Raw genomic sequence first — 288,358 nt, forward strand, 5'->3', positions numbered from 1 at the left:
TTAAACTCGTCTCACTTCCTCCACATAAAAGGTGTGGCTATGGTTGCCTGCCTGAGCTCCAGTTACACCTCTCTGTCTGGGGTATGTGGAACATTCCTTGTTCCAGTCCTACTTAGGAGGGGGTCCCACAACTCTTTTTTTGGTACATCGTTGATTGTTTCAGTGCTGCTTCATGATCTCATCTGGACCTGGAAAAATTTATTAATTTTGCTTCAATTTCCACCCCTCCATCATTTTCACATGGTCCATCTCTGACACTTCCCTTCCCTTCCTTGACCTCTCTGTCTCAATTTATGGTGATAGATTATCCACCAATATCCATTACAAGCCGACCGACTCCCACAGCTACCTCGACTACAGCTCCTCACACCCTGCTTCCTGTAAGGACTCTATCCCATTCTCTCAGTTCCTTCGCCTCCATCACATCTGTTCCAATGATGCCACTTTCCAAAATGGTGCTTCTGACATGTCTTCCTTCTTCCTTAACCGAGGTTTCCCACCCACGGTGGATGACAGGGCCCTCAACCGTGTCCGGCACATCTCCTGCGCCTCTGCCCACACATCTTCCTCTCCCTCCCAGAACCATGATAGGGTCCCCCTTGTCCTCACTTTTCACCCCACCAGCCTCCGCATTCAAAGAAACATCCTCTGCTATTTCTGCCAACTCCAGCATGATGCCACCACCAAACACATCTTCCCTTCACCCCCATTGTCAGCATTCCATAGGGATCGTTCCCTCTGGGATACCCTGGTCCACTCTTCCATCACCCCATAGCACCTTAACCCCCTCCCACAGCACCTTCCCATGCAACACTTGCCCCTTTACTTCCCCCCCTCCTCCAAGGGCCCAAACACTCCCTTGAAGTGAAGCAGCGCTTCACTTGCACTTCCCTCAATTTAGTCTACTGCATTCGCTGCTCCCATTGCACTTTCCTCTACATTGGAGAGACCAAACGCAGACTGGGTGACCGCTTTGCGGAACACCTTCGGTCTGTCGGCAAGCATGACCCAGACCTCCTTGCCGCTTGCCATTTCAACACTCCACCCTGCTCTCATGCCCACATGTCCGTCCTTGGCCTGCTGCATTGTTCCAGTGAAGCTCATGCAAACTGGGGGAACAGCACCTCATCTTCCGACTAGGCACTTTACAGCCTTTCGGACTGAATATTGAGTTCAACAACTTCAGACCATGAACTCTCTCCTCCACCCTCGCCCCTTTTTGATCCCCTTTTTTCAAATATTTATTTTTTAATTTTTTGTATATATATTTTTTCCACCTATTTTTATTATTATTTTTAAAATTTATTTCCATTCATTGTTTTATCTCCACCTTTTAGCCTATTTTGATCTTTTCTCCCACACCATCCCCTCCCCCCACTCACCCCCGCTAGGGCCATATTTCACTTGCTCATCCTGCTTTCTACCTTTAATGTCACCATTAGTACCTCCTCTTGCCAGTATCACCACCATCAACACCCCCTCGACCTTTTGTCTATGACATCTTTTGCAATCACTCCTTTGCCTCCACCTATCACTGGTCTTCTATCCAGCTTCATTTGTCCCACTGCTTCTCCGCCCCCCCCCCCCCCCCCCCCCACCAAAACAGTATATATTTCACCATATTTAGTTCTGAAAAAGAGTCATACGGACTCGAAACGTTAACTCTGTCTTTCTCTCCACAGATGCTGTCAGACTTGCTGAGTTTTTCCAGCACTTATTGTTCTTGTTTCAAGATGAGTCACTCCTAAGGATCACATTTTACAGCAGCTACCTTGTATGTCAAAGCTGAACTGTTAGCACAGGGCAAAGAAAAGCTTATCTGGCCACAGGGAGCGCGTGCAATGTGACATTATAATGTATTTGTAAATTGTCATCACAAGTGGTTGATGTAAAGACAGTTTGGTTCTCTGGTGTGACATTAGGGAATATTACATTTTAAATATTAATTAATAAAATTCTCTTCACCAGAAAGCAGTGGAGGCTGGCTCATTGAACTTATTCAAGGCAAAGTTAGATTTTTGGTGGACGAGAGAGCCGAGGGTTATTTGTGGGGGGGGGTCAGATGACAAAGTGGAGCTGAGACACAAACAAATCAGCCATGATCTTATTGAATGGTGGGGCAGGCTTGATGGGCCAAATGGCCTACTCCTGCTCCTAAATATTATGTTCCTATAATAAACACTGGTGCTGCTGTTGAGGCTGTGGATTAGAATGTGATGGCTTGCTGTGAGGTGGAACAATTGGACTATTGAGAGATTTGTGAGAAGTGATGTTTGCTAGTACTCTAGCTTCAGTCGTGTCTTAGTGGGTAGCACTCTTGCCTCCAATCAAAAGAATGTGGGTTCAAGCCCCATTCCGGAGACTTGAGAGCAAAAACCAGGTTGACACTCCCAGTGTAGCACTGAGGGCCGCACTGTCAGAGGGTCAGTACTGAGGGCCGCATTGTCAGAGGGTCAGTACTGAGGGAGTGTTGCACTGTCAGAGGGTCAGTACTGAGGGAGTGTTGCACTGTCAGAGGGTCAGTACTGAGGGAGTGCTGCACTGTCAGAGTGTCAGTACTGAGGGAGTGCTGTACTGTCGGAGGGTCAGTACTGAGGGAGTGTTGCACTGTCAGAGGGTCAGTACTGAGGGAGTGTTGCACTGTCAGAGGGTCAGTACTGAGGGAGTGTTGCACTGTCAGAGGGTCAGTACTGAGGGAGTGTTGCACTGTCAGAGGGTCAGTACTGAGGGAGTGCTGCACTGTCAGAGGGTCAGTACTGAGGGTGTGCTGCACTGTCAGAAGGTCAGTACTGAGGGAGTGTTGCACTGTCAGAGGGTCAGTACTGAGGGAGTGTTGCACTGTCAGAGGGTCAGTACTGAGGGAGTGTTGCACTGTCAGAGGGTCAGTACTGAGGGAGTGCTGCACTGTCAGAGTGTCAGTACTGAGGGAGTGCTATACTGTCGGAGGGTCAGTATTGAGGGAGTGTTGCACTGTCAGAAGATCATTACTGAGGGAGTGCTGCACTGTCAGAGGGTCAGTACTGAAGGAGTGCTGCACTGTCAGAGGGTCAGTACTGAAGGAGTGCTGCACTGTTGGAGGGTCAGTATTGAGGGAGTGTTGCACTGTCAGAGGGTCAGTACTGAGGGCCACACTGTAAGAGAATCAGTAGAGGGAGTGTTGCACTGTCAGAGGGTCAGTACTGAGAGAGTGCTGCACTGTCAGAGGGTCAGTATTGGGGGACTGCTGCATTGTCAGGGGGTCAGTATTTGGCGAAGTGCTGCACTGTCAGAGGGGCAATAGTGAGATAGTGCTATGCAGTCCGAAGGGCAGTACTGAAGGAGCTTTGCATCGTCAGAGGGGCAGGACTGAGGGAGTGCTGCACTTTCTGAGGGGAAGTACTGAGGGAGTGCTGCACTGTGTGAGGAACAGTACTGAGTGAGTGCTGCACTGTTAGAGAGACAGTACTGAGGGAGGATTGCACAGTTTGAGGTGGAGTACTGAGGGAACATCGCACAGTTTGAGGTGGAGTACTGAGGAAGTGCTGCACTGTGTTAAGTGTCATTTTTGGGTGAGTTGTTAAACTGCCCTCTTAGGCAGATGTAAAGGATCCCATGGCACTATTTCAAAGAAGAGCAGGTGAGTTATCCCCTGTGTCCTGGCTAATATTTATCCCTCAATCAATATAACTGAAAACAGATTATCTGATCATTACTTAATGGGAGCTTGCTGTGCGTAAATTGGCTGCTGCATTTCCTACATTACTACATGACTGCACTTTAAAATTACTTCATTGGCTGTGAAGCACTTTGGGACATCCTGATGTTAGAAAAAAGTATTAACTAAATGTAAACGTTTTCAATGCTCAACTTGGACACTGTCTGTTCATTTGAGCAGATGTTGAAAGTCCGATTGATGGTATATGGAAGGAAAGCAGAGAGTTTTCCCACTCTCTAGGCTGACATTCATCCCTCCAGCAACACGATCAGATATAAAGTGAATTGGCTGCTCATCTCAGGCAGTATGGGGGATGTTCCTGTGCAGCAATTGGTTGCTTTGTTTCCCCACAGGCAAATGACTATATCTCACACAAAGAGAGAAAATGCTGGAAAAACTCAGCAGGTCTAACAGTATCTATGGAGAGAAAGACAAAGTTAACATTTTGAGTCCATATGACTCTTTTTCAGAGGCTGTTAGACCTGCTGAGTTTTTCCAGCGTTTTCTGCTTTTGTTTCAGATTTCCAGCATCCGCATTATTTTGCTTTTATCTTAGCTTTTGACTGTATCTCACAATCAATTTCCTCACTGTGAATTATTCTGGGATGTTCAGAAGGCGTTCTGATCACTCCCTCTTTGGCCCATTGGTTTTCTTACACCTCTGCGTCTCCGTGGGATGGTTTCCTAAACTAAAGCCAAGTTGTTTCAGTTTTGTCCTTCTGTCGGGGTGTCTTTTCTGATGGGGCTGGGTATTTTACCCCAACACATTCACCCATTTCTACAGAACAGCTCTCTATTTCTGTGCCACAGTGAGAGTAATCAGCGCCCCACTCTAACCCTAATGCAGATCTCGGGGTGAAAAGGAGCAGAGCTCCTTCAAATCCTCACGACAGATCCGCAGACTCTGAGACAGAGCTTCTAGTGGCTGTCACAAAGTATCCAGCTGGATTATTATTATGAAATATATTATGTTCTTTACTTCAAGGATCAATTTCAAAATCCAAGAACCCAAAGGCAGGTTCTGTGAAGCACTTAAAAGCATTTATTTCAAAGAAAGAGCAGCACATTTGACAAGTTTGTACCTGATTTGATTGTACAATTTTTTGGTGTTTTTTTAAGGGCAGCATTTCTGAAGCTAACTACTTTTATAACCAATGTGTCAATGTAATTGCATATGAAGGGTAGTGACTAAGTCTGTAGAGAAAGAACGACTCTGTTACTACAGGCTCCAAACTATCAAGAAAGGCAGAATAAGTCAGGGCTCTTTTCTCTAGAAAAGAGAAGGCTGTGGGGTTGAGCTGATAGAAGTCATTAAAATTGTGGAAGAGTTTGACAGGCTGTGTATGCACAGAGAAGGTGTTTCCAATTCTGGGGAAGAGAAAAACTAGGAGCCATAAATATAAGACAGTCACTAATAAATCCATTCGGCGAATTCAGAAGAAACTTCTTTACCCAGAGAGTGGTGAGAATGTAGAACTCGCTTTCACAGGGAGGGGTTGGGGTGAATAGTATGGATACATTTAAAGGGAGGCTGGATAAACACACAAGAGGAAGAAAGAAATAGAAGCATATGCTGATAGGGTGAGATGAAGAGGGTTGGGAGGAGGCTCATGTGGAGAATAAGCACCGGCACTGTCCTGCTGAGCTGAATAGTCTATTTCTCTGCTGCCAAGTCTATGATTCTGAATTCCTGAGCTGGTACAGATATAAACAAGCATGCAGGAAAAGGAACAAAAACAAAAATGGCTGGAAAAACTCAGCAGGTCTGACAGCATCTGCAGAGAGGAACACAGTTAACGTTTCAAGTCCGTGTGACTTTTCATCAGAACTAAAGAAGTATAGAAATGTGGTGAAATATCGATTTTTTTCTTTGCCTCCACCTATCACTAGCCCTCTATCCAGCTCTACCTGTCCCACCCCGCCTCTACCATCTTATATTTCACCTCATTTCTATATTTTAGTTCTGATGAAGAGTCATATGGACCCGAAACGTTAACTATGTTCCTCTCTGCAGATGCTGTCAGACCTGCTGAGTTTTTCCAGCTATTTTTGTTTTTGTTTCAGATTTCCAGCATCCGCAGTATTTTGCTTTTATCTTAGCGCAGGAAAAGGAAGTGTGTTTGAACTTTCATTTGTTGGCAAGGGGTTTAAAAAACCGAAAACACAAAATCACGACACGATTTGTGCAGATTTATTTATTGTCCTGTTTGATATGTTTGTGATTTGCAAAGCAACAAGTTAAAATTGTTGAAGTATATCTCCTTAGCACAGTGAGGTATTATTCCTTCAAGTGAGCGTTGGACCTGTTTCTGCCTGGGCCGGAGGACCATTCATAAAAGACGTGCGCAGTCTGCAATATAAGTCAGTGTCAGTGTGGACTAGTTGTGATAGCTAAATGGGTATGTACCAATTTATTCTCCCCCTAATTTATCAGCCCTGGGTCAGTTGGCTCATCTCAGGGTCAGAGAGTTGTGGATTCAAGTCCCACTCCAGAAAATTGAGCCCACAATCCAGGATGGCACATCAGTACAGTGGTGAGGAAATGTTACATGTCTGGAGGCGTCACCTTCCAGATGAAATGTTAAATTAAGGCCCATCGACTCTCCTAGGTGGAGGTAAAAGTTGCCATTGCATCATTGCAAAGGAGAGCAGGGGTGTTCTCCCTGGTGTCCTGGGCAATATTTATCCCTCATCCAGCATCACTAAAACAGATTATCTGGCTATTATCACATTGCTGCTGTGGGAATTTGCTGTGTGCAAATTGGCTGCTGCATTTCCTGCATTAAACAGTGGCTATACTGCAAAAGTACTTCATTGGTTGTAAAGTGTTTTGAGACACACTGTAAAAAGCACTATAGAAATACAAGTTCTTTAGTTGGTCTGGGTTTTTAACATCTGATTTTTACACCTCTCACAGAATGAACATACAAATTAGGAGCAGGAGTCAGCCACTCGGCCCCTCAAGCCTGCTCTGCCATTCAATGAGATTGTGGTTGATCTGATCGTAATCAAAACCTCACATTCCCACCTACCGCCAATAACCTTGCACCCCCTTTGCCTTAAAGATATTCAAGGACTCTGTCTCCACTGCCTTTTGAGGAAGAAAGTTGCAAAGACGCACAAACCTCCAAGAGAAAAGATTCTCCTCATCTTTGACTTAAATGGGTGACCCTTATTTTTAAATAGTGACCCCCTAGTTCTAGATTCTCCCACAGAAAGAAACATCCTTTTCACATCCACCCAATCAAGACCCCTCAGAATCTTATATGTTTCAATCAAGTTGCCTCTTACTCTTCTAAATGCCAGTGGATATAAGCTTAGCCTGTTCAACCTTTCCTCATAAGACAACCCAACCATTCCTGATATTTGTCTAGTAAACCTTCTCTGAGCTGCTTCCATTGCATTTACATCTTTCCTTAAATAAGGAAACCAATATTGCAGTAACAATACCAATAAAGACTGCAAGACCTGGAAAACATTCAGGTTTAGGCTGGTAAGTGGTATGTAACATTCACAACACACAAATGCCAAGCGATGACCATCTTCAACGAGAGAGTCCAAACACCTCCCCTTGACATTCAATGGCATTACCATCACTGAATCCTTTACTATCAACATCCTGGGGGGTTATCAATAGAGCCCTGGCATGGATCCAATGGGCAGAACGGTCTCCTTGTGTCTGTAATGACGTATGGCATTCATATAAATACTGTAGCTACAAGAGCAGGTCAGAGGCTGGGAATTCTGCGGAGAGTAACTAATCTCCTGACTCCCCAAAGCCTGTCCACCATATACAAGGCACAAGTCAGGAGTGTGATGGAATACTCCCCACTTGCCTGGATGAGTGCAGCTCCAACAACTCAAGAAGCTTAACACCGTCCAGGACAAAGCAGCCCCGTTTGATTGGCACCACATCCACAAACATTCACTCCCTCCATCACCGACGCACAATAGCAGCAGTGTGTGTACCATCTACAAGATGCATTGCAGGAACTCGGTAAGGCTCCTTTGAAGGCTCCGATCAAACTAACAACCTCCACAAGCTAGAAGATCAAGGGCAGCAGGTGCATGGGAACACCAACAGCTGCAAGTCACTCACCAGCTCGACTTGGACATATAATCAGCTGTTCCTTCACTGTTATTGGGTTAAAATCCTGGAATTCCCTACCTAACAGCACTGTGGGTGTACTGCAGCGGTTCAAGAAGGCCGCTCACCACCACCTTCTCAAGGGCAATTAGAGATGGATAATAAATGCTGGCCTGGCCAGTGATGCCCACATCCAGAGAATAACATTTCTTTAAAAGGGGTAGGATGTATCATGTATTAATACGCATGTAGCACAATGGTTATGTGGGTTGATTGGCCAGAGGTTTATGCTCTTATGTCTATGTTACCTGCACTAGGGTCAAACATTGGTTGTCTAAATGTCCGAGGCTGGAAAATGTCGCTTTTGTTAGGCTTAAAGTTTGGAGTATTTTCCATTTTCCACTGTGAAATGACCGGGTAAAGGCCAGAGGTTATTTCACTGGCTTCATACCGATCCTAAACAGAATGCAATGCGAATAAGCTGTTAAATATATAATTGTTGATTGTGAACATATCATCAAATTATATAAACAGCCGAGTAGAGAGATATAAAGAAAAGCACAAAAGCTGACAAATTGAAATCGGAACAGGAAATGCTCTAACCCTGTAACAGGTCCAACAGCTTCTGTGAACAAAGAGGACAGCTGAATGTTTCAGGTAGAGGTCCCTTATCAGAAGTGGCTACACTGCACTGGAGTCTCGATCTGCTCAGATTGTATACTGAAGTCTCAATGTGAGATTTCAAAAACACCCTCTCACTCAGAACAAGAGCACTCCCAAATGAAATAAGGTAATGCTAAATGAGGTCACGGCTAAGATTGGCCCACCACCATATTACAGCACCATATTATTGGAATATTACGCACTCTGTCTCACATCCACACATACGCACACACATACATACGCAAGCACACACATAAACACGCACATATATACAGACACACAAATGCACATAGACAGGCACATTCACACACACACGTCTACAGACACACACATACATCTACAGGCATACACATACATACACACACATACAGACACAAAGACAGATGCACACGCATATATAGACACACACATATACATATATATACAGACATACAGACACATATATAGACACATACATACAGACACATACACACAAATATATATATACAGACACACACACATACATACAGACACACATATACAGACACACAGACATGCACGGATAAACACACATATAGACACACATATATTTAGACACACACATACAGAGACACACACATATATTTAGACATACACACACATATACAGACACATACACACACACAGTCTTGATCAGCTCAGATTATATATTGAAATCTTAATGTGAGAATTCAAAAGCACCCTCTCATTCAGAGCAAGAACACTACCAACTAAAGTAAGCTAACACTAAATGAGGTTGTTGCTAAGCTTGGCCCACCACCATCTTGGAATATTACACAAACTCTCACATCTACACACACAAAGACAAGCATACACATATACAGACATAAACACACACAGACATACACACACACAAATACAGACATGCACACACACACATACATACAGACACATACAGATGTACACACACATATACAGACATACACACACACATGTACAGACATATATGGACAAACACACTTAGGATCATATCTTACAAGACTGAAGTTTTATTTTACAAAATAGAAAAGCATAAGGGAGGTGACAGCATAGTGGTATTGTCGGTGGGCTAGTAATCCAGTAAACCTAGCATAATGCTTCAGGGGACCCAGGTTCAAATCTTGCCATAGTGGATGGTGGAATTTGAATTCAATAAATTAAAAGTCTTGTTGATTGTTGTAAAAACCCATCTGGTTCTGGAAATCTGCTGTCCTTACCTGGTCTAGCCTACATATGATTCTGAACAAGGGATATGCAATAAATGCTGGCCTAGCCAGTGATGCCCAGATCCAATGAACAAAGAAAACAATCTGGGATATTTTTAAAAGAAGGCTGTTGAGACCCTGCAGATTTTATCCTTTATTTTATAATGCCCATCCTCTAAAACCCATCTCTACACAGAGACTCTATTTGTGTGTCCTTTGTTTGTGTGTGTGTCTGTCTGTGCGTCTGCTGGGGGAATTCTTTAGGAAGAGAGAGTTATACTTCCCAATTACAATTGTGTGTTAACCTGTTCACCTTGGAACTGTAAACAGGCAGGCCGCTTCCAAGAAATCACGTGACCTATATGGTACTTGAGAAGGAGTTGTTTGTTTGTGTTGAACTGTAAAGCACTTTAATTAATGAAAAGCTGGGAAACAAAAAGGTAATCACATGGGAGAGGGAACAAACTTAAGTTTGTGAACCTGCTTGTTTTGAAGGCAGTCTTGTTGGAGAACTGGCAGCCTCTCTCTCTCTACCTTGCCTAAAATTGTATGTGGCTATCAACCTGTGGCCCAAGAACCCTCATCTGAGTGTAACTGGGTCTGCATTTGGACCAGCAAAGCTGAGAGTTGGTGAAAACTTCCAGGACCAGTGGCCTGTCTTCACATGAGAGCACTCCAGATTAACAGCTTTGAGACCCTGCAGACTTTATCCTTTATTTTATAACACCCATCCTCCAAAACCCATCTCTGCAAGAGACTATGTGTGTCCTTAGTTTGTCTGTGTGTGTGTGTGTGTGTGTGTGCTGGGGGAATTCTTTAGGAAGAGATAGATAGTTATACTTTCCTATTACAATTGTGTGTTAACCAGTACTTGCAACTTGTTAAAAGAAATTTTGTTTTAAAATAAATTAAGAAGCCTGGTCAGAGTCTCTTTTCTTTTGGGTACTAGAGGTATAGGTACACAATTGGCCATTTTGGTGAGAAACTTAAACATTTAAATGAATGGTATGGCCTGCAGGATAGTGGTGCTTAATAATTTGCACACTCCTCCCATCTCAGGTCATAACATAAATTGAGGGCTCTTGCGGGATTTGAAATGTGGACAGCAGGTGATTGGACATGGAATAATAATTGGTAAGGGATAAAAGGACGGAACCAGGTTTCTTATACATTGATAAACTAAAATGGTATTGGAAGTTGCTAATGCTTTTTTCACAGATGGAAGATATAACCCTGACTAATTTACAGAAATTAACCAAGAGTAAACTAACGGGATTGACAGATAAACTGGAGTTAGAATTACCCAAAGGGGCGAAGAAAACAGACATAGTTGAGAAAATAGCATAACATTTGAAACTGGAAGGGATAACAAAGAGATCACGTTCTCCAGGGGATGAGTCAATTGAGTTAGCTAAAATCCTCTATCATTGGTCCTCTATCCAGCCCTACTTGTCCCCCCCCCCCCCCCCCCCCCCCCACATAACCAGCTTATATTTCACCTCTCTTCTATCTTTTCTTAGTTCTGTTGAAGGGTCATTCGGACTCGAAACGTTAACTGTGTTCCTCTCCACAGATGCTGTCAGACCAGTTGAGTTTTTCCAGGTATTTTTGTTTTTGTTTTGGATTTCCAGCGTCCGCAGTTTTTTGCTTTTCTCCCCAATTACAATTGTGCGCTAACCAGTACTGGCAACTTGTTAAAAGAAGTTTTGTTTTAAAATAAATGAATCACTCTGAGTTTTTGAAAGAAGCCTGGTCAGAGCCCCTTCTTCTGGGTACTAGAGGTATAGGTACACAACTGACCATTTCGGTGAGAAAATGAAACATTTAAATTAATGGTCCAGCCTGCGGAGTATTGGGGCTTGATAATTCACACACTCCTCCCACCCTGGTCGATCCCAATGGGATGGCCTGTACCACCGTCTCCAGGTAATTCAGCAACAGCTTTTTATGAAAGGATTGTGCTGAGAAATTGAACCACAGAACATTCTTACTTCAATTAATTCTTTGAATTCAGTAAATATAAAATTGCAAGATCTGAGATAATCTGTTTCCTTGGTGGAATTGAGTCCATAAATTATCTTCAATTTCTCCTTAAAATTAAGGATTGTTACTTGCAGTGTAGTTAATAATCTGCTTTCTCAGCAGGATCTAAATGAATAAAACATCTTAGCAGGTGGCCATTTAACACAATTAGGTCAAATGATGGTTCTTTTCTGACCGGGCCAGTGTTTTGTTAGTGTCAGGACAGCTCCTGCTGTATGGGAGACTGCCAGGTAAATCAAAGCAGCCTCAGAGTGGCTTCCTCGAGGTGGAGGAGGGCCTTTCTTTCACATCACATCCCATGGAGGGGCCTACCAGAAGCACTTGCACCACTACTGGAGGGGCTACCCTCTCTGATCACCAGGGCATGCCTGCCTGGCCCTAGCACAGAAATATAAGTTCCTACTTAGCTGCGAGGGCACCTCTCTTTCCCCTTGCAGCTCAGCACTGCCATTGTTATTGGCACCACTGCCAAGAAGGCAGAGATGCCAGCCCTCTGAGTTGGCAGTTCAGAGAGGCAGGCAGCTGTCCTTTCATGGACAGTGACCCTAGTACAGCCTCATATTGGCTGCCATAGTAAAGTAGCTTCCATAATCCCGCTGCCTCCTGGCATGGGCTTGGGACACTGATTTGGCCCTGACATTGTCGTGTCAGTAATATTTCAGCCCTTGCATCAAACAGCACAGACAGATAAACAGCTCATGAAATCAGATGTACCTCCAGCAACTTAATGTTCAGTTTGTTTTTATCTATCTCTAAATGGACGGCACTGCATTGATCATCCTGCTTGTTGCTGCTTCCTGCTGCCTAGATAATCAATAAGAAAGTTTCATTACTGAAAAAAATCTATAATTAAACAAACATTAATAATAAATCATTTCAGGCATTTTGAAAAAAAACATCTGGAGATAAAGACTGGACTTGATTTTGTAATTCCTCAATCTCAATTCTGTAACTATACCAGGTAAATTAAACAATTCCAATGGGAAATAAATTCAAACTTTACATCGCCAGCAACTCTCCAAGTAAAACCTGCTGCAGATGAAAAGATCTCGGGCTGTTTCCCATCTCCACCAGCTCTGCTTATTGTGCTGTGAAATGTAAAGGCAGAGAGACGCACACAGATTCAAATAACACAATTAAACCCATGGGATTGAAACTGCAATTCAACCCAGTGCCCAGATACACAGTCCCACCCAGTGCCCAGATACACAGTCCCGCCCAGTGCCCAGATACACAGTCCTGTCCAGTGCCCAAATACACAATCCCGCGCAGTGCCCAGATACACAGTCCCACCCAGTGCCCAGATACACAGTCCCACCAGTGTTCAGATACACAGTCCCACCCAGGGCCCTAATGCACAGTCTCGCCCAGTGCCCAGATGCACAGTCCCACCCAATGCCCAAATACACAGTTCTGCCCAGTGTCCAGATACACAGTTCTGCCCAGTGTCCAGATACACAGTCCCGCCCAGTGCCCAGATACAGTCCCGCCCGGTGCCCAAATACACAATCCCGCCCAGTGACCAGATACACAGTCCCGTCCAGGGCCCAAATACACAATCCCGCCCAGTGCCCAGATACACAGTCCCACCAGTGCTCAGATACACAGTCCCACCCAGGGCCCTAATACACAGTCTCGTCCAGTGCCCAGATACACAGTCCCACCCAGTGCTCAGATACACAGTCCCACCCAGCGCCCAGATATACAGTCTCGCCCAGTGTCCAGATACACAGTCCCACCCAGTGCCCAAATACACAGTCTCGCCCAGTTCCCAGATACACAGTCCCACCCAGTGCCTTGATACACAGTCCCATCCAGTCCAGTGGCAAGATGCGCAGTCCACGGTTCTGATACACACCCATCCAGTGTTCTGATACACATACATTCAGTGCTCAGATGCACAGTCCCATCCAGAGCTCTGATATGCACTCATCCAGTGCTCTGATATACAGTCCCACCAAGTGCTCTCATACACAGTCCCATCCAGTGCTCTGATACGCACCCATCCAGTATTCTGATACACAATCCCATCTAGTGCTCTGATACACAGAACTGCCCAGTGTTCAGATATATAGGCTTAAATTTTCATGCAATGCGTGAAAATGCAGGCAGAGACCTGAATCCAGAACTCCATCCCCCAAATCCAGTCTCCACCATTTTCACTGGGGGGTGAGGGAGAGAGTGGGCACAGATTTTAAATAGCACATTCCTGTTCCCAGAGGCAGCTTCCCATATAAATCAGCAGCTGCCCCCACTCATGCACGATTTTGGTAAGGTAGATGTCTGAAACCTAAAGTGTGGAGATTAGACCTGGTAGGAGCAGGTTTGAGCCTTGTGGATTCGTTTGGATAACCAGGGTATACTTTTAGTGCGTAAGGTGCCCCTTCCAATATGATCCCAGGACGCATTTGATTATGTGCCCTTTGGGGCTGTTAGCAGCAAACATGATTGTGCATAAAACATGCATAAACACATTGGAACTGTCAAAGCTGTCAAAGAACTGTCAAAACCCAAATGAACTGTCAAAAATCAAAAGAACGATCAAAGCTTACTAGGAGTGTCAAAGCTGACAAAGAATTGTCAAAGAATGTCAAAGCTGTCAACTGTCAGAATTCAAAAGAACTGTCAAAGTTCACTGGAACTGTCAAAACTTTCAAGGGATTTAATTGTGCTGGACTTTAAATGAAAACAAAATGTGTGGAGTTTAAAAAAAATACTGCGCCTATTATTTCACTCTGTTGACATAAGACTGAGGGTTATCATGATATGATTTGCGCTGCATGACTGATTTTACAACCTAACATTATCACAGTGGGTTACCTATAAAGTGAACAGTTTGATTGACAGCTCCAGATGGATATAGAATAGAACTGCTTGTTTTCATAAGAGATTAATTGAAGGTATTAGCATTGAACTTTTTTTTATCAATGAGAGTGTTTTTTTTTAACGTGACATCTTCAATAGACACAGCTTTATTTTATGTCAGCATGGTTCCTCAGTTTTACCCATTGTGGATACCAGTTGAGTTGTATGGAGGGGGTAAGGGCAAAAGGTGGTGGGTTGAGGGCATAGGTTGGCATTAAATTGGCACAGGGGCTATAAAGAGCCATGGGGATGAGTGGAGGGGGAGAGCATGGGACGGCATGGGGGTATGAGGACCGACGTGGGTGAGTAGAGAGGAATAGGGTGACGTAGTGATATGAGGGGCCATGGTGGATGGGTAAAGGGGTGTGATTTGGCATGGGTTGCCATGGATGGTACACAGAGGCAGGCTTCCAGCCAGTCCATCTCCTCACCCAACAGCCTCCGCACTCAGTCCTGGTGTGGTGGATCAACTTCTAATCCAGCCCATGCCCCCATCCCACAGAACAAAGATTTGACCTTCTGGGCCTCTTATTTTCCTGGGTTGGGTTGGCAGAGCCAGGAAATGTCCCGTCTCTGCACTCTCCCGACCAGGAAGCGACTTAACGTTACTTGTGGGAGGTAAAAACATAACTTCTAATTTGTAAAAGTATGGTGCTCACTCACCCATATACTGCCATCCTCCAGTACGTGGATACCCCAGCTACATAACTCTGCATTCATCTCTTTACTTGGCAAACCTTTTTGCTGATGTGCAGCTGAGGCAGCTCTGGTTTAGTAAAATAAAACAAAAAAACCCCATAACATTAGTGTTCCAGTACCAGTTACTACAAATTCCAGTTTTTAAATAGAATGATGACAACATCCTCATTCAAGCAGAGAAGTCTAAGGGGGTATTTAGTAGAGCCATTCAAAATTATGAAATGTTTTGTTAGAGTAAATAAGGAGAAACTGTTTCCAATGACAGGAGGGTCTGTTACCAGAAGGACAATTGAAGCTAATTGGAAGAGCCAGAGGGAATATGTTGAGAGATTTTTTTACATAATGAATTGTTGTGATCTGGAACGTGCTGCCTGAAAGTGTGGTGGAAGCAGATTCTTAATAATTATCAAAAGGGAATAGGATAAATGCTTGAAAAAAATTTGCACGACCATGTGGAAAGAGCAGGGGAAATGGGATTATTTATATAGCTCCTTCAAAGAAGCAGCACAGGCACAATGGGCTAAATGGCCTCTTTTTGTGCTGTAAGATTCTATCATGAAACAAAACAGCATTAAATGTTGCTGGTGATGACGATGGTATCTAGCTGGCATTGAACATCATCCACAAGTAGTCATCTGGTTTCCTCAGCACCTGTGGAAATTCGACACTGTCCCTGAGTCTCTGAGCCACATTACAGATAAGGAACAGACTTCCTTCCTGCTCTATATGGAGGGTCATCTCCTTCAACATACACCTCCATTCAGGCAACTGACCTGCATTTTGGAAAAAGGCAAGGCTAAGGGACCCCCTTCAGTGTACCACCAGAGACTGTATGTCAGTCCTGATTTAGTGGGTAGCACTCTTTCTTGTACCTCAGAGGCCTTGGGTTCAAACACATTACGCAAACTGACACTCCAATTGCTGTCCTGAAGGAGGACCGCACTGTCAAACAATCAGTACTGAGTGAGAGCTGCACGGTTGGAGGGGCAATATTGAAGGAGGACTGCACTTTAGAAGGGTCAGTACTGAAGGTCCGCTTAGCTGTCAGAGGAACAGTGGTAAGGCAGTGCTGCACTGTCAGAGGGTCAGTACTGAGGGAGTGCTGCAGTGTCGGAGGGGCAGTTCTGAGGGAGCACTGCACTGTCAGAGGGGCCATACTGATGGGAGCACTGCACTGTTGGAAAGGCAGTGCTGAGGCATTGCTGAAGTGTTTGATGAGTGGTACTGAGGGAGTGCTGCAGTGTCAGAGAGTCGGTACTGAGGGAAAGCTGCACTATCGGAGGGTCAGTACTGAGAGGGCACTGCACTGTGTGAGGGGCAGTATTGAGGGAGAGCTGCAGTGTTGGAGGGGCAGTACTGAGGGAGCACTGCACTGTCAGAAAAGCTGTAGTGAGGGAGTGCTGTATTGGTTTAAATGAGATTTTAAACCAAAGCCCTGTCCTTCCTTTCAGATGGATGCAAAAGATACCATGGTGCTATTTGAAGAAGAGCAGGGGAGTTCTCCTCAGTGTCCTGGACCAATATTTATCCCTCAACTAATATCACTAAAACAGATAATCGGGCCATTATCCTGCTGCTTTTTGTGTAAATTGTGTTCTGTATTTCCTCGATCACAACAGTGACTATGCTAGGTATTTCATTGGCTGTAAAGTGCTTTGGAATGTCCCATGATCGTGAAAGGTTATCAGATGCAAATCTATGGGCAGAATTTTCCGGTTGGTGTGTGGGGGTGGGCCCATTACCACATGGCGCGTGGTAATATCGGGCATGTGTCCCGATGTCACCGCGTGCCATCGTGATATTTGGGAAGGCGGGTGCACTATAAATTCGTATGCATGCCCGCCATCAACTAACGGGCCAGTTAAGGTCCTTGAGGCAGCAACTGAATAAGATTTTTCACAGCCAGTGCGATCTTCGGGTTGTTGCATGGACACAACAGGCAGGCGGGTAGGAGACATTTGTATAAACCTCATCCATGGACGGGATAAGAGGGGTGAGTGAGGTCGTGAATGTGATCTTTCAGGTATTTAAGTGTGAAAGTTACTTATACCTGTGCCTGTGTGAGCAGGAATACTTCAAAACTCATACCAGCTGCTTGGACAGGAGTAAAAACCTTGGTCAGGGCTCTACATTAAAGATTGTTTTTGGGGCCTGCAGCTTTCAGGAAGCCTTCCCTTAGCCTGGGAATGGGAGTTGTGCTCTCCACTGGAGGCACCTCCTTTGAGGGGGAAGGGAGGGCCAGAAGGGGGAGGAGGCCAGGAGTCCACATTCAGCCTCCAGGGGAGCCACCTTTGGAAGGTGAGGCGCAGACACAAGGGGTGCAGGGCCAAGAGGTAGTCCGAGGCAGAAGGGGCCGCAGGAGTCACCACTATCCTGCTGCCAGGGTTTACAGGCGGCAAAGCAGCTACCTCAATATGTCTGAGGTGCAGTGCAGAAGGAGGGTCCGACTGTCAAGGGAGACAGTCACCTCTACCTGTCAGATGATTGGGCCTGAGATCTCTCCTAACTGTGTGAGTGGACACCCCATGCCAGTGTCTCTAAAGGTCACAGCTGCCCTCAAATTCTATGCCTCTGGGTCCTTCCAGGGGTCGGTGGGTGATCTTTGCGGAGTCTCCCAATCAGCTGCCCACACTTGTGTCAAGCAGGTGACAGACGCTCTGTTCAGACGGGCATTGACCTTCATCCACTTCCACTGGGACGAGGCCAGTCAGACACAGTGAGCCAGAGGCTTTGCAGCCATTGCTGGCTTCCCCCGTGTCCAGGGTGCTATAGACTGTACACATGTGGCCATCAAGGTGCCAGCAGGTGAGCCCGGTGCCTTCATCAACAGGAAGGGCTTCCACTCCATGAACGTGCAGATAGTGTGTGACCACAGGATGCTGATTCTACAAGTCTGTGCAAGGTACCCAGGCAGCTCCCACAACATCTACATCCTCAGACACTCCCAGGTGCCGGGGCTCTTCAGTGCTCAAGCCCGGCTGGATGGATGGCTGCAGGGTGACAAGGGCTATCCCCTCCGAAGGTGGCTCATGACGCCTCTCCACCATCCAAGAACAGAAGCTGAGCAAAGGCTGTGGTAGAAAGAACCATTGGTCTTCTCAAGATGCCCTTCCGATGCCTGGACCGCTCAGGGGGTGCACTCCAATACCCCCCAGATCGTGTGTCACTGATAGTGGTTGCATGCTGCGCTCTCCACAATCTGGCGCTGGAAAGGGGGGATGCAGTGGGCGAGAAAGATGTAGATGCAGTTGCTCCGGCTGCACATCATGAGTTAAGCAGTGAGTCTGAGGATGAGCACACACAGGAGAACGCTGAGGGGGTAAACACAGACCCAGGCTTACTCCAGGGAGGCAGGGATACCCGGGAGGCTTTAGTCCAAAGAACCTTCAGCTAGCACACTACAGATAGGCCTTCAACACACGCCAGGGCTGCAGGCTCCACACTCAACACCTGAGTGCTAAATTAACCTGGATATAACATTAACTAAGGCCCCTGTCAACAAAGGTCAATGTCAAACAACTCACTCATAACATCATGGCTTCCTGTCCACATGCAGAAGTAAGGAATCACCCTGAGGCATGGCAACATGTCAAAATTTATTGAGGGAACAAATGTTACTTCATAAAGCCAAAAGAAAAGGTGTTGGACATCATACCAAGTCTTCCAGAAACTACTACGGGCCAACATAAAAGCACCAGTGAGAAACCCGTGGTGTGCCCAAGGTGCCTTAAATTTACGCTTACGGGTGCTACATCTAGGTGCTGTCCCCTTGCTGGCACTGGCATCTGAGACAGCCTGCTCACTGTGCTGTCCTGTTGGCCTCGATGACCTTGGCAGATGTCCTCTGGCCCACGGAGCATTTGATGGCCCTGACTGGGAGGGAACGGCCAGTTCCACGGCTGGCATCTTCCCAGTCACCACAGCCTCATCAGATGCCATGGTCACTGGCAGAGCGAAGGAGAAGCTATTGCCCTCATCCGCAGAGCCCTGAGAGGAGCCCGCATGGACGACAGGCAGCTGCTGCGCTGACGTGAGGTCGCTTTGGACCTCCCTGCTCATCATAGATGGACGGGCACTGAGCTGGGAAACTTGGTGCCCAAACCATCTCCCACACGGGTAATGACCAGCTGAGGTCAATGCCACTGTGAGGGCTTGCAGGTCCGAGCGCAACTCCAGGAGGTTCCGATTGATCTCCTGGAGGACCCTCTCCACGAGAGTCGCCACTCTATCATGGAGGTAGCATGGTGCTCGGCCATAAGGCTCATTGCAACGGGGATGCTCCGCGTGGACTCCTCAAGCACGGGCGCCATGCCATGCATAGTCCCATGTATCTCCGCCAGATCATCCCACATACCCTTTCGCTGCCTCACGGATGACTCCAGAGGCACATCATCAGCCACCGACTCAGCATGTACCTGGGCCCCAGCAGTCCTCCGACTGCCGGCGCCCTGGGCACTCTCTGTGTCTGCCCACACCTCAAGAGAGTGTGAAGTGCCCTCACCGCCATGCCCCGGGACACTAGCCAAATATCTAATTCCCACCGAGGTACTAGTATCTGCGCTGGTGCCTGCCTGGCTGAGATGGTGTGATGCTGGTGAGTGGATTTGCTCTAGGCCCTCAGGGGTGAGAGGTGGGCCCTCTGCCTCCTCCTCCCAGCCCTGCTCCGGTGATGCTGAAATGATTAGTTACAGTGCAGACAATGTCAAATAGCGTGCCCCCACATCATTATGTGCTATTCCTTCCATAATCAATGGTAAACCCGTGTTGCTAACTTCAATCACAGAGCAGTCAGCAGTGCCATGGCTGTTGGGACACACATGGTGACCTGGGAGCTCGCCAAACATACTCCCTGTGGCACCCCAGCCTCACCGCCACTGGTGGACCTGGGCGCATGGTGCCTCTCCAGATCCATGGCCTGCTGCTTGTAAGCTGTTAGGATGGCCAACTGGGCCTGGCCTCTGCCAGTCTGCATTCGTTCTGCGGCATTGTGCGCAGTCTTCTCCTGAAAAGTAGAGAAGAGCATTGATTAGTCCAGCTTGCACCTGAATTCCTATCACATCCCTGCCAACCCAGCCAGAGTGGGACATTGCAGGGCTCCAGGTCTTCGTCACCCCGCAGCTATCACACACTCACCCAAACAAGCCAGGCTGACCACTTGCACCATTGTCCAAGTGCTGCCTTTTTCACATGTGGCACCACAAGATGTTATAAAAACAAAAAAACTGCGGATGCTGGAAATCCAAAACCAAAACAAAAACAGAATTACCTGGAAAAACTCAGCAGGTCTGGCAGCATCGGCGGAGAAGAAAAGAGTTGATGTTTCGAGTCCTCATGACCCTTCGACAGAACTTGAACACAAGATGTTACTTTGCTAAGCAAGGAGGCACAAGCACATGGGTGTCAGTGTCACACATGCTGCAGATGCAGAACACATCCTAGCTCAACCCTCTCAGGGTGAACTGGGCATGGGCAATATCTGCTGGCACACCCAGTGAGGGATACATGCTGTGAAGGATTCAATGCTGTAACTGTACTCAGAGCTGCTGGGGAGGTCGGGAGGGGAGTTGGTTTGGGGGAAAGGGTGACAGCTGCATTAAGTGTCTTGAGGCAACATGGTACACACCCTTCCTGAGCACAGGAGATCATTGAATCTTTTGCGGCACTGGACCCATGTGCGCCACGCCTCAACATGGGAGCTGACACTCTCGGCCATTTCCTCCCATGCTTGATTGGTCAGGTGGTGAGGCCTCCGCCTCCCCTCCCTCGGAAGAAAGACCTCCCACCATGTTGCCACCTCCTCCAGGAGGGCAGCTCGGCACTCGTTGGAAAAACGAGGTGCACATTGCCCCACTGGCCTACCCTCCGGCCTGGCCTGCCCCACTGCCCTACCCTCCAGCCTGGCCTGCCCCACGGGCCTACCCTCCGGCCTGGCCTGCCCCACGGGCCTACCCTCCGGCCTGGCCTGCCCCACGGGCCTACCCTCCGGCCTGGCCTGCCCTCATGGCCTACTCTCAACCTTGCATCAGGCACATTGCCCCACTGATATGCTCTTCTCCCAGGCATTGTGAGTCTTGCAAAGGCTGCCAGGCCTTCATTTAAACAGGCCACCAGGTCACCATTGGACCTGGTGGTCTGTGCACGCCTGTCGCTGCCCACCCACTCCCGCTATCCATGGGAGTCGCGAACTACGCTGGGCGGGCCTTAATTGGCCTGCCCACATAAAATGGCTGTGCGGACGTGATCACGGGAGGGGATCAGGTCCGCGCCCACTACTGCACGGCCCACCCGACATGGGGAAACGTCTCCCACAGGTTTATTTGTGTGAGTTTAGAATCAACTTTATCCAAAGGGGCCCTAGTAACTATAGCCTGACCGTGAAGGGGGTTGGTTAGTCATTGTTTGGATTTCAGTCAATGTGTCAGACAGCAGGATTTGTCAAAAGTTCTAGTCCCCCTTTTTTCACTTTGGCCCTTTGTTACTGTTCAGAACGCTGAATGTTACGTCTCTCGGCCAACACTGCTAAAGAAAACTTATCTGGTCACTTAGCTCATTGCTGTTTGTGGGGTTTTACTGTGTGCAAATTGATTGTTCTGCTTCTCTACCATATAACAGTGACTAAACTTCAGAAATACTTCATTTACTGTGAAATGTTTTGGGACATCCCCGGGTCATGAAAGCTGTTGTGTAAATGCAAGTTCTGGAGTTATTCCCTTGGAGCAAACAAGGTATGGGGAGATTTAATGGAGGTGTTCAAAATTATGAGTGCTTTTGATAAATAGGGAGAAACTATTACCACTGGCCATTTGGCCTCTTGAACTTGCTCCGTCATTTAATAAGATCATGGCTGATCTGATCGTGGCCTCAACTCCACTTTCCTGCCTGTCCTCCAGAACCCTTGACTCCCTTGTAGATCAAAAGTCATTTTAACTCAGCCTTGAATATATTGATTGACCCAGCTCTCTGGAATAGAGAATTTCAAAAATTAATGACCCTCTGAGAGAAGAAATCCCTCCTCATCTCTGTCTTAAAAGGGAGGCTGATTATTTTGAATCTGTGCCCCCTAGTTCTAGATTCCCAGAAGGGAAAACATTCTCTCAACATCTACACTGTCAAGCCCCCTAATAACCTTATATGTTTCAATAAGATCACTTCTCATTATTTTAAACTCCACTGAGTATAGGCCCAGCCTACTCAATGTTTCCTCATTAGACAAACCCCTCATCCCAGGAACCAACCTAGTGAACCTTCTCTGAACTGCCTCAAATGCAAGTATATCCAATGCAAGAAAACCATATGCAGTACTCCAGGTATGGTCTCAACAATGTCCTGTACAGCTGTAGCAAGACTTCCTCATTTTTATATTTCATCCTCCTTGCAATAAAGGCCAACATTCCATTTGCCTTCCTAATCACTTGCTGTGGCTGCATACTGTAACACAGCATTCTGTAGTCTCTTCCTATTTAAGTAACATTTTGCTTTCCCATTCTTCATACCAAAGTGGACAAGTCACATTTTCACACATTATTCTCTATCTGCCAAATTTTTGCCCACTCACTTAACATATCTATATGTTTTTGCAGACTTTGTGTTCTGCTCACGTTTTGCTTTCCTGCCCATCTTTGTATTGTCAGCAAATTTGGCTAAATTACATTGTCCCTTTATCCAAGTTATTAATATAGATTGTGAATAGTTGAGGCCCCAGCAATATCCCTGTGGCACTCCACTAGTTATAGTTTGTCAACCTGAAAATGATCCATTTATCCTGACTCTCAGTTTCCTGTTAGTTGGTCAATCCTCTATCCAGGCTAAACACTACCTTTAACACTGTGAACTCTTAGTGTAGTAGTAACCTTTTCTGTGACACCTTATTGAATGCCTTTTGGAAATCCAAATACTGGTTCCTAATACATTACATCTACTGGTTCCCCTTTATCCACCCTACTTGTAACATCCTCAGAGAATTCCAATAAATTTGTCAAACACAATTTCCTTTTCATATAACCATGTTGACTCTGCCTGATTGTATTATGATTTTCTAAATGTCCTGCTACAACTTCCTTAATAATGGATTCCAGCATTTTCCCAATGACAGATGTTAGGCTAACAGATCTACAGCTTCCTACTTTCTATCTCCCTCCTTTCCTGAATAGTTTTATGTTTGCCAAACCACCAGGACCTTTCCACAATCTCGGGAATTTAGGAAGAAAATTACAACTAAAGCATCCACTATTTCTGTGGCCCACTTCTTTTAAGATCCTAGGATGTAGGCCATCAGGTCCAGGGAACTTGTCAGCCTTTAGTGCCATTAGTTTCCCAAGTACATTTTCTCTAGTGATTGTGATTGCTTTAAGTTTCTCCATCCCTTTTGCCCCTTAACTTTCTAATATCCTTGGAATGCTTTTTTGTGCCTGCCACTGTGAAAACAGATACAAAATACTTGTTCAAAATCTCTGTCATTTCCTCGTTTCCCATTATTAATTCCCCAGACTCATATTGGTACTGGTACTCGTAATGTCATTGGGGCTAGTAATCAAGAGGCCCAGGCTAATATCCTGTGGGCATGAGTTCAAATCCTACAACAGCAGCTGGTGGAATTTAAATCCAATTAATAAATCTGGAATTATAAAGCTAACCTCAATAATGGTGACCATGATAACTATCATTGATTGTTGTAAAAGCCCATCTAGTTCACTAGTGTTCTTTAGGGAAGGAAATCTGCCATTCTTACCTGGTCTGACCTACATGTGACTCCAGACTCACAGCAATGTGGTTGACTCTCAACTGGCCTCTGAAATGGCCCAGCTAGCCCACTCAGTTCAAGGGCAATTAGGACAGGGCAACAATTGCTGGCCCAGTGACACACACATCCCATGAAAGATTTTTTCTTTAAATCTAATTTCACACTCTTTATTATTCTTTTAGTCATCCTTTGCCTTTTTGTAAAATGTTCACAATCTTCTGGCCTACCACTAATCTTCACAGCATCATCTGTCTTTTTTTTCAATTTGACACCATCATTAACTTCCTTAGTTAGCCACGATTGCTGTAGAGTCTTTCTTTCTCAATGGAATATGGCTTTGTTGAGAGTTATGAAATACCTCCTTAAGTGGTATGCTGGCTTGACCAGCATTTATTGCCCATCCCTAATTTCCCTTGGGAAGGGCAATTGGGAGTCGCTGCAGTCCGTGTGGTGTAGGTACACCCACAGTGCTGTTAGAGAGGGAGTTTCAGGATTTTGACCCAGCGGCAGTAAAGGAACAGCGATATATTTCCAAGTCAGGATGGTATGTGGATTGGAGGGGAACTTCCAGGTGGTGGTGTTCCTATTTGTCTGTGCCATTGTCCTTCTAGATGGTAGTGATCATGGGTTTTGAAGGTGCTGCCTAAGGAGCCTTTGTGAGTTCCTGCAGTGTATCTTGTAGATGGTACACATTGTTGCCACTGTGCATCGGTGGTGGAGGGATTGGATGTTTGTGCATGGGGTGCCAATCAAGCGGGCTGCTTGTCCTGGCTGGTGTCCAGCTTCTTGAGTGTTGATGGTGCTGCACTCATCCAGGCAAGTGAAGAATACTCCATCACATTTCTGACTTGTGGCTTGTTGATGGCAGACAGGCTTTGGGGAGTCAGAAGGTGAGTTACACTATCCAATTCTGTCATCAAACCTTTGTAATGGCTTTATTTAAGTTTAAGGCAATAGTTTCAGACCCAAATTTCTTGCCCTCCAACTGAATTTGAAATCTACACCACAGGGACTGCAGCAGTTCAAGAAGGCAGCTCACCACCACCTTCTCAAGGGCAACTAGGGATGGGCAATAAATGCTGGCCCAGCCAGTGACACTCACATCCCATGAACGAATGAAAAATAAATGTTCCAAATACACTCTATGACCTCATCCTTTGTCATTTGATTTGACTAATCTATATGAAGAGTAGAAGGAATGGGAGCATTGGATAGCTCATTCAATGAGTCACTACAGACAATGGCCACCTTCTGTGCTGTAAATTCTATGATTCCTACAGCCATTGGACATCACTCCATAAAGAATGCACCAGAAATTATACTGAAAGGAATGAAATGTCCATCTTTACATCCAAGGAAATAATAGTCCACGAGCTCGAAGCATAAAGCATGGGGCCAAGAGGAGGCCATTCAGACCTTTAAACATGTTCAATTAGATCACGGCTGATGTACATCTCAACTCTATTTATCTATCATAATTCTTAATACTATTGCCTAACGAAAATCTCTAAAAGAATAGAAACGTAGGGCAGAATTTTCTGCCTGTTGGGTGGGGAGGGAAGGGGAGGGTGGGGAGCCGATCCCTGCCAGCGAAGTGGCCCATGCCGCCATTTTACGTGGGCAGGGCCAATTAAGGCCCACCCAGCGTGACGTCAGGTGGAGGGGGGGGGAATTCCCTAAAAGTGAGAGTCCACTCTTTCACGCATGCGCACGAAAGAGCGCACATCTCCCTGAGGCTAAGTGCAGCCCCAGGGAGATCGCTTCCACTTTGAAAAATATTAAAAAATAGAAAAAAAAATTCCCTAACATGTACCCCTCATGTGACAATGTCACATGAGATGGGGCATGTTCATAATTTACAGAATAACTTCATTAAAATTTTTAAAACTCTGCATGAAACCTCACCCCACCGCTGGATGAGGTTTCATGTTTTCTCTATGTGCCGCCGGGGCTCCTGGCCGACTCACCAACCTTAAGGTTGGACGGGCAGGTCCTTTAATTGCATAAATGATCCTGTCAATTACCTCAATTGGCCATTGACAGGTCGGCGGGTGCACAGATGATTTTGCTGCACCCCTGCCTTCCTGAAAATCTAAATGGGGCAGGATGACATCGGGGGTTCTGCCCAACATCATCCCGTGTCATTTTATGCGTCGGCGAGCGGGCCCCACCCCCTGGTCACCGATGATAAAATCCTGTCCATAGAATGAGACACTATAGAAGGAGGCCATTTGGCCCCTCATGCTTGTGTGGTTCTTTGAAAGAACTATCCAATTAGTTTCATTCTCTCTGTTCTTTCCCCATAGCCCTGCAAATCTTTCCTTTTGAAGTATTTTTCAAATTCATTTTCAATCAGTTTTGAGGTTTTCAATTGACCTCTAGCCTCAACATTGGGAAGAGAGTTCCAAACAAGAATGGAATTTTAAATTTAGTGTTGCTGGACTGGGAGCCAGTGTAGGTCAGCGAGTGCTGGGGGTGATGGGTGAGCAGGACTCAGTATGATTGGTAACATCATTATGGTTCTTCATGAGTTGAAGGCACCATTTGCAACCCTAAGGACAAGTGAAAGGATTTGCATTGCCAGTGTCAGAAAGAGGATCTAATGTTTTCAGGACAGCTTAAAGCAGTTCATACCCAACACTTTCCAGACAGCAGTCACTGGCTATCAATGAATCAACATATTGTACACAGGCAAGGTATCAGGAAGGGAAAATAAAACAAATGAGCATAGTATTTGTGCGTTGGTAGCGTGGGCTGAAGGAAGAAAGTTAACCTGGAAACTCAGCTCCTTAAAATCTTTGAACAATGCAAGAATATGGATGGTGAAACAAGAACAACAACTTGCATTTATGCAGCAACAACTTGCATTTATGCAGCACCTTGAATGCAGTTCAAAAGTTCCAAGGCACTTCACAGGAGCATAAATCAGACAAAACTTTGACACCTAGGGCAGAATTTTACAGCAGCGGGATTTTATGCTCCCGCTGAAGTCAATGGGGTTTATAACGGCTCCCCACATTTTACAGCCCCCTCCCTGCCGAAACGGGGCTGTAAAATTCTGCCCCAAGAAACGTAAGGCAATATTCGGGCAGAAGACCATAAGCTTCGTGTTTTATGGAGCGTCTTAAAGGAAGAGAAAGAGATCAAGAGCTGCAAGGAAGTTCCAGAACTTGGGGCCCCGGCAGCTGAAGGCACAGCCACCAATGGTGGAGTGATTAAAATCACGGGTCCTCAGCAAGCCAGAAATGGAAGAGCGGAGAGATTTTTTGGGGGGACGTAGGGCTGGAGGAGATAGATAGGGATAGAGAGGGATAGAGACAGATAGAGATAGGGAAGGGAAAGGTCATGAAAAGATTTGAACACAAGGATAAGAATTTTAAAATCATGGTGTTGATGGACCGGGAGCCAATGTAAGTCATCGAGCAGAGAGATCAGGGGTGAACACACAAACTAATCAATACCTCAACTTTCTTCTGGTCAAGAATCCACGGGACCATCGCTGAAGGATGAGCACTGCAGAGTGATGGGCAAGAATGTTGTTGATGGTAGAGACGAGATCCCTAATTTGCTTCAACTCATCCTGCCAGCTTGAGGTCTATGAGAGAGGTAAAAACACCAATCGTGATTCTATTTCAGGGAGAATTAAGGTGCTTGTTCATACAGCAACAAAAACTGATAGTTATATATCATCCTCAATGTGATAAAATGTCTCAGGAACTTCCCTCTCAAGTAATCAGGCAAAAAGGTCAAATTGAGCAAAAGAAGGAGACATTAAAACAATAGATCAAAAAATTAGTCAAAGTTGGAGGGGGGGGATTATTAAGGAGCGTGCTAAAGCAGAAAAGCGAGTTAGGCAGGTGGAGAGGTTTAGGGAGGGAAATCCAGAATTTAGGACCAGGCAGCTGAATGCACAGCTGCCAATGGTGAAGCAATGGAACGTAAAATGTGCAAATGTCAGATTGGAGAAGAGCAGAGGCCTCAGAGGATTCTTGGAACTCAAGGTGGTTACAGAGAAAGGGAAGTGGTGAGATAAGACAAAGAGTTGGCACAGCAGGACATCCCGAGTGAAATCACTCAAATCTTCACTTACACCTTTTAAACTATTAGCTGTCTAAATGCCTCAATTTTATAAATAACTGGAATGAGCAGGGACGATACAGTTTTCCTAGCAGATCCGACTGAGAACAAATCATATACCCGTTTCTAAGTCCAGTGCTTATCTTTCTCAGATTCTTCCCTAGCTGTCAATGATTTTATTTATTGGGTAAGTTTTGTTTTCAAATTATAACTTACAAGCCCCATTCTTGGGAGGGGTGTTGTCAGAGTAATTCAGGAGAAAGATTTCCATGGCAGGAGTGTAGGTAACTTGAATTAAGATAATTGGCAAAAGAACCAAGGGGAGAGAAAGAGGTTTTTTTTTAATTGCTGCGAGTTATTGTTATCTGGACTTCCTGAAAGGATGGTGGAAGCAGATTCAACAATAACAGGAAGGGGAGGAGGCCATTCAGTCCTTGTCGAGCCTGTTCCAACATTCAATCAGATCATGGCCATACCTCAACTCAATTTTCACACCTCTGTTCCATATCCCTCAATACCTTCTGAGGGGATTGTAGCATAATGGTTATGGTTTTGGACCAATAACCCAGAGACCTGTACTAATGCTCTGGAGATATGAGGTTAAATCCCACCCGGGCAGCTTGGTAGGAGGAGAGGGGAGAGATTTAAATTCAATTAATTAATAAATATGAAATAAAAGGCTAAGCTCATTCATAATGATGAAACTACTGGATCTTTGTAAAAACCTATCTGGTTCATCAATGTCCTTTAGGGAAGGAAAACCGCCATCCTCACCCAGTCAGGCCCACATATGACTCTAGATCCATAGCAATTTTGTTGACTCTTAACTGTCCTCTGAAATGGCCAAGCAAGCCTCTCATTCGAATCAAACAACTACAGAAAACTACGTAAAAGGGTAATGTGGGTGTATCTACACTACATGAACTGCAGTGGTTCAAGAAGACGGCTCACCACCACCTTCTGAAGGTAACAAATGCTGGCTTTGCCTGTGACACACATCCCAAAAACAAAATTTAAAAAAACCTTTACCCAGCAAAACTCTATCAATCTTAGTCCTGAAAGCTGCTATTGGCCCCAGACATACGTAGACTTTTGGGGTTACCCTTTGTGTGTAAAAAGTACTTTCTGACATCACTCCCGAATGGCCTACCTCCAATTTTAAGATAATGTTCTCTTTTTTCTGAATGATTTCTGATTTTCAAATTTTTCCAAGTGGAAACCAAACTGTTTCTTTCTCACTACAATAGGCATAGGTACCAACCTGTGGAGGTACAGTGAGATGAATAAAGAAATATGGACTTAAAGCTTTGAATTTTTTCCTATTCCGACAATCCTCAATGACTTCCTCATCTGCAATGACAAAGTTATCCAAGGCTTTGAGAGACCAGATGTAGTTGACAACGCGATGCCGATATCTTGGGACAAGGCTAACTGGTGTGTCAAACAGGGTCAGAACGACAAGGCTTGGACAGGGAAACAGTGATTTGACACTATTCATGTCTCCAATGATGTTGTCATGGAGATAGAGGATCTGCAGGCACTTCATTTCAGACCAAAAGTATTCATCTGGGAGATTGGTAATCTGATAATGGAGGAAAAGTAAACAAAATTACATTAGTACATTGTGTCCAGTTCCAGGGCTGAGGAGAAGGAGTGGGAGGGGTACTAATTGGATAGCTCTTATACAGCAGAATCTTGCCAGCTCTACGGAGGTGGATTTGGAGGTGGGACCAGAAGAAAATTTGAGACTTGCATGTTGGGTCTCCCACTTCTGAGTGATCTTGCCGGAGACGGGGTCAATGTAGCAGCAGCTACCCGACCAACTGCAGTGGGTGGTCAATTAGACCAATTAAGGGATTGATGGGGGCTAGTTGCTTGTAGCACCTTGATCTTCCTGGTATCAGCCTGCACGCTTCCGGTTCCCCTCCACAGGCAGCTGAGCCCAGAGGTCAGTGGCAACTTGAACGCAGCCTCCCAGCGGCAGGCAGGAGGGTCACTGGTGCCTCTTCTCACTGGGCCCGTGAATGCACTGACAAAGTGCAAAGCCTCCCTGTTGGGGAGTTTGCTGCCCCACACTGATGGCCCCACCAGCTATGGGTTTTCTGTTTTTTCAAATATTATTCAGGTTTCTCAGGGCACCTCAAGACACCTTTGCACCTACCTGCCTCAGCAGTGCCCATCTCTCATGGCAGGGCTGCAGTCTGTCCATTGCTGCATAGCTCTCTGAAAGAGCTAACCACTTAGCAATACTTTATATCCTGAGTCATGTTATGGGTTCGAGGCCCACACCAGGGTCAAAGTTTTACGGTCTCTCACTGGCGGGTTTGCAGGTGGGAGCCCATAAATTTCCCGGGTGGCCTTCCCACAGCCCTCCCACCCACCATCAGCCTGTCCGCAATTTTAAATAGGACGGGCAAGGTCTGGGGCAGTCTGCCCACCCTAGCCCCAATTGAGGCCTTTAATTGGTAACTTAAGGGTCACTTCCCACCTGGCCTCAGTTTTGAGGCTGGTGGGAGGAGTTCCGGTCTGGGGGAAGCCTGGAAGGTCACCCTTACATGTGGCTCAGATTGGAAAGCGGGGTATATCCGCGGGTGCTCCCTCTCCCCCCCCACCCCCTTAAGACATCCAGTGGTTGTGAAAGGCACTATACCAAAAAGTGAAATGGTCATTCATTCACATGCTGTTAGTGTGACTCTGATGTGTGCAAATTCACTGCCCTATTTGATTATGTAAGCTACATTACATTTGAAAAGTAATTCACTGGCTGTGAGGTACTTTGAAACAGGATGGAAGGACATGAAGGGATCTGTATTAACTCAGGTTCATTCTTTTACCTGCAGTCCTATTCCCCTGTCCTTTCCTTATTCCCTTTGAAATACAACAGGTATAAAATGCACCTTTACCTGGTTTTTGTGAAACAGGATCATCACGAATCAACGGAAAAGGAAATCAGGTGTGACTGGCTCTCAGCCTGTACCTGGCAAAGACCAGTGTCACAAAACTATCATATTTTTCATAATATTATTATGGGGTACTGTAAAGTAGGCTTACAATTGTGTGTGTTTGGATGGTTCTGTCTGTGTGGCTGATTTAATTAAATTAGAGACGGATAGACTGCAAGGTTGAAATTATCAAAAGAGTGAGTGTAAAGGGGCATGTGAAATGTTAACCAGTAAACTCGGGTAAAGTCTCAGCAGATAGGGTGTGAATGAAATTTGCATTTTAAGTGGAGAGGTGTTTGGTTTTCAAAGAGACATGGTAGGATGTTTACAACCAAGAAGATGAATAAGGCAGATAATTACGTTGATTTTTCCCAAAAGTGCTGGCCATAATGACAACATAAAAGACTTTTATATTATGGGAAAAGTAAGTTCCAAAGGCAGGTGGGAACAATGGGGTTTACAAATCAAAGAAGGAAAAATATATTTAAAGAAGAATTAGATGGCTATGGGTGTGGCCGTGTAATATCTGAAAGGTACACCATGTGCAACAGACTTGGGGAAAAAGCCTCTAGCCACTTTGTAGAAGTCTGCCGTTCCAGTAACCAAAGTTGTGTTAAAGCCTTTAGAATTCCACTGTTGGGCGGGTGCTTGTGGTAACCTTGCTGGATTGTCTGTATAAATTTAAAATTTATTTTGGACTGTTGCCTTAAAAGGGGTGTGTAGTTGGGGGTCTGGTTAACTAGGAATTTTGGGAATTGTTATAATATTAAGTAACCATGTAATTGTAATCTTTTCTTTTGTTAATAAATGTTTTAATATAATGTTTAAAATCACTAAAGGTGTTAGTGGACTCCTTACTTCAGAAATCAGTGCACAAATCTTCTCGTAATAAATACAAATTGCAAAACCATTGTGATAGTGGTCAAGTTTCCCTAGTGGATTTGGTCAGCCTGGCAAATACCATCTGCTGTATCATAACACCAGTGACATATCCAAATGTTCCTAAACTAGAAATCAAAGCATTAAACAAGCATGATCCCAGTTCTCAAGCTATTCATAGAGTCATAATACTTCAGGAGGCCATTCAGTCCATCTAGTCCATGCCAGCTCTCTATAAAGCAATCCAGTCAGTCCCATTCCCTCACTCGATCCCTGTAGCCCTGCAATTATTATTTCCCCCCAGTGCCCAATCAATTTCCTTTTGAAATCATTAATCATTTCCACTTCCACCACCCTCATAGGCAGTGAGCTGCAGATCATTACCACTCGCTGTGCAAAACATATCTTCCTCAGATTTCCTCTGTATCTCTTGACCAAAACTTAAATCTGTGTCCCTTGAGTCCTTGTGCCATCAACAAATGGGAATTGCTTTTCCTTGTTTACCGTATCTAAATCTCCCTTCAACCTCCCTTTGCTGCAAGGAGAACAACCCCAACTTCTGCAGCATATAAACATAAAAGCAAGCAATTGACAGTGCTGCTTTTGTCTGCACTAGAGTGCTGCTTTGGGCTGCAGTAAAGTGCTTCAGTTGGAATTTGGTGAGAGAGAGAGAGGTCAGTGAAGAGGGAAGGACGGATCCTTTCATTTTCTGCCTTTCCTCAGTAAAAAGAGTGGCGGCCTTGGTAAGTAGGGCCTGATAAGTATTTCTTCTGTCCTAAACTAGAAGTAAAAGTAAAGGGAGTAATTTAAGGGTAAGTCATGGCAAGGCTGCTCGGCCAAGTGGAGTGCTCCTCCTGTGCACTGTAAGAAGTCAGGGACACTTCCAGTGTTGAGGCCGACCATGTGTGCAGGAAGTGTCTCCAGCTGCAGCTACTCGAAATCTGCGTCTCAGAGCTGGACCTGTGGCTGGAGTCACTGTGGAGCATCCACCAGGATAAGACCTTCGTGGATACTACATACAGCGAAATGTTCACAACCAGGTAAAGAGTGCACAGGCAGAAAGGGATTGGGTGACCGCCAGACTGAGTAAAAGCACTAGACTGGTAGTGCAGGAGTCCCCTGGGTCCATCTCTCTCTCCACAGTATCTCTTTTGGATACTGCTGGGAGAGATGGTTTCTCAGGGAATGCAGCAAGAGCCAGGTCCATGGCACTATGAATGGCTCAGCTGTGGGGCATGGTGGTTGGTGGTGGGGGGTGGGGGGGGTGGGGTGGGGTGCGGTAAAGTGGAAGAGCAATAGTGATAGGGGATTCTATTGTAAGGGGAACAGGTACAGGGAAATGGTGAGATCACACCTAGAATACTGTGCACAGTTTTGGTCTCCTTATTTAAGAAAGGATATAAATGTGTAAGCAAGAGTTCAGAGGAGATTCACTTGACTGATTCCTGGGAGGAGGGGTGGGGGTGTTATCTTCCGAGGAAAGGTTGGACAGGCTAGGCCTGTATTCATTGGAATTTAGAAGATTGAGAGATAATCTTATTGAAACATTTAACATCCTTAGGGGACTTGATAAGGGGATGCTGAAAGGATTGTCTCCTTGTGGGAGAGACTAGAACTAGGGGGACACAGTTTAAAAATAAGGGGTCTCCCATTTAAAATGGAGATGAGATGAAATATTTTCTCTCAGAGGGTTGTGAATCTTTGGAACTCTCTTCCATGAAAAGTGGTGGAGGCAGGGTCAATGAATATTTTTAAGGCAGAGGTAGATAGATTCTTGACTAACAAGGGAGTCAAAGATTACCAGGGGTAGGTGACAGGTGGAGTTGAGGCCACAATCAGAACAGCCATGATCTTATTGAATGGCGAAGCAGGCTCACAAGGCTGAATGACCTACTCCTGCTCCTAATTTGTATGTTCATCTGAAATATATGGCCTTCGTACCTGCTTCAGATTGGCACTGAAATTCATACAGGAGGTTGCTCAATGTGTGGTAGGCAGAACATCTTTTTGGGTTGACAGCAGCATCCTGTCAGTGGAAAATACCACCCATGTAGCCATGGCATAGTAGCAGCGTGAAATGGCTTGCTTGATCTGTTGTTCAAATTTCTGAGAGACTTTGTCTTTCCAGGGTAGTTTAAGGAAGACCAGGCAATTCCAGGTCCGAAAGTGGCAGGCTTTGGCCCATATGCAGAAAGCCATTCTGCCTACCACACAATTGAGCAACGTCATGTACAAATTTAACTCAATTACAGAAAGTCAGCATGCAGGTACAGCAAGCAATTAGGAAAGCAAATGTCATGTGCGTGACTGGAATCAAGCACAAGAGCAAGGATGTCTTGCTATAATTGTAGCTCTTTGGTGAAGCCACACCTGGAGTACACTGCACAGATTTCATCTCCATATCTAAGGACAGATATAGTTGCCTTGGAGGCAGTACAGAGAAAGTTAATCAGATTAATTAATCAGGTGAGAGTGACTGCCCTTGACATCAAGGCTGCACTTGACTGAGTGTGGCATCAAGGAGCCCTAGCAAAACTGGAGTCAATAGGAATCAGGGGGAAAATTCTCCATTGGTTGGAGTCATACCTGGCACAAAGGAAGATGGTTGTGGTTGTTGGAGGTCAGTCTCCAGGACATCACTGCAGGAGTTCCTCAGGGTAGTGCCCTCAGCCCAACCATCTTCAGCTGCTTCATCAATGACCTTCCTTCCATCATATTGTTAGAAGTGGGGATGTTTGCTAATAATTGCACAATGTTCAGCACCACTCGCAACTCCTCAGATACTGAAGCAGTCCATGTCCAAATGCAGCAAGTCCTGGAGAATATCCAGGCTTGGGCTGACATGTGGCAAGTAACATTCACACCACACAAGTGTCAGGCAATGACCATACCCAACAAAAGAGAATCCAACCATCACCCCTTGATGTTCAATGGCATTACCATCACTGAATCCCCCACTATCAACATCCTGGGGGTTACCATTGACCAGAAACTGAACTAGCCATATAAATACTGTGGCTACAAGAGCAGGTCAGAGGCTAGGAATCATGCCATGAGTAACTCACCTCCTGACTCCCCAAAGCCTGTCTGTCATCTACAAGGCACAAGTCAGGAGTATGATGGAATACTCCCCATTTGCCCGGATGAATGCAGCTCCCACAACACTCAAGAAGCTGGACACCATCCAGGACAAAGCAGTCCGCTTGATTAGCACCACATCCATAAACATTCACTCCCTCCACCACTGAAGCACAGCAGCAGCGTGTGTACCATCTACAAGATGCACTGCAGGGATTCACCAAGGCTCCTTCGACAGCACCTTCCAAACCCACGAACACTACCATCTAGAAGGACAAGGACAGCAGATAGATGGGAACAACACCACTTGCAAGTTCCCCTCCAAGTCACTCACCTTCCTGATTTGGAAATATGTCGTAATTCCTTCATTGTTGCTGGGTCAAAATCCTGGAACTCCCTAACAGCACTGTGGGTGTACCTACACCACATGGACTGCAGTGGTTCAAGAAGGCAGCTCACCACCACCTTCTCAAAGGCAACTAGGGATGGGCAATAATTGTTGATCCAGCCAGTAAAGCTCACATCCCATGAATGAATTTTTTAAAAATTGGTTGCAAGGATGGAATGGTTGTCCTTTCTCCAGGCTGTGGAATCTAGAAAACAGGGACACTGTCTCAGGATAAGGGGTCGATCATATAGGACTGGGATGAGGAGAAGTTTCTTCACTCAGAGGGTTGCGAATCTTTGGAATTCTCTGATCAAAAGTGTTGTGAATTTTCCATTGTTGAATATATTCAAGATTAATATAGATAAATCTTTGGTCCCTCCAGAAATCATGGCATATTCGGAGCAGCCATGATTATATTCAATAGCAGATCAGGCTCAAGGGGTTTATGGTCTACTCCAGCTCATTTTGCTTATGCTTTCATGCTTGGATGAAGTAAATCAAGTGGCTTATGTGGAAAGTAGGCCAGTTGGCCTAAATAGCTTGTTTCTGCTCTGTAAATTCTATATAATATTTATTGACCACTAATGCCTGTATTATGAGTTTCACTATAGCCCTTTACACAAACATACACCAACAACAATTGATCTCAATTTGCACTCCTATTCAGATAATGGTCTCCACTCAACATATCCTACTGGCACTGCTGCAAGCAAAGTTTACCAAGTTGAAATCCATGGGTCCACATCAGACCCTTCTATCCTGTGGGGTCCTGGATGTCCTGAAGCACTTTCTCCCTCCAAGGAACTCTTTATAGCAACTGCCTGTAAAATGTACCGTATTGTCGGTCAAGCACTTTGGGATGTACAGGGGTCATGATGAGGAACAAGTCCCTTTGACAACTCACATTCCCAAGGAATGCAATGAGTCTGGCTCAGTAGCTCTTAGTATGCACTGATTCGTAGCTGTATTGTTTCTACAAACGTTTAAGATTCGGTACACAAATCTGTCAGGTTCTGAAATTTCCAATTGTTTGACATTTGTTTTATTGAACACGCATCCTATATCACTTACATGGTTTCCATGGAGATCCAGCTTGATTAAATTGGGACAGTTTGCGAGAGCATCAATTTTAGTGATGTAATTCCTGGGCAGGATGCAAATCTTCAGAGCAGAACAATTAGACAAGTTGCCCAGGTTTTTCAGATAATGTCCAGATAAGTTTACCACCGCAATCTTCTCCAGTTTCTTCTCTTTGAACACACTGTCCATCTCTCCGCAGGACAGGATTAATGATTTCGAAGGAGACACAAGGTGACTTCTGTCTAGCCTCAGATATGAGGAGGTCTGTGGAATATACAAAGCCACCAAACAGTCAGAGAGAAGGCAGAAAAGAATCTTCCTTTCCCTTTAAAAAGGCACATCATCTAGATTAACACTTCAATACAGCACTGTAAGAGCACAGCATTGTCAGGAATAATTTAAACTGAGGCCATGTGACCCCCTCAGGTAGATGTAAAAAAAATCTCATGCCACCAATCAAGGTACAGCTGGAGAGTTAACTCCAGTGTCTTGACCAATCTTTATTCCTCAACCGATATCACTAAGAACAGATTATCTGGTCATTGTCTCATTCCTGTTTGTGGGAGCTTACTGTGTGCCAATTGGCTGCCACATATCCTACATTACATCAGTGACTACAGATCAAAAAGTGCTTCATTGGCTGTAAAATGCTTTTGGGCATTCTGGCGTTGTGAAAGGTTTGATAGAAATGCAAGTTTTTTCTCAGGCTTGTTAATAGATTGAAAATGTATGAGGAGGCATGGTAACTTGTATAGATCAGAGGAGGGAGTTACAAACTGACATGGACAAAACTATGGCAGATAGAGCTTAATGTGAGGAAGTGTGATCTCATCCATGAAAGAGAATTTGTTTATTCTTCTTAATGGCGAGAGAGTAGAAACCAGGAAGGAGCAAAGGATTGTGTGTCCAGATGCACACATCACTACTGTGTCTGTACAAAAAGGCTAAAGAAATGTTGTTGTTTATCTCAAAGGTCTAGAATACAAAGGAGGAGCAATGCTTCAGTTATATAATTTTAATCAGACTCAGAATTCAGTGCTAGACATCACATCTTGAGAAATATATCTATGTATCTACGCCACATGGACTGCAGCAGCTCAAGAAGGCAACTCACCACCACATGCTCAAGGGCAATTAGGGGTGGACAATAAATGCCAGCCTAGCAAGCAACACCCACATCATGAATAAATAAACATATTGGCATTGGAGGGGGTGCAGCATGCAGCTTCAACAGAATTATACCAGATTCAAAGGATTAAATACTGGGACTGGTTGCATAAACTTGGTTTGTATTCCCTTCAGTTTAGAAGGCTGAGGGTTTAACTGATAAAGGAATTCTACAGGGTAGATAGAAATAAACTATTTCTTCAGGTAGGTGAATTCAGAACAAGGGGGCACAGTTTTAAAATTAGAACCAGGGTAGTCAGGAAGCACTTTTCCCACACAAACCAAAGGGAAACCTGAAATTCTCTCTCCCACCTCTACAAAAGGTGGTGGATCCTGGGGGTCAAATGGAGATTTCAAGACTGAGATTGACAGATTTCTGTAAGGATATGGAGGGATACGGAGCAAAGGTGGGTAAATGGAATTGAGGTGCAGATCAACCATGATCTAATTGAATGGCAGAACAGGTTCAAGGAGCTGAATGACCTCCACCTGCCTCAATGCTCCTATCCCAATGTCCTTTCTCCCACAGCCTAAGGGCAAAAAAATGCCATGGCATTTTTCGAGGCAGAATAAGGAGTCCAGGTTGACTGTCTTCCTTGAACCCACACCACCAAAATACAGATCATGTGCTCATTTGTTTTATTTACAGTTTCTTGGGGTCTTGCCTGTGTACAATGTATTGCTCCATTCAGTTACAGACAAAACAGTGATTGCACTTCAGAAGGTGTTGGGTACGAACTGCTTTTAGCTGTCCTGAGAATGTTAGAAGTTACGCTCTCTGGCCCTGGCAATGCAAATTTTTACACTTGTTTTTAAAGTTACAAATGGTACAAATGTAATCAAGTCAGCAATGCCTTCTGCTCACAAAGAACCAAAATGATGTTACTGACTTGCACTGAGTCCTGTTCACCCATTAATCCTGTACTCGCTGACCTACAATGGCTCCCAGTTCAGCAGTGCCTCAAATTTAAATTTCCTATCTTTGTGTTCAATCCCCCACAGCCTCACTCGCCCCACCTTTGAAACTTCCACCAGGCGCACAAACCTCCGAGATCTCTGCTCTCTTCCATCTCAAGCCTCTTGCACATCCTCAATTTTTATTGCTGCACTGTTGGTGGTTCAGCTGCCTAGGTCCTAAGCTCCAGAATTCTCTCCCTAAACCTCTCTCCTCCTTTAAGGCATTCTTTAAAATCTATCTCTTTTGGTTATCTGTCCTAATATTTTCCATGTGGCCTGTGTCAAAATTTAGTCTGAAAGTGTTCCTTTGGGACATTTCATAGTATTAAAGGTATATACTTAAGTTTTTGTTATTGTTGTACTATCAATGATCATTGCTGTAATTGATGCTCTGTGCTTTGATTACAAAAACCATAAGCATTTTAAATCTGTGGACTACCTGACAGGTAGGCAATGTTGCCCCAGGTATTGTATCTGAACTGCCATTTAAAAGAAAATCCAACCTCAAAAAAGGAAATACTATTTTTTTTTAAGTATCACAATTAGGAGGCGGTGATTGTGTGAAAGGAAGCTAGGGCCTAAATACATCTCCTTTTATCTTCAATGATGAAATTGCTGAATTGTGGAATCATAGAATGCCTACAGCACAGAAGGAGGCCATTCAGCACATCTTGTCTATGCTGGCCCTCTGAAGGAGCAAAGCACCTAGTGTCACTCCCGTGCCCTTTCCTTATAGCCCTGCAAAGTTTTTTTTCTTTTCAGGAAATAAACCAAATCCCTTTTGAAAGCCTTGATTGACCCTGCCTCCATTTAATTAACTTGAGAATCTTGTCAAATCACAGCACCAGGTAATGAATTTACTTTTTAAATTGCTGTTGTCTCTCATCTTCAGCCATATTCAGTCAGTACCAGAGCGTTCCACACAATTGGGGGCAGGGGGAACACTCAGACAATTAGTTAAAAAATTTGACTGATTTCTGTCACAAAAATAAGCAAAGCCCCAGCTTTGAAATCTGTTGATTTTTAGTGCCTTGTCATTCCTGAAGGGGACAAAAAAGGTCTGAATTTATATAACAAAAACTTGAATTTTGGCACCACCTCAGGAAGTCACAAAACATTTCACAGTCAATGAAATATTTTTTTGTCAGTCACTGTTGAAATGTAGAAAGTGCGACAGTCAACTTGTGTGCAGAAAATCCCCAAAAACAATAAGACAATGACCAGATACTCCGTTTTTGTGATATCTGTTGGGGGTGGGGGGGGGGTGGTGGTGGTTAAGGGAATAGGGGCAGGGCCAGGGGCTGGGAGATGGGGTGGGGTTTGGGATCAGAGAGAAAGGGGTTTAGGTTTGGGTCAGTGGAAGGGGATTTCAGGTTAAGCACCTGCTTTTAGGGGGGAGGGGGTCAGGGTGATGGGGTTTCAGGTCAGCGAGAGGGATTGGGATCAGGTGGAGGGAGGGAGGGGGGATCAGGTGGAGGGAGGGAGGGGGGATCAGGTGGAGGGAGGGAGGGGGGATCAGGTGGAGGGAGGGAGGGGGGATCAGGTGGAGGGAGGGAGGGGGGATCAGGTGGAGGGAGGGAGGGGGAATCAGGTGGAGGGAGGGAGGGGGAATCAGGTGGAGGGAGGGAGGGGGAATCAGGTGGAGGGAGGGAGGGGGAATCAGGTGGAGGGAGGGAGGGGGGATCAGGTGGAGGGAGGGAGGGGGATCAGGTGGAGGGAGGGGGGATCAGGTGGAGGGAGGGGGGATCAGGTGGAGGGAGGGAGGGGGATCAGGTGGAGGGAGGGAGGGGGGGATCAGGTTTAGGGAATGAGTTTAGGATCGGAAATGGAGTTGGGGGCCAGCATGAGGGGCTTTCAGGTTGGGCACCAGGTTTGGGTTCAGGACCAGGGAACGAGTTGGGGGGGTCATGGGGGGGGGGGGGGTCAGACGGGGAGTTGGGGGGTTTTGAGGAGGGGGCTTTCCGGTTGGGCACCAAGTTTGGGGTCGGGTGGAGGGGGTTCAGGGTCGCGGAGGATGTTTGGGGTCGGGCCCCGAGTTTAGGGTGTGCTGCCGGGCGGCTTTCCCGCTCCCACACTCGCCTTGCTGCATTCCCCATTTAGGCCGTTTCCAAAAGCCGCCATGTCAGCCTCGCAGTTGCTATGGAAACTCACCGCCGCTACTGCGCAGGCGCAGTGACTTCAGCACCAACCAATCCCCGCTCTCCCACCCCCCCCCCCTTTTTTTACATTGACCCATTAAACAGACACGCATTGTCTCAAGGCACACCAGATACTATCAAGTTTAAAATTGTGCTTCAAAACGGCTGATCTATTCTCAGGCATTTCCATTATAATAAAATCGCTGATTTCACACCCCGCCCCCCCCCCCCCCCCAATCCTCGGAGTAGATGGTAGCTGCCGCCAGCGCTGACCCTTGACCCCGGGACAATGGATGACGCGGAGAAAGTGAAGAGCGCGAGCCGGAGGCGCCTGAGGGATTTCCAGAAGCTTCGAGGTGGGGGCGGGGAGCCGATTCACAACCCCTATCCCCCTCCCCCATCAACCACCCCCCCCCCCCCCCCTCCCTCCCCTTTGCCCACTCTCGGCCCCATCTGTATCCCCGTCTCTGTCAAGCACTCTGACTCCCTGCTCCACCCTGAGGCCCCAGTTCCACACAGACCCCCCCCCCCCCTCACCACCAACACCCCCCTCACCACCAACACCCCCCCTCCCTCACCACCAACACCCCCCCCTCACCACCAACACCCCCCCCTTCACCACCAACACCCCCCCCCACCACCAACACCCCCCTCACCACCAACACCCCCCCTCCCTCACCACCAACACCCCCCCCTCACCACCAACACCCCCCCCCTCACCACCAACACCCCCCCCTCACCACCAACACCCCCCCCTCACCACCAACACCCCCCCCTCACCACCAACACCCCCCCCTCACCACCAACACCCCCCCCACCACCAACACCCCCCCCTTCACCACCAACACCCCCCCCACCACCAACACCCCCCCCTTCACCACCAACACCCCCCCCCACCACCAACACCCCCCTCACCACCAACACCCCCCCCCTCACCACCAAACCCCCCCCTCACCACCAACACCCCCCCCCTCACCACCAACACCCCCCCCTCACCACCAACACCCCCCCCCTCACCACCAACACCCCCCCCTCACCACCAACACCCCCCCCCCTCACCACCAACACCCCCCTCACCACCAACACCCCCCCCTCACCACCAACACCCCCCCCCTCACCACCAACACCCCCCCCCTCACCACCAACACCCCCCCCCCACCACCACCAACACCCCCCCCCTCACCACCAACACCCCCCCCTCACCACCAACACCCCCCTCACCACCAACACCCCCCCCCCACCACCAACACCCCCCCCCCTCACCACCAACACCCCCCCCTCACCACCAACACCCCCCCCCTCACCACCAACACCCCCCCCTCACCACCAACACCCCCCCCCCTCACCACCAACACCCCCCCCCTCACCACCAACACCCCCCCCCCCACCACCAACACCCCCCCCTCACCACCAACACCCCCCCCTCACCACCAACACCCCCCCCCCCCCACCACCAACACCCCCCCCCTCACCACCAACACCCCCCCCCCCTCACCACCAACACCCCCCCCTCACCACTAACACCCCCCCCCCTCACCACCAACACCCCCCCCTCACCACCACACCCCCCCACCACCAACACCCCCCCCCTCACCACCAACACCCCCCCCCTCACCACCAACACCCCCCCCTCACCACCAACACCCCCCCCCCCCCTCACCACCAACACCCCCCCCTCACCACCAACACCCCCCCCCCCCTCACCACCAACACCCCCCCCTTCACCACCAACACCCCCCCCCCTCACCACCAACACCCCCCCCCCACCACCACCAACACCCCCCCCCCTCACCACCAACACCCCCCCCCCCCCTCACCACCAACACCCCCCCCCCTTCACCACCAACACCCCCCCCTCACCACCAACACCCCCCCCCTTCACCACCAACACCCCCCCCCTCACCACCAACACCCCCCCCCCACCACCACCAACACCCCCCCCTCTCACCACCAACACCCCCCCCCCACCACCACAAACACCCCCCCCCTTCACCACCAACACCCCCCCCTCACCACCAACACCCCCCCCCCTTCACCACCAACACCCCCCTCACCACCAACACCCCCCCCCTTCACCACCAACACCCCCCCCTTCACCACCAACACCCCCCCCCCCCCTCACCACCAACACCCCCCCCCTCACCACCAACACCCCCCCCCCTTCACCACCAACACCCCCCTCACCACCAACACCCCCCCCACCACCAACACCCCCCCCCCCCACCACCAACACCCCCCCCCACCACCAACACCGCCCCCCCCCACCACCAACACCCCCCCCCACCACCAACACCCCCCCCCCTCACCACCAACACCCCCCCCTCACCACCAACACCCCCCCCTCACCACCAACACCCCCCTCACCACCAACACCCCCCCCCCTCACCACCAACACCCCCCCCCTCACCACCAACACCCCCCCCACCACCAACACCCCCCCCCCCACCACCAACACCCCCCCCCCTCACCACCAACACCCCCCCCACCACCAACACCCCCCCCTCACCACCAACACCCGCCCCTCACCACCAACACCCCCCCCTCACCACCAACACCCCCCCCTCACCACCAACACCCCCCCCCCACCACCAACACCCCCCCCTCACCACCACCCCCACCCCCCTCACCACCACACCCAGTCCCCCCTCACCACCAACACCCCCCTCACCACCAACACCCCCCTCACCACCAACACCCCCCCCCCCCTCACCACCAACACCCCCCTCACCACCAACACCCCCCTCACCACCAACACCCCCCCCCCTCACCACCAACACCCCCCCCCCACCACCAACACCCCCCCCCCACCACCAACACCCCCCCCCCACCACCAACACCCCCCCCCTCACCACCAACACCCCCCCCTCACCACCAACACCCCCCCCTCACCACCAACACCCCCCCCCCTCACCACCACCAACACCCCCCCCACCACCAACACCCCCCCCCCACCACCAACACCCCCCCCTCACCACCAACACCCCCCCCCCACCACCAACACCCCCCCCCCCCACCACCCCCCCCCCCTCACCACCAACACCCCCTGTGTCAGACCCCCCCCTCACCACCAACACCCCCCCCCTCACCACCAACACCCCCCCCTCACCACCAACACCCCCCCCACCACCAACACCCCCTGTGTCAGACCCCCCCCTCACCACCAACACCCCCCCTCACCACCAACACCCCCCCCTCACCACCAACACCCCCTGTGTCAGACCCCCCCCTCACCACCAACACCCCCCCCCCCACCACCAACACCCCCTGTGTCAGACCCCCCCCTCACCACCAACACCCCCCCCCCCACCACCAACACCCCCTGTGTCAGACCCCCCCCTCACCACCAACACCCCCCCCCCCACCACCAACACCCCCTGTGTCAGACCCCCCCCTCACCACCAACACCCCCCCCCTCACCACCAACACCCCCCCCTCACCACCAACACCCCCCCCCCACCACCAACACCCCCCCCCACCACCAACACCCCCCCCCTCACCACCAACATCCCCCCCCTCACCACCAACACCCCCCCCCTCACCACCAACATCCCCCCCCTCACCACCAACACCCCCCCCACCACCACAAACACCCCCCCCTCACCACCAACACCCCCCTCACCACCAACACCCCCCCCACCACCACCAACACCCCCCCCTCACCACCAACACCCCCCCCTCACCACCAACACCCCCCCCTCACCACCAACACCCCCCCCTCACCACCAACACCCCCCCCCCCCACCACCAACACCCCCCCCTCACCACCAACATCCCCCCCTCACCACCAACACCCCCCCCCCTCACCACCAACACCCCCCCCTCACCACCAACACCCCCCCCCACCACCAACACCCCCCCCTCACCACCAACACCCCCCCCTCACCACCAACACCCCCCCCTCACCACCACCAACACCCCCCCCTCACCACCAACACCCCCCCCCTCACCACCAACACCCCCCCCCTCACCACCAACACCCCCCCCCCCTCACCACCAACATCCCCCCCCACCACCAACACCCCCCCCCCTCACCACCAACACCCCCCCCCACCACCAACATCCCCCCCTCACCACCAACACCCCCTGTGTCAGACCCCCCCCTCACCACCAACACCCCCCCCCCTCACCACCAACACCCCCCCCCCTCACCACCAACACCCCCCCCCCTCACCACCAACACCCCCCCCCTCACCACCAACACCCCCCCCCTCACCACCAACACCCCCCCCCTCACCACCAACACCCCCCCCCTCACCACCAACACCCCCTGTGTCAGACCCCCCCCTCACCACCAACACCCCCCTCCCTCACCACCAACACCCCCCCCTCACCACCAACACCCCCCCCTCACCACCAACATCCCCCCCTCACCACCAACACCCCCTGTGTCAGACCCCCCCCTCACCACCAACACCCCCCCCCTCACCACCAACACCCCCCCCTCACCACCAACACCCCCTGTGTCAGACCCCCCCCTCACCACCAACACCCCCCCTCACCACCAACACCCCCCCCCCCACCACCAACACCCCCCCCTCACCACCAACACCCCCCCCCCTCACCACCAACACCCCCCCCTCACCACCAACCCCCCCCCCTCACCACCAACACCGCCCCCTCACCACCAACACCCCCCCCCTCACCACCAACACCCCCCCCTCACCGCCAACACCCCCTGTGTCAGACCCCCCCCTCACCACCAACACCCCCCCCTCACCACCAACACCCCCCCCCCTACCACCAACACCCCCCCCCCACCACCAACACCCCCCCCCCTCACCACCAACACCCCCCCCCTCACCACCAACACCCCCCCCTCACCACCAACACCCCCCCCCACCACCAACACCCCCCCCTCACCACCAACACCCCCCCCCCACCACCAACACCCCCCCCCCACCACCAACACCCCCCCCCTCACCACCAACACCCCCCCCCTCACCACCAACACCCCCCCCCCCTCACCACCAACACCCCCCCCCTCACCACCAACAACCCCCCCTCACCACCAACACCCCCCCCCCCTCACCACCAACACCCCCCCCCCCTCACCACCAACACCCCCCCCCCTCACCACCAACACCCCCCCCCTCACCACCAAAACCCCCCCCCTCACCACCAACACCCCCCCCTCACCACCAACACCCCCTGTGTCAGACCCCCCCCTCACCACCAACACCCCCCCCCCTCACCACCAACACCCCCCCCACCACCAACACCCCCTGTGTCAGACCCCCCCCTCACCACCAACACCCCCCCCCCTCACCACCAACACCCCCCCCCCTCACCACCAACACCCCCCCTCACCACCAACACCCCCCCCCTCACCACCAACACCCCCCCCCCTCACCACCAACACCCCCCCCCCTCACCACCAACACCCCCCCCTCACCACCAACACCCCCTGTGTCAGACCCCCCCCCACCACCAACACCCCCCCCCTCACCACCAACACCCCCCCACCACCAACACCCCCTGTGTCAGACCCCCCCCCCACCACCAACACCCCCTGTGTCAGACCCCCCCCTCACCACCAACACCCCCCCCCCTCACCACCAACACCCCCCCTCACCACCAACACCCCCCCCCTCACCACCAACACCCCCCCCACCACCAACACCCCCCCTCACCACCAACACCCCCCCCTCACCACCAACACCCCCCCCTCACCACCAACACCCCCCCCTCACCACCAACACCCCCCCCCCTCACCACCAACACCCCCCCCCCTCACCACCAACACCCCCCCTCACCACCAACACCCCCCCCTCACCACCAACACCCCCCCCTCACCACCAACACCCCCCCCCACCACCAACACCCCCCCCTCACCACCAACACCCCCCCCTCACCACCAACACCCCCCCCCTCACCACCAACACCCCCCCCTCACCACCAACACCCCCCCTCACCACCAACACCCCCCCCTCACCACCAACACCCCCCCCCTCACCACCAACACCCCCCCCCTCACCACCAACACCCCCCCCCCTCACCACCAACACCCCCCCCTCACCACCAACACCCCCCCTCACCACCAACACCCCCCCCCCCACCACCAACACCCCCCCTCACCACCAACACCCCCCCCTCACCACCAACACCCCCCCCTCACCACCAACACCCTCCCCTCACCACCAACACCCCCCCCCCTCACCACCAACACCCCCCCCTCACCACCAACACCCCCCCCCCTCACCACCAACACCCCCCCCCTCACCACCAACACCCCCTGTGTCAGACCCCCCCCTCACCACCAACACCCCCCCCTCACCACCAACACCCCCCCCCCTCACCACCAACACCCCCCCCTCACCACCAACACCCCCCCCCCTCACCACCAACACCCCCCCCCCTCACCACCAACACCCCCCCCTCACCACCAACACCCCCCCCCTCACCACCAACACCCCCCCCCTCACCACCAACACCCCCTGTGTCAGACCCCCCCCTCACCACCAACATCCCCCCCCTCACCACCAACACCCCCCCCCATCACCACCAACACCCCCCCCCCCTCACCACCAACACCCCCCCTCACCACCAACACCCCCCCTCACCACCAACACCCCCCCTCACCACCAACACCCCCCCTCACCACCAACACCCCCCCCTCACCACCAACACCCCCCCCTCACCACCAACACCCCCCCTCACCACCAACACCCCCCCTCACCACCAACACCCCCCCTCACCACCAACACCCCCCCTCACCACCAACACCCCCCCTCACCACCAACACCCCCCCTCACCACCAACACCCCCCCCTCACCACCAACACCCCCCCCCCCACCACCAACACCCCCTGTGTCAGACCCCCCCCTCACCACCAACACCCCCCCCCTCACCACCAACAGCCCCCCCTCACCACCAACACCCCCCCCCCTCACCACCAACACCCCCCCCTCACCACCAACACCCCCCCCTCACCACCAACACCCCCCCCCTCACCACCAACACCCCCCCCTCACCACCAACCCCCCCCCCCCTCACCACCAACATCCCCCCCTCACCACCAACACCCCCCCCTCACCACCAACACCCCCCCCTCACCACCAACACCCCCCCTTCACCACCAACACCCCCCCCTTCACCACCAACACCCCCCCCTTCACCACCAACACCCCCCCCCTTCACCACCAACACCCCCCCCCTTCACCACCAACACCCCCCCACTCACCACCAACACCCCCCCCCTCACCACCAACACCCCCTGTGTCAGACCCCCCCCTCACCACCAACACCCCCTGTGTCAGACCCCCCCCCCACCACCAACACCCCCTGTGTCAGACCCCCCCTCACCACCAACACCCCCCCCTCACCACCAACACCCCCTGTGTCAGACCCCCCCCTCACCACCAACACCCCCTGTGTCAGACCCCCCCCTCACCACCAACACCCCCTGTGTCAGACCCCCCCCACCACCAACACCCCCTGTGTCAGACCCCCCCTCACCACCAACACCCCCCCCTCACCACCAACACCCCCTGTGTCAGACCCCCCCCCCTCACCACCAACACCCCCTGTGTCAGACCCCCCCTCACCACCAACACCCCCTGTGTCAGACCCCCCCTCACCACCAACACCCCCTGTGTCAGACCCCCCCTCACCACCAACACCCCCTGTGTCAGACCCCCCCCCCTCACCACCAACACCCCCTGTGTCAGACCCCCCCCCACCACCAACACCCCCTGTGTCAGACGCCCCCTCACCACCAACACCCCCTGTGCCAGACCCCCCCTCACCACCAACACCCCCTGTGTCAGACCCCTCTTCACCACCAACACCCCCTGTGCCAGACCCCCCCCTCACCACCAACGCCCTCTCTGCCCGACACCCCACCCCTCCTCAGCCAACCTCCTGTGCCAGAGCCCCCCCTCCTCGGCTAACCATCTCTGTCAGACCCCCCCCAACCACCAACACCCTCTCTGCCAGACCCCCCCTCACCACCAATACCCTCTCTGCCAGACCCCCCCCCAACCACCAACACCCTCTCTGTCAGACCCCCCTTCACCACCAACATGCTCTCTGCCAGACGCCCCTGCACCGCCAACACCCTCTCTGCCAGACGCCCCTGCACTGCCAACACCCTCTCTGCCAGACTCCCCCTGCACCACCAACACCCTCTCTGCCAGATGCCCCTGCACCGCCAACACCCTCTCTGCCAGACTCCCCCTCACCACCAACACTCCCTGTGCCAGACCCCCCCAACCACCAACACCCTCTCTGCCACAACACCCCTCTCCGCCAACACCCTCGCTGCCAGGCCCCCCACCTCTCTGCCAGACCCCCCTCCCCCAACCGCCAACACTCTCTCTGCCAGACCCCCCATGTCAGCACCCCCCTCCCCAGCCTGCTGCCCAACCTCCGCTCCCCATGATCACTTCCTAAAGGTTTGAGCCACTTTGATGAAGTGCCCAGAAATTCCACTGGAAATCTGCACTTTCAAGAAGTGAAAGGGCAAGAATTAATTAGCTGGAAGCTAAACTTCAGACACTGCAATTCATCAGGCAGGCGGAAAGTTACCTGAGCAATCAGTTCCAGAAAGTAGTTCCCGCGTTGGTTGTGCAATTTTGGAACTCTCTGCCTCAGAAAGTGGCGGAGACAGAATCATTGAATATCTTTAAGGCAGATGTAGTTAGATCCTTGTTAGGCAAGGGAATCAGGGTAGATGGGAATGTGGAAATCGAAACACAAACAGATCAGCCATGATAAAAACAAAAACAAAAAACTGCGGATGCTGGAAATCCAAAACAAAAACAGAAATACCTGGAAAAACTCAGCAGGTCTGGCAGCATTGACGGAGAAGGAAAGAGTTGACGTTTTGATTCCTCATGACCCTTCAACAGAACTGAGTTTTGAAAAATCAGTTCTGTTGAAGGGTCATGAGGACTCGAAACGTCAACTCTTTTCTTCTCCGCCAATGCTGCCAGACCTGCTGAGTGTTTTCAGATCAGCCATGATCTAATTGAATGACGGAGCAGGCTTGAGGGGCCCCAACATGGTCTGCTCCTGTTAGTATTTTTTTATTTTTCTTATGTCATCTGATTTTGTCAGTGATCAAGGACTGGAGGGTGTGAGTGTGAGTGAGGCAGGCATGGGGTTTGAGAATGTAGACATGGAGGAGCCTTAGTCTTTGCTATTGTCCAGCAGATTCAAGATTCTTGCAGCTTGTATGGATGAGAGTAGGGACTGAAGGGTGCATGAGCAGACTTACCATGGTGCAGGGAACCATTCAAGTGGGGGAATAAATAGTAATGTAGTGGTATTGGGGGACAGTATAGTCAGAGATAGACAGTTCTCTGCAGCCGAGAGCGTGAGTCCAGAAAGCTATTATGCCTGCCCACTACCACAGCTGGGGGCACCTGCCCAGGGCTGTAGAGGAATTTGCAGTGGGAGGGTGAGGATCCAGCTGGATCCTCCCCCAGTGGGGTACCAATGAGAATAGATGGAACTAGGAAAGAGTTAGGGATTATGAGCAGATAGTGCTAAATTAAAAAAGCAGAGCCTACAACAAACATATTAATTAGGAGCAGAATTAGGCCACTTGAGCCTGCTTCACCATTCAATAAGATCATGGCTGATCTGAATGTAACCTCAACCCCACATTCCTGCCTACCCCTGATAACCTTTCACTCCTTTGTTAATCAAGAATCTATCTAGCTCTGCCTTAAAAATATTCAAAGCCTCTGCTTCCACTGCCTTTTGAGGAAGAAAGTTCCAAAGACACTCAATCCTCTGAGAGAAAAATTTTCTCCTCATCTCTGTCTTAAATGACTGACCCCTTATTTTTAAACAGGGACCCCTAGTTCTAGATTCTCCCACAAGAGGAAACATCCCCTCCAAATCCATCGTCAAGACCCCTCAGGATCTTAAAGGTTTCAATTAAGTTGTCTCTTACTCTTCTAAATTCCAGTGGATGAGGTAACCTCAGAGGTAATAATCTCTGGTTTGCTACCTGAACCAGGTGTGAATTGGCATGGGGTAAATAAGATTAGAGTTAAATGTGTGGCTCAAAGCTTAAGGTTGGAGAAGTGGGCCTTGATTCATGGGGCAAGTGGGAGCTGTTCTGGTGAGTTGTGTAACTAGGGCATTAGAGAGGACTTTAAGCTAAATGATGGAGGGGGGAGGATCACCTGCGAGATGTGGTAAATTAAAGAGGAAGGTCAAGGTAGTCGAGCAGGGTAGCAATGTGGGCAATGAGAACCAGAATGTGGCAGGAAGAAATAGAGCACATAGAATTAAAAATCCCCTGGGAGACTCACTTTCTATAGGACCAACGCACACTTAGTTAACTCGTTTCTTTTTAAAATATTTATAGAAACTCTTACTATCTGCTTTTATATTTCTGGCCAGCTTTCTCTCATATTCTAATTTTTCCCTCCTTGTTAATCTTTTAGTCATTATTTGTTGTTCCTTATATTCTGTCCAATCTTCTGGCCTTCCAACTATCTTTGCATAATTATATGATTTTTCTTCAAGTTTGATACTATCTTTAACCTTTCTAGTTAACCACGGATGGTGTGTCCTTGGACTTTTTCTTACTCGTTGGGAAGGATGCACCAGGAGATAAAGTCCGAGACTAAGTAAGGGCAATTAAGAAGGCATGAAAGCAGAGCTGGCTAAAGTGAATTGGTGAATTAAGAGATAGGTCAATAGAGATGCAGTGGCAAACATTTACGGGGATATTTTGGGATACACAGAATAGATACATTCCAACAAGTGAAAAATTAGAGTACAAGAGAAAGCTAGCCACAAATATAAAAACAGTTTCTTTTTAAAATATTTATAGAAACTTTTACTAAGGAGTGTTGGTCCAATAGAAAGTGAGTCTGGAGAATTGATAATGGAAAACTAGGAAATGGCAGATGAATTGAACAGGTATTTTGCATCACTCTTTACCATGGAGGATTCAAGTAACACCCCAGAGGCAGCTGTTAATCAGGATATGAAAGATAGGGAGGAACTCAGGAAAATTACAATCACCAGCGAAGTGGTACTGATTAAATTGTTGGAGCTGCAGGCTGTCTAGTGCCCTGGTCCTGATGGACTTCATCCCAGGGTCTTAAAAGAAGTGGCTAGTGAGATAGTTGACAAAGTGCCACACAGGAGACCATAAGACGTAGGAGCAGAAGTAGGCCATTCGGCCCGTTGAATGTGCTCTGCCATTCAATGAGATCATGGCTGATATGATGCATTGGTTTTAATTTTCCAAAACTCCCTAAATTCGGGGAAGGTCCCATTAGATTGGAAGATAGCAAATGTAACTCCATTATACAAAAAGGGAAGGAGAAAGAAAGTGGGCCAGTTAGCTTAACATCTGTTATAGGGAAAATATTAGAAGCCCCTGTTAAAGAAGCTGTAGCGGGGGCTTGGATAAGTTCAAGGTAATCAGGCAAAGTCAACATGGTTTTGTGTAAGGGAAATCATGTTAATCATGTTTAACCAACTTATTGGAGTTCTTTGAGGAAGTAATGTGCTGTGGACAAAGTGGATGCACTGTGCTCAGATTTGCAGAAGGCATTTGATAAGGTGCCACATCAAAGGCTATTGCGGAAAGTAAAAGCTCATGGTATAGGGGGTAACAGACTGGCATGGATAGAAGATTGGCTAGCTAACAGGAAGCAGAGAGTAGGCATAAATGGGTCTTTTTCAGGTTGACAAGATGTAATGAGTGGTGTGACACAGGGATCAGTGCTAGGACCTTGACTGTTTACAATTTATATAAATGACTTGGATGAAGGGTTGGATGGGATGGTTGCCAAATTTGCTGATGACACAAAGACAGGTAGGAAAGTAAAATGTGAAGAGGACATAAGGAGGCTACAAAAAGGTATAGGTTAATTGAGTAGGCGAAGAACTGGCAAATGGAGTATAATGTGGGAAAATGTGAAATTGTTCAAATTGGCAGGAAGAATAAAAGAGAAGCATATTATCTAAATGGTGAGATATTGCAGAGCTCTGAGATGCAGGGGGATCTGGGTGTCTTAGCACTTGTTATGACCATGCAGTTGGTAAAGTTGAGTTATTTAAAAATCCCAGAGGGAAACTTTAAATAACTGTCATATCCTATAATTTTAAGTGTTATGTTTGATATGCAACTCTAAATTCAAGAATCAGACCACTAGCTCTCAAGAGGTTTTATATTAAGCTAAATTAAACATTTTATTAATTTACACAAGTTAAATATATACACATGGCTACAAATTACTATGATCATAACTTTTAACAGTTCCCAAACTAATCTCCATTAAGGCAACAGCAACCCATAGACTTAACCAGACACCAGGCAAAGCATTTGCACCTTACAAATTCAAAATGAGGCTCTTTTCACTTTGGTTCCTGTGGAGAAAACTGGAAGCTTACAGTTGCTTTTGAGCTCACATTGCCGCTGCTCTACACACACAATACTGCTGAAGTTAAACCTAGCACAGCCCATTGAATGTAAATTCTCATTGTATCACCAACCTCTGAACTAGACCGCTCTAACAATAAAGCCTCTTTCATAGTACCAAGTTTATTAGTAATATAAACATATTGCTTGGTATCTGCTAGATAGGTGTCAGTTTTCACCCCACTTCTTGAATGCTTTATTCAAAAAAAAATGCAAATGCACCCTATCTTTCTTACATATCAAATCTAGTACACATCAAAGCACCCAGATTAGCTGGCTTTAATCCAATTAAGACATTCCCACAGACTAAACCTCTATTTTAAAAGAAAAATACTTTCCAATAATATCGTATACGTTAATAGCTTCATGACAGTGCATGAATTGCAAAAGGATAGCTTGCAGGCATAACAAGTAATTAGGGAGGCTAATAGACTGTTAATGCAAGGAGAATTGAATACAAAAGTAGGAAAGTTACGCTTCAGTTATACAGAGCACTAGTGAGACCACATCTGGAGTACTGTGTACAGTTTTGGTCACATTGTTTAAGGAAGGATGTAAATGCGTTGGAAGCAGTTCAGTGAAGGTTTTACCAGACAAATACCAGGAATGGGTGGTCTTATGAGGAAAGTTTTTTTTTAAATTCATTCTTGGGATATGGGCTTTGCTGGCTGGGCCAGCATTTATTGCCCGTCCCTAGTTACTCTTGAGGTGGTGGTGGTGAGCAACCTTCTTGAAACACTACATGTGGTGTAAGTATACCCACAGTGCTATTAAGAAGGGAGTTCCAGGATTTTGACCCAATGACAGTGAAGGAATGGCGATATATTTTCAAGTCAGGATGGTGAGTGACTTGGAAGGAACATCCAGGTGGTGGTATTCCCATGTGTCTGCTGCCGTTGTCCTTCTAGATGGTAGTAGTTGTGGCTTTGGAAGGTGCTGTTTAAGGAACCTTGGTGAATTCCTGCAGTACATCTTGTAGATGGTATACACTGTTGCTACTGTGTCTCTGTGGTGGAGGGAGTGAATGTTTGTAGATGTGGTGCCAATCAAGTGGGCTGCTTTGTCCTGGATGGTGTCAAGTTTCTTGCTGCTCTTTGACAAGGTGCCGCACAGGAGCCTGCTCAGTAAGATAAGAGCCCATGGTGTTAGAGGCAATGTACTAGCATGGATAGAAGATTGGCTGTCTGGCAGGAGGCAGAGAATGGGGATAAGGGGGTCCTTCTCAGGATGGCGGCCGGTGACTAGTGGAGTTCCGCAGGGGTCAGTGTTGGGACCACAACTTTTCACTTTATACATTAATTATCTAGATGAAGGAATTGAGGGCATCCTGTCTAAGTTTGCAGATGATACAAAGATAGGTGGAGGGACAGGTAGTATTGAGGAGGCAGGGAGGCTGCAGGAGGATTTGGACAGGTTAGGAGAATGGGCAAAGAAGTGGCAGATGAAATACAACGTGGGGAAGTCTGAGGTTGTGCACTTTGGTAGGTAGAATAGAGGCATAGACTATTTTCTAAATGGGGAGATTTCAGAAATCTGGAGTGCAAAGGGACTTGGGAGTCCTAATCCAGGATTCTCTTAATGTTAACTTGCAGGTTGAGTCGGTAGTTAGGAAGGCAAATGCAATGTTGGCAATTATTTCGAGAGAACTAGAATATAAAAGCAGGGATGTGCTGCTGAGGCTTTATAAGGCTCTGGTCAGACCACATTTAGAATATTGTGAGCAATTTTGGGCCCCTTATCTCAGGAAGGCTATTCTGGCCCTGGAGAGGGTCCACAGGAGTTTCACCAGAATGATCCGAGGAATGAAAGGCTTAACATATGAGTAACGTTTGAGGACTCTCGGTCTATACTCGATGGAGTTTAGGAGGATGAGGGGGGATCTGATTGAAATCTACAGAATACTGAAAGGCCTGGATAGAGTGGACGTGGGGAAGACGTTTCCATTAGTAGGAGAGACTAGGACCCGAGGGCACAGCCTCAGAGTAAAGGGAAGACCGTTTAGAACAGAGATGAGGAGAAACTTATTTAGCCAGAGAGTGGTAAATCTATGGAACTCATTGCCACAGAAGGCTGTGGAGGCCAGGTCATTGAGTGTATTCAAGACTGAGATAGATAGGTTCTTGATTGGTAAGGGGATCAAAGGTTACGGAGAGAATGGAGTTGAGATTGAATGGTGGAGCAGACTCGATGGGCCGAATGGCTCCTCTGTCTTATGGTCTTCTTGAGTGTTGTGGGAGCTGCACTCATCCAGGCAAGTGAGGAGTATTCCATCACACTCCTAACTTGTGCCTTGTGGACAGGCTTTGGGGAGTCAGGAGGTGAATTACTCAATGCATGATTCCTACTCTCTGACCTGCTCTTGTATTTATATGGCTAGTCCAATTCAGTTTCTCAATAGTGACCCCCAGTATGTTGATGGTGGGGGATTCAGTGATGGTAATACCATTGAACATCAAGGGGCGATGGTTAGATTCTCTCTTGTTGGAGGCGGTCATTGCCTGGCACTTGTATGCCATGAATGTTACTTGTCAATTGTCAGCCCAAACCTAGATATTGTCCAGGTCTTGCTGCATTTGGACATGGACTGCTTCAGTATCTGGGGAGTCACAAATGGTGCTAAACATTGTGCAATCACTGGTGAACATCCTCACTTCTGACCCTATGATAGAAGGAAGGTCACTGATGAAGCAGCTGAAGATGGTTGGGCTGAGGACATGACCCAGATGAACTCCTTCAGTGATGTCCTGGAGCTGAGATGACTGACCTCTAACAATCACAACCATCTTCCTTTGTGCTAGGCATGACTGCAACCAGTGGAGAGTTTTCCCCCTGATTCCCATTGACTCCAGTTTTGCTAGGGCTCCTTGATGTCAAGGGCAGTCACTCCCTTCAAGAAAGAAGGGAGACAAATAGCAGGAAACCATAGGCCAATTAATTTCTTTCATGGGGAAGATGCTAAAGTCCGTTATTGAGGAAATAAGAAGACATTTAGAAGATCTCAATCCAATCAGGCAGTGCCAACATGGTTTTGTTAAATGGAAATCATGTTTGAATAATTTACTATTGTTCTTTGAGGAAATAATAAGCAAGGTGGCCAAGGGGGAATCTACAGATGTGGTGTAGTTGGATTTCGAAAAGGCATTTGATTCATTGCAAATTAAAGATGATTTTATACGCAAAATAAGACTTCATGGTGTTGGGGTGGCATTTTAGCATGGGTAGATGATTGATTAGCTTACAGGCAGCAGAGAGTAGAGTAAATAAGTTCCAATGGAAGTGGAGTGCCTCAACTATTTGCAATCTATATCAATGATTTGGATGAAGGGATCGATGCATGGTTGCTGAATTTGCTAATGATCAAAATAAAAGGTAGGAAAGTAAGTTGTCAAGAGGACATAAAGGGTCTACAAATGGATTTAGATAGGTTTCGTGAGTGGACAAAAATTTGGCAAATGGCGTATATTGTGGGAAAATGTGAACTTGTCTGCTTTGGCAGGAAGAATAAAAAAATACTATTTAAATTAGAGACTGCAGAACACGACTGCAGAGGGATCTGGGTGTCTTGGTACATGAATCATAAAAAGTTAGCATGCTGGCACTGCAAGTGATTAGGAAGACAAATGAAATGTTGGTGTTTATTGCTAGGGGTACTGAGAATAAAAGTAGGGAAGCATTGCTACAGCTGTACAGGGCCTTAGTTAGACCACAGCTGGAGTACTGTGTACAGTTTTGGCCTCCTTACTTAGGAAAGTATCACAGTATCTTTACAATGCAAAAGGAGGCCATTCAGCCCATTGAGTCTGCACTGATTCTCTGAAAGAGCATTCCACCTAGTCCCACTCCCCTGCCTTATCCCTGTAACATTGCACATTTTCTCTTTTCGGGTAGCAATCCAATTCCCTTTTGAATACTTCAATCGAACCTGCTCCTCCACCCTTTCAGGAAGTTTGTTACAGACTCCAACTACCCTCTGGGTCAAAAAAAATTTCCCTCACATCACATTTACCCCTTTTGCCAATTATTTTGAATCTGTGCCCCCTTGCACTTGATGTTCTCTTGAATGGGAACAGTTTCTCACTATTTACCCTGTCCATACCCCTCAGGATTTTGAACAACTCTATCAAGTCTCCTCCCAGCCTTCTCTTCTCCAAAGAAAACAGTCCCAACCTCTACAATCTATCCTCATAGCTACAGTTCTTCCTCCTGGGAACCATTCTTGTGAATCTCCTCTATATTCCCACCATTACCTTCATGTCCTTCCTCAAGCATGGCACCCAGAACTGGACACAGTACTCCAGATGAGGCCTAACTAGTGTCTTATACAATTCCTTACTCTTGTACTCAATGCCCCTATTAATAAAACCTAAGATACTATATGCTTTATTAATTGTTCTCTCAACATGCCCTGCCATCTTCAATGACCTATGTATGTATACACTAAGATCCCTCTGTTCCTGCATCTCCTTTAGAGGCTCTCCCTTTATTTTACAGTCTCACCATACCTTTCCTGCCAAAGTGAATCACTTCACACTTCTCTGCATTGAACTTCATCTGCCACTTGTCTGCCCAAACCACCAACATGTCTATGTCCTTTTGAAGTTCAAGACTACCCCATCACATTTGACAACATTTCCAATCTTCGTATCATCTAAGACCCTGAGGAAATCTGATATGGTGGATATCGGGAGAATGTTTCCTCTTGTGGGGAATCTAGAACCGGTGGACACATTTTAAAAATTAGGGCTCTACCATTTAAGACTGAGATGAGAAACAATTTTTTTCTCTGAGGGTTGTTCGTCTGTGGAATTCTCTTCCGCAGAGAGCAGTGGAAGCTGGGTCATTGAATTTATTCAAGGCTGAGTTAGACAGGTTTTTGATAGATAAAGGAGTCAAGGATTATGGAGGGCAGGCAAGGAAGTGGATTTGAGTCCAGAATCTGATTAGCTATGATATTATCGAATGGCGCAGGAGGCTTGAGGGGTCAAATGGCCTATTCCTCCTAATCCTTTTCTCCTCACGTGAGGGAGGGAATTTGGTTCACTTTCCTGGTCGCTGATGTGTTTGTCCCATCTCCTGGCCATTGACAGTCCACTGATGAATCACTGCTCTTTGTCCGCTTCCTCTTACAATTTTTTTTCGTCGTTTTGTTCAGGAAAGGAAGTGACACCTGGTGAGTTCTGGGACGTTGTGGTCATTACAGCTGCTGATGAAAGACAAGAGCTGGTATTTGAGCAGCAGATCAGCAGCAAGCTGGAGAAGAATGAGCTTCCCCTCAACGTGCGGTATCATGTGTTTGCTGATCCAATGGGGCCAAAAATTGGTAAGAGATTCTGCCATGGACAAAATGATGAACTAAAAAGTTGCTAAACCATCACTAATCACTACTACAGCCTCAGCTGGAGTATTGTGTCCAATTCTGGGCACTGCACCTTTGAACAGATGTCAAGGTGTTGGAGAGGGTGCAGAGGAGATTTACTAGAATGGGACCAGGGATGAGGGACTTCAATTAATGTGGAGATTCAGGAGGGGCTGGGGTTGTTCTCCCATATGGAGTATAGAATTACATAATATTTACAGGACAGAAACCGGCCATTCGGCTCAACTGGTCCATACTGGTGTTTATGGTCCACAGGAGCTTCCTCCCACCCCCCTTCATCTCAGCAGATCCTTCTATTCCTTTCTCCCTGATGTGTTTATCCATCTCCCCCTTAAATGTATCTATACTATTCACTTCAGCCACTCCCTGTGGTAGCAAGTTCCATATTCTCACTACTCCCTGGGTGAAGAAATTTCTCCTGAATCCCCTATTGGATTTATTATTCATGATCATATTTATGGCTCCTAGTTTTTGTCTAATCTAAAGGAGCAGGAACAATAATTTATATTTATTTGTATATCCCTTTAATATAATGAAACATCACAAGGTGCTACACAGGAGCGTTATAAAGCAAAGTATGAAGCGAGCCACATAAGATATTGGGACAGGTGATCAAAAGCTTGGCCAAAGAGGTTGGTTTTAAGGTGCGTCTTAAATGTGGAAAGCGAGGTTAGAGAGGCAGAGAGGTGTAGGGAGGGTTGTTTTTTTTTATTCATTCATGAGATGTGGGCTTCGCTGGCTGGGCCAGCATTTATTGCCCATCCCTATTTGCCCTTGAGAATGTGGTGGTGAGCTGCCTTCTTGAACCGCTGCAGTCCATGTGGTGTAGGTACACCCACAGTGCTGTTGGGGAGGGAGTTCCAGGATTTTGACCCAGCAACAGTGAAGGAATGGCGATATATTTCCAAGTCAGGATGGTGAGTGATTTGGAGGGGAATTTCCAGGTCATGGTATTCCCAATTATCTGCTGCCCTTGTCCTTCTAGATGGCAGTGGTTGTGGGTTTGGAAGGTGCTGTCGAAGGGACCTTAGCGAATGGTCCTGAACATTAGGCAATCATCAGTGAACATCCCCACTTCTGACCTTATGATGGAAAGAAGGTCATTGATGAAGCAGCTGAAGAAAGTTGGGCGTAGAACACTACCCTGAGGAACTCCTGTAGTGATATCCTGGAACTGAGATGATTGACTTCCAACAACCACAACCATCTTCCTTTGTGCTAGGTATAGACTTCAACCAGTGGAAAGTTTCCCCTTGATTCCCATTGACTCCAGTTTTGTTAGGGCTCCTTGATGCCACACTCGGTCAAATGTGGCCTTGATGTCAAGGGCAGACACTCTCCCCTCACTTCGAGTTTGGCTCTTTTTCCATGTTTGAACCTGGGCTATAATGAGGTCAGAAGCTGAGTGACCCTTGCGGAACCCAAACTGGGCATCAGTGAGCAGACTATTGCTAAGCAAGTGCCACTTGATAGCACTGATGATGACCCCTTCCTTCACTTAACTGATGACTGAGAGTAGACTGATGGGGCAACAGTTTGCCAGGTTGGATTTGTTCTGCTTTTTGTGTACAGGACATACCTGGGCAGTTTTCCACATAGGCGGGTAGATGTCAGTGTTGTAGCTGTACTGGAACAGTTTGGCTAGGGGCATGGCAAGTTCTGGATCACAAGTTTTCAGTACTATTGGCGGAATATTGTCAGGGCCCATAGCCTTTGCTGTATCCAGTGCCTTCAGCCGTTTCTTGATATGACGTGGAATGAATTGAATTGGCTGAAGACTGGCATCTGTGATACTGAGGACCTCCAGAAGAAGCCGAGATGGATCATCCACTCGGCACTTCTGGCCGAAGATTGTAACAAATGCATCAGCCTTGTCTTTTGCACCGATGTGCTGGGCTACCCCACCATTGAGGATGGGGATATTTGTGGATCTTCCTCCTCCAGTGAGTTATTTAATTGTCCACCACCATTCATGACTGAGTGTTGCAGGACTGCAGAGCAAAGAGTCTTATGGACTCGAAACATTAACTGTATCCCTCTCCGCAGATGCTGTCAGACCTGCTGAGTTTTTCCAGGTATTTTTGTTTTCGTTTCGGATTTCCAGCATCTGCAGTTTTTTGCTTTTATCTTAGATCTGATCAGTTGGTTGTGGGATTGCTTAGGTCTATCTGCTTATGCTGTTTTGCACACAAGTAGTCCTGTGTTGTAGATTCACCAGGTTGATACCTCATTTTTAGATATGCCTGGTGCTGCTTCTGGTATGCGCTCCTGCACTCTTCAATGAACCAGGATTGATCCCTTGGCTTGATGGTAATGGTAGAGTGGGGGATTTGCAGGACCATGAGTTTACAAAATATGATTGAGTACAATTCTGCTACTGCTGATGGTCCACAGCACCTCATGGATACCCAGTCTTGAGTTGCTAGATCTGTTCGAAATCTTTCCCATTTAGCATGGTGATAGTGCCACACAACACAATGGAGGGTATCCTCAGTGTGAAGATAGAACTTAGTCTCCATAAGGACTGTACGGTGGTCATTCCTACCGATACTGTCGTGGACAGATGCATTTGCGGCAGCTATGTTTTTCCCTCCTGTTGAACCCCTCACCACCTGCTGCAGGCCCAGTCTAGTAGCTTTGTCCTTTAGGACTCAGCCAGTTCAGTCTGTGATCGTGCCACCGAGCCACTCTTGGTGATGGTCATTGAAGTCCCTCACCCAGAGTATATTCTGCGCCATTGTCACCCTCAGTGCTTTCTCCAAGTGACATTCAACGTGGAGGAGCACTGATTCATCAGCTGATGGAGGGCAGTATGTGGTAATCAGCAGGAGGTTTCCTTGTCCTTGTTTGACATGATTCCATGAGACTTCACCGGGGCTTGAGTCGATGTTTGGAAGGTGCTGCCTAAAGAGCCTTGGTGAGTTCCTGCAGTGCATCTTGTAGATGATACACCCTGCTGCCACTAAGCGTTGGTGCTGGAGGGAGTGAATGTTTGTGGATGGGGTGCAAATTAAATGGGCTGCTTGGTCCTGGATAGTGTTGAGCTTCTTGTGCTGTTGGAGCTGCACTCATCCTGGCAAGTGGAGAATATTCCATCAAACTCCTGACTTGTGCCTGGTAGGTGGTGGATAGGCTTTGGGGAGTCTGGAAGTGAGTTACTCTCCACAGGATTCCTAGCCTCTGATCTGCTATTGCAGCCACAGTATTTATATGGCTAGCCCAGTTCAGTTTTTGGTTAAATGGTAACCCCCAAGATGTTGATAATGGGGGATTCAGTGATGGTAATACCTTTGAATGTCAAAGGGCGATTATTATATTCTTAGATGGTTAGATTACCCTGGGTCTCTGAATTACCAGTCCAGTGACAAAACCACTATGCCTCTGCCTACAGTACTCCAGGCGTGGTCTCACCAAGGCCCTGCGCAACTACAGTAAAACTTCCTACTTTTATATTCCCTTCTTCTTGCAATAAACACCAACATTCCATTGTCTTCATAGATCGCAAATAGTTGATCCCTGTTGTACTCCTCTGGCTACAGCTGCCAACCCAAAAATGACCCATTTATCCCTATTCTCTGCTTCCAGTTCGCTAACAATCTTCTATCTATTATAATATATTACCTCCTACACCATGAACTGTTACTTTGTGTAGTGATCTTTGATGTGGCACCTTATCAAACACCTTTTGGAAATCTAAGTACACTACATCTACAGGTTCCCCTTTATCAATGTTGCTTGTTACTACCTCAAAGAAATTGAATAAATTATTCAAACATGATTTCCCTTTCATAAAGTGATGTTGACTCTGCCTGATTGCATTAAGATTTTCTAACTGTCCTGCTTTAACCTCCTTAATAATGTATTCTAGAATTTTCCCTCTGATGGATGTTAGGGTAACTGGCCTGTAGTTTCTTGCTTTCTGTCTCCTTCCTTTTCTTGAATAGAGAAGGTACATTCACTATTTTCCAATCTGATGGAACCTTTCCAGAATCTAGGGAATTTTGGAAAATTTCAACCAATACAATTAGAGTCATAGAGCCATAGAGGTCTACAGCACAGAAAAAGGCCCTTTGGCACTTCTTTTACTACCCTAGGATGAAGTCCATAGGTCCTGGGGACTTGTCAGCCTTTAGCTCCAATAATTTTCTCAGTACCCTTTTCCTGGTGATTGTGATTGTTTTAAGTTCCTCCCTCGCTTTCACCTCTTGATTTACAAGTATTTCTGGGATGTTATTTGTTTCTTCTACAGTGAGGACAGATACAAAATATCTGTTCAGTGCTCCGTCATTTCCTTATTCCTTCATTATTAATTCGCCAGAATTACACTCGAGAGGACCCAAGCTCACAATATTTACACTTTTCCTTTTTAAATACTTTTAGAAACTCAAACTGTCTTTCTTATATTTCTAGCTAACTTTCTCTTGTACTCACATTTACCCCTCTCTTACTTTTTTAGTCATTCTTTGCTGATTTTTAAACTCTGTCCAATCTTCTGATCTAACACTAATCTTCGCAAGATTGTATGCTTTTTTTTTCAATTTGACACTAACATCAACTTATTTAGTTAGTCACGGTGCATCCTCCCCTAGAGTCTTTCTTTCTCACTGGAATGTATCCTTGCTGCGCGTTATAAAATATACCCTTTAATATCTGCATTTCTATTGACCTATCCCTTGATCTAATTTGCCAGTTCACTTTAGCCAGCTCTTGTAAACCAAAATGGTATGAAGACTAATGTATAAGACACCTGAAATCTGTCCTTTTATCCTTTATCAATTACTATTAATCCACGTCCAGTCACCCATCCATGTTCCAAAATCCCAGATGAGCCCCCAATCTACGTTAAGGCATTCACTTTATAAGAGTAGAAAGAATAATGCTGTTGCCTAGCAACAGGGTGGGGGGCAGATAGGCAGCCTCCTCCCACAGACATACACACAGAACTAAAGAAACAGTTTTAAGTTCAGTTGAAGCCAGGACCCTAGAGACTGGACTCTGGGAGAGAGGCACATTTCCCAAAAGAACAAAAAAGTCCCAAGTGAGGAAAAACCCCAAAAATCCAGGAGAGTAGAAGAGAGGAATGTTCAAATGAGACATTGTAGCCAAAGGAAGGACAGGATCCTGGGAAAAGGTACTGTTAAGTCAAGTGAAGAGTGAGGGGCAGAGAGAAAGGCTACAGGCTTCACATTTAAGGTGAGAACAGCTTGGAAGAAGGTTCAAAGAGATAACTGAAGGTATGTAATTCTTTGCCATGGGTATGTGAAACAGTGGTGTACTGTTAAGGCTGAGTTGGTGAGAGAGAGTTCATGGAAGACAGCTTGAGTGCATGTGGTGACCCAGGGAAGAGGAACATCAGAAGGAGAGTTTGAAACCCTGGAGATGAACCCTTGTGGAAGGCGTCTGTGAGAAAGTGTCGGTTTGGGAGAAGATTCCAAGGCGAGATCTTGGAGCGTAGAGATTGGAAATCCTTGTGGGAAGGACTGAATTCAGTGAGACTGGTTGGCATACAATGTGACAAGTAACTGGGGAGGAGAGTTGAGGAGAGATCCATAGCATCTGTTTGATGTGGCATCTGTCAGTTGAGGCCAGAGTGTGGTGTGCCTGACGATAGGGTGCCATAGATATACATGGACTGAGTACTTACTGTGTGCAGTAAAGTATAAGATAACTTTTGTAACTTGTGTTATTTTTACAAATTTGTATACATCTGTAAAGGTATAGTTGTGGGTGAAAGAGTACTGTAATACAGTTTATATTTTCTTGTTGAATAAATGTTTTATTCTTTGATTAAAAGCTCATCAGCTGACTCCTGTGACTCTACACTCCTTGTATCTACACAAGCAAATAAAAGTTTGGATCTATCAGGCTTGGTTCCACCCTGGGCTCAGGCTTGTCCAAGGGTAATCTCAGCTGGGATCATAACAAGCGTCTTTAGTGGTTGCAGGTTTGTGGTGGGAGGTCATGCCTGACAAATCTGTTAGAATTCTTTGAGGAGGTAACGAGTAGGTTAGACAAAGGAGAGCCAATGGATGTTATCTACCTGGACATCCAGAAGGTCTTTGACAAGGTGCCGCACAGGAAGCTGCTCAGTAAGATAAGAGCCCATGGTGTTAGAGGCAAGGTACTGGCATGGATAGAAGATTGGCTGTCTGGCAGGAGGCAGAGAGTGGGGATATAAGGGGGTCCTTCTCAGGATGGCGGCTGGTGACAAGTGGAGTTCTGCAGGGGTCAATGTTGGGATATAACTTTTCACTTTATACATTAATGATCTAGATGGAGAAACTGAGGGCATCCTGTCTAAGTTTGCAGATTATACAAAGATAGGTGGAGGTTCAGGTAGTATTGAGGAGGTGGGGAGGCTGCAGAAGGATTTGGACAGGTTAGGAGAATGGGCAAAGAAGTGGAAGATGGAATACAATGTGGGGAAGTGTGAGGTCATGCACTTTGGTAAGAAGAATAGAGGCATAGACTATTTTCTAAATGGGGAGAGATTTCAGAAATCTGGAGTGCAAAGGGACTTGGGAGTCCTAGTCCAGGATTCTCTTAAGGTTATATTGCAGGTTGACGCGGTAGTTAGGAAGGCAAATGCAATGTTGGCAATTATTTCGAGAGGACTAGAATTTAAAAGCAGGGCTGTGCTGCTGAGGCTTTATAAGGCTCTGGTCAGACCACATTTAGAATATTGTGAGCAATTTTGGGCCCCGTATCTCAGGAAGGATGTGCTGACCCTGGAGAGGGTCCACAGGAGGTTCATGAGAATGATCCCAGGAATGAAAAGCTTAACAAATGAGGAACGTTTGAGGACTCTGGGTCTATACTCAGTGGAGTTTAGAAGGATGAGGGGGAATCTGATTGAAACTTACAGAATACTGAAAGGCCTGGATAGAGTGGACATGGGGAAGATGTTTCCATTAGTAGGAGAGACTAGGACCCGAGGGCACAGCCTCAGAGTAAAGGGAAGACCTTTTAGAACAGAGATGAGGAGAAACTTCTTTAGCCAGAGAGTGGTGAATCTATGGAATTCATTGCCACAGAAGGCTGTGGAGGCCAGGTCATTGAGTGTATTTAAGACCGAGATAGATAGGTTCTTGATTGGTAAGGGGATCAAAGGTTATGGGGAGAAGGCAGGAGAATGGGTTTGAGAACCTTATCAGCCATGATTGAATGGAAAAGCAGACCTGATGGGCCGAATGGCCTAATTTCTGCTCCTATGTCTTATGGTCTTATGGATAGCTGGGAGTAGAGGAGTTTGAACTTGGCAAATAACTCTTCTCGTTTGATGTGGGAAGAAGGCACACCAAAATTGAAACCATGCATAAGAACAAGCTCCTTGTTTTTAGAGAGTACATGGTCAGAGAGATTTACCATGTGTTGGTATCGTTAATTGCATTACCAAACCACTTCCTGAATTCCATTGCCAGTGTGATGCTAGGTATGTAGGCTGTACGTCCCAAAGACTGGTGGATTGTGTCAAACAGCACATGCCTTCGGCTGTTTGCAATAGGCAAGGTACAGATCATACCCAACCAGCTCGTCCTTGCAAAATTCAAACCACAGTATCCAATATTAGATGTGATTCCGCAGTTGGACAACATTTGCTAAATAATCCTGAGTGTGCTAAGAATTAAGATGACAACCAATTTAAGATCGTCAGTCGGGCTTGCAGTGTGGCACACTTGCACGTTCTAGAAGTTACATATATTAATGCACAGGGCCCTGTTCTTTGAAGACAGACAGAACATTAACACATGTTATGCCTGTTTCAACGAAGCAAAATAGGTGACAGCCATTCTCTGGTTCATTCCCCAGGTCAAGTCTTTGACCAGAGTCGACCTGCCTGGTTCGAATCTAAACAAAGTTTGGCAGTTAACTGTCGGTTACCATCAATTGGTGCATTCTCCATGGCAACACCTCTACCAATCAGTCCACATGCCAACCAATCAGCACTCTCTTCTCATGAAGTATAAATTGTTGTTCCCTTTACATTTGGTATTCTCGCAATTTGTCCTGATGAGTGCAAGATGAAGAGCTTGTCTTTTTTCAGCAGTGCTTAAGAAAAGATACTGTTGACTGGGACCTCAGCTTTGAATTGTCTTCACTCTTTGCTGAGCTAGTTTGTGCATATTCTTTGCAGGTACCAGAAGTTCCTCATTGGTCAGACCAGTCAAGCACTCAGATGGTTACTGTGACACTTTGAGTGGAAGAGAGCCAAGAAATGAACCAGCGGCAATAAGAGCCTCAACCTCCAGCTCCGACATCTGTTGATAAGATACCTCGAGGCGCCTGCCACATTTACACAAAGATGACGGACTCTTGATTAAGGACCTTGATAGAATAGGCGTTATTGTCTGGAGAGAATGACCAGCCACGGTCATGCCTTGTCAGTGCTCCTGTGGTACGGTCAGGAGGAACAGGCGGAGTCTTCTCCTCATTCCTCAATGTGATCTTTCCACCAAACATTGGAGAGAAATTGAAAGAGTTGAGCAAACGCCAGAATGACCACACCCAAAATAATCTCCTATTCATCAAGGTTTACTCAGCTTAACAGAATCTAGCACTTCTACAACTGTTGTAAATACAAGATCTGGAAGAACTATGAAGCCTCCAGGCCACTGGAACCTTTAAACACAGAGACTTGAGCGGGGGAGAAAGGATAGTAGAAATACTGTAAATATTTTGGGTAAACAGGAATGCATTGTAAATACGTTGGATAAATCTTAGGGGGAGGCGTGGTATAAGGGTCTGTCATAGAAAGGGTTAACGTGCGACTGGGTACAATACCGCCCACACTGATGTAAAGGAACACATGACCCAAGTCTGTATATGTTGGGGAACACAGGGTTTAGTGAGAAGGAGGAACTGAAAGAAATCAGTATTAGTAGTGAAATGGTGGGGGAAATTGATGGGATTGAAGGTCGATAAATCCCCGGGGCCTGATAATCTACATCCTAGAGTACTTAAGGAAGTGGCCCTAGAAATAGTGGATGCATTGGTGGTCATCTTCCTAGATTCTATAGACTCTGGAACAATTCCTACAGATTGGAGGGTAGCTAATGTAATCCCACTATTTAAAAAGTGAGGCAGAGAGAAAACAGGGAATCATAGACCAGTCAGCCTGACTTCGGTAGTGGGGAAAATTCTAGAGTCCATTATAAAAGATTTAATAGCTGAGCACATGGAAAACAGTGGCAGAATTGGACAGAGTCAGCATGGATTTATGAAAGGGAAATCATGCTTGACAAATCTACTGGAATTTTTGAGGCGAAAGGGATCAAAGGATATGGGGAGAAAGTGGGAGCAGGTTATTGAGTTGGATGATCAGCCATGATCATAATGGCTGATCTGACTCGATGGGCCAAATGGCCACCTCCTGCTCCTAGTTTCTATGTATAGAGGCAAGCATGGAGACAGCTTCCAGCTTAGACCTTGTATTGTATATAGTTACAAGTAGCTAATAAACACTTACTGAAACTATACAACCTCTTTGTGAGACCTACTAAACTACACGTAACAGCTTACAACAATTGCTACCTTGCTCTCTTGCCTGGTCCTTTTAATTTACCACATCTTCCCTCACGTAATTTGTTGCCCCCTCTATTTAGTTTAAAGCTCTCTCTACTGTCCTAGTTATATGACTCGCCAAAACACTGGTCCCAACGGTACAGTTCCCACTTACCCAGCACTGGTGCCAGTACTCCATCAAATCAAAACCCATTTCTTCCACACCAATCTTTGAGCCACGCATTTAACTCTCTAATCTTATTTAGCCTATCGCTCAGGTGATAATCCAGAGGTTATTACCTTTTGAAGCTCTGTTTTTTCATTTAGCTCCTAGGTACTTTTACTGTTATGTAGAACCTCTTTCCTAGTCCTGTCTGTGTCATTGGTACCGACATGAACCACGACCACTGGATCCTCCCCTTCCCACTGCAAGTTCATCTCCAGTTCAGCCCAGATGTCCCGAATCCTTACACCAGGCAGGTAAGACAGCCTGCTTCAGAAAACTGTGTCTACTTCCTCCTCACTATACTGTCTCCCACTGCCACTAGATTTCTATTTACTCCCTCTGCTTGAATGGCTTCTTGCCATGGTCAGTTTGATCATCTACTCTGTATGCTTTCATCCATATAGGCTGCAAGAACCTCGAACCTATTGGACAATTGCAAGGGCTAAGGCAATACCACAGCTACCTCCTTGATGCCAATATCTGCCTCACTCACAGTCAGACACTCCTGCTCCTGCCCTTGGACCAAATCAGATGACCCAAGCTTAAGGGGTGTGACTGCCTTTTGGAACAATGTCCAAGTAACTTCCCCTCCCTGATAAATCTAGTATGTGTAGCTCGGCCTTCAGCTCATTGACTCTGATCTGAAGTTCCTTGAGCTGCTGACACTTATTGCAGACATGTTTGCCGTGGATCACACTGGTGGCCGTCTCTACCCACATTCTGCAACCGCAAAACTTCACCTGCCCTGCCATCTCTGTTGTATTTTAGTTAGCTAATTAATTGTTGACTTTTTAATTAATGCCTGTAGTCTAGCTTTATCTTATATTCTTATTATTTCAATTGATGCTCAATTACCCCAATTGAAATTTCCTAATTTAGATAAGGTAAATGGGAAGTACTTAACAGCCAATCACCCACTTGCCCGACTGAATGGAATAGCTCTTTCAAATAATTTGATTGACAATGAGATCGGCCAGTCAGAGAGCAGGTTTGTAAGTCCAGCCTAATCGTTCCCCTCTGCAACAAATGGAATATTAGAGAGTGAACAAAGACAGCAAGTCATGTTTGAGAATTAATGGCTCAGAGATTGGAATATATAAAAGGATTGAAGGAATGTTGTTCATTATATGTGTTTTTGCACAGGAAACGGAGGATCTACACTCCTTGCTCTTCATCGATTAGAGGAACTCTATGAAGACAAGTTGGATAGCTTCACTATTCTTCTAATTCATGCTGGTAAATACTGAAGTCTTTTGCTCTGGGTTAAAATGGTAATTGTTTGAATTAAGCACCGATACTCTGGAGTGCTGAGCTCTGTTCAAGCTCTATGTCTGTGGTCTCCCAGAGAGGACAGCATAGTGTCTTGGATATTGATCATGTGGTTCTGAAGTTTAAGACTATCCAATTATTTGACTTGGCTCAGTGGGTAGCACACACACCTCTTGAAGCAAAACGTTGTGGGTTCAAGTCCCACTTCAGAGACTTGAGCCCACACTCCAAGCTGACTAGAGCAGTACTGAGAAATTGCCTGACCATCCCGGGGTAGTACTGAAGGAGCACAGCACTGTTAGAAGGGTTGTACTGATGGAGTGCTGCACTCAGAGGGGCCATCTTTCAGATGAGAGGTTAACATCTGAGGCTACATCTGCTTTTCTTGTTGACGTGAAAGTTCCCATGGCGCTACTGGAGGAAGAGTAGAGGAGTTCTTTCTGATAGATAAATGTAAGGTTTTTAAAAATGATTGTCCAAGAAGAAGAACATTTGACCTATTGTCCCTGTGCTGGCTCTTTGAAAGAACCATCGATTAGTCCCACTGCGCCTTTGCTCATTTCTCATAGCCCTGCAAATGTTTCCCCTTCAAGTATTTATCCAGTTCTCCTCTCTGGTTCTATTGGCAATTACCTTAAATCTTTGTCCTCTGGCTACCCACCCTCCAGCCACTAGAAATCCACCACTATAATAATAATAATAATAATGGTATTTTATTCAAGAAACACATTCACAGCCCAAAGGCTGAATTAGTGTGACTTATAGGTATATCAAACGTATTTCATCATTACACTAATAATGAAAACATGCTTCAAAGTAGTGAAATATCCTGATCCACTGACTCAAAAGCAACAGCAACATGCATTTACATAGCATTTTAATGCAATAAAACATCCCAAGGCACGTCACAAATGCATAAATCATACAAAATTTGTCACTAAACCACCTGAAGTAATAGGTCAGATGACCAAAAGCTTTGTCAAAGAGGTAAGGCATATATTAAAGATCAAGAGAAAGGTAGAGAGGTTTAGGGAGCAAATTCCAGAGCTTTGAATTCAGACAGCTGAATGCATAGCTGCCAGTGATGGAGCAATAAATATTGGGAATGTGCAAAATAAGTTTAGAGATCATGGAGGGTTTAGGAGTTGGAAGAGCCTACAGAGACTGGGAGAGGTGTAGTGGCTGGCGCAGGATACAGGGACTGGGAGAGGTGTAGAGGCTGGAGCAGGTTACAGCGACTGGGAGGGGTGTAGGGCTGGAGGAGGTTACAGAGATAGGCATGGAGGGATTTGAAAAAAGAATTAACTCTGGTGCATCAGTCCATGTTCTGGACATGTTTGCGTTCACACATTATGATGTGATTCCCTTTTTGTTGTAGGAGGTTACAGCCAACGTTTGCCGAGTGCCAGTGCACTGGGGAAGATCTTTACTGCTCTGCCTTTGGGCAACCCTGTTTACCAAATGCTGGAGCTCAAGCTGGCGATGTACATTGACTTCCCCACCCACATGAAGCCTGGGGTCCTGGTGACCTGTGCTGATGACATTGAGCTCTACAGTGTAGGTGAGACTGAGGCCATATGCTTCAATAGGCCTGGTTTCACTGCCCTCGCTCATCCTTCTTCCTTATCCATTGGCACCACACATGGCGTCTTTGTGCTGGAGCAAGGCCCAGTGGAGGGTATTCAGAAGGAGCTGGAGTATAAAGCCTGTTGCCGCTTCCTGCACAAGCCCAGTGTGGAGGTGATGCAGGTGATGGGGGCAGTCTGCAGGGCAGCCCAGGGACCCGGGAGTGGCGGAAACACTAATAAGGAGGTGAATTTTGTCTACACGGATAGCGTCTACTACTTTGATCGACCAACAGCCAAGCGGTTACTAGCAATCCTTGGAGAGATTGGCACCCTCAGTTGTGAGATTGATGCATATGGTGATTTCCTCCAGGCGCTGGGGCCTGGTTCCACAGCAGATTACACCAGAAACACAGCCAATGTTAGCCAGGAGGAGGAGCAGCTGGTGGCTGTTCGACAGAAGATCTTCTCCTGTCTCCAAGGGACGCCGCTTAATGTGGCCATGTTGAACAACTCCAAATTCTATCACCTGGGCACCGCCCAGGAATATCTGCACCACTTGACAGCAAATGTGACCCTGAGAGCGCAGCTTGGGATGCTCTCTGACTCCAGTGGAATTGGACAGCTCTGCCTTGAGAGTTATGGCCAGGCTCCATGCATCATCGAGAGCCTGGTGGGGCTGAGGTGCAACATATCTCCTGGCAGCATAATTGAGTACTCCCGGCTGGGGCCTGGCAGCTGTGTGGGCACCAACAGTATTGTCAGCGGGTGCTGCATTAGAGAGAATTCCACCATACCCCCTGACACCTTCCTGCACTCGCTGTGCATCCCAGGGGGCTTCGCCACTGTGATGTTTGGGACAGGAGACAACCTCAAGTGCACAGTCCCATCCCTGTCGGAGATCCATGAGCTGCAGTTGCTGGGCATTGATTTCCGAGAGGCTACCATGCGCCTGGGCCTGAAGATCTCCGAGCATCTTTTCTCCGGCAGTGGGAGAATCCGCCCCAGCCTGTGGAATGCCAGGATCTTCCCTGCCCCACACGTGAGGGCCGAAGACTCAGTGGCGGTGGTCCTGGAGATGTTTGAAGCCCTGCGGGGAAAATCAGTCCTTCAGTTGGCGGATGATGTTCAATTGCTTTCCATCGAAGAAATACTCCAATGCAAAGAAGTGATGAGCATGCTGAGTTTCAGAGAGCAGCTCACTGAAGAAATTAGCCAGAGAAGACATGCTGGGAAAAAATAAATTGAAGGCCTTATAATTTATTTATATAGAGATTTCTTTTTATCGTGTCCCAAAATAAGCAGCAAGTTACAAATATTGACTTCTATCATACCAAGAATGCAGAACTAGTAGATGTAGAAATGATGTTTCCATTTTTGGGGAGTCAGACGACAGGCCATAAATATATAAATTCAATAGGGAATTCAGGAAAAACGTCCTTAGCCAGAGTGATAAGAATCTGGAACTTGCTACCACAAGGAGTAGTTGAAGCGAATAAAATTGATGCATTTGAGAGGGAAGCTAGATAAATTCAGGTGAGGAAAAAATAGAAAATTTGCTGATAGAGTGGGAGGCGGCTTATATGGAGTATAAAATCCAGCTTAGACCATTTGGGCCGATGGCTTGTGTCTGCGTTCTATATATCTAGTCATCTTTCCCACTGTACCTGAACTTGGTTATGCAGGGCATAATTTCAAAGTTTTCAGATGACACAAAAGTATATATACAGTTTTAAAGAGGCTGCAGGGACAGAAGGCCTAGGGATGGATGTACAGAAATCTTTCAAGGTGGTGGGATAAGCCAATAAGGCTCTTTTTAAAAAAAATTGTGTTTATTATTAGAGGCATAGAGTACAAAAGTAATGAGGTCATACTAAATCTTTAGAAATCACTGGCTGAGCCTCTGGTTGAATTGCTTCCAATTCTGGGCACCACACTCTTGGAAGGATGTCAGTGCCGTGGAGAGGGTGCAGAGGAGATTTATTCGAATGGAACCAGTGATGAGGGACTTCAGTTACGAGAGAACAGGGGTCAAAATAATTTCTGTCAAGGACTGTTCTTGAGATTTTCTCGAGGGCCACTTTATGATTTTCGGGAGTTCCTTTCTCATTCTCGCAGTAACAAAGTAACATTACCTTCTGTATTTGTTTTGAATATTTTTAGGGTTTTCTTCTTTGAATAGATAGCCCTGTCAAGAAGATATAATAATTCTCATAATGTTATTGGAATGTATCGTAAAACAGAGTAATAGTGAGATGTGTCAGTATACGTGTGTAAGACTTAATTGAATTAGTCTGGGTGCTTTGATCTAAGAGAGGTTAGGTTTGAAATGTTAATTAGGTAAACATGGGGAAGTTTAGAAACATAGGTGTCAAGGGAACATTTGCATTTTGAAATAAACCAGACTAGATTGTTTTCAAAGGAGGGGTGAAATGTGTCACCTAGCCAGGTGAAGTTTAGAAACTGTGTGCTTATTTTTCCCAAAGATTATTGGTAAAACTTAGTGCTTTGAGAGGGTTTTGTTGTCAGGGAGATAAAGTCCAAAGACATACTGAAACAATGGGTATTTTCATTCAAAGATGAAGATATGATTAAAGAAGGACCAAGGACTGTGTGTAAGGGAAGACATTTTTAAGATCTGAGAAGTACGAAAAGTCTTCAGCAACTGTGCTTCAAGTTGTTGTCTTCAAAGGACTGAAGTTAAGAAAACTCACTTGGAAGTCGACTTATTCAGGGTATCATGCCTGCATCTTTTAAAATCTGTGTGTCTTACTGTTGCCTTAACAAAAGTGTAACTGGAAGTTAGATCTACAAATTACTACTATGATAACTTCTAAATCCCCTAATCAATCTATGTATGTATTTAAAATAATTTCTCTTAATAAATGTTTAATCTAGTCTTATAAAAAACCTATAAGTCTTGGCGACCTTATTACTACTGAATTTAAGGCACGCATCTCAAAATTTATACAAATTGAAAATTAGTTGTGACAGTTGTTTCAAGTTTCCCCATGGGATTTGAGCAGCTCAGCGTTTACCATCAGCTGTGTCATAACAGCACAAATACAAAAGACTGTGTATGTATGTATATGTATTATTAAAGCTTTCAACTTGGAATCTACAAATAAGATATTTTTGTTAATTTATTATAAATAAATCTCCCATACTAATTTCCAAGATGAAAATTCTAACTATTTGGCACAAGGTAACTTATTGGGAATGAGTCTCACATCTGTAGCCACTTTTAAAAATTAATTGCAAACCATTAGCACTGTCCAGCATTCATTGGTTTTGTTCTGCCAATTTCAATTTTCTCTCCCCTCAACACTTCTGTATAAAATGAGTGCTGACAAACACATCAAGATACTGACTTCCAAAGGTCTAACTATACAATGAGGGGCATGTGAACACACATTTATTCTGTAGCACCAAGCTAACCATCAGATAATGAATGATTTAATTCACATATACTTCACATTTCAGTGATTTCCCCCCCACCCCCCTATGCTAAAGCACCTACTTGCTTGATCATCCATGCTTTAATGAGACGTAGATTAGGACACCTTAGCACCGCAATTACATTAAAAGCACATACCACTTTATAGAGGTGGTTAACTGACTAACTGTACCCCAGTGCCATACTATTCATAATGGACATTGAAAGCCTGTACACAAGTATAGAATCAGACAGAGGGTATGCTGGCTGTTGGAAATATCTTTAATACATTTCCCCAGCCTGACAGACCAGATGGAGCTATAATCCAGTTACTATAATTAGGTTTAACAAAAAAAGACTTTGAATTCAATAATTTTGTCTTCAAATTAAAGGAACAGCTATGGGTAAGAAATTTGCCCCAGCCTGTGCAAACATATACATGGCAGGGTAAGAAGAGAGTGTATTTAAAAAAGTTTCCCAGGCTCCCAATGTGTTACTACAGATATTTGTGTTGACATATGGGTAATTTAACTTACGCAGAAGTAGAATTAGAATAATTCAACAATGTTCTCAATAATCATCAGAATCACAGAATTGTTACAGCATAGAAGGAGGCCATTCAGCCCATCGTGTCTGCACCGGCTCTCTGAGCATTTTAACTTAGTGCCAATCTCCTGCCTTTTCCCCGTAACCCTGCACATTGTTTCTATTTAAATAACATCCAATGTCCTCTTGAATGCCTCAATTGAATCTGCCTCCACCACACTTCCAGGCAGTGCATTCCAAACCCTAACTACTCGCTGTGTGAAAAAGTTTTGTCTCCGCTCGTATTTGCTTCTTCTGCAAAACACTTCAAAACTGTGCCCTCTGGTTCTCGATCTGTTTCCAAGAAGGAACAGTTCTCTCTATCTGTCCAGACTCATGATTTTGAAAACTTCGATCAAGTCTCCTTTTAGCCTTCTCCTCTCCAAGGAAAACAGTTCCAACTTCAATCTTTCCTCATAACTGAAGTGTCACATCCCTGGAACCATTCTCGTAAACCTCTTCTGCAGTCTCTCCAATACATTCACATCCTTCCTATGGTGTGGCATTCAGCTGAGTGCACCATACTCCAGCTGAGGTCTAACCAGTGTCTTATATAAGTTCATCATAACCTCCCTGCTCTTTACTGTATGCCCCTATTAATGAAGCCTAGAATACTGTAAGCTTTAGAAACAGCTCTCTCTACCTGTCCTGCCACCTTTAATGACTCGGATACATACACACCCAGGTCTCTCTGCTCTTGCACACCCTTTGGAATAGTATCCTTTATTTTACACTGTCTCTCCATGTTCTTTGTACTAAAGTATATCACCTCACATTTCTCCGCATTGAACTTCATCTGCCACCTATCTGCCCACTCCACCAATGTGTCAATGTCCTTTTGAAGTTCTACATAGTCCTCCAACACTTTACAATTCTCCCAAGTTTTGTGTTGTGCGCAAACTTTGAAATTGCCCCTTGCACACCAAGATCAAGATCATTTAAATATATCAGGAAAAGCAAGGGTCCCAATACCAACCCCTGGGGAACTCCACTACAAACCTTCTTCCAGCCCGAAAAATACCCATTAACCATTACTCTCTGTTTCCTATCCCTCAGCCAATTCTGTATCCACGGCACTACTGTCTCTTTTATTCCATGAGCTATAACTTCACAAGCCTTGCCCTCATCAACCATCTATGTTGCCTCTTCAAAAACCTCCAGCAAGTTAGTTAGACACAATTTTCCTTTAACAAATCCATGCTGGCTCTTCCGAATCAATCCACATTTTTTTTATGTGACTATTAATTCGATCCCAAATAATTGTTTCTAGAAGTTTCCCTACCACTGAGGTTAAACTGACTGGTCTGTAGTTGCAGGGCAGATCTTTACAATCTTTTTTGAGCAAGGACGTAATGTTTGCAATTCTCCAGTCCTCGGGTACCTCCCCCGAATCCAGGGAACGTTGAAAGATTATTGCCTGTGCCTCTGCAATTTCCACTCTCACTTTCTTCAATATTCTTGGATGTACCTCATCCGGTCCCGGTCCCTTATCAACCTTAAGTATCGACCGCTTATCTAATAGCTCCTCCTTATCAATTTTAAACCCTTCTAGTGACTGAGTTTCCTCCTCTGTCACCACGGCCTGGGCAGCATCTACCTCGTAGATAAAGACTGATGCAAAGTATTAATTTAACACCTCAGCCATGCCTTTTGCCTCTTATGTGTAAAACTCCTTTTTGGTTCCTAATTGGCCATACTCCTTTTACCACCCTTTTACTGTTGACGTGCTTATGGACTACTTTGGGCTTTCCTTTTATGTTAGCTGCCAGTCTTTTCTCATAATCCCTCTTTGCTTCTCGTGTTTGTTTTTTCATGAACCTTATGTAGCCAGCTTGGTTGGGAGGCAGTGGCGTAGTGGTATTGTTACTGGCTAGTATTGCAGAGACCCAGGATAATGCTCTGGGGACCCGGGTTTGAATGCCACCAGGACAGATGGTGAAATTTGAATTCAATAAAAATCTGGAACTAAAAGCCTGGGACAACCATGAAACCATTGCCGATTGTCATAATAACCCATTTGGTTCACTAATGCCCTTTAGGGAGGGAAATCTGTCATCCTTACCTGGTCTGGCCTACATGTGATTTCAGACCCACAGCAATGTTGTTTTCTTTTAAATGCCCCCTGTACAAGGGCAATTAGGGATGGGCAATAAATGCTGGTCTAGCCAGTGACACCCACATCCAATGAACAAATAAAAGAAAAATTGTATTTGCTACCTGTCACATGTTGTAAACATACTTTTTCTTCTTAAACTTAATTTCTATCTCCTCTGGCATCCAGGGAGCTCTGGATTTGTTTTTCCCTTTTGAGGGAACATACCTTGACTGCCAAAACCATCTCCTCTTTGAAGGAAGCCCATTATCCAGCCACTGTTTTTCCCTCCAACCTTTGGTTCCAGTCTACCTGGCTCAGTTCTGTTCTTGCCCCATTGAAGTCTGCTCTCTGCCAGTTGATTATTCTTACTCTGGATTGACCAATGTAATTTTCCACCTTCATTCTAAACCTTATGATACAATGATGGCTGTGCCCTAAATGTTCCCCCACTGTCACTTGATCTACTTGGCCCACCTCACCCCTTTGTTGAACTTAAAACCACATCACACAAGGAAAGTGTTAATTTCCTAGAAACCAAAGTATTTAAATTGACACAAGAAAACAAAGCAACAAGCTTTTTACAAAATAACTGACACACACACATTTCTATACACAAAAACCCAACCCTAAACACACCTTCCATGGACTGATTAGGGTCCTAGATGGTGGGAAGGGAGGAGGCGAAAGTGCAGGTGTTGCAACTGCTGCACTTGCATGGGAAGTTTACAAGTTCTATTTTTCTAAAAAAAAAAATAAGCATATTGTAGGAATGATCTGCTTTGTGTGCATCTTATTTTACTGCACAACTGACTGAGTGAAATTCCATTTTCTCTATCTATAGATAAGTTTATTTTGCTGTCTGTGTCCCTTCTCTGTTTGGAAAGCCATTTTGAAAATGGTTTGACAGAGATTATGACAAATCCCTTGATGGCTATATTAGCCAACTGTCACAACTGACTGGGGATGGTGCGCTGCAATATCAAGCCCCAATGTTCCCTGAGCTGTGACAAATGTGAAAAGTTTGACCAAACCACCAGATTGCCCCAATTCTACCTAGCTGTTTAATTTAGGTTAACAGAATTCTAGCACCAGGTTTGTAAACTTAATAAGTAAATAATTGTCTTTAACTTTCGGCACAGTCAAGGTGACAAAAGAAAGAATCATGAACTGCTAACTTCTAACCCTATAACTTAAACTTTACCCCCTTTTGAAATCCCTATACACACACACACACACACACAAGACACACAAAACATGGATTTTCAGAGTGGGGTAAAACAGTTCAACAGCACCAATTCCAGGGTACAGGATTCGATGCGTTGATTTTTATCGATGTCTTCCAAATTCCTTTCAGTTCTTGTTGATGACACGAGGAAGTCTTCCAGCACTTGCAGTATTTAGTTTACTGGTTGAGAACTTGCTTTCCAATGCCTCTAACAGTGGTTTTTCCCTTTTCCATTTTACAAGTGTTTCTTCAGAGAGAGATCAGGGTATAGGGATATGAGGAAGAGAGATTTTAGATGTTTTCTCTTTGCAGGCCAGTGGCTTTCTGTTGCACTGCTACTATAAAAAAACCCTGTTCACCTGCTCAGGAGCCAATTAAAATGCTGTTGTCAGTCCCTTGGTCCTGGACTCCATTCCGGCACCATCCTGTCTTTCATGGCATACTCTGTTCCAGGACTGCAACATTGTATATATCTCTCATCCTGTTCCAGTGGACATGCCCTTTAAATTGCAGCCATTGTAATTCTAATCCACGGTCCAACAGAAAATAAAAAGATATGTTCCTTACACCGATCATAAAATAAAGAGTTTTTCTAATATTCTGTCAGTGAAATCCTTTCAGGATAAAAACAAGATTTGCTGCAATCGTCAAAAGTAGATTGAACACATGCAGCTTTGTTGAAATTAAGTTAACCAGATGCTGGTGGTCTTTGGTTTAATTTTACTTGTTTTATTGGAAATTGCTCAATTAAAGCACTTATATATTTGGTAAATAGGCATAGACTGTTTATTGGATCGGATGGAGGAGTAGGGAAAAACTCATAAGATTCTGATCTTCATTGTGTGTGGATTTGCATTCAAAGCTCATCATTACACTAATTGAAATCAGACCAAGGTTTCTTTTTTTCCCAATAATTTAAATAGATTTTTCTTTCCCACCTATTTCCATTATTTTTAAATGCATTTCCATCCATTGTTTTATCTCTACCTTTTAGCCTTTTTAGATTCCTTGACCCCACCCATCCCCACTAGGGTTATCTGTACCTTGCTTGTCCTGCTTTCTACCCTTAATTAGCACATTCCTTTAGATAATATAATCACCTCCAATACCTCTTTGTCCTTTTGTCTGTGACATCTTTTGGTTATCTCCACCTATCACTGGCCCTCTATCCAGCTCTACTTGTCCCACCCCCACACCCCTTAAACCAGCTTATATTTCACCTCTCTTCTATTTTTACTTAGTTCTGTTGAAGGGTCATTCGGACTCGAAACGTTAACTGTGTTCCTCTCTGCAGATGCTGCCAGACCGGCTGAGTTTTTCCAGGTATTTTGGTTTTTGCCAGGAGTTCTAATGTTGCTTTTAAGTGTTAAACAGCAAGTAACAGTGTTTAAGAATGTAAACCTGGACAAATGTATCTTGACTTCTCATTTGACATATATGATTAGTAAATGAGTTCACAATACCTGGTTGATCAAATTCCTATGCTATACACCCCAGAGTTCTTTCAACCCACCTCATGAAATATATTTAAAGAACCAAGGCTTGCTTTGTAGAATGGGGAGAATGGAGTAGGTTTTAATGGTAAGATGGACCGAATGGCCTCCTTCACCCACACAGATTTTTTTTGAAACCTAGACTTGCAGTAAAGAAGTTATTCAGCAACTCTCTTGTCCCTTAACCAAAGTCAATAACTGAACACAGTGCAGGTGGTGATGAGCTTTACAGACACCGAGTAAAACAGACTTGGCTAATCCCCAAAATCGAAGGATCACTTACACAATTAAAAATGGCCTCCTCTCGAAGTGATCGGTGATGGCAGCAGCAGGACCAGCCAGAATAACTGCTCCAACTCTTCCAGTCACTGGTTCCCCCCACCCTGCCCACCCTTGCTACTCCACCAATCATAGATCCTGTCTCTGGAGGAGCAGCAAGTGGGAGGGATGGAACCTGTGATTGGAGGAGCTGGAGCAGTCAGCATGGGAGAGACAGAATCTTTCTTGGAGGAGCAACTCATCACAGATTCTGCCCCACCCCACCCAAACACATGGGGTGACCTTTCTCTCATTGGTGGCCCCCATTTCCCTGGGCTTTTTGGGGGGTTTCAAGGGCGAATCTGCCTGAAGCTGCCATGTATTTTGAACCCTGGAAAGACTGGAGAAGCTGGGATTGTTCTCCTTAGAGCAGAGAAGGTTGAGAAGAGATTTGATGGAAGTGTTCAAAATCATGAAGGTTTTAATAGAGTAAATAAAGAAAAACCATTTCCACTGGCAGGAGTGTCAATAATCAGGGGAAACAGATTTAAGATGACAAAGTGAGTTGTTACGATCTAGAACGCACTGTCTGAAAAGCTGTGGAAATAGATTCAGTTGTAAATTTCAAAAGAGAATTGGATAAATACTTGAAAAGGAAAAATTGCAGGGCTATGGGGAAAGTGCTGGGGAGAGGGACTAATTAGGTAGTTCTTTCAAAGAGCTGGCACAGGCTGATGGACTGAATGGCCTCCTGTTCTGTATCATTCCATGATTCTATTTTGAAATTGATGAAATTTATTTAATAAAATGTATTTTCCTATATGTCTGTGTGAGGCACTCTATCTGGCTTGTTTTAGTCAAACTCTCCCTTTCCATTCATATCACACAGCAGACAAGATCCCTTTACCCACTGCACTGTATCACCTATCATTCAAATAGCTGGAACGGTCAGTATAAACTTTAGTAAACTGTTTCAGCCTCACACTTTATGACCTACTGGACTCAACATTGATTTTCATAATTTCAGATCATCATCACCTCTTCCATTGTGTTCAGGCAGCAGCTTTAGGAATGATATTGCTGTTGCAGTTTACTGCTTCTCCACCCTCACCTTTTGTTTGTTTACTTGCCCCATCATTCCTTTTGCCACTTAATGACTCCCACCTTCCAACCTATTCCAGAGCCCCCCTTTTTGTTCTTTACTCCCTCCTGCCCCACCGCTCACTCTTACCCTTGGCTCCAAAACTTATAAACTGTTCCATCTCTAACTTCTTTCAGCCTGATGAAGGATCATTGACCTGAAATGTTAATCCTCCTACTCTTTCCACAGATGCCACCTGAACTGTTGAGTGTTTTTATTTCAGATTTCTATCACTTGGAGGATTTTGCTTTATTAAATAAATTGTTCTTATTCTGAGTATTCACAATTACGAACACACCCTTTTATGACCCTCCGCCGGTGTCTCTATAAGTACTGTATTCAGTCACACCTTTATCAAGCTCTCTGTTGTGTGGAATATGTTAGCTGCCATTATAAAGCTCCCGGTAGTTTTCCTAAATGCTGCATCAACCCAATCTCAGAAGCAGAAATAAAAGCAGGAAGTGCTGGACAGGCAGCAGCTGTGGAGAGAGAAACAGAGTTAATGGACTGGGTTTTTAGCAGCTTTTTGAATATGGGCCGGGAGATGAGAAAGCTGGCAAAATGGCATGGGAAGGTGTCCTCCCACAATGTAGCCATTTTCCCAGCGGCAGGAAAAGTGACAGATAAGCCCAACGGAGCCACTTAAATGGCAATTCAGGGCCTCTTCTTGCCTCCGCGCGCATTTCGCCTGCATTGGGAGGGCCCATCGCTGCATAGGTAAATAAATCCTGGTAGCCTCTCAGTTGGCTCTCCAGGGTGGGTCCTCCTTTACGGCCCCGCTGTGGCCCATGGAGTGGTCCCCCAGTGGCAACAGCCACCCTCACGGTAACAGCGCCGCCTGTCCTCAGTGACAGCCCTCGCCTCCATTCCCTCCCCTTCCCATTGCCTGGTCCTGCCTGCCTGGCACTGGCACCCTGCAAGCTCCAAGTGCATGTTAGGGAGGGTGCACAGCCATTGATGTACCTCCGTCCTCCGGGTGCAGCCCCAGCAATGGCACCTTTAGCAATGCTGCTGCTGTACTGCTGGCCGTCGAATTGGGTGGCAGTTCCTGGGGTAGAGCCACGGTCAATAGGATGGCAGCTCCAGCCGCAGTCACTTAAGCAAATTGCAGCCTCGGGTCTTGTTGAGGTGGGGCAGAACCTCTGTTGCTTCCGCACAATTCTGGCCAATGTTTAAGGTCAATGATCTTTTGCCCGAACGTATTGAATCAAGCGCCAGTTGTTACTACAGATGTCCCAAGAATAACCGTGGTATTGGATTCTGCTGACTGAACAGACGCCAGTCTAGTTCATTTTGAGTAAGTTATCTAATCAGCTTTTCTAGGTAACTAATACAGTGCAGAGTCCAGGCCTCTGCATGCAGAAAACACTGAATATTAAAACACTGAAGAAAGTGCAGAGTAGTTTACAAGGATGTTATAGAATAGAGATGATGCGAGATTAAAAACACAAGAAATTGGAGCAGGAGGAGGTCTTTTGGCCCCTTGAATCTGCTCCATTATCCAATAAGAGGATTGATCTACATCTTCGGAACTAAGTTCTGAAGAAGACATATTGGATTCGAAACAGAAACTCCTTTTCTCTATCCACAAATGCTGCCAGACCTGATGAGCTTTTCCAGCATTTTCTGTTTTTATCCCATATCCTCAACATCGACTCTGGATCCCATGAAGTTTCATGGCATCAGGTCAAACATGGACATGGAAACCTCCAGCTGATTACCATGTACCGCCCTCCCTTAGCTGATGAATCAGAGCTCTTCCATGTTGAGCACCACTTGGAGGAAGCACTGAGGGTGGCAAGGGCACAGATTGTTCTCTGGGTGGGGTCTTCAATATCCATCACCACAAGTGGCTCGGTAGCATCACTACTGACCAAGCTGGCTGAGTTCTAAATGACATGGCTGCTAGATTGGGTCTATGGTAGGTGGTGAGGGAAGCAACAAAGGAATAACATACTCGAGCTCATCCTCACCAACCTGCCTGCTGCAGATGCATCTGTCCATGACAGTATTGTTAGGAGTGATCACCGCACAGTCATTGTGGAGATGAAGTCCCATCTTCACATTGAAGATACCCTCCATCGTGTTGTGTGGCACTACTACTGTGCTAAATGGGATAGATTTCAAACAGATCTAGAAACGTAAGACTAGGCATTCATGAGGCACTGTGGGCCATCAGCAGCAGCAGGATTGTACTCAAACACAATCTGTTTTGTGGCCCAGCATATTCCCAACTCTACCATTACCATCAAGCCAGAGGATCAATCCTGATTCAATGAAGAGTGCGCGAGGGCATGCCAGAAGCAGCACCAGGCACACCTAAAAATGAGGTGTCAACCTGGTGAAGCTATAATACGGGACAACTTGTGTGCCAAACAGCATTAACAGCAAGTGATAGACAGGGCTAAGTGATCCCACAACCAACGGATCAGATCTAAGCTCTGCGGTCCTGCCACAGCCAGTTGTGAATGGTGGTGCGCAATTAAACAACTCACTGAAGGAGGAGGATCCACAAATATTCCCATCCTCAATGATGAAGGAGGCCAGTCAGTACATCAGTGCAAAAGATAAGGCTGAAGCATTTGCAACAATCTTCAGCCAGAAATGCCAAGTGGATGATCCATCTCGACCTCCTCCGGAGGTCTCCCGCATCAGAGATGCCAGTCTTCAGCCAGCTCGATTCACTCCACATGATATCAAGAAATGGCTGAAGTTGCTCACTGAAGTTTGGGTTCCACCAGGGTCACTCAGCTCCTGACCTCATTACAGCCTTGGTTCAAACATGGACAAAAGAGCTGAACTCCCGAGGTGAGGTGAGAGTGACTGCCCTTGACATCGAGGCAGCATTTAACCAAGTGTGGCATCAAAGAGCCCTAGCAAAACTGGAGTCAATGGAAATCAGGGGGTAAACTCTCTGCTGGTTGGAGTCATACCTAGCACAAAGGAAAATGGTTGTGGTTGTTGGAGGCCAGTCATCTCAGCTCCAGGACGTCACTGCAGGAATTCCTCAGGGTAGTGTCCTCGGTCCAACCATTGTCAGCTTCTTCATCAATGACCTTCCTTCCATCTAAGATGTTCGGTGATGATTGCACAATGTTCAGCACCATTCACGACTCCTCAGACACTGAAGCCGTCCATGTCCAAATGCTGCAAGAACTGGACAATATCCAGGCTTGGGCTGACAAGTGGCAAGTAACATTCACACCACACAAGTGTCAGGCAATGACCATCTCCAACAAGAGAGAATCCAACCATCGCCCCTTGATGTTCAATGACATTACCATCACTGAATCCCCCACTATCAACATCCTGGGGGTTACCTTTGACCAGAGACTGAACTAGACTAGCCATATAAATGCTGTGGCTAGAAAAGCAGGTCAGAGGCTAGGAATCGAGTAACTCACCTCCTGACTACCTCCACCACATGGACCACAGCGGTTCAAGAAGGCAGCTCACCACCACCTTCCTAAAGGCAACTATGGATGGACAATAAATGCTGGTCCAGCCAGCGAAGGCCACATCCCGCGAATTAATTTAAAAAAATCCCTTTGACTTCAATAGAGTTCAAAAATCTAGCAATCTTAGCTTTGAATATGCTCGACAACTGATTATCCATAAATCTCTGAAATAGAGAATTCCAAAGGTTCACAACCCTTTGAGTGAAGAAAAAACGTCTTGGCCAAAGTAGTCCCCTAGCTCTAGACTCCCCAGTGAGGGAGCTTCTCAGCATCCAGCCTGTCAAGCTCTGTCAGAATCTTGCATGTTGCAAAGAGATCGCTCCTCATTCTTTTAAACTCCAGAGAGTATAGGCTCATTTTATTCAATCTCTTCTCATAGGACAACCCTCTGATCTCAGGAAGAAATCCAGTGAACCTTTGTTGCACCTCCTCCATGATGAGATTTCTATACTCTTGTACTCCAAGCCCCATTTCAATAATTCCATTGCCTTCCTGATTGCTTGCTGTACTGACATGCTAAATTTTTGTAATTTTTGTACAATCCCTCTGACTGGGGTATTTAATACCTTCTCACCATTTAAAAATTAGTGTTTTTCTATCCTTCCTAGTAAAGTTAATAGCTTCAGATTTCCCCACATTAAACAACATCTGCCACCTTTTTTGCCCACTCCTTTAAGCTGCCTGTGTTTCTTTGGAGCTTTTTTGTGTCCTCCTCAGCTTACTTTCCCATCTACCTTTGTGCCATCAGCAAGCTTGAATACATTACACTTGGTTCCCTTCAGATAGATCATTGATATAGATAATAATCAGCTGAGGCCTGAGCGCAGATACCTGTAGTGCCCAACTCTGGAATACACTGCCAACCTGAAAATAACCTGTTTATTCGTACCCTGTTTCCTGTCCTTTAATCAACCCTCTATCCCTGAGAATATAGTACCCCAACTCCAAGAACCCTTATCTTGTAACAACCTTTAGTGGCACCTTATCGAATGCCTTTTGAAAACTGCCTTCCATAAAACCATGTCGGCGCTACCTAAACATATTAAGACTTTTTAAGTTTAAAAACAAAAAACTGCGGATGCTGGAAATCTGAAACAAAAACAAAAATTGCTGGAAAAACTCAGCAGGTCTGACAGCATCTGTGGAGAAAGACGGAGTTAACGTTTTGAGTCCGTGTGACTCTTCATCATGACTTTTTAAGTGCCCGTCATATTCAAGCCAAGGGACCAAGCCTGGTTCAATATGGAGCGTAAGAGAACATGCCAAGAGCAACACCTGCACGCTTTCCTAAAAATGAGGTATCAACCTGGTGAAGCCACAATACAGGACTGCTAAACAGTAAAAGTGACATGCTGCCAACTGAGCTAAGCGATCCCACAACCAATGATCAGATCAAGGCTCTGCCATATCCAGTTGTGCACGGTGATAACAACCACTGGAGGAGGAGGCTGCAAAAACATCCCCATCCACAAGAATGGGGAAGCACAGTGCATCTGTGTAAAGGGTAGGCTGAAGTATTTGCAACCATGGTCCATGTGGGTCTCCTCCTGAGGACCCCAGCAACATAGATGCCCGTCCATATTATATCAAGAAACGGCTGAAGGAATTGAATACTACAAAGGCTGTGGTATCTGACAGTATCCCCGTAGTAGTCCTGAAGACTTGTGCTCCAGAACTAACTGCGCCCTTAGCCAAGCTGTTCCAGTACAGCTAAACACTGGCATCTACCTGACAATGTGGAAATTCGCCCAGGTATATCCAATCCACAAAAAGCAGGACGTATCCAATCTGGACAATTACCTCCCCATCAGTTTTCTCTCAATCATCAGCCAAGCGATTGAAGGTGTTGTTGACGGTGCTATGAAGCAGCTCCTACTCAGCAACAACCTGCTCATCAATGCTCAGTTTGGGCACTATCAGGGATACTTAGCTCCAGACCTCATTTTTTTAAATATTCGTTTGTTGCCCATCAGTAGGTGGTGGTGAGCCATTTTCTAACTGAGTTCTAACTGGGTCTGACATCACATGTAGGCTTGACCAGGTAAGGACAGCAGATTTCCTTCTCTAACGGGCATTAGTGAACCAAACAGGTTTTTACCACAATCAATGATACTTTAATGGTCAAAGCAAAATACTGCATATGCTGGAAATCTGAAACAAAAACTGAAAATGCTGGAAAAACTCAGCAGGTCTGGCAGCATCTGTGGAGAGAGAAACAGAGCTAACGAGTCCGTATAACCCTTCTTCAGAGCAATTCACCATCATCACCATCATTAAACCCCCCACCATCAACATCCTGGGGGTTACCATTGACAAGAAACCTAACTGAGCCAGCCATATAAATACTGTGGCTACAAAAGCAGGTCAGAGACTAGGAATTCTGTGCTGAGTAACTCACGTCCTGACTCCCTGAACCCTATTCACCATCCACGAGACACAAATCAGAAGTGTGATGGAATACCCTCCACTTCCTCATCTATGCCTTCTTTGCCTGTAGACTCAGCTATTCCAATGCACTCCTGACTGATCTCCCAGCTTTAACCTTCTGTAAACGTTAGGTCACCCAAAACTCTGCCACATGTGTCTTAAAATCTCAGCATGTTTTACTCCATCACACCTGCACTCACTGACCAATATTGGCTCCTGGTCAAGCAATGTCCTGATTTTAAAACTCTCATCTTCATTTTCAAATCTGTCTATGGCCTTGCCCCTCCCTACCTCTGTAATCTTCTCCATCCCTACAACCCTCAGAGATGTCTCTTGAGTATCCCCGATTTTAATTGCTCCACCGTTGGTAGCCATGCTTTCAGTGGCCTTTGCACCCAAGCTCTGGAACTCCTTGCGAACATCTCTCTGCTTCTTTATCTCACTTCCCTCCGATAAGACACTCTTTAAAACCTGCCTTTTTGACCGAGCTCTGACCTAATGAGCTGTAACTTCCTCCAAGTGGCAATCAGAGTCGATTGCCACTCCGTGCCCACTTACCCACCCCAAATTCCTTCCGTGCCTATCTCGCCTGGCTTTTCAATTCAGGCCGGGTGATATCCAGGCAGTGCAGCTGTCTCTGAAGTCCAGTGTCGAAGTTCACCGCCGTCGAATTGAAGGAGGACTTGACCCCTTTTTTACGGCACTAGCTGCAGTAAAGCAGGTCAACTTAAAGGTCCCATTGAAATTGAGAGGCCAGAGAGAAGGTAAGTGAAAAGGATTGGGGGATGTTTGGAGGTCGGATGGGGATTGAGGGAGAGGGGTCGGAAATCGATAGGACGTACAGGGGAGGAGGGTCGGACAAGGGGGGTTGCAGTGGGCCGGACGTTCATGGGGGTGGGGTGTTCGGACATCGGGGGTGGGGGAGGAGGCATGGGGAGTCGGACATCAGTGGGAGGGGTGGACATCAGGGGTGTGGAGGGGTAGTGGGTTCCCAAGTTGGGGCTGGGTTCCAAGGTCGGCAGGGGTACGCCCAGGAGGGGGCGCCGAGATCGGTGGGGGTGTCCGAGGTCGGCGGTGGGATGGGGGGGGGCGGTGTCTGAGGTCTGAGATCGGGGAGAGGGGAGTTCGAGGTTGGGGGGGTGGGGTTTGGGGATGTGGGGTGTCCCATGGGGGTTGGCCTGGGCCTTTACAATAGTTACCCAGAAGGTATAGAGGTTTTAATTTTTCTTACATTTTCTGGGTAACTATAGGTATAACCCTGGTGGAACCATCCAAGTTTTGTGATTTAAACGACATTTTCAGATGGTTCCCAGCGCAGTGAAATTGTTCAGAGCAAGTTAACACTTCTGGGCAATTGCCGTGCAAACTCTTACCTGGGAACTTCCTAGAGGGCTTCCCCAGTGCATCTTTGGGGTACCCCCCAAATCCGCGCTGGTGGGTGCAGAAGCTACAGGCCAATATGTCCTTACGCGCCTTGCAGTCATACTTTGTTTTATAATGCTCCTATGAAGCACCTTGGGAGGATTTATTCCATTAAAGGCGCTATATAATATAAGCTGTTATTATTACTGTTGTATGAGTACAGCTCCAACCACACTCAAGAAGCTCGACACCATCCTTGACAAAGCAGCCTGCTTGACTGGCACCCCATCTACCTTCACTCCCTCCACAATAGGCAGACAGTGGCAGAGGTGTGTACCATCTACAAGATACACCAAGGCTTCTTCATTAGCAATTTCAAACCAAGATGCTCAGCCACCTAGAAACCGAAGGGCAGCAAACACATGGGAACATCTAGAAGTTCCCCTCCAAGTCACTCACAGAATCACAGAATAACACAGTGCAGAAGAGGCCCTGCGGCCCATCGAGTCTGCACCGACATGTGAGAAACACCTGACCTGCCTACCTAATCCCATTTACCAGCACTTGGCCGATAGCCTTGAATGTTATGACGTGCCAAGTGCTCATCCAGGTACTTTTTAAAAGGATGTGAGGCAACCCGCCTCCACCATCCTCCCAGGCAGCGCATTCCAGACAGTCGCCATCCTCTGGGTAAAAAAGTTTTTCCTCACATCCCCCTAAACCTCCTGCCCCTCACCTTGAACTTATGCCCCCTTGTGACTGACCCTTCAACTAAGGGGAATAGCTGCTTCCTATCCACTCTGTCCATGCCCCTCATAATCTTGTACACATCGATCAGGTCCCCCCTCAGTCTTCTCTGCTCCAGCGAAAACAACCCAAGTTTATCCAACCTCTCTTCATAACTTAAATGTTTCATCCCAGGCAATACCCTGGTGAATCTCCTCTGCACCCCCTCCAGTGCAATCACATCCTTCCTATAATATGGGGAACAGAACTACACAGAGTACTCCAGCTGTGGTCTCACCAAGGTTCTATACAACTCCAACATGACCTCCCTACTTTTATAAACTATGCCTCGATTGATAAAGGCAAGTGTCCCATATGCCTTTTTCACCACCCCACTAACAAGCCCCTCCACTTTCAGAAATCTATGGACACACACGCCAAGGTCCCTTTGTTCCTCAGAACTTCCTAGTGTCATGCCGTTCTTTGAATACTTCCTTGTCAAATTACTCCTTCCAAAGTGTATCACCTCACACTTTTCAGGGTTAAATTCCATCTGCCACTTATCTGCCCATTTGACCAACCCGTCTATATCTTCCTGTAGCCCAAGACACTCAACCTCACTGTTAACCACCCGGCCAATCTTTGTGTCATCCGCAAACTTACTAATCCTACCCCCCAAATAGTCATCTATGTCGTTTATTTAATGACATATAATAGGGGACCCAGCACAGATCCCTGTGGTACAGCACTGGACACTGGCTTCCAGTCACTAAAGCATCCTTCTATCATCACCCTCTGTCTCCTACAACAAAGCCAATTTTGAATCCACCTTATCAAATTACCTTGTGTCCCATGTGCATTTGCCTTCTTTATAAGTCTCCCATGTGGGATCTTGTCAAAGGCTTTGCTGAAATCCATATAAACTACACTAACTGCACTACCCTCATCTACACACCTGATCACCTCCTCAAAAAATTCACTCAAATTTGTCAGGCATGACCTCCCTCTGACAAAGCCATGCTAACTATCCCTGATCAAACCTTGCCTCTCCAAGTGGAGATAGATTCTCTCTTTCAGAATTTTCTTCAATAGTTTCCCTACCACTGACGTGAGACTCACTGGCCTGTAGTTCCCTGGCTTATCTCTACAACCCTTCTTAAATAGCGGGACCATATTAACTGTTCTCCAGTCCTCTGGCACCTCACCCGTGGCCAGAGAGAAATTTTAAAATGGGTCAGAGCCCCTGTGATCTCCTCCCTTGCCTCCCTCAGCAGTCTGGGACACAAATCATCTGGACCTGGAGGTTTGTCCACTTTTAAGCCTGCCAACACCTCCAATACCTTATCACTCCCGATATCAATTTGCTTAAGAACCCCGCAGCCTCTCTCCCCGAGTTCAATACCTTCATCCTCATTCTCTTGGGTGAAGACGGGTGTGAAGTATTCATTCAACACTCTAGCGATGTCCTCTGGCTCCACCCATAGATTGCCACCTTGGTCCCTTATGGGCCCTACTCTTTCCCTTGTTATCCTCTTCCCATTGATATACTTATCGAATATCTTGGGATTTTCCCTACTTTTACCAGCCAGAGCTTTCTCATATCCCCTCTTTGCTCTCCTAATTGCTTTCTTAAGCTCCACCTTGTATTGTATGTCCTCTACTAATGTCTCCATTAATTTGCTTCCCTTGTACCTGCTAAAAGCCTCTCTTTTCCTTCTCATCGCATCCTGAATGTCTCTGGTCATCCATAGTTCTGTGGGCTTGTTACTCCTTCCTATCACTCTAGAGGGAACATGTTGAGCCTGTACCCTCCCCATTTCCTTTTTGAACACCCCCCCACTGCTCCTCTGTAGATTTCCCCACAGGTAGGTGTTCCCAGTCTACCTTGGCCAGATCCTGCCTTATTTTACTAAAATCCACTCTCCCTCCAACCCAGAACATTTTTTTGCAACTTGTCGATTTCTTTGTCCATAACAAACTTAAACTGTATCATGTTGTGGTGCTATCGCTAAAACACTCCCCCGCCACCACCCTCAGCCACCTGTCTGGCTTCATTCCCCAGAATTAGGTCCAGCAATGCGCCGTCCCTTGTTGGACTCATCCTGACTCACCACCCTGACTTGGAAGTATTTCGCCATTCCTTCACTGTCGCTGGGTCAAAATCCTGGAATTCCCTGCCGAACATCACCGTGGGTGTACCTACACCACAGGGACTGCAGCGGTTCAAAAAGGCAGCTCACCACCAACTTCTCAAGGGCAATTAGGGATGGGCAATAAATGCTAGCTTTGCTCATGACAACCACATCCCAAGAACGAATGAAATAAAGTTTGGTTGAATGACCTCTTTCTATGCTGGGCAATTCTATGGACGTGTTGCTTGGTAACTTTAGCACTTTGACAGGTCCCAGCTGCTGCTTTGATTTTTCAGCCCATGCGACACAAGGAGCTTTGTTGTGTCCTGTGATTGTATTCCAACATTCCAGTTAGAGCCTCGGTTTATTTTTAGCCTGGTTTATCAGCAGTGCCAAACTGAGAAAAACATTTTATTGTCAGGGAGAGTGGGATTGAGACTCTGTTTTCTCAAAAACAAGAGAAGAAACGCAATGGGGAACTACAAGTCCAGGCCAAATCAGACCTGCACAGGTAAAAGAATCTTTATGAGGACTGAAATGAATGTTGATGTAAAGATTCAAGCAGTAAGTACATGGTCCTTGACAGGGTTTGCTTGTCCTGTGAGTGAAGCAGGTTTCAAGCTTTGTGATGAGTGTGTTGGAGTGTATGACAGGCCATTCCCCTCTGTAATGTTGTATTAATATTTACTGTTTAGCAAACACCCCCTTCACGCTTCCCTCCCAGATTATCAGCGATTTCTCTCTGTTAAATTGCTGAGCTTTCTGTTCCCAGGTCTGAAGTTCATTCTGGGCTGAACCAACACACCTATTTCCCAAGAACATGAGAACATAACAAACAACAGTAGGAGTAGGCCATTCGGCCCCTTATCACAGAGTGCAGAAGAGGCCCTTCAGCCCATCGAGTCTGCACCAACACGTGAGAAACAACTCAGCTACCTACCTAATCCCATTTATCAGCACTTGGCCCATAGCCTTGAATGTTATGATGGTGCCAAGTGCTCATCCAGGTACTTCTGAAAGGATGTGAGGCAACCCACCTCCTCCACCCTCCCAGGCAGCGCATTCCAGACCGTCACCACCCTCTGGGTAAAAAGGTTTTTCCTCACATCCCCCCTAAACCTCCTGCCCCTCACCTTGAACTTATGTCCCCTTGTGACTGACCCTTCAACTAAGGGGAACAGCTGCTTCCTATCCACCCTGTCCATGCCCCTCATAATCTTGTACACATCGATCAGGTCACCCCGCAGTATTCTCTGCTCCAACAAAAACAAACCAAGTCTATCCAACCTCTCTTCATAACTTAAATGTTTCATCCCAGGCAACACCCTGGTGCATCTCCTCTGCACCCCCTCCAGTGCAATCACATCCTTCCTATAATGTGGCGAACAGAACTGCACACAGTACTCCAGCTGTGGCCTCACCAAGGTTCTATACAACTCCAACATGACCTCCCTACTTTGGTAATCTATGCCTCCTTTGATAAAGGCAAGTGTCCCATATGCCTTTTTCACCACCCCACTAACATGCCCCTCTGCCTCCAGAGATCTATGGACACACACGTCAAGGTCCCTTTGTTCCTCAGAACTTCCTAGCGCTATGCCATTCATTGAATACTTCCTTGTCAAATTACTCCTTCCAAAGTTTATCACCTAACATTTTTCAGGGTTAAATTCCATCTGCCACTTATCTGCCCATTTGACCATCCCGTCTATATCTTCCTGTAACCCAAGACACTCAACCTCACTATTAACTACCTGGCCAATCTTTGTGTCATCCGCAAACTTATTAATCCTACCCCCCACATATTCATCTATGTTGTTTATATAAATGACAAATAATAGGGGATCGAGCACAGATCCCTGTGGTACACCACTGGACACTGGCTTCCAGTCACTAAAGCATCCTTCTGTCATCACTCTCTGCCTCCTACAACTAAGCCAATTTTGAATCCACCTTTTCAAATTACCCTTATCAAGTGCATTTCATGTGCCTTTGCCTTCTTTATAAGTCTCCCATGTGAGACCTTGGCAAAGGCTTTGCTGAAATCTATATAAACTACATTAACTGCACTACGCTCATCTACACACCTGGTCACCTCCTCAAAACATTCAATCACATTTGTTAGGCATGACTTCCCTCTGACAAAGCCATGCTGACTATCCCTGATTAAACCTTGCCCCTCCAAGTGGAGATAGACAGTCTCCTTCAGAAATTTCTCCAATAGTTTCCCTACCACTGACATGAGACTCACTGGCCTGTAGTTCCCTGGATTATCTCTACAACCCTTCTTAAATAGCAGAACCACATTAGCTGTTCTCCAGTCCTCTGGCACCTCCCCTGTGGCCAGAGAGGAATTAAAAATTTGGGTCAGAGCCCCTGCGATCTCCTCCCTTGCCTCCCTCAGCAGTCTGGGACACATTTCATCCGGACCTGGAGATTTGTCCACTTTTAAGCCTGCCAACACCTCCAATACCTTGTCACTCCCTATATCAATTTGCTTAAGAACCTCACAGTCTTTCTCCCACAGTTCGATACCTTCATCCTCATTCTCTTGGGTGAAGACAGATGTGAAGTATTCATTCAACACTCTAGCGATGTTCTTTGGCTCCACCCATAGATTGCCCCCTTGGTCCCTAATGGGCCCTACTCTTTCCCAGGTTATCCTCTTCCCATTGATATACTTATGGAATATCTTGGGATTTTCCCTACTTTTACCAGCCAGAGCTTTCTCATATCCCCTTTTTGCTCTCCTAAACGCTTTCTTAAGCTCCACCCTGCACTATCTGTGCACCACTAATGCCTCTGCTGATTTGCTTCCCTTGTACCTGCTAAAAGCCTCTCTTTTCCTTCTCATCGAATCCTGAATATCTCTGGTCATCCATGGTTCTGTGGGCTTGTTATTCCTTCCTATCACCCTAGAGGGAACATGTTGAGCCTGTACCCTCCCCATTTCCTTTTTGAACACCCCTTACTGTTCCTCTGTAGATTTCCCCACAAGTAACTGTTCCCAGTCTACCTTGGCCAGATCCTGCCTTATTTTATTAAAATCCACTCTACCCCCAACCCAAAACATTTTTTTTGCAACTTTTCTATTTCTTTGTCCATAACAAACTTAAACTGTACCATGTTGTGCTCGCTATCACTAAAATGCTCCCCCACCACCACCTCAGCCACCTGTCCGGCTTCATTCCCCAGAATTGGGTCCAGCAATGCGCCGTCCCTTATTGGACCCTCTACATATTGACCTAAAAGGTTCTCCTGTACACATTTCAAGAAATCCACTCCATCCATGCCCTTAACATTATGTCTATCCCAATTAATGCTGGGAAAGTTGAAATCATCTAATATAATTACCCTATTATTATTGTTTTTACACACCTCCGCAAATTGTGCACATATTTGCTCCACAATTTCCTGCTGACTATCTGGGGGTCTATAATAAACACCTAACAATGTGGCTTCCCCTTTTTTATTCCTAAGCTCTACCCACAAAGCTTCATTCGATGCCCCCTCCAGGATATCATCTCTCCTTAGTGCAGTAACAGACTCCTTAACTAATAGTGCAACGTCTCATCCTCTTTTACCTCCTCCCCTGTCTCGCCTGAAGATTCTATATCCCGGAATGTTGAGCTGCCAATCCTGCCCTTCCCTCAACCACATCTCAGTGATGGCTAGTATATCACAATTCCACATGTCAATCCTCACCCTTAACTCATCTGTTTTACCTCTAATACTCCTGACGTTAAAGTAAAGGCCATTTAGCCTTGCCTTACTCCCTTGAAGCTTATTGCAGCTGTACTCCCTTAAACCTACTCTGCCATTCAGTAAGATCCTGGCTGATCTGATCTTGGCCTCAACTCCACTTTCCTGCCTGCCCCCTGTATTGTTCAAAAAATCTGTCCATCTTACTCTTGAATATATTCAATGACTCAGCCTCCACAGCTTTCTAAGGTAGAGAATTCCATAGATTCACGACACTTATCGTGAGTCTTGCATGGCATGTTGCCTCTCTGGTGCAAGGATAAAGGACGTCATGGAGAGAATATTCTGCAGGGGGAAAGGAATGAGCCAGAAGTTGTGGTACACAATGGTACCAACCAGATAGAGAGGGCAGGTATTGAGGTCCTACATTCGGATTTTCAGGAGCTGGAAAGCAAGTTAAAAAGTAGGGCCTCAAACGTAGTACTGTCTGGATGACAGCCAGAGCCACACAGTAGCCAGAGGAGAAATAAGAAAACAGGGAGGGTCAATGCACGGCTTGAGGCATGGCTCAGAAAGGAATTCTTGGAGCATTGGGATCTTTCTGGAGACACCTATTCAAAAGGGACTGGTTGCATCTGAACTGCATTCAGACCAATGATCGCGATGGAGTGTCGTGGGGGAGGATTTAATCTAAATTGGCAGGGGGATGGGCACCATCATATACAAGTAAGAAAGAAGAATAAGGTGCATAAAGGAGTAAGACAGTACCAGAGAAAGAAATGGAACAATATTAGACAGGAGCAGATAAAAAGGACTACGAAGAATACAATGACAGCTTTAGAACGCATGTATTTGAACCCACAAAGTGTGGTGGATTTGGTTGATGAGCCAAAAGCATGAAAAGTGGGACTATGGTGTAGCAGCAATAACGAAACATGGTTTAGAAAGAGTGAGGATTGGGTGCTTAATATTCAACGATACAAAGTGTTCAGGAAAGATAGGACAGGGAAAAAGTGAGGTGGGTTTGTAATACTGACTAGGAAAGAGAGGATGTCCTTGAGGAGCAAGGACAGAATCCATTTGGTTAGAGTTAAGAAACAAAAAGGGTATGATTACACTTTTGTGGGTATTCTATAGACCTCCAAGTAGTGCAAATCTGCAGGGAAAACACAGAGATATGAAGAACTATAGAGGATGATATTGGGGGACTTTAATTCCAAAAATAATGATTGTGTTAGTATTACAGTAAAGGGTGACCGAGGGCGAGGAACCTAACCAGGAAGAAGGCAGTGCTGAATCTGGTGCTGGAGAATGAGGTGGGCCAAATAAGCCAACTGCCTGTGGATGAACACTTGTGTAAGAGTGATCATCATATTATAAGATTTATATTAGCAGTGGAGAAAAGAAAGGAACGATCTAATATAGAATCTCTAAATTGGAAGCGGTCTAACTTCTTTGGGGTTAGTGGGGATCTAGGCAGGTTTAATTGGAACCAAATATTGACAGGAAAAACTGTAAGGGAACAATAACGGAACTGTAACTCAACAGGTGATCTTTAAGGAGAAGATGCTTCACTAACAGGCTGGGTACTTTCCAACAAAGGGGACAGGTAAGGGAACCAAAGCCAAAGCTTCTTGGATGAAGAGGAAGATACAGAATGTGATGAAACAAAAGAGATGGTGTATGATGCATGTCAGATGAAAAGAAATTTGAACTTCCAATTATTAGTTGAAAGGATGACATGACAAGATTTAATGTTTTAAGACTTATATTGCAACTAAAGACTAAAGGCACTATTGATTAAACATCATCTTTGTAGGCAACCTATAATCTAACCCACAAAACAGAACATTCAGCTTTTGCTTTTAGCACAACCAACAAATGGGCGTTACAGATATACTCCATACTGTCCTTTAATTAGACATTCAATCCTCCCAGAACTAATCCAAGATTATTCTTAGCTCCTGGGGGTTTAATTCTGTTCTTTTCCATTCTCAGTCCGGATACTTTTAATCTCAGAACTTTCTCTCACAGTGGGATGTTTTTTCCCCCAGAGATTCTTCCTCTAGCACAAGCTAGGTGACTCTTCTGGCCTCATTTTAACTCCATATGAATTTGGTCTTTTCAATCCAAGTGCAGGATCTACCTGCATTCCTGTATGGTGAACCACAGCCACTCTCCCTCTCCTGGGTCTTGGTAGACTAACCTTGTCAAGTGAGTTTTCAGGGATATCTTAGACCCTTACCCTCTCAAAGCCCATCTCTATGCAGTGTGAATCATATGGGCCTTGTATCCAGGTTGAAGCGCTGATTAACTATTCTTGAGACCCTAATTCTATTTTATCTTGAATGTAAATGGACAGTTTAAAGCACAATTGTTTACAACTCAGCAATCTCAACAGTTTTCTGGGACTTTGGAGAGTCATAGGGTGGGATCTTCCACTTCTGCCCACTACCAGGATTGTTCATCCCCGCCAAAAGCCAAAGGACTTTTAGCTGGGCTGCCAAATCTCCCGCAGTGGGTCCCACCATGATGGGGTGGGAAAATCCCTGCCATAGTCTATTCACTGCCAGCACTCGGGCTGCTGCCATTGTCTCTGTAGGTGTAAACACCATGCACTTTCCTTTTGGTAAAACTATTTGGGCCCCCTTTAATCTCTAACAATCAAACCACCCAGGCTTGCTGTCAGGCAGACTTCAGAACAGGTCATATGACCCCTTCATTTTATTTTAAAGACATAGTCCCAAAATGCAACAATCTTTTAAACATCATAATAGTAATGATGCTTAGAATGGATAAGTTGCCTGGTCTGGATGGCTTGCATTCCAGGTTGTTGAAGGAAGTGGGATTAGAGATAATGGAAGAGCTTGCCATAATCTTCCAATCTTCCCTAGATACTGGAGAGGTGCCAGAGGATTGGAAAGTGACACATGTGACTCGCTTGTTCGAGAAAGGACATTCATAATGACCACAGATTAACATCAGTGGTGGGTGAGGCTTTAGAAATAACAATCAGGGGAAAATATTAATGGCTCTTGGAGAGTTTGAGTCAACTAAGGAGAGCCAATGTAGTTTTGTGAAGGTCAGTTTGTGCTTGACTAATTGAATTTTTTGATGAAGGAACAGAGAAGGTGGTTGAAGGGAAAGCAATGAATGTTGTCTAAATGGATTTTAAGAAAACGTTTGACAAAGTATCACATAAAAGGCAGGTCAACAAAATCAAGGCTTGTGGAATAGGATGGTTCATATCAGCTTAGATAAAAATTTGGCTTAAGGATACAAAACAGCAAGTTGTGGTAAGTGGTTATTTTTCGAACTGAAGGGTAGTAGACAGTGAAGTACCCCAAGGGTCAGTGCTAGGACCACTGCATTTTATATATAAATTATGTGAATATTTAAAAACAGAGTAAAATTACAAAATTTGTCAATGATGCTAAACTTAGAGGTGTAACAAACAATAAGGATGATACCAATTGACTGTAACAGGACATAGATAAGCTAGTTGATTGGGCAGAGAGGCGACAGATGGAATTTAATACAGATAAACGTGAGGTGATGCATTTTGGCAGAAGGGATGGGGGAAGGGATATAGACTTAATGACACAGTTCTAAAGAGTGATGCAGGAACAGAGGGTCCTGGGGCTCCATATGAATAAATCTTTGAAAGTGGTAAGACACATTGAGAGATTTGATAGCAAAGTATATGGGATCTTGGCCTTCATAAGCAGCGGTATTGAGCACAGAAGCAGGGAAGTTATGCTGAACCTTTATAAAGCTCTGGTTAGAACACAACTTAGATTATTGCTTCCAGTTCTGGCCCACACACTTTAGGATAGGTGTGAAAGTCCTTGAAACAGCACAAAGGAGGTTTACCAGAATGGTTCCAGGGATTTCAGCTACAAGTTTTAAGTTGGAAAAGCTGGGGTTGTCTTCCTCGGAGCAAAGGAGATTAAAGAGAGGTTTGATAGAGGTGTACAAGATAACGATAGGTTTAGATAAGATAGACACAGTAAAGCTGATCCCATTAGCTGTTGGTACAAGAAAGAGAGATTGCAAATTTAAGGTTTTGGGAAAGATATACAGGGAAATGTGAAGAACTTTTTTACACAGTGAGTGGTGATGACCTGGAACTCGTTATCTCCGAGGCTGATGGAAACAATGCTTTCAAAAAGGAATTGGATGGGCACCTGATGGAAATTAAACTTACAGTGCTAGAGTGGGGTCTGGGACTGACTGAGTTACTCTACAAAGAACCGGCATGGACTTGATGAGCCTAATGGCCTCCTTCTGTGATGTAATGACCCTATAACTCTGTGACTCTAAGAAAAGAAATTCCTCCTCATCTTCATTTTAAATGGACAACTCCTTATTCTGAAACTATGCCACCTCGTTCTAGATTCCCTCATGAGGAGAAACTCAGCACTTACCCAGTCAAGCCCCCTCAGAATCTTATATGTTTCAATAAGGTCATGCCTCACTCTTCTAAACTCCAATGAGTATAAGCCCAACCTGTTCAACCTTTCCTCATAAGACAAACCTTCAGCCCAGGAATCAACCTAGTGAATTTTATCTAAACTGCTTCCAATGCGAGTATATCCTTAAATAAGGAGACCAGACGGTATGCAGAACTCTATGTGTGGTCTCACCAACATCCTGCGCGTTTGTAGTAAGGATAAATACTTGAAAGGGAAACATTGGTGGGCTATGGTGAAAGAGCTAGGGGAATGGGACTAATTGGATAGCTCTTTCAAAGAGCCAACACAGGCATGATGGGCTGAATAACCTCCTTCTGTAAGATTCTATGGCTTCAGTGTACACGCTGATAGATGTAGGCTGGCCTCATGCAGGTGGGGGTATGAAAGGAAAAGGGGTGCCCACAATGCTATCTCCCAGCAAGAGGCTGCCACTTCAGAAAGAGAAGGAAGCAAGAAAATTGGTGAGAAACAGGTTATTTAAGTAAAATGTACCATTTCCCCCTAGATGAATGGAAGAAGAAAGTGAGTGAATCTTATGCTGCGGTGATAGAAAGACTCGAGGACGACCTGTGTATTAAAGACAATGAACTCCTCGAACTCAAGCACGTCTTCAGGTGAGGAGGAAAAGAACAATATTATTTTGAATTATTTTGGAATTTGTGAGAATCAGATGTCATCCCTGGTTACCTTGGTGCCCTACTTGACCACAAACTGAACTTCTGACTCCATGTGCTCTCCGTCACAGGGTGAAATAGAACAGCAAGGTTGTGAGCAGCCTGTTTCAGCCTGACATAGTGGCTAGGGGACTGGCACTTTGGGTTAAGGATAAGATCAGATTGGTTTGTGATAATTCTCATATCTTAGCATTTAGACAGGACGCTGGGAAATAACCACTTCCCATTCACTGGCCCTATTCCCCATTTAATGGGAAGTGGGAGAAATTGAAAGGGATGATTAAAAATAGGGTTTGATTGCAAATAGAGCCAATTGTATTTGCGCTGTTTTAGGTGTTGAATTCTGGAAAATATCTTTCTTTCCAGTTCAGACGAAGCCTTCAGTAAAGTAAACATGAACTACCGGACAAAGAATGGGTTATCTCTTCTTCATCTCTGCTGCATTTGTGACGGTGAGTCACCTCCAGCCTCAACTATTCCAATGGTCACCTGGTCAGCACCTAATCTCAACCTCTCTGCCTCCACTCCTCTCCCCTCCTCTAAGACACACTGTAAAACTGACCACATTGACCAAGCAAGTGGTCATCTACTCTAATATCTCCTTTTGTGGCTCAGTATCAACATTTGTCTGATAATGCTGCTGGAAAGCATCTTGGGAGATTTTACAAGATTCGCATAATCTTACAGCACACAAGGAGGCCATTCAGGCTATCATGCCTGTGCCGGCTCTTTTAAATAATTATCCAATTAGTCCCACTCCCACTGGTCTTTCCCCATAATCCTGCACTTTATTCCCCTTCAAGTGTTTATCCAATTCCCTTTTGGAAGTTATTATTGAATCTGCTTCCACCGCCCTTTCAGGCAATGCCTTCCAGATCACAACAACTTGCTGTGTAAAAATAAATTCTCCTCATCTCCCCCTCTGGTTCTTTTACGATTCTCTTCAATCTGTGTCCCTCTGGTTATCGACCCTCCTGCCACTAGAAACAGTTTCTCCTTAATCACTCTGTCCAATCCATTCATGATTTTGAAGTCCTCTATTAAATCTCCCCATAACCTTCTCTGCTCTTAGGAGCACAATCCCAGCTTCTCCAGTCTCTCCACGTTAACTGAAGTCCCTCATCCCTGGTCCCATTTTTCGGATGAAATGATAAATCAAGACCCCATCTGCCCTCTCTGGTGGATGTGAATGATCCCATTTCAAAGAAGAGAAGGGGTGATCTCCCCAGTGCCCTGGGGCCAATATTGACCACTCAACCAACGTCGCTAAAATAAACTGATAATCTGATCATTATCACATTGCTGTGTGTAAATTGACTGCCATGTTTCCTACATTACAGCAGTAAGCACACTTGACAAGCATTTCATTGATGCTTTAGAATATTCTGAGCTTATGAAAGGTGATATATAAATGCCAGTCTTTTTTTCTTTTTTATTCTAATAAGTCTCTTCTGTCTGCTCTTCGAGGCCCTGACATCCATCCTAAAGTGCAATGCCTAGATTTGGACACAATACTCCAGCTGGGACCTAACCAGTGATTTATAAAAGTTTATAATTGTTAAAGGCAAGTTGTGTCTGAGAGTTGAACCTTAAAGTTGAAAGTCCCAGAGAGGGGGACTTTCAATCTCCAATCCCTGATAGGATGATTATAATGTGCTCAGTTGCCATTATTGGCTTTTATTCGCTCTCCCCCACCACCACTCCCCAACCCCAGTTTTCCACCAGGATGGTTTTCTCACGATTGTTTCTCTTATTTACTCTTTTTCGGAATGTAAGGCTAACATTTAAAGCCCATCACTAGTTGTCCATGAGAAGTTTTGGCGAACTTCCTTCTTGAACTGTTGCAATCTGTGCAGTGACTTATTTTTTTGAGTCAGTTATGTGTCTTGCTAGATCATTTCAGAGGGCAGTTAAGAGCCAACCCCATTTCTGTGGGCTTGGAGTCACATGTAGGCCAGACTGGATGAGGATGGAATATTTTCTTCTGTAAACAACATATTGAACCAGATGACCCTTAAGACAATTCAATATCTTTAAAGTTTCTTATACTGAGATTACCGTTTAAATCTGGATTCATTTAATTAACCAAATTCATGTCACATGGCAGGTAGTGCAACAGTCCCCTGGGGTCCTGCTCACAAATCGTTTTTCTGTTTTGGAAGCTGGTGAGGGCGCTGGTTCCTCAGGGGAGTGCAGCCAGAGCCAAGTTTGTGACACCATGAACAGCTCGGCTGTTCAGGAGAGAAGGAAGAAGAAAGGAAGAGCTATAGTGATAGGGGATTCATTAGTTAGGGGAACAGATGGGTGTTCCTGCGGCTGTAGACATGAGTCCAGGATGGTATGTTGCTTCCCTGGTGCCAGGGTCAAGGATGTCATAGAGCGGCTGCAGGACATTGTTCTGGGGGACTGTGATCAGCCAGAGAGCATTAGGTAGGAAAGGGAATGAGGTCCTGAAAGCAGACTTTAGGGAGCTAGGAAGGAGATTGAAAAGCAGGATCTCGAAAGTAGTAATCTCAGGATCACTCCCAGTCCCACGTGCAAGTGAGTATAGAAATAGGAGAATTGGGCGAACAAATGTGTGGCTGGAAATCTGGTGTAGGAGGGAGGGCATCAGATTTCTGAGGCATTGGGACCAGTTCTGGGGAAGGACGGTCTACACCCGAACAGGACTGAGACGAGTATCCTCACGGGGAGATTCGCTAGTGCAGCTGGGGGGGTTTAAACTAGATTGGTAGGGGGGTGGGAACCTGAGGGCAAAGTCAGAGCAGGGAAAGAAGCAGCAGAGGTTAAAAAGTGTACAACACAGGAACTTGGCGGTGTTAAAAGGTATATATATATATATATATATATAAAAATGCAAGGAGTATAGCAAATAAAGCCAATGAGCTGAGGACACAGATAGCCACATAGCAACATTACATCATCGCTATAACTGAAACCTGACTTAAGGAGGGGCAAAAATGGCAGCTCAGCATCCCTGGATATAGAGTTTTCAGGCATGATAGGGAAAGGGATAAAAAAGGTGGGGGGGGTAGCATTATTGGTTAAAGAATCAATCGCAGCTGTGAGGAGGGATGATCTACTAAATGAGGCATCAAATGAAGCCATATGGGTTGAGCTCAGAAATAAAAAGGGAGCAGTAACACTGCTAGGAGTGTACTACAGACCCCTAAATAGTGGAAGAGAGCTAGAAGAGCAAATATGCAGACAGATTTCTGATTGCAAAAACAATAGGGCAGTAATCGTTGGGGACTTCAGCTATCCTAATATCAATTGGGATAGGTACAGTGAGAAGGGCACAGTGAGTGCAAAATTCTTGAACTGCATTCAAGAGAACTTTTTTAGCCAGAACATAACAAGCCTAAAGAGAGGGGCACGATTCTAGATTTAGTCTTAAGAAATGAAGTTGGGCAAGTGGGTGAAGTAGCAGTGGGGGACCATATTGGAGATAGTGACCATAATATAGTTGGATTTAGCATCATTATGGAAAAGGGCAAAGATAGAACAAGAGTAAAAGTTCTAAATTGTTGGGAAGACAAATTTTACAAAGCTGAGAGGGGAGCTGGTGAGAGTGGACTGGATACAGCTACTAGAAGGAAAAACAGTGTCAAATCAGTGAGAGGCATTCAAAGGTAAGATTCTATGGGCACAGTGTAGACATGTCCCCACAAAGGAAAAGGATGGTATTGCCAAATCTAGAGCCACCTGGTTATCCAGAAGCATATAGGCCAAGATAAAGCAGAAAAAGAAAGCTGATGACAGTCACAAAAGTCTTAAAACTGTAGGAAGCCTAAAGGAGTATAGAAAGTACATTGGTGAAGTAAAAATGGAAATTAGGAAAGCAAAGAGAGGATATGAAAACATTTTGGCAGGTAAAATCAAAGAAAACCCAAACAGGAGTGTGAAACATTAGACACAATAAGCAAGTGAGAGAGGAAGTACTGGAGAGACTGACATCTTTGAAGGTGGATAAGTTACCAGAGCCAGATGGATTGTACCCCAAGCTGTTGAAGGAAGGCAGGGAGGGACTAACATACCCTTGAGGATCATTTTCCACTCCTCACTAGATACAGGCGAGGTACCAAAGGATTGGAGGTTGGCAAATGTTGTGCCATTATTTAAAAATGGTGCAAGGGTTAGGCCAGAAAATTATAGACCGGTCAGTATAGACTTCAGTGGTGGGCAAGTTATTGGAATCAATTCTGAGAGACAGGATAAACTGTTACTTAGAAAGGCACGGATTAATCAGGGATTGTCAGCATGGCTTTGTTAGGGGAAGATTGTGTCTTATCAACTTAATATAATTTTTTGAGGAAGTAACAAGGAGGATTCATGAGGGTAGTGCAGTGGATGTTGTCTACATGGATTTCACTAAGGCACTTGACAAGGTCCCACATGGCAGACTGGCCAGAAAAGTAAGATCCCATGGGATACAGGGAAAGGTGGCAAGTTGGATCTAAGATTAGCTTAGCGACAGGAAACAAAGGGTAACGGTTGTTGGATGTTTTTGCAAATGGGAAACGGTTGCCAGTGGTGTTCCACAGGGCTCAGTTTTGGAGCCTTTGCTGTTTGCTGTATACATTACTGATTTGGGCATAAATGTGAGAGGTATGATTGGGAAATTTGCAGATGACACAAAAATTGGCCATCTAGTTGATAGTGAAGAGGATAATTGTCGACTCCAGAATGATATGAATCATTTGGCTGAGTGGGCAGAAAAGCGGCAAATGGAATTCAATCCGGAAAAGTGTGAGGTAATACATTTGGGGAGGGCAAACAAAGCAAGGGGGTACTCAATAAATGGGAGTACACAGAGAGAGGTTGAGGAAGTGAGAGACATTGGAGTGCATGTCCACAGGTCCCTGAAGCTGGCAAGTCAGGTGCATAAGATCATAGAGAAAGCATATAGAATTCTTTCCTTTATTGAATGGGGTATTGAATACAAAAGCAGGAACGTAATGCTGGAACTGTATAAAATGCTGGTTAGGCCACAGCTGGAATTTTGTGTACAGTTCTGGTCACCACATTACAGGAAGGACTTAATTGCTTTGGAGAGACTACAGAGAAGATTTACAATAATGCTGTCAGGACTTGAAAATTGCAGCTATGAGGGGAGATTGGATAGGCTGGGATTGTTTTCCTTAGAACAGAGGAGGCTGAGGGTAACCTAACTGAGGTGTAAAAAATGAGGGGCCTAGAAAGTGTAGAGTGTAGACAATAAAGACTCGTTTCCCCTAGCTGAGGGGTCAATTACCAGGGGGCATAGATTTAAGGTGATTGGTAGAAGGATTAGAGGGGACATGAGAAAAACCTTTCACCCAGAGGGTGTGGTTGAGGCTGAAATGCTTAGCTCCTTTAAAAGGTACCTGGATCTACATCTGAAGTGCTGTAACCTGTAAGGCTATGGACCAAGTGCTGGAAAGTGGGATTAAAATGAGTGGCTAGTTTTATTTTCATCTTTTTCTGGCCAGTACAGACATGATGGGCTGAATGGGCCCATAAATTTTCTATGATTCTTCTATGGTTCTAGTCCAGCCCTCTGGGCTACAACTTCAGTAACATAACCACTGTACCAGGTATTTCAATATGAACCATTGTTTCTTAAAAGGCACCAAGTCCCATGTCAGGACTCTGATGCTGAAAGGTCTTCGTCCATCCAGGCTGACGAGGAATGGATTCACAGCACTACATCTGGCTGTCTTCAAGGTGAGTGCAAGAAAGCACTGCTCCTTTGACCAAATAGAGAAATATTCAACCACTCTAGCAAGATTTATATTGGGTTCTCTATGTTTGTGACATGCAAAATGTGTAACATAGGGGCAAGAGGAGGCCATGCAGCCCCTCGAACAAGCTCCATCATTTAAATGGATTATGACTGGTTTGCATCTTAATTCTGCCTACCCGATTTGATTCTGTAACCCTTAATCTCCTCGCTGAGCAAAAATCCATCAATCTCATTTTTGAAATTTTCAATTGACCCCCAGCCTCAACAACTTTATGGGGGAGACAGTTCCAAGTAATGTGAGAGCGACTGCCCTCGACATCGAGGCAGCACTTGACCTACTGAGTAATAGGAAACAGAGAGTAAAGGTCAAAGCTAAAAGCAAAATACTGCGCATGCTGGAAACCTGAAACAAAAACAGAGAATGCTGGAAAAACTCAGCGGGTCTAACAGCATCTGCGGAGAGAAAGACAGAGTTAACGTTTCGAGTCTGTATAACTCTTCTTCAGAAATAAATATGTGATGAAATTTATATTGTTTAAGGGGGTGGAGCAGGTGAAACTGGAAAGAAGGTCAGCTTCAGTCTATCTTTCCTCCCACCACAGTCCCCTTCCCCCACCCCACCCCCACAAGGGGCATCTGTCACTTGTTCATGCTGTTCTTCCCAGAGTGCTTACCCTTGTCCTGCTATTATCATATTCTGCTTTCTGACCTTAATGCCACCATCAGCACCTCCTTTAGCCAGTATCTGTGTCATTAACACCCTCTTTGTCCTTTTGTTCATGACATCTCTGGCAATCTCTCCTTTGCCCCCTCCTACCTATCCAGCTTCACCTGCTCCACCCCCCCTTAAACAGTGTAAATTTCATCACATTTTTACTTCCCTTTAGCTCTGAAGAAGAGTTTTACGGACTCAAAACGTTAACTCTGTGTTTCTTCCCTCTCCACAGATGCTGTTAGACCTGCTGAGTTTTTTTTATAGCATTTTCTGTTTTTGTTGTTGGAGAGATTGGGATTGTTCTCCTTGGAGAGGTGAAAGCTAAGAGGAGATTTGATAGAGATGTTCAAAATCATGAGGGGGCTGGACAGAGTAGATGGGGAGAAACAGTTCCCAATCGTTAAAGGATCAAGAACGAAAGGGCATAGATTTAAAGTGATTTGCAAAAGAGGCAAATGTGATGTGAGAAAAATCTTTTTCACACAGCGAGTGGTTTGGGTCTGGAATGCATGGCCTGGAAGTGTGGTGGAGGCAGGTTCAATTGAGGCATTCAAGAGGGCATTAGATGAATATTTGAATAGAAACAATGTTCAGGGTTACAGGGAAAAAGCAGGAGAATGGCACTAAGTCATGATGCTCATATGGAGAGCCCATGCAGACACAATGGGCCGAATGGCCTCCTTTGACATCATTAAAATTCTGTGATTCTGTGATTCTGGCTCCTTCGACAGCACCTGGAAGGTGCTGTTGAAGGAGCCAGAATCACAGAATTTTAACCCACGACCACTAACATCTAAAAGGACAAAGGCAGCAGACACATGGGAACACCACCACCTGGAAGTTCCCCTCCAAGTCACTCACCATCCTGACTTGGAAATATATCACCGTTCCTTCACTGTCACTGGGTCAAAATCCTGGAACTCCCTCCCTAACAGCACCGTGGGTGTACCTACACCACATGGACTGCAGCGGCTCAAGAAGGCAGCTCACCACCACCTTCTCAAGGGCAACTAGGGATGGGCAATAAATCCTGACCTAGCCAGCAATGCCCTCAGCTATTGAATAAATAAAGTAAAAAAAAATTCCACTCCCCTTTGCATGAACAAGTGCCTCCTGACAATGTACTTGAATGGCCTGGCTCTAGTTTTAAAGTTATGCCCCCTTGCTCTACACTCCCACACCAGAGGAAATAGTTTCACTCATTCTACTTTATCATCTATTTTAATCATCTTAAACACCTTGATAATATTACTCTTTAGTCAGAGGAAAGGAAGAAAGATAAATATTGGCCAGCACAACAGAGAGAATGTCACTCTTCTCCACCCACCTGATAGGGCATACAGGGCCTCAGTTTAACATCATATCCGAGTACTGCCTCCTCCTCCCTCAGTACTGACCCTCTGACAGTGCAGCACTCCCTCAGTACTGACTCCTTAACAGTGCCGCATTCCTTCTGTACTGACCCTCAGATAATACTCAGTCCCTCAGTCCTGCAATCGGAGTACCTTCATGTCTCCGTAGTGGGACTTGGGCCCTTGACCTTCTGACCAAGAGGAGGGAGTGCTGCTCATTGTGCCATGTCTGACATAAAGTATTAAAATTACTCCAAGCTGATAATAGTGTAGAAACATTTACTGTGTGTGTGAGACAGTCTCTTGCTCAGAATCACAGAATCACAGAATTGTTACAGCACAGAAAGAGGCCATTTGGCCCATCATGTCTGCAACAGCTCTCCAAATGAGAGCCATTCTCCTGCCTTTTCCCTGTATCCCTGCAAATTGATTCTATTCAAATAATCGTCTAATGCCCTCTTGAATGCCTTGATTGAACCTGCCTCCACCACAGTTCCAGGCAGTGTATTCCAGACCCAAAGCACTCGTTGCGTGAAAAAGTTTTTTCTCACATCACATTTGCTTCTTTTGCAAATCATTTTAAATCTGTGCCCTCTCATTCTCGATCCTTTTATGAGTGGGAACAATTTTTCCCATCTACCCTGTCCAGCCCCTCATGATTTCGAACACCTCTATCAAATTTCCTCTCAGTCTTCTTCTCTCCAAGGAGAACAGTCTCGACCTCTTCAATCTATCCTCATAACTGAAGTTTCTCATCCCTGGAACCATTCTTGTAAACCTCTTCTACACTCTCTCCAATGTATTCACATCCTTCTGGCACCCAGAACTATACACAGTACTCGAGCTGAGGTCTAACAAATGTCTTATATAAACTCAGCATAATATCCCTGCTCTTGTACTCTATGTCCCTGTTAATAAAGTCCAGCATACTGTATGCTTTATACCAACCCCTGAGGAACTCTGCTCCAAATATTCTTCCAACCCGACCAATATCCATTGACCATTACTCTCTGTTCCCTATTCCTCAGTCAATTTTGTATCCATGTTGCTACTGTTCCTTTTATACCATGAGCAATAACTTTTCTCACAACTCTGTTATGTGACACTGTATCAAATGCCTTTTGAAAGTCCTTGTACACCACATCAACAGCATTGCCCTCATCAACCTTTTCTGTTACCTCTTCAAAAAACTCCAGCACGTTAGTTGAACACGATTCTCCCTTTATAAATCCATGCTGGATCTCCCTAATCACCCCACATTTTTCCATGTGACTACTAATTCTATCCTGAATAATTGTTTCTAGAATCTGAATTAAAACAGACTGGTCTGAAATTACTGGGCTTATCCTTACAACCTTTTTTGAACAAGGGCGTAATGTTTGCAATTCTCCAGTCCTCTGACAACTCCCCTGAGCCTAGGTAAGACTGAAAGATTATGGCCAGTGCCCCTGCAATTCCCTCTCTTACTTCCTTCAATATCTTTGGATGCATCTCGTTCGGTCCCGGTGCCTTGTCAACTTTAAGTGCTGACAGTTTACCCAACAATTCCTCTTTATCAATTTGGAACCCTTCTAGTGACAGAGTTTACTCGTCTGTCACCATGGCCTGGGTAGCATCTGCTTCCTTGGTAAAGACAGATGCAAAGTATTCATTTAACACCTCAGCCAGTCCCTCTGCCTCCATGTGTAGATCCTTTTTTGGTCCCTAATCGGCCCTATTCCTCCTTTTACCACCCTTTTACTATTTATATGCCTATAGAAAAGACTTTGGGATTCCCATTTATGTTGGCTGCCAGTCTTTTCTCATAATCCCTCTTTGTTTCTTTATCTTAATTTCAATCTCCTTTTTCATCCAGGGAGCTCTGGATTTGTTTGCCCTGCCTTCCCCTTTTGAGGGAATATACCTTGACTGTGCCCAAACCATCTCCTCTTTGAAGGTAGCCCATTGTTCAGCTACTGTTTTTCCTGCCAGCCTTTGTTTCCAGTTCTGTTCTCGCTCCATTGAAGTCGGCTCTCACCCAGTTAATTACTAGATGGATACATGTACGCTGCTCTTTAATAATGTTAACCCAGATCACAATTTTAGACTGTCGAACCTTCATGCCCTCTAAATAAAAAAGGAAGAATGTCCAGGGCTACAGTAAAAGAGTGGGAGAATGGAATTGGGTGAGTTGCTTATTCAGAGAACCGGCACAGACACGATGGGCCGAAGGCCTCCCGCGCTGTAACAATTCTGTAATAAATGAAATCAGTTTGATTCTGTGGACAAACAGGGATTTTGAGTGATAGGAACACCGGCAGCTCCTGAGGCTGATTTGAAAACAGATACTAACAGAATTCGAGGTTTTGTCACAAGAGGTGTTGAATAATCAAGGTACGGTGGTGTTGTGGTTCTGTAGTGATCTAGAGGAGGGAACATTACTCGTACCTGAGCAACAACTAATGTCACTCCTGGGGACTCCACGGCTTTGAGATGGACATTGTTGAGAATCTGACAAAGCAAATTGTTTGTTGACCTGCAGGACAATGCAGAGCTGGTCACTGCGCTGCTCCATGGGGGCGCCGATATTCAGCAGGTAGGCTATGGAGCCCTCACCGCTCTTCACATTGCGACCATTGCTGCAAACAATGAGGTAAGGATTCACTCTCGAAACAAAAGCAGCTAGCATTTATACAGCATCCTTAACATAGTAAAATTGGTGGTCATATCTTCAGCTGCCTGGGCCCTAAGCTTTGAAACTCCCTCCCTAAACCTCTCTGTCTCGCTATCTCTCTCTCTCCTCCTTTGAGACGCTCCTTAAAACCTATATTGACCAAGCTTTTCGTCACCTGTCCCGAATATCACCTCATGTAGCCCAGCGTCAAATGTTGTTTGATACTTGCTCCTGTGAACTAGTTGGTACATCTTAGTGTATTAAAGATGCTGTATAAGTGTAAGTTGTTACATGTTTTATCTGACCGTTTGTGTGTGTTTGAGGAAACAGCCAAGTTCCCAGACTATAAATTTGCTCCTCCTGATGGCCTAAAAAATGGCTCCAATCAGTAACGATGTCCATGAAACTACTGGATTGTTGTAAAACCCCGTCTGGTTCACAAAGGTCCTTTAGGGAAGGCAATTCACCATCCTTACCCGGTTTAGACTATGAATGACTCCAGATCCACAGCAATGTAATTAATGATTTAACTGTCCCCTGAAGTGGCCTAACGAGACATTCGGTCGTATCCAAGAGGATGGCTTTTTTAAAGAAGAATTATTCTTTCGTGGGATGTGGGTGTCACTGCCAAGGCCACCGTTCTTGTGGCCCATCCCTAACTGTCCTTGAACCGAGTGGCTTGCTGAGCTATTTCAGAGGGCAGTTTAGAGTCAACCACATTGCTGTGGGTCTGGAGCCACATGTAGGCCAGACCGGGTAAAGATGGCAGATTTCCTTCCCGAAAGCCTCACCACTAGTAGCTGTTTTTCTGCCAGCCTTTGCCAGTGATGCCCACATCGCATGGATGAATAAGGGAAAAAACAACATGCTCTAAACTCCTCCATCAATTTTTCAGGGCAACAGTTAAATTTCTCTCCTGAGTCCCTCTTTTAATCTTCTCTGGTTATTTTCCACAGACGGTTGACATCCTATTACAACATGGAGCCTTTGTCAATGTGCAGGATGCTGTCTTCTTCACACCTTTACATATTGCTGCTTATTTTGGTCACGAACAGGTAACAGATTAACTGAGCATGAGTAACCGGTGAACAGTTTATTATGTAATCTTAAACAGATGAAGGCAGAATGCTGAAGTAAAGCAAAGTTATACTTGGCCACACTGACACAGAAAGGTATCATTGCTATTTAAACTTGTATCGAACCTTGGTTAGAGCACACACGGAGTTCTGGGCATAGGTCTAGCCTCCATCTTATCAAAAAAGGCCACAGAGGTACTGGAAAAGATGCACAAGGATGGGACCAAAATGACTGGTTTTTACCATCAGGAAAGACTGAACAGGCTGAGATTCTTTTCCCTAGGAAAGAAAAGATGAGGGGTGACCTGACAGAGGACCTTAAAATTATAAGCAGGGTTTGATAGGGTCAACATAGACAAGCTGGTTACACTTATTAAGTTCAGGAGAAACTTCTTTACCACCGGTGAAGTGGTAAGAATGTGGAACTCACTACCACAGGGAGTGTTTGAGGTGAATAGTACAGATACATTTAAGGGGAAGCTGGATAAACACATGAGGGAGAAAGGAATAGAACAATATGGTGATGGGGTGAGATGAAGGGGGGGAGCGGGAGGAGGCTTATGTGGAGCACGAACATCAGCATGGACCAAGTGGGCTGAATGGCCTGTTTCTGTGCTGGAAATTCTTTGGATTTCAAGAGGAAATTGGATAAAGAACTGCAGGGAAAAAAATTGCAGTGCTTCAGAGAAAGTACTGGGGAGTGGGACCAGCTAAGCTGCTCTTGCAGAGAGAGCTGGTGGTGGGCTGAATGATCTCCTTTTGCACTGTAACTAATCTCGGATTCTCCAATTCTAACTCTATGTAACAGACTCTGTGCTGGGGATGCTCTTGCTTTTCTCAGGTAACCAAGCTGCTCCTGAAGTTTGGGGCTGATGCCAATGTTAGTGGGGAGGTAGGAGACAGACCACTGCATCTTGCTTGTGCCAAAGGGTTTCCGAACATCGTCAAACTCCTGCTGACCGAAGCCAGCAAGACAGATGGTGAGACAACACAACTAGGCTATCGAACAAATATTTAGCGCCTTTTCTAATATGGCCACTTAGATGGATGAGGATGAGAGATTTTTGGGTGCGAAACTTTTGAAGGGATGTGGGATTAGTGCAGGATTTTGGAATTGAGACAGAAGACCAACCATGGTAGAGTAGGCTTGAGGGGTTGTATGGTTTACTCCTGCTCCAATTCTTATATCCTAATGTTCATATGCGTGTAGTAGGGTTAGAGTGTAAAGGGTCTGTTATCTCTGAGGTGGAGTCCAGATCAAGGGGGAAGGACCTTAACAGCAGAGCCAGGCCTCTCAAGCGTGTTGTCAGGAACCATTTCTTCACACAAAGGGGAGTGGAAATCTGGAGCTCACTCAGTTATCATGGATTGACCTCAGCATTCATTAGCGTCTTATTCTAGAAAAGATTGGGCTGGAAGCAATGGTTTTTTTGTTGAAAATACATTTACTTACACACTAACTATTTACAAAGGTTAAATAAGACCAAGACATAGTGGAGCTACTCTCTAAGCTGCTTCTCAGTCACCTTCTCTTAGTGAATGACATTACTCACTGATGTGACCAGGTGTGTAGATGAGGGTAATGCATTTGACATAGTTTACTTGGACTTCAGCAAGGCTTTTGATAAGGTCCTGCATGGGAGACTGATAACGAAGGTAAGAGCCCATGGGATCCAAGGCAATTTGGTAAATTGGATCCAGAATTGGCTGAGTGGCAGGAAGCAGAGGATGAAGGTCGAGGAGTGTTTTTGTGACTGGATGCCTGTGTCCAGTGGAGTCGCACAGGGATCGGTGTTGGGTCCCTTGCTGTTTGTGGTACATTTAAACGATTTAGACTTGAATGAAGGAGGGTTGATCAGTATGTTCGTGGATGACACGAAAATTGGTGGGGTGGTAAAGAGTGAGGAGGATAGCCTTGGATTACAGGAGGATATAGACAGGCTGGTCAGATGGACTGATCAGTGGCAAATGGAATTTAATCTGGATAAGTGTGAGGTGATGCACTTGGGCGAGATAAACAAGGTGCGGGAATATACAATGAATGGTAGGACCCTGGGAAGTACTGAGGATCAAAGGGACCTTGGTGTGCATGTCCAAGGTAGTGGGACAGGTAGATAAGGTGGTTAAGAAGGCATATGGGATACTTGCCTTTATTAGCCGAGGCATAGAATATAAGAGCGGGGACGTTATGCTGGAACTGTATAAAACACTGGTTAGGCCACAGCTAGAGTATTGCGTGCAGTTCTGGAATCCACATTATAGGAAGGATGTGATTGCACTAGAGAGCGAGCAGAGAACATTTACTAGGATGTTGCCTGGGCTGGAGAGTTTTAGTTATGAGGAGAGATTGGATAGACTGGGGTTATTTTCCCTGGAGCAGAGGAGATTGAGGGGGCACATGACTGAGGTGTATAAAATTATGAGGGGCATAGATAGGGTAGACAGGAAGGAACTCTTCCCCTTGGTGGAGGGATCAATAACCAGGGGGCATAGATTTAAGGTAAGGGGCAGGAGGTTTAGAGGGGATGTGAGGAAGAATTTTTTCACCCAGAGGGTGGTGGGAATCTGGAACTCGCTGCCTGAAAGGGTGGTAGAGGCAGAAACCCTCATAGCATTTAAGAAATATTTGGATGTGCACTTGTGATGCCATGGCGTACCAGGGTATGGGCCTAGTGCTGGAAAATGGGATTAGAATAGTTAGGTACTTGTTTGACCAGCGCAGACCCGATGGGCTGAAGGGCCTTTTTCTGTGCTGTAGAACTCAACGACTCTATTACTGTGACATAGCTCCTCACACATGCTCAGTAGCTATCATTAGAGTTAACCCTTTACAGTCTCTTCCCCAAAAAGCTGTTAAGAGTTAGGGGTCAATTCAAGGTGTCAAAACTGATTGAATAGATTTTTGTTAGACAAGGGTACTAAGGGTTACGGAACTAAGGTGGTTAAATGGAGTTAAATATAGGTCAGCCATGATCTTATTGAATGGTGGAACAGGCTTGGGGGACTAAATGTCTTCCTCCTATTCCTTTGTTCTATTTACTCTGCACAGCTGAGAGTTTGGTGGTGTAGAGGAGCACAAGATTGGCACTGTTCTAGCAGCACTGGGGCTCTCAACTAAGTGATCAGTATCACAGATCAGGTCTGGGTCAGGATGGGATTATGGTTGGGATGGGGGTCAGGGCCACTTTCAGGTAGGGTTCAGATTCATTGTAAGGTTCAGTTTACTGGTCATGTCTGATTACACAGTCGGTGCCAGGGGTCAGACCCAGGAGGTCAAGTGATCAGGTTGGGTCAAATGTTGAATCTGGGATTGAGGTCTGGCCCTCTAGTAAGTAATCACTCTAACATTGTCAGTGAGGATGTTGGCCGGAATGTCTCAATAAACTTCCATCTCCTCAATATGAGTTGGTACACAAGAATTCCCACTTTCACCAACTGTGCTGCATCAGTCTAACCCAAATTTCCCAGAGCCAAGAACCTCAGGTTTAATCTCTTCACAGCTACATTAATCTTAATATCATTCTAAAATCTAATGGGAAATTCAACGATGGCCTAATGAGCTGATATTCCAAACTGTGGTAAAGATGAATTTCACTGTTTTATTTCCAACACTACTAACCAACGATTACCTCTAATTACATCGGCAATAAATCTAACCAATGATTATCTCTAGTTATATCTCCAACACACTAACCAATGGTTATCTCTTGTTATCTGATGACCTCAGTGAATGCTCAGGACAACGAGGACCATTCGCCCCTCCATTTTAGCTGCCGCTTCGGGCACCATGAAATCGTGAGGTACTTGTTGCAAGGCAACTTTGATGTGCACCCCCATGCGGTGAATATCTATGGAGATACACCTCTACACCTGTAAGTTGGTTGATTCATCCTCTTCATCATTGCCTTGATTATCATAAAAACTAATGGACAGGGTCAAAAAATAACCAAAAAGGCTCATATGGAATATTGGCCTGTATCTCAAGAGGGCTACAATACAAAGGGGTGGAAGTGATGTTATAGTTTTCTAAAGCTTTGGTCAGATCCAGTATGGAGTAACTGGGTTCAGTTCTGGGCACCGCACCTCAGGAAGGGTATCTTGGCTTTGGGGGAGTGCAGAGCAGATTCATCAAAATGATACTGGGGCTGATAGTTAAATTATGAGGGCAGATCAGGCTTGGATTCCACTGAGTGAAGAAGATTAAGAGGTGATTTAATTGAGTATTTAAAATGATTAAAGGATTTTATAGGGAAGATAGAGAGAAACTATTTCCTCTGATGGGAGAGTCCCAGAACAAGAGTTTAAAATTCGGACCAAGCCATTCAGGGTGATGTCAGGAAACACTTCTTCACACAAAGGGCTGTGGAAATCTGGAACTCTGTCCTCCCAAAAGCTGCGGAGATCAATTTGAAAATCTCAAAACTGAGGTTGATAGATTTTTGTTAGGTAAGGATGGTAAGAATTACACAATCAATGCAGCTGAATGAAGATAGGATAAGCCATATCTTGGAGCAATAAATATAAGATAGTCGCCAATAAATCCAATCGGAGAATTCAGGAGAAACTTCTTTACCCAGAGAGTGGTGAGAGTGTGGAACTCGCGACCACAGGGAGTATTTGAAGTGAATAGTATCGATACATTTAAGAGGAAGCTGGATAAACACATGAGGGAGAAAGGAATAGAAGAGTGGGAGGAGGCTCGTTGGAGCAAAAATGCTCTCGAGCTGAACGACCTGTTTCCCTGCTGCAAATATTATGAAATTCTATGTAATGGTAGCATACTTTTGCTACTTTCCTAGATTTGTCTTTAATAGACTTGAGCTTGAGTTATTGCTGTTTTTGATCCTCAGGGCTTGTTACAATGGTAAACTGGATGTGGCCAGCGAACTCATCCAACTATCGGGGACAGAAAGCTTGACCAAGGAAAATATCTTCAGTGAAACCTCTTTCCACAGGTAGCTTACCTTTAATGTAAAGTGCCTGCTCCTTTGCTGCACACTCATTCTGTTTTCATATGAGCAAGAATTGCCTGAGATTTAATCATTACCATCTTCATTGTAGCTCCTGCACTTATGGAAAGGACCTTGAACTGGTCAAGTTTCTGATCAGCCAGAATGCCATGAGCATAAATCATCAGGGAAGGGATGGACATACTGGTAAGATTTGACACATTGTGCAACTGGGTGAGGGGTAAATTGTTAAGAAGAATGTCACATACTCCAAGGGAGATGAGAGTCTCAGTAGAGTGGAGGAGCAGAGGCATGTGGGGGTTACACATGCATGAATCTCTCAAAGTAGTAGTGCAGGTTAACAAGGACATTAAGAAAATGCAAACCGAGCATGAGGGTTCAGCTTTAGATGGATAGAATTGAAAAACATAGAAGTTATACCGAATTTGTATAGAACCTTGGTTAGACCACATTTCGAGTACTGTGAACAGTTTTGGCCTCCCTATTATCAAAAAGGATATCGATGCACTGGAGAAGATGCAAGAAGATTTACAAGGATGATACCAGTGCTGGGAGATTATAACCATCAGAAAAGATTGAACAGACTGGGACTCTTCTTTCTCTAAAAGAGAAGGCTGAAGGGTAACCTGGTTGAGGTCTTTAATTTTATGGAAGAATTTGACAGGGTAAACATAGAGAAGATGCTTTCACTTGCAGGGGAGACAAAAACTAAAGGTCATAGATAAAAGACGGTCACTATGAACCCAGTCAAGAATTCAGGAGAAGCTTCTTTACCCAGTGAAATGGTGAGAATGTAGAACTCACTCCCACAGGGAGTGGTTGAGGTGAATATTACATATACAGTTAAGGAGAAAATATAAATACATGAGGGAGAAAGGAATACAAGGACATGCCGATAGGGTGAGATGAAGGGGGGTGGGAGAAGATATGAACAAGGAGCAGGTGTAAGCCATTCAGCCCCTCGAGCCTGCTTCACCATTTAATAATATCATGGTTTATCTGATAGTAACCTGAAATCTGCATCCCACATACCGCCGATATTTTAAATGGGCGACCCCTTATTTTTAAACAGTGACCCCTAGTTCTAGAGTTTCCACAAGAGGAAACATCCCCTCCATAGCCACCCTGTCAAGACCCCTCAGGTTCTTATATGTTTCAATCAAGTCGCCTCTTACTCTTCTAAACTCCAGCAGATACAAGCCCAGCCTGACCAACTTGTCCTCATAAGACAGCCCACCCATTCCAGGTATTAGTCTTGTAAACCTTCTCCGAACTGCTTCCAATGCATTTACATCCTTCCCTAAATAAGGTGACCAATGCTGTACACAAATGTGGTCTCACTAGTGCCCTGTACAACTGAAACATAACCTCCCTACTTTTGTATTCAATTCCCCTCGCAATAAATGATAACATTCTATTAGCTTTCCAAATTATTTGCCATACTTGCATACTAGCCTTTTGTGATTCATGCACTAGGACATCCAGATCACTCTGCACCTCAAAGCTCTGCAATCTCTCATCATGTGGAGTAGAAATACCAGCATGGAGCAGTTAGCTATAAATACCAGGTACTTCTTTGTTTCCACTTTTACCTGGATTTCTGGAAGCCACTTGATAGGCTGTTGAAAAAGTTAAAGGCTGGTGGGATTAATTGCAGGTTACCTTGGAAAAATGCTCTGATTAGTGGAATGAGATCAATAGTTGAAGGCAAAAAAATTACAGGGCTATGGGGAAAGATTGGGGAGTGGGAGTAATTGGGTATGATGGACTGAATGGTCTCGTTGTGTGTTGTAAGATTCCTGGATTCTTTAACCATATAATTGGGATGTAATACCTTAGACTGTGGGGAAAGGGCAGTAATGATTGAAGTAGTTACTGCAAATGTACGATGAACTAAAATCCTGTTAACATTGTTAGCAGAGGAATAGAATTTAAAAAATGGCAGTTATGGTAAACCTTTACTAATCACTAGTAAGACCTCAGCTGGAGTATTGAGCCCAATTCCTTGCAACACCCTTTTGGAAGGATGCCAAATTCTTGGAGAGTGTGCGGATGATATTTATCAGAACTGGACCAGGGATGAGGAACTGCGGTTAATATGGAGAGATCGGAGAAGCTGGGGCTGTTCTGCTTAGAGCAGAGAAGGTTCAGAGGAGATTTAATAAACACGTTCAAAATAATTTGATAGAGTTAAAGAAACCGTTTCCAGGGTATTGGGGAAACACACTGGGTATTGGGGGAATCACATTGGGTATTGGGGGAACACACTGGGTATTGGGGAATCACACTGGGTATTGGGAGAACACACTAGGTATTGGGGAATCACATTGGGTATTGGGGGAACACACTGGGTATTGGGGAAAACACTGGGTATTGGGGAAAACACTAGGTATTGGGAAATCACACTGAGTATTGGGGAATCACACTGGGTATTGGGAAATTACACTGGGTATTGGGGAATCACACTGGGTATTGGGGAATCACACTGGGTATTGGGGAATCACATTGGGTATTGGGGGAACACACTGGGTATTGGGGAATCACACTGGGTATTGGGGGAACACACTGGGTATTGGGGGAACACACTGGGAATTGGGAAAACACACTGGGTATTGGGAAATCACACTGGGTATTGGGAAAACACACTGGGTATTGGGAAAACACACTGGGTATTGGGGGAACACACTGGGTATAGGGGGAATCACACTGTGTATTGGGGAACACACTGGGTATAGGGGGAATCACACTGGGCATTGCGGGAACGCACTGGGTATTGGGGAATCACACTATGTATTGGGGGAACACACTGGGTATAGGGGGAATCACATTGGGTATTGGGGGAACACACTGGGTATTGGGGAATCACACTGGGTATTGGGGGAACACACTGGGTATTGGGGGAACACACTGGGAATTGGGAAAACATACTGGGTATTGGGAAATCACACGGGGTATTGGGAAAACACACTGGGTATTGGGGGAACACACTGGGTATAGGGGGAATCACACTGTGTATTGGGAAAACGCACTGGGTATTGGGAAATCACACGGGGTATTGGGAAAACACACTGGGTATAGGGGGAATCACACTGGGCATTGCGGGAACGCACTGGGTATTGGGGAATCACACTATGTATTGGGGGAACACACTGGGTATTGGGAAAACACACTGGATATTGTTGGAACACACTGCGTATAGGGGGAATCACACTGGGTATTGGGGGAACACACTGGGTGTTGGGGAATCACAATGGGTATTGGGGGAACACACTGGGTATTGGGGAATCACAATGGGTATAGGGGGAACACACTGGGTATTGGGAAATCACACTGGGTATTGGGGAATCACACTATGTATTGGGGGAACACACTGGGTATTGAGGAATCACAATGGGTATTGGGGGAACACACTGGGTGTTGGGGAATCACAATGGGTATTGGGGAATCACACGGGGTACTGGGGGATCACACTGGGTATTGGGGAATCACAATGGGTATTGGGGGAACACACTGGGTATTGATGAATCACCATGGGTATAGGGGGAACACACTGGGTATTGGGGAATCACAATGGGTATTGGGGGAACACACTGGGTATTGGGAAATCACACTGGGTATTGGGGAATCACACTATGTATTGGGGGAACACACTGGGTATTGGGGAATCACAATGGGTATTGGGGGAACACACTGGGTGTTGGGGACTCACAATGGGTATTGGGGAATCACACTGGGTATTAGGGGAACACACTGGGTATTGGGGAATCACAATGGGTATTGGGGGAACACACTGGGTGTTGGGGACTCACAATGGGTATTGGGGAATCACACTGGGTATTAGGGGAACACACTGGGTATTGGGGAATCACAATGGGTATTGGGGAATCACAATGGGTATTGGGGGAACACACTGGGTATTGGGGAATCACAATGGGTATAGGGGGAACACACTGGGTATTGGGGAATCACAATGGGTATTGGGGGAACACAATGGGTATTGGGAAATCACACTGGGTATTGGGGAATCACACTATGTATTGGGGGAACACACTGGGTATTGGGGAATCACAATGGGTATTGGGGGAACACACTGGGTGTTGGGGAATCACAATGGGTATTGGAGAATCACACGGGGTACTGGGGGAATCACACTGGGTATTAGGGGAACACACTGGGTATTGGGGAATCACACTGGGTATTGGGGGAACACACTGGGTATTGGGGAATCACACTGGGTATTGGGAAAACACACTGTGTATTGGGGAATCACACTGGGTATTGGGGGAACACACTGGGTATTGGGAAAACACACTGAGTATTGAGGGAACACACTGGGTATAGGAGAAACACACTGGGTATTGGGGAAACACACTGGGTATTGGGGAAACACACTGGGTATCGGGAAAAAACACCGGGTATTGGGAAAACACACTGGGCATAGGAGAAACACACTGGGTATTGGGGAAACACACTGGGTTTTGGGAAAACACACTGGGTATTGGGGAAACACACTGGGTATTGCGGAAATACACTGGGTTTTGGGGAAACACACTGGGTATTGGGTAAACACACTGGATATTGGGGAATCACACTGGGTATTGGGGGAATACACTGGGAATTGGGAAAACACAATGGGTATTGGGGGAACACACTTTGTATTGGGGAATCACAATGGGTATAGGGGGAACACACTGGGTATTGGGGAATCACAATGGGTATTGGGGGAACACACTGGGTATTGGGGAATCACAATGGGTATTGGGGGAACACACTGGGTATTGGGAAATCACATTGGGTATTGGGGAATCACACTGGGTATTGGGGGAACACACTGGGTATTGGGGAATCACAATGGGTATTGGGGGAACACACTGGGTATTGGGGAATCACAATGGGTATTGGGGGAACACACTGGGTATAGGGGACACACACTGAGTATTGGGGAATCACAATGGGTATTGGGGGAACACACTGGGTATTGGGAAAACATACTGGGTATTGGGGAACACACTGGGTATAGGGGGAATCACACTATGTATCGGGGGAACACACTGGGTATTGGGAAAACATACTGGGTATTGGGGAACACACTGGGTATAGGGGGAATCACACTATGTATTGGGGGAACACACTGGGTATTGGGGAATCACACTATGTATTGGGGGAACACACTGGGTTTTGGGAAAACACACTGGATATTGGGTGAACACACTGCGTATAGGGGGAATCACAATGGGTATTGGGGGAACACACTGGGTATTGTGAAATCACATTGGGTATTGGGGAATCACACTGGGTATTGGGGGAACACCCTGGGTATTGGGGAATCACAATGGGTATTGGGGGAACACACTGGGTATTGGGGAAACACACTGGGTATTGGGGGAACACACTGGGTATAGGGGACACACACTGAGTATTGGGGAATCACAATGGGTATTGGGGGAACACACTGGGTATTGGAGAAACACACTGGGTATTGGTCAAACACACTGGGCATTGGGGAATACACTGGGTATTGGGGAGACACACTGGGTATTGGGGAAACACACTGGGTATTGGTGGAACGCACTGGGCATTGGGAAAACACACTGGGTATTGGGGAAACACACTGGGCATTGGGAAAACACACTGGGTATTGGGGAAACACACTGGGCATTGGGAAACCGCACTGGGTATTGGGGAAACACACTGGGAATTGGGAAAACACACTGGGTATTGGGGAAACACACTGGGCATTGGGGGAACACACTGGGTATTGGGAAAACACACTGTGCATTGGGGAATCACACTGGGTATTGGGAAAACACACTGGGTATTGGGGAAACACACTGGGCATTGGGGGAACACACTGGGTATTGGGGAATCACACTGTGTATTGGGGACACACACTGAGTATTGGGAAACGCACTGGGCATTGGGGAATCACACTGTGTATTTGGGGACACACACTGGGTATTCGGGAAAACAATGGGTATTGGCGGAACACACTGGGCATTGGGAAAACACTGGGTGTTGGGGAATCACACTGAGCATAGGAGAAACAAACTGGGTATTGGGGAAACACACTGGGTATTGGGGAATCACACTGGGAACTGGGGGCACACACTGGGCATTGGGGAAACACACTGGACATTGGGGAACACACTGGACTTTGGGGAACACACTGGGCATAGGAGAAACACACTGGGTATTGGAGAACACACTGGGTATTAGGGGAATCACCCTGGGTATTGGGGAATCACACTGTGTATTGGGGAATCACACTATGTATTGGGGGAATCACACTGGGTATTGGTGGAACACACTGGGCATTGGGGAATCTCACTGGGTATTGGGGGAACACACTGGGTATTGGGGGAACAGATTCGTCATTGCGGAAACACACTGGGTATTGGGGAACACACTGGGCATTGGGGAATCTCACTGGGTATTGGAGAAACACACTGGGTATTGGAGAAACACACTGGGTATTGGGGGAACACACTGGGTATTGGGGAATCACACTGGGAATTGGGGGAATACACTGGGTATTGGTAAAATGCACTGGACATTGGGGAACACACTGGACATTGGGGAACACACTGGGCATAGGAGAAACACACTGGGTATTGGGGAACACACTGGGTATTGGGGGAACACACTGGGTATTGGGGGAACACACTCAGAATTGGGGGAACACACTGGGTATTGGGGAATCACACTGGGTATGGGAGAAACACACTGTGTATTGGAGAAACACACTGGGTATTGGGGACACACACAGGGTATTGGGGAAACACACTGGGCATAGGAGAAACACACTGGGTATTGGAGAAACACACTGGGTATTGGGGACACACACAGGGTATTGGGGAAACACACTGGGCATAGGAGAAACAAACTGGGTATTGGGAACACACTGTGTATTGGGGAAACACTCTGAATATTGGGGAAACACACTGGGAATTGGTGGAACACACTGGGCATTGGGAAAACACACTGGGAATTGGTGGAACACACTGGGTATTGGGGAATCACACTCAGTATTGGGGAAACACACTGGGTATTGGGGAAACACACTGAGTATTGGGGAAACACACTGGGTATTGGGGAAACACACTGGGTATTGGGGAAACACACTGAGTATTGGGGAAACACACTGGGTATTGGGGAACACACTCGGTATTGGGGAAACACATTCGGTATTGGGGAACACACTGGGCATTGGGGAATCACACTGGGTATTGGGGAATCACACTGTGTATTGGGGAATCACACTGGGAATTGGGGGCACACACTGGGCATTGGGAAAACACACTGGACATTGGGGAACACACTGGACTTTGGGGAACACACTGGGCATAGGAGAAACACACTGGGTATTGGAGAACACACTGGGTATTAGGGGAATCACCCTGGGTATTGGGGAATCACACTGTGTATTGGGGAATCACACTGTGTATTGGGGGAATCACACTGGGTATTGGTGGAACACACTGGGCATTGGGGAATCTCACTGGGTATTGGGGGAACACACTGGGTATTGGGGGAACAGATTCGTCATTGCGGAAACACACTGGGTATTGGGGAACACACTGGGCATTGGGGAATCTCACTGGGTATTGGAGAAACACACTGGGTATTGGAGAAACACACTGGGTATTGGGGGAACACACTGGGTATTGGGGAATCACACTGGGAATTGGGGGAATACACTGGGTATTGGTAAAATGCACTGGACATTGGGGAACACACTGGACATTGGGGAACACACTGGGCATAGGAGAAACACACTGGGTATTGGGGAACACACTGGGTATTGGGGGAACACACTGGGTATTGGGGGAACACACTCAGAATTGGGGGAACACACTGGGTATTGGGGAATCACACTGGGTATAGGAGAAACACACTGTGTATTGGAGAAACACACTGGGTATTGGGGACACACACAGGGTATTGGGGAAACACACTGGGCATAGGAGAAACACACTGGGTATTGGAGAAACACACTGGGTATTGGGGACACACACAGGGTATTGGGGAAACACACTGGGCATAGGAGAAACAAACTGGGTATTGGGAACACACTGGGTATTGGGGAAACACTCTGAATATTGGGGAAACACACTGGGAATTGGTGGAACACACTGGGCATTGGGAAAACACACTGGGAATTGGTGGAACACACTGGGTATTGGGGAATCACACTCAGTATTGGGGAAACACACTGGGTATTGGGGAAACACACTGAGTATTGGGGAAACACACTGGGTATTGGGGAACACACTCGGTATTGGGGAAACACATTCGGTATTGGGGAACACACTGGGCATTGGGGAATCACACTGGGTATTGGGGACACACTGGGCATTGGGGAAACACACTGGGCATTGGGAAAACACACTGGTTATTGGGAAAACACACTGGGCATTGGGGGAACACACTGGGCATTGGGGAATCACACTGGGTATTGGGGACACACACTGGGTATTGGGGAAACACACTGGGTATTGGCGGAACACACTGCACATTGGGAAAACACTGGGTATTGGGGAATCACACTGGGCATAGGAGAAACACACCGGGGAATTGGGGGAACACACTGGGCATTGGGGAACACACTGAGTATTGGGGGAACACACTGGGTATTGGGAAAAGACACTGGGTATTGGGGAGTCACACTGGGCATTGGGGGAACACACTGGGCATTGGGGAATCTCACTGGGTATTGGGGGAACACACTGGGTATTGGGGGAACACATTCGTCATTGCGGAAACACACTGGGTATTGGGGAACACACTGGGCATTGGGGAATCTCACTGGGTATTGGAGAAACACACTGGGTATTGGAGAAACACACTGGGTATTGGGGGAACACACTGGGTATTGGGGAATCACACTGGGAATTGGGGGAACACACTGGGCATTGGGAAAACACACTGGACATTGGGGAACACACTGGGCTTTGGGGAACACACTGGGCATAGGAGAAACACACTGGGTATTGGGGAACACACTGGGTATTAGGGGAATCACCCTGGGTATTGGGGAATCACACAGTATATTGGGGAATCACACTGCGTATTGGGGGAATCAAACTGGGTATTGGGGGAACACACTGAGTATTGGGGGAACACACTCGTCATTGCGGAACCACACTGGGTATTGGGGAACACACTGGGTATTGGGGAATCACACTGGGTATTGGGGAATCAAACTGGGTATTGGGGGAACACACTGGGTATTGGGGGAACACACTCGTCATTGCGGAAACACACTGGGTATTGGGAACACACTGGGCATTGGGGAATCTCACTGGGTATTGGAGAAACACACTGGGTATTGGGAACACACTGGGCATTGGGGAATCACACTGTGTATTGGGGACACACACTGGGTATTGGGAAATACACTGGGTATTGGGGAAACACACTGAGTATTGGGGAAACACACTCGGCACTGGGGAAACACACTTGGTATTGGGGAACACACTGGATATTGGGGAATCACACTGGGTATTGGGGAATCACACTGGGTATTGGGAAAACACACTGGGTATCGGGGGAACACACTGGGTATTGGGGGAAATCTCACTGGGTATTGGGGAATCACACTGGGTATTGGGGAAACACACTGGGTATTGGGGAAACACACTGGGTATTTGGGAAACACACTGGGCATTGGGAAAACACTTGGTATTGGGGAATCACACTGAGCATAGGGGAAACAAGCTGGGTATTGGGGAAACACACTGGGTATTGGAGGAACACACTGGGTATTGGGGACACACTGGGCATTGGGGAAACACACTGGGCATTGGGAAAACACACTGGTTATTGGGAAAACACACTGGGCATTGGGGGAACACACTGGGCATTGGGGAATCACACTGGGTATTGGGGACACACACTGGGTATTGGGGAAACACACTGGGTATTGGCGGAACACACTGCACATTGGGAAAACACTGGCTATTGGGGAATCACACTGGGCATAGGAGAAACACACTGGGTATTGGGGGAACACACTGGGCATTGATGAACACACTGAGTATTGGGAGAACACACTGGGTATTGGGAAAAGACACTGGGTATTGGGGAATCACACTGGGCATTGGGGGAACACACTGGGCATTGGGGAATCTCACTGGGTATTGGGGGAACACACTGGGTATTGGGGGAACACATTCGTCATTGCAGAAACACACTGGGTATTGGGGAACACACTGGGCATTGGGGAATCTCACTGGGTATTGGAGAAACACACTGGGTATTGGAGAAACACACTGGGTATTGGGGGAACACCCTGGGTATTGGGGAATCACACTGGGAATTGGAGGAACACACTGGGCATTGGGAAAACACACTGGACATTGGGGAACACACTGGGCTTTGGGGAACACACTGGGCATAGGAGAAACACACTGGGTATTGGGGAACACACTGGGTATTAGGGGAATCACCCTGGGTATTGGGGAATCACACAGTATATTGGGGAATCACACTGTGTATTGGGGGAATCAAACTGGGTATTGGGGGAACACACTGAGTATTGGGGGAACACACTCATCATTGCGGAAACACACTGGGTATTGGGGAACACACTGGGTATTGGGGAATCACACTGGGTATTGGGGAATCAAACTGGGTATTGGGGGAACACACTGGGTATTGGGGGAACACACTGGGCATTGGGGAATCTCACTGGGTATTGGAGAAACACACTGGGTATTGGGAACACACTGGGCATTGGGGAATCACACTGTGTATTGGGGACACACACTGGCTATTGGGGAAATACACTGGGTATTGGGGAAACACACTGAGTATTGGGGAAACACACTCGGCACTGGGGAAACACACTTGGTATTGGGGAACACACTGGGCATTGGGGAATCACACTGGGTATTGGGGAATCACACTGGGTATTGGGAAAACACACTGGGTATCGGGGGAACACACTGGGTATTGGGGGAAATCTCACTGGGTATTGGGGAATCACACTGGGTATTGGGGAAACACACTGGGTATTGGGGAAACACACTGGGTATTTGGAAAACACACTGGGCATTGGGAAAACACTGGGTATTGGGGAATCACACTGAGCATAGGAGAAACAAACTGGGTATTGGGGAAACACACTGGGTATTGGAGGAACACACTGGGTATTGGGGAATCACACTGGGAATTGGGGGAATACACTGGGCATTGTGAAAACACACTGGACATTGGGGAACACACTGGACATTGGGGAACACACTGGACATAGGAGAAACACACTGGGTATTGGGGAACACACTGGGTATTGGGGGAATCAAACTGGGTATTGGGGAATAACACTCTGTATTGGGGAATCATACTGTGTATTGGGGGAATCACACTGGTTATTGGGGGAACACACTGGGTATTGGGGGAACACACTGGGTATTGGGAACACACTGGGTATTGGGGAATCACTCTGGGTATTGCGGAATCACACTGTGTATTGGGGAAACACACTGGGTATTGGGGAAACACACTCGGTATTGGGAAAACACACTGGGTATTGGAGAAACACACTGGGTATTGGGGAAACACATTGGGTATTGGAGGAACACACTCGGCATTGGGGAAACACACTGGGTATTGGAGAAACACACTGGGTATTGGGGAAACACATTGGGTATTGGAGGAACACACTCGGCATTGGGGAAACACACTGGGTATTGGGGAACGCACTGGGCATTAGGGAATCACACTGGATATTGGGGAATCACACTGTGTATTGGGGACACACTGGGTATTGGGGAAACACACTTGGCATTGGGAAAACATTGGGTATTGGGGAATCACACTGAGCATAGGAGAAACAAACTGGGTATTGGGGAAACACACTGGGTATTGTGGGAACACACTGGGTATTGGGGAATCACACTGGGAATTGGGGGAATACACTGGGTATTGGTAAAACGCACTGGACATTGGGGAACACACTGGACATTGGGGAACACACTGGGCATAGGAGAAACACACTGGGTATTGGGGAACACACTGGGTATTGGGGAAACACACTGGGTATTGGGGGAACACACTGGGTATTGGGGGAACACACTCAGAATTTGGTGAACACACTGGGTATTGGGGAATCACACTGGGTATAGGAGAAACACACTGGGTATTGGAGAAACACACTGGGTATTGGGGACACACACAGGGTATTGGGGAAACACACTGGGCATAGGAGAAACACACTGGGTATTGGAGAAACACACTGGGTATTGGGGACACACACAGGGTATTGGGGAAACACACTGGGCATAGGAGAAACAAACTGGGTATTGGGAACACACTGGGTATTGGGGAAACACTCTGAATATTGGGGAAACACACTGGGAATTGGTGGAACACACTGGGCATTGGGAAAACACACTGGGAATTGATGGAACACACTGGGTATTGGGGAACACACTCAGAATTGGGGGAACACACTGGGTATTGGGGAATCACACTGGGTATAGGAGAAACACACTGTGTTTTGGAGAAACACACTGGGTATTGGGGACACACACAGGGTATTGGGGAAACACACTGGGCATAGGAGAAACACACTGGGTATTGGAGAAACACACTGGGTATTGGGGACACACACAGGGTATTGGGGAAACACACTGGGCATAGGAGAAACAAACTGGGTATTGGGAACACACTGGGTATTGGGGAAACACTCTGAATATTGGGGAAACACACTGGGAATTGGTGGAACACACTGGGCATTGGGAAAACACACTGGGAATTGGTGGAACACACTGGGTATTGGGGAATCACACTCAGTATTGGGGAAACACACTGGGTATTGGGGAAACACACTGAGTATTGGGGAAACACACTGGGTATTGGGGAAACACACTGGGTATTGGGGAAACACACTGAGTATTGGGGAAACACACTGGGTATTGGGGAACACACTCGGTATTGGGGAAACACATTCGGTATTGGGGAACACACTGGGCATTGGGGAATCACACTGGGTATTGGGGAATCACACTGTGTATTGGGGAATCACACTGGGAATTGGGGGCACACACTGGGCATTGGGAAAACACACTGGACATTGGGGAACACACTGGACTTTGGGGAACACACTGGGCATAGGAGAAACACACTGGGTATTGGAGAACACACTGGGTATTAGGGGAATCACCCTGGGTATTGGGGAATCACACTGTGTATTGGGGAATCACACTGTGTATTGGGGGAATCACACTGGGTATTGGTGGAACACACTGGGCATTGGGGAATCTCACTGGGTATTGGGGGAACACACTGGGTATTGGGGGAACAGATTCGTCATTGCGGAAACACACTGGGTATTGGGGAACACACTGGGCATTGGGGAATCTCACTGGGTATTGGAGAAACACACTGGGTATTGGAGAAACACACTGGGTATTGGGGGAACACACTGGGTATTGGGGAATCACACTGGGAATTGGGGGAATACACTGGGTATTGGTAAAATGCACTGGACATTGGGGAACACACTGGACATTGGGGAACACACTGGGCATAGGAGAAACACACTGGGTATTGGGGAACACACTGGGTATTGGGGGAACACACTGGGTATTGGGGGAACACACTCAGAATTGGGGGAACACACTGGGTATTGGGGAATCACACTGGGTATAGGAGAAACACACTGTGTATTGGAGAAACACACTGGGTATTGGGGACACACACAGGGTATTGGGGAAACACACTGGGCATAGGAGAAACACACTGGGTATTGGAGAAACACACTGGGTATTGGGGACACACACAGGGTATTGGGGAAACACACTGGGCATAGGAGAAACAAACTGGGTATTGGGAACACACTGGGTATTGGGGAAACACTCTGAATATTGGGGAAACACACTGGGAATTGGTGGAACACACTGGGCATTGGGAAAACACACTGGGAATTGGTGGAACACACTGGGTATTGGGGAATCACACTCAGTATTGGGGAAACACACTGGGTATTGGGGAAACACACTGAGTATTGGGGAAACACACTGGGTATTGGGGAAACACACTGGGTATTGGGGAAACACATTCGGTATTGGGGAAACACACTGGGTATTGGGGAACACACTCGGTATTGGGGAAACACATTCGGTATTGGGGAACACACTGGGCATTGGGCAATCACACTGGGTATTGGGGAATCACACTGTGTATTGGGGACACACTGGGCATTGGGGAAACACACTGGGCATTGGGAAAACACACTGGTTATTGGGAAAACACACTGGGCATTGGGGGAACACACTGGGCATTGGGGAATCACACTGGGTATTGGGGACACACACTGGGTATTGGGGAAACACACTGGGCATTGGGGAACACACTGGGCATTGATGAACACACTGAGTATTGGGAGAACACACTGGGTATTGGGAAAAGACACTGGGTATTGGGGAATCACACTGGGCATTGGGGGAACACACTGGGCATTGGGGAATCTCACTGGGTATTGGGGGAACACACGGGGTTTTGGGGGAACACATTCGTCATTGCGGAAACACACTGGGTATTGGGGAACACACTGGGCATTGGGGAATCTCACTGGGTATTGGAGAAACACACTGGGTATTGGAGAAACACACTGGGTATTGGGGGAACACCCTGGGTATTGGGGAATCACACTGGGAATTGGGGGAACACACTGGGCATTGGGAAAACACACTGGACATTGGGGAACACACTGGGCTTTGGGGAACACACTGGGCATAGGAGAAACACACTGGGTATTGGGGAACACACTGGGTATTAGGGGAATCACCCTGGGTATTGGGGAATCACACAGTATATTGGGGAATCACACTGTGTATTGGGGGAATCAAACTGGGTATTGGGGGAACACACTGAGTATTGGGGGAACACACTCATCATTGCGGAAACACACTGGGTATTGGGGAACACACTGGGTATTGGGGAATCACACTGGGTATTGGGGAATCAAACTGGGTATTGGGGGAACACACTGGGTATTGGGGGAACACACTCGTCATTGCGGAAACACACTGGGTATTGGGAACACACTGGGCATTGGGGAATCTCACTGGGTATTGGAGAAACACACTGGGTATTGGGAACACACTGGGCATTGGGGAATCACACTGTGTATTGGGGACACACACTGGCTATTGGGGAAATACACTGGGTATTGGGGAAACACACTGAGTATTGGGGAAACACACTCGGCACTGGGGAAACACACTTGGTATTGGGGAACACACTGGGCATTGGGGAATCACACTGGGTATTGGGGAATCACACTGGGTATTGGGAAAACACACTGGGTATCGGGGGAACACACTGGGTATTGGGGGAAATCTCACTGGGTATTGGGGAATCACACTGGGTATTGGGGAAACACACTGGGTATTGGGGAAACACACTGGGTATTTGGGAAACACACTGGGCATTGGGAAAACACTGGGTATTGGGGAATCACACTGAGCATAGGAGAAACAAACTGGGTATTGGGGAAACACACTGGGTATTGGAGGAACACACTGGGTATTGGGGAATCACACTGGGAATTGGGGGAATACACTGGGCATTGTGAAAACACACTGGACATTGGGGAACACACTGGACATTGGGGAACACACTGGACATAGGAGAAACACACTGGGTATTGGGGAACACACTGGGTATTGGGGGAATCAAACTGGGTATTGGGGAATAACACTCTGTATTGGGGAATCATACTGTGTATTGGGGGAATCACACTGGTTATTGGGGGAACACACTGGGTATTGGGGGAACACACTGGGTATTGGGAACACACTGGGTATTGGGGAATCACACTGGGTATTGCGGAATCACACTGTGTATTGGGGAAACACACTGGGTATTGGAGGAACACACTCGGTATTGGGGAAACACACTGGGTATTGGGGAACGCACTGGGCATTAGGGAATCACACTGGATATTGGGGAATCACACTGTGTATTGGGGACACACTGGGTATTGGGGAAACACACTTGGCATTGGGAAAACATTGGGTATTGGGGAATCACACTGAGCATAGGAGAAACAAACTGGGTATTGGGGAAACACACTGGGTATTGTGGGAACACACTGGGTATTGGGGAATCACACTGGGAATTGGGGGAATACACTGGGTATTGGTAAAACGCCTTGGACATTGGGGAACACACTGGACATTGGGGAACACACTGGGCATAGGAGAAACACACTGGGTATTGGGGAACACACTGGGTATTGGGGAAACACACTGGGTATTGGGGGAACACACTGGGTATTGGGGGAACACACTCAGAATTTGGTGAACACACTGGGTATTGGGGAATCACACTGGGTATAGGAGAAACACACTGGGTATTGGAGAAACACACTGGGTATTGGGGACACACACAGGGTATTGGGGAAACACACTGGGCATAGGAGAAACACACTGGGTATTGGAGAAACACACTGGGTATTGGGGACACACACAGGGTATTGGGGAAACACACTGGGCATAGGAGAAACAAACTGGGTATTGGGAACACACTGGGTATTGGGGAAACACTCTGAATATTGGGGAAACACACTGGGAATTGGTGGAACACACTGGGCATTGGGAAAACACACTGGGAATTGATGGAACACACTGGGTATTGGGGAATCACACTCAGTATTGGGGAAACACACTGGGTATTGGGGAAACACACTGAGTATTGGGGAAACACACTGGGCATTGGGGAAACACACTGAGTATTGGGGAAATACACTGGGTATTGGGGAACACACTCGGTATTGGGGAAACACATTCGGTATTGGGGAACACACTGGGCATTGGGGAATCACACTGGGTATTGGGGAATCACACTGTGTATTGGGGACACACTGGGCATTGGGGAAACACACTGGGCATTGGGAAAACACACTGGTTATTGGGAAAAAAAAATGGGCATTGGGGGAACACACTGGGCATTGGGGAATCACACTGGGTATTGGGGGAACACACTGGGCATTGGGGAACATACTGGGCATTGGGGGAACACACTGAGTATTGGGAAAAGACACTGGCTATTGGGGAAACACACTGGGTATTGGTGGAACACACTGGGCATTGGGGAACACACTGAGTATTGGGGGAACACACTGGGCATTGGGGAACAAACTGGGCATTGGGGAACACACTGGGCATTGGGGAACACACTGGGTATTGGGGGAACACACTGGGCATTGGGGGAATACACTGGGCATTGGGGAATCACACTGGGTATTGGGGGAACACACTGGGTATTGGGGGAACACACTGGGCATTGGGGAACACACTGGGCATTGGGGGAACACACTGGGTATTGGGAAAAGACACTGGCTATTGGGGAAACACACTGGGTGTTGGTGGAACACACTGGGTATTGGGAAAAGACACTGGCTATTGGGGAAACACACTGGGCATTGGGGGAACACACTGGTTATTGGGAAAAGACACTGGCTATTGGGGAAACACACTGGGCATTGGGGGAACACACTGGGTATTGGGAAAAGTCACTGGGTATTGGGGAATCACACTGGGCAGTGGGGGAAAACACTGGGTATTGGGGAATCACACTGGGTATTGGGGGAACACACTGGGCATTGGGGAACATACTGGGTATTTGGGAAACACACTGGGCATTGGGAAAACACTGGGTATTGGGGAATCACACTGAGCATAGGAGAAACAAACTGGGTATTGGGTAACACACTGGGTATTGGAGGAACACACTGGGTATTGGGGAATCACACTGGGAATTGGGGGAATACACTGGGCATTGTGAAAACACACTGGACATTGGGGAACACACTGGACATTGGGGAACACACTGGACATAGGAGAAACACACTGGGTATTGGGGAACACACTGGGTATTGGGGGAACACACTGGGTATTGGGGGAACACACTCAGAATTTGGTGAACACACTGGGTATTGGGGAATCACACTGGGTATAGGAGAAACACACTGGGTATTGGAGAAACACACTGGGTATTGGGGACACACACAGGGTATTGGGGAAACACACTGGGCATAGGAGAAACACACTGGGTATTGGAGAAACACACTGGGTATTGGGGACACACACAGGGTATTGGGGAAACACACTGGGCATAGGAGAAACAAACTGGGTATTGGGAACACACTGGGTATTGGGGAAACACTCTGAATATTGGGGAAACACACTGGGAATTGGTGGAACACACTGGGCATTGGGAAAACACACTGGGAATTGATGGAACACACTGGGTATTGGGGAATCACACTCAGTATTGGGGAAACACACTGGGTATTGGGGAAACACACTGAGTATTGGGGAAACACACTGGGCATTGGGGAAACACACTGAGTATTGGGGAAATACACTGGGTATTGGGGAACACACTCGGTATTGGGGAAACACATTCGGTATTGGGGAACACACTGGGCATTGGGGAATCACACTGGGTATTGGGGAATCACACTGTGTATTGGGGACACACTGGGCATTGGGGAAACACACTGGGCATTGGGAAAACACACTGGTTATTGGGAAAAAAAAATGGGCATTGGGGGAACACACTGGGCATTGGGGAATCACACTGGGTATTGGGGGAACACACTGGGCATTGGGGAACATACTGGGCATTGGGGGAACACACTGAGTATTGGGAAAAGACACTGGCTATTGGGGAAACACACTGGGTATTGGTGGAACACACTGGGCATTGGGGAACACACTGAGTATTGGGGGAACACACTGGGCATTGGGGAACAAACTGGGCATTGGGGAACACACTGGGCATTGGGGAACACACTGGGTATTGGGGGAACACACTGGGCATTGGGGGAATACACTGGGCATTGGGGAATCACACTGGGTATTGGGGGAACACACTGGGTATTGGGGGAACACACTGGGCATTGGGGAACACACTGGGCATTGGGGGAACACACTGGGTATTGGGAAAAGACACTGGCTATTGGGGAAACACACTGGGTGTTGGTGGAACACACTGGGTATTGGGAAAAGACACTGGCTATTGGGGAAACACACTGGGCATTGGGGGAACACACTGGTTATTGGGAAAAGACACTGGCTATTGGGGAAACACACTGGGCATTGGGGGAACACACTGGGTATTGGGAAAAGTCACTGGGTATTGGGGAATCACACTGGGCACTGGGGGAATACACTGGGTATTGGGGAATCACACTGGGTATTGGGGGAACACACTGGGCATTGGGGAACATACTGGGTATTTGGGAAACACACTGGGCATTGGGAAAACACTGGGTATTGGGGAATCACACTGAGCATAGGAGAAACAAACTGGGTATTGGGTAACACACTGGGTATTGGAGGAACACACTGGGTATTGGGGAATCACACTGGGAATTGGGGGAATACACTGGGCATTGTGAAAACACACTGGACATTGGGGAACACACTGGACATTGGGGAACACACTGGACATAGGAGAAACACACTGGGTATTGGGGAACACACTGGGTATTGGGGGAATCAAACTGGGTATTGGGGAATAACACTCTGTATTGGGGAATCATACTGTGTATTGGGGGAATCACATTGGTTATTGGGGGAACACACTGGGTATTGGGGGAACACACTGGGTATTGGGAACACACTGGGTATTGGTGAATCACACTGGGTATTGCGGAATCACACTGTGTATTGGGGAAACACACTGGGTATTGGGGAAACACACTCGGTATTGGGAAAACACACTGGGTATTGGGGGAACACACTGGGTATTGGGGGAACACACTCAGAATTTGGTGAACACACTGGGTATTGGGGAATCACACTGGGTATAGGAGAAACACACTGGGTATTGGAGAAACACACTGGGTATTGGGGACACACACAGGGTATTGGGGAAACACACTGGGCATAGGAGAAACACACTGGGTATTGGAGAAACACACTGGGTATTGGGGACACACACAGGGTATTGGGGAAACACACTGGGCATAGGAGAAACAAACTGGGTATTGGGAACACACTGGGTATTGGGGAAACACTCTGAATATTGGGGAAACACACTGGGAATTGGTGGAACACACTGGGCATTGGGAAAACACACTGGGAATTGATGGAACACACTGGGTATTGGGGAATCACACTCAGTATTGGGGAAACACACTGGGTATTGGGGAAACACACTGAGTATTGGGGAAACACACTGGGTATTGGGGAAGCACACTGGGTATTGGGGAAACACACTGGGTATTGGGGAAACACACTGAGTATTGGGGAAACACACTGGGTATTGGGGAAACACACTGAGTATTGGGGAAATACACTGGGTATTGGGGAACACACTCGGTATTGGGGAAACACATTCGGTATTGGGGAACACACTGGGCATTGGGGAATCACACTGGGTATTGGGGAATCACACTGTGTATTGGGGACACACTGGGCATTGGGGAAACACACTGGGCATTGGGAAAACACACTGGTTATTGGGAAAAAAAAATGGGCATTGGGGGAACACACTGGGCATTGGGGAATCACACTGGGTATTGGGGGAACACACTGGGCATTGGGGAACATACTGGGCATTGGGGGAACACACTGAGTATTGGGAAAAGACACTGGCTATTGGGGAAACACACTGGGTATTGGTGGAACACACTGGGCATTGGGGAACACACTGAGTATTGGGGGAACACACTGGGCATTGGGGAACAAACTGGGCATTGGGGAACACACTGGGCATTGGGGAACACACTGGGTATTGGGGGAACACACTGGGCATTGGGGGAATACACTGGGCATTGGGGAATCACACTGGGTATTGGGGGAACACACTGGGTATTGGGGGAACACACTGGGCATTGGGGAACACACTGGGCATTGGGGGAACACACTGGGTATTGGGAAAAGACACTGGCTATTGGGGAAACACACTGGGTGTTGGTGGAACACACTGGGTATTGGGAAAAGACACTGGCTATTGGGGAAACACACTGGGCATTGGGGGAACACACTGGTTATTGGGAAAAGACACTGGCTATTGGGGAAACACACTGGGCATTGGGGGAACACACTGGGTATTGGGAAAAGTCACTGGGTATTGGGGAATCACACTGGGCATTGGGGGAATACACTGGGTATTGGGGAATCACACTGGGTATTGGGGGAACACACTGGGCATTGGGGAACATACTGGGTATTTGGGAAACACACTGGGCATTGGGAAAACACTGGGTATTGGGGAATCACACTGAGCATAGGAGAAACAAACTGGGTATTGGGTAACACACTGGGTATTGGAGGAACACACTGGGTATTGGGGAATCACACTGGGAATTGGGGGAATACACTGGGCATTGTGAAAACACACTGGACATTGGGGAACACACTGGACATTGGGGAACACACTGGACATAGGAGAAACACACTGGGTATTGGGGAACACACTGGGTATTGGGGGAATCAAACTGGGTATTGGGGAATAACACTCTGTATTGGGGAATCATACTGTGTATTGGGGGAATCACACTGGTTATTGGGGGAACACACTGGGTATTGGGGGAACACACTGGGTATTGGGAACACACTGGGTATTGGGGAATCACACTGGGTATTGCGGAATCACACTGTGTATTGGGGAAACACACTGGGTATTGGGGAAACACACTCGGTATTGGGAAAACACACTGGGTATTGGAGAAACACACTGGGTATTGGGGAAACACATTGGGTATTGGAGGAACACACTTGGCATTGGGGAAACACACTGGGTATTGGGGAACGCACTGGGCATTAGGGAATCACACTGGATATTGGGGAATCACACTGTGTATTGGGGACACACTGGGTATTGGGGAAACACACTTGGCATTGGGAAAACATTGGGTATTGGGGAATCACACTGAGCATAGGAGAAACAAACTGGGTATTGGGGAAACACACTGGGTATTGTGGGAACACACTGGGTATTGGGGAATCACACTGGGAATTGGGGGAATACACTGGGTATTGGTAAAACGCACTGGACATTGGGGAACACACTGGACATTGGGGAACACACTGGGCATAGGAGAAACACACTGGGTATTGGGGAACACACTGGGTATTGGGGAAACACACTGGGTATTGGGGGAACACACTGGGTATTGGGGGAACACACTCAGAATTTGGTGAACACACTGGGTATTGGGGAATCACACTGGGTATAGGAGAAACACACTGGGTATTGGAGAAACACATTGGGTATTGGGGACACACACAGGGTATTGGGGAAACACACTGGGCATAGGAGAAACACACTGGGTATTGGAGAAACACACTGGGTATTGGGGACACACACAGGGTATTGAGGAAACACACTGGGCATAGGAGAAACAAACTGGGTATTGGGAACACACTGTGTATTGGGGAAACACTCTGAATATTGGGGAAACACACTGGGAATTGGTGGAACACATTGGGCATTGGGAAAACACACTGGGAATTGGTGGAACACACTGGGTATTGGGGAATCACACTCAGTATTGGGGAAACACACTGGGTATTGGGGAAACACACTGAGTATTGGGGAAACACACTGAGTATTGGGGAAGCACACTGGGTATTGGGGAAACACACTGGGTATTGGGGAAACACACTGAGTATTGGGGAAACACATTGTGTATTGGGGAAACACACTGAGTATTGGGGAAACACACTGGGTATTGGGGAAACACACTGGGTATTGGGGAAACACACTGAGTATTGGGGAAATACACTGGGTATTGGGGAACACACTCGGTATTGGGGAAACACATTCGGTATTGGGGAACACACTGGGCATTGGGGAATCACACTGTGTATTGGGGAATCACACTGTGTATTGGGGACACACTGGGCATTGGGGAAACACACTGGGCATTGGGAAAACACACTGGTTATTGGGAAAACACACTGGGCATTGGGGGAACACACTGGGCATTGGGGAATCACACTGGGTATTGGGGACACACACTGGGTATTGGGGAAACACACTGGGTATTGGCGGAACACACTGCACATTGGGAAAACACTGGGTATTGGGGAATCACACCGGGCATAGGAGAAACACACTGGGTATTGGGGGAACACACTGGGTATTGGGAAAAGACACTGGGTATTGGGGAATCACTCTGGGCATTGGGGGAACACACTGGGTATTGGGAAAAGACACTGGGTATTGGGGAATCACACTGGGCATTGGGGGAATACACTGGGCATTGGGGAATCACACTGGGTATTGGGGGAACACACTGGGTATTGGGGGAACACACTGGGCATTGGGGTACACACTGGGCATTGGGGGAACACACTGGGTGTTGGGAAAAGACACTGGCTATTGGGGAAACACACTGGGTATTGGTGGAACACACTGGGTATTGGGAAAAGACACTGGCTATTGGGGAAACACACTGGGCATTGGGGGAACACACTGGGTATTGGGAAAAGACACTGGCTATTGGGGAAACACACTGGGCATTGGGGGAACACACTGGGTATTGGGAAAAGACACTGGGTATTGGGGAATCACACTGGGCATTGGGGGAATACACTGGGCATTGGGGAATCACACTGGGTATTGGGGGAACACACTGGGCATTGGGGAACTTACTGGGCATTGGGGGAACACACTGAGTATTGGGAAAAGACACTGGCTATTGGGGAAACACACTGGGTATTGGTGGAACACACTGGGCATTGGGGAACACACTGAGTATTGGGGGAACACACTGGGCATTGGGGAACACACTGGGCATTGGGGAACACACTGGGCATTGGGGAACACACTGGGTATTGGGGGAACACACTGGGCATTGGGGGAATACACTGGGCATTGGGGAATCACACTGGGTATTGGGGGAACACACTGGGTATTGGGGGAATACACTGGCCATTGGGGAACACACTGGGCATTGGGGGAACACACTGGGTATTGGGAAAAGACACTGGCTATTGGGGAAACACACTGGGTATTGGTGGAACACACTGGGTATTGGGAAAAGACACTGGCTATTGGGGAAACACACTGGGCATTGGGGGAACACACTGGTTATTGGGAAAAGACACTGGCTATTGGGGAAACACGCTGGGCATTGGGGGAACACACTGGGTATTGGGAAAAGACACTGGGTATTGGGGAATCACACTGGGCATTGGGGGAATACACTGGGTATTGGGGAATCACACTGGGTATTGGGGGAACACACTGGGCATTGGGGAACATACTGGGCATTGGGGGAACACACTGGGTATTGGGAAAAGACACTGGCTATTGGGGAAACACACTGGGTATTGGGGAAACACACTGGGTATTGGGGAAGCACACTGGGTATTGGGGAAACACACTGGGTATTGGGGAAACACACTCAGTATTGGGGAAACACACTGTGTATTGGGGAAACACACTGAGTATTGGGGAAACACACTGGGTATTGGGGAAACACACTGGGTATTGGGGAAACACACTGAGTATTGGGGAAATACACTGGGTATTGGGGAACACACTCGGTATTGGGGAAACACATTCGGTATTGGGGAACACACTGGGCTTTGGGCATCACACTGGGTATTGGGGAATCACACTGTGTATTGGGGACACACTGGGCATTGGGGAAACACACTGGGCATTGGGAAAACACACTGGTTATTGGGAAAACACACTGGGCATTGGGGGAACACACTGGGCATTGGGGAATCACACCGCGTATTGGGGACACACACTGGGTATTGGGGAAACACACTGGGTATTGGCGGAACACACTGCACATTGGGAAAACACTGGGTATTGGGGAATCACACTGGGCATAGGAGAAACACACTGGGTATTGGGGGAACACACTGGGTATTGGGAAAAGACACTGGGTATTGGGGAATCACTCTGGGCATTGGGGAACACACTGGGTATTGGGAAAAGACACTGGGTATTGGGGAATCACACTGGGCATTGGGGGAATACACTGGGCATTGGGGAATCACACTGGGTATTGGGGGAACACACTGGGTATTGGGGGAACACACTGGGCATTGGGGAACACACTGGGCATTGGGGGAACACACTGGGTGTTGGGAAAAGACACTGGCTATTGGGGAAACACACTGGGTATTGGTGGAACACACTGGGTATTGGGAAAAGACACTGGCTATTGGGGAAACACACTGGGCATTGGGGGAACACACTGGGTATTGGGAAAAGACACTGGCTATTGGGGAAACACACTGGGCATTGGGGGAACACACTGGGTATTGGGAAAAGACACTGGGTATTGGGGAATCACACTGGGCATTGGGGGAATACACTGGGCATTGGGGAATCACACTGGGTATTGGGGGAACACACTGGGCATTGGGGAACATACTGGGCATTGGGGGAACACACTGAGTATTGGGAAAAGACACTGGCTATTGGGGAAACCCACTGGGTATTGGTGGAACACACTGGGCATTGGGGAACACACTGAGTATTGGGGGAACACACTGGGCATTGGGGAACACACTGGGCATTGGGGAACACACTGGGCATTGGGGAACACACTGGGTATTGGGGGAACACACTGGGCATTGGGGGAATACACTGGGCATTGGGGAATCACACTGGGTATTGGGGGAACACACTGGGTATTGGGGGAATACACTGGGCATTGGGGAACACACTGGGCATTGGGGGAACACACTGGGTATTGGGAAAAGACACTGGCTATTGGGGAAACACACTGGGTATTGGTGGAACACACTGGGTATTGGGAAAAGACACTGGCTATTGGGGAAACACACTGGGCATTGGGGGAACACACTGGTTATTGGGAAAAGACACTGGCTATTGGGGAAACACACTGGGCATTGGGGGAACACACTGGGTATTGGGAAAAGACACTGGGTATTGGGGAATCACACTGGGCATTGGGGGAATACACTGGGTATTGGGGAATCACACTGGGTATTGGGGGAACACACTGGGCATTGGGGAACATACTGGGCATTGGGGGAACACACTGGGTATTGGGAAAAGACACTGGCTATTGGGGAAACACACTGGGTATTGGGGAAACACACTGGGTATTGGGGAAGCACACTGGGTATTGGGGAAACACACTGGGTATTGGGGAAACACACTCAGTATTGGGGAAACACTCTGTGTATTGGGGAAACACACTGAGTATTGGGGAAACACACTGGGTATTGGGGAAACACACTGGGTATTGGGGAAACACACTGAGTATTGGGGAAATACACTGGGTATTGGGGAACACACTCGGTATTGGGGAAACACATTCGGTATTGGGGAACACACTGGGCATTGGGGAATCACACTAGGTATTGGGGAATCACACTGTGTATTGGGGACACACTGGGCATTGGGGAAACACACTGGGCATTGGGAAAACACACTGGTTATTGGGAAAAGACACTGGGCATTGGGGGAACACACTGGGCATTGGGGAATCACACTGGGTATTGGGGACACACACTGGGTATTGGGGAAACACACTGGGTATTGGCGGAACACACTGCACATTGGGAAAACACTGGGTATTGGGGAATCACACTGGGCATAGGAGAAACACACTGGGTATTGGGGGAACACACTGGGTATTGGGAAAAGACACTGGGTATTGGGGAATCACTCTGGGCATTGGGGGAACACACTGGGTATTGGGAAAAGACACTGGGTATTGGGGAATCACACTGGGCATTGGGGGAATACACTGGGCATTGGGGAATCACACTGGGTATTGGGGGAACACACTGGGTATTGGGGGAACACACTGGGCATTGGGGTACACACTGGGCATTGGGGGAACACACTGGGTGTTGGGAAAAGACACTGGCTATTGGGGAAACACACTGGGTATTGGTGGAACACACTGGGTATTGGGAAAAGACACTGGCTATTGGGGAAACACACTGGGCATTGGGGGAACACACTGGGTATTGGGAAAAGACACTGGCTATTGGGGAAACACACTGGGCATTGGGGGAACACACTGGGTATTGGGAAAAGACACTGGGTATTGGGGAATCACACTGGGCATTGGGGGAATACACTGGGCATTGGGGAATCACACTGGGTATTGGGGGAACACACTGGGCATTGGGGAACATACTGGGCATTGGGGGAACACACTGAGTATTGGGAAAAGACACTGGCTATTGGGGAAACACACTGGGTATTGGTGGAACACACTGGGCATTGGGGAACACACTGAGTATTGGGGGAACACACTGGGCATTGGGGAACAAACTGGGCATTGGGGAACACACTGGGCATTGGGGAACACACTGGGTATTGGGGGAACACACTGGGCATTGGGGGAATACACTGGGCATTGGGGAATCACACTGGGTATTGGGGGAACACACTGGGTATTGGGGGAACACACTGGGCATTGGGGAACACACTGGGCATTGGGGGAACACACTGGGTATTGGGAAAAGACACTGGCTATTGGGGAAACACACTGGGTGTTGGTGGAACACACTGGGTATTGGGAAAAGACACTGGCTATTGGGGAAACACACTGGACATTGGGGGAACACACTGGTTATTGGGAAAAGACACTGGCTATTGGGGAAACACACTGGGCATTGGGGGAACACACTGGGTATTGGGAAAAGTCACTGGGTATTGGGGAATCACACTGGGCATTGGGGGAATACACTGGGTATTGGGGAATCACACTGGGTATTGGGGGAACACACTGGGCATTGGGGAACATACTGGGTATTTGGGAAACACACTGGGCATTGGGAAAACACTGGGTATTGGGGAATCACACTGAGCATAGGAGAAACAAACTGGGTATTGGGTAACACACTGGGTATTGGAGGAACACACTGGGTATTGGGGAATCACACTGGGAATTGGGGGAATACACTGGGCATTGTGAAAACACACTGGACATTGGGGAACACACTGGACATTGGGGAACACACTGGACATAGGAGAAACACACTGGGTATTGGGGAACACACTGGGTATTGGGGGAATCAAACTGGGTATTGGGGAATAACACTCTGTATTGGGGAATCATACTGTGTATTGGGGGAATCACACTGGTTATTGGGGGAACACACTGGGTATTGGGGGAACACACTGGGTATTGGGAACACACTGGGTATTGGGGAATCACACTGGGTATTGCGGAATCACACTGTGTATTGGGGAAACACACTGGGTATTGGGGAAACACACTCGGTATTGGGAAAACACACTGGGTATTGGAGAAACACACTGGGTATTGGGGAAACACATTGGGTATTGGAGGAACACACTTGGCATTGGGGAAACACACTGGGTATTGGGGAACGCACTGGGCATTAGGGAATCACACTGGATATTGGGGAATCACACTGTGTATTGGGGACACACTGGGTATTGGGGAAACACACTTGGCATTGGGAAAACATTGGGTATTGGGGAATCACACTGAGCATAGGAGAAACAAACTGGGTATTGGGGAAACACACTGGGTATTGTGGGAACACACTGGGTATTGGGGAATCACACTGGGAATTGGGGGAATACACTGGGTATTGGTAAAACGCACTGGACATTGGGGAACACACTGGACATTGGGGAACACACTGGGCATAGGAGAAACACACTGGGTATTGGGGAACACACTGGGTATTGGGGAAACACACTGGGCATAGGAGAAACACACTGGGTATTGGAGAAACACACTGGGTATTGGGGATACACACAGGGTATTGAGGAAACACACTGGGCATAGGAGAAACAAACTGGGTATTGGGAACACACTGTGTATTGGGGAAAAACTCTGAATATTGCGGAAACACACTGGGAATTGGTGGAACACACTGGGCATTGGGAAAACACACAGGGAATTGGTGGAACACACTGGGTATTGGGGAATCACACTCAGTATTGGGGAAACACACTGGGTATTGGGGAAACACACTGAGTATTGGGGAAACACACTGAGTATTGGGGAAGCACACTGGGTATTGGGGAAACACACTGGGTATTGGGGAAACACACTGAGTATTGGGGAAACACATTGTGTATTGGGGAAACACACTGAGTATTGGGGAAACACACTGGGTATTGGGGAAACACACTGGGTATTGGGGAAACACACTGAGTATTGGGGAAATACACTGGGTATTGGGGAACACACTCGGTATTGGGGAAACACATTCGGTATTGGGGAACACACTGGGCATTGGGGAATCACACTGTGTATTGGGGAATCACACTGGGAATTGGGGGAATACACTGGGCATTGTGAAAACACACTGGACATTGGGGAACACACTGGACATTGGGGAACACACTGGACATAGGAGAAACACACTGGGTATTGGGGAACACACTGGGTATTGGGGGAATCAAACTGGGTATTGGGGAATAACACTCTGTATTGGGGAATCATACTGTGTATTGGGGGAATCACACTGGTTATTGGGGGAACACACTGGGTATTGGGGGAACACACTGGGTATTGGGAACACACTGGGTATTGGGGAATCACACTGGGTATTGCGGAATCACACTGTGTATTGGGGAAACACACTGGGTATTGGGGAAACACACTCGGTATTGGGAAAACACACTGGGTATTGGAGAAACACACTGGGTATTGGGGAAACACATTGGGTATTGGAGGAACACACTTGGCATTGGGGAAACACACTGGGTATTGGGGAACGCACTGGGCATTAGGGAATCACACTGGATATTGGGGAATCACACTGTGTATTGGGGACACACTGGGTATTGGGGAAACACACTTGGCATTGGGAAAACATTGGGTATTGGGGAATCACACTGAGCATAGGAGAAACAAACTGGGTATTGGGGAAACACACTGGGTATTGTGGGAACACACTGGGTATTGGGGAATCACACTGGGAATTGGGGGAATACACTGGGTATTGGTAAAACGCACTGGACATTGGGGAACACACTGGACATTGGGGAACACACTGGGCATAGGAGAAACACACTGGGTATTGGGGAACACACTGGGTATTGGGGAAACACACTGGGTATTGGGGGAACACACTGGGTATTGGGGGAACACACTCAGAATTTGGTGAACACACTGGGTATTGGGGAATCACACTGGGTATAGGAGAAACACACTGGGTATTGGAGAAACACATTGGGTATTGGGGACACACACAGGGTATTGGGGAAACACACTGGGCATAGGAGAAACACACTGGGTATTGGAGAAACACACTGGGTATTGGGGATACACACAGGGTATTGAGGAAACACACTGGGCATAGGAGAAACAAACTGGGTATTGGGAACACACTGTGTATTGGGGAAAAACTCTGAATATTGCGGAAACACACTGGGAATTGGTGGAACACACTGGGCATTGGGAAAACACACAGGGAATTGGTGGAACACACTGGGTATTGGGGAATCACACTCAGTATTGGGGAAACACACTGGGTATTGGGGAAACACACTGAGTATTGGGGAAACACACTGAGTATTGGGGAAGCACACTGGGTATTGGGGAAACACACTGGGTATTGGGGAAACACACTGAGTATTGGGGAAACACATTGTGTATTGGGGAAACACACTGAGTATTGGGGAAACACACTGGGTATTGGGGAAACACACTGGGTATTGGGGAAACACACTGAGTATTGGGGAAATACACTGGGTATTGGGGAACACACTCGGTATTGGGGAAACACATTCGGTATTGGGGAACACACTGGGCATTGGGGAATCACACTGTGTATTGGGGAATCACACTGTGTATTGGGGACACACTGGGCATTGGGGAAACACACTGGGCATTGGGAAAACACACTGGTTATTGGGAAAACACACTGGGCATTGGGGGAACACACTGGGCATTGGGGTATCACACTGGGTATTGGGGACACACACTGGGTATTGGGGAAACACACTGGGTATTGGCGGAACACACTGCACATTGGGAAAACACTGGGTATTGGGGAATCACACTGGGCATAGGAGAAACACACTGGGTATTGGGGGAACACACTGGGTATTGGGAAAAGACACTGGGTATTGGGGAATCACTCTGGGCATTGGGGGAACACACTGGGTATTGGGAAAAGACACTGGGTATTGGGGAATCACACTGGGCATTGGGGGAATACACTGGGCATTGGGGAATCACACTGGGTATTGGGGGAACACACTGGGTATTGGGGGAACACACTGGGCATTGGGGAACACACTGGGCATTGGGGGAACACACTGGGTGTTGGGAAAAGACACTGGCTATTGGGGAAACACACTGGGTATTGGTGGAACACACTGGGTATTGGGAAAAGACACTGGCTATTGGGGAAACACACTGGGCATTGGGGGAACACACTGGGTATTGGGAAAAGACACTGGCTATTGGGGAAACACACTGGGCATTGGGGGAACACACTGGGTATTGGGAAAAGACACTGGGTATTGGGGAATCACACTGGGCATTGGGGGAATACACTGGGCATTGGGGAACATACTGGGTATTTGGGAAACACACTGGGCATTGGGAAAACACTGGGTATTGGGGAATCACACTGAGCATAGGAGAAACAAACTGGGTATTGGGTAACACACTGGGTATTGGAGGAACACACTGGGTATTGGGGAATCACACTGGGAATTGGGGGAATACACTGGGCATTGTGAAAACACACTGGACATTGGGGAACACACTGGACATTGGGGAACACACTGGACATAGGAGAAACACACTGGGTATTGGGGAACACACTGGGTATTGGGGGAATCAAACTGGGTATTGGGGAATAACACTCTGTATTGGGGAATCATACTGTGTATTGGGGGAATCACACTGGTTATTGGGGGAACACACTGGGTATTGGGGGAACACACTGGGTATTGGGAACACACTGGGTATTGGGGAATCACACTGGGTATTGCGGAATCACACTGTGTATTGGGGAAACACACTGGGTATTGGGGAAACACACTCGGTATTGGGAAAACACACTGGGTATTGGAGAAACACACTGGGTATTGGGGAAACACATTGGGTATTGGAGGAACACACTTGGCATTGGGGAAACACACTGGGTATTGGGGAACGCACTGGGCATTAGGGAATCACACTGGATATTGGGGAATCACACTGTGTATTGGGGACACACTGGGTATTGGGGAAACACACTTGGCATTGGGAAAACATTGGGTATTGGGGAATCACACTGAGCATAGGAGAAACAAACTGGGTATTGGGGAAACACACTGGGTATTGTGGGAACACACTGGGTATTGGGGAATCACACTGGGAATTGGGGGAATACACTGGGTATTGGTAAAACGCACTGGACATTGGGGAACACACTGGACATTGGGGAACACACTGGGCATAGGAGAAACACACTGGGTATTGGGGAACACACTGGGTATTGGGGAAACACACTGGGTATTGGGGGAACACACTGGGTATTGGGGGAACACACTCAGAATTTGGTGAACACACTGGGTATTGGGGAATCACACTGGGTATAGGAGAAACACACTGGGTATTGGAGAAACACATTGGGTATTGGGGACACACACAGGGTATTGGGGAAACACACTGGGCATAGGAGAAACACACTGGGTATTGGAGAAACACACTGGGTATTGGGGATACACACAGGGTATTGAGGAAACACACTGGGCATAGGAGAAACAAACTGGGTATTGGGAACACACTGTGTATTGGGGAAACACTCTGAATATTGCGGAAACACACTGGGAATTGGTGGAACACACTGGGCATTGGGAAAACACACTGGGAATTGGTGGAACACACTGGGTATTGGGGAATCACACTCAGTATTGGGGAAACACACTGGGTATTGGGGAAACACACTGAGTATTGGGGAAACACACTGAGTATTGGGGAAGCACACTGGGTATTGGGGAAACACACTGGGTATTGGGGAAACACACTGAGTATTGGGGAAACACATTGTGTATTGGGGAAACACACTGAGTATTGGGGAAACACACTGGGTATTGGGGAAACACACTGGGTATTGGGGAAACACACTGAGTATTGGGGAAATACACTGGGTATTGGGGAACACACTCGGTATTGGGGAAACACATTCGGTATTGGGGAACACACTGGGCATTGGGGAATCACACTGGGTATTGGGGAATCACACTGTGTATTGGGGACACACTGGGCATTGGGGAAACACACTGGGCATTGGGAAAACACACTGGTTATTGGGAAAACACACTGGGCATTGGGGGAACACACTGGGCATTGGGGAATCACACTGGGTATTGGGGACACACACTGGGTATTGGGGAAACACACTGGGTATTGGCGGAACACACTGCACATTGGGAAAACACTGGGTATTGGGGAATCACACTGGGCATAGGAGAAACACACTGGGTATTGGGGGAACACACTGGGTATTGGGAAAAGACACTGGGTATTGGGGAATCACTCTGGGCATTGGGGGAACACACTGGGTATTGGGAAAAGACACTGGGTATTGGGGAATCACACTGGGCATTGGGGGAATACACTGGGCATTGGGGAATCACACTGGGTATTGGGGGAACACACTGGGTATTGGGGAAACACACTGGGCATTGGGGAACACACTGGGCATTGGGGGAACACACTGGGTGTTGGGAAAAGACACTGGCTATTGGGGAAACACACTGGGTATTGGGGGAACACACTGGGCATTGGGGGACACACTGGGCATTGGGGAACACACTGGGCATTGGGGAACACACTGGGTATTGGGGGAACACACTGGGCATTGGGGGAACACACTGGGCATTGGGGAACACACTGGGCATTGGGGGAACACACTGGGTATTGGGAAAAGACACTGGCTATTGGGGAAACACACTGGGTATTGGTGGAACACACTGGGTATTGGGAAAAGACACTGGCTATTGGGGAAACACACTGGGCATTGGGGGAACACACTGGTTATTGGGAAAAGACACTGGCTATTGGGGAAACACACTGGGCATTGGGGGAACACACTGGGTATTGGGAAAAGACACTGGGTATTGGGGAATCACACTGGGCATTGGGGGAATACACTGGGTATTGGGGAATCACACTGGGTATTGGGGGAACACACTGGGCATTGGGGAACATACTGGGCATTGGGGGAACACACTGGGTATTGGGAAAAGACACTGGCTATTGGGGAAACACACTGGGTATTGGTGGAACACACTGGGCATTGGGGAACACACTGAGTATTGGGGGAACACACTGGGCATTGGGGAACACACTGGGCATTGGGGAACACACTGGGTATTGGGGGAACACACTGGGCATTGGGGAAATACACTGGGCATTGGGGAAACACACTGGGCATTGGGGGAACACACTGGGCATCGGGGAAATACACTGGGTATTGAGGGAACACACTGGGCATTGGGGAACAAACTGGGCATTGGGGGAACGCACTGGGTATTTGGAAAACACACTGGGTATTGGGGGAATACGCTGGGTATTGGGGGAATCACATTGGGTATTGGGGAAACACACTGGGCATTGGGGGAACACACTGGGAATAGGAGAAACACACTGGGTATTGGAGAACATACTTGGTATTGGAAGAATCACACTGTGTATTGGAGAACACACTGGGTATTGAGGAATTACACTGTGTATTGGGGGAACATACTGGGCATTGGGGAAACACACTGGGCATTGGGGAAACACACTGGGTTTTGGGGGAACACACTCGGCATTGGGGAAACACACTGGGCATTGGGGAAACACACTGGGTTTTGGGGGAACACACTCGGCATTGGGGAAACACACTGGGTATTGGTGGAACACACTGGGTATTGAGGGAACACACTGGGCATTGGGGACACACACAGGGTATTGGGAAACACACTGGGCATAGGAGAAACACACTGGGTATTGGAGAAACACACTGGGTATTGGGGACACACACTGGGTATTGGGGGAACACACTGGGTATTGGGGGAACACACTCAGAATTGGGGGAACACACTGGGTATTGGGGAATCACACTGGGTATAGGAGAAACACACTGGGTATTGGAGAAACACACTGGGTATTGGGGACACACACAGGGTATTGGGGAAACACACTGGGCATAGGAGAAGCACACTGGGTATTGGAGAAACACACTGGGTATTGGGGACACACACAGGGTATTGGGGAAACACACTGGGCATAGGAGAAACAAACTGGGTATTGGGAACACACTGGGTATTGGGGAAACACTCTGGATATTGGGGAAACACACTGGGAATTGGTGGAACACACTGGGCATTGGGAAAACACACTGGGAATTGGTGGAACACACTGGGTATTGGGGAATCACACTCAGTATTGGGAAACACACTGTGTATTGGGGAAACACACTGAGTATTGGGGAAACACACTGGGTATTGGGGAAACACACTGGGTATTGGGGAAACACTGGGCATTGGGGAAACACTGGGCATAGGAGAAACAAACTGGGTATTGGGAACACACTGGGTATTGGGGAAACACACTGTGTATTGGGGAAACACACTGAGTATTGGGGAAACACACTGGGTATTGGGGAAACACACTGGGTATTGGGGAAACACACTGGGTATTGGGGAACACACTCGGTATTGGGGAAACACATTCGGTATTGGGGAACACACTGGGCATTGGGGAATCACACTGGGTATTGGGGAATCACACTGTGTATTGGGGACACACTGGGCATTGGGGAAACACACTGGGCATTGGGAAAACACACTGGTTATTGGGAAAACACACTGGGCATTGGGGGAACACACTGGGCATTGGGGAATCACACTGGGTATTGGGGACACACACTGGGTATTGGGGAAACACACTGGGTATTGGCGGAACACACTGCACATTGGGAAAACACTGGGTATTGGGGAATCACACTGGGCATAGGAGAAACACACTGGGTATTGGGGGAACACACTGGGCATTGGGGAACACACTGAGTATTGGGGGAACACACTGGGTATTGGGAAAAGACACTGGGTATTGGGGAATCACACTGGGCATTGGGGAACACACTGGGTATTGGGGGAACACACTGGGCATTGGGGAAATACACTGGGCATTGGGGAAACACACTGGGCATTGGTGGAACACACTGGGTATTGGGGAATCACACTCAGTATTGGGAAACACACTGTGTATTGGGGAAACACACTGAGTATTGGGGAAACACACTGGGTATTGGGGAAACACACTGGGTATTGGGGAAACACTGGGCATTGGGGAAACACTGGGCATAGGAGAAACAAACTGGGTATTGGGAACACACTGGGTATTGGGGAAACACACTGTGTATTGGGGAAACACACTGAGTATTGGGGAAACACACTGGGTATTGGGGAAACACACTGGGTATTGGGGAAACACACTGGGTATTGGGGAACACACTCGGTATTGGGGAAACACATTCGGTATTGGGGAACACACTGGGCATTGGGGAATCACACTGGGTATTGGGGAATCACACTGTGTATTGGGGACACACTGGGCATTGGGGAAACACACTGGGCATTGGGAAAACACACTGGTTATTGGGAAAACACACTGGGCATTGGGGGAACACACTGGGCATTGGGGAATCACACTGGGTATTGGGGACACACACTGGGTATTGGGGAAACACACTGGGTATTGGCGGAACACACTGCACATTGGGAAAACACTGGGTATTGGGGAATCACACTGGGCATAGGAGAAACACACTGGGTATTGGGGGAACACACTGGGCATTGGGGAACACACTGAGTATTGGGAGAACACACTGGGTATTGGGAAAAGACACTGGGTATTGGGGAATCACACTGGGCATTGGGGGAACACACTGGGTATTGGGAAAAGACACTGGGTATTGGGGAATCTCACTGGGCATTGGGTGAATACACTGGGCATTGGGGAATCACAAGGGGTATTGGGGGAACACACTGGGTATTGGGGGAACACACTGGGCATTGGGGAACATACTGGGCATTGGGGGAACACACTGGGTATTGGGAAAAGACACTGGCTATTGGGGAAACACACTGGGTATTGGTGGAACACACTGGGCATTGGGGAACACACTGAGTATTGGGGGAACACACTGGGCATTGGGGAACACACTGGGCATTGGGGAACACACTGGGTATTGGGGTAACACACTGGGCATTGGGGAAATACACTGGGCACTGGGGAAACACACTGGGCATTGGGGGAACACACTGCGCATTGGGGAAATACACTGGGTATTGGGGGAACACACTGGGCATTGGGGAACAAACTGGGCATTGGGGGAAAACACTGGGTATTTGGAAAACACACTGGGTATTGGGGGAACACACTGGGCATTGGGGACACACACAGGGTATTGGGGAAACACACTGGGCATAGGAGAAACACCCTGGGTATTGGAGAAACACACTGGGTATTGGGGACACACACTGGGTATTGGGGGAACACACTGGGTATTGGGGGAACACACTCAGAATTGGGGGAACACACTGGGTATTGGGGAATCACACTGGGTATAGGAGAAACACACTGGGTATTGGAGAAACACACTGGATATTGGGGACACACACAGGGTCTTGGGGAAACACACTGGGCATAGGAGAAACACACTGGGTATTGGAGAAACACACTGGGTATTGGGGACACACACAGGGTATTGGGGAAACACACTGGGCATTGGAGAAACAAACTGGGTATTGGGAACACACTGGATATTGGGGAAACACACTGGGAGCTGGTGGAACACACTGGGCATTGGGAAAACACACTGGGAATTGGTGGAACACACTGGGTATTGGGGAATCACACTCAGTATTGGGGAAACACACTGTGTATTGGGGAAACACACTGAGTATTGGGGAAACACACTGGGTATTGGGGAAACACATTGGGTATTGGGGAAACACACTGAGTATTGGGGAAACACATTGTGTATTGGGGAAACACACTGAGTATTGGGGAAACACACTGGGTATTGGGGAAACACACTGGGTATTGGGGAAACACACTGAATATTGGGGAAATACACTGGGTATTGGGGAACACACTCGGTATTGGGGAAACACATTCGATATTGGGGAACACACTGGGCATTGGGGAATCACACTGGGTATTGGGGAATCACACTGTGTATTGGGGACACACTGGGCATTGGGGAAACACACTGGGCATTGGGAAAACACACTGGTTATTGGGAAAACACACTGGGCATTGGGGGAACACACTGGGCATTGGGGAATCACACTGGGTATTGGGGACACACACTGGGTATTGGGGAAACACACTGGGTATTGGCAGAACACACTGCACATTGGGAAAACACTGGGTATTGGGGAATCACACTGGGCATAGGAGAAACACACTGGGTATTGGGGGAACACACTGGGCATTGGGGAACACACTGAGTATTGGCGGAACACACTGGGTATTGGGAAAAGACACTGGGTATTGGGGAATCACTCTGGGCACTGGGGGAACACACTGGGTATTGGGAAAAGACACTGGGTATTGGGGAATCACACTGGGCATTGGGGGAATACACTGGGCATTGGGGAATCACACTGGGTATTGCGGGAACACACTGGGTATTGGGGGAACACACTGGGCATTGGGGAACACACTGGGCATTGGGGAACACACTGGGCATTGGGGAACACACTGGGTATTGGGGGAACACACTGGGCATTGGGGGAATACACTGGTCATTGGGGAATCACACTGGGTATTGGGGGAACAAACTGGGTATTGGGGGAACACACTGGGCATTGGGGAACACACTGGGCATTGGGGGAACACACTGGGTATTGGGAAAAGACACTGGGTATTGGGGAAACACACTGGGTATTGGTGGAACACACTGGGTATTGGCAAAAGACACTGGCTATTGGGGAAACACACTGGGCATTGGGGGAACACACTGGTTATTGGGAAAAGACACTGGCTATTGGGGAAACACATTGGGCATTGGGGGAACACACTGGGCATTGGGAAAAGACACTGGGTATTGGGGAATCACACTGGGCATTGGGGGAATACACTGGGTATTGGGGAATCACACTGGGTATTGGGGGAACACACTGGGCATTGGGGAACATACTGGGCATTGGGGGAACACACTGAGTATTGGGAAAAGACACTGGCTATTGGGGAAACACCCTGGGTATTGGTGGAACACACTGGGCATTGGGGAACACACTGAGTATTGGGGAACACACTGGGCATTGGGGAACACACTGGGCATTGGGGAACACACTGGGCATTGGGGGAACACACTGGGCATTGGGGAAATACACTGGGCATTGGGGAAACACACTGGGCATTGGGGGAACACACTGGGCATTGGGGAAATACACTGGGTATTGGGGGAACACACTGGGCATTGGGGAACAAACTGGGCATTGGGGGAACACACTGGGTATTTGGAAAACACACTGGGTATTGGGGGAACACGCTGGGTATTGGGGGAATCACATTGGGTATTGGGGAAACACACTGGGCTTTGGGGGAACACACTGGGCATAGGAGAAACACACTGGGTATTGGAGAACATACTTGGTATTAGAGAAACACACTGGGTATTGGGGACACACACTGGGTATTGGGGGAACACACTGGGTATTGGGGGAACACACTCAGAATTGGGGGAACACACTGGGTATTGGGGAATCACACTGGGTATAGGAGAAACACACTGGGTATTGGAGAAACACACTGGGTATTGGGGACACACACAGGGTATTGGGGAAACACACTGGGCATAGGAGAAGCACACTGGGTATTGGAGAAACACACTGGGTATTGGGGACACACACAGGGTATTGGGGAAACACACTGGGCATAGGAGAAACAAACTGGGTATTGGGAACACACTGGGTATTGGGGAAACACTCTGGATATTGGGGAAACACACTGGGAATTGGTGGAACACACTGGGCATTGGGAAAACACACTGGGAATTGGTGGAACACACTGGGTATTGGGGAATCACACTCAGTATTGGGAAACACACTGTGTATTGGGGAAACACACTGAGTATTGGGGAAACACACTGGGTATTGGGGAAACACACTGGGTATTGGGGAAACACTGGGCATTGGGGAAACACTGGGCATAGGAGAAACAAACTGGGTATTGGGAACACACTGGGTATTGGGGAAACACACTGTGTATTGGGGAAACACACTGAGTATTGGGGAAACACACTGGGTATTGGGGAAACACACTGGGTATTGGGGAAACACACTGGGTATTGGGGAACACACTCGGTATTGGGGAAACACATTCGGTATTGGGGAACACACTGGGCATTGGGGAATCACACTGGGTATTGGGGAATCACACTGTGTATTGGGGACACACTGGGCATTGGGGAAACACACTGGGCATTGGGAAAACACACTGGTTATTGGGAAAACACACTGGGCATTGGGGGAACACACTGGGCATTGGGGAATCACACTGGGTATTGGGGACACACACTGGGTATTGGGGAAACACACTGGGTATTGGCGGAACACACTGCACATTGGGAAAACACTGGGTATTGGGGAATCACACTGGGCATAGGAGAAACACACTGGGTATTGGGGGAACACACTGGGCATTGGGGAACACACTGAGTATTGGGAGAACACACTGGGTATTGGGAAAAGACACTGGGTATTGGGGAATCACACTGGGCATTGGGGGAACACACTGGGTATTGGGAAAAGACACTGGGTATTGGGGAATCTCACTGGGCATTGGGTGAATACACTGGGCATTGGGGAATCACAAGGGGTATTGGGGGAACACACTGGGTATTGGGGGAACACACTGGGCATTGGGGAACATACTGGGCATTGGGGGAACACACTGGGTATTGGGAAAAGACACTGGCTATTGGGGAAACACACTGGGTATTGGTGGAACACACTGGGCATTGGGGAACACACTGAGTATTGGGGGAACACACTGGGCATTGGGGAACACACTGGGCATTGGGGAACACACTGGGTATTGGGGTAACACACTGGGCATTGGGGAAATACACTGGGCACTGGGGAAACACACTGGGCATTGGGGGAACACACTGCGCATTGGGGAAATACACTGGGTATTGGGGGAACACACTGGGCATTGGGGAACAAACTGGGCATTGGGGGAAAACACTGGGTATTTGGAAAACACACTGGGTATTGGGGGAACACACTGGGCATTGGGGACACACACAGGGTATTGGGGAAACACACTGGGCATAGGAGAAACACCCTGGGTATTGGAGAAACACACTGGGTATTGGGGACACACACTGGGTATTGGGGGAACACACTGGGTATTGGGGGAACACACTCAGAATTGGGGGAACACACTGGGTATTGGGGAATCACACTGGGTATAGGAGAAACACACTGGGTATTGGAGAAACACACTGGATATTGGGGACACACACAGGGTCTTGGGGAAACACACTGGGCATAGGAGAAACACACTGGGTATTGGAGAAACACACTGGGTATTGGGGACACACACAGGGTATTGGGGAAACACACTGGGCATTGGAGAAACAAACTGGGTATTGGGAACACACTGGATATTGGGGAAACACACTGGGAGCTGGTGGAACACACTGGGCATTGGGAAAACACACTGGGAATTGGTGGAACACACTGGGTATTGGGGAATCACACTCAGTATTGGGGAAACACACTGTGTATTGGGGAAACACACTGAGTATTGGGGAAACACACTGGGTATTGGGGAAACACATTGGGTATTGGGGAAACACACTGAGTATTGGGGAAACACATTGTGTATTGGGGAAACACACTGAGTATTGGGGAAACACACTGGGTATTGGGGAAACACACTGGGTATTGGGGAAACACACTGAATATTGGGGAAATACACTGGGTATTGGGGAACACACTCGGTATTGGGGAAACACATTCGATATTGGGGAACACACTGGGCATTGGGGAATCACACTGGGTATTGGGGAATCACACTGTGTATTGGGGACACACTGGGCATTGGGGAAACACACTGGGCATTGGGAAAACACACTGGTTATTGGGAAAACACACTGGGCATTGGGGGAACACACTGGGCATTGGGGAATCACACTGGGTATTGGGGACACACACTGGGTATTGGGGAAACACACTGGGTATTGGCAGAACACACTGCACATTGGGAAAACACTGGGTATTGGGGAATCACACTGGGCATAGGAGAAACACACTGGGTATTGGGGGAACACACTGGGCATTGGGGAACACACTGAGTATTGGCGGAACACACTGGGTATTGGGAAAAGACACTGGGTATTGGGGAATCACTCTGGGCACTGGGGGAACACACTGGGTATTGGGAAAAGACACTGGGTATTGGGGAATCACACTGGGCATTGGGGGAATACACTGGGCATTGGGGAATCACACTGGGTATTGCGGGAACACACTGGGTATTGGGGGAACACACTGGGCATTGGGGAACACACTGGGCATTGGGGAACACACTGGGCATTGGGGAACACACTGGGTATTGGGGGAACACACTGGGCATTGGGGGAATACACTGGGCATTGGGGAATCACACTGGGTATTGGGGGAACAAACTGGGTATTGGGGGAACACACTGGGCATTGGGGAACACACTGGGCATTGGGGGAACACACTGGGTATTGGGAAAAGACACTGGGTATTGGGGAAACACACTGGGTATTGGTGGAACACACTGGGTATTGGCAAAAGACACTGGCTATTGGGGAAACACACTGGGCATTGGGGGAACACACTGGTTATTGGGAAAAGACACTGGCTATTGGGGAAACACATTGGGCATTGGGGGAACACACTGGGCATTGGGAAAAGACACTGGGTATTGGGGAATCACACTGGGCATTGGGGGAATACACTGGGTATTGGGGAATCACACTGGGTATTGGGGGAACACACTGGGCATTGGGGAACATACTGGGCATTGGGGGAACACACTGAGTATTGGGAAAAGACACTGGCTATTGGGGAAACACCCTGGGTATTGGTGGAACACACTGGGCATTGGGGAACACACTGAGTATTGGGGAACACACTGGGCATTGGGGAACACACTGGGCATTGGGGAACACACTGGGCATTGGGGGAACACACTGGGCATTGGGGAAATACACTGGGCATTGGGGAAACACACTGGGCATTGGGGGAACACACTGGGCATTGGGGAAATACACTGGGTATTGGGGGAACACACTGGGCATTGGGGAACAAACTGGGCATTGGGGGAACACACTGGGTATTTGGAAAACACACTGGGTATTGGGGGAACACGCTGGGTATTGGGGGAATCACATTGGGTATTGGGGAAACACACTGGGCTTTGGGGGAACACACTGGGCATAGGAGAAACACACTGGGTATTGGAGAACATACTTGGTATTAGAGAAACACACTGGGTATTGGGGACACACACTGGGTATTGGGGGAACACACTGGGTATTGGGGGAACACACTCAGAATTGGGGGAACACACTGGGTATTGGGGAATCACACTGGGTATAGGAGAAACACACTGGGTATTGGAGAAACACACTGGGTATTGGGGACACACACAGGGTATTGGGGAAACACACTGGGCATAGGAGAAGCACACTGGGTATTGGAGAAACACACTGGGTATTGGGGACACACACAGGGTATTGGGGAAACACACTGGGCATAGGAGAAACAAACTGGGTATTGGGAACACACTGGGTATTGGGGAAACACTCTGGATATTGGGGAAACACACTGGGAATTGGTGGAACACACTGGGCATTGGGAAAACACACTGGGAATTGGTGGAACACACTGGGTATTGGGGAATCACACTCAGTATTGGGAAACACACTGTGTATTGGGGAAACACACTGAGTATTGGGGAAACACACTGGGTATTGGGGAAACACACTGGGTATTGGGGAAACACTGGGCATTGGGGAAACACTGGGCATAGGAGAAACAAACTGGGTATTGGGAACACACTGGGTATTGGGGAAACACACTGTGTATTGGGGAAACACACTGAGTATTGGGGAAACACACTGGGTATTGGGGAAACACACTGGGTATTGGGGAAACACACTGGGTATTGGGGAACACACTCGGTATTGGGGAAACACATTCGGTATTGGGGAACACACTGGGCATTGGGGAATCACACTGGGTATTGGGGAATCACACTGTGTATTGGGGACACACTGGGCATTGGGGAAACACACTGGGCATTGGGAAAACACACTGGTTATTGGGAAAACACACTGGGCATTGGGGGAACACACTGGGCATTGGGGAATCACACTGGGTATTGGGGACACACACTGGGTATTGGGGAAACACACTGGGTATTGGCGGAACACACTGCACATTGGGAAAACACTGGGTATTGGGGAATCACACTGGGCATAGGAGAAACACACTGGGTATTGGGGGAACACACTGGGCATTGGGGAACACACTGAGTATTGGGGGAACACACTGGGTATTGGGAAAAGACACTGGGTATTGGGGAATCACACTGGGCATTGGGGAACACACTGGGTATTGGGGGAACACACTGGGCATTGGGGAAATACACTGGGCATTGGGGAAACACACTGGGCATTGGTGGAACACACTGGGTATTGGGGAATCACACTCAGTATTGGGAAACACACTGTGTATTGGGGAAACACACTGAGTATTGGGGAAACACACTGGGTATTGGGGAAACACACTGGGTATTGGGGAAACACTGGGCATTGGGGAAACACTGGGCATAGGAGAAACAAACTGGGTATTGGGAACACACTGGGTATTGGGGAAACACACTGTGTATTGGGGAAACACACTGAGTATTGGGGAAACACACTGGGTATTGGGGAAACACACTGGGTATTGGGGAAACACACTGGGTATTGGGGAACACACTCGGTATTGGGGAAACACATTCGGTATTGGGGAACACACTGGGCATTGGGGAATCACACTGGGTATTGGGGAATCACACTGTGTATTGGGGACACACTGGGCATTGGGGAAACACACTGGGCATTGGGAAAACACACTGGTTATTGGGAAAACACACTGGGCATTGGGGGAACACACTGGGCATTGGGGAATCACACTGGGTATTGGGGACACACACTGGGTATTGGGGAAACACACTGGGTATTGGCGGAACACACTGCACATTGGGAAAACACTGGGTATTGGGGAATCACACTGGGCATAGGAGAAACACACTGGGTATTGGGGGAACACACTGGGCATTGGGGAACACACTGAGTATTGGGAGAACACACTGGGTATTGGGAAAAGACACTGGGTATTGGGGAATCACACTGGGCATTGGGGGAACACACTGGGTATTGGGAAAAGACACTGGGTATTGGGGAATCTCACTGGGCATTGGGTGAATACACTGGGCATTGGGGAATCACAAGGGGTATTGGGGGAACACACTGGGTATTGGGGGAACACACTGGGCATTGGGGAACATACTGGGCATTGGGGGAACACACTGGGTATTGGGAAAAGACACTGGCTATTGGGGAAACACACTGGGTATTGGTGGAACACACTGGGCATTGGGGAACACACTGAGTATTGGGGGAACACACTGGGCATTGGGGAACACACTGGGCATTGGGGAACACACTGGGTATTGGGGTAACACACTGGGCATTGGGGAAATACACTGGGCACTGGGGAAACACACTGGGCATTGGGGGAACACACTGCGCATTGGGGAAATACACTGGGTATTGGGGGAACACACTGGGCATTGGGGAACAAACTGGGCATTGGGGGAAAACACTGGGTATTTGGAAAACACACTGGGTATTGGGGGAACACACTGGGCATTGGGGACACACACAGGGTATTGGGGAAACACACTGGGCATAGGAGAAACACCCTGGGTATTGGAGAAACACACTGGGTATTGGGGACACACACTGGGTATTGGGGGAACACACTGGGTATTGGGGGAACACACTCAGAATTGGGGGAACACACTGGGTATTGGGGAATCACACTGGGTATAGGAGAAACACACTGGGTATTGGAGAAACACACTGGATATTGGGGACACACACAGGGTCTTGGGGAAACACACTGGGCATAGGAGAAACACACTGGGTATTGGAGAAACACACTGGGTATTGGGGACACACACAGGGTATTGGGGAAACACACTGGGCATTGGAGAAACAAACTGGGTATTGGGAACACACTGGATATTGGGGAAACACACTGGGAGCTGGTGGAACACACTGGGCATTGGGAAAACACACTGGGAATTGGTGGAACACACTGGGTATTGGGGAATCACACTCAGTATTGGGGAAACACACTGTGTATTGGGGAAACACACTGAGTATTGGGGAAACACACTGGGTATTGGGGAAACACATTGGGTATTGGGGAAACACACTGAGTATTGGGGAAACACATTGTGTATTGGGGAAACACACTGAGTATTGGGGAAACACACTGGGTATTGGGGAAACACACTGGGTATTGGGGAAACACACTGAATATTGGGGAAATACACTGGGTATTGGGGAACACACTCGGTATTGGGGAAACACATTCGATATTGGGGAACACACTGGGCATTGGGGAATCACACTGGGTATTGGGGAATCACACTGTGTATTGGGGACACACTGGGCATTGGGGAAACACACTGGGCATTGGGAAAACACACTGGTTATTGGGAAAACACACTGGGCATTGGGGGAACACACTGGGCATTGGGGAATCACACTGGGTATTGGGGACACACACTGGGTATTGGGGAAACACACTGGGTATTGGCGGAACACACTGCACATTGGGAAAACACTGGGTATTGGGGAATCACACTGGGCATAGGAGAAACACACTGGGTATTGGGGGAACACACTGGGCATTGGGGAACACACTGAGTATTGGCGGAACACACTGGGTATTGGGAAAAGACACTGGGTATTGGGGAATCACTCTGGGCACTGGGGGAACACACTGGGTATTGGGAAAAGACACTGGGTATTGGGGAATCACACTGGGCATTGGGGGAATACACTGGGCATTGGGGAATCACACTGGGTATTGCGGGAACACACTGGGTATTGGGGGAACACACTGGGCATTGGGGAACACACTGGGCATTGGGGAACACACTGGGCATTGGGGAACACACTGGGTATTGGGGGAACACACTGGGCATTGGGGGAATACACTGGGCATTGGGGAATCACACTGGGTATTGGGGGAACAAACTGGGTATTGGGGGAACACACTGGGCATTGGGGAACACACTGGGCATTGGGGGAACACACTGGGTATTGGGAAAAGACACTGGGTATTGGGGAAACACACTGGGTATTGGTGGAACACACTGGGTATTGGCAAAAGACACTGGCTATTGGGGAAACACACTGGGCATTGGGGGAACACACTGGTTATTGGGAAAAGACACTGGCTATTGGGGAAACACATTGGGCATTGGGGGAACACACTGGGCATTGGGAAAAGACACTGGGTATTGGGGAATCACACTGGGCATTGGGGGAATACACTGGGTATTGGGGAATCACACTGGGTATTGGGGGAACACACTGGGCATTGGGGAACATACTGGGCATTGGGGGAACACACTGAGTATTGGGAAAAGACACTGGCTATTGGGGAAACACCCTGGGTATTGGTGGAACACACTGGGCATTGGGGAACACACTGAGTATTGGGGAACACACTGGGCATTGGGGAACACACTGGGCATTGGGGAACACACTGGGCATTGGGGGAACACACTGGGCATTGGGGAAATACACTGGGCATTGGGGAAACACACTGGGCATTGGGGGAACACACTGGGCATTGGGGAAATACACTGGGTATTGGGGGAACACACTGGGCATTGGGGAACAAACTGGGCATTGGGGGAACACACTGGGTATTTGGAAAACACACTGGGTATTGGGGGAACACGCTGGGTATTGGGGGAATCACATTGGGTATTGGGGAAACACACTGGGCTTTGGGGGAACACACTGGGCATAGGAGAAACACACTGGGTATTGGAGAACATACTTGGTATTAGAGGAATCACACTGTGTATTGGGGGAACATACTGGGCATTGGGGAAACACACTGGGCATTGGGGACACACACAGGGTATTGGGGAAACACACTGGGCATAGGAGAAACACACTGGGTATTGGAGAAACACACTGGGTATTGGGGACACACACTGGGTATTGGGGGAACACACTGGGTATTGGGGGAACACACTCAGTATTGGGGGAACACACTGGGTATTGGGGAATCACACTGGGTATAGGAGAAACACACTGGGTATTGGAGAAACACACTGGGTATTGGGGACACACACAGGGTATTGGGGAAACACACTGGGCATAGGAGAAGCACACTGGGTATTGGAGAAACACACTGGGTATTGGGGACACACACTGGGCATTGGGGAAACACACTGGGCATAGGAGAAACAAACTGGGTATTGGGAACACACTGGGTATTGGGGAAACACTCTGGATATTGGGGAAACACACTGGGAATTGGTGGAACACACTGGGCATAGGGAAAACACACTGGGAATTGATGGAACACACTGGGTATTGGGGAATCACACTCAATATTGGGGAAACACACTGTGTATTGGGGAAACACACTGAGTATTGGGGAAACACACTGGGTATTGGGGAAACACACTGGGTATTGGGGAAACACACTGAATATTGGGGAAATACACTGGGTATTGGGGAACACACTCGGTATTGGGGAAACACATTCGATATTGGGGAACACACTGGGCATTGGGGAATCACACTGGGTATTGGGGAATCACACTGTGTATTGGGGACACACTGGGCATTGGGGAAACACACTGGGCATTGGGAAAACACACTGGTTATTGGGAAAACACACTGGGCATTGGGGGAACACACTGGGCATTGGGGAATCACACTGGGTATTGGGGACACACACTGGGTATTGGGGAAACACACTGGGTATTGGCGGAACACACTGCGCATTGGGAAAACACTGGGTATTGGGGAATCACACTGGGCATAGGAGAAACACACTGGGTATTGGGGGAACAAACTGGGCATTGGGGAACACAGTGAGTATTGGCGGAACACACTGGGTATTGGGAAAAGACACTGGGTATTGGGGAATCACTCTGGGCATTGGGGGAACACACTGGGTATTGGGAAAAGACACTGGGTATTGGGGAATCACACTGTGTATTGGGGAAACACACTGAGTATTGGGGAAACACACTGGGTATTGGGGAAACACACTGGGTATTGGGGAAACACACTGAATATTGGGGAAATACACTGGGTATTGGGGAACACACTCAGTATTGGGGAAACACATTCGATATTGGGGAACACACTGGGCATTGGGGAATCACACTGGGTATTGGGGAATCACACTGTGTATTGGGGACACACTGGGCATTGGGGAAACACACTGGGCATTGGGAAAACACACTGGTTATTGGGAAAACACACTGGGCATTGGGGGAACACACTGGGCATTGGGGAATCACACTGGGTATTGGGGACACACACTGGGTATTGGGGAAACACACTGGGTATTGGCGGAACACACTGCACATTGGGAAAACACTGGGTATTGGGGAATCACACTGGGCATAGGAGAAACACACTGGGTATTGGGGGAACACACTGGGCATTGGGGAACACACTGAGTATTGGCGGAACACACTGGGTATTGGGAAAAGACACTGGGTATTGGGGAATCACTCTGGGCATTGGGGGAACACACTGGGTATTGGGAAAAGACACTGGGTATTGGGGAATCACACTGGGCATTGGGGGAATACACTGGGCATTGGGGAATCACACTGGGTATTGGGGGAACACACTGGGTATTGGGGGAACACACTGGGCATTGGGGAACACACTGGGCATTGGGGGAACACACTGGGTGTTGGGAAAAGACACTGGCTATTGGGGAAACACACTGGGTATTGGTGGAACACACTGGGTATTGGGAAAAGACACTGGCTATTGGGGAAACACACTGGGCATTGGGGGAACACACTGGGTATTGGGAAAAGACACTGGCTATTGGGGAAACACACTGGGCATTGGGGGAACACACTGGGTATTGGGAAAAGACACTGGGTATTGGGGAATCACACTGGGCATTGGGGGAATACACTGGGCATTGGGGAATCACACTGGGTATTGGGGGAACACACTGGGCATTGGGGAACATACTGGGCATTGGGGGAACACACTGAGTATTGGGAAAAGACACTGGCTATTGGGGAAACACACTGGGTATTGGTGGAACACACTGGGCATTGGGGAACACTCTGAGTATTGGGGGAACACACTGGGCATTGGGGAACACACTGGGCATTGGGGAACACACTGGGCATTGGGGAACACACTGGGTATTGGGGGAACACATTGGGCATTGGGGGAATACACTGGGCATTGGGGAATCACACTTGGTTTTGGGGGAACACACTGGGTATTGGGGGAACACACTGGGCATTGGGGAACACACTGGGCATTGGGGGAACACACTGGGTATTGGGAAAAGACACTGGGTATTGGGGAAACACACTGGGTGTTGGTGGAACACACTGGGTATTGGGAAAAGACACTGGCTATTGGGGAAACACACTGGGCATTGGGGGAACACACTGGTTATTGGGAAAAGACACTGGCTATTGGGGAAACACATTGGGCATTGGGGGAACACACTGGGCATTGGGAAAAGACACTGGGTATTGGGGAATCACACTGGGCATTGGGGGAATACACTGGGTATTGGGGAATCACACTGGGTATTGGGGGAACACACTGGGCATTGGGGAACATACTGGGCATTGGGGGAACACACTGGGTATTGGGAAAAGACACTGGCTATTGGGGAAACACCCTGGGTATTGGTGGAACACACTGGGCATTGGGGAACACACTGAGTATTGGGGGAACACACTGGGCATTGGGGAACACACTGGGCATTGGGGAACACACTGGGTATTGGGGGAACACACTGGGCATTGGGGAAATACACTGGGCATTGGGGAAACACACTGGGCATTGGGGGAACACACTGGGCATTGGGGAAATACACTGGGTATTGGGGGAACACACTGGGCATTGGGGAACAAACTGGGCATTGGGGGAACACACTGGGTATTTGGAAAACACACTGGGTATTGGGGGAACACGCTGGGTATTGGGGGAATCACATTGGGTATTGGGGAAACACACTGGGCTTTGGGGGAACACACTGGGCATAGGAGAAACACACTGGGTATTGGAGAACATACTTGGTATTGGAGGAATCACACTGTGTATTGGGGGAACATACTGGGCATTGGGGAAACACACTGGGCATTGGGGAAACACACTGGGTTTTGGGGGAACACCCTCGGCATTGGGGAAACACACTGGGTATTGGTGGAACACACTGGGTATTGAGGGAACACACTGGGCATTGGAGACACACACAGGGTATTGGGGAAACACACTGGGCATAGGAGAAACACACTGGGTATTGGAGAAACACACTGGGTATTGGGGACACACACTGGGTATTGGGGGAACACACTGTGTATTGGGGGAACACACTCAGAATTGGGGGAACACACTGGGTATTGGGAAATCACACTGGGTATAGGAGAAACACACTGGGTATTGGAGAAACACACTGGGTATTGGGGACACACACAGGGTATTGGGGAAACACACTGGGCATAGGAGAAGCACACTGGGTATTGGAGAAACACACTGGGTATTGGGGACACACACAGGGTATTGGGGAAACACACTGGGCATAGGAGAAACAAACTGGGTATTGGGAACACACTGGGTATTGGGGAAACACTCTGGATATTGGGGAAACACACTGGGAATTGGTGGAACACACTGGGCATAGGGAAAACACACTGGGAATTGGTGGAACACACTGGGTATTGGGGAATCACACTCAGTATTGGGGAAACACACTGTGTATTGGGGAAACACACTGAGTATTGGGGAAACACACTGGGTATTGGGGAAACACACTGGGTATTGGGGAAACACTGGGCATTGGGGAAACACTGGGCATAGGAGAAACAAACTGGGTATTGGGAACACACTGGGTATTGGGGAAACACACTGTGTATTGGGGAAACACACTGAGTATTGGGGAAACACACTGGGTATTGGGGAAACACACTGGGTATTGGGGAAACACACTGGGTATTGGGGAACACACTCGGTATTGGGGAAACACATTCGGTATTGGGGAACACACTGGGCATTGGGGAATCACACTGGGTATTGGGGAATCACACTGGGTATTGGTGGAACACACTGGGTATTGGGAAAAGACTCTGGCTATTGGGGGAACACACTGAGCATTGGGGGAACACACTGGGTATTGGGAAAAGACACTGGGTATTGGGCAATCACACTGGGAATTGGGGGAATACACTGGGCATTGGGGAATCACACTGGGTATTGGGGGAACACACTGGGCATTGGGGAACATACTGGGCATTTGGGGAACACACTGGGTATTGGGAAAAGACACTGGCTATTGGGGAAACACACTGGGCATTGGGGGAATACACTGGGCATTGGGGAATCACACTGGGTATTGGGGGAACACACTGGGTATTGGGAGAACACACGGGGCATTGGGGGAACACACTGGGTATTGGGAAAAGACACTGGCTATTGGGGAAACACACTGGGTATTGGTGGAACACACTGGATATTGGGAAAAGACACTGGCTATTGGGGAAACACACTGGGCATTGGGGGAACACACTGGGTATTGGGAAAAGTCACTGGCTATTGGGGAAACACACTGGGCATTGGGGGAACACACTGGGTATTGGGAAATGACACTGGGTATTGGGGAATCACACTGGGCATTGGGGGAATACACTGGGCATTGGGGAATCACACTGGGTATTGGGGGAACACACTGGGCATTGGGGAACATACTGGGCATTGGGGGAACACACTGGGTATTGGGAAAAGACACTGGCTATTGGGGAAACACACTGGGTATTGGTGGAACACACTGGGCATTGGGGAACACACTGAGTATTGGGGGAACACACTGGGCATTGGGGAACACACTGGGCATTGGGGAACACACTGGGCATTGGGGAACACACTGGGTACTGGGGGAACACACTGGGCATTGGGGGAATACACTGGGCATTGGGGAATCACACTGGGTATTGGGGGAACACACTGGGTATTGGGGGAACACACTGGGCATTGGGGAACACACTGGGCATTGGGGGAACACACTGGGTATTGGGAAAAGACACTGGCTATTGGGGAAACACACTGGGTATTGGTGGAACACACTGGGTATTAGGAAAAGACACTGGCTATTGGGGAAACACACTGGGCATTGGGGGAACACACTGGGTATTGGGAAAAGTCACTGGCTATTGGGGAAACACACTGGGCATTGGGGGAACACACTGGGTATTGGGAAATGACACTGGGTATTGGGGAATCACACTGGGCATTGGGGGAATACACTGGGCATTGGGGAATCACACTGGGTATTGGGGGAACACACTGGGCATTGGGGAACATACTGGGCATTGGGGGAACACACTGGGTATTGGGAAAAGACACTGGCTATTGGGGAAACACACTGGGTATTGGTGGAACACATTGGGTATTGGGGAACACACCGGGTATTGGGGGAACACACTGGGCATTGGGGAAATACACTGGGCATTGGGGAAACTCACTGGGCATTGGGGAAACACACTGGGCATTGGGGAAATACACTGGGTATTGGGGGAACACACTGGGCATTGGGGAACAAACTGGGCATTGGGGGAACACACTGGGTATTTGGAAAACACACTGGGTATTGGGGGAACACACTGGGTATTGGGGGAATCACACTGGGTATTGGGGAAACACACTGGGCATTGGGGGAACACACTGGGCATAGGAGAAACACACTGGGTATTGGAGAACATACTTGGTATTGGAGGAATCAGACTGTGTATTGGAGAACACACTGGGTATTGAGGAATCACACTGTGTATTGGGGGAACATACTGGGCATTGGGGAAACACACTGGGCATTGGGGAAACAAACTGGGCATAGGAGAAACAAACTGGGTATTGGAGAAACACACTGGGTATTGGGGACACACACAGGGTATTGGGGAAACACACTGGGCATAGGAGAAACAAACTGGGTATTGGGAACACACTGGGTATTGGGGAAACACTCTGGATATTGGGGAAACACACTGGGAATTGGTGGAACACACTGGGCATAGGGAAAACACACTGGGAATTGGTGGAACACACTGGGTATTGGGGAATCACACTCAGTATTGGGGAAACACACTGTGTATTGGGGAAACACACTGAGTATTGGGGAAACACACTGGGCATTGGGAAAACACACTGGGAATTGGTGGAACACACTGGGTATTGGGGAATCACACTCAGTATTGGGGAAACACACTGTGTATTGGGGAAACACACTGAGTATTGGGGAAACACACTGGGTATTGGGGAAACACACTGGGTATTGGGGAAACACACTGAATATTGGGGAAATACACTGGGTATTGGGGAACACACTCGGTATTGGGGAAACACATTCGATATTGGGGAACACACTGGGCATTGGGGAATCACACTGGGTATTGGGGAATCACACTGTGTATTGGGGACACACTGGGCATTGGGGAAACACACTGGGCATTGGGAAAACACACTGGTTATTGGGAAAACACACTGGGCATTGGGGGAACACACTGGGCATTGGGGAATCACACTGGGTATTGGGGACACACACTGGGTATTGGGGAAACACACTGGGTATTGGCGGAACACACTGCGCATTGGGAAAACACTGGGTATTGGGGAATCACACTGGGCATAGGAGAAACACACTGGGTATTGGGGGAACACACTGGGCATTGGGGAACACACTGAGTATTGGCGGAACACACTGGGTATTGGGAAAAGACACTGGGTATTGGGGAATCACTCTGGGCTTTGGGGGAACACACTGGGTATTGGGAAAAGACACTGGGTATTGGGGAATCACACTGGGCATTGGGGGAATACACTGGGCATTGGGGAATCACACTGGGTATTGGGGGAACACACTGGGTATTGGGGGAACACACTGGGCATTGGGGAACACACTGGGCATTGGGGGAACACACTGGGTGTTGGGAAAAGACACTGGCTATTGGGGAAACACACTGGGTATTGGTGGAACACACTGGGTATTGGGAAAAGACACTGGCTATTGGGGAAACACACTGGGCATTGGGGGAACACACTGGGTATTGGGAAAAGACACTGGCTATTGGGGAAACACACTGGGCATTGGGGGAACACACTGGGTATTGGGAAAAGATACTGGGTATTGGGGAATCACACTGGGCATTGGGGGAATACACTGGGCATTGGGGAATCACACTGGGTATTGGGGGAACACACTGGGCATTGGGGAACATACTGGGCATTGGGGGAACACACTGAGTATTGGGAAAAGACACTGGCTATTGGGGAAACACACTGGGTATTGGTGGAACACACTGGGCATTGGGGAACACTCTGAGTATTGGGGGAACACACTGGGCATTGGGGAACACACTGGGGATTGGGGAACACACTGGGCATTGGGGAACACAGTGGGTATTGGGGGAACACATTGGGCATTGGGGGAATACACTGGGCATTGGGGAATCACACTGGGTATTGGGGGAACACACTGGGTATTGGGGGAACACACTGGGCATTGGGGAACACACTGGGCATTGGGGGAACACACTGGGTATTGGGAAAAGACACTGGGTATTGGGGAAACACACTGGGTATTGCTGGAACACACTGGGTATTGGGAAAAGACACTGGCTATTGGGGAAACACACTGGGCATTGGGGGAACACACTGGTTATTGGGAAAAGACACTGGCTATTGGGGAAACACATTGGGCATTGGGGGAACACACTGGGCATTGGGAAAAGACACTGGGTATTGGGGAATCACACTGGGCATTGGGGGAATACACTGGGTATTGGGGAATCACCCTGGGTATTGGGGGAACACACTGGGCATTGGGGAACATACTGGGCATTGGGGGAACACACTGGGTATTGGGAAAAGACACTGGCTATTGGGGAAACACCCTGGGTATTGGTGGAACACACTGGGCATTGGGGAACACACTGAGTATTGGGGGAACACACTGGGCATTGGGGAACACACTGGGCATTGGGGAACACACTGGGTATTGGGGGAACACACTGGGCATTGGGGAAATACACTGGGCATTGGGGAAACACACTGGGCATTGGGGGAACACACTGGGCATTGGGGAAATACACTGGGTATTGGGGGAACACACTGGGCATTGGGGAACAAACTGGGCATTGGGGGAACACACTGGGTATTTGGAAAACACACTGGGTATTGGGGGAACACGCTGGGTATTGGGGGAATCACATTGGGTATTGGGGAAACACACTGGGCTTTGGGGGAACACACTGGGCATAGGAGAAACACACTGGGTATTGGAGAACATACTTGGTATTGGAGGAATCACACTGTGTATTGGGGGAACATACTGGGCATTGGGGAAACACACTGGGCATTGGGGAAACACACTGGGTTTTGGGGGAACACACTCGGCATTGGGGAAACACACTGGGTATTGGTGGAACACACTGGGTATTGAGGGAACACACTGGGCATTGGAGACACACACAGGGTATTGGGGAAACACACTGGGCATAGGAGAAACACACTGGGTATTGGAGAAACACACTGGGTATTGGGGACACACACTGGGTATTGGGGGAACACACTGTATTGGGGGAACACACTCAGAATTCGGGGAACACTCTGGGTATTGGGGAATCACACTGGGTATAGGCGAAACACACTGGGTATTGGAGAAACACACTGGGTATTGGGGACACACACAGGGTATTGGGGAAACACACTGGGCATAGGAGAAGCACACTGGGTATTGGAGAAACACACTGGGTATTGGGGACACACACAGGGTATTGGGGAAACACACTGGGCATAGGAGAAACAAACTGGGTATTGGGAACACACTGGGTATTGGGGAAACACTCTGAATATTGGGGAAACACACTGGGAATTGGTGGAACACACTGGGCATAGGGAAAACACACTGGGAATTGGTGGAACACACTGGGTATTGGGGAATCACACTCAGTATTGGGGAAACACACTGTGTATTGGGGAAACACACTGAGTATTGGGGAAACACACTGGGTATTGGGGAAACACACTGGGTATTGGGGAAACACTGGGCATTGGGGAAACACTGGGCATAGGAGAAACAAACTGGGTATTGGGAACACACTGGGTATTGGGGAAACACACTGTGTATTGGGGAAACACACTGAGTATTGGGGAAACACACTGGGTATTGGGGAAACACACTGGGTATTGTGGAAACACACTGGGTATTGGGGAACACACTCGGTATTGGGGAAACACATTCGGTATTGGGGAACACACTGGGCATTGGGGAATCACACTGGGTATTGGGGAATCACACTGGGTATTGGTGGAACACACTGGGTATTGGGAAAAGACTCTGGCTATTGGGGGAACACACTGAGCATTGGGGGAACACACTGGGTATTGGGAAAAGACACTGGGTATTGGGCAATCACACTGGGAATTGGGGGAATACACTGGGCATTGGGGAATCACACTGGGTATTGGGGGAACACACTGGGCATTGGGGAACATACTGGGCATTTGGGGAACACACTGGGTATTGGGAAAAGACACTGGCTATTGGGGAAACACACTGGGCATTGGGGGAATACACTGGGCATTGGGGAATCACACTGGGTATTGGGGGAACACACTGGGTATTGGGAGAACACACGGGGCATTGGGGGAACACACTGGGTATTGGGAAAAGACACTGGCTATTGGGGAAACACACTGGGTATTGGTGGAACACACTGGATATTGGGAAAAGACACTGGCTATTGGGGAAACACACTGGGCATTGGGGGAACACACTGGGTATTGGGAAAAGTCACTGGCTATTGGGGAAACACACTGGGAATTGGGGGAATACACTGGGTATTGGGAAATGACACTGGGTATTGGGGAATCACACTGGGCATTGGGGGAATACACTGGGCATTGGGGAATCACACTGGGTATTGGGGGAACACACTGGGCATTGGGGAACATACTGGGCATTGGGGGAACACACTGGGTATTGGGAAAAGACACTGGCTATTGGGGAAACACACTGGGTATTGGTGGAACACATTGGGTATTGGGGAACACACCGGGTATTGGGGGAACACACTGGGCATTGGGGAAATACACTGGGCATTGGGGAAACACACTGGGCATTGGGGGAACACACTGGGCATTGGGGAAATACACTGGGTATTGGGGGAACACACTGGGCATTGGGGAACAAACTGGGCATTGGCGGAACACACTGGGTATTTGGAAAACACACTGGGTATTGGGGGAACACACTGGGTATTGGGGGAATCACACTGGGTATTGGGGAAACACACTGGGCATTGGGGAACACACTGGGCATTGGGGAACACACTGGGTATTGGGGGAACACACTGGGCATTGGGGAAATACTCTGGGCATTGGGGAAACACACTGGGCATTGGGGGAACACACTGGGCATTGGGGAAATACACTGGGTATTGGGGGAACACACTGGGCATTGGGGAACAAACTGGGCATTGGGGGAACACACTGGGTATTTGGAAAACACACTGGGAATTGGTGGAACACACTGGGTATTGGGGAATCACACTCAGTATTGGGGAAACACACTGTGTATTGGGGAAACACACTGAGTATTGGGGAAACACACTGGGTATTGGGGAAACACATTGGGTATTGGGGAAACACACTGTGTATTGGGGAAAAACACTGGGTATTGGGGAACACACTCGGTATTGGGGAATCACATTCGGTATTGGGGAACACACTGGGCATTGGGGAATCACACTGGGTATTGGGGAATCACACTGTGTATTGGGGACGCACTGGGCATTGGGGAAACACACTGGGCATTGGGAAAACACACTGGTTATTGGGAAAACACACTGGGCATTGGGGGAACACACTGGGCATTGGGGAATCACACTGGGTATTGGGGACACACACTGGGTATTGGGGAAACACACTGGGTATTGGCGGAACACACTGCACATTGGGAAAACACTGGGTATTGGGGAATCACACTGGGCATAGGAGAAACACACTGGGTATTGGGGGAACACACTGGGCATTGGGGAACACACTGAGTATTGGGGGAACACACTGGGTATTGGGAAAAGACACTGGGTATTGGGGAATCACACTGGGCATTGGGGGAACACACTGGGTATTGGGAAAAGACACTGGGTATTGGGGAATCACACTGGGCATTGGGGGAATACACTGGGCATTGGGGAATCACACTGGGTATTGGGGGAACACACTGGGTATTGGGGGAACACACTGGGCATTGGGGAACACACTGGGCATTGGGGGAACACACTGGGTGTTGGGAAAAGACACTGGCTATTGGGGAAACACACTGGGTATTGGTGGAACACACTGGGTATTGGGAAAAGACTCTGGCTATTGGGGGAACACACTGAGCATTGGGGGAACACACTGGGTATTGGGAAAAGACACTGGGTATTGGGCAATCACACTGGGAATTGGGGGAATACACTGGGCATTGGGGAATCACACTGGGTATTGGGGGAACACACTGGGCATTGGGGAACATACTGGGCATTTGGGGAACACACTGGGTATTGGGAAAAGACACTGGCTATTGGGGAAACACACTGGGTATTGGTGGAACACACTGGGCATTGGGGAACACACTGAGTATTGGGGGAACACACTGGGCATTGGGGAACACACTGGGCATTGGGGAACACACTGGGCATTGGGGAACACTCTGGGTACTGGGGGAACACACTGGGCATTGGGGGAATACACTGGGCATTGGGGAATCACACTGGGTATTGGGGGAACACACTGGGTATTGGGGGAACACACTGGGCATTGGGGAACCCACTGGGCATTGGGGGAACACACTGGGTATTGGGAAAAGACACTGGCTATTGGGGAAACACACTGGGTATTGGTGGAACACACTGGGTATTGGGAAAAGACACTGGCTATTGGGGAAACACTCTGGGCATTGGGGGAACACACTGGGTATTGGGAAAAGTCACTGGCTATTGGGGAAACACACTGGGCATTGGGGGAACACACTGGGTATTGGGAAAAGACACTGGGTATTGGGGAATCACACTGGGCATTGGGGGAATACACTGGGCATTGGGGAATCACACTGGGTATTGGGGGAATACACTGGGCATTGGGGAACATACTGGGCATTGGGTGAACACACTGGGTATTGGGAAAAGACACTGGCTATTGGGGAAACACACTGGGTATTGGTGGAACACATTGGGTATTGGGGAACACACCGGGTATTGGGGGAACACACTGGGCATTGGGGAAATACACTGGGCATTGGGGAAACACACTGGGCATTGGGGGAACACACTGGGCATTGGGGAAATACACTGGGCATTGGGGAACAAACTGGGCATTGGGGGAACACACTGGGTATTTGGAAAACACACTGGGTATTGGGGGAACACACTGGGTATTGGGGGAATCACACTGGGTATTGGGGAAACACACTGGGCATTGGGGGAACACACTGGGCATAGGAGAAACACACTGGGTATTGGAGAACATACTTGGTATTGGAGGAATCACACTGTGTATTGGAGAACACACTGGGTATTGGGGGAACACACTCAGAATTGGGGGAACACACTGGGTATTGGGGAATCACACTGGGTATAGGAGAAACACACTGGGTATTGGAGAAACACACTGGGTATTGGGGACACACACAGGGTATTGGGGAAACACACTGGGCATAGGAGAAACACACTGGGTATTGGAGAAACACACTGGGCATTGGGGAACACACTGAGTATTGGGGGAACACACTGGGCATTGGGGAACACACTGGGCATTGGGGAACACACTGGGTATTGGGGAACACACTGGGTATTGGGGGAACACACTGGGCATTGGGGAAAACACTGGGCATTGGGGAATCACACTGGGTATTGGGGGAACACACTGGGCATTGGGAAAAGACACTGGCTATTGGGGAAACACACTGGGTATTGGGAAAAGACACTGGGTATTGGGGAATCACACTGGGCATTGGGGGAATACACTGGGCATTGGGGAATCACACTGGGTATTGGGGGAACACACTGGGTATTGGGGGAACACACTGGGCATTGGGGAACACACTGGGCATTGGGGGAACACACTGGGTGTTGGGAAAAGACACTGGCTATTGGGGAAACACACTGGGTATTGGTGGAACACACTGGGTATTGGGAAAAGACTCTGGCTATTGGGGGAACACACTGTGCATTGGGGGAACACACTGGGTATTGGGAAAAGACACTGGGTATTGGGCAATCACACTGGGAATTGGGGGAATACACTGGGCATTGGGGAATCACACTGGGTATTGGGGGAACACACTGGGCATTGGGGAACATACTGGGCATTTGGGGAACACACTGGGTATTGGGAAAAGACACTGGCTATTGGGGAAACACACTGGGTATTGGTGGAACACACTGGGCATTGGGGAACACACTGAGTATTGGGGGAACACACTGGGCATTGGGGAACACACTGGGCATTGGGGAACACACTGGGCATTGGGGAACACACTGGGTACTGGGGGAACACACTGGGCATTGGGGGAATACACTGGGCATTGGGGAATCACACTGGGTATTGGGGGAACACACTGGGTATTGGGGGAACACACTGGGCATTGGGGAACCCACTGGGCATTGGGGGAACACACTGGGTATTGGGAAAAGACACTGGCTATTGGGGAAACACACTGGGTATTGGTGGAACACACTGGGTATTGGGAAAAGACACTGGCTATTGGGGAAACACACTGGGCATTGGGGGAACACACTGGGTATTGGGAAAAGTCACTGGCTATTGGGGAAACACACTGGGCATTGGGGGAACACACTGGGTATTGGGAAAAGACACTGGGTATTGGGGAATCACACTGGGCATTGGGGGAATACACTGGGCATTGGGGAATCACACTGGGTATTGGGGGAACACACTGGGCATTGGGGAACATACTGGGCATTGGGTGAACACACTGGGTATTGGGAAAAGACACTGGCTATTGGGGAAACACACTGGGTATTGGTGGAACACATTGGGTATTGGGGAACACACCGGGTATTGGGGGAACACACTGGGCATTGGGGAAATACACTGGGCATTGGGGAAACACACTGGGCATTGGGGGAACACACTGGGCATTGGGGAAATACACTGGGCATTGGGGAACAAACTGGGCATTGGGGGAACACACTGGGTATTTGGAAAACACACTGGGTATTGGGGGAACACACTGGGTATTGGGGGAATCACACTGGGTATTGGGGAAACACACTGGGCATTGGGGGAACACACTGGGCATAGGAGAAACACACTGGGTATTGGAGAACATACTTGGTATTGGAGGAATCACACTGTGTATTGGAGAACACACTGGGTATTGGGGGAACACACTCAGAATTGGGGGAACACACTGGGTATTGGGGAATCACACTGGGTATAGGAGAAACACACTGGGTATTGGAGAAACACACTGGGTATTGGGGACACACACAGGATATTGGGGAAACACACTGGGCATAGGAGAAACACACTGGGTATTGGAGAAACACACTGGGCATTGGGGAACACACTGAGTATTGGGGGAACACACTGGGCATTGGGGAACACACTGGGCATTGGGGAACACACTGGGTATTGGGGAACACACTGGGTATTGGGGGAACACACTGGGCATTGGGGAAAACACTGGGCATTGGGGAATCACACTGGGTATTGGGGGAACACACTGGGCATTGGGAAAAGACACTGGCTATTGGGGAAACACACTGGGTATTGGTGGAACACGCTGGGTATTGGGAAAAGACACTGGCTATTGGGGAAACACACTGGGCATTGGGGGAACACACTGGTTATTGGGAAAAGACACTGGGTATTGGGGAATCACACTGGGCATTGGGGGAATACACTGGGCATTGGGGAATCACACTGGGTATTGGGGGAACACACTGGGCATTGGGGAACATACTGGGCATTGGGGGAACACACTGGGTATTGGGAAAAGACACTGGCTATTGGGGAAACCCACTGGGTATTGGTGGAACACACTGGGCATTGGGGAACACACTGGGTATTGGGGGAACACACTGGGCATTGGGGAAATACACTGGGCATTGGGGAAACACACTGGGCATTGGGGGAACACACTGGGCATTGGGGAAATACACTGGGCATTGGGGAACAAACTGGGCATTGGGGGAACACACTGGGTATTTGGAAAACACACTGGGTATTGGGGGAACACACTGGGTATTGGGGGAATCACACTGGGTATTGGGGAAACACACTGGGCATTGGGGGAACACACTGGGCATAGGAGAAACACACTGGGTATTGGAGAACATACTTGGTATTGGAGGAATCACACTGTGTATTGGAGAACACACTGGGTATTGGGGGAACACACTCAGAATTGGGGGAACACACTGGGTATTGGGGAATCACACTGGGTATAGGAGAAACACACTGGGTATTGGAGAAACACACTGGGTATTGGGGACACACACAGGATATTGGGGAAACACACTGGGCATAGGAGAAACACACTGGGTATTGGAGAAACACACTGGGCATTGGGGAACACACTGAGTATTGGGGGAACACACTGGGCATTGGGGAACACACTGGGCATTGGGGAACACACTGGGTATTGGGGAACACACTGGGTATTGGGGGAACACACTGGGCATTGGGGAAAACACTGGGCATTGGGGAATCACACTGGGTATTGGGGGAACACACTGGGCATTGGGAAAAGACACTGGCTATTGGGGAAACACACTGGGTATTGGTGGAACACGCTGGGTATTGGGAAAAGACACTGGCTATTGGGGAAACACACTGGGCATTGGGGGAACACACTGGTTATTGGGAAAAGACACTGGGTATTGGGGAATCACACTGGGCATTGGGGGAATACACTGGGCATTGGGGAATCACACTGGGTATTGGGGGAACACACTGGGCATTGGGGAACATACTGGGCATTGGGGGAACACACTGGGTATTGGGAAAAGACACTGGCTATTGGGGAAACCCACTGGGTATTGGTGGAACACACTGGGCATTGGGGAACACACTGGGTATTGGGGGAACACACTGGGCATTGGGGAAATACACTGGGCATTGGGGAAACACACTGGGCATTGGGGGAACACACTGGGCATTGGGGAACAAACTGGGCATTGGGGGAATAAACTGGGCATTGGGGGAACACACTGGGTATTTGGAAAACACACTGGGTATTGGGGGAACACACTGGGTATTGGGGGAATCACACTGGGTATTGGGGAAACACACTGGGCATTGGGGGAACACACTGGGCATTGGGGAACACACTGGGCATTGGGGAACAAACTGGGCATTGGGGGAACACACTGGGTATTTGGAAAACACACTGGGTATTGTGGGAACACACTGGGTATTGGGGGAATCACACTGGGTATTGGGGAAACACACTGGGCATTGGGGGAACACACTGGGCATAGGAGAAACACACTGGGTATTGGAGAACATACTTGGTATTGGAGGAATCACACTGTGTATTGGAGAACACACTGGGTATTGAGGAATCACACTTTATTGGGGGAACATACTGGGCATTGGGGAAACACACTGGGCATTGGGGAAACACACTGGGTTTTGGGGGAACACCCTCGGCATTGGGGAAACACCCTGGGTATTGGTGGAACACACTGGGTATTGGGGGAACACACTGGGCATTGGGGACACACACAGGGTATTGGGGAAACACACTGGGCATAGGAGAAGCACACTGGGTATTGGGGACACACACTGGGTATTGGGGAAACACACTGGGTATTGGCGGAACACACTGCACATTGGGAAAACACTGGGTATTGGGGAATCACACTGGGCATAGGAGAAACACACTGGGTATTGGGGGAACACACTGGGCATTGGGGAACACACTGAGTATTGGGGGAACACACTGGGTATTGGGAAAAGACACTGGGTATTGGGGAATCACACTGGGCATTGGGGGAACACACTGGGTATTGGGAAAAGACACTGGGTATTGGGGAATCACACTGGGCATTGGGGGAATACACTGGGCATTGGGGAATCACACTGGGTATTGGGGGAACACACTGGGTATTGGGGGAACACACTGGGCATTGGGGAACACACTGGGCATTGGGGGAACACACTGGGTGTTGGGAAAAGACACTGGCTATTGGGGAAACACACTGGGTATTGGTGGAACACACTGGGTATTGGGAAAAGACTCTGGCTATTGGGGGAACACACTGAGCATTGGGGGAACACACTGGGTATTGGGAAAAGACACTGGGTATTGGGCAATCACACTGGGAATTGGGGGAATACACTGGGCATTGGGGAATCACACTGGGTATTGGGGGAACACACTGGGCATTGGGGAACATACTGGGCATTTGGGGAACACACTGGGTATTGGGAAAAGACACTGGCTATTGGGGAAACACACTGGGTATTGGTGGAACACACTGGGCATTGGGGAACACACTGGGCATTGGGGAACACACTGGGCATTGGGGAACACACTGGGTACTGGGGGAACACACTGGGCATTGGGGGAATACACTGGGCATTGGGGAATCACACTGGGTATTGGGGGAACACACTGGGTATTGGGGGAACACACTGGGCATTGGGGAACACACTGGGCATTGGGGGAACACACTGGGTATTGGGAAAAGACACTGGCTATTGGGGAAACACACTGGGTATTGGTGGAACACACTGGGTATTGGGAAAAGACACTGGCTATTGGGGAAACACACTGGGCATTGGGGGAACACACTGGGTATTGGGAAAAGTCACTGGCTATTGGGGAAACACACTGGGCATTGGGGGAACACACTGGGTATTGGGAAAAGACACTGGGTATTGGGGAATCACACTGGGCATTGGGGGAATACACTGGGCATTGGGGAATCACACTGGGTATTGGGGGAACACACTGGGCATTGGGGAACATACTGGGCATTGGGTGAACACACTGGGTATTGGGAAAAGACACTGGCTATTGGGGAAACACACTGGGTATTGGTGGAACACATTGGGTATTGGGGAACACACCGGGTATTGGGGGAACACACTGGGCATTGGGGAAATACACTGGGCATTGGGGAAACACACTGGGCATTGGGGGAACACACTGGGCATTGGGGAAATACACTGGGCATTGGGGAACAAACTGGGCATTGGGGGAACACACTGGGTATTTGGAAAACACACTGGGTATTGGGGGAACACACTGGGTATTGGGGGAATCACACTGGGTATTGGGGAAACACACTGGGCATTGGGGGAACACACTGGGCATAGGAGAAACACACTGGGTATTGGAGAACATACTTGGTATTGGAGGAATCACACTGTGTATTGGAGAACACACTGGGTATTGGGGGAACACACTCAGAATTGGGGGAACACACTGGGTATTGGGGAATCACACTGGGTATAGGAGAAACACACTGGGTATTGGAGAAACACACTGGGTATTGGGGACACACACAGGGTATTGGGGAAACACACTGGGCATAGGAGAAACACACTGGGTATTGGAGAAACACACTGGGCATTGGGGAACACACTGAGTATTGGGGGAACACACTGGGCATTGGGGAACACACTGGGCATTGGGGAACACACTGGGTATTGGGGAACACACTGGGTATTGGGGGAACACACTGGGCATTGGGGAAAACACTGGGCATTGGGGAATCACACTGGGTATTGGGGGAACACACTGGGCATTGGGAAAAGACACTGGCTATTGGGGAAACACACTGGGTATTGGTGGAACACGCTGGGTATTGGGAAAAGACACTGGCTATTGGGGAAACACACTGGGCATTGGGGGAACACACTGGTTATTGGGAAAAGACACTGGGTATTGGGGAATCACACTGGGCATTGGGGGAATACACTGGGCATTGGGGAATCACACTGGGTATTGGGGGAACACACTGGGCATTGGGGAACATACTGGGCATTGGGGGAACACACTGGGTATTGGGAAAAGACACTGGCTATTGGGGAAACCCACTGGGTATTGGTGGAACACACTGGGCATTGGGGAACACACTGGGTATTGGGGGAACACACTGGGCATTGGGGAAATACACTGGGCATTGGGGAAACACACTGGGCATTGGGGGAACACACTGGGCATTGGGGAACAAACTGGGCATTGGGGGAACAAACTGGGCATTGGGGGAACACACTGGGTATTTGGAAAACACACTGGGTATTGGGGGAACACACTGGGTATTGGGGGAATCACACTGGGTATTGGGGAAACACACTGGGCATTGGGGGAACACACTGGGCATTGGGGAACACACTGGGCATTGGGGAACAAACTGGGCATTGGGGGAACACACTGGGTATTTGGAAAACACACTGGGTATTGTGGGAACACACTGGGTATTGGGGGAATCACACTGGGTATTGGGGAAACACACTGGGCATTGGGGGAACATACTGGGCATAGGAGAAACACACTGGGTATTGGAGAACATACTTGGTATTGGAGGAATCACACTGTGTATTGGAGAACACACTGGGTATTGAGGAATCACACTTTATTGGGGGAACATACTGGGCATTGGGGAAACACACTGGGCATTGGGGAAACACACTGGGTTTTGGGGGAACACCCTCGGCATTGGGGAAACACCCTGGGTATTGGTGGAACACACTGGGTATTGGGGGAACACACTGGGCATTGGGGACACACACAGGGTATTGGGGAAACACACTGGGCATAGGAGAAACACACTGGGTATTGGAGAAACACACTGGGTATTGGGGACACACACAGGGTATTGGGGAAACACACTGGGCATAGGAGAAACAAACTGGGTATTGGGAACACACTGGGTATTGGGGAAACACTCTGGATATTGGGGAAACACACTGGGAATTGGTGGAACACACTGGGTATTGAGGAAACACACTGGATATTGGGGAATCACACTGTGTATTGGGGAAACACACTCGGTACTGGGGAAACACACTGGGTATTGGGGAAACACACTGGGTATTGGGGAAACACACTGAGTATTGGGGAAACACACTGGGTATTGGGGAACACACTCGGCATTGGGGAAACACACTCGGTATTGGCGAACACTGTGGGCATTGGGGAATCACACTGGGTATTGGGGAATCACACTGTGTATTGGGGACACACTGGGCATTGGGGAAACACACTGGGCATTGGGAAAACACACTGGTTATTGGGAAAACACACTGGGCATTGGGGAATCACCCTGGGTATTGGGGACACACACTGGGTATTGGGGAAACACACTGGGTATTGGCGGAACACACTGCACATTGGGAAAACACTGGGTATTGGGGAATCACACTGGGCATAGGAGAAATACACTGGGTATTGGGGGAACACACTGGGCATTGGGGAACACACTGAGTATTGGGGGAACACACTGGGCATTGGGGAACACACTGGGTATTGGGGGAACACACTGGGTATTGGGAAAAGACACTGGGTATTGGGGAATCACACTGGGCATTGGGGGAATACACTGGGCATTGGGGGATCACACTGGGTATTGGGGGAACACACTGGGTATTGGGGAAATACACTGGGTATTGGGGGAACACACTGGGCATTGGGGAACACACTGGACATTGGGGAAATACATTGGGTATTGGGGGAACACACTGGGCATTGGGGAAATACACTGGGTATTGGGGGAACACACTGGGCATTGGGGAACACACTGGGCATTGGGGAATTTACTGGGCATTGGGGGAACACACTGGGCATTGGGGAAATACACTGGGTATTGGGGGAACACACTGGGCATTGGGGAACACACTGGGCATTGGGGGAACACACTGGGCATTGGGGGAACACACTGGGTATTGGGAAAAGACACTTGCTATTGGGGAAACACACTGGGTATTGGTGGAACACACTGGGCATTGGGGAACACACTGAGTATTGGGGGAACACACTGGGCATTGGGGAACACACTGGGCATTGGGGGAACACACTGGGTATTGGGAAAAGACACTGGGTATTGGGGAATCACACTGGGCATTGGGGGAACACACTGAGTATTGGGGGAACACACTGAGTATTGGGGAAACACACTGGGTATTGGGGAAACACATTGGGTATTGGGGAAACACACTGTGTATTGGGGAAAAACACTGGGTATTGGGGAACACACTCGGTATTGGGGAATCACATTCGGTATTGGGGAACACACTGGGCATTGGGGAATCACACTGGGTATTGGGGAATCACACTGTGTATTGGGGACGCACTGGGCATTGGGGAAACACACTGGGCATTGGGAAAACACACTGGTTATTGGGAAAACACACTGGGCATTGGGGGAACACACTGGGCATTGGGGAATCACACTGGGTATTGGGGACACACACTGGGTATTGGGGAAACACACTGGGTATTGGCGGAACACACTGCACATTGGGAAAACACTGGGTATTGGGGAATCACACTGGGCATAGGAGAAACACACTGGGTATTGGGGGAACACACTGGGCATTGGGGAACACACTGAGTATTGGGGGAACACACTGGGTATTGGGAAAAGACACTGGGTATTGGGGAATCACACTGGGCATTGGGGGAACACACTGGGTATTGGGAAAAGACACTGGGTATTGGGGAATCACACTGGGCATTGGGGGAATACACTGGGCATTGGGGAATCACACTGGGTATTGGGGGAACACACTGGGTATTGGGGGAACACACTGGGCATTGGGGAACACACTGGGCATTGGGGGAACACACTGGGTGTTGGGAAAAGACACTGGCTATTGGGGAAACACACTGGGTATTGGTGGAACACACTGGGTATTGGGAAAAGACTCTGGCTATTGGGGGAACACACTGAGCATTGGGGGAACACACTGGGTATTGGGAAAAGACACTGGGTATTGGGCAATCACACTGGGAATTGGGGGAATACACTGGGCATTGGGGAATCACACTGGGTATTGGGGGAACACACTGGGCATTGGGGAACATACTGGGCATTTGGGGAACACACTGGGTATTGGGAAAAGACACTGGCTATTGGGGAAACACACTGGGTATTGGTGGAACACACTGGGCATTGGGGAACACACTGAGTATTGGGGGAACACACTGGGCATTGGGGAACACACTGGGCATTGGGGAACACACTGGGCATTGGGGAACACACTGGGTACTGGGGGAACACACTGGGCATTGGGGGAATACACTGGGCATTGGGGAATCACACTGGGTATTGGGGGAACACACTGGGTATTGGGGGAACACACTGGGCATTGGGGAACACACTGGGCATTGGGGGAACACACTGGGTATTGGGAAAAGACACTGGCTATTGGGGAAACACACTGGGTATTGGTGGAACACACTGGGTATTGGGAAAAGACACTGGCTATTGGGGAAACACACTGGGCATTGGGGGAACACACTGGGTATTGGGAAAAGTCACTGGCTATTGGGGAAACACACTGGGCATTGGGGGAACACACTGGGTATTGGGAAAAGACACTGGGTATTGGGGAATCACACTGGGCATTGGGGGAATACACTGGGCATTGGGGAATCACACTGGGTATTGGGGGAACACACTGGGCATTGGGGAACATACTGGGCATTGGGTGAACACACTGGGTATTGGGAAAAGACACTGGCTATTGGGGAAACACACTGGGTATTGGTGGAACACATTGGGTATTGGGGAACACACCGGGTATTGGGGGAACACACTGGGCATTGGGGAAATACACTGGGCATTGGGGAAACACACTGGGCATTGGGGGAACACACTGGGCATTGGGGAAATACACTGGGTATTGGGGGAACACACTGGGCATTGGGGAACAAACTGGGCATTGGGGGAACACACTGGGTATTTGGAAAACACACTGGGTATTGGGGGAACACACTGGGCATTGGGGGAATCACACTGGGTATTGGGGAAACACACTGGGCTTTGGGGGAACACACTGGGCATAGGAGAAACACACTGGGTATTGGAGAACATACTTGGTATTGGAGGAATCACACTGTGTATTGGAGAACACACTGGGTATTGGGGGAACACACTCAGAATTGGGGGAACACACTGGGTATTGGGGAATCACACTGGGTATAGGAGAAACACACTGGGTATTGGAGAAACACACTGGGTATTGGGGACACACACAGGGTATTGGGGAAACACACTGGGCATAGGAGAAACACACTGGGTATTGGAGAAACACACTGGGCATTGGGGAACACACTGAGTATTGGGGGAACACACTGGGCATTGGGGAACACACTGGGCATTGGGGAACACACTGGGTATTGGGGAACACACTGGGTATTGGGGGAACACACTGGGCATTGGGGAAAACACTGGGCATTGGGGAATCACACTGGGTATTGGGGGAACACACTGGGCATTGGGAAAAGACACTGGCTATTGGGGAAACACACTGGGCATTGGGGGAACACACTGGTTATTGGGAAAAGACACTGGGTATTGGGGAATCACACTGGGCATTGGGGGAATACTCTGGGCATTGGGGAATCACACTGGGTATTGGGGGAACACACTGGGCATTGGGGAACATACTGGGCATTGGGGGAACACACTGGGTATTGGGAAAAGACACTGGCTATTGGGGAAACCCACTGGGTATTGGTGGAACACACTGGGCATTGGGGAACACACTGGGTATTGGGGGAACACACTGGGCATTGGGGAAATACACTGGGCATTGGGGAAACACACTGGGCATTGGGGGAACACACTGGGCATTGGGGAACAAACTGGGCATTGGGGGAACAAACTGGGCATTGGGGGAACACACTGGGTATTTGGAAAACACACTGGGTATTGGGGGAACACACTGGGTATTGGGGGAATCACACTGGGTATTGGGGAAACACACTGGGCATTGGGGGAACACACTGGGCATTGGGGAACACACTGGGCATTGGGGAACAAACTGGGCATTGGGGGAACACACTGGGTATTTGGAAAACACACTGGGTATTGTGGGAACACACTGGGTATTGGGGGAATCACACTGGGTATTGGGGAAACACACTGGGCATTGGGGGAACACACTGGGCATAGGAGAAACACACTGGGTATTGGAGAACATACTTGGTATTGGAGGAATCACACTGTGTATTGGAGAACACACTGGGTATTGAGGAATCACACTTTATTGGGGGAACATACTGGGCATTGGGGAAACACACTGGGCATTGGGGAAACACACTGGGTTTTGGGGGAACACCCTCGGCATTGGGGAAACACACTGGGTATTGGTGGAACGCACTGGGTATTGGGGGAACACACTGGGCATTGGGGACACACACAGGGTATTGGGGAAACACACTGGGCATAGGAGAAACACACTGGGTATTGGAGAAACACACTGGGTATTGGGGACACACACAGGGTATTGGGGAAACACACTGGGCATAGGAGAAACAAACTGGGTATTGGGAACACACTGGGTATTGGGGAAACACTCTGGATATTGGGGAAACACACTGGGAATTGGTGGAACACACTGGGTATTGAGGAAACACACTGGATATTGGGGAATCACACTGTGTATTGGGGAAACACACTCGGTACTGGGGAAACACACTGGGTATTGGGGAAACACACTGGGTATTGGGGAAACACACTGAGTATTGGGGAAACACACTGGGTATTGGGGAACACACTCGGCATTGGGAAAACACACTCGGTATTGGCGAACACTGTGGGCATTGGGGAATCACACTGGGCATTGGGGAATCACACTGGGTATTGGGGGAACACACTGGGCATTGGGGAACATACTGGGCATTTGGGGAACACACTGGGTATTGGGAAAAGACACTGGCTATTGGGGAAACACACTGGGTATTGGTGGAACACACTGGGCATTGGGGAACACACTGAGTATTGGGGGAACACACTGGGCATTGGGGAACACACTGGGCATTGGGGAACACACTGGGCATTGGGGAACACACTGGGTACTGGGGGAACACACTGGGCATTGGGGGAATACACTGGGCATTGGGGAATCACACTGGGTATTGGGGGAACACACTGGGTATTGGGGGAACACACTGGGCATTGGGGAACACACTGGGCATTGGGGGAACACACTGGGTATTGGGAAAAGACACTGGCTATTGGGGAAACACACTGGGTATTGGTGGAACACACTGGGTATTGGGAAAAGACACTGGCTATTGGGGAAACACACTGGGCATTGGGGGAACACACTGGGTATTGGGAAAAGTCACTGGCTATTGGGGAAACACACTGGGCATTGGGGGAACACACTGGGTATTGGGAAAAGACACTGGGTATTGGGGAATCACACTGGGCATTGGGGGAATACACTGGGCATTGGGGAATCACACTGGGTATTGGGGGAACACACTGGGCATTGGGGAACATACTGGGCATTGGGTGAACACACTGGGTATTGGGAAAAGACACTGGCTATTGGGGAAACACACTGGGTATTGGTGGAACACATTGGGTATTGGGGAACACACCGGGTATTGGGGGAACACACTGGGCATTGGGGAAATACACTGGGCATTGGGGAAACACACTGGGCATTGGGGGAACACACTGGGCATTGGGGAAATACACTGGGTATTGGGGGAACACACTGGGCATTGGGGAACAAACTGGGCATTGGGGGAACACACTGGGTATTTGGAAAACACACTGGGTATTGGGGGAACACACTGGGTATTGGGGGAATCACACTGGGTATTGGGGAAACACACTGGGCATTGGGGGAACACACTGGGCATAGGAGAAACACACTGGGTATTGGAGAACATACTTGGTATTGGAGGAATCACACTGTGTATTGGAGAACACACTGGGTATTGGGGGAACACACTCAGAATTGGGGGAACGCACTGGGTATTGGGGAATCACACTGGGTATAGGAGAAACACACTGGGTATTGGAGAAACACACTGGGTATTGGGGACACACACAGGGTATTGGGGAAACACACTGGGCATAGGAGAAACACACTGGGTATTGGAGAAACACACTGGGCATTGGGGAACACACTGAGTATTGGGGGAACACACTGGGCATTGGGGAACACACTGGGCATTGGGGAACACACTGGGTATTGGGGAACACACTGGGTATTGGGGGAACACACTGGGCATTGGGGAAAACACTGGGCATTGGGGAATCACACTGGGTATTGGGGGAACACACTGGGCATTGGGAAAAGACACTGGCTATTGGGGAAACACACTGGGTATTGGTGGAACACGCTGGGTATTGGGAAAAGACACTGGCTATTGGGGAAACACACTGGGCATTGGGGGAACACACTGGTTATTGGGAAAAGACACTGGGTATTGGGGAATCACACTGGGCATTGGGGGAATACACTGGGCATTGGGGAATCACACTGGGTATTGGGGGAACACACTGGGCATTGGGGAACATACTGGGCATTGGGGGAACACACTGGGTATTGGGAAAAGACACTGGCTATTGGGGAAACCCACTGGGTATTGGTGGAACACACTGGGCATTGGGGAACACACTGGGTATTGGGGGAACACACTGGGCATTGGGGAAATACACTGGGCATTGGGGAAACACACTGGGCATTGGGGGAACACACTGGGCATTGGGGAACAAACTGGGCATTGGGGGAACAAACTGGGCATTGGGGGAACACACTGGGTATTTGGAAAACACACTGGGTATTGGGGGAACACACTGGGTATTGGGGGAATCACACTGGGTATTGGGGAAACACACTGGGCATTGGGGGAACACACTGGGCATTGGGGAACACACTGGGCATTGGGGAACAAACTGGGCATTGGGGGAACACACTGGGTATTTGGAAAACACACTGGGTATTGTGGGAACACACTGGGTATTGGGGGAATCACACTGGGTATTGGGGAAACACACTGGGCATTGGGGGAACACACTGGGCATAGGAGAAACACACTGGGTATTGGAGAACATACTTGGTATTGGAGGAATCACACTGTGTATTGGAGAACACACTGGGTATTGAGGAATCACACTTTATTGGGGGAACATACTGGGCATTGGGGAAACACACTGGGCATTGGGGAAACACACTGGGTTTTGGGGGAACACCCTCGGCATTGGGGAAACACACTGGGTATTGGTGGAACACACTGGGTATTGGGGGAACACACTGGGCATTGGGGACACACACAGGGTATTGGGGAAACACACTGGGCATAGGAGAAACACACTGGGTATTGGAGAAACACACTGGGTATTGGGGACACACACAGGGTATTGGGGAAACACACTGGGCATAGGAGAAACAAACTGGGTATTGGGAACACACTGGGTATTGGGGAAACACTCTGGATATTGGGGAAACACACTGGGAATTGGTGGAACACACTGGGTATTGAGGAAACACACTGGATATTGGGGAATCACACTGTGTATTGGGGAAACACACTCGGTACTGGGGAAACACACTGGGTATTGGGGAAACACACTGGGTATTGGGGAAACACACTGAGTATTGGTGAAACACACTGGGTATTGGGGAACACACTCGGCATTGGGAAAACACACTCGGTATTGGCGAACACTGTGGGCATTGGGGAATCACACTGGGTATTGGGGAATCACACTGTGTATTGGGGACACACTGGGCATTGGGGAAACACACTGGGCATTGGGAAAACACACTGGTTATTGGGAAAACACACTGGGCATTGGGGAATCACCCTGGGTATTGGGGACACACACTGGGTATTGGGGAAACACACTGGGTATTGGCGGAACACACTGCACATTGGGAAAACACTGGGTATTGGGGAATCACACTGGGCATAGGAGAAACACACTGGGTATTGGGGGAACACACTGGGCATTGGGGAACACACTGAGTATTGGGGGAACACACTGGGCATTGGGGAACACACTGGGTATTGGGGGAACACACTGGGTATTGGGAAAAGACACTGGGTATTGGGGAATCACACTGGGCATTGGGGGAATACACTGGGCATTGGGGGATCACACTGGGTATTGGGGGAACACACTGGGCATTGGGGAAATACACTGGGTATTGGGGGAACACACTGGGCATTGGGGAACACACTGGACATTGGGGAAATACATTGGGTATTGGGGGAACACACTGGGCATTGGGGAAATACACTGGGTATTGGGGGAACACACTGGGCATTGGGGAACACACTGGGCATTGGGGAATTTACTGGGCATTGGGGGAACACACTGGGCATTGGGGAAATACACTGGGTATTGGGGGAACACACTGGGCATTGGGGAACACACTGGGCATTGGGGGAACACACTGGGCATTGGGGGAACACACTGGGTATTGGGAAAAGACACTTGCTATTGGGGAAACACACTGGGTATTGGTGGAACACACTGGGCATTGGGGAACACACTGAGTATTGGGGGAACACACTGGGCATTGGGGAACACACTGGGCATTGGGGGAACACACTGGGTATTGGGAAAAGACACTGGGTATTGGGGAATCACACTGGGCATTGGGGGAACACACTGAGTATTGGGGGAACACACTGGGCATTGGGGAACACACTGGGCATTGGGGGAACATACTGGGCCTTGGGGAACATACTGGGCATTGGGGGAACACACTGGGTATTGGGAAAAGACACTGGGTATTGGGGAATCACACTGGGCATTGGGAAAACATACTGGGCATAGGAGAAACACACTGGATATTTGGAAAACACACTGGGTATTGGGGGAACACACTGGGCATTGGGGGAACACACTGGGTATTTGGAAAACACACTGGGTATTGGGGGAACACACTGGGCATTGGGGAAATACACTGGGTATTGGGGGAACACATTGGGTATTGGGGGAATCACACTGGGCATTGGGGGAACACATTGGGCATTTGGAAAACACACTGGGCATAGGAGAAACACACTGGGCATTGGGGGAACACACTGGGTATTTGGAAAACACTCTGGGTATTGGGGAACACACTTGGTATTGGGGGAATCACACTGTATTGAGGAATCACACTGTGTATTGGGGGAACATACTGGGCATTGGGGAAACACAATGGTTTTGGGGGAACGCACTGGGTATTGGGAGAACACACTCAGCATTGGGGAAACACTCTGGGTATTGGTGGAACACACTGGGTATTGGGGGAACACACTGGGCATTGGGGAAACACACTGGGTATTGGGGAATCACACTGGGAATTGGGGAACACACTGGGTATTGGGAAAACACACTCAGTATTGGGGAAACACGGTGTGGACTGTTGTTTTAAAATTGGACTGTAGCTTTTAAAATTACCGTGGCTGCAGTTGAAAGACATGTTCACTGGAGAAGGAAGAGGAATATACGATGTTGCTATCTTCTGGGACAGTGTGTCCAGGTTGGACAAAATGGTGCTGGAAAGAGGTCCTGAACTAAGGGGAAATGCCTAGCAACAGCATTCTAATTGGCTCTTGATCAGGTAACCAAGGTTTTGTGTTATAGCAGTGAGCAGAGAGACCCTGGCCTGTGAAGGGAACACACCTAAAACCTTTCTCTGCTGTCTGCATGTGTAAGATTTCAGTAAAGCTACAAAGCTAGCTAGTCGGCTTTTTCTTCATATCTCTGTAACCTGCTCTCCCTGAAAAAACCCCTGTCAAGAGGAAAAAGGAAAAATCACCAGTGGAGACATTGAAAAATAAGTTTTCAACCAGATGGCTGGAAGACCATCTTGTGGACTTCAAGGCATCTGGAAGATATCAATCAAAATTAACCCATCTAATCCCGTACTCCGGATTGGCGCTATTGATTTTATCTTGCCCTAAAATCTATGGGGAGGATTTTTCCCTTGTTGGGCGAGCTTGGCGGGGGTGGGCAGGGGTGGTCGGGGGTGGTCGGGGGTGGTCGGGGGTGGTCGGGAGGCCGACTGCACCTCGTGATTGGGGCAGGTCCGCAATCTCACGCAATCTCAGTGTGTTTCCCCAATTAAGGCTCACCCAGTGTGAGTCGTGCGCGGCAGTGCTCACGCTGCCTGTATTGGGGTGTGGTGGGGGGGCGGGACGGGTAGAGCGCGAGTGTGCAAGTTCTCACATGCACGCGGGTGTGCACTGGAAAAGCTCCCTGAGACACAGAGCTGCCTTAGGGAGATGAAGAATTTAGAACATTAAAAATAAAGATTTCTAAAATGATATAAAACATGTCCCCTCATGTGACCCTGTGACAGGAACAGGGACATGTTATTAATTACATTTTAAAATTTTAATTTTATTTTTATTTGCTTTTGGAAACCTCATCCCCCCCAGTTTCCTAAAAAATGCAAAGGCCGCTTGGCTTATTCACCTGCCCGACAACCATAAGGGAGCTGCCGACTCCGGCACACACCTGACCAACGAGCGCAAAAATCCCCCCACTGTTTTATATGTCTTGTGTGTGTGTGTGTGTGAGGAGGGGGCTTGGTGGGGGTGTGTGTGTGTCGGGGGAGTGGGGGAGTGTGTGTGTGGGGGGGTGCAGTGGGGGTGTGTGTGGGGGGTGTGTGTTTGTGTGTGTCAGGGAGGTGGGTGTGTGTCTGTGTCAGGGGGTGGGGGTTTGTGTGTGTCAGGGGGGTGGGTGTTTGTGTGTGTCGGGGGGGTGTGTGTGTGTGTGTCAGGGGGGTGGGGGTGTGTGTGTGTCAGGGGGGTGGGGGTGTGTGTGTGTGGGTGCGTGAGGGTGTGTGTGTGGGGGTGTGTGTGGGGTGTGGTGGGGTGTGTGTGTGTGGGGGGTGGGGGGTGTGTGTGTAGGGGGGGTGGGCATGTATGTGGTTGGGGTGTGTGGGTGGGGGGAGTGTGTTTGTGGGGGGGGTGGGGGTATGTGCGTGGGGGTAGTGTATGTGTGGGGGGGTGGGTATGTTTGTGGGGGGAGTGTGTGTGTGGGGGGGTGGGGCTGTGTTTGTGGCGGTGTGTGTGCGTGTGGGGGGAGTGTGTGTGTGGGCGGGTGGGGTTGTGTGTGTGGGGGTGTGTGTGTGTGTTGGGGGGGGTGGTGTGTGAGGGTGGTAGGGTGTGTGTCGGGGGTTGGGGGTTTGTGTGTGCCGGGGGGTGTGTGTGTCTGAGGTGGCTGGGGGTGTGTCTGTGTGGGGGTGTGGGGATGTGTGTGTTGGGGGGGTGGGGTGTGTGTGTGTGGGGGGTGGTGTGTGTGGGGGGAGTGTGTGTGTGGGGGGGGTGGGGGTGTGTGTGGTGGGAGTGTGTGTGTGGGGGGGGTGGGGTTGTGTGTGTGGGAGTGTGTGTGTAGGGGGGTTGGACATGTGTGTGGGGGAATGTGTGTGTGGGGGGGATGGGGGTGTGTTTGTGGGGGTGTGTGTGTGGGGTGTGTGTGTGGGGGGATGGGGTTGTGTGTGGGAGTATGTGTGTGGGGAGGTGGACATGTGTGTGGGGGAATGTGTGTGTGGGGGGGGTGGGGGTGTGTTTGTGGGGGTGTGTGTGTGGGGTGTGTGTGTGAGGGGGGTGTGTGTGTGGGGGGTGTGTGTGTGGGGGATGGGGTTGTGTGTGTGGGGGTGTGTGTGTGTGGGGTGTGGTGGGGGGATGTGTGTGGGGGGGTGGGGTTGTGTGTGTGGGTGTGTGTGTGTGTGGGGTGTGGTGGGGGGGTGTGGGGTGTGGTGGGGGGATGTGTGTGGGGGGTGTGTGCGTGGGCTGTGGTGGGGGGGTGTGGGGTGTGGTGGGGGGATGTGTGTGGGGGGTGGGCGTGTGTTTGTGGGGGTGTGTGTGTGGGGGGTGGTGTGTGTGGGGTGTGTGTGTGTGGGGGGGTGGGGTTGTGTGTGTGGGGGAGTGTGTGTGTGGGGGGTGGGCGTGTGTTTGTGGGGGGATGTGTGTGGGGGGATGTGTGTGTGGGATGTGATGGGGGGGGTGTGTGTGGGGGTGTGTGTGTGGGGTGTGGTGGGGGGATGTGTGTGGGGGGGTGGGGTTGTGTGTGTGGGGGTGTGTGTGTGTGGGGTGTGGTGGGGGGATGTGTGTGGGGGGGTGGGGTTGTGTGTGTGGGGGTGTGTGTGTGTGGGGTGTGGTGGGGGGATGTGTGTGGGGGGGTGGGGTTGTGTGTGTGGGGGTGTGTGTGTGTGGGGTGTGGTGGGGGGATATGTGTGGGGGGATGTGTGTGTGGGATGTGATGGGGGTGTGTGTGTGGGGGGGGGTGTGTGCGTGGGCTGTGGTGGGGGGGTGTGTGTTGGGGGTGGGGGTGTGTGTGGGGGGTGGGGTTGTGTGTGGGGGTGGGCGTGTGTTTGTGGGGGTGTGTGTGTGGGGGGAGTGTGTGTGTGGGTGGTGGGCATGTGTTTGTGGAGGTGTGTGTGTGTGGAGGTGTGTGTGTGTGTGGGGGTGTGTGTGAGTGTGGGTGTGTGTGTGGGGGTGTGTGTGTGTGTGGGGGGGTGTGTGTGTGTGTGGGGGTGTGTGTGTGTTGGGGTGTGTGTGTGTGGGGGTGTGTGTGTGGGGGTGTGTGTGTGTGTGTGTGTGGGGGTGTGTGTGTGTGTGGGGGTGTGTGTGTGGGGGGGTGTGTGTGTGGGGGGGTGTGTGTGTGTGTGTGTGGGGTGTGTGTGTGTGTGGGTGTTTGTGTGGGGGGGGTGTGTGTGGGAGGTTGTGTGTGTGTGTGTTTGTGTGTGGGGGTGTGTGTGTGTGTGAGGGTGTGTGTGTGTGGGGGTGTGTGTGTGTGTGTGGGGGTGTGTGTGTGGGCGGGTGTGTGTGTGTGTGTGTGGGGGTGTGTGTGTGGGGGTGTGTGTGTGTGTGTGCGGGTGTGTGTGTGGGGGGGTGGGGTGTCGGGGTGTGGGGGTGTGTTTGTAGTGGTTAAGAAGGGGCAGAGTTTAAGTTATAGAGTTAAAAGTTAGAAGTTCATATTTCTTTTGCCACTGGTTAACGACAGTTTGTTTAATAAACAGTTATTTACTTATTAAAATTACAAACCTGGTGTTCGTTTTCTGTTAACGTAAATTAAACAGTTCAGTAGAATTGGGCACTTTGGTGGTTTGGTCAAACTTCTGACATTTGTAACTGCTTGGGGAGCAGTGGGACTCGATATTACAGCACACGATCCCCAGTGAGTCATGACAGGAGGGTCGGTAACCAGAGGGATGACAGTTTGAATATAATAGGTAAAAGAGGCAGAGGGGGAGGTGAGGAGCGAGTTGTTGTGATCTGGAAGGCGCTGCCTGAAAGGGCGGTGGAAGCAGATTCAATAATAACTTTCAGAAGCAATTGGATAAATACTTAAAAAGGGGGAATTTGTAGGGCTGTGGAGAAAGAGTTGGATAGTGGGGCTTATTGAATAGTTCTTTGAAGAGTCGGTACAGACACAAAGGGTCAGCCTCTTTCTGTGCTGTATCCTGATGCTACCTGAGGCTTCAGAGGAGCCTTTTGAAATTAACCCTACAACATTGCTAAGCATGTCTCAGCTCTGGATTTATATTAAAGGTCTGCACAGCGCCTGTTACCATGGCCACATTCGTCTGGTGCAATTCCTATTGGACAGTGGTGCTGACATGAACCTGGTGGCCTCTGATCCCAGCCGTTCCAGCGGAGAGAAAGATGAGCAAACATGCCTAATGTGGGCCTACGAGAAAGGTAACTGAGTTGCTGACAAAGTGTGTTTGAATGTACAGCTGGTGTCAACCATAGCTCAGTGAAGAGCATTCTCGTATCTGAGTCAGAAGGTCGTTGGTCCAAGCAGCACTCCAGGACTTGAGCACAAAATCAATGTTAACACTCCCGATGGAGTGCTGCACTGTCAGAGGGTCAGTACTGAGGGAGTGCTGCACTGTCAGAGGGTCAGTACTGAGGGAGTGCTGCACCGTCAGAGGGTCAGTACTGAGGGAGTGCTGCACTGTCAGAGGGTCAGTACTGAGGTAGTGCTGCACTATCAGAGTGTCAGTACTGAGGGAGTGCTGCACTGTCAGAGGGTCAGTGCTGAGGGAGTGCTGCACTATCAGAGGGTCAGTACTGAGGGAGTGCAGCACTGTCAGAGGGTCAGTACTGAGGTAGTGCTGCACTGTCAGAGATACAGAACCGAGAGAGCATTGAACTATTGGAGAAGCAGTTCTAATGGTGTGTGGCACTGTCAGACGGTCAGTACTGAAGGGGCACTGCCCTCTCAGAGGGCCAGTATTGAAGGAGTGCTGCATTGTCAGAGTCAGTACTGAGTGTGGCACTGTGGAGGATCAGTACTCATGGAGCACTGCATTGTTGGAGGGTCAGTACTGAGTGAGCGCTTCAATGTTGGCAAATTGGCTGTGGCATATCCTATATTACTGCACTGACTACATTTCAAGAGTGCTTCCTTGTTATAGAGTCTTTTAGGATATCCTGAGGTTATGAAAGGCATGATAGAAATGCAAGACTTTCTAAACCCAAAGTCCTAGAATGTGTTTGACTACGTACTTACAGAGAGCGTGCATGAAAGTTATTGCAAATGTTTCCAGTTACTGCTGTTGCTGTTCTTATTCCAGGTCATGATGCGATTGTGACACTGCTTAAGCATTATAAAAGACCTCAGGATGAATCGCCTTGCAATGAATACTCCCAACCTGGTGGAGGTAAATGTATGAATTTGAGATCATCACATTTCTGCTCTGTAGTAATACAAGTAACTGAGATGCTGCACTGTCACACTTCAGTACTGAGGGAGTGCTGCACTGTCACACTTCAGTACTGAGGGAGTGCTGCACTGTCGAGGGTCAGTACTGAGGGAGTGTAGGACTGTCAGAGGGTCAGTACTGAGGGAATGCTGCACTGTCAGAGTGTTGGTACTGAGGGAGTGCTGCACTGTCGGAGGGTCAGTACTGAGGGAGTGCTGCACTGTCGGAGGGTCAGTACTGAGGGAGTGCTGCACTGTCGGAGGGTCAGTACTGAGGGAGTGCTGCACTGCCATAGGATCAGTACTGAGGGAGTGCTGTACTGTCAGAGGGTCAGTACTGAGGGAATGCTGCACTGTCGGAGGATCAGTACTGAGGGAGTGCTGCACTGTCGGAGGGTCAGTACGGAGGGAGTGCTGCACTGTCAGAGGGTCAGTACTGAGGGAATGCTGCACTGTCGGAGGGTCAGTACTGAGGGAGTGCTGCACTGTCAGAGGGTCAGTACTGAGGGAGTGCTGCACTGTCGGAGGGTCAGTACTGAGGGAGTGCTGCACTGTTGGAGGTTCAGTACTGAGGGAATGCTGCACTGTCGGATGGTCAGTACTGAGGGAGTGCTGCACTGTCGGAGGGTCAGTACTGAGGGAGTGCTGCACTGTCTTTGATTGACGAGCATCAGGACCATGTATGTGGGACTAACAATGACTTGCAACTGGTCAATAACACATGCAAGAGAGTTGTTACCTACATTTGGTAGGATGAACATTGACATAGTTTCCCTACAAGAGACCAGGCTTGCTGAGAGCGGATCACGGAAAGAAAAACATTTTGCATTCATCTGACAGGGGAAGAGTTCGGGGGAAACGTGTGAGCAGGGCATAGTCTTCACGGTCAGGAACTCACTGCTCCACAAATTTTCAGAATGGGTTCTGTCCATCCACCTCTCCGTTAACCTTTATGCTCCAGCACTGTGCTCCACTGCACAGGGCAAAGGAGGAGCTTAACACTGTTATCAGCAGGATCCCTGAGCGGAATTCAATAGGGGTCTCGACTGCCAGCGAGAGACCCCCCATTGCCTCCTCTGGGGACGCCCCAGCGCAACATGAGTTGATCAGGCAGCCGAGAAGACAGCTGTGCACCTCTACCTGGAATCAGGACCCCGGAGTGGGGCGGCGGTGGTCCTGCCGACTGAGCGCTGCCAGCCAATCAGAAGCCGGCAGGCCTTCTGCTCAGTGGCGACCCTAGGGAGGCGGTGGCTGCTGCAGGAATGACAGTCACCCGAGGCCCAGGGTCGCGATGTGACCCAGGCCAGAGGTAAGTTAATGGCGGGAGTGGTTTTGCAGGGAGGGGGGTTGCAGGGGTAGGGGGGGTTCGGCAGCAAGGACAGGGTCGGGGGGCAGATCTCAGCTGGCCCCCTCCCTCCTGATGCCAGGTGCCTCGATCAGGCACTGACTGCCTTTGAAAGAGGAAACCATGATGAGGTTTAATTTTGCTTTCCCTGTGGCAACAGGTCACCCGCACCTGGGGTAATACCAGTGGCGGCCGGATGAGGCCCTGATATTAATTGACTACTTAAGAGCCTCAATTTGAGGTCCTTCCCGGCCTGGTCTTAATCAGGTGGAGACAGGAAGGAGGCGAGGTGCTCTTCCACCAACCCCCCCACCACCCCCCCCCGCCCCCCCACCTGATTAAATGCCCTCCCTGCCTTCAAGTGTGCAGAAGGCAGAAGATTCCACCCTCTAAGGCAGAACATCTTTACCGACCGGGGGATTTCAACACAAGAGCGGGCGTGGGCCCTGAGGCATGGCTCTCCTGCCTCTGACATCATGGCCGCGCAAAGATAACTGCACTGGAGAGGGTGCAGAGGAGATTTACCAGGATGCTGCCTGGGCTGGAGGGTCTGAGCTATGAGGAAAGATTGGATAGGCTGGGGGTAGTTTCCTTGGAGCAGCGAAGGTTGAGAGGGGACCTGATAGAGGTGGATACGATTACGAGGGGCGTAGATAGGGTGGATGGGAAGGCACTTTTTCCATTGGTAGAGGGCTCAATAACCAGGGGGCATAGATTTAAGGTGAGAGGTAGAAGGCTAAAAGGGGAGTTGAGGAGAAAGTTTTTCACCTAGAGGGTGGTGGGAATCTGGAACTCACTGCCTGAAAGGGTGGTCGCTTCAGAAACTCTCGTAATATTTAAGGAGTATTTAGATATTCATTTGCATTGCCATAGCCTCCAGGGCAATGGGCCAAGTGCTGGAAATTGGGATTAGTGTGGTCAGATCTTTGTTGACCAGCGCAGACATGATGGGCCAAATGGCCACCTTCTGTGCTGTAAATGTCTATGAGTCTATGAGTCTATAAACGAAAATGGGCAGAAACTACTTGAGCTTTACTGCTATCATGAGCAGGGGAAGTGACCACCAACTGTAATAAACAGTTAGAGAGATGGGTGGAACACCATCTTGAATTGAATTGTATTCTAGGGGAGAACACTGTCACCGAGGAAGCTCTAGACACCAGAGAAATCCTGCCTGTCATGGTAGAGCTGGACATCGAACCCACAGCGGAGGAACTTAGCAAAGCTATTGACCTACTTGCCATGGGCTTCAGTTTCTGATGGTATACTGCCTGAACTCATCAAGCGTGGGAAAGCCTTACTCCTGCAGCATCTCATGAACTGTTTGTCTGCTGGAGGGAAGGGGCCCAGGATATGTGTGATGCAAGGATTGTGACCCTGTACAAGAACAAGGGTGATTGCAACAACTATCAGGGCATCTCCCTGCTGAGTACCGTGCAAAAAGTATTTGACCATGTTGGCTGTGCCAGACTGCAGATCCTGGCTGACCACAGCTACCCTGAATCCCAGTGTGGCTTCAGAACTGGGAAATCCACAACTGATATGACGTTCTCAGTCCAGCAGCTAGATGAAAATGCTGTGAAGAAAGGAGACTACTATATGTTGCCTTCATTGATCTCACCAAGACATTTGACCATGTGAGCAGAGTCGGTCTATTGAAGCTACTGAAGAAAATTGACTGCCCACTGAAGATGTTCAATGTGACCTCCTCTTTCCATAATAACATGATGGGTAAGGCTAGAGCTACATCGGAACACTTTGAGATCCATACAGGAGTCAAACCAGTGTGTTCTGGCACTGACACTCTTTGGCCTATTCTTCTCTTTGCTGCTGTCATTTGCCTTCAGGTAAAGAACAGAGGGTGTCCACGTAGGTACCAGAACTGACGGAAAGCTGTTCCACCTCCCTCTCCTGAGATCCAAGACAAAGACACAAACATAGGAACATATAAATTGGGAACAGGAGTCGGCGATTCAGGCCCTCAAGCCTGCTCAGCCATTCAATAAGATCATGGCTGATCTGATTGTGGTCTCAACTCCACATCCCGCCAGCCCCCAATAAGCTTTGACTCCCTTGTTAGTCAAGAATCCATCTGCCTCTGCCTTAAAAATATTCATTGACCCTGCCTCCACCACTCTCTGGGAAAGTGTTCCAAAGATTCACAACCCTCTGAGAGAAAATAATTTCTTCTCATCCCCATCTTAAATGGGAGACCCTTATTTTTCCCCTAGTTCTGGTCTCCCCCACATGGGGAAACATCCTTACAGCATCTACCCTGTCAACCCCCTCAGGAGCTTATATGTTTCAATAAGACCACCTCTCATTCTTCTAAACTCCAGTGGACACAGGCCCAGGCTGTCCAACCTTTCCTCATGAGATAACCCACCACCGCCAACCCCCAACCCCAGGTATCAGTTGAGTGAATCTTCTCTGAACTGCTTTGAATGCATTTATATCCTTCCAAAAGGAGACCAAAACTGTACACAGTATTGCAGATGTGGGCTAAACAATGCCCTGTACACTGTAGTAAAACATCCCTACTTTTATATTCCATTCCTCTTACAATAAAGAACAACATTTCATTTGCCTTCCTAATCACTTGCTGTACCTTCCTACTAACATTTTGTGATTTACTGGGGGCGGCAGTGATGTATTGGGGTTGTGACTGGACTAAAAATCCAAAGAGCCAGGGTAATGCTCTGGCCTGGGTTTGAATCCCACCACAGCAAATGGTGGAAACTGAAATCAATCAATAAAAATCTGGAATTAAAAGTCTAATGATGTTTATGAAACCATTGTCATAAAAACCCATCTGATTCACTAATGCCCTTTAGGGAAGGAAATCTGCCCTCACCTGTTCTGGCCTACAGTATTGTGTTTGATTTTTAACTGCCCTCTTAAATGGCCTAGCAAGCCTCTCAGTTGTATCAAACCACTAGAAAGTCTAAAAGGGAATGAAACCGGATGGTCCACCTGGCATCGACCTAGGCACTGGAAATGGCAACAGCAAACTCAGCCCTGTTGACCTGACAAAGTCCTCCTAATCTGGGGGCCTTTGCCAAAATTGGGAGAGCTGTCTCACAGACTAGTCAAGCAATAGCCTGACACAGTCATCCTCATGGAATCATATCTTACAGATAATGTCCCAGGCTCCACCATCACCATCCCTGGGTATGTCTTGTCCCACTGGCAGGGCAGAGGTGGCGGCACAGTGATGTACAGTCGGGAGGGAGTTGCCCTGGGGATCATCAGCATTGAGTCCAGACCCCATGAAGTCTCATGGCATCGGGTCAAAAATGGGCAAGGAAACCTCCTGCTGATTACCACCTACCACCGCCATCTCCCCCCTGCCCCTGGCCCTCAGCTGATCAATCATTATTCCTCCATGTTGAACACCACTTGGAGGAAGCACTGAGGGTGCCCAAGGCACAGAATGTACTCTGGGTGGGGGACTTCAATGTCCAACACTAAGAGTGGCTCAGTAACAACACTATTGACTGAGTGGGCTGAGTCCTAAAGGACATAGCTGCTAGACTGGGTCTGTGGCAGATGGTGAGGGAACCAAAAAGAGGGAAAAACATACTTGACCTCATCCTCACCAAACTGACTGCCACAGATGCATTTGTGCATGACAGTATTGGTAGGAGTGACCACCACACAGTCCTTGTGGAGATGAAGTTCTGTCTTCACATTGAGGATACCCTCCATCGTGTTGTGTGACACTACCACCGTGCTAAATGGGATAGATTTCGAACAGATCTAGCAACTCAAGACTGGGAATCCATGAGACTCTGTGGGTCATCAGCAGCAGAATTGTACTCAAACAGAATCTGTAACCTCATGGCCCGACATATCCCCCACTCTACCATTACCACCAAGTGAGGGGATCAACCCTGGTTCAATGAAGAGTACAGGAGGGCATGCCAGGAGCAGCACCAGGCATACCTAAAAATGAGGTGTCAACCTGGTGAAGCTACAATACAGGACTACTTGCATGCCAAACAGCATAAGCAGCAAGCAATAGACAGGGCTAAGTGATTCCACAATCGACAGATCATATCTAAGCTCTGAGGTCTTGCCATATCCAGTTGTGAATGGTGCTGGACAATTAAACAACTCACTGGATGAGGAGGCTCCACAAATATCCCCATCCTCAATGATGGGGGAGCCCAGCACATCAGTGCAAAAGATAAGGCTGAAGCATTTGAAACAATCTTCAGCCAGATGTGCTGAGTGGATGATCCATCTCAGCCTCCTCCGGAGGTCCCCAGCATCACAGATGCCAATCTTCAACCAATTCGATTCACTCCACGTGATATCAAGAAATGGCTGAAGGCAATGGACACTGCAAAGGCTATGGGCCCTGACAATGTTCCGGCAATAGTACTGAAGATTTGTGCTGCAGGACTTTCTGCGCCCCTAGCCGAGCTGTTCCAATACAGCTATAACACTGGCATCTATCTGGCAATGTGGAAAGTTGCCCAGATCTATCCTGTACACAAAAAGCAGGACAAATCCAACCCAACAAATTACCACCCCATCAGTCTACTCTTGATCATCAATAAAATGATGGAAGGGGCCATCAACAGTTCTATCAAATGGCACCTGCTTACTGATGCTCAGTTTGGGTTCCACCAGGGTCACTCAGCTCCTAACCTCATTACAGCCTTGGTTCAAACATGGACAAAAGAGCTGAACTCCCAAAGTGAGGTGAGAGTGATTAAATCCAGTTAATCTGGGTGCTTTGATGTATAGTAGTTTGAGATGTTAGTTAGATAAATTTAAGGAAGTTAAAAGGTAAAGTGCAATTTGCACTTTTTAAATAAACCATTCAAGGGAATGGGTAAAATCTTGCACCTAGCTGGGAGACACCAAGCAATGTGTTATATTACTTACAAATTTGGTGGAATGAAGGGATTATTGTTAGGAGAGGTAACATTTTAAAAAAACTTAGTAATAAAATGGAAAATTTACATTCAAAGGGGAAGCTTGATATAAACAGAAAGGAGTTTGTGTGAGTCAGAGATATTTAAGATCTAACCAGCCTGTAAACCTACAACTGTGTCTGCAAAGGAACCTCATTTTGAATTCGTAAGGTCAAATGTGCTTTGCCTGATGTCTGTTTAAAGTCTATGGGTTATTGTTGCCTTGATGAAGATTTACCTGGGAGTGACTGAATCACAGAATCACACAGTGCAGGAGAGGCCCTTTGGCCCATTGAGTCTGCACCGACATGTGAGAAGCACCTGACCTACCTACCTAATCCCATTTACCAGCACTTGGCCGATAGCCTTGAATGTTATGACGTGCCAAGTGCTCATCCAGGTACTTTTTAAATGATGTGAGGCAACCTGCCTCCACCACCCTCCCAGGCAGCGCATTCCAGACCGTCACCACCCTCTGGGTAAAAAAGTTTTTCCTCACATCCCCCCTAAACCTGCTGCCCCTCACCTTGAATTTATGACCCCTCATGACTGACCCTTCAACTAAGGGGAACAGCTGCTCCCTATCCACCCTGTCCATGCCCCTCATAATCTTGTACACCTCGATCAGGTCGCCCCTCAGTCTTCTCTGCTCCAACGAAAACAACCCAAGTCTATCCAACCGCTCTTCATAACTTAAATGTTTCATCCCAGGCAACATCCTGGTGAATCTCCTCTGCAACCCTCCAGTGCAATCACATCCTTCCTATAATGTGGCGACCAGAACTGCACACAGTACTCCAGCTGTGGCCTCACCAAGGTTCTATACAACTCCAAAATGATCTCCCTACTTCTGTAATCTATGCCTCGATTGATAAAGGCAAGTGTCGCATATGCCTTTTTCACCACTCCACTAACATGCCCCTCTGCCTTCAGAGATCTATGGAAACACACGCCAAGGTCCCTTTGTTCCTCAGAACTTCCTAGTGTCATGCCGTTCATTGAATACTTCCTTATCCAATTACTCCTTCCAAAATGTATCACCTCACACTTTTCAGGGTTAAATTCCATCTGCCACTTATCTGCCCATTTGACCATCCCGTCTATATCTTCCTGTAGCCCAAGACACTCAACCTCACTATTAACCACCCAGCCAATCTTTGTGTCATCCGCAAACTTACTAACCCTACCCCCTACATAGTCATCTATGTTGTTTATATAAATGACGAATAATAGGGGATCCAGCACAGATCCCTGTGGTACGCCACTGGACACTGGCTTCCAGTGATGAAAGCAGCCTTCTGTCATCACCCTCTGCCTCCTACAACTAAGCCAATTTTGAATCCACCTTATCAAATTACCTTGTGTCCCATGTGCATTTGCCCTCTTTATAAGTCACCCATGTGGGAACTTGTCAAAGGCTTTGCTGAAATCCATATAAATTACATCAACTGCACTACCCTCATCCACACACCTGGTCACCCCCTCAAAAAATTCAATCAAATTTGTTAGGCATGACCTCTCTCTGACAAAGCCATGCTAACTATTCCTGATCAAACTTTGCTTCTCCAAATGGAGATAGATTCTCTCCTTCAGAATTTTCTTCAATAGTTTCCCTACCACTGATGTGAGACTCACTGGTGTGTAGTTCCCTGGCTTATCTCTACAACCCTTCTTAAATAGTGGAACCACATTAGCTGTTCTCCAGTCCTCTGGCACCTCCCCCGTGGCCAGAGAGGAATTAAAAATTTGGGTCAGAGCCCCTTCAATCTCCTCTCTTGCCTCCCTCAGCAGTCTGGGACACAAATCATCCGGACCTGGAGATTTGTCCACTTTTAAGTCTGCCAACACCTCTAATTCATTGTCACTCCCTATATCGATTTGCTCAAGAACCTCGCATTCTCTCTCCCCGAGTTCGATACCTTCATCCTCATTCTCTTGGGTGAAGATGGATGTGAAGTATTTGTTCAACACTCTAGTGATGTCCTCTGGCTCCACCCATAGATTGCCCCCTTGGTCCCTTATGGGCCCTACTCTTTCCCTAGTTATCTTTTTCCCATTGATATACTTATAGAATATCTTGGGATTTTCCCTACTTTTACCAGCCAGAACTTTCTCATATCCCCTCTTTGCTCTCCTAATTGCTTTCTTAAGCTCCACTCTGCACTCTCTGTACTCCACTAACACCTCCGCTGATTTGCTTCCCTTGTACCTGCTAAAAGCCTCTCTTTTCCTTCTCATCATTTCCTGAATATCTCTGGTCATCCATGGTTCTCTGGGCATATTACTCCTTCCTATCACCCTAGAGGGAACACATTGAGCCTGTACTCTCTCCATTTCCTTTTTGAATGCCCCCCACTGTTCCTATGTAGATTTCCCCACAAGTAACTGTTCCCAGTCTACCTTGGCCAGATCCTGCCTTATTTTACTAAAATCCACTCTCCCCCAATCCAAAACGTTTTTTTGCAGCTTGTCGATTTCTTTGTCCATAACAAACTTAAACTATATCGTGTTGTGGTCGCTATCACTAAAATGCTCCCCCACCACCACCTCAGCCACCTGTCCGGCTTCATTCCTCAGAATTAGGTCCAGCAGTGCACCATCCCTTGTTGGATCCTCTACATATTGACCTAAAAAGTTCTCCTGTACACATTTGAAGAAATCCACTCCATCCAAACCCTTAACACTATGGGCAGAATTTTGCCATCGGTGAGCAGGGGGCGGGGCCCGCTCGCTGACGCGTAAAATGACCCGGGATGATGTTGGGCGAAACCCCCGATGTCATCCTGCCCCATTTAAATTTTCAGGAAGATAGGGGTGCAGCGAAATCAGCTGTGGAGCCGCCGACCTGTCAATGGCCAATTGAGGCCATTGACAGGATCATTTAAAAAATTAAAGGACCTGCCCGTCCAACCTTAAGGTTGTCGGGTCAGCCAGGAGCCCCGGCGGCACATAGAGAAAACATGAAACCTCATCCAGCGGCGGGGTGATGTTTCATGCAGGGTTTTAAAAATTTTAATAAAGTTAATCTGTAAATTATGAACATGTCCCAACTTGTGTGACATTTTCACATGAAGGGGACATGTTAGGGAATTTTGTTTTCTATTTTTAATCTTTTTAAAAGTGTCAGCGATCTCCCTGAAGCAGCACTTAGCTTCAGGGAGATGTGCGCTCTGTCATGCATATGCGTGAAAGACTGCACTCTCGCTTTTGGGGAATCCCTCCCCCACACCCACACAGGGAGCGCACAGCACTTCCCACCAGACATCATGCCGGGCAGGCCTTAATTGGTCCACCCACATAAAATGGCGGTGGGGCCCGCTTCTGCGGCAGGAATCGGCTCCCCGCCCGCCGGAGATTGGGTTGTACCCACCCACCTGACAGGCAGAAAATTCTGTCCTATGTCTATCCCAATTAATGTTGGGAAAGTTGAAATCACCTAACATAATTACCCTGTTGTTATTGTTTTTACACACCTCCGCAAATTGCGCATATATTTGCTCCTCAATTTCCCATTGACTATCTGGGGATCTATAATAAACACCAAACAATGTGGCTGCCCCTTTTTTATTCCTAAGCTCTACCCACAAAGCTTCATTCGATGCCCCCTCCAAGATATCATCTCTCCTTACTGCAGTAACTGACTCCTTAACTAATAATGCAATGCCTCCTCCTCTTTTACCCCCTCCCCTGTCTCGCCTGAAGATTCTAATTTGGGGATTTGTTTAAAAGTTATTATGGTAGTAATTTGTAGACATGTGTCTATGTTTAATTTGTTGTTAAATTAATACATGTTTAATTTAGTTTTATATAAGAAACCTCGAGGCTTGGCAGTTTCATTCCTGAATTCAGGGCTGCATCTCAAACATACCAATTAAAATACAGATTAGGACAGTTGTTCAAGTTTCCCTCTGGGATTTAATCAACTCAGCCTTTACCAACTCACCCCCCTTTCTCTCGCAGATGGGTCCTACGTTTCTGTTCCATCACCACTTGGGAAGATCAAAAGCATGACAAAAGGTGAGAAGAGGCACGTTAGAGTGAGAAGTGTTTCTATATTGAAATCTATTCATACAAAATGCAAAAACTTAATGGCAAGACATCACGTAAAATAAATAACGTGTCCACCATGCAGCAGTTCAAGCAGACAGCTCACCACCGCCTTCTCAAGTGCAATAAATGCTGGCCTAGCCAGCAATGCCCACATCCCATGAGCAATTGAAAAAAAAATCAGTTTCATTTGACAGAATCCATTCATTAATAACAAACAGGAAGATCGATTCAGGAATAAGATTAACACTGACAGCCGTGTAATCCATTTTGCATCAGTTAGGCTCAACCCTCGGTAAATGGAGCCAGGTAATTGAGTTGCCCAAACTGTAAGGCCCCATGATCAAAGCCTGGGTGAGAGCAGCAGAGTTAGAATTATCCTCAGTGTCTGGGCCTTGTGAGTGGATGAGGGAAATTGCAACCAAGATTCTCAGTCCAGTTCCTAACCAGTGACCCTTTCTGTAAAGTACTAGCATGTTCGTTGGGCTCATCCTTGATGCCCCTTACATACAAACATACATCAGCCCCTTGAACCTGCTCCGTCATTCATTAAAGTCATGGCTGATCTGATTGTGGCCTCAACCCCACATTCTGCCTACCCCTGATAAGCTTTTGACTTCCTTGTTAGTCAGGAATCTATCTACCTCTGCCTTAAAAATATTCATTGATCCTGCCTCCACCACTCTCCAGGGAAGAGAGTTCCAAAGATTCTCAATCCTCTGCGAGAAAAAAAATCATTTTCATCCCAGTCTTAAATGGGAGACCCCTTATTTTTAAACAGTGTCCCCTAGTTTTAGTCTCTCCCACACGGGGAAACATCCTTTCAGCATCCACCCTGTAAGTTCCCTCAGGAGCTTACATGTTTCAATAAGATCACCTCTCAATCTTCTAAACTCCAATGGACACAGGCCCAACCTGTCCAACCTTTCCTCATTGGATAACATCCTCATCCCAGAAATCAGTTGAGTGAACTTTTTCTGAACTGCTTCTAATGTAATTATATCCTTTCATAAATAAAGAGATCAAAACTGTGCACAGTACTCTTGCAGATGAATAGGCTGAGGTTACACATTCTCACACAGGGATCAGAAAGGCAGCAACATCTTTAGGAGAAGGGAAAAGACTAAACAACGAATTAAAAATAAAATAAATAAGCAATTTGTTCTTTGAGCCTTCCTGGTATCATTGTTCTATGATACAGAGGATTCCCTATATATTTCCTCCATTGCATGTCTCTATATCTATCATGCAGGTGAATGCGGAGCCAGCACCAGTTCAAAACCTAATAGACCAAATTGCCCTTTCCCTATATATGTAATGTCCTTTAGCCCTTCAATGCTCTGAGGTCTCAGCACTCCTCCAATTCTGGTCTCTTGGACATCTTCTGAAGTTAATCACTTTACCCTTGGTGGTCTTGCCTCCAGCTGCTTTGACCCCCAAGCTCTGGAATTCGCTCCTTAAAGCTCTATCTCTCTACCTCTCTTGTGCATCCTTTAAGCCCCAGTTTAAAATCTACCTCACCTTTTTTCATCATCACTGTCCCAATATCTCCTAACATAGCTCGGTGTCAAATTATGTTTGGTGTCACTCCTGTGAAGTGCCCTGGGTTGTTCATACTACATTATAAGTGCCGTATAAATGCAAGTTGATGATGAATTCTTGGCAGGCCTGTGACCACTCAGTCTCTTTCTTTTCACCCACTCCTTGACCGCCCCCTCAACGCAGAGAAAGCCGACGTTCTACTCCTGCGAGCCGGCTTACCTTCTCATTTCCACCTTCAGCTGTCAGACATCGAGTTCCACGAAATTATTGGATCAGGTAAAAACATAAAAGCCCCCGACACGATTGAGGTGCAAATCGCCGGAAAGTGGGTTTTGTCAAATTTTCACAGACTGACTACCTGTTATGTGTCTGACAATGTGTAGGATCGTTTGGGAAAGTCTACAAGGGAAGATGCAGGAACAAAATTGTCGCCATTAAAAGGTAAAATCATAATTGTGAGGATAGGCACATACAGGTTATTGAACAACACGAGCTTATCAACAATATATAAAATGATTAAATATTGAGAGGAGTTCAGATAGCTGGGGTGGTCAGCAATGGAGCTGAGAGGGAGGGAATGTGACTTTTGCTTATTTGTGTTGATAAAAGAACATGTTTCCCTTGCAATAAAGTTTGGAAGAGGTATAACAGCAAAGGTGGGTAGACAAAGGGTCAAAATGTCACTATCCTATAGTGCCTCAATAAGAGCAACAGGATAAATGACAATGTCCTATAATAGCTCACATAAGGGCAGTAGGGATACAGGACATCCCATAATATCCCAGTAAGAGAACTAGGTATATCAGAGCTGCTATTCTAATTCTTTCCTAGCTGATCTTTCAACTTGCACATTCGGTAAACTTGATCTCATCCAATATTTCCACCCATTGTCTAACTTGCACCGAGTTATATTCACCCATCATCTCCTGTGCTTATACAATGCCTCAGTTTTAAGATTCTCATCCTTGTCTTCCAACCATTCCAATAACTGGTGTCACAATTTGGCAGATAATGCTCTAAAGCACCTCGATAATGTTTTATTACAGTGGAGAAATGTAGTTTGTTGTGGTATTAGCCCATGTATCTTAAACAGGTTAAATTAAAATGGGGGTAGATTTATCATAACCTTCAGGGTAAAATCACAAGGATAAATTTCATAAGCGTGGTTCGTATTTCCTTGAGTTTAGAAGATTAAGGAGTGATGTAATTGAGGTGTTTAAGATAGTACAGGAGTTGATAGGGTAAATGGAAAGAAACTATCACCTCTGGTAGGTGGAGTCCAGAACAATGGGAAAGGGCCGTAAAATTAAAATTAAGCCGTTCAGGGAGGGGTGAGGAAGCACTCCTTCACTGAAAGGGGAGTGCAAATCTGAAACGTTCTACCACAAAAAGCAGTTGATGGTCAGGGTAAACTGTAAATTTCAAATGAGGATCAATGGATTTAAATGAGGTCAGAGTATCATGGAGGAGGGAGCACATGTAAGTGGAGAAAGAGCTTGCATTTCTATAGCAGCTTTCTTAGGGGGAGGCAGTCGTATAGTGGTATTTATGTGCAACAAACTCCCACAAACAGAGCAGATAATGAGTTTATTTACTGATGTTGGTGAGAGATAAATATTGGCCAGAACACGGAGAACTCCCATAGTTCATCAAAATTGAACTATAGGATCATTTCTAACTACCTGAGAGTGCTTGATGAAGATGGAGCAGTGCAGCCGTCCCACATTGCTGATCCTCCCACAATGCCGCATTCCCTCAGTACTGGCCCTCTGACAGTGCAGCACTCCCTCAATACTGACCCCCCAACAGTGTAGCAGTCCCTCAGTACTAACCCTCTGACAGTGCAGCACTCCCTCAGAACTGACCCTGCGACAGTGCAGCCCTCTCTCAGTACTGACCCTCCAACAGTGCAGCACTCCCTCAATACTGACCCTCCGACAGTGCAGCACTCCCTCAGTACTGACCCTCTGATAGTGCAGCACTCCTTCAGTACTGACCATCTGACAGTGCAGCACTCCCTCAGTACTGACCCCCCAACAGTGTAGCAGTCCCTCAGTACTAACCCTCCAACAGTGCAGCACTCCCTCAATACTGACCCTCCGACAGTGCAGCACTGCCTCGGCACTGCACCTGCAATTTTAGTCTGGCATTTGGGCTCAATTTTCTATAAGGGAACTGGAACCCATGACTTTCTGACTGAGAAGTGAGAGTGCCCCCACCTTGGGGAGAATTTTCCGGTCAGCGATTGGGGGCGTGAAATGATGAGTGGCGATGTCAGCCGGGTTTCCCGATGTCACCGCACATCATTTAGATTTTCAGTTTGGCGAGCGTGCAGTCGAGTCGGCTGTGTGCCTGCCGAACTGTCAGGCAGTAAGGCCTAGAAAGGCCTGTTAAAAACTAATTGATATAATTAAATGAGCTGCCCGTCCAATCTTAAGGTTGTCGGGCAGGCGAAGAGCCCAGGCGGCCTTCGCATTTTTCATGGAACCTCATCCACGGGCAGGACGAGGTTTCATGAAGCGTTTATAAATTCAATGAAAATTTTTTTAAAAATTCATTGACATGTCCCAACTCATTTGACACTGTCACATGAAGGGACATGCTTTAAAAGTTTTTAATTACTTTATTCAGATGTTTAAAACTTGAACAAATCTCCCTGAGGCACAGAGGTGCTTCAGGAAGATTTTTGCGTTCTTCCACGCGCATGCGCGAGAGAGGGAGAGAGAGAGAGCGCACTCCCAACTCAGGGAATGCCCCCCCCCCGCCTGCACAGGGAGCGTTCAGCACTTCCGGGCGAGTGTCACACTGGGCGGGCCTTAATTGGCCCACCTACGTAAAATAGCGGCACGGACCCAATCGGGGGTGCCGATCGGGTCCATGCTCGCTCCCACTCACTCCTGCACAACCCCCCCAACGGGGGTAAAATTCAGCCCACTCATCCAGCACTGAGGCACTCAATGAAATTGTGACGCAGATCAGATAAGATTTAATTGAATGGTGGGTCTTAATTCAGGAACTGCATGTGTCCCTCATGTTCCTCTGGGAATCTGATACTAAGTGTTGGTTCCAGGATATCACACAGAGCACCCAGCCTATTATTATTGTGAGTTACACAGAATACATTCAAGTGTTCACAGATCATTGCTGTTTGGTGCTGGTGTCACGAATTGTGCTTTACATTTCCATTACATCCCTTCACATTTGTTAAAAATTAGATATCGAGCCAACACGTTTTGCTCCAAGTCTGATGTGGATATGTTCTGCCGAGAGGTCTCCATCCTCTGCCGACTCAACCATCCCTGTGTCATCCAGTTTGTCGGGGCTTGCTTGGATGATCCCAGCCAGTTTGCCATTGTAACACAGTTCATCTCGGGAGGATCCTTGTTCTCCCTCTTACATGAACAAAAGAGGTACAGTTTCTGTCATTCCACTGGTTTTGCTTTCATAGAATCTTACATTGCAGAAGGAGGCTATTTGGCCTATCGTGCCTGTGCCGGCTCTTTGAAAGAGCTCTCCAATTAGTCCCAATCTCCTACCCTTTCCCCATAGCCCTGTGCATTTTTCCCCATCAAGTATTTATCCAATTCCCTTTTAAAAGTTATTATTGAATCTGCTTCCACCGCCCTTTCAGACAGCACCTTCCAGATCACAACTCACTTTGTACAAAAAATTCTCTTCATCTCTGGTTATTTTTGCCAATTATTTTCAATTGTGTCTCTCTGATTAGCGCCCTGCCCCTTCTGCCACTTGTAACAATCCCCATAGAGACCACTAACTTTTTAAAAGAAGGGATTCCCCAAGAGACCAATGAAACATACGAATTAGGAGCAGGAGTCGGCCACTCAGCTCCTCAAGCCTGCTCCGCCATTCAATAAGATCGTGGCTGATCTTTCAGTGTCTTTCGACAATTGTTGCCCTCCATCTGAGTTTATCCAGATCCAATTAACAACAGCAAGGCATACCTCAACGAATCCCGCTCTCCCTCAGGTCACAACAGTCCTGACAATCCGGAATTCTGGAGATCCCTGTATCTCAACCCACCCTGGTAAGACTGATTTTTCCATCGACAGTTTTACTTCAGCTCCCCATCATATTCCTTTAGAACAAAGATTTGTTCCTGGGAGAGTTCCAATTCTCTTCTACCTGCTCCCGACCAGCAGCTTTTCCTCTATTCTGTGAACTTCTGTGAGAGGTGCTTAAAAACTGCAACTTGATCTCAGTGGATTTCTGTTTGAGTTTCTCTCCCTTTTCAACCCCCATTCCCATGGCAACCTGAAGTCATGTGAGCATTTCTCCAAACTAAGGTGTTTACCAGGAATTCAAATTACACCCTTTGCAGAATTCTCTTTCACTTTGGATTGCAAGGGGCATTTCAAAACATCTTGCAAAGTCCAACATCCATGACACACCGGAAATAGTTTCTCCTTATTTATTCCTTCAAAACACCTCATTACTTCCATAAATCTCTACTAAATCTTCCCTTAACCTTCTCTGCTGTAAGGAGAACAATCCCAGCTTCTCCAGTCTCTCCACATTAAGTGAAGTCCCTCATCCCTGGAACCATTCTAGTAAATCTCCTCCAAACCCTCTCCAAGGCCTTGACATCATTTTTAATGAATTGGACACCGTACTTTAGCTGTGGTTGAACCAGTGATTATTAAATATTTAGCATAACTTATTTGTTTTTGTGCTTAATGTTTCTAGTTATAAAGCCCAGGGTCCCTTGTGCTTTCAGCAACATCAGACAGGATTTTCTTGCAGACTTCAGGACCGCCAGCACACCTGCACCTCCCCCCCCGACACCCCCCCCCCAAACCCCTCCCCGCTGTCATGGGACTAATATTCCAGAGGCCCAGGCAAATGCTCTGGGGACATAGGTTCAAATCCCACTATGGCAGCTGGTGGAATTTAAATGTAATTAATAAAAATCTGGAATATAAATCTAGGCTCAGTCATGGTGACCATGAAACTATCATTGATTACTGTAAAAACCCATCTGGTTCACTAATGCCCTTTAGGGAAGGAAATCTGCTGTCCTTACCTGGTCTGGCCTACATGTGACACCAGACTCACTGTGATGTGGATGACTCTTAACTGCTCTCTGCAATGGCCTAGCAAGCCAATCAATTCAAGGGTAATTAGGGATGGGCAGCAAATGCTGGCCTTGCCAGCGACACCCACATCTCATGAAAGAATAAATTTTTAAAAAGGGCCAAATGGGGATCAGAAGCCTCTGCTGTGTGGGGAATAATCACTCACCTGGGATTTTAATTGAATAAGCCAATTAATGGCCAGAAGGTGGCCCTTCACCTTAAAAGCAGCAGCAGGTTCTGGTATGATAGCCAAGTGGTTATGGTACTGGGTCTATAACCCCAAGATCAAGTAGTTCAAATCTCACAATGGCAAACTATGAAAAACAATGAACATAAGTTTATTCAGTATCCAGTCACAAATTAAAAGCAGCAGCAGGATGCCATGGCAACCATGTGATGGAGTGGGCACCCCAAAGTGAAAGTATCCCTCTCCAACTTTTGCAAATTTAAACTAACAAAAGACCTTTGCAACGAGGCCACTGCTTTGGGGTGTGTGGCTCCACAGGACAGCCCGTAGCTAATCCAATGGCCTTCTGGCCGATCTCCAAGCTTCCACTTTCCTTAAACCTCAGCACTTCCTGAAACTCTGCCATTGTACCCTATCTTGCACTAAGTCCTGTTCAGCCATCGCCATTGTACTCATTACTCTACACTGGCTCCCAGTCCCGCAATGCCACAATTTAAAAATTTTCATCCTTGTTTTCAAATCTTTCCATGTCCTTGTCCCTCCCTAACCCCATAATTTCCTCCAGCCCTACAAGAGTCTGAGATCTCTGCACTCCTCCAAGTCTGGCCTCTTGCACATTCCTGATTTTAATCACTCCACCATTTGTGGCTGTGCCTTCAGCTACCAGGACCTTAAGCTCTAGAATTCCATCTCTGAGTCTTTGCGTCTCACCATTTCTCTCTCCTATTTTAAGATGCTTTTTAAAACCTCCCTCTTTAATCAAGTTTTTGTTTACCTGTCCTAATATCGGTTAATGCAGCTCGGTAGCAAACCCTTGTGCTCCTGCGAAGCAGCTTGGGATGTTTTACAATGTTAAAGGAACAAGTTGTTTTTGTTGTTTACATCTTCCAGTCTGCCTTGTTACTTTCGCACTTGAATCCACAGAATCGTTGATCTTCAATCCAAATTAATCATTGCGATTGATGTGGCCAAAGGAATGGAATATCTTCACAACCTGACTCAACCAATCATACACCGAGACCTCAACAGGTATGTTAACCTGGGCCTCTGGGACTGGAGATGGAGCCAACGTCAACACTGGGATTGCTTCACCCATTAGCTCAACTCAATTTTCAAAGCTCAAAATGTTTCACTCAGGTCATTATTCATTAATGCCAGGTGACATTAATAAATTTGCAGAATGCTTGTGTAATCAGCAAATAATTTTCGATATATATAAATGTGAGGGGGTTCATTTTGGTGGGAAGAATGAGGAGGCCATAAATCTCTTGTAAAATAAGAGCCTAAGGATGATAGAGGAACAGAAAGATCAAGGAGTACAGATACAGTCATCACTAAAAGTAGTGACGCAGGTTAATAAGGCCATAAAGCAAACATAGCACCAGAATTTATTTCTGGAGGAATAGAACTGTTACGCTTGCAGAGAACCTTGGTTAAACCACACTTAGAGCATTGTGAACAGTTTAGTTCTCCATATTATAAGAGGGTATAGAGGCACTAGAGAAGGTGTAGAGGAGCTTTTCAAGTATTTACAAGGCTTACATCAAAACTGAGAGGTTATACCTGTCAAGAAAGACTGATCAGTCTGGGGCCCTTTTTCTGTAAAAAAAGAGAAAACTGGGTGACCTGTTTGAGGTCTTTAAAATTATGAAAGGGTTTGATAGGGTAGCTATAGATAGGATATTTTCATTTGTGCACTGTTATGAATCCAACTTACCTTCTCATGGAGCGGAGGTTGGGAACTCCAAGTCTCAATGAGCGTAGGAAGCCTCACGCATTCGTGGACTGGGAGTGGGGCTGCACATACACAATACAGCATTTGAAGTTCTTAGGGCTGAGAATACTGACCCAGTGCACCCGCGCAAAAAAAAGCGCAAAAAATGGAATCATGTGACTTAGGAATGGCGCACATAATGAGAAAGAATCCCAGACTGGGGACAGGGAGAGGTCCCAGTTACGTACAAAGAGGAACAGAGAAAGAGGCTTCAAGCTGAAAAAGGGCCGTGGTTGGCAGACCTTAAGTGGAGAGGGTTCAGGAGAAGCTGTGGCTATTGAAGAGGGCTCAGTAGCAGCCCTGGCAATTGAAGGAGGCAGCAGAAGGTTGGTGACTCCACACTGGGCTGTTGCGGTGAGTCTCAAACTTGGTCTACTTTAAACAAAACGTTATTGGTCCCGAACCAGATCTCACCAAAAAACTTGGGGTTCTGGTCCAGGATCATACCAAGGGGACCAGCGTTGGGAACTGAGAACTTATAACTATCAGATTGAACATTCTTGCTGAACAACCTATACAGAAAATAATGGATTTTGTTTCTCTCTTGCATCTAACAGCCATAATATCTTGCTGTACGAAGATGGCCATGCAGTGGTCGCTGATTTTGGAGGTTTGAATTTTGTATATAAGAACTTGGCTGATGTGTCTTGTCTCTTGGACTTCATTGAATTAAGTGGAGTTTGCTCAACCAGAAGCTAAGCCTGAAAATATCCCCAGTGTCACGCTCATTTTTCCGATATCAAATTATGCCCAACTATCCTCCCAATCCCTTAGGATGCGTCTTAATATGAGCGTTAGACAACATAAACAATCAGAGCTGAGCCCACGCCATAAGATCATAGAAAGACAGGATCATAGCATCATTGTACCATAGGATTGTAGCATCCTATAGCACAGAAGGGAGGAAATTCGACCCATCATGCCTGTGCTGGCTCTTCGAAAGAGCCATAGTGGAAAAGGTTTGTCCCAATCTGCTCCATCAAAACCCTTCATGATTTTGAACTCCTCCGTTAAATTTCCCCTTAACCGTCTCTGCTCTAAGGAGAACAGTCCCAACTTCTCCAATCTCTCCACATAACTGGAGTCCCTCATGGCTGGAAACATTCTGGTCTGTTTCTTCTTCCAGTCTTAAACTTAAAGTTTCAATTCATTTGACCATCATTTGCCTTAAAGAACTTGTAACCAGGGAAGTTTTCCAATTTTTACTTAATTTAGATTGAAGCCAGAGATTTGCTTTCAATGAAACAGAAACAGAGCTGTCTTGGTGAGGATAATTTTTTTTCAAAAGCACGCATAAGAAATGACACATGAAAACCTGTGAGCAATGTTGCAAACCTGTGAGCAATGTTGCGAACCTCCGCCACCCCAATAACAAAGCTGATTAATGTTACGGGGAGAAGGCGGGAGAATGGGGTTGAGAAGCTTATCCACCATGATTGAATGGCGGGGCAGACTCGATGGGCCGAATGGCCTAATTCCTGCTCCTATGTCTCACAGTCTAAGGGTAGGTTTTTACCTTGTCAGGCGGGTGGGCCCAGGAGCGGCCAGGAAGCTGAGTGCCACCTGCGCTCAGGCCCCGACATTGATTTGGAGCTGGTTGGCCAGCCAGAGTGAAAGGCGCGCTCAGAGCCTCAGCGCTGCCGGGTGGGGGGTGGGGGGGGCGGGGTGGTAGGGGCAGGAGCAGCGCAAGGGCGGAAGTCAGCTCATGTGCGTGGCTGCACACAATGAAAGCTCCCCGAGGCACAGAGAGAGATACCTCAGGGAGCTGAAGATTTAACAAGTCAAAAATGAAAAAGTTTCCACTGTTAAAAACATGTGACTCTGTCACATAACCAGGGACAAGTTATGAATGGAATTTTAAATTTTTTATTTAATTTTTAGTTGCTGTTGGAAACCTCATCCCCCCCCAACCCCCCCACCCATGGATGAGGTTTCCTAAAAACCCCAAAAGCCGCTCGGCCTCTTCACCTGCCCCCAGACTGTAAAATTCAACAGGCAGTGAAAAATTTCATTCAATTGTTACTTTAATGGCCTTAGTAGGCATGTTAATTACCAGCAGGCGCATTGCCCACAAACTGAAATATTGCCCAAGTGCACGACGACATCGGGACGCTCGCCCGCTGTCATCACGCATCATCTTATGCTGAAGTGGGTTGGGCGTGTGCCCACCAGCTCAGTGAAAAATCCTGCCCTAAGAGTCAGAGGTGTTGGTATGTCCAGTTTTGTGGCTGGAGTTCCGTTTAAACACCAAGGTTTGGCGGATGGATGTAAAAGATGGAGGAGAATTGAGCATTTTCCATTCACACCCCATACCGTGCAATCTTCAAGCCAGATGTGTATCTAACCAGGAATGAGAAAGCTCCATACGCAATCTGTAATCTATAAATTCTAACGCCTGTTTACTCTTGTTTCGTTATTACATTTATGAATTTGGATGTATAGCAAGCCTGCTGCTGAGAGACTTCCTGTATTTTCAGAATCCAGATTCCTTCTGTCGATGGACGAAGACAACATGACGAAGCAGCCAGGGGTAAGTGACAATTGTCTTCAAAGACCCCTTGCCTTGCTCTCCCTATCTCTGTAACCTCACCCCTATAATCGTCCCTATCTCTGTAACCTCCTCTAGCCTCTACAACCCTCCCTATCTCTGTAACTCACTCCACCTCTACAACGCTCCCTATCTCTCTAACCTCCTCCACCTCTACAACCGTCCCTATCTCTGTAACCTGCTCCAACCCCTACACCGTCCCTATCTCTTCAACCTCCTCTAGCCTCTACAACCCTCCCTATCCCGGTAACTCACTCCACCTCTACAACCCTCCCTATCTCTCTAACCTCCACCTCTACAACCGTCTCTATCTCTGTAACCTCCTCCTGCCCCTACCCCCTCCTTATCTCTGTAACCTCCTCCAACCCCTACAACCCTCCCTATCAATGTAACCTCCTCCTGCCCCTACAACCCTCCCTATCTCTGTAACCTCCTCCAGCCCACACAACTCTCCCTATCTCTGTAACCTTCCAAACCTGTGACTTCTACCACCTAGAAGGACAAGGACAACAGATGCCTGGGAACACCATCACCTTCAAGTTCCACTCCAAGCCACACACTACCCTAACTAGGAACAATATCACTGTTCCTTCACTGTCGCTGGGTCAAAATCCTGGAAATCCTTCCCTAACAGCACTGTAGGTGTACCTACACCACATGGACTGCAGCAGTTCAAGAAGGCAGCTCACCACCATCTTCTCAAGGGCAATTAGGGATGGGCAATAATAATGCAGGTGAAAGAATATAAAATTTATAAAAACACCTACAACCCTCCCTATCTTTGTAACCACTTCCATATCCACACCTCTCCCTATCTCTGTAACCACCTCCAGCCCCTACACCCCTCTCTATCTCTGTAACCTCCTCCAGCCCCTACACCCATCCCTATCTCTGTAACCTCCCCTAACTCCACAACCCTCCCTGTCTTTTTAATCTCCTCCAGCCCCTACAACCTTCCCCATTTCTGTAACCTCCTCCAACTCCTCCCCATCTCCGTAACCTCCTCCAACTCCTCAACCCTCCCTATCTCTATCCTCCCCAATCCTACTGTTATACAGTTGATTTTCCAGGCAACTTTTCTTGGTGGAAACATTAAACTTTATTTCCAAGACAGCAGCAGCAACTACACATGTGTGCATCTCACTCTATAACTAAAGGAGAACTCTCCCTTAGAGGTTCCCCTGCTGATTGGTTTGCACAGATCATGTGATCTTACAACACTGGATTATTCTGAAAGCTACAGCCCTACATTTATCAGAACTATAATTAATACATTCCACCCCCTTTAATTTTTCTGTATATTTTGTATTTACAAGGATATTTATCTCATAACATTACAACATTTACGCAGGTCATGGAATTACAAGTTCAGTCTTTCCAGTTGTTTCCTGATCCGTGTGGAATGTTGTAGCTTTTTTTTATTCATTCATGGGATGTGGGCTTCACTGGCTGGGCCAGCATTTTATAGTTCATCCCTAGTTGCCCTTGCAAAGGTGGTGGTGCCTTCTTGAACCTCTGCAGCCCATGTGGTGTAGGTACACCCACAGTGCTGTTAGGATGGGAGTTCAACAGGAACCACAGGTTTAGCAAGGTTACAGCTGGAACCTCATTTTGTTGGGGTATCTCCTTTGTTCTTAAATAATCCACATGATTACAGGTGATCTGATCCTCCACTTCCATATTGTACGACAATGGTCCGGTCACAGAGCTTACTTTACCTGGTAACCACTTCGATCCTCTACCGAAATTCCTCCCATATACTGCTTCTCCAACAGTAACCTGTTGCTCACGCCTGTGCAAATCATCAGTCAACGTTTGGTCCTCTAGACTTTTCTCCACCTTCCCCTCCAAATTAGACATTATCAGGCTTAGTCTTGCTCGAAGACAGTGCCTTATCAGTAATTCTGAAAGTGTTGCCCCTGTTATTGTGTGGTGGTTGGGGGGGGTGGGGGGGGGGTGGTGGCAGGGGGGCACGTGGGGGGGTTGTGGGGGTGGAGGTTGTTCTGTAGTGAAATAAGAAATGAGCAAGTTTAATTTCCAATGATTCACCTGTTAAATTTTTCATTCCTGCCTTAAAAGTTTGTCCCGCTCTTTCCGCCAGTCCATTAGATGACGGATGGTATTGTGCAGTCTTCACATGGTTGATACCATTTAGGCTGACAAGTCTTTGAAATTCAGCGCTTGTAAATGCAGTCCCATTATCTGAGATGATTACTTTGGGCAATCCATGGATAGAAAAGCTTTGGTGTAGTTTTTCTACAGTAGCGCCTGACATTGGCGAATTTAACTCAAAAACATCTAACCACTTGGAATGAGCACCTATAATCAGCAGAAACATGATTCCAAGAAAAGGACCGACATAATCTATGTGCAATCTCACCCAGGGTCTACCAGGCTACTCCCATGGATGTAATGGTGCTGCCACCAGCAACTTCTGTAGCTGTTGGCATTGCACACAGTGTTTGACCACCTTCTTAATATCACCGCCCATTCCTGGCCACCAAACATAACTTCATGCTACTGTCTTCATTTTTGAGATTCCCGGATGTGTGCTGCGTAACTCTGCTAAGAGTGGTTCCCTTCCTTGTGAAGGAATTACTACTTGTGCACCCCATAATAGAATACCATCCTGACTGCTCATTTCGTGTCTTCAGTTGAAAAATGGCTTCAATTCATCGGAGACTGGTTCCTGGGACCATCCATCTAACACTTGGTCTCTCACTCGAGACAGGACTGGATCACGATTCATTCAGTTTTTTATCTGCCTGGCACTGGTGAGGAATCCAGAAAATCCACCACTAATATGAGCTCTTGGGGAATTGGGACATGGTTAATGTTCTCTTGCGAAGGAAGGTGACTTAGGGCATCGGCATTAGCTATATGAATCCCTGGTCTATGCACAAAGGTGTATTCATATGCCACTAAAATTAGGGCCCATCCTGGAATTCGTGGAGAAGCTATGGGAGGGATAGCTTTTTCCTTGCCAAACAGACCCAAAAATGGTTTGTGGTCTGATACTATTGTGAAATGTCACCCATGCATATGTTGGTGGAATTTTTTAACACCAAAAATAATCTGCTGCCCTTCCTTTTTTATCTGAGAATATCCTTTTTCAGCTGTGGTAAGAGTCCTGGATAAATAGCCTATCAGCCTCTCTGTACTGCCGTCCATCTTGTGCGATAGTACTGCTCCCATGCCATAGGAGGATGCATTGCAGCTTAGCACCAATTCTTTTGTCAAGTCATAATGCACTAACAAATTTGATGAGTGCAAGAGCTGTTTGACTTTTATGGAGGCTTCTTCTTGGGTAACTCTCAAACCTAACGCTGGTTTTTCTTTAGTGAATGTAGAGGGGCTAGAACCTTTGAAAAAGTTGGTAGAAATCGGCCATAATAATTTACCGTCCCTAAAAATGATTTAAGTTCAGAGATGTTCTTAGGTGCAGGTGCCTCTCTGATTGCTTTAACCTTCTCTTCAACAAGGTGTAACCCTTGGGCATCTACCCAGTGGCCCAAATAAATGACTTAATTTGCCTGAAAAGAGCATTTTTTCTTCTTCAGGTGTTTATGGTCACAGGTTCTCTGGAGGCATCATCCAGTTCCAGTTGCTGATAGGCGTGACTCATGTCAAACTTTGTATATGTTGTCCCTCCTGCTAGTTTAGCATATAGACCTTCAATCTCAGGAATAGGGTACCTGTCCAGTTTGGCTGCTTTGTTGACTGTCAGTTTATAGCCCCCACAGATCCGGATGGTCTGATCCAGTTTTAGGACAGGGACTATGGGTGCTGCCCACTCTGAGACCTGAACTGCTTTTATGACACCCAGTCTCTCTAGCTGGTTCAGCTGAGCATCAACCTTCTCTCTCAGGGCATATGGCACCGGTCTTGCTTTCAAGAAGCTAGGATTTGCTTCTGGGTTCACGCAAATCTTGGCCTGTAGGCCTTTAACCTTTCCCAGTTCATCCTTGGAGATGGTGTCTTTTTTTTTAGCAGCTCTGGCAGTCTACCTACTCGCAATTGAAAGATTTTGGACCAGCATAATTTAATCTCTTTCAGCCAATCACGACCTAGAAGGCTTGCTCCTTCACCTTCTACCACCATCACTGATAGTTGTGCTATTTGGAGTCTATAATAAACGGGTAGTTTTTACCTGGATTTCTTTGCCTGTGTATGTTTTCAACTTGGCAGCTGTTTGTTCCAAATTTAATAATTGATCACCTTTATTTAAATACCTGAAAATGTGTTCTCCTACTGTAGTGATAAAAGCAACTGTGTCTACTTCTATTTTTAAGAGTTTACCATTCAGTTGCAATGTGACAGTAATTGGCTCTGTCTTCACAAATTTCATGTTGAATAGGAATAAATGTCAGAATTGGTTGTTTCTGGCTCTTCCACACTATATACTACATTGGACTTCGCTTGTTGCCTGGAAGCCTGTTTTAATCTTGTTTTGCAATGTTTCAATATGTGCTTACTTTTGTGACAAAAATAACACTCCACCTTTTTAAATTACCAATCCTTAAGAGTATGATTGTTTCCATGTCATAAAAATGAGTTTTCAAATTTGCTGCTAAGCTGTTTCCTCTAAATTTCCGGTTAGCGGGGGCTGTTTCCCACTTCGTGCGGAGTCCCGGCTTTTCGAGTCATTTTCGGCTGACCATTCCCACCCAACTAGGAAAACCACTCTATTTTGCACACCTTGAATCGCTCGTACACTCCTTACAGCGCTTACCATCGCGAGCGCTATTTCTAACACTTGCTTAAAATCAAGATCCACTTCAGCCAGCAAATCTTCGCTGAATAGCATCCTCCTACACGCCACAGACCAAACGATTCCTGAGCATATCATTCAGGGTTTCACTGAAATCACGATATTCCATTAGTTATTTTAATTTTGCCAGTGTTCTCCCCCGGGGCTCTGTTCCGTGAATTGAACCTGAGCCTCTGCATTGTGACTGAGGGCTTGGGTTGGAAATGCCCCTAAACAGGGTCTACTAATTCACTGAAGGTCTTCAAATCTGGGGCACTGGGAGCTGTCAAGCTTCAAATTAAACTGTAGGTCTGGCTCCCACAAATACCCAGCAGAATCACTCCCCACTTTTCCTCCCCTGTGATTTCGTTGGCTTGGAAGTGGAACACAATATGTTCTATAAATTGAGACCAACCATCTGTGGCTGCTTCAAAGGGATCGATTCTGCCAAACTGTGGCATCTCGAATGAGTATATCTTCCTTTCTTTTTAATTATCTTAGACACTCACAATCGCTGGACGAGCACCGGATCTGATTTATCTTCATTGCCAATTTATTATAGAATTGATTTTTTAGGCAGCCTTTCTTGGTAGAAACATTGAACTTTATTTACAAGATGGCAGCAGCAACCATATGTGTGGATCTAACTCTATAACTAAAGAAGAACTCCCTCCTGGAGGTTCCCCGTGCTGCTAACTCATTGGTTTACACAAATCATGTGATATTGCAACACAAGAATGTTCTTAAAGCTACAGTCCTATGTCTATCAGAACTATAATTACTACACCTACATTCCTCTGAGTTCTCTTAATTCCTCAAATTCTAGTCTCTGAGTTCTCTTAATTCCTCAAATTCTAGTCTCTGAGTTCTCTTAATTCCTCTAACTCTAGTCTCTGATTTTCATCGTTCATCTATCGAGGCTGCAGCATTAGCTACAGCTGATAAAAATTTTAAAATTGAACACTTTAATTTAATAACATTAAAAGTATCGGAGATGGGAATGTGGCTGTTTGACCACGTCGGGCGGTTTGGGAGCAGGAGGTCATGTGATGTAAATCTTTATTGAGATGTATTTGATTGTTGTCTGCCCAGTAGAACCTGCGCTGGATGGCTCCTGAGGTGTTCACACAGTGTACCCGTTACACCATCAAAGCAGATGTCTTCAGTTACGCTCTGTGTCTCTGGGAGCTGCTAACTGGTGAAATCCCCTTTGCCCATCTCAAACCAGGTGAGATAAATTCTAAAGAAATAAGGGCAAAAAAAGGAAAGAATGGATAAATGGCTGAAGGGAGGAGTTTTGAAGTGTATTCACAGCAGATCGCAATGAGGTGGATGAGCAGATATGTTTGTGGGATCTTGCTGTGCGCAAATTGGTTGCCATGTAAGAAAGGTGACTACACTTCAAAAAGTCCATCGTTTTCCACAAAGTGCTTTGGGATGTCCTGAAGTCGTGAAAGAAAAGTTTGTCTCTCTTAGTAAATTACTTTATTTCTTATTAAGTTGCAGAATTCTACCTTTCTTAGAACATTAACCCAGTGTTTTAATTCATTTGCATTGTTGCTGTTGTTTAACCAGCTGCTGCTGCTGCCGATATGGCATACCATCATGTCCGACCTCCAATTGGCTATTCGATACCTAAACCCATCTCATCTCTACTAATAAGGGGATGGAATGTGTGTCCAGAGGTGAGTGATTCCAAACAAGTAGCCGATCCATCTATTGCTATCCTCTGTTGTTTAGTATGATAATCATAGAATTTTGCAGCACCAAAGGAGAACATTCGGCCCCTCGTGTCTATGCTGGTACTTCAGTAGGACGATACAATTAGTCCTAATTTCCTGCTCTTTCGTGTAAGTATTCCCCCTTCAAATATTTATCCAATTGTCTTTTTGAAAGTTACCATAGAATCTGCTTCCACTGCCCTTTCAGGAAGTGCTGAGCACATGATGTTAACACATCTGCTGTGAATTATTCTTGCATATGATCATACGAACATTAGGAATGGGGAGCAGGAGTAGGCCATTCGGCTCCTCCAGCCTGCTTCGCCATTCAACAAGATCATGATTGACCTGAACATAACCTCAACTCCACATTCCTGCCTACCCCCCGCCAATAATCTTACACCCCCTTGCTTATCAAGAATTTATCGACTTCTGCCTTAATGATATTCAAAGATTCTGCTTCCAACGCCTTATGAGGAAGAAAATTCCAAAGCCTCACAACTCCCTGAGAGAAAACAAAATTCTTCATCTCTGTCCTAAATGAGTGACCCTTCATTTTTAAACAGTGGCCCCTAGTTCTAGATTCTCCCATGAGAGGAAACATCCTCTCCACACCCACCTCAGGGTCCCCTTTATCCATAGCACCTGTTACTTCGTCAGAGAACTCCAATAAATTGATTAAACATGATTTCCCTTTCACAAAACCATGTTGACTCTGCCTGATTACCTTGAATTTTTCTAAGTATAAGGTTATAATGTCCTTAATAATAGTTTCTAACATTTTCCCTATGACAGACGTTACGCTAACTGGCCTATAGGTACCAACTTTCTGTATCCTTCCCTTTTTAAATAAGCACAGCATCACTGGTCACAGATGCTGGTGTGATGGGGGCCAGCCCCACCTTAAAGGTGCTGAGAGCACACAGAGAGTATGAGAGAACTCTGTGGTGCCTGCCCACTACATTCTGGCAGCAATGACCAGCTCCGCTGAGGTGCAGGCATCAGTAATGTGTCCAGGGAGTGTGAGACTGGACCATCACTGTGGTCTGAAGGCTGCACAGACACAGGGAAGAGGCCCTGGACGGAGACACCTGCCTTTATCTTGTGCAGAAAGGTTTCACATCTGAGTGACAAGAACACTGCTCATCAGAACAAGGAGCCTCAGGCAGGGAGACAGTCTCAGGAGTTTATTGACAATAGTGAACAGTATGTACAAGTGATCAACATCCATGCCCAGGCTGTGCAACTACATCTTCTTAACTTTACTAACCCTGCCGCTGTGTCTTGGTGCTCCCCGGACATCCATAGCAGAGGTGGAGGCAGCCAGCTGACTGTGACGTCCTGTCTGTGATGACCTTGGCAGACGTCCTCTGGAGGGCTGAGACCTGGAGGGCCCCAGCCTGCTTTCGGGATCCTGCTGTGTGGCAGTGACACCCTCCTCGGCCTGTGGAGCTGGAGTTGCTGAGGTCACAGGAAGAGGGGATTCGTATGTGCCGGACACTCCTGGAGTCACCTGGATGGATGGCCCCATGGGGGTGGTGGGGGGGGGGGGGTGGTGCGGTGGTGGGATGGTGAGCACCTGCTGATCCTCCTCCCTGTGTGTGCCCGAGGGCCCGTGGCTCATTCTTTGAGGAGAATGGGTAGCTGGAGTGAGATCGAGCTGCCTGGCATCCCTTTTGTGAACACACAGTTGGAGGCCAACTATGGCATCAATGTTGAAGTTGAGCCTGCACAGCAGTGCAGGAGTGATATCTTGGACCAAGCCTCCATGGTGGCCACCATCCTACCAGTATTGATCTTGGTGTGTTGACATATTGGTGCTACACCTCAGCCTAAAGGCAGACAGACTCCTCCATCATGCCTGACAATCTGAGGAGTGCTGCGGACATCCTTTCCTGATGTTCCCGAGCTTGCCTTTGCATCTTCAGCAACTGTGACATGTTTGAGTCCAGAGGCTCCTCATCTGACTCGGACTCAGCAACGTTTTGGCCTCCAGCAGCCCTCCGAGTGCCGGGGACCTGGGAAGTCCCTGCCTCTGCCTGCTGTGGATCAGACAGTGCGATGTGCTCACCAGATTGTGATCCTGAGGCTATTCTAAAGCTCTGTCCCACCGAGGTGTGTGTCTCTGCGCTGGTGGGTGAGCACTGTGACAGGACATCAAGGAGGGTACCTTCAGATTCTTCTTCAGAGGTTTGTTCGGGGCTTGATTGGAGGCCCTGGATCATTGACTCTGTTGGCTGTTTCCCAGATGTGCCTGCAGAAGCAAGGGGAGATAATTAGTGCCTGGCTGTGGCCTGTGAAAGAGGACACATCAATCACAGCATGGTTGTCTGATGGATGTTGCATTGCTGGATCCTCACTTGGTAAAGCAGCACCGACCTCACCGTCAGTACTGGACCGGTACCGGTCACCGCCGGCCAGCTAGATGGCTCTGTTTTCAAAGTTTGATCTTGATTTCAGGCACCCCCCAAGTGGTCTGCGACCTCTCCCTGTTGTTGTGTATCAGCTTGTCCTGCATGAATAGAGATGGAAAAAGTGTAAGCAGGATGCCTGCCAGGCCAGTTGATAAATATGCCTGGCCTGTGGGTGGTGAGCGGTCTCATGGATGGGATGAGGACAATGATGATGAGTGTAAGAGAGTGAATGGCGATATCCCTTGCACTGGCAGTGAGTGAGGCCCCTGTGGATGTCTGTTGGGTTTGTGAGTGTGAGTTGAAAGTGAGAAGAGTGACTTATCCTGGCAGAATGGAGGAGATCATTCATCCTCTTGCGGACCTAGGTTTCTGTCCACTTTTGAAGGGCTTTGGTGCTGACCACTGTTGCCACCACCTCCCAAGCCTGGTTGGTCATCCCGCTGCCCATCCTGCAGCCAGAGCAAGGGTAGAGGACATCGTGGCGGGGCACCACAGCATCCAAAAGATGTTCCAGCGATGCGTCGCTAAACCTGGGAGCTGCAGTCTTTTTGCCTTTTGTGAACATCCTCCCTGCAGCATTCTTGGTCTGGAAGCACTGAGATGTGTGCACGCGGCTGGACTTTAAATATGGCGCCCAGCGTGATGAAGTGGCGAGGTGATGGCATGGTGGGTGAGTGAGAGCCTGCCCACCATGGAAATGGCATGTTTCCTGGGAATGCATAATTAACGTGGCAGGTTTGGGGCAATACAGGGTGAAAACCTACCATTGTGGCCAGTGGGTAAAACACCATTTTACCCGCCCACTACCACACTTAGTGCAAATCTGGGATGATTCTGCCCTTAATCTCTGACTTTATATTTCTAGCTAGCTTTCTTTCATAATCGAATCTTTCCCCCCTTATGAATCTTTTAGTCATTCTTTGCTGTTTTATATATTCTGTCCAACCTTCTGACCTCCCACCCATATTTATGCAATTATATACTTTTTCTTTAAGTTTAATACCATCTTTAACTTTTTTTAGTTAGCCATGGATGGTGAGTTCTCCCCTTGGAATTTTTCTTTCTCTTAGGAATGTATATATTGTATGTATTCTGAAATATCCTCTTAAATGTTTGCCACTGCATCGCTATTGACCTTTTTTTATTCCTTAACGGGATGTGGGCTTTGCTGGCTGGGCCAGCATTTATTGTCCATCCCTAATTTCCCTTGAGAAGGTGGTGGTGAGCTGCCTTCTTAAACTGCTGCCGTCCATGTGGTGTAGACACACATGCAGTGCTGTTAGGGAGGAAGGTCCAGAATCTTGACCCAGTGACCTAAACTGCCAGTTCACTTTCGCTAGCTGTACTTTCATGCCTTCATAATTGTCCTATTTAAGTTTAAAATACTAGTCTTAGACCCATTCTTCTCTCCCTCAAACTAAATGCAAAATTCAAGCATAATGTGATCACTGCTACCTATGAGTGCCTTCACTTTGAGATCATTAAGTAATCCTATCTCATTACACAACAGCAGGTCTAGTATAGCCTGCTCCCTGGTTGGCTGTAGAATATGCTGATCTAAGAAATTATCCTGAAAATATTCTACAAATTCATCATCCACGCTACATTTGCCCACCTGATTATTCCAGTCTATATGTAGATTAAAATCCCCCATGATAATCGCCAAGCCTTTCTGACAAGCTTCCACTATTTCTTCTCTGATACCCCATCTTACCATGTGATTACTGTTAGTGGACCGGTGCACTACTCCCACAAATGATTCTTGCCTTTATCATTCCTCATCTCAACCCAAACTGTTTCTTTATCCTGGTTTCCTAAACTTAGGTCATCCCTTTCTGTTGTGCTAATATCGTCTTTAATTAACAGAGCCACCCTCCACCTTTTCCTAACTTACTATCCTTCCTAAAAGTCACATACCCTTCAATGTTCAGGTCCCAATTTATGCCATCCTGCAGCCATGTCTCTGTAATGCTAGTAGACCATATGTATTGATCTCTATTTGCATTATCAGTTCATCTGTTTTGATTTGAATGCTATGTGCATCCAGATACAGAGCCTTAAACTTTGTCCTTTTATTATTTTTGTAACTTCTAGCCTTATCTGTTAATTTACTCTCAGACATGTACTCTTTGTCCCTTCCTGTTATGGTCTATTTATCAGTTTCCATATTAATACCTTCTTCTCTTCTCTTGTCTCTGCTCTTTGATTTACCACATCTTCCCAAATTTGATCCCTTGCCCCCACTATTTAGTTTAAAACACTCTACTTCTCTAGTTATGCCATTCGCAAGAACACTGGTCCCAGCATAATTCAGGTGTTGACCATCCCAACGGTACAGATCACACTTTCCCAAGTACTGATGCCAGTGCCTCATGAACTGGAACCCACTTCTCCCACACCAGTCTTTGAGCCACGTATTCATCTCTCTAATTTTAAATACCCAATGCCAATTTGTACGTGGCTCAGGTAATAATCCAGAGATTATAAACTTTGCGGCTCTGCATTTTAATTTAATGCCTAGCTCTTCATATTCTCTATGCAGAATCTCTATCCAAGTTCTACCTATGTCATTGGTACCAACGTGGACCACGACAATAGGATCTTCCCCTTCCCACTGCAAGTTCCTTTCCAGCCTTGAGCAGATGTCCCGAGCCCTGGCACCGGGCAGGCAACACAGCCATCTGGACCCTTGCTCTTTGCTGCAGAGAACAGTGTCAATCCCCCTCACTATACAGTCCCCTATTACCACTACATTCCGATTTGCTGCCCCCGCTTGAATGGTTTCCTGTGCCATGGTGCAGTGGTCAGTTTGCTCACCCACACTACAGACCCCGCTCTTATCCAGACAAGCTGAGAGAACCTCAAACCTGTTGGACAATTGCAGAGGCTCAACACTCCTGCCCTCTGGCCCCCCTAACCTGCCTCACTCACAGCCACACCCTCCTGTCCCTGACCACTGACCAAATCAGAAAACTCTATCCAAAGTGGTGTGACTGCTTCCTGGTATGAAGCATCCAGTTATCTTGCCCCCTCCCTGACGTGCTGCAGAGTCTGCAGCTCAGCCTCCACCTCAATGACTCTGAGCCAAAGCTCCTCGAGCCGCAAACATTTACTCCAGACGTGTTTGTCCTGGGTCACATCGGTGTCCAGGAATTCCCACATCACTTGTCCTGCCATCCTTAATGTGTTTTAATAAATTACTTAAATATATTATTCACTTATTAATGTTGCTTTTTTATATATTTTATTAGCTTTTCCACCAGTTTGTGCTCTATTTTAAACCTTAGGATTGGAATTGAAGTTAACCGCTTACCAGATACTCACCAAAGTAGTAGAGGATACTCACCCTGTAGTAGAGGAAGAACCAATTCCTGTAGGGCAAAAAAGATAGAAAAAGCAAAAAGGAAGCGAACACCTCCTTCCCCCCTCACCAAACTCCCCCACCCACCAAACCCTCAGGTATGCACTCAGTTCTTCAACTGCACTCAATTGTCAAGGCTACACTAAAAAACCCTGAATTTATAGCCAACTGAACCGGGGCTAGAGAAACCAGATTCAACTAGTTAGCTAACTGACCACTCAGCTTCTCAGCAGAGTGCGTTTACCCATCTAAGGCTGGAAGAAGGAAAGAAACTCGGTCTACTTGCACAGTACTTTCCAGTTACTGCTAATTACATACTAGACTAGATATTACAAGAACAAGATTAACACTTTAAATTTCCCCACTCACCAAATTCTCAGGTATACACTCAGCGTCACTAAATTATATCCCCAGCCATTGACTCAGAGAAGGTTATTCTGGAGATTCAATAGCAGTCTCCAAAATTATGATGGCTTTTTTTATAGTTAATTCAGAGAAACTGTTTCCAGTGGCAGGAGGGTTGGTAACCAGAGGGATACAGATTGAAGAGAATCGGCAAAAGAACCAGAGGGGGAGATGAGGATAATTTTTTTACACAGCGAGTTATTGTGATCTGGAATGCGCTGCCTGAAAGGGCGGTGGAAGCAGATTCAATAATAACTTTCAAAAGGGAATTGGAGAAATATTTCAAATAGAAAATTTTGCAGTGTTATCTGGACAGAGTAGGGAGAATGGGACTAATTGGATACCGCTTTTACAGAGCCAGCATAGGCACAATGGGCTGAATGACATGCCTAGTCAACACTTCTTTTACTGTATTATGTGATTACCAGTATGGTAGAAAACATGATTTATTTCCTCTTGAGGATGATGAAGCAGGCTCAAGTGGAAGAATTGTCATCACCTGTTCCTAGGTACACATCAGTGTTACGGTCTAGCTAGTGTCTGTTAACATTTAAAGAAGAAATCGAACAACCAACAATTAATCAACAGAACGATGCTGCAAGATTTTCCGTTTTTAAGAAAAAACTTTATTGGATATCAAAAAAAAAATGAAACCAAAAAATCGCTATTAACTCTATAGCTTATTATCTTATGCTATTAACTCAGTTCTACTTTTTACTTCCCCCAAAAAGTTCCCTTATCTGACAAAATCTTTCAGGCTCATTCACTTTTTCTGGGACCAATTCAATAGGTAAATCACACTCTCTGGAAATCAAAACAAAACGGAAATCTCTTTGGAAATCAGTCTGGTTTCTCTCGTGTTCCAGCCATTCTCCAAGATGCAAGAATTCATGGGGGTCCTTCCATTAGCTTTTGGCTAAGGGACTCTCCAATTTCTTTACTGACCTCAAGACTCTGGACTCCACAACTCAAGCATGGGCCTTCCTGAGGCTCCTGCACAATGGCTTAAAACATCAGAAAATACCTTTGGTTTCTAATAACTCACCGCTTGGGTTTCAAACTACAACCAAGCTGATTACTTCCAGGCCTCCTAACTGCAACAAGGTTAACTGCCGCTCACAGAGAGGATTGCTGCAGATCTCTTCCTTTAGCTTCGAGCTAAACAAATCTCCCTGTTGTTTTCCCTTTACTGACTTTATCTAATACTGACTACATGCTCCCAATCGCAGGCTTTGTCATGGAAGATAGATCTAGCATTTACTTGATCTACTTCAGGTGTCGGTCTGGCTTAATCTCTCAAATTCCAAGGAGCTACAACCTACATAAGACCCAAAATTGACACAGTCTCTTGGCTGTTTTTCTGAACATTACCTGCAGGGCCGTGCCCTAATGAAATTGACAGAGATAAATTCAAAAACAAAGAATCTCTCTAAGCTCCACTCATCTCCATGGCAATGTGACATATGACCTGTTCCCAGATAGAAGTGCAAATTAACTATCTTTAATCCCAAAGTTTTCCTTAATTCTAGGAAACCACATGAATAACATCCTTTACTGGAATAGCTGCAAACATCATGTCTCCAGTTCTTTAGCTAAGTAAGCCCTGCTGCTGTTCATGATCTTACCTTTCTAGCTGTTAACCTTTTAATTCATCATGACCTCCAACTTTTAAATGTAATAAGCTCCAAGCTTGTTGGAATTGTATTTGTTTCGGAGATGCTTTTCCCAGGGTGGAATTTTACACTGGCGCAATTTTATGGTCTTGCCAAAGTCAATGGACTTTTGAACGGCACCCTGCATTTTATGGCCCCACCCCCATCATGATGGGGCTGTAAAATTCCGCCCTATGTTTCTCAAACAGATACCCCCGCTTTCTACCATTAAAACTTTCATTTAGAAAAAGTAAAAGTTATATTCTAAAACATATGAATTGTAAACTAGATATTTGTAACATCCACCATGATTGAATTCAGTGGTGGAACATGTTCGAGGGGCAGAATGATCTCCTCCTGTTTCAGTGTTTCTTAAGAGGTTTTGACAAATTAATACCAAGTTGACTTTGAAGAATGAAAAAAAAAACATTAAAATAAACTGGACATGAAGAAGGGATTCATTTGAAACAGAGCAAAGGAAATCCACAAAAATATACATGCCATGTCCTTAGTGTGATGTCATCAATAAATGGAAATCGTCCTTCTTCTGAAAAAGACTTTTTAAAAATTGGAGATTTACTGTACTTGTCCCTTTATGGAGCTTTCTGCAGCCTTAGAGTGGGATTGGTTAAAGTGGCAATGAGCAGAAGCAGCGTAAGGTATCTTTACATAGAGATCTGAAGAATACAATGGGTCAGATCTTGCTGCACAAACAGAGCACATTAACAATACATTCTGTTGTTAATGAGCAAGTCAGCCAGCGAGTTCACAGGATGAGGAGATACGCAGAGAGCTGTAAACCTCCAGAACTCATTATCGGTTTACATACTTCATCTTTGTACAAACAGCATCTTGGCCTCAGCCTCTTCATTATTTTTAAGAGCTTTCTGATTTCGCACATTAATCTTGCTGCAGAAAGTTAGAGCTGGTAGTTAGTAGCATAAGTAACAATAATATAAATGTTATAGACCAGAAGACCATAAGACATAGGAGCAGAAATTAGGCCATTCGGCCCATTGAGTCTGCTCTGCCATTCAATCATGGCTGATAAGTTTCTCAACCCCATTCTCCCACCTTCTCCCCGTAATCTTTGATCCCCTTACCAATCAAGAGCCTATCTATCTCGGTCTTAAATATACTCAATGACCTGGCCTCCACAGCCTTCTGTGGCAATGAATTCCATAGATTCACCACTCTCTGGCTAAAGAAGTTTCTCCTCATCTCTGTTCTAAAAAGTCTTCCCTTTACTCTGAGGCTGTGCCCTCGGGTCCTAGTCTCTCCTACTAATGGAAACATCTTCCCCATGTCCACTCTATCCAGGCCTTTCAATTATAATTATTAATTGTAATAATATATATTATATAATTATTAATGTTATAATTGTTAATGTAAATCCAAGCAACCTGTCTGGTTCAGTAATTGAACAATTATCATTACTGCTAACAGTAAATTGTTGTTAGAGGTTTTAAAAAAGTCAACTTTAAATTTTACTGTTCCTCTCTGTCTCTTTTTCTCTCTCTTGTAAGCTACTCTTCCTTTCCTTCCTTTTATTTCTCTTTCTGGACCTAATCTGAGTCTAACTGACTCGATTTCCTTTTCTCTCCTTCCTCTATTTATTTTTCATCCTTAAACCTCATTGGTTAAGGAGATAGACTATTGATCCTGTTGTTTACTGAAGTTACAATATCCCATTGCCCTTGCTGTGCTGTTATCAGCTCACGATTCCAGCAAATTAAACTTTAAAGGGTGTTGGAGCTGAAGGGTGAGAGGAAAAATTTTAATCATGGGGCACATCATGAGATGCCCCACTGCAGCTGACTACGCCTTAAATTCTGGAACTCCCTCCCTTAACATCTCCACCTCTCTACCTATCTCTCCCATTTTAAGATGCTCCCTAAACCTCTCTCTCTGGCCAGGTTTTTGGTCACATGTCCTAATATCTCCCTTACGTAGCTCACTGTTAACTTGTTTTGGATTACACTGCTATAAAGCACCTTAGGACATGAGGAAAACAACACACTACAACTTGCATTCATAACATTTTTAACATAGTGCAATCAACCTCCCACATTACACTTCAAAAATACTTCATTGGCTGTATAATGTTTTGAGACACCCTGTGGTTGTGAAGGGTGCTTTGGAAACGCAAGTCTTTCTTTTTCCTTTGCTCTAAATCCAGCCAATTATCTAATCTTCCGATTGACGGCGTTATTGGACATGCTACATGGTCTCTCAGGAATAACCAGACGGATCTTCCTCCTCTGATTGGCCTCGTCACCTAATATATCTAATATGGCCAGGTTGTGTTTGGGTAGCAGCGTGCAGTCGCCTGTTCCTGCTTCCGCCGTCATCATCCCTTCTTTGGGGTTCTTGTAGCTGAGAATAACAATGCTGGGGTCTTGCTCCTCACTTCCACCTGCTCCCTGAAATGGTGAGGCAAGTGGTGAATTGACATGCTCAACATTCCCGTTCTGACCTTTGGATGAGACGTTCCTGTCATCGATGTGGTCTAGGTTTGTGAGTCCGGTAACCATAGAGGATGCTGGAAGCAATGGCGGTTGCTCTGTGGGATGTGAGTGCTGGTTTATTTCATCTGCTGGTTTCCCTGCTCCATCCTCTGTCCTCCCATGTGGTCCATCTGCACCGCCTGTCACAGCCTCTTCTGTAAAGGCACCAGCGGATTGAGGGCTCTGTCCTTGACCAGTTGCGTAATCTGTCTCCGAAGTTGTTGCCGGTATTGATGGTTTGAAGTTTCTTGGAGGCTTGTCCAGCTTACCATCCATGTCACTCTCTGCCATTTCTATAATACTCATTGAACCCCTGTCCTCCCATTGCTCTTTGGCTGTTCCACCTTTGTCCTCACTTTGTCCACTGGGAGCTGGTTGCCAGTCCCCCTCCCTTCGTAAAGCTAAGTTTGGTTCTTGCCATCCTGTTGGTTTGTTCTCCGCCTCTCCTCCATCAGATGGTTTCATGCCCAGAGCTTGCCTCAAAAGTGGGGCACTTGGTACCTTCATGCCCTCGCTGTCTCCACTAAGGGTGGCCTCCTTTAGTTGGAAGGTGAAGGCAGTGGAAGATTTCTGCTCTGTCGGTGTCTCTTTATCTTTGTGTTGATCAACAGAGGTCCCAGATATGTTAGAACAAGCTGCATCAGTGGCTGAGGGTAGTGATGGTGTAATATCCGGGGGAGTAGCTTCATGGTTGGATGGTTTGTTTGGAGTTTGAAGAGGCCCCAATGACAGGGCAGAATCCTGTGGTCCAGCAAAACTAGTGCTAAGAGGAATTGCAATGGGCAGGGGCAATGTGCAGTTTTCAGTGTCTCTCACTGGTGTTGGGGACATTGGTGACAAAACTCTCAAAGTACTTTCTAGATCTGTATGAAAACTTCCACTGCATCCTCTGACTCTGTCCCTCTTGTCAGGTCTCATGGAGGAATGGGGTTGGCCGAATGTTTTGTTTTGAATTGGCACTGATGGGCATTGTTTCGGTGTCTTAGGCAGTTGAGCTTGCTGTAAGGTACCAGTTGTCCCAGTGCTTTGACAGACAGGAGGTTTCCTGGTGGACTTTCCTTTTTTATAGGTCTGTTTCGATCCTGTCTTCTTTATCATCATCTGCTTTTTCATCCTTAATGGACCTTTGACACCTGCAGCTTCATCCGGATGGACCTTTGCATGTTTGGTGGGATGTAAGATAAATTTCACCATCAATACATTCAGTGATGCTCTGTGTGGAATCACTCTCCTGGCTTCGCTATCTACAGAGGCCAGTTTCATATCTAATCTCACCCTGCTCTCGTTGTTTCGCTTCCGAGAAGTATGGGGTCTGCACAGAGGCTTTTCCTCCACCCGGAACCTTCTACCCTTCTCCACGCTTGCACGAGCATCCTTTCCTTCTCCTTGTGTTCTTGACCCTGTTTCAGGAGAATGTCTTAATTCTGCATTAATGATTCCTGGTAAATCAAATGTGACGGACTTTGGTCTCCGAGTCTTGTCACCTTCCCAAATGGTTCCAAAAATTTTAATTTGGTCAATAAAGTGACTGTCTCTATAGCTTGTCCTGCCCATCATGCATGACCTTGGTTCCTTCTTCTCAAATGGATCTTGATTGACACTGTTCTTCTTGTGGTTTGCAAAGACCAAAATATCATCCTGCGGTGTTGCACTGACATTCTGTTTAGCACTCCTGATCAAGTGCTCATCTCTCACCTTTGATCTGTTCATTCGTATTGGAAATCTGTTGCTATGGTGAAGAAGTCGGCGATGGTTGTCTTGGTTCCCGGAGAGGTCGGTCCGTGGCATCAGCTCAACATTCCGAATTCTGCCTGGTGGGAACAGGCAATGCCCGATTTCGTAACACGGTTCTGTTACTAAAGCAATCGTTCCAAGCTGGGCTTGTTCATTGCTGGGGGGTGAACTTGAGAAGTACCTACATTGTGATTTAAATTGTGCGATGGCCTGGCCTTGCCTGACATCCCATGTTTCTGGTACCCACTTACAATATCCCTTTCCCAGATTATATATCCCAATGGGTTCTTTCGACAGGTAGTAACTGTTGCCTGAACGCTCATTTCTAACTTGCAAACCTTCTGTGGAACCTGTTAAACCATGAGATGGAACACTGTTAATATTACCAACATGCTGAAAGTTTCTAGAATCCTACAAAGATGTTCCTTTTCTTCTTTTAATTGTTTCTCATTGACAACACATAACAACAATTTGTCTTTATATAACAACTTTAATGTAGTAAAACATCCCGAGGCACTTCACAGGAGAGTAATCCTGAGGGTAAATAAACTTCTTCAGATGTTTGACTATGTTAAGCATGCTATATAATAAATGCAAGTTGTTATTGCAATCAGACAAAATTTGACATCGAGCCACCTAAAGGATATTCAGGCAAGTGGCAAAGGTCTTCATCAAAGAGGTCGATTTTAAGGAGCGCCTTAAAGAGGTAAAGAGAGAGAGAGAGTGAGGTGGAGAGGTTTAGGGAGAGAATTCCAGAGCTTAGGACCCAGGCCACTGAAGGCTCAGCTACCAATGGTGGAGTGAAGGAAATGGGGGATGTATCAAAGGACTGGAATACAATGGAAGTTATGATATAGTTAAATGGTCCTCTAGTCAGAACTCATATGGAGCCTGTGTTCAGTTCTGGACACCGCACCTCAGGAAGGAGATATTGGCCTTGGAAGGGAGAGCAGTGTAGATTTACCAGTATGATTCTGGGGCTAAAAGGTTTATATTTCAGGGATAGGTTGCATAGACTAGTCTCATATTCCCTGAAGGATCCAAAATTGATGGGTTTTCTAATTGATGTGTTTGAGTATTTAATAAGATAATTGGAGAAAAATAAAAAAGTTATAGGACAGAATTTAAGGCGTAACCTTAAAATTCAAAGCAGGTCATTCAGGGGTGATGTCAGGAAGCACTTCTTCACACAAAGAGGGGTGGAAATCTGGTACTCTGTTCCTTAACATGCTGTTGATGATGGGGATCAATTGAAAATTGTGAAAACTGAGATTGATGGAGTTTTGCTAGCTAAGGGTATTATGTATGGGTCACAGAAACAAAGAGATTGATGGAGTTTTGTTGGATAAGGGTATATGTATGGGTCACAGAAACAAAGTTCGTGGATTGAACTAAGATACAGACCAAGCATGATCTAACTGAATGGTGGAACAGGTTTGAGGGAGTGAATGTTCCCACGTGCCCAGTTAACACAAATGACCAAATCAATACCGATTTTCTGAATTTTTGTTACTTGTTTAGTGCAAATCTTCTTTTCATTTACAATGACTCACCTTGATTGGATCTTTCCACTTGATGAAGTACCTTCTGCTTCATACCCCAGTGATTTGCACCTTCGACTCCTCTCACTGTCCCAGAACAGGATTTACCTGCTGATCTCCTGGCTTTACCACCAGGCAGCGTTGTTCTGAATGTGTGCACCAGCCTGCAGTGCTGGCATGCAAAATAATCCTTCTCTGTGGTCTGCTTCCTAGCTTGATTTAAGAGGCCAAGACATTGTTGATGAAGTCTCTCCTTGTTGCTTGCTTGCCTAGACTTGGGATTAACCATGTCCTGCTGCAAAGACTGAGGATGCTTCACAGAACTTGCTGTTGGCAGGGCCTCTACCTCATAGCCACTAGTAAAGTGACAACAAGGGGCCCTCTTGAAAACGTGGTCTCTTTTGTGATTAGATTCTGCCCCAGGCGCTCGGCAATTTTTCTGCCTCGGTTCCATTTGGTGATGACGTTTGTTGTACAGGAGAGTTGCCACTGTGACTGTGAGACCCACAGCCCCTGCAATTGGCCACAATATGAGATTATAAGGAGCTTGTATAGAATATAACATTCAAAAGACATGGCACTTTGGCACAGATCAGGTATGGCTGATACATTAAAAAGGTGCCAGCTCATTATTATTATGACAGCAGACAGAGAGAAGGTAGAGAGGTTTAGAAAGGGAATTCGAGCAGTTTAGGACCTAAAGATCGGGAGGTATGGCTGCTAATAATGGGTCAAAGGAAATTGGAGATTCACAAGAGGCCAGAGTTGAGAGAGACAAATTTCTTGGAAGATTGTAGAGTTAGGGTAGGTCCCAGAGATAGGCAGGATTGAAGCCATGGAGGAATATGAACATGAGGGTGAGAATTTTAAAATTGAGCTCTTGGTGAACCAGGAGCCAACGTAGGGTCAGCTAGCACAGTGGGGTGATGGATGGCCACAAGCTACTGTTAGCAAAACCAAAGGTCCAAGGAATTGGAGGCAAACTGTTGGATGGGCAGGGAATTGATTGGGAATAGGAGACAGAGAATTGGGACAATTTATACCCAAATTGACAAGATGAGGCTAGAGGTATTGCCAGTTCTCTGATAACATGCGGCACAGTAAGTCATTTAGATGGGAACAGAAAGTTTCAAAAACACATTGATACATGAGGTGAGCGGGCCAAAATGATGGAAAACGGAGTTCCATGTGGGGAAGTATGATGTCATCCACATTGGACTTAAAAAAGAGATTAGAACTCTTTTTAAATGGCAAGAGGTTAGTAACTGTGGAGGACAAGAGTGACTTAGGGGTCCAAGCATTAAAGACTAACAGTGCTGCAAATAGTTCCAGTTTCCTTATTATAAAAAAGGCCATAAAGGCAATGGGAAGATGGTGCAGAAAGAAATTTACTGTAATTATACCAGAATGAGAGATTATACCTATCAGGACAGTTTGAACATGTTTTCTGTAGAAGAGAGAGGATTGAGGGGTAATCTGATGGAGCCCTTTAAGTTAGAGGGCACATGGGGGTGAAGGGCGAGTGGGACTTGGCCTGAGTTAGGACTCGGGCAGCAGAGTTTTTGTATGTTCGAGTTTAAGGAGGGTGGTGGATGTTGGCAGAAGAGCATTAGAATAGTAAAATTTTAATGTAAAGAAAGGCACGGGTGGGTGTTCCAGCAGCAGGTGAGCTGAGGCAAGGGTAGAAATGAGCATCCTGGGCATTGAGCTAATGTCCAGAGAGTTGGCACCCAAGGTTGTCTACCCCTTCAGTTTGCATTTCCATAAATTCATAGAATCTTATAGCACAGAAGGCAGCCATTCAGCCCAGCATGCCTGCACCGGCTCTTTGAAATTTGTCCCACTCCTCTTGCTCTTTTCCCCATATCTCTGCAAACTTTTCCCCTTCAAGTATTTATCCAATTTCCTTTTGAAAGTTATTAGTGAATTTGCTTCCACCGCCCTTTCAGGCAGCGCATTCCAGATCAGAACAATTTAAATTGTGAACAAAATTCTCCTCATCTCCCCTTCTAACTGAAGTCCCTCATCCCTGGTCCTTTTCTAGTAAATGTCCTCCGCTCCCTCTCCAAGGCCTTGACACTCTTCCTAAAGTGCGTTGCCCAGAATTGGGACAAAATACTTGAGCTGAAGATGAACCAAGATGTATAAAAAATATAAAATAACTTCCTTGCTTTTGTATTCCATGTCTCTATTAATGAAGTCCAGCCTTACCAGCCTGTCTTCCACCTTCAAAGATTTCTGGATTTTTACCCACAAGTTTCCTCTCCCTTTAAAATTGTTCTATTTAATTTATTTAGCCTCTCCTGGCTTTCCTACCAAAATGAATCACTTCGCACTTCGTTACACAAAGATAAATTCGGGCCAATCGCTTATAAGTCTGACACCTAATTTGATATAGAAAAGTGTGAACGCCCAAGTGTGATAATTGAAACTTGATGGGCAATACAAACATACAAACATCCATATGAAATGAGAATTTGGAGCAAGATTTGGCCATTCGGCCCCTCGAGCCTGCTTTGCCATTCAATAAGATCATGGCTGATCTGACTGTGGCCTTAACTCCACTTTCCTGCCCACTCCTGATATCCTTTGATTCCCTTGTCAATCAAGAATCTACCTACCTCTGCCTTAAAAATATTCAATGACCCTGCCTCTACCACTCCCTGGGAAAAAGAATCCACACTTTTTCCCCATTTTTTTTTTATAGATTGAAATGGATTGTACGTTACCTGCAAAACAGAATAACCCTGTTAAAATAACATCTCGCACATAATGCCTGTAGTTCCCACTCTTCGTTATGACCGTGGCATTTTGGGACTGAGATGCACAGTTGGTGTCTGTTAACTGCAGAACTGCCTGAACCTCCGAACTCTCTGTTCTCTCGCAGACCAGGCCTTTGGCATTTCTTAAGGTCCGATCTGGACTTTTAATGAAGCTCCTCAGAAATACGGCCAGCTCCTGCAGTTGACAGGTACAGTTCCAGTGATTGAGGTTCAGGTTTAATACTGAGAGCTTCGATAAGTGCGAGAAAGAGTCAACCATTTCCGACAACCTGTTTCTCGAGAGGTCCAGCCATCGCAGACCTCTGAGTCCACGAAAGGCGTGCCTGTCAATGTAGTCAATGGAGTTGGCAGAGAGGTCCAGGTTTTGGAGGTTTTGAAGGCTTGACCTTGTGAAAGTGTCTGCTTCCAGTTTGGTGATGTGGTTCCTCCCCAAGTTTAGAGAGCTGAGCTGAGCCAGATCGCTGAACCAGGCCCTACTGATTTGGCTAATGCCATTGTTTCCCAGTTGAAGTCTTTCCAGGTTAGGGAGTCGAGTAAAAGTAAATTCCGTGATGGTCTCACTTGTTATTTGATTCTGATCAAGCAGCAGGGCACTGAGACCAGAAAGCCCATGAAAGCATTCTTCATTAATGTCCATGATTCCATTGTTACTCAGCTTCAACAAGGTCAAGGAGGACAGGTTAGCCAAGTCGGGTTTCTCTATGGAAGGGATGGTGCCATCGGTAAGTAGCAAGGCCCTTGTGGTTTGGGGAACAGCTGCAACAACATAGCCCACATTACAGATCAAGAGATTTCAAAAGCCTGGATGCAGTGACTGTAACATGGCTTAAATTCAATGGGCCATTAAATTCATGGACCAAGTCTCATTTCTTTGGAATCATAGTGTGTAGAAGGAAGCCATTTGACCTGTGGTGCCTGTGCTATCTCTTTGAATAAGCTATCCAATTAGTTCCATTCCCCTGTTCTTTCCCCATAGCCCTGTAACTTTCTCACTTTTCAAGTATTTATCCAATTCCCTTTTGAAAGTTACTATTGAATCTACTTCCACCAATCCTTCAGGCCGCACAGTCCAGACCTCTCTAAAATCTATTCAACCTGCTGGTGAGTATGCTCATGTTATCAGGATGAGGAGGGTGGGTTCGTTTAGGCCTCAGACCGGTGAGAAGGTGGATTTGGTGAAATTGGGGCAATTAATGATTGATGACCGAGAAGCGGTGAGGAGAGCAGCTGGTGTTCCGAACTCTGGTGTGACAAACAGGTCCTCCTGCTGCTCCTGGCACCACATTTGATTAAGTATGAGGAGGGGCTTCTTTCTAATAAGTGTCATGTGGGAGTCCAATGTGAGGTGATAGAATGTTGGGGGTGTTTGGGAACTGAGTCATGCAGGGCCCTAATTGTCACCAATGCTTCTACTGTGCCTAATATGGTGGATATTGGCACACATCCTGATGGGCATGTGTCCCAGCTTCCTCCCTGCCACTTTGGGAGCCTATTATGCTGCTTAGCACCTGGAGATCCAGAGCAGGGTGGTCCGAGTTTCAGCAAGAGCAAGACAAAGCTGAGAGTGTGATGATATGAACAAACCTGGGATGTATGTCAGACGCTGACAGATGGTTACATTCTCTGTACACACAATGCAGGAGGGTGGGCAGCCAGAGCAGATGAAAGGTCGCAGTGACAAAGAGAAAATTGCTGAAATCATTAACAAGATTCCTGGAAAAACACAACACAAACATTTAATGATTTCCTCTCTCAAACCGTGCTAAAAGTTTTACTTGGTTACTCATTTCCCCTGACCCTGGCTGAGTCTTGAGTGAAAAATCTGCCAGACTTTGCAACAAGAGGGAAAAACCAACTTGACCTCTTCCTCACCAACCTGCCTGTCACAGATGCATCTGTCCATGACAATATCAGTAGGAGTGACCACCACACAGCCTCTCTGGAGATGAAGTCCTGTCTTCCCATTGAGGATACCCTCCATCATGTTGTTTGATACTACCACTGTGCTAAATGGGATAGATTTTTCACAAATCTAGCAACTCAAAATTGGGCAATCATAAGCTGCTATAGGCCATCAGCAGCAGCAGAATTATATTCAACCAAATCTGTAACCTCATGGCCCAGCATATCCCCCACTCTATCATTACCATCAACCCTAGTTCAATGAAAGGAGGGGATGCCAGGAGCAGCACCAGGTATACCTAAAAATGAGGTGTCAACCTGAAGAAGCTACAACACAGGACTACTTGTGTGCCAAAAAACATAAGCAGCAAGCGATAGACAGAGCTAAGTGATCCCACAACCAACAGATCAGATCTAAGCTCTGCAGTCCTGCCACATCTAGTTGTGAATGCTGTTGGACAATTAAACAACTGACTGGAGGAGGAGGCTCCACAAATATCCCCATCCTCAATGATGGAGAAGCCCAGCACATCAGTGCAAAAGATAAGGCTGAAGCATTTGCTACAATCTTCAGCCAGAAGTGCCAAGTGAATGATCCATCTCGGCATCCTCTGGAGGTCCCCAGCATCACAGATGTCAGTCTTCAGTCAATTCAATTCAATCCACATGATATCAAGAAATGGCTGAAGGCACTGGATACTGCAAAGGTTATGGGCCCTGACAACATTCCGGCAATAGCACTGAGGACTTGTGCTCCAGAACTAGCTGCACCCCTAGCCAAGCTGTTCCAGTACAGCTACAACACAGGCATCTACGTGGAAAATTGCCCAGGTATATCTTGTCCATTAAAACCAGGACAAATCCAACCCAGCAAATTACTACCTCATTTACCGTCAATCTTCAATAAATGATTGAAGGGGACATCGACAGTGCTATCAAGTGGCACTTACACAGCAATAACCTGCTCCTTAACGCTCAGTTTGTGTTTAGCCAGGGGAATCCAGGCACTGACTTCATTACAGCCTTGATCCAAATATGAACCAAAGAACTGAACTCAAGTTGCGGTGAGAGTGACTGCCCTTGACATCAAGGCAGCGTTTGACCCAATGTGGAATCAAGGAGCCCTAGCAAAATTGAAGTCATTGTGAATCAGGGGAAAATCTAGCAGAAAGGAGGATGGTTGCGGCTATTGCTAAAAAAGAGACATGCTGTTGAAGCTTTTCATCTTGCACTCATCAGGAAAGATGCAGGAATGCCAAATTTCAAAGGGAACAACAATTTACACTGCATGAAAAAAGGGGCGCAGATTCATTGGCAAGTCGGCTCTGACTGGGACTTTATGAGACTTTATCACGGCGTATGTGGCATCCTGTTAGTGGAATTTTCCCAGCCTACCTCAAATTACCCCAGAAAGGTAAGGTATCTGAACATTTGAGCAACAGGCGAAGCTAGCCATTTCTCAATGCCACTATTGCAATGGCAACATGGGTGATGTTTTCCGCTAACAGGATGCTGCCATCAAGCAAAAAGACATCCTGCCTAACACACAAATGATTAATGTGGTATATGAATTTCAGTGCTGGTGCGATGCTGGATATGTAGGCCATACATTCAAATAACTAGCAGATTGTGTCAAACGGCACGTCCCTTTGGCTGTTCACAATAGGTAGAATACTGACAGTTCACCTGTTGCTCAAATGTTCAGATACTTTACTCTTCTAGGGTAATTTGAGGTAGGCTGGGAAAATTCCACTAACAGGATGCCACATATGCCGTGATAAAGTCTCATAAAGTCCTAGTCAGAGCTGAGTGGCCAACGAATCAGCGCCCCTTTTTCATGCAGTGTAAATTATTGTTGTACTCAACCAATCCATGCTTGCAAAACTCAGAACATAATGTTTGATGTTAGGTGTGATTCTGCGATTGGGCAGCACTTCCTGGACAATCCCAAGTGTGCTAACAATCACACTAACAACCTATTTAAGATTATCAGTCAGGCTCACAACATGGGCTCACTTATGCTTGTTAGAATCTACATATATTCGTACACAGGGACCTGTCCTCTTCAGGTAAGAGGAACATGTCCAGACGTTGCACCTTTTTTGAATAAACAAAAGCATGAGAGACAATAGCTCCCTGGTGCATTAGCCATGGCAATATCTTGATCAATCAATGCGGACATACCAACTAATCAGCACTCCTTTTTTCCTGCAGTGTAAATTGTTGCTCCCTTTGAAATTTGGCATTCTTGTATCTGTCCTGATGAGTGCAAGACAAAAAGCTTCAACAGCAAGTCTGCTTTTTCAACAATACTCATGTTTTGTGTTACCAAGTAACTTTATGGTTGTGGTTGTTGGAGGTCAATCATCTCAGCTCCAGGACATCACTGCAGGAGTTCCTCAGGGTAGTGTCCTAGGCCCAACCATCTTCAGCTGCTTCATCAATGACCTTCCCTTTATCATAAGGTCAGAAGTGGGATTTTTGCTGATGATTCGACTATCCATATATAAATACTGTGGCTACAAGAGCAGGTCAGAGGCTAGGAATCCTGCGATGAGTAACTCACCTCCTGACTCCCCAAAGCCTGTCCACCATCTACAAGGCACAAGTCAGGAGTGTGATGGAATACTCCCCACTTGCCTGGATGAGTACAACTCCCACAACATTCAAGAAGCTTGACACCATCCACGACAAAACAGCTCACTTGATTGGCACCACATCCACCATGTTAAACATTCACCCCCTCCACCAACGCACAGTGGCAGCAGTGTGTACCATCTATAAGATGCACCGCAGCAACTCATCAAGGTTCCTTAGACAGCACCTTCCAAACATATGACCTCTAGCACTTAAAAGGACAAGGGCAGCAAACATATGGGAACACCACCACCTGCAGGTTCCCCTCCAAGCCACTCCCCATCCTGACTTGGAAATATATCGCCATTCCTTCAGTGTTGCTGAAACGTCTGGAAACTCGAAGATCTTGGAACGCCCTTCATATTAGCACAATGGGTGTACCTGTATCATTTGGACAGCAACGCTTCAAGTAGGCAGCTCACTAGCACCTTCACAAGGACAATTAGGAATGGGCAACAAATGCTGGCCTAGCCAATGATGCCTCCAACCCACAAAGGAATAAAATCAAATCACAACTCCAACAATCACCTCTTGTGAAGATGCTGACCCACTGGGGTTATCTTCCACTAACGGCACACACTCCCTGTGTTTCAAAGCATCCAAGCCCAGGTAATAAATGTCTGCCAGCTATTTGACTCCGGGAGCTGCACTCAACTGCTATCTTCACTTGTGAGGGTGACGAGACAGATCAGAGAAAGAAACAAAGATGGAAAGACTTACATTGCTACATCACCTTTCATGTGGCATCCCAAAGCGATTCACAGCCAATTAAGTATCTTATGAAGTGTAGTCACTGTGGTAAAGTAGGAAAAGCAGCAGTCAGTTTGCGCACAGCAAGATCCCACTGCTTTTGGGACCTTGTTCAAAGCAAATTTGTTGCCATGGTTCCTGCGTTACAGAAGTACTTTGTTGCCCCTGAAGCATTTTCAAACATCCCAAGGCTCAGCCTGGTTGGAAATGCCAGTCTTCGTTTCTTGGCCGGGTTTTTGTGTGAAGTGTTTCAGGAGTACAAGGGTGAATCAGTTTGGACTGGGGCTGTTGAATCACTATAGTTTACCGCTTCCGGGATTGATGACAGACTTTCTGGCCTGGAGTTATGGAAAGATTGAACTTTGCTCCTGACATTGAAGGAGTCTCGCTTCAGTTCTTCCCCACCCCCTCCTCTCCCCTCCTTCCCCTCCCTGTCTCCCCTCCCTCAACTCCACATTTCCATTCCCCTCCCTCCTCTCCGCTCCCCACCCTTCTCCTTCCCTTCGCACCCCTCCCCTGGCTACCCTCTCCTCCGTTCTCTCCCTCCCTCTCCTGCCTTCCCTCTCTCCGTCCCAGCCCCCCACCCCCACCCCCCCCCCCCACTTCTTTTGTCTGTCTCCCACTTCCCACTCCAGCTCCAGACACAGGGATATTCTCAGTGCTCTGAAATCCTTCTGTCCATTAGCAAGGCTGGTATGTTGATAAGAGCCTGACAGCTGGTTACATCCCCCATGCCTACATTGCAGACGTCAGGTTGAGACTTTTGATGACATGATGCAGGGCAGGAGGGAAGTGTTGGAGGCAGCTCATTGGATGGCCTCACTCTGAGTGTCTCGTACTCACACTTGTTTATGGAGATGGGGGCTGAGAGGATCGGGGGTGCACATGGGCTGGTGGTAGAGTGTTTAAGACGATGGCCTGCAATGCTGAAGAGCAACTAGGAGTTATCATTGTTTTCCAGGATGAACCCAGAATCGTGACAATTTTGGACAGGGGAGAGCAGAACCAGCTCGTGTTTTATGTGAGCCAGTCAGATCTGGTGATATACAAAGAACAAAGAATAAAGAAAAGTACAGCACAGGGACAGGCCCTTCGGCCCTCCAAGCCTGCGCCGATCATATTGCCCGTCAACTAAAACATTTCACACTTCCGGGCTCTGTATCCCTCTATCCCCATCCTATTCATGTATTTGTCAAGCTGCCTCTTAAACACCACTATCGTACCTGCTTCCACCACCTCCTCTGGCAGCGAATTCCAGACACTCACTACCCTCTGCGTAAAAAACTTGCCCCGCACATCTCCTCTATAGTTTTCTCCTCTCACCTTAAATCTATGTCCCCTAGTAATTGACTCTTCCACCCTGGGAAAAAGCTTCTGACTATTTACTCTGTCCATGCCTCTCAAATTTTGTAAACTTCTATCAAGTCGCCCCTCAATCTCCGTCGCTCTAGTGAGAACAATCCGAGTCTCTCCAACCTCTCCTCATAGCTAATAACCTCCAGACCAGGCAGCATCCTGGTAAACCTCCTCTGCACCCTCTCCAACACCTCCATGTCCTTCTGGTAATGTGACCAGAATTGCACCCAATGTTCCAAGTGTGGCCTAACCAAGGTTCTATATGGCTAAGCCTGTCTCCCTCATGAATGTTACTGGAAAAACATTGCCAGAATACCTTGAACATTATGAGCAGTTGGTAACAAGTAATTTAAAATAAATCCAATCTCGGGATGTGGGCATCAATGGCTGGGCCAGCATTTATTCCCCATCCCTAATTGCCCCTTGAGAAGGGGGTGGTGAGCTGCCTTCTTGAACTGCTGCAGTCCTTGTGGTACAGGTACACCCACAGGGCTGTTAGGGAGGGAGTTCCAGGATTTTGACCCAGCGACAGTGAAGGAACGGCCGATATATTCCCAAGTCAGGATGGTGAGTGACTTGGAGGGGAACTTCCAGGTGGTGGGGCTTTAGGAGGTTTGTCAAAGAAATGAATCAGTTAATAATGCTGATAAAATACTGGAGAGAAGAATTTGAGAGAAACATGCTGATCTGCTATTGGACAATGCAATCTTGTGGCCCAGGAATTCAATTACAGTTCAATAACTCTTCAACAATAATGAAGTTAAAGGAAATGAATTTACTTTTCATGTTGTTCATGTTAAAATGCTTCCCAGTGGCCTTTCACATCTAACCAGGAAACTTTGGAGAGCTGTGACCTTCCTTGGAGTATCCCTGTCGAAAGAGTGGAAATTATTGCACTAAAACGTGTGTAACTGAGGAAGGTATAATTGGCAGCCACTAGGTGGCACTACATCACTGGTGTTAATCTTAAACAAGCTCAGGTTGCTATTATCATCAATTTAACATGTTGCTCATGTCTTTGAATTGGTTGTAAGCTCACTTGAAAGAAAACTTGCATTTCTATAGCACCTTGCACAACCTCTGGAACTGGGTGGGAGTTGTTCTTTTGAAACACAATAATAAACGGAAACTGCAGCCAATTTAAGCACAGGGAGATCCCAGCAATGCTATAAATAATCAGATAATTGCTTTTTAGTGATGTTGGTTGTAGGATAAATATTGACGAGGCCAGCAGAGAATTCATCTGATCTTCTTCCAGGAGCACTGTAGGAGCCTCTACATTCACTGGAGGGGGCAAGTGGAATCTCAATTTGTTGTCTTCAGAAGAGAAGATGGCAAATCTGACACTACAGCACTCCCTCAGTACTGATCCTCTGACAGTGCAGCACTCCATCGTTATTGACCCTCTGACAGTGCAGCACTCCCTCAGTACTGACCATCCGACAATGTAGCGCTCTCTCAGTATTGACCCTCTGACAGTGCAGCACTCCCTCAGTACTGACCCTCTGACAGTGCAGCACTCCCTCAATACTGACCCTTTGACAGTGCAGCACTCCCTCAGTACTGACCCTCTGACAGTGCAGCACTCCCTCAGTACTGACCCTCTGACAGTGCAGCACTCCCTCAGTCTGACCCTCTGACAGTGCAGCACTCCCTCAGTACTGACCCTCTGAGAGTGCAGCGCTCCCTCAGTACTGACCCTCTGCAAGTGCAGCACTCCCTCAGTACTGACCCTCTGACAGTGCAGCACTCCGTCAGTAATTCTCTGGAAGCATCAGGCTGTATTTTGTGCTCAGGCCTCTGGAGTGGGACTTGAACCCGTGTCTCAGAGATGCGAGTGCTCATCTCGTGTGTGTGTGTTTGTGACTATGACGATAGCGCGGGAAAGTTGTGTTGTGGGAGGTGATCGGCCATGATCGAGGTGAATGTCTGAATGGCCTACCCAGTTCCTAGGGGGAAAATTTCCCCCCCCCCGCTGGGGGGGTTGAGCGGAGGCAGGCAGGAGGGAGGGCGATCCTGATTGGCACCCCCGATCGGGTGTGTGCCGCCATTCTACCTGAGCGGGCCAATGAAGGCCCGACCAACGTGACACTCACCCAGAAGTGCTGAGCGCTGCCTGTGCGGGTTGAGGGTGGCAGGGATTCCCTGGGAGGTGTCCTGCGCGTATGCGTGTGAAGGAGAGCTGAGATCTCCCCGAAGCGTGGGGGTTTCTCAGGGGGATCAGTTTCAGAGCTAAAGTTTGAAATGAAGGTTTGTGACACTTTTAAAACATGTCTCCTCATGTGACACTATCACATGAGCTGGGACATGTCAAAGACTAAAAGTATAAATTGTGATTACATTTTAAAACACTTCATGAAACCTCATCCCGCCCGTGGATGAGGATTCATGAAAAATGTAAAGGCCGCCTGGGCTCTTCACCTGCTGCCAACCTTAAGGTTGGACGAGCAGCATTCTTAACAGCTTTAATTACTTTCTTAAGGGCCTTAATAGGCCCTTGACTGTTCGGCGGGCACACAGCTGATGCGGCTTCTTGCCCACTGAACTGGCAATCTAAATGACGCACGGTGAGGTCACCACATGTCATTTTATGTGTCGGCGAGTGGGCCCCTCCCCCACTCACTGACTGGAAAATTCTTCCCTATGTTACAGGCCTGGGGACTTCTCACCTGGGTTGCACTCACCTTGCCAGTCCACAGAAGATTGTTAAAGTGTTTGCACTTTAGCGCTGAATCCAGGTCCTGCTCTCCATGCTGCGGCCACTCTCTTCCTCTGCCATCTCCAGCCAGGTCTGCTGAACCTGCCTGGGTGGCCTTACCCTACTACCCTCTGAACTGATTGGCACAGCTTGATGCCACCACATCCAAATGGACCTCAAGGGAGGCATTGCTGAATCTTGGGGCTGCCCTTGAGCATGTCCCTGTCCTTACCTCTTACTCTGGACCTCCATCGGTCTGCATTTTATTGCAAGTACGCACCTGACAACTAGTTGGCCTGCTTGTCAAACATCATGTCGGGCATGTGACGCCAGTGTAACATAGGTTTGTGACCCAGAAATATGCCTGACGGCAGAATGCAATTTCAGTCCTAGAACTGTGCACCATATTCCAAGTGTGATGTGGAGACCAGGACTGTGCACAGTATCCTGAGTGTGATATACAGATTTGGAGATCGCACGGTCCTCCAAGTGTGGTCTAATCAAAATTATTATTCTTTTGCCTTTCACCTGTAGGAACGACCTGACTTTTCTGAATTGGTTACCAATTTGGAGGAGTGCATTTGCAACATTGAGGTAAGAACTTCTTGAGTTGGATGGATAATCTTTGGTGGGAAATTGGAATTTTTCTTTGCCTTGATATTTCTTATGGTTTTTACTATCGTGGCCTTAAGTCTTGTTCTTCCTTTTTCCACGGATACAGCTGATGTCCCCGGCCTCCAGTAACAGCAGTGGATCCCTCTCACCCTCATCCTCCTCTGACTGCCTGATGGTCCGTGGGGGACCGGGCAGGAGTCACGTGGCAGCTCTGCGTACCCGCTTCGAGCTGGAGTACGCCCTGAATGCCCGGGCGTACGTGACCTGGTCCCAGAGGTAAGCTGCAGGACAGGTGATGAGCAATGGGTCTCTGGTGAGGCTTCAACATAAGCTATCTTTATCAAGAATACCCAAGGCTTAAAAATGCAGGGCCACAAGTTTCCTCAAGGCAGGAGGATCTGTCTAGAAAATGGCACTGAAGGTTGCACCAGTTTAAGATTTCGCAGTCGGCCCCTCATAATAACTTTGAAATCACCAGCTGAAAAAGGATCATTTAGTTCATCCTCTACTATCCTTAATTTGAAGATAACAGAGTTGTTGACAAATCATAGCAAACAATCATAACAGCATAAAAAATAGAAGCAGGAGTGGATCATTTGGCCCTTCGAGCCTGCTTCACCTTTCATTAAACTCACCTTCTACCTCAATTCTATCATCTCACACTATCCCCATGCGGCGATAGTAAGTTAAACCTTCCATATGGTTATGGGGATCATGTGACTGTACAGACGAATCAGCCCTAAGCGCAGGTTATCTTAGGGATAGAGCTTTCCAGCCTTGGTCTCGATACAGACGTGTAGCTTCATCAGGGGCTCTGTAAATAAAGTTTACTGTTTCACCTGCCGGGTACTCCAAGGCCAGAATTTTACCCCCGTGGTGGGTGGGCCTGGGAGCAGCCACAAAACCGACTGCTGCTCGCGGTTTCACGCTGGCCGGCCAGTGAACAGTCAGCCAGTGTGAAACGCACGCTGGGAACCTCAGTGCTGCCGGGGTGGGGACAGGAGGAGCGCGAGCGCTGAAGTGTGGGCATGCGCGAGGGAATGGGCACTGACAGCTCCCCAAAGGCAGGGAGTGGCTTCAGGGAACTGATGGACTTTAATACAAAAATAAACTTTTTACCTATGATGTAAACATGTTCCCACACGTGACTCAGCCCCATGAAGAGGGACATGTGAAAAAGGATGCTAAGAAATTTTTACCCACCCGCGGGTGAGGTTTTGTTGAAAATGCAAAGGCTGCCTGGCCTATTCACCCACCTGCCAACCGAACAGTTGAGTGGGCAGCGAAAAATGCAGCTTAATTAATTACTTAAGGGGCTTAATAGGCCTCTTAATTGTTGGCGGGCGCGCTGCCAACTCTCATGCGCACCCGCCGAGTAAAAGATCGCGAGAGTGCACGATGGTGTCAGGACCCTTGCCCGATCACGCACTGTTTCACTCCTACTTGGGTCAGGCACGCGCCCACCTGTGGGACAAAAAGTTCTGCCCCAAATCTTTTACAAATGGCAACAAGGATAAATAGCTCCAACCCTGCACCTCTCCTCTTGGATGTGAGTTTTTTTTTTGGTTTTTAAAGAAAGAAAGGAAACTATACTCACCAGTCATTCCACCCTTCAGCAGAGCTGACCCGTATGACTCAGCCATCGAGGACCGCAGTCAGTACGTACAGCCCAGTGAGCCAATCACAATGTACATTGCGGAGTTAAAACAGTTACCGATGTGGGGGTAATCATGTATGGATAGAGCAGTGCAAACCTTTAAAACAGCCACGAAGAAACTATTCGAAGGAACGTTAGAGACATGAATTTCAAGATTTCTTTTCGACTATCGCGCCACATCACATGCAACTGTGGGTTCAACACCTTCTGAAGTGCCAATGAAACGCTGCCTTGGTACGAGATTGAGCCTGGTATTCCCTAACTTAGAGGGGGAAGGTGGAGAAGAACCAGAGCAGTCAGAAAGTGAATCAGGATGTTCACAGTAAAGATTGGAAATTTACAGTGGGGGAGTCAGTTTGTGTGCGAAATTTTGCAAACGGACCGAGATGGGTTCTTGGTACAATTGCCTCTGAAAGAGGACCTTTGACCTTTTTCATATCAAGAGGAAATGGAAAACAGGACCTATCGATCTCTGCCCTGAACATGCTCAACAACTGAGCTTTCACAGCTCTCGGCTAGAGAATTCCAAAGATTCACAATTAGAACCATAGAGCCATAGAAAGGTTACGGTGCAGAAAGAGGCCATTCAGCCTATTATGTCTGTGCCGGCCAGAAAAAGATGAAAAATAAACTGGCCGTTCATTTTTAATCCCACCTTTCAGCCAGTGGCCGGTAGCCTTGCAGTTCTTCGGATGCAGATTTAAATGAGCTGAGCATTTCAACCTCAGCCACCAACTGACGCAGTGAATTCCAGACACCCACCACCCTCTGGGTGAAAAGGTTTTTCCTCATGCCCCCTCTAATCCTTCCACCAATCACCTTAAATCTATGCCCCCTGGTAACTGACCCATCAACTAGGGGAAACAAGCCTTTACGGTCTACCCTATCTAGGCCCCTCATAATTTTGTGCACCTCAATTAGATCACCCCTCAGCCTCCTCTGTTCTAAGGAAAACAACCCGAGACTATCCAATCTCTCCTCATAGCTGCAATTTTCAAGCCCAGGCAGCATTATTGTAAATCTTCTCTGTAGTCTCCCCACCTTTTTTATCCTTACCACTACCATTAACACTCCCTTTGTCCTTTAGTTCATGACACCTTTGTCAATCTCTCCCTTGTCCCCACCTATCGCTGGCCTTCAATCCAGCTCCACTTGCCCCACCCCCTTAAACAGTATAAATTTCATCACATTTCCACTTCTGTTCCGCTTTGAAGAGGGGTCATATGGATTCGAAACAATAACTCTGTTCCTCTCTCCACAGATTGCTGCTAGACCTGCTGAGCTTTTCCAGCATCTTGTTTTTGTTTTTTTATCCCACTCCCTTTCCTGTCTGAAAACTCTATATCCAGAGATGTTGAGCTGCCATTTTTGCCCCTCCTTAAGCCATGTTTCTGTTATAGCGATGATATCATGTTGCCATGTGTCTATGTGTGCCCTGAGCTCATCGGCTTTATTTACTATGCTCCTTGCATTTATATATATACTTTTTAATGTTGCCAAATTCCTATGCTGTACACTTTTTAACCTGTGCTGCTTCCGTCTTTCAGAGTCATCCACTAATTCTCCATCTCCCATTCCCTGCTCTGACTTTGCCCTCACCCCCCTGCCAGTCTAGTTTATACCCCCCAGCAGCATTAGCGAATCTCCCTGTGAGGATATTTGTCTCAGCCCTGTTTGGATGTAGACTGTCCGGTTTGTACAGGTCCCACCTTCCCCAGAACCGGTCCCAATGCCCCAGAAATCTGATGCCCTCCCTCCTACACCAGCTTTCCAGCCGTGTGTTTAATCACTCAATTCTCCTATTTCTATACTCACTTGCAGTGAAGAGCGAAGAAATTTTTCCTCATACCCAAAATGGCTGACCCCTGATCCTGAGACTATTATCCCATGTTTAAGTTCCCCATGTGAAACAGCCTCTTGGCGTCAGCCCTGTCGAGCCTTTAAGACCTTTAAATGTTTCAATGAGACCACCTCCCATTCTCCCAAATTCAAGGTAATATCGGCCAAGTCTACACGATCTCTCCCCTAGGACAATCCTCTGGGCTTAGGAACCAGTCTAGTGAACCTTCGATCCATTGTCCCTTGGATCTTCCAAAATTCCTAAGATCCTGGAACGGTCCTGGCGGATTGGAAAATCGCAAATGTGACTCCTATATTCAAGAAAGGGGGGAGACAGAAAGCAGGACACTACAGACCAGTTAGCCTAACATCTGTCATAGGGAAATGCTAGAATCAATTATTAAGCAGGTAATAGCAGGACATTTAGAAAATCATAATAGAATCAGGTAGAGTCAACATAGGTTTATGAAAGGGAAATTGTGCTTGACTAATTTATTAGTTTTTTGAGGACGCAACAAGCAACATGGATAAAGGGGAACCTGTAGACATGGTAGACATTCAATAAGGTGCCACATCAAAGGTTATTTCACAAAATAAGAGCAGATGGTATAGGGGGCAACATTTTAGCATGAATAGAAGATTGGTTAGCTAACAGGAAGCAGAGTGTAGGAAAAATGGGCCATTTTCGCATTGACATGCTGTAACTAGTGGAGTGCCACAGGGATCAGTGCTGGGTTCTCAACTATTTACAATCTATATCAATGATTGGATGAAGGGACTAAATGTATGGTTGCTAAATTAGCTGATGACACAAAGATCGATAGGAAAGTAAGTTCTCAAGAGGACATAAAAGGTCTGCAAAGAGTTTTAAATAAAAGCAAAATACAGTGGATACTGGAGACCTGAAATAAAAACAGAAGATGCTGGAAAAACTCAGTAGGTCTGACAGCACCTGTGGGGAGAGAAACAGAGTTACGTTTCGAGTCCGTATGACTCTTCTTCAGGTTCCAAGACAGGGGAGAGGTGTTCAAAATAAAGCAAACAGATAGAGTAAATAAGGAGAAATGATTTCCACTGGCAGGAAGGTCAGTAATTAATATATTTAGTTAATATTTCAGATAATTGACACAAAATGGAAGGGGGAGATGAGGAGTGCTGATGTGATCTGGAATGCATTGCCTGAAAGGGGACAGTGGAACCAGATTCAATCATAACTTTCAAAAGAGAATTGGATAAATACTTGAAAAGGGACAATTTCCAAAGCTGTGGGGAAGGAGCAGTGGGGAGTGGAACTAATTTGTAGCTATTTAAAAGAGCAATCACAAATGCAATGGGCTGAATGGCCCCCTCCTCCAATGTGTCAACCATATCTCAATTGGAAACATTCTCGCCTCCTGAGCCAGAAGGCTCTGAATTTAAGTTCCAGTCCTGAGACTTTAGTGGAAATGTCTAAGCTGAAACCCCAGTGCACCACTGAGGGAGTGTGACACTATCTCTAGGATGAGAGGGTAAACCGAGGTCCTGCCTACCCTCTCAGGAGGCAAAGATTCTATGGCGGTATTTTGAAGAAGAGCAGTGGAGCTCTCTGTGATCTTCTGGCCAATATTTATCCCTAAGCCAACATCAGTAAAACAGATGATGACCAGGATTTTCACACTGGTGATTTGGGGGCGGGGCCCGCTCGCTGAGGGGAAAGTGATGCGGGATGACATCGGGATTGGGAGGAATCACTGATGTCATCCCGGGCCATTTCAATTTTTAGGAAGACGGGTGGACAGCGAAATCAACTGTCCGCCCGCCGACCTGTCAATGGCCAATTGAGGCCACTGACAGGGTAATTAAGATAATTAACGACCTGCCCGTCCAACCTTAAGGCTGGCGGACAGGCCAGGAGCCCCAGTGGCTTCTGATAATACATCAAACCTTATCCACTGGCGGGATGGGGTTTCATGTCCGTTTTTAAAAAGTGTAATAAAGTAAATGTGCTTCTTATCAACATGTCCCATCTTGTGTGACATTGTCACATGAGGGGGACATGTTAATAATTTTAATATTTTTAGACTTTACTTTCCTCTCACGAATCTCACTGAGACACCACTTAGCCTCAGAGAGCAGTGCGCACTCTGACAGATGGGGATTCCCCCACCACCCACCCCCCCCCCCCACCCCCTCCTCCCCACAGCCCCCACCCCCCCCCCCCCACCCCCCAACCAAGCACAGGAAGGGCTTCCTGTCGGTCAGGCCACTGGGTGGGCTTTAATTGGCCCGACCGCTCAAAATGGGGGCAGGCCGCCTTTCGGTGGTGGGGGTTGGCTGTCTGCCCGCCACCGAGCTGGTGGGGCCCACCCACCCACCAAGGGCAAAATTCCACCCGATGTGATTATTATCATGTTTCTGCTGGTGAAATCTTGCTGTGTGAAAATTACCTGTAATACATTCTCATGTTACCACATTGACTGCATGTCAAAAATGAAATGCACTTTGCAATGTTCTGAGACCACGAGAGGCGTGATAAAAATGCAAGTCCTTCTTTCTGCCTCTTATTCTCTGACTTTAAGTCACCTTGGAAGCACTGGAAAATTGCATCAGTTAAGTAATTTCAGGAAAAACTGCCCATGTCATTCACATCAGGTACTTGAATCTGACCTAGCATAACCTGGTATTACACAAGGTTTCATCATTCCATTGTTTTCTGTTAGCCTGCCACTGGGGTTCCTAGCAACCACCCTCGTTTATACAGCAACAAGTGTACTCCATATACAGTGTTCAAACAAATACAGCATCTAGAGATAAAAACAAAAAAACTCCGGATGCTGGAAATCCAAAACAATAACAGAATTACCTGGAAAAACTCAGCAGGTCTGGCAGCATCGGCGGAGAAGAAGAGAGTTGACGTTTCGACTCCTCATGAAGGGTCATGAGGACTCGAAACGTCAACTCTCTTCTTCTCCGCCGATGCTGCCAGACCTGCTGAGTATTTCCAGGTAATTCTGTTTTTGTATAGCATCTAGAGACATTGCCAACTGCTTAGAGAGATAAAGGCCGAATTAGTGTTTGTATTGGAAACAGTTTCAGGAAAGTCTTTGTGTATCTATCACAGCTTACCTCCAGCTCACCTCCAGAATACCTCCAGCTCACCTCCAGAATACCTCCAGCTCAGCTCCAGCTCACCTCCAGCTCACCTCCAGAATACCTCCAGCTCAGCTCCAGCTCACCTCCAGCTCAGCTCCAGCTCACCTCCAGCTCACCTCCAGCTCACCTCCAGCCCAGCTCCAGCTCACCTCCAGCTCACCTCCAGCTCACCTCCAGCTCACCTCCAGCTCACCTCCAGCTCACCTCCAGCTCAGCTCCAGCTCACCTCCAGCTCAGCTCCAGCTCACCTCCAGCTCACCTCCAGCTCACCTCCAGCTCACCTCCAGCCCAGCTCCAGCTCACCTCCAGCTCACCTCCAGCTCACCTCCAGCTCAGCTCCAGCCCAGCTCCAGCTCACCTCCAGCTCACCTCCAGCTCACCTCCAGAATACCTCCAGCTCACCTCCAGAATACCTCCAGCTCACCTCCAGAATACCTCCAGCTCACCTCCAGCTCAGCTCCAGCTCACCTCCAGCTCACCTCCAGCTCACCTCCAGAATACCTCCAGCTCACCTCCAGAATACCTCCAGCTCACCTCCAGAATACCTCCAGCTCACCTCCAGCTCAGCTCCAGCTCACCTCCAGCTCACCTCCAGCTCACCTCCAGCTCACCTCCAGAATACCTCCAGCTCACCTCCAGCTCAGCTCCAGCTCACCTCCAGCTCACCTCCAGCTCACCTCCAGCTCAGCTCCAGCCCAGCTCCAGCTCACCTCCAGCTCACCTCCAGCTCACCTCCAGAATACCTCCAGCTCACCTCCAGCTCAGCTCCAGCTCACCTCCAGCTCACCTCCAGCTCACCTCCAGCTCACCTCCAGAATACATCCAGCTCACCTCCAGCTCACCTCCAGCTCAGCTCCAGCTCACCTCCAGCTCACCTCCAGCTCAGCTCCAGCTCACCTCCAGCTCAGCTCCAGCCCAGCTCCAGCTCACCTCCAGCTCACCTCCAGCTCACCTCCAGAATACCTCCAGCTCACCTCCAGAATACCTCCAGCTCACCTCCAGCTCAGCTCCAGCTCACCTCCAGCTCACCTCCAGCTCACCTCCAGCTCACCTCCAGAATACCTCCAGCTCACCTCCAGCTCACCTCCAGCTCAGCTCCAGCTCACCTCCAGCTCACCTCCAGCTCAGCTCCAGCTCACCTCCAGCTCACCTCCAGCTCACCTCCAGCTCACCTCCAGCTCAGCTCCAGCTCACCTCCAGCTCACCTCCAGCTCAGCTCCAGCTCACCTCCAGCTCACCTCCAGCTCACCTCCAGCTCACCTCCAGCTCAGCTCCAGCTCACCTCCAGCTCACCTCCAGCTCACCTCCAGAATACCTCCAGCTCAGCTCCAGCTCAGCTCCAGCTCACCTCCAGCTCACCTCCAGCTCACCTCCAGAATACCTCCAGCTCACCTCCAGCTCAGCTCCAGCTCACCTCCAGCTCACCTCCAGCTCACCTCCAGAATACCTCCAGCTCACCTCCAGAATACCTCCAGCTCACCTCCAGAATACCTCCAGCTCACCTCCAGCTCACCTCCAGCTCAGCTCCAGCTCACCTCCAGCTCAGCTCCAGCTCACCTCCAGCTCAGCTCCAGCTCACCTCCAGCTCAGCTCCAGCTCAGCTCCAGCTCAGCTCCAGCTCACCTCCAGCTCAGCTCCAGCTCACCTCCAGCTCACCTCCAGCTCACCTCCAGCTCACCTCCAGAATACCTCCAGCTCACCTCCAGCTCACCTCCAGCTCAGCTCCAGCTCACCTCCAGCTCACCTCCAGCTCAGCTCCAGCTCACCTCCAGCTCACCTCCAGCTCACCTCCAGAATACCTCCAGCTCACCTCCAGCTCACCTCCAGCTCAGCTCCAGCTCACCTCCAGCTCACCTCCAGCTCAGCTCCAGCTCACCTCCAGCTCACCTCCAGCTCAGCTCCAGCTCACCTCCAGCTCACCTCCAGCTCAGCTCCAGCTCACCTCCAGCTCACCTCCAGCTCACCTCCAGCTCACCTCCAGCTCAGCTCCAGCTCACCTCCAGAATACCTCCAGCTCACCTCCAGCTCACCTCCAGCTCACCTCCAGCTCACCTCCAGAATACCTCCAGCTCACCTCCAGCTCAGCTCCAGCTCACCTCCAGCTCACCTCCAGCTCACCTCCAGCTCACCTCCAGCTCACCTCCAGCTCAGCTCCAGCTCACCTCCAGCTCAGCTCCAGCTCACCTCCAGCTCAGCTCCAGCTCACCTCCAGCTCAGCTCCAGCTCACCTCCAGCTCAGCTCCAGCTCAGCTCCAGCTCACCTCCAGCTCACCTCCAGCTCACCTCCAGCTCAGCTCCAGCTCACCTCCAGAATACCTCCAGCTCACCTCCAGCTCACCTCCAGCTCACCTCCAGCTCAGCTCCAGCTCACCTCCAGAATACCTCCAGCTCACCTCCAGCTCACCTCCAGCTCACCTCCAGCTCAGCTCCAGCTCACCTCCAGAATACCTCCAGCTCACCTCCAGCTCACCTCCAGCTCAGCTCCAGCTCACCTCCAGCTCACCTCCAGCTCAGCTCCAGCTCAGCTCCAGCTCACCTCCAGCTCACCTCCAGAATACCTCCAGCTCAGCTCCAGCTCACCTCCAGCTCACCTCCAGAATACCTCCAGCTCACCTCCAGCTCACCTCCAGCTCAGCTCCAGCTCACCTCCAGCTCACCTCCAGCTCACCTCCAGAATACCTCCAGCTCACCTCCAGCTCAGCTCCAGCTCACCTCCAGCTCACCTCCAGAATACCTCCAGCTCACCTCCAGCTCAGCTCCAGCTCACCTCCAGCTCAGCTCCAGCTCACCTCCAGCTCAGCTCCAGCTCACCTCCAGCTCAGCTCCAGCTCACCTCCAGCTCAGCTCCAGCTCACCTCCAGCTCACTCTCACACTGTAGAAAGGAAGAAGTTGCTTTCTTATTGTGCCAGTCAGGACTCCCCAAAGCACATCACAGTCATTGTCTAACTTTTGACGTGTAACCTGTGGAGTGTTTTCACACCCCCACCCCTGCCCCAACCCCCTTGGTTTACCTGACAGTGGCAGCAACAGGCCCCAGGCCCCAGGCCCAGGCCCCAGGCCCCAGGCCCCAGACCCCAGGCCCCAGTCCCCAGCCCCAGGCCCAGTCCCAGGCCCCAGGCCCCAGTCCCCAGCCCCAGGCCCCAGCCCCAGGCCCAGTCCCAGGCCCCAGGCCCCAGGCCCCAGGCCCCAGGCCCCAGGCCCAGTCCCAGGCCCCAGGCCCCAGGCCCAGTCCCAGGCCCCAGGCCCCAGGCCCAGCCCCAGGCCCAGCCCCAGGCCCAGTCCCAGGCCCCAGGCCCCAGGCCCAGTCCCAGGCCCCAGGCCCCAGGCCCAGTCCCAGGCCCCAGCCCCAGGCCCCAGGCCCAGGCCCCAGGCCCCAGCCCCAGTCCCAGGCCCCAGCCCCAGGCCCCAGGACCCAGGCCCAGCCCCAGGCCCCAGGCCCAGCCCCAGGCCCCAGCCCCAGGCCCCAGGCCCCAGGCCCCAGGCCCCAGGCCCCAGCCCCAGGCCCCAGGATCCAGGCCCAGCCCCAGGCCCCAGGCCCCAGGCCCCAGGCCCATCTTGAGGCTGGGGAATGGGTGGAGAAGGCTTTCTCCTGAATTATGTTGGGGCGGAAAATGGACTTTCTTCACCCCCAGAACCTGTGGCAAAGAAAACTCACTTCCCAGAAGTCAGGGCCAATCCCAAGAAGCTAACGAAAGTTTGGGTGAGAGGTGGGGGGTGGGGGGGATGGTGTTGTGGGGGGTGGGGGGTGGGGGGGATGGTGTTGTTGGGGGTGGGGTGTTGGGGGGGGGTGGTGTTGTGGGGGGTGGGGGGGGTGGTGTTGTGGGGGGTGGGGGGTGGGGGGGATGGTGTTGTTGGGGGTGGGGTGTTGGGGGGGGGTGGTGTTGTGGGGGGTGGGGGGGATGGTGTTGTGGGGGGTGGGGGGTGGGGGGGATGGTGTTGTGGGGGGTGGGGGGTGGGGGGGGTGGTGTTGTGGGGGGTGGGGGGGGGTGTTGGGGGGGGGATGGTGTTGTGGGGGGTGGGGGGGATGGTGTTGTGGGGGGTGGGGGGGGGTGTTGGGGGGGGGATGGTGTTGTGGGGGGTGGGGGGGGGTGTTGGGGGGGGGATGGTGTTGTGGGGGGTGGGGGGGGGGGGATGGTGTTGTGGGGGGTGGGGGGGGGGGATGGTGTTGTGGGGGGTGGGGGGTGGGGGGGATGGTGTTGTGGGGGGTGGGGGGTGGGGGGGGTGGTGTTGTGGGGGGTGGGGGGGGTGGTGTTGTTGGGGGTGGGGGGTGGGGGGGATGGTGTTGTGGGGGGTGGGGGTGGGATGGTGTTGTGGGGGGTGGGGGGTGGGGGGGGTGGTGTTGTGGGGGGTGGGGGGGATGGTGTTGTGGGGGGTGGGGGGGGTGGTGTTGTGGGGGGTGGGGGGTGGGGGGGGTGGTGTTGTGGGGGGTGGGGGGGATGGTGTTGTGGGGGGTGGGGGGGGTGGTGTTGTGGGGGGTGGGGGGTGGGGGGGGGTGGTGTTGTGGGGGGTGGGGGGGGTGGTGTTGTTGGGGGTGGGGGGTGGGGGGGATGGTGTTGTGGGGGGTGGGGGGTGGGGGGGATGGTGTTGTGGGGGGTGGGGGGTGGGGGGGATGGTGTTGTGGGGGGTGGGGGGTGGGGGGGATGGTGTTGTGGGGGGTGGGGGGGGTGGTGTTGTGGGGGGTGGGGGGTGGGGGGGGGTGGTGTTGTGGGGGGTGGGGGGTGGGGGGGATGGTGTTGTTGGGGGTGGGGTGTTGGGGGGGGGTGGTGTTGTGGGGGGTGGGGGGGTGGTGTTGTTGGGGGTGGGGGGTGGGGGGGATGGTGTTGTGGGGGGTGGGGGGTGGGGGGGATGGTGTTGTGGGGGGTGGGGGGTGGGGGGGATGGTGTTGTGGGGGGTGGGGGGGATGGTGTTGTGGGGGGTGGGGTGTTGGGGGGGGTGGGGGGGGTGGTGTTGTTGGGGGTGGGGTGTTGGGGGGGGGTGGTGTTGTGGGGGGTGGGGGGGGGTGGTGTTGGGGGGGGTGGGGGGTGGTGGGTGAGCAGCAGAGTTTTGGAGGAGTTCCAGTTTACGGAGTGTGGAATGTGGGAGGCTGCCAAGCAGAGCAAAACCCAGGGAGCTGCCAGAATGTCCACTACCTCACAGTTCCCAGTGAAGTGTTAAAGTGGCTGATAGGCGCTAATAGGATTGCGGTGATCTGGAACATGTTTGCTGAAAGGGAAGTAGTAACGTATTCCATAATAACTTTCAAAAAAGGAGTTCGCCTTTTATCTTCACAAAGTCAATGAGAATTTGGCGATTCCCATCGGAAGACTTCAGTGGCTGCAGGAGAGATCGATTTCTTTCATTGTACAGAAGCCTGGCTGACAGCTATTGTGTTGCTGAATGATGAGGTTTTAACAGAGTGGAGCTTACAGTCACGGTACTCACTGTGTGAAAAAAACAGGACCATCACAATTTAAGCTTACCTGTCTTAAAGAAAGTAGCTCAATGGTGACCGCTACCCCCTTGATGTCCTTTCATTAAGAACTTTGCATGTTTCCCGATGACGTGTCAGAGTGTGCGCTCTTTGAAATGTAGCTATGAACAGAGATGTTGGAGTTCCACAGAGAGATGTTCAGCTCAGTGAACACGATCAGGTTTCTGTCTCAGGTTTTTAATGTGGACACAGTCATCTCTGGCTGGCTCCCTGATCACTGAGGGGACCTGGGAACTTCTCCAGGGACACATGTCAGGGAGCAGGTTGTCTGTTTACTGCTTCCCCCTGTACCAGACCATTTGAACATGGAGCGAAATCGGCAGCATTCCTTCATAGGCATCCAATATGCCCCCACCTGGTTACCAGCTGTGTGATCAGTATGATGGACCTTTCATAACCTTATGATATCCTAAAGTACTTTACCTTAATGACCTGCATTGTTGAATTGTAGCCACTGTTGTAAAGTAGGAAATGTGGCAGTCGTGGCCAGTGGGAGGCACTTTCATCACGGAGCCAGAAGTGGTAGATTCATAGACACATTCCAGAGACTGCCGCATAAATTATCCTGACACTACCAGTGCTGGATGAGGGTATGCTGCAATGCTGAAGGGTCAGTACTGAGGGAGTGCTGCACTGTCAGAGGGTCAGTACTGAGGGAGTGCTATACTGTCGGAGGGTCAGTACTGAGGGAGTGCTGCACTGTCAGAGGGTCAGTACTGAGGGAGTGCTGCACTGTCAGAGGGTCAGTACTGAGGGAGTGCTGCACTGTCGGAGGGTCAGTACTGAGGGAGTGCTGCACTGTCAGAGGGTCAGTACTGAGGGAGTGCTGCACTATTGGAGGGTCAGTACTGAGGGAGGGCTGCACTGTCGGAGGGTCAGTACTGAGGGAGTGCTGCACTGTCGGAGGGTCAGTACTGAGGGAGTGCTGCATTGTGAGAGGGTCGGTACTGAGGGAGTGCTGCACTGTCGGAGGGTCAGTACTGAGGGAGTGCTGCATTGCCACAGGGTCAGTACTGAGGGAGTGCTGCACTGTCAGAGGGTCAGTTCTGAGGGAGTGCTGCACAGTCAGAGGGTCAGTACTGAGGGAGTGCTGCATTGCCACAGGGTCAGTACTGAGGGAGTGCTGCACTGTCAGAGGGTCAGTTCTGAGGGAGTGCTGCACAGTCAGAGGGTCAGTACTGAGGGAGTGCTGCATTGCCACAGGGTCAGTACTGAGGGAGTGCTGCGCTGTCAGAGGGTCAGTTCTGAGGGAGCACTGCACTGTTGAATGGTGTGTACTAAGGGGGCGCTTGCACTATCAGAGCATGGTGTCCAGACATGGACTAGTCATTGGTTCCCACTCTGCCAATGCATCCATTTTAAATTTCTCACCTTCCTATGCCAATGCTGTAATAATCCCTGCGCTGCCACAATCCTTCAGGGTAGAGAGGCTGATTCAGGCCTGATTTCAATTGCATTCTGTTTTCCCAGGGCAACTAATGATGGGTAATAATTATATTGTTAACTGTTCTGCCCACATCCTGAGAACAACTTTGTAAAAATTGTCTTCTGATGTTTTTTTTTTCATTTTGGGATTATGAATATATTTAATATTTTATTTTGCACTGGCAAAATTGTCAGTAATCAGAGGGCAAAGATTTGAGGAACCGGAGTGGAGCTGAGGGAGACTTTCTTTTATGCAGTGAAGTGTTATCACCTCTAGAACTCACGACCTGAGGCAGATTCAATAATCACTTACAATTGTTGCTCAGTTATTGAGTCCCCTTCCAAGTCACTCACCATCCTGACTTGGAAATATATCACCGTTCCTTCACTGTCACTGGGTCACAATCCTGGAACTCCCTCCCTAACAGCACTGTGGATGTACCTACACCACACGGACTGCAGCGGCTCAAGAAAGCAGCTCACCACCACCTGCTCAGTTAAAAATGGTTAATAAATGCTTGCTTAGCCAGCGATGTGTATGTCTTGTAAAGAAATAAATAAACGTGACTCTTTGGTTTTTGTTCCCAGTGGCGCTGACCGTCATTCTGCCCAAGGAATTCCACTGGAGGATCTCAGGAAGAATCTGCAATACCCACCGATGGATGCAAACGGTAAGTAACACGCTTCCTTAATTCGTTGTGCAGCTGAGATACCACATTTTCTTTATCTTTCACAGGGTATTGGCATTGCTGGCAAGACTATCATTTGTTGCCCACCCCTAATTGCCCTCAAAATGAGTGGCTTGCTAGACCATTTTAGAGGGCAGTTAAGATAGTTATCATGCTTATCATTACTGAGCCTAGCTTCATAATCCAGATTCATTAATTGAATTTAAATTTCACCAGCTGCTGTGATGGGATTTGAACCTATATCCCTGGCCTAGAGCATTTGCCTAGTGCAATGATATTAGCACTACATCACCATCTCCACATAGCTGCAGCTCTGCTTGGTAGGCCAATGGCAATAGTGCTGGACTAGTAATGTTAGCAAAATTCCTCAGGGGTAGAGTTCCTCAGGGTAATGTCCTCGGCCCAACCATCTTCAGCTTCTTCATCAATGACCTTCCTTTCATCATAAGGTCAAAAGTGGGGATGTTCGCTGATGATTGCACAACGTTCAGCACCATTCCTGACTCCTCAGATTCTGAAGCAGTCTATGTCCAAATGCAGCAAAACCTGGATAATACCCAAGCTTGGGCTGACAGGTGGCAAGTAATAAAAACAAAAATAGCTGGAAAAACTCAGCAGGTCTGACAGCATCTGCGGAGAGGAACACAGTTAATGTTTTGATTCCGTATGACTGTTCATCAGAACTAAAGAAATATAGAAATGTGATAAAATATAAGCTGGTAGAGGGGGGTGGGACAGGTAGAGCTGGATAGAGGGCCAGTGATAGGTGGAAGCAAAGAAGAGATTGCCAAAGATGTCGTAGACAAAAGGACAAAGGGGTGTTGACGGTGGTCAACCGGCACTTGTGTGGCAAGTAATGTTCATGCCACACAAGTGCCAGGGAATGATCATCTCCAACAAGAGAGAACCTAACCATCGCCCCTTAACATTCAATGGTGTTACCATCACTGAATCCCCCACTATCAACATCATTGACCAGAAACTGAACTGGACTAGCCATATAAATACTGTGGCTACAAGAGCAGGTTAGAGGCTAGGAATCCTGCAGTGAATAACTCACCTCCTAACTCCCCAAAGCCTGTCCACCATCTACAAGGCACAAGTCAGGAGTGTGATGGAATACTCCCCACTTGCCTGGATCAATGCAGCTTCCACAACACTCAAGAACCTTGGCACTGTCCAGGACAAAGCAGCCCCACTTGATTGGCACCACATCCACAAACATTCACTCCCTCCACCACCGACGCATAATCGCAGCAGTGTGTACCATCTACAAGATGCACTGCAGGAACTCAACAAGGCCCCTTAGACAACACCTTCCAAACCCACAACTACTACCATCTAGAAGGACAAGGGCAGCAGATACATGGGAACACCACCACCTGGAAGTTCCCCTCCAAGTCATACACCATCCTGAATTGGAAATATATCGCCGTTCCTTCACTGTCGCTGGGTCAAAATCCTGGAACTCCCTCCCTAACAGCACTGTGGGTGTACCTACACCACATGGACTGCAGCGGCTCAAGAAGACAGCTCCCCACCACCTCCTGAAGGGCAATGAGTGATGGGCAATAAATGCTGGGCCCAGCCAGCGAAGCCCACATCCCATAAATTAATTTTTAAATGTGTCACTTGTAGCTCGGTGGGTGCTGTCTCAACTCTGAGCCCAAAAGTCCTGGGTTCAAGTCCCACTCTGAAACATGAATGCTCTACATTCTGGAGTGCAACTTTTAAATGAATTCTTTCTTTTTATTGCAGGCTACGTGTCTGATCCTCTCAGTACCATGCGGTACAATTGCTGCAACAGCGGGAGTCTCGAAGATAGCTCCTGAATTCCCACAGCATCCCTTTAGGTTGAATAAATCCTGGGAAGGTGAGGGACTAACTGGCCGAGGAGGCAGAGAAGGAGCAACAAGCCACAGCATTTTGATACCAATTGGGCAGAGAATATTGCTGAGTGTTTCAGTCTCCATTCTCACATCTCGATTCCCTCCCTGTTAATTTTATTGAGCTCTCGTGCCCGATAATATAGAATTGCACAGAATTTACAGCAATGAAGCTTCATTCCAACACCTCTGTGGTATTTCTGCTCCACAAGAGCCTCCTCCCACCCCCTCTTCATCTCACCTCATCAGCAGATCCCTCTATTCCTTTCTCCCTCATGTGTCTATACAGCTTCCTCTTCAATGTATCTGTACTATTCACCTCAACCACTCCCTTTGGGAGCGAGTTCCACATTCTCACCATCTCTGGGTAAAGAAGTTTCTCCTGAATTCCTGATTGGATTTATCAGTGATGATCTTATAGTTAAGGGCACTAATTTTTGTCTGCACCACAAGTTGGAAACCTATTGTCTCTACATTAACCCATATCAAACTCTTTCACAATTTAAAGATCTCTAGCATGTCACCACTAAACCTTCTCTGTTCTGGAGAAAACTGCCCCACCTGTTAGTTATAAACTTTAAGTTCTGATATCGTTCTCGCGAAATGTGATAAACTGCTGAAATTGAAACAAACTGTTCACATCCACCTATCAGTTAACTAATTTGATATATAGATTGTGACTTAACTTTCAAAGTGAATTATCAGATGGTTGCAGCACAGAAGAAGGCCATTCAGCCCACCCTGTCCATGCCAGCTCTCTCTAAAGAAATTCAACACTCTCCCATCCTTTCCCTGTAGACCAGCAAACTTTCTCTTTAGTTGCCTATCCAATTTTGTTTTGAAAGCCTCGGTTGAATCTACTTCCACCCCACTATCAGGCAGCATGTTCCGGATGCTAACCACTTGCTGTGTGAAAAGGCTTTTTCCTCAGGTCGTCTTTGCTTCTTTTGCTAATCACCTTAAATCTCTGCTCTCTGATTTTGACGCTTCCACAATGACAACAGTTTCTCTCTAGCTTCTCTGTCCAGGCCCCTCATGATTTTGAACACCTCTATCAGATCTCCTCTTAGCCTTCTCCAAGGAGAACAGTCCCAGCTTCTCCAATCTATCTGCATAATTGAAGTTTCTCATCCCTGGAACCATTCTCCTGAATCTTTCATGCATTCTTTCTAATGCCTTCACATCCATCCTAAAGCCCAGAATTGGACACAATACTCCAGTTGAGGCCGAACCAGTGTTTTAGAAATGTTCATCATAACTTCCTTGCTTTTGTACTCTACGCTCCTACTGATAAAGCCCATATGTTTTATTAACCATTTCTCAAGCTGCCCTCCCACCTTCAGTAATTTATACACAGATCCCTCTGCTCCTGCACCCCTTTTAGAATGATACCCTTTATTTAATATTGTCTCTCCATGTTCTTCCTACCAAAATGTATCATTTCACATTTCTCTGCATTAAATTTCATCTGCCTTTTGTCTGCCCATTCCCCAGCCTGTCTCACAGAAACATACACACATATACACTCACACAAAAACACACACACATAGAAACAGACACACATACACACACACACAAACACACACACAGAAACACACACACAGAAACACACACGTACATACTCACAGACACACATACACACACAGAAACATACGCACATACAAACTCACACAGAAACACACACACATACACAGAAACACACACACACTCACATAAACACACATGCATAGAAACAGACACACATACACACACACACACAAACACACACACAGAAACACATACATACTCACACAGACACACGTACACACACAGAAACAGACACACATGTACACTCACAGAAACACACATACATACTCACACAGAAACAGACACAATTATACACTTAAACTCACACAGAAACACACACATTCACACAGAAACAGACACACATACGCATAAACAGACACACACACTCACACAGAAACACGTACATACACAGAAACAAACACATATACACACTCAGACTCTCACAGAAACACACACATTCACACAGAAGCAAACATTCAAACACACACAGAAACAAGCACATATACACTTACACAGAAACGGACACATGTACACACACAGAAACACACACACACATACACACACACAGAAACACACATACGCACAAAGATACTCACAAAGAAAGACACAGACACACACACAAACATTCACTGTAAAGAAGCTGTTTTTATTTTTCTTGAACTATGGCTTTAAAAACTCCCATGGCTACAGTTGAAAGACATGTTCACTGGAACAAGATGAGGAATATCTACAATGTTGCTATCCTGGAACAGAGTGTGCCATAAATGAACAAGATGGTGCCGGAAAGGAGTCCTGGACTAAGGGGAACTGCCTGACAACAGCATTTTAATTGGCTCCTGACCAGGTGACCAGGGCTTTGATAGTGGTAACAGTATAGGCAATAAAGCTCCTAGCCTGCAAAGAGGGAAGAACTAAAATCTCTCTCTCTCCTGTCTTTGTAAGATTCTAGTAATTCTGCCATAGTAGCTAGCTGGCTATCCCTCAGATCTCTGTAACCTGCTTTCTCTGAAAACCCCTACCATAAACCCCTAAAACCTCTAAAAGGGGAAAGATCACCAGTAGAGACATTGAAAAGCAAGATTTTCAACCAGTGAGCCACAGACTGAAAGTGCTGGGAGATCACCTCAACAACAAACTGCAAGGAATTTGGAAGATATCAATCAAAATCAACCCATCTAATCCTGTACTCCAGATTGGTGTTATGAACTGTTTTATCTCACCCTTAAAATCCATGTTTTGTGTATCTTATGTGTGTGTGTGTCTATGTGTGTGTGTGTGTGTGTGTGTGTGTTTGTATATAGGGGTTTAACAAGGGTAGGGTTTAAGTTATAGAGTTAGATATTAGCAGTTCATATTTCTTTCTTTTGCCACTGGTTAAAGAAAATTTGTTCAATAAAGTTATTTACTTATTAAGTTTACAAACCTGGTGCTTGTATTTCTGTTAACCAAAATTAGACAGTTCGGTAGAATTGGGGAAATCACAGAATCACAGAATCACACAGTACTGAAGAGGCCCTTTGGCCCATCGAGTCTGCACCGACACGTGAGAAAAACCTGACCTACCTACCAAACCCCATTTACCAGCACTTGGCCCATAGCCTTGAATGTTATGATGTGCCAAGTGCTCATCCAGGTACTTTTTGAAGGATGTGAGGCAACCCGTCTCCATCACCCTCCCAGGCAGTGCATTCCAGACCCTCACCAACCTGTGGGTAAAAAAGATTTTCCTCACATCCCCCCTAAACCTCCTGCCCCTCACCTTGAACTTAAACAAATGCTTTGGTTTGGTCAAACATTTCCCATTTGTTGTGGCTGCGGGAACAGTGAGGCTGATATTACAGTGCACTGTCCCCAGCGAGGCTGATATTACAGCGCACTGTCCCCAGTGAGGCTGATATTACAGCGCACTATCCCCAGTGAGGCTGATATTACAGCGCACTGTCCCCAGTGAGGCTGATATTACAGCGCACTATCCCCAGTGAGGCTGATATTACAGCGCACTATCCCCAGTGGGGCTGATATTACAGCGCACTATCCCCAGTGAGGCGGATATTACAGCGCACTATCCCCAGTGAGGCTGATATTACAGCGCACTATCCCCAGTGAGGCTGATATTACAGCGCACTGTCCCCAGTGAGGCTGATATTACAGCGCACTATCCCCAGTGAGGCTGATATTACAGCGCACTATCCCCAGTGAGGCTGATATTACAGCGCACTATCCCCAGTGAGGCTGATATTACAGCGCACTGTCCGCATTGAGGCTGATATTACAGCGCAATATCCCCAGTGAGGCTGATATTACAGCGCACTATCCCCAGTGAGGCTGATATTACAGCGCACTGTCCCCAGTGAGGCTGATATTACAGCGCACTGTCCCCAGTGAGGCTGATATTAGAGCACACTATCCCCAGTGAGGCTGATATTACAGCGCACTATCCCCAGTGAGTGGTGATATTACAGCGCACTATCCCCAGTGAGTGGTGATATTACAGCGCACTATCCCCAGTGAGTGGTGATATTACAGCGCACTATCCCCAGTGAGGCTGTTTTTACAGCGCACTATCCCCAGTGAGGCTGATATTACAGCGCACTATCCCCAGTGAGTGGTGATATTACAGCGCACTATCCCCAGTGAGTGGTGATATTACAGCACACTATCCCCAGTGAGTGGTGATATTACAGCGCACTATCCCCAGTGAGGCTGTTTTTACAGCGCACTGTCCCCAGTGGGGCTGATATTACAGCGCACTATCCCCAGTGAGGCTGATATTACAGCGTACTATCCCCAGTGAGGCTGATATTACAGCGCACTGTCCCCAGTGAGTGGTGATATTACAGCGCACTATCCCCAGTGAGGCTGATATTACAGCGCACTGTCCCCCGTGAGTGGTGATATTACAGCGCACTATCCCCAGTGAGGCTGATATTACAGTGCACTATCCCCAGTGAGGCTGATATTACAGCGCACTATCCCCAGTGAGGCTGTTTTTACAGCGCACTGTCCCCAGTGGGGCTGATATTACAGCGCACTATCCCCAGTGAGGCTGATATTACAGTGCACTATCCCCAGTGAGGCTGATATTACAGCGTACTATCCCCAGTGAGGCTGATATTACAGCGCACTGTCCCCAGTGAGTGGTGATATTACAGCGCACTATCCCCAGTGAGGCTGATATTACAGCGCACTGTCCCCAGTGAGTTGTGATATTACAGCGCACTATCCCCAGTGAGGCTGATATTACAGTGCACTATCCCCAGTGAGGCTGATATTACAGGGCACTATCCCCAGTGAGGCTGATATTACAGTGCACTATCCCCAGTGAGGCTGATATTACAGCGCACTATCCCCAGTGAGTGGTGATATTACAGCGCACTATCCCCAGTGAGGCTGATATTACAGTGCACTATCCCCAGTGAGGCTGATATTACAGGGCACTATCCCCAGTGAGGCTGATATTACAGTGCACTATCCCCAGTGAGGCTGATATTACAGCGCACTATCCCCAGTGAGTGGTGATATTACAGCGCACTATCCCCAGTGAGGCTGATATTACAGTGCACTATCCCCAGTGAGGCTGATATTACAGCGCACTATCCCCAGTGAGGCTGATATTACAGCGCACTATCCCCAGTGAGGCTGATATTACAGCGCACTATCCCCAGTGAGTGGTGATATCACACAGACACTCACACAGAAAACAAACACAGTCACAAAGAAATGCACACACATCTACTGTTACGACACGGCAAATGATGTGTGCCAGGCAGATAAAATCCACGAGGGAAACTTGATTTCGCTATCACAACAGTTTCACAATTTATATTTATTTTGAGCTGCGTGCCCTGAATTCAGAAGTAATGAGTTCACCAAGACTTCAGAGATTTTTTCTTAAACTAAATTAAACATTTATTAATTAAAGAAAAGATTTCAAGCACATACATAGGTCTACAAGTTACTACTATAATAACTCCTAAAACCCCTAATTAATCTGGCTCCCAGTTACATCCCCTGTATGGGCCTCAGTGTCCTGAGGACCCGGGTGAGTGAGCACGATCACACGTATACAGATAAAGAGGAAGTAGTCTTATGGATGAACACTTGGACCTTACCATAATCAACAAGAAAGATACAAGTACTTTTCCCTACCCTTTTGTGCAGGGAAAAAAGGCTATAAACAGTAAAAAAAAAAATAGGTTTTAAACAGATGCAGGCAAGTCAACACAATACCCTGGACAATAGAATTCCCAGCTTCGGTTTCTGTAGACAGAAGCTAAATGCACAAATACTGGAGGCTTTTCACAATTCTGGTACATCTTACAATGCCTTCCCTGACACATAGCTTCATTCTCCTTTATATATGTTTCTCCCTTTTATTGCAAATTCCATTGTTCCCACATGTCTTTGGAAATTTACATTTCTTATAGTATAAATCTTTTCATTGTGCTAATATTATCAGTAACCTTTGGGAAAAATAAACACACTGCTTGGCCTAGCTTGTCTAGCTAGGTGTAGCAACCTACCATCTCTTTGAAATTCAAACCATCTTGATTTATCTAAAATGCAAATCCTCCTCACATTCCAAAACTTCAGCCATGTTTACATATTTAGCATTTCAAACCTCGCTTCTTTTGATGAGTCAAACCCTCCAGACCAGCTGTCTCCAATTCAATTAAATCTCACACACACACAGAAAAACTATCCAAACCCCACTATTAACCTACCTTTATAATTAATCACAATAATATTATGAGAATTATTATAACTGCATGACATACGCAGAAACACACAGACACAGAGAAACACAAACACACACAGAAACATACACACAGTCACACAGAAACACACACACATTCACGCAAACACATACACATACACACACTGCACATGCACACAGAATTACAAATGCACTCACACAGAAAACACACATACACAGAAACACACATACACATACACACACACACACACACACACAGAGAAGCACACATGCTCAAGCAGAAATATGCAGACACTTGCACAGAAACACAAACACACACACACACACACAAACACACACACACTCACTGTTATGATCTCAGCTGATGTTGCTACTGCACAAGCCGGATCTCAGGGTCGAACCTGGCTTGATAAGTCCTAACTTATTTTTTTGTTTAGATACATGGAGAGATATGTGGCTACTGAACAAGTCATAAGAATCAGCTGATGAATTTTTGACAAAGGAATAAAACATTTATTAAATGAAAAAAGGTGAACTATATTACAACACTCCTTCAACCACAACAATACCTTTACAGATATATACAGTTTTGTAATGATAACACAAGGTACAAATGCTATCTTATACTCTAATGTTTACAGTAAGTACACAGTCCAATAGGTGACCTGTGATCAGACACACCACACTCTGAAACCAAGTGTCAGAAGCCACCATAAACAGATGCTATGGATCTCTCATCAACTCCTCCAGATGCTTGTAACACTGTGAGCCAACTGGTCTCACTGAACATTGCCTTTCACACGAGGGTTTCCGATTTCTACTCTCAAAGAAGTCGCTTTGGAATCTTCTCCCAAACTGTGCTTTCTCTCAAATGCCTTCCACAACGGTCCACCTCCAAGGTGTTGAACTCTCCTTCCGATGTTACTCTCCCCTGGATCACCATGTGTATTCAAACTTCCTTCCACGCACTCTCTCTCTCACCCACTCAGCTGTCAACATCACACCACTGCTTCACATACTCATAGTAAATAGTTATAGAACTTCAGCTGTCTCCTTGGACCTTCTGGCTTCTCACATGCCTACATTACTTTAAATCTGCTTCCTGCAGCTTTCTCCCTTTTAGCTTGACACCTGGAACCTTTCTCTCTGCTCCTTACTGTCACTTCACAGAACAGGACCTTTCCAGACCCCTGCTCGTACTTTGACTAGAAGGTCTTCTTGGGACCCCTCCTTTGTCTCACTCCTTGGCCTTGGGACCTTTTGGATCTTTTGGGAATCTGCTCTTTCTGCAGTTCCCTCTCCTGGTATCCAATCCCTCTGGAATCCTGGCTTCCACTTCAGTTTGGGTGTTGCTACCTGACCCTCTGCTGTCCAGTCTCTTTGGCAGCTGCTTCCAACTGAACTCAAACTGCACTTTTTTAGTTTGTTTTTTGTGTGTGTGTGTGTGTGTGTGTGTGTGTGTGGGCCCTCCCTCTCTGGTCTCCTGTTCTAGGCAACAACACAGTTTTTTTCCTTTATTAAAATTCATTCACAGGATGTGGGCTACGCTGGCTAAGCCAGCATATATTGCCCATCCCTAGTTGCCCTTGAGAAGGTGGTGGTGAGCTGCCTTCTTGAACTGCTGCAGTCCATGTGGTGTAGGTACACCCACAGTGCTGTTAGGGAGGGAGTTCCAGGATTTTGACCCAGCGACAGTGAAGGAACGGCGATATATTTCCAATTCAGGATGGTGTATGACTTGGAGGGGAACTTCCAGGTGGTGGTGTTCCCATGTGTCTGCTGCCCTCGTCCTTCTAGATGGTAGTAGTTGTGGGTTTGGAAGGTGTTGTCTAAGGGGCCTTGTTGAATTCCTGCAGTGCATCTAGTAAATGGTACACACTTCTGCTACTGTGCGTCGGTGGTATAGGGAGTGAACGTTTGTGGATGTGGTGCCAATCAAGTGGCTGCTTTGTCCTGGACGGTGTCAAGCTTCTTGAGTGTTGTGGGAGCTGCACTCATCCAGGCAAGTGGAGAGTATTCCATCACACTCCTGACTTGTGCCTTGTAGATGGTGGACAGGCTTTGGGGAGTCAGGAGGTGAGGTAATCGCCACAGGATTCCTAGCCTCTAACCTGCTCTTGTAGCCACAGTATTTATATGGCTGGTCCAGTTCAGTTTCTGATCAATGGCAACCCCCAGGATGTTGTTAGTGGGGATTCAGTGATGGTAATATCATTGAATGTTAAGGGGTGATGGTTAGATTCCGTCTTGTTGGAGATGATCATTGCATTTAGACATGGACTGCTTCAGTATCTGAGGAGTTACGAATGGTGCTGAACATTGTGCAATCATCAGTGAACATTCCCATTTCTGACCTTATGATGGAAGGAAGGTCATTGATGAAGCAGTTGAAGATGGTTGGGCCGAGGACACTACCCTGAGGGACTCCTGCAGTGATGTCCTGGAGCTGAGATGACTGACCTCCAACAACCACAACTATCTTTCTTTGTGCTAGGTATGACTCTAGCCACTGGAAAGTTTTTCCCCTGGTTCCAGTGACTCCAGTTTTGCTAGGGCTCCTTGATGCCACACTCGGTCAAATGCTGCCTTGATGTCAAGGGCAGTCACTCTCACCTCACCTCGGGAATTCAGCTCTTTTGTCCATGTTTGAACCAAGGCTGTAACGAGGTCAGGAGCTGAGTGGCCCTGCCGGAACCCAAACTGGGCATCAGTGAGCAGGTTATTGCTAAGCAAGTGCCGCTTGATAGCACTGTTGATGACCCCTTCCGTTACTTTACTGATGATTGAGAGTAATCTGATGGGGCGGTAATTGGCTGGGTTGGATTTGTCCTGCTTTTTGTGTACAGGACATACCTGGGCAATATTCCACAAAGCCGGGTAGATGCCAGTGTTGTAGCTGTACTGGAACAGCTTGGCTAGGGGTGCGGCAAGTTCTGGAGCACAAGTCTTCGGTACAGTTGCCGGAATATTGTCAGGGCCCATAGCCTTTGCAGTATCCAGTGCCTTCAATTGTCTCTTGATATCATGTGGAGTGAATCGAATTGGCTGAAGATTAGCATCTGTGATGATGGGGACCTCCAGAAGAGGCCGAGATGCATCATCCACCCAGCACAAAACAAAAACAGAATTACCTGGAAAAACTCAGCTGGTCTGGCAGCATCAGCGGAGAAGAAAAGAGTTGACGTTTCGAGTCCTCATGACTCTTCGACAGAACTGGTTCTGGAACTGGAACCAAGTTCTGTCGAAGGGTCATGAGGACTCGAAACGTCAACTCTTTTCTTCTCCGCCGATGCTGCCAGACCTGCTGAGTTTTTCCAGGTAATTCTGTTTTTGTTTTGGATTTCCAGCATCCGCAGTTTTTTTGTTTTTATCCACCCAGCACTTCTGGCTGAAGATTGTAGCAAATGCTTCAGCCTTATCTCCTGCACTGATGTGCTGGGCTCCCCCATCATTGAGGATGGGGATATTTGTGGAGCCTCCTCCTCCTATGAGGTTTTTAATAGTCCACCACCATTCATGACTGGATGTGACAGGAGTGCAGGGCTTAGACCTGATCTATTGGTTGTGGGATCACTTAGCTCTGCCTATCACTTGCTGCTTATGCTGTTAGGCACACAAGTAGTCCTGTGTTATAGCTTCACCAGGTTGACACCTCATTTTTAGGTATGCCTGGTGCTGCTCCTGGCATGTCCTCCTGCACTCTTCATTGAACCAGGGTTGATCCCCTGGCTTGATGGTAATGGTAGAGTGGGGGATATGCTGGGCCATGAGGTTACAGATTGTGTTTGAGTACAATTCTGCTGCTGCTGATGGCCCACAGTGCCTCATGGATGCCCAGTCTTGAGTTGTTAGATCTGTTTGGAATCTATCCCATTTAGCACAGTGGTAGTGCCACACAACACGATGGAGGGTATCCTCAATGAGAAGGTGGGACTTGGTCTCCACAAGTACTGTGCGGTGGTCACTCCTACCGATACTGTCATGGACCGATACATCTGTGACAGGCAGTTTGGTGAGGATGAGGTCAAGTATGTTTTTCCCTCTTGTTTGTTCCCTCACCACCTGTCGCAGGCCCAGTCTAGCAGCTATGTCCTTTAGGACTCGGCAAGCTCAGACTCTACTAGTGCTACCGAGCCACTCTTGGTGATGGACATTGAAGTCCCCCACCCAGAGTACATTCTGCACCCTTGCCACCCTCAGTGCTTCCTCCAAGTGGTGTTCAACATGGAGGAGCACTGATTCATCGGCTGAGGGGCAGGGAGTGGGGTATGTGGTAACCAGCAGACTTCATGGGGCCAGAGTTGATGTTGAGGACTCCCAGGGCAACTCCCTCCTGCCTGTAACCCACTGTGCCAACACCTCTGCTGCCGGTGGGACAGGACATACCCAGGGATGATGATGGTGGTGTCTGGGACATTATCTGTAAGGTATGATTCCATAAGGATGACTATGTTAGGCTGTTGCTTGACTAGTCTGTGAGACAGCTCTCCCAGTTTTGGCACAAGCCCCCAGATGTTATTAAGGAGGACTTTGCAGGGTCAACTGGGCTGAGTTTGCCATTGTCGATTCTGGTGCTTAGGTCAATGCTGGGAGGTCCGTCTGGTTTCATTCCTTTTTTGTGACTTTGATAGAACGGAGGGGCTTGCTGGTCCATTTCACAGGGCATTTAAACGTCAACCCCATTGTTGTGGGTCTGGAGTCACATGTAGGCCAGACAAGCAGATTTCATTTCCTAAAGTGAGGAAACCAGATGGATTTTTACAACAAACAGCAATGGTTTCATGGTCATCATTAGATTTTAACATTCCAGATTCTTACTGAACTCAAGTTCCACTACCTGCTGTCATGGGATTCGAACCCAGGTCACCAGACCATTACCCTAAATCTCCCGATTACTAGCCTGGCAACAATACCACTACATCATTGCTTTAACTCTCACTTTAACTCTCCTTTAAGAGTCATAAAAATCTCATTAGAAATGCAGGTAGACAGACAGAGCATCAGACCTGCTGTCTCCACTCAAAAATGAAATTAGGTCCCAGGTTTTGACCACAGATAGAAAAAAATATAAATTAATCTCAAACTTAAAGATATAACTTATTCCTAACACACCCAAATACATGTATAACTTACTTAAATTGTTCCTATTTCCTAACTCACACAGAAACACACACTTCCACAGAAACACACAAATATACACTCACACAGAAACACAAGCACACACACACACACACACACACACACACACAGAAACACACACTTCCACAGAAACACAGGCACACACACACACAGACACACACACACAGACACACACAGAAACACACACTTCCACAGAAACACAGGCACACACACAGACACACACACACACAGACACAGACAAACACACACACAGACACACACACACACACACACTGAAACACACACTTACATAGAAACACAGGCACACACACACACAGAGACACACACACCCACACACACAGACATACGCACACACACACAGACACACTCACACAGAAACACACACTTCCACAGAAACACAGGCACACACACACACTCACACAGAAACACAGACACACACACACACACGCGCACACAGAAACACAGGCACACAGAGAGAGAGACAGAGACAGACACACACACACAGAAACACACACACAGAGACATACACACACAGACACACACACACGGACACACACACAGACACACAGGCACACACAGAGAGAGAGACACACACACAGACATACTCACACACACAGACACACACACACACACACATACAGAAACACACAGACATACACACACACAGACATACACACACACACGCACACACACAGAAACACAGGCACACAGAAAGAGAGAGACACACACACACACACACACACACACACACACACACAGACACACACACAGACACACTCACACAGAAACACACACGCTGGATAGAATCATCCCAGATTTGCAGTAAGTAGTGGGTGGGAAAAAGACATTTATCCTGCTGGCTGCAATGGTGACTTTTCACACCATATTATCCCAATCCCACCTCATTAGCCATGCATTCCCAGGAAACACGCCTTGCTGCTTCATCACACTGGGCACCACACTCCTCTCAGTGCTTCCAGCCCACGACTGCTGCATGGAAGACATGGCCCTGAAAGGCAAGAGGACTGCAGCCCCCTCCAATTTAATGCTGCACCCCTCAAGCGCATTTTGGACACAGTGGGAGCCGCGATGTCCTCTACCCCCCGGTCTGGGCGAAGATCAGCAAGCAAGGTCACCAATCCAGCATGGGAGGCGGTGAAAGCGCTGGTCAGTGACAATGCCCTGTAAGAGAGGGCAGCCACCCAGTCCAGGAAGAGGATGAATGGTCTCACCCTTTCAGCCAGGGTAAATCACTCTCAACTCACACACTCTCAAACCCATCACACACCCACAGGGATCTCACACCTCAAGGGACAACACCACTAACTCTCACACACACACTCACATCCCCATCAGCCTCATACCCTCTGGAGCTCACACCCTCATCCTGTCCCTGGCTCCGCTCACCACACAAACATTCCACACGGAGCCATGTGTCCTGCTCACACTCTGTCCCATCGTTTTCATGCAGGAGAAACCTGCTCACATCAGCAGGGAGAGGTCCCAGACCGGGGGGTGGAGTGACCCACATTAGGCCCCTCACTCACGCTGACGTGTCCATCGCGCTGACCGGTGAGGGTGTGGACCCTGCCTGTGGTGACAATGGGGTCAGCGGTGAACACCCTCGTGAGGATCCTGCACCACATCATCTCTCTCAACGCAACTGTGAGGGCCCCTCTCCTGTTTCTGACTCTGCTGCTGCCAGGCACTCATTATCTCTGCTTTGGTTCACAGGGAGATCTGCCTGGCAACCAACACCCTCAGCCAGACAGTCCCTCAGCTCCATCCACATCCTCACCTCCAGCCAAGAGGACACCTCCTCCATTGAAGAACTGGAAATAACCAGCCTGGAAGACCCATCACAGCGCTTACCCACACCCTGCACCAGCGCAGAGACACACACCTCTGTGGGACCCAGATCAAGAGCAGGCTCGTGTTCACAATCTGGTGGTCACCACACGGACACGTGTCCACAGCAGGAGGAGGCAGATTCAGCCGAGCTCCCTCGCACTCGGAGGGTGTGAGGTCCTAATCAGATGACGAATCTCTGGATTCGGCCTTCCAACTCATCCTGGAGAGTCAGCAGGAGGTGGAGGAGCATCGTGCAGAGCTGTTGGAAACCCTCAACAGAATGTCTCATGAGTCGGAGGTGTGTGTCTGCCTGCTCTCTGATGAAAAGTGGTGCCCACATGTGCGCGTATAGAGGTCTCCATGGGGAGGATGGCAGACGCCATGGAGACCCTGGTCCAGAAGAACACAGATGTGCACAGACCCACACTCCATCACAGGCGCCATGGGTGGGTTCCTGCAGCATCAACGCGAGAGGGAAACGAGGCACCTCGACTTCCCTCCAGGTGCTCCTTCCCCTCAGGGAGTCAGGCTGGAGTCCCGGACACCCGAAGGGGGGAGGAGCAGCAGCTGGACACCCCTGGGTCATCCACTCAGGAATCTCAGAGGCTGCCCTCTCCCTCCGAGCCCCCTTTGACTGTGACCCTCTCAACCTCGTCCTCTGTCACTGCAGAGGGAGCAGCCAGCCAACGAGTGAATCTGGAGGGAGAAGTGTGTGTGTGGCAGGGCCTTTCAGAGCCTCGTGCCAGCCTCTCCCACACACATGGATCCTTCCTCCATCACCTTCACCTCACTGTCCCGAGCATTTCCGATGCTGCCTCCTGGTGTTCACTTTCAGTTGTCCATCTGATCCGACCTGCATCTCCGCCCACCCACTGACCTCACTCCCATGAGGCACCTGATCTCACCCACACGACTCTCGTTTCACTTTCGATTTAGCAAGAAAAATGCGTCGAACAATTTTCTTCAGGTCCTCTGTCCTTTCTCCTCCCCCAGTCACCCATTTCCTTTCCCCCATGACTGTTGACCCCCCTGACATCGTGTTCTGCCTCCCTTCCAGCACCTACCAGCTACAAACCTTTTCTTTCGGGGATATCCAGGTGAACATACACGTTCCCTTCCTTCCCAAATATTCCACCCCCATCCGCACTAACAACTCCAGCATGATGCCACCACCAAACACATCTTCCCTTCACCCCCCCCCCAACCCCCGTCGACATTCCATAGGGACCATTCCCTCTGGGACACCCTGGACCACTCCTCCATCACCCCCAACACCTCAACCCCCTCCCACAGCAACTTCCCATGCAACCGCAGAAGGTGCAACACCTGCCCCTTTACTTCCCCCCACCTCACCGTCCAAGGGCCCAAACACTCCCGAGTGCTTCACTTGCACTTCCCTCAATTTAGTCTACTGTATTCGCTGCTCCCAATGCAGTTTCCTCTACATTGGAGAGACCAAACGCAGACTGGGTGACCGCTTTGGGGAACACCTGCGGTCTGTCCGCAAGCATTACCCAAACCTCCCTGTCGCTTGCCATTTTAACACTTCACCCTGCTCTCATGCCCACATGTCTGTCCTTGGCTTGCTGCATTGTTCCAGTGAAGCTCAACGCAAACTGGAGGAACAACACCTCATCTTCTGACTAGGCACTTTACAGCCTTCTGGACTGAATATTGAGTTCAACAACTTCAAGTCATGAACTCTTTCCTCTATCTACATCTCTACACCCTTTTTTTAACCCATTTTCTCAAAATTCATATTTATTTTTTATCCACTTATTTTCATTTGTTTAAATTTATTTATTTTTATTTTTATTCATTTATTCATTGTTTATCCCCTTTTTATCCCCCTTTTTATGCCATTTTCAACCCTTTTCTCCTACCACCGTCCCCTCCCCCCACCCCCACAAGAGCCGTCTGTCACTTGTTCCTGTTGTTCTTCCCAGAGTGTTTACTCTTGCCCTGCTATTACCATATTCTGCTTTCTGACCTTAATGCCACCATCAGCACCTCCTTTAGTCAGTATCTGTGTCATTAACACCCCTTTGTCCTTTTGTTATGACATCTTTGTCAATTTCTCCTTTGCCCCCACCCTATCACTGGCCCTCTATCCAGCTTCACCTGCTGCTCCTCCCCTTAAACAGCATAAATTTCATCACATTTTTACTTCTCTTCAGCTCTGAAGAAGAGTCATACGGACTCGAAATGTTAACTCTGTCTTTCTCTCCGCAGAGGCTGTCAGACCGGCTGAGTTTTTCCAGCATTTTCCGTTTTTGATTCAGATTTCCAGCACCTGCTTTATTTTGCTTTTACCCATCCACATTCACTTCCCTGACCTCCTCCTTCCCACCCCAGGATCCATGTCTTCCTCTGAGTCCCCACCAACTCGCCAACCCTTGTACTGCTACCTTTGCACCCTCACCCTCCAACACTACCACCCTCACTCTGCCCTCAGTCATTCTCATCATCCCTTCATTCCACACCCACCTTCAGTTCACTACCCAGGAGGCAGCCATGGGCTCAGCACAGCTCTCCCTTGCACCTTCACCTAGACATCCCACCCCTCCAGACACCTTCCCCTCAGAACCCCTTCACCCCTTGAAACCCTTTCCCCTCCTGCAACTCCTTCTCCTCTTGGAACTCCTTACCCAAACTCCCCCCACACCCCCCAGACTCCCCCGCTTAATCCATCCCCCTCCCTGACTCCTTCATCCACCCTTACCCCTTCCCTCTCTCCACACACCTTCCCCTCTCTGAACTTCCCTCCCCCTTCACACCTACCACCCCAGTTGCCATCTCCTCCTCCCCATTACCCCTTCCTCCCTGCGTACTCCTTCACCCCCCTCCCAATCTCACCCCCACAGAAGCCTTCGCTTCTCCCCCCCCAACCTCACCCCCCGACACCTTCACTCCCCCGCCGCCCCCCCCAATCTCACCTTCCCGCTACCTCTTCCTCTCCCAGTCGATCCTAGACCTTCCTCCCCCCTCCCCCACCCCAGGTACACCTTCCTCTCCAAAACGCAGCTGGATCTTCCTCTCCTCCCCCTTGACCGTGTCAGCATCGAGTGCCTTTGAAGGAGGGACACCCCCTTGGGGCCACAAGCAACCCCACTCGGGTAGGCTTGTCGTGCTCCCCACCTGGTGATAGGCCTCCCTCTGGCAGATGGTGGCATGAGGACCTTAACTGGGCATTAATTGTCCCTTAAGGTTCTCAATTGGCGCTGGGGTGGGAAGGCTGTCCACAGGCCGTGGAACTTAACCAGGGAGGAGGTGGAATGGTGCTGGGGTGCTCACCCACCATCCTCCTGTCCAATTAAATAAACCCTGAAAGCCAAACTCAACACGGGACAGGGTACAAAATACCACCCAAAGTCTTCATTAAGAGCCATACCAATGTCTTCTGCCCTTCACACGCGCGGGTTAACCTTATGGTCCCTATAATAGGGCTTCACTTTCTTTAGCTTTTATCCGGATCTTTCTGTAAATGTTGTTTTGAGGAAGTTCCTCCTTCTGACTTTCATGGTTCGAAATGATTGGCTGAAGGCAGTGGTCATGAGAGTCAACATTGCAGAACCCGGCAACAGAGCGGGTTCCAACTCCCTCTCACACACTTTATTTAAATTATAGATGAAGTCATCAGTCTGCAGTGTTCATTATGTACAGACACAGAATGTTTGATGCGTGTAACCTTATCCAGATCTGTAGACTCAGCAGTCTCTATCCCTATCCCAGCTCCTCTGCTGCTGAAACCATCAGCCATGCCTTTTATTCAGACTCAATGATTATAATGCTTTCTTGGCCAGCTCCGCATCCTCCAGCCTCAATAAACTTCAGCTCATTCTGAATTCTGCGGTGGGTATTCTAACTCACATCCAGTCTCTGCACCCATCACCCCTGCGCTTACTAACCGAAATTAGCTCCCAGACCAGCGGCACCTCAATTTTAAAACTTTCATTATCCCATTCAAATCCTTCCATGGTCTCTCCCCTCCTTATCTCTGTAACCTCCTCCAGCCCCTACATCCCTCCCTATCTCTGTAACCTCCTCCAACCCCTACACTTCTACCTCTCTCTGTAACCTCTCTAGTCCCTATACCCCTCCCTATCTCTGTACCCTCCTCTAGCACCTACACCCCTCCCTATTTCTATAACCTCCAGCCTGACACCACTCCCTATCTCTGTAACCTCCTCCAGCCCCTAAAACTCTCCTTATCTATGTAACCTCTCTAGCCCCAATACCCCTCCCTATTCCTATAACCGCCAGCCTGACACCCCTCCCTATCTCTGTAACCTCGTCCAGCCTCTACAACCCTCCCCATCCACAGCTTAAGGAAGTGCAGTCAGAGAGGGAATGGGTGACCACCAGTCAGAAGAAGGGAGACAGGCAGGTAGTCAGGAAAGGCCCAGAGTGCATCTCACTCGAGAACTGTTTTTCTGTGTTGGAAAATGGTGAGGGTGAAGGTTCCTTGGAGGGTGCAGCCAGGCCCAAGTTCACGGCATTATGGGTGGCTCGGCTGCACAAGGCGGGAGGAGTAAGAGCGCAAGAGCAACAGTGGTAGGAGACTCAATAGTGAAGGGTGTAGACTGGCACTTCTGTGGCTGTAGACATGACTCCAGGATGGGGTGTGCATCTTTGTCAACTTCCCCAATATTACGTGGGATAGTCTTAGCGTGTCTAAAGGCTTAGAGGGGGTAGAATTCTTAAAGTGCATCCAGAAGAGCTCCTTGAGTCTGCACGTAGAAAGTCCTACAACAGAAAGGGTGGAACTGGACCTAATCTTAGGGAATGAAGTCGGGCAAGCGGTAGAAGTGTCATTGGGGAGCATTTCAGGAATAGGGACCGTAACTCTGTTAGATTTAAGCTAGTTTTGGAAAAGGACAAAGATGGACCAGAAATAAAGGTCTTCAATTGGGAAAAGGCTAATTTTGATATGATAAGACAGGATCTGGCCAAAGTGGACTGGGAGCAGCTACTTGTACAAATGTCTACATCAGACCAGTGGGAGTCATTCAAAAAGGAAATAGT

The 288,358-nt window shown here is 47.8% G+C and overlaps 4 protein-coding genes across 5 annotated transcripts; 3 read left to right on the forward strand and 1 right to left on the reverse strand.

Annotated features, from left to right (window-relative positions):
- Positions 1-5,959: 5,959 nt before the first annotated feature.
- LOC121288992 (leucine-rich repeat and IQ domain-containing protein 3-like) lies at positions 5,960-40,693 on the reverse strand. Its single transcript, XM_041207853.1, has 7 exons — positions 40,641-40,693; positions 36,429-36,701; positions 29,332-29,652; positions 27,455-27,588; positions 15,218-15,320; positions 12,404-12,493; positions 5,960-6,044 (listed from the first exon to the last, which is right to left on the reverse strand). The coding sequence occupies exons 1-7, from the start codon at positions 40,680-40,682 to the stop codon at positions 5,973-5,975; spliced, it is 1,035 nt and encodes a 344-aa protein (XP_041063787.1). The 5' UTR covers positions 40,683-40,693; the 3' UTR covers positions 5,960-5,972.
- Positions 40,694-40,986: 293 nt separating this feature from the next.
- fpgt (fucose-1-phosphate guanylyltransferase) lies at positions 40,987-74,017 on the forward strand. 2 transcript variants are annotated; one of them, XM_041208789.1, is made up of 4 exons: positions 40,987-41,055; positions 58,246-58,413; positions 69,341-69,433; positions 70,845-74,017. In XM_041208789.1, the coding sequence occupies exons 1-4, from the start codon at positions 40,989-40,991 to the stop codon at positions 72,272-72,274; spliced, it is 1,758 nt and encodes a 585-aa protein (XP_041064723.1). In that variant the 5' UTR covers positions 40,987-40,988; the 3' UTR covers positions 72,275-74,017. The 2 variants fall into 2 exon arrangements, with proteins under 2 accessions (XP_041064723.1, XP_041064724.1); XM_041208790.1 differs by lacking the exon at positions 40,987-41,055 and adding an exon at positions 51,207-51,285.
- A 17,796-nt stretch (positions 74,018-91,813) lies between these two features.
- Positions 91,814-234,706, forward strand: tnni3k (TNNI3 interacting kinase). The gene is made up of 23 exons (XM_041207854.1): positions 91,814-91,880; positions 100,052-100,160; positions 100,587-100,672; positions 105,829-105,926; positions 110,534-110,644; positions 111,622-111,720; positions 112,583-112,721; positions 115,469-115,613; positions 116,592-116,696; positions 116,803-116,897; positions 198,516-198,665; positions 199,547-199,633; positions 209,905-209,961; positions 211,717-211,809; positions 211,917-211,974; positions 214,749-214,943; positions 217,738-217,842; positions 219,145-219,197; positions 221,065-221,117; positions 226,981-227,113; positions 227,461-227,570; positions 232,563-232,640; positions 234,653-234,706. Exons 1-23 carry the CDS (start codon positions 91,841-91,843, stop codon positions 234,704-234,706), a joined length of 2,253 nt encoding a protein of 750 aa, XP_041063788.1. The 5' UTR covers positions 91,814-91,840.
- A 15,499-nt stretch (positions 234,707-250,205) lies between these two features.
- LOC121288995 (serine/threonine-protein kinase TNNI3K-like) lies at positions 250,206-270,344 on the forward strand. Its single transcript, XM_041207855.1, has 5 exons — positions 250,206-250,313; positions 253,881-253,940; positions 254,068-254,237; positions 268,074-268,156; positions 269,933-270,344. Exons 1-5 carry the CDS (start codon positions 250,206-250,208, stop codon positions 270,004-270,006), a joined length of 495 nt encoding a protein of 164 aa, XP_041063789.1. The 3' UTR covers positions 270,007-270,344.
- The last annotated feature ends 18,014 nt before the right edge of the window (positions 270,345-288,358 follow it).

Source organism: Carcharodon carcharias, chromosome 16 (genome assembly GCF_017639515.1).
Source record: "Carcharodon carcharias isolate sCarCar2 chromosome 16, sCarCar2.pri, whole genome shotgun sequence".
NCBI classification, from domain to species: domain Eukaryota; kingdom Metazoa; phylum Chordata; class Chondrichthyes; order Lamniformes; family Lamnidae; genus Carcharodon; species Carcharodon carcharias.

Bases quoted from the DNA above. Each gene is read 5' to 3' on its own strand.
- LOC121288992 (XM_041207853.1), bottom strand. From the start codon at position 40,682: ATGGCGGCTTTTGGAAACGGCCTAAATGGGGAATGCAGCAAG. The intron at 29,653-36,428 runs GTAAGTGATATA...CTCCATTATCAG, and splicing joins TGGATCTCCATGGAAACCAT to ATTACCAATCTCCCAGATGA. The intron at 15,321-27,454 runs GTATTGATTAGT...TTACTAAACCAG, and splicing joins TTGACCAGAAGAAAGTTGAG to AGCTGCCTCAGCTGCACATC.
- fpgt (XM_041208789.1), top strand. From the start codon at position 40,989: ATGGATGACGCGGAGAAAGTGAAGAGCGCGAGCCGGAGGCGCCTGAGG. The intron at 41,056-58,245 runs GTGGGGGCGGGG...CGTTTTGTTCAG, and splicing joins GGATTTCCAGAAGCTTCGAG to GAAAGGAAGTGACACCTGGT. The intron at 69,434-70,844 runs GTAAATACTGAA...TTTTTGTTGTAG, and splicing joins TATTCTTCTAATTCATGCTG to GAGGTTACAGCCAACGTTTG.
- tnni3k (XM_041207854.1), top strand. From the start codon at position 91,841: ATGGGGAACTACAAGTCCAGGCCAAATCAGACCTGCACAG. The intron at 211,975-214,748 runs GTAAAATCATAA...GTTAAAAATTAG, and splicing joins AAAATTGTCGCCATTAAAAG to ATATCGAGCCAACACGTTTT. The intron at 219,198-221,064 runs GTTTGAATTTTG...CTGTATTTTCAG, and splicing joins AGTGGTCGCTGATTTTGGAG to AATCCAGATTCCTTCTGTCG.
- LOC121288995 (XM_041207855.1), top strand. From the start codon at position 250,206: ATGGCCTGCAATGCTGAAGAGCAACTAGGAGTTATCATTGTTTTCCAG. The intron at 250,314-253,880 runs GTGAGCCAGTCA...TTTCACCTGTAG, and splicing joins AGAACCAGCTCGTGTTTTAT to GAACGACCTGACTTTTCTGA. The intron at 268,157-269,932 runs GTAAGTAACACG...TTTTTATTGCAG, and splicing joins CCCACCGATGGATGCAAACG to GCTACGTGTCTGATCCTCTC.